The sequence below is a fragment of the Cololabis saira genome, chromosome 8, assembly GCF_033807715.1.
Source record: "Cololabis saira isolate AMF1-May2022 chromosome 8, fColSai1.1, whole genome shotgun sequence".
Taxonomy (NCBI): domain Eukaryota; kingdom Metazoa; phylum Chordata; class Actinopteri; order Beloniformes; family Belonidae; genus Cololabis; species Cololabis saira.
The window spans coordinates 15,769,731-15,977,980 of record NC_084594.1 but is presented as its reverse complement, the minus strand read 5'-3'; the positions used below and the strand labels follow the sequence as shown (position 1 = coordinate 15,977,980).

General features: G+C 40.5%; 3 protein-coding genes across 12 annotated transcripts; 1 reads left to right on the top strand and 2 right to left on the bottom strand.

The window, feature by feature from the left end:
* Positions 1 to 633: 633 nt before the first annotated feature.
* On the bottom strand, positions 634 to 23,081 carry lrig2 (leucine-rich repeats and immunoglobulin-like domains 2). Its single transcript, XM_061726906.1, has 18 exons — positions 22,499 to 23,081; positions 17,384 to 17,458; positions 16,158 to 16,292; positions 15,541 to 15,684; positions 15,258 to 15,401; positions 14,860 to 15,003; positions 14,488 to 14,631; positions 12,898 to 12,978; positions 12,546 to 12,617; positions 12,223 to 12,291; positions 9,988 to 10,151; positions 9,431 to 9,742; positions 8,970 to 9,251; positions 7,336 to 7,767; positions 6,140 to 6,292; positions 5,250 to 5,390; positions 4,288 to 4,557; positions 634 to 3,634 (listed from the first exon to the last, which is right to left on the bottom strand). The coding sequence occupies exons 1-18, from the start codon at positions 22,687 to 22,689 to the stop codon at positions 3,402 to 3,404; spliced, it is 3,186 nt and encodes a 1,061-aa protein (XP_061582890.1). The 5' UTR covers positions 22,690 to 23,081; the 3' UTR covers positions 634 to 3,401.
* Positions 23,082 to 28,558: 5,477 nt separating this feature from the next.
* Positions 28,559 to 39,399, top strand: padi2 (peptidyl arginine deiminase, type II). 2 transcript variants are annotated; one of them, XM_061726903.1, is made up of 16 exons: positions 28,559 to 28,774; positions 31,273 to 31,444; positions 32,463 to 32,532; positions 32,683 to 32,744; positions 33,091 to 33,208; positions 33,594 to 33,746; positions 33,862 to 34,049; positions 34,323 to 34,426; positions 34,672 to 34,783; positions 35,256 to 35,363; positions 35,860 to 36,011; positions 36,662 to 36,809; positions 37,020 to 37,113; positions 37,211 to 37,290; positions 38,328 to 38,555; positions 38,655 to 39,399. In XM_061726903.1, exons 1-16 carry the CDS (start codon positions 28,608 to 28,610, stop codon positions 38,886 to 38,888), a joined length of 2,190 nt encoding a protein of 729 aa, XP_061582887.1. In that variant the 5' UTR covers positions 28,559 to 28,607; the 3' UTR covers positions 38,889 to 39,399. The 2 variants fall into 2 exon arrangements, with proteins under 2 accessions (XP_061582887.1, XP_061582889.1); XM_061726905.1 differs by lacking the exon at positions 28,559 to 28,774 and adding an exon at positions 29,756 to 29,932.
* Positions 39,400 to 39,465: 66 nt separating this feature from the next.
* On the bottom strand, positions 39,466 to 174,040 carry rap1gapb (RAP1 GTPase activating protein b). 9 transcript variants are annotated; one of them, XM_061726897.1, is made up of 26 exons: positions 173,822 to 174,040; positions 106,992 to 107,027; positions 68,163 to 68,391; positions 66,560 to 66,595; positions 64,982 to 65,029; positions 62,828 to 62,866; positions 62,537 to 62,722; positions 62,102 to 62,205; positions 60,089 to 60,167; positions 59,944 to 59,997; positions 59,775 to 59,858; positions 59,581 to 59,681; positions 59,029 to 59,158; positions 52,903 to 53,058; positions 52,673 to 52,744; positions 52,497 to 52,583; positions 51,262 to 51,405; positions 48,504 to 48,635; positions 47,318 to 47,395; positions 45,333 to 45,442; positions 44,777 to 44,893; positions 44,362 to 44,491; positions 43,859 to 43,952; positions 43,351 to 43,457; positions 42,484 to 42,531; positions 39,467 to 41,600 (listed from the first exon to the last, which is right to left on the bottom strand). In XM_061726897.1, the coding sequence occupies exons 3-25, from the start codon at positions 68,256 to 68,258 to the stop codon at positions 42,523 to 42,525; spliced, it is 2,193 nt and encodes a 730-aa protein (XP_061582881.1). In that variant the 5' UTR covers positions 68,259 to 68,391; positions 106,992 to 107,027; positions 173,822 to 174,040; the 3' UTR covers positions 39,467 to 41,600; positions 42,484 to 42,522. The 9 variants fall into 9 exon arrangements, with proteins under 9 accessions (XP_061582880.1, XP_061582881.1, XP_061582878.1 ...); XM_061726894.1 differs by lacking the exons at positions 66,560 to 66,595; positions 68,163 to 68,391; positions 173,822 to 174,040 and adding exons at positions 76,976 to 77,069; positions 124,282 to 124,398; XM_061726895.1 differs by lacking the exons at positions 66,560 to 66,595; positions 68,163 to 68,391; positions 173,822 to 174,040 and adding exons at positions 76,976 to 77,069; positions 124,282 to 124,398 and having other exon boundaries at positions 43,351 to 43,454.
* Between the last annotated feature and the right edge of the window lie 34,210 nt (positions 174,041 to 208,250).

The following is a 208,250-nucleotide window of genomic DNA, read 5'->3' as shown; positions in this document are numbered from 1 at the left end:
CCAGGGGCTGATTAACAAAGCCATCACGATGTTGATGGGTTCCAGGGAGAACCGCAGAGATCCAAACAGTACTCTTCAAGCAAGGCTGCAGGTTCAGACAGCACCCGGCCGGCGTCCCCCTGGGATCCTGCTGGATTCATGGAGGAGGGACCTAAATGAGGTCTTTTTCTTGACGTCAAAACGGACGATGGACTAACGGTTTTTTAAAGCTCATATTAGCCGGCTTTGAGCGGGTTTGACATGACTAAATCCAGATTACGGTTGGCTTGGCCTTTTAATATCTTTCCACAGCGCCCAGAAATCATGTTGCAGCTAAGACGCTTGTGCTGTAATTATTTGTAACCCAAATCAAATCCTGCAACTCACTTTTCTAAGCTTGGACCCGACAAACACCTGAAATACTTGACTTAACGTAAGGTTGTTAATATTACAGTTTGAAAAAAAAAACTGATTATAAATCAAGCATGAAAAGATTTCTGCTTTTGCATCTCACATATTATTGTAAATCTAATATTTCTTTAGATTTGGACTGCTGATGATATCTAAATATATTGAGTGAATAAAAGCCCCACCGTTGTCAGGAATAAAACAATTTCCACCCAACATATCGTAACATTAAAAAGTCAAAGCAAATTCTGAGAGCTCTCGTTTTAATATTTGAGTAATGGCTATGTAACAAAAAGGCTCTTTAGACATACTTTACAGAATGTACAGGTAAACAAGGTCCAAAATAAAACAAAAAAACTCCAACAATGCAAATAAAAACAACAAAAAACAGCAGCATTGAATATTGCCACAGCACTTACTGTTTAACTTTGGTATAGAGTCATAAACAACATTTTAGAGAATAAAACAAATGCAACATTGTGTTAGGTTGTGTTGCTGAAAAAAAAAAAAAAAAGTGTACACCGAGTCGACGTCTGCTGACTCGGCGTGTAGTTTCACTAGGATGACTAATGAGTGTTAATTTCCATTTAATTTTTTTTTTTTTCTTTCATTATTCAAGAGGAGCCTGAAACTGACTTTGGCAAGTAGTCACAGCAACCAGCAACAGGAAGAAGACGCTGCCAGAGAACTAAGAGCGAGACCAGGGAGCCATGCCGAGGCTTTGGCCCCTCACGGGGGGAAACAGAGCCAGGTGGTTTTCACCGTCGCTCTTCATCCCCAGTTAGGAGGAACAGGCTCGGAATGTGACGGAGGCACGTGTCATCAAATTATGGAAACACAATAAAAGCAGTGCAGCCACAACGTACAGTAGAAGTCATGTGAGAGTACCACTGAGGAGGCTTGGGAATAACCGCCCATGCGAATGGAACAACAACCTTGTTCTGCCATGTTATACTACGTGACATTACATAGAAAACAGCATCAACCTCCATCACATCGATCATAACATGTACTGTGGCTAAACTCGGTACCGTTAACACCTCGTACCACTGTGACAGCTTAAGTACATAAGTACTTCCACGCTCTTCAATGGAAGAGCAGAAAATTATAAAGACTATTACAATGACGAAGAAAAAATTATTTTTAAATATGTTAGACCGTAAAAACAAAAAAAACAGTGATTCACACCCAATATCTCATTAGTTTGCACCTAACAGTCCTGCATGACCTCCCAGGTAGTGTTGTAAAGTTGAATTTCATTCAAAACGGTTTTTAATGAGGAGTAGCTTCACAACAGCACGATCATTAAGGAAAAGAGGTGGGATGGAACTGAGCTTATACCTGCAGTTGAATCAACTTTACTCAAACATGAAACAGAAATCTTCAACTTTACTCAAACATGAAACAGAAATCTAACAGAACTGGATAATGTTACAGGCTGCCGGCTGCTGCATGTGACCGCATTTATTCTTGGCAGGATTACTTAAGATATACAATACACCGACGTCTTAACATACTGAGAAAATATGAGTCGCAAACGTGGCCAATCACATCCGAGCGACCCTGAAGTGCAATAATCGTGAAGATCTTTTTTAATAGGACGACTTACGAGGCTACGTGTGAGGAGGCATTTCTATTTGGAAGCGTCAAAACAGAATAATAATTGACATTTTGAAACAGTGCGGTGCAGCCGTTTGATCATAATCTTTCCGTTTTGAGAAAAATAAGAAATATCAAGAAAATATTACTCTGGTTCCTTTAAATGACACAGATTCGGGGGTAATGCTGGGACGACGTGGGCTTGTGATGCATACGCTGCAAGTCTTTTTAAAGTTGTTGCAGCTTCAAATCTCTGAAAATGTACTAGTAGAGCACTGAATTCAATAGATAACATTATGTACACATACATACAAACATACATAAAGTAAGACAATACATTCTAATTTTTCACAGTCCAGAGCGAAAACCTACAGGCTTAATCAATATTTACCAAAGGATTGTTAACTTTGAGTTAAAACTGTGATGATAAATCCTTATAACTGTTAAAGATGTAAACTGCATAATAAGGTTTGCTACCATTAAGTGCTGGTAACGTGGAATAAAAGGGCTAACAAATCAGTGCATTTTGTATTAAAGAAAATATAAATCATCTACCCACCTGATAAGGTTACTGAGAATGCTTAATGAAAGGCCATCAATCAGACAAACACCAGTAAGCAACTGTGATTGTCTCATGTGCAAAAAAAAAAAAAAAAAAAAAATTCTGTTCATTATTACTATAAAAACATACAATTATGGAATTAACAATTGCGCTTAATATGGAACAAAAGTGGAAACAGATTAAGGTAATATAGTATACATTTATATGTGTATATTGATAATGCACACAATGTTTGCATAAAAGTCAGTCGGACTGTGGGAGGTAAGCCTTCATAGAGTCTTTTCAATACTTTCATCCAAAAACTGCTGGTCAGGAAACAACATCTGTCTGTTTCTCTACCCCCTCTCCCTCTCGTCTGGAAGGAGGCGTTTAGTGCTTTTTTCTGAAGTCATGCAGGCTGCTGCGACAGGTGCCGGTACCGGGAGTGATGAGACGCCACTCGGCCCCACATCAGCGGGGACGGGAAGACACGGGCGTGTCTTAGCGTTCTCCCAAGGCAGCACCTGACATGGCTCTTGAAAGCATACATTCATTGTTTTCTTGCGTAGGACCACAGAAGAGTGAAGGGTGGGGGGGGGGGGGGGGAGAGAAGGCAGGGGTCCTCCTGCATTTGGGGGCATCAAAAAGGAGGCCATTTCAAATCACTGGTCTAGTTTTCCGTTCCGATGCTGCAGGCTTCCACGGTGGAGCGCGACCTCTTGAGTGAAAGGGGGAATGTAAACATACAAGAGAGCATCTTTGGCAGAGTGTGAGAAGTCTCTTTGGAGGTAGTGGGTGAGGGGTCATGGGGGGGTCAGGAGAGGGGGTGCAGCAATAAGGAGCCCGAGGCAGGATGTGGTTAGTGTAAAAGGAGCTATGTGGGAGCCAGGTGTTCCTCAGGGTTAGTCCTGTTGCGGGCGTTTCTGTAGTCCTGCGTGCACTGGCTTGAGAAACAGTTTGCTTCCGCTTCGCCCTTTTCTACTCCGGCGTCAGCGGCGGAGGTCAGAGGAGGTGTCCTGTGTGCAGTCACTGAGAGCTGGGATACTCCCGAATGGGCTTTGGATGAAGGATTTTCTCCTTCTCTCCAGAAAGATCTACTAATGGAATCTTTAAAAAATAAAAAAGACAATAGTTAGATTTAAAACTAGGGACTTTTTAAAGATTCAGATGACTTAATCTCCATCTCACTCACTCAGCACTGTCATATACAACTAAAAATGCCCCAAAAACCAAACACCCATATAAAGATAAAAAAGATAAAAAGGTAAAAATAAAAATAAAAAGTTATAAACCTTGAATTAAAAAAAGAGACTTCATCTAATAATTTTTATTTACATATTTGGCTTAAGGTTTTTCTCCCACTAGGGGAGTTTTTACCTGCCATTGTTTATGTAATAATTGCTCGGGGGTCATGTTCTGGGTCTCTGGAAAGATCTTAGAGACAACTTCTGTTGTAATAGACACTATATGAATAAAATTTAATTGAAAAATTTAATTCAATATTTCATTAACGATAAATCGTATATCCGTCAGAGTTTTCAGCTCATTCAGCTGAAGCCTCCCTGTGCCCAGGTAACATCTAATAATATACACCAAATTGCAGATTGTTGTTATTTTGCAGATGCACAGTCACAAGAAAGTGACACATTTGCTAAATTCAACAAAAGACGAAAAAGTGTGGACCTTCAGTGCATTCCCATTAATACCCCTCATCCGGCTGTGAACATCGGGGTAAAAGTGAGGTTTGTTGCATGTCTCACCGTTAGCGTAGCGCTCCGGGGGCGTGAGGCTGCTCGTCCTTTTGCCGTGTGAGGAAAGCAAGACCGAAGAGTCCTGGGTGTTTATGAGGCTCTTCAGGGCGGCGTCCCCGTGTTGGGCATGCTCGCTCAGGCACTCCTTTAGGTCTGGTAGAGTCTTGTCCAGCGGGTCGTCCTCTCCGAGATAGGCGTAGGGGCAGTACTCGCGCGTGCGGGTGTAAATGTTGGCATTGTCGTAGCAGTCGGAGCAGATGACTACAGAACCTGGGCCCACTAGAAAAACAAAAAGAACAAAAATGTTTCAACATAGTTCATCTTTTTTCCAAGCCTTTTCTTGACTGTGCATCATTTCAGAGCTTATTTATTTAGCAACATTTTTTTTTTAAAACAGTGCATGAGGGAACGAAGCCCGAAGGGCTTGTACAGAGTTCCACTCCCATCAACAACTGTGATGAAGTAACAAAGATAATGTACAACAAATTTAAAAAAAACGTAAAAGAGAACATGGATACAAGGTCTGGATTACATGAAAGATAAAGACATTGAAGGTTAAGACAAAATAAGATGTTTTTTTAATAACTAATTTTGGACGTAATATTATGTAATATTAATATTAATAATAATGTAATATTAAAATGTAATATTAAATTGATGACCAGATGTTAGACAGAAGGGTAAATGAAGATTGCCACTGTGTCTAGTTGGATATGAATTAAAATCAGATGAAAAAGTAAAAAACTGCTGGAAAGTTACAGGAAGATCTTGTTTTCTATTGATAAACTTTTGCACAAACAAGCATGAGTGAAAAACATTAAGTTTATGAATGGATAATAGTGAATATTTCATAAAAAGAGGTGCAAAAAAAGAGCTTCGGTTAAGGTTTTTTTTTTATTTTTAAATCTAGGCAGATTAATAAAACGTCCTGTTTGTCGTTTTGTAATCTGTAAAACAAACCCTCCCCTCACCTGCGGGGCCGCCCACGAGTCCCTCCCGAGAGTCCCCCGGATGGAAGCTGCTCCGGCCGCTGAACAGAGAGCCCACCCTGCAGTGCAGCACGCCGTTCCCTTCGTTTTCCACTTCGCTGCCGGTGTCTCCGTAGCAAACACCTGGGACAACAGGGATAATTAGTTAGCGCTTCATTTCACCAGGGATATGATCCAATGCGAAAACAGAAGCGCGAGCCTAATGAGCGTAGGAGCGTGTCAAACATTTGAGCACTGAAGGGCACACCTGAGACAATGTTTTATAAACGAGAAGTTTTAACCATTAGGTTTTGTTTGTGTTGTTCATAAGAACTAGTGTTGTCATGTATATATATATATATATATATATATATATATATATATATATATATAAACTCTTGTATATTTGAGTTTATAATCTTCAACATCACAAGCTTCTTTTGTGCGAGTGATTTCTATGATGTCATGTCTGAACCCAAAGACCAAAAAAAGTAGAATTGTTGTTTATAATCAATTGGTCGACATCAGTTTTAACTAGAGACGGCTTTTTAAATCAAATCCCTTCAGTGGAAACACTGTCATTATCATGTAAATAATTGGAAATGTTGGACATTTTGCCACTATACTGAACAAGAGAGCGTAGATTTTTAAATGAACATTAGAAGGGGTACTAGAGGAACTTCTTATTGGATTCTGGGCTTACAGTGTATACACAGTTCAGAAAGGATTGCTGCAAGAACAATGAACAACAAAACAATTATTCATGATGACTAAAAGAGCAAAAAGTAAACATAAACAATAACTGTTATTATCTGTGGTGCTGACCCGAAAGGTTTCCGTTACAGAGAAAAACAGTGCAGAATTCACAATAACTCAGAAGACTGATTACACACCATCAGTGCCTTTATGAGCGTATCCATTGGAAAGGGGAGGCATGAGCTGCTGGTGGCTGCCAGCCTCAGAGTTACTGTAGCCTTCCTGAGGCTCTGACAAAGTACCCTGGGAGGACAGGTAGCTGGGGATATCTGCCGGCAAATTCATCTCATCTGTAACAGAGACACATTTGTAACAGCGTGTTGAATTCAGTGTCTTTTCCTAAAAACAAAACATCCATTTTTAACATTTACAGCCAGCCCTGCTGCCTAGAAAAAGCTTTAACTGTAGATTCACACCGAAAGCGCCAAAAATCGCCTATGGTCGCTCAGGACGCCTGCATCGCGGCTTTCAAGCCGCACTGCAGAACTGGAGGGAACAAAGTGCATATCTACATATCTACATATATATATATATATATATATATATATATATATATATATATAGCGTGCACATCTTCGCACATCTGCATGCACATCTTCGGTTTCCTCTTTCAAGATGGATTGCACTTAGGGAAGACTTCTTTATATTTCGGCGTTACTTCCGCATAGACAACAGTGAGTTTGATGAGGTTTGTCCGCGGATCAACAGCAACCATTGGCGAGCCGTTGGTCCCGGGAAGCTGCAGTCTTTCTGCGGTGAACACTGACACACCGGGTCGTAGTGGATTTGGTGATATTGTTTAAACTGTGTTTTGTGATTAATAAATACGGGTTTTAATTATTTTGCGTTGGATCGATGTAGCAAATAAATAAAATCATTCGGACCATTCAGCCCCTCAACCATCAGTTATGTGTTTCACATAAGCAGGTTCAAGTAAAAACAGCAGTCAGATCAGCAAAAATGTCAGTTTGCTCGATAAAATATATTAATTCCTGATAAAATAAGTTTTTTAGTGCACAGCTATGCTCATGTATGCATATGAACGATCGTGTACACGAAAGTACAATGTGAATTGAGGCTTCTTGCTTTGGGAATCCCGGTCTGTGGACGCTGCCTCGGCGTCGCCTGCTGCTCATTTGCATAAAGTTGGGATTCTCTCAACTTCAAATTGATGCTCTGGACGCCTTCAACGCTTCCGTGGCCTCTGACGCCTCTTGCCGCGCACTTTCATAGAAAATGAATGGCAGCCGGACGCCTATGACGCCTGTGGCGCTTTCGGTGTGAATCCACGGTGAGGGTGCATTAACTTCATGCAGCACTCAAATCTACTGACCAGTGTTGGTGATGCTGTAGTCCTCGTTCTTCCTGCGCATGTGATAGATGACGATGACCCACACCAGTGAAGTTCCGACCACACAGCACACCACCACGATCACGACTATGCCTACAGTGGTCCAGTGGTCATGGTTGGTTCCCGTATCACACTTGGGTAAGACGCTGAGGTAGATGTGGCCGCGCTCTGTGCCAATAGTGTTGGACATGATGCAGGTGTATTTCCCGGCATCAGCGGGACCGGCATCAACGATGATGAGGAGTTGGTTGGCGGCTGCGAAGAAGTGGCGCTCGGTGAGCACCAGGGGCCCGTCGTCTTTGGTCCAGTTGAGACGTGGAGCAGGGCTGCCCCCGGCGATACACTGAAGCACAGCTGTTTCACCGCGGACTACCGTCCTAGTTCCTTCTAGGTTCCGCATGAAGAATGGCGTTTCTAGGAAAAGAGGAGACATTTATTCATTTCTGATCCAACATGTATAGTCCCAATTGTATCCAAATCAAAAGGATGTGTGTGTGAGGTGGTTGTGCTGGTCTGCCCCCTCCTTTTCTCTTCTGCGCATGTGTGCAGGCCAGAGCTTCAGGAGCTGCAGGCTGCCCTGCAGTCCTCCCCTCTGATCATCCCAGTGTCTGCTGTCTACATCTGTTTATACAGTCATCCCTGTAGTGCACCAGCTAACCATTGTGTCTGTGTCTCTCCTTTCTCTGTCTGTCCTCTCTTTTCCTGCTCTGCCCAGTCTGGCCTCTGGCAGGAGGGTCCCCCCTTATGATCCAGGTCCTGCTCAAGGTTTCTTCCCTCCTAAAGGGGAGTTTTTCCTTGCCACTGCTTGGCTTACGGTTTTTCTCCCACCAGAGGAGTTTTTACCTGCCATTGTTTATGTTATGTTTATGTAATCATTGCTTGAGGTCATGTTATGGGTTTACGGACAACTTATGTTGTAATAGACACAATTTTTTTTTTTAAACCAATGTTTGAGTCACTAATTGCATGCCACTGTAATGGAACATTTTGGTATAACACTGTCTGTTGCCTGTTTTCATTCCTATGCCGAGGTCATGTACCTTTGACACAGAGCCTGGCATGGTTGCCAGGGTGATGGGTGATGTTTTGTTCTAGTTTCCCAGCTCCCCAACTATAAGATAACTTTTCTTTAAACACATTCAGCTCACTCCGGACTGACGGTTCATGTGACCGGTTGCTCTGTGTGGCTCCATTCAATTGAATGTTCTTCCTCTTTTCATTAAACTTCCGAAAGACAGCTGAGGTGTCCTGACATTTTTTTTGAACAACAATTTTTGCCACCACAATTTGTAATTTAATGTAACTCTCATAAGTCCATTCATTATCAACCTGAGTGGTAACGTCAAAAATGATGCAGCTTACAGGATTTGAATATTCTAAACAGTTATGGTTTAATGAGGTTTGTTTTTATACTGTCATTAGTTCAAATTGGCAAGGTGGCATCGTATAAACAAGAGCTTCAAATGAGAAACAAATATATATATATATATATATATATATATATATATATATATATATAACAAACACCCAGGTTGAGCAGCGTGACTCAGCTGAAATGACCCAGTAGGAAAAAGGAAAAACACCATTACGCTCTGCTAATGACGGGGGTGACTCACCCAGGACAGTGAGAGTGACATTTGCAGACAGACTTCCAGCTGCATTTTGAGCCGTGCAGCTGTACACCCCCATGTCTTCCGTCTTAACTTTGGCGATGAAAAATATGTCGTCATCCGGCATAACGTGCATCCTGCGTTCTCGCGCTGCGGGGAAATCTGTGCCTCCGTCCTTCTGCCAAGCGATCTGAGGTGATGGATGGCCCTCGGCAGCACACTCCAGCCTGGCCATGGTCCCGGCGCGGATCGTTAGATCCATGGGAGTCTTAAGAAAGGAGGGCAGTTCTGGGAGACAGAGGACAGAAAATCAGGGGTTAGATGGAATACATGTTCGGGTTCATCTCGCTCTTAATTCCTCTCAGCAGTCACTGTATTGTAAGCCAACAGCATGATATTACAAGATAGATTGGATAGATGGCAGAGCCACTGATAATAATAGATCACCTCTTTAAAAGCACACTCACCATTCACAGTCAGCATGGCTCTGTTGGAGTAGTTGGAGCCAAAGTGGTTGGAGACCACACACTGATAACGGCCCTCATCAGTGAAGTTGACGTTAAGGAGGTGAAGGACAGTGGTGTAGATGAGCTCTCCCTCCTGATAGCGGGCATAGTTTTGAACTTCTGCGTCATAGAGCACCTCCCCGTCCTTCCGCCATGCCGTTGTCATCGGTGAGTCGCTGCTGCTGGATGCGACGCAGCTCAGAGTCACATTGTTGCCCCGCAACACCACAGATGTCTCCGGGTGAGTTGAGATTCGGGGCTTGGGGAAATCATCTGTGCAGAAGCAACAGAAACAGAGACACAGAACATCGCTCAATTCCTTCGGACCTAATAATAAATATGCAAGTTCAGTTGGTGTCCCACATTGAGTGTTTGCCATAATTTAAAATGTTTAGGTTCATTCAAAGTAATTAATTGATGAATGTACTTTTAAGATTTCAAAGCATCCAAAGATAAAAATGTATAACATTGTTCTGTGCTTTCTCAGCCGTACGCAGATAAAAGAGAATAAGACTGACCACAAACAAATTCCTCTGGGCTGATGGAAAGGACACTGCGACCAAGTAAAGTGGCAGGATGGGCACAGACGGCAGATACGGACTGCTGGAACTGGCTCTCCACCAGCCAAGGACCCAGCCACTGCATGTGACAGTCGCACAGCAGACTGCTCGAGTTCAGGACACTGAGGACAGAAAGGTAACGTAGGATGTGAAAAAGAGATACATTTTAGATAAATCTAAAAACTAAAGTCCAATTACATTTTTTTTTTTTTGAGTCCCATGGTCTATGATACACGCTCAGTCTTGGAAACTATTTTTTCATGCTACAACATACTGGGTTGTTACATGCAAGCCTTTAGGGCTGCTACAGACATGATGTTGTGCCACCAGTAGGGCTGTGCGATTAATCAATTTTAAATCGAAAGTCGGATTTATTAATCACAATCGATGTTAAAAAAAGGAAAATCGGAAAATCGATTTTTTTGCAGCTGGCTGCATTACAGACAGAGCTCGTCTAGTCATCTTTGTTTGGTCAAGAAAAATTGTAAATGTTGTCACTTAACTAAACTCAAGGAGGATTTACAGTATCTTTCAATTGCACTTTATTCCCAATAGGGAAATTTGTTTGCTATTTTTCTTTAAAAATAAAGATAAAATATTTGAAACAATTTATTCCATTGTCTTTTGTAGTTTTACCAAAAAAATCGAAATCGAAATCGAAAATGGGTTTTCAGAGAAAAAAATCTGGATTTTATTTTTGTCCAAAATCGCTCAGCCCTAGCCACCAGTGAAGATTCTCTGACAATTCAGTGGTCACATGACTGCTTTCTACAGCCTCACTTCAAACTTCAGCTGAGGTAGAGCTAATGGTCCTGGATATTACAACCAGTGAGGGGAAACCTCTCCAAATAAATCTTCAAATGAAAGACTTTATGCTATGAATCTTTGAGTAATACGTTTCTAATTAACTGTCATCATTTTTTCCATATGAATGGTCAACAAGCCAGGCATGGTGAGCAATACATAGATGGAAAAATAACAATTTATGATCTTAATCATGATATGAATTTGTATTTACTCCTATAAATACATGCCCACAACAGTTTCCTAATAGTCCATTTTCTAAATTTTGCTCCAAGTAAAAGTGTGCTATAACCGTGGACCTGCGTTCGATGCTGCCAGGCACTAAAGAGAGCATAGGACTACTGTCATGATACATTTAGTTAAGACTGACATGGGCTTGTCAGCAGTATCCGAAGACACACTCTTAGACATGGGCTGATTAAAATGGTTGTTTTTTGGTAACAAAAAAGGGCTACTTAACATTTTCACTACCTTTCGCCACATGTACATGACAGCTCTCCTTTTGTCTAATGCTCCAAGGACCAGTAACTATCAACACATCCCAGGCAACAGTCCAATACATCTACAACAACATGAAGGAATGCCAAAACATCATAATGTGGCATCTTGCAGACTGTGCAGGACCAGTTTCTGATAATCATCATTCTCTGAGATAACTAGGCTCCTTTATTATAATCAACCTGACATCTACATAGAAATACTGGGATAAAGGTGCAACTTGTTTTGCAGACAGGTCAAAATCAATAACTTTTCTCCCTTTATCTGAGTTGTTGGCACCAGTTTGTAGATGTGATGCAAGACATTATTGTTGATAAATCTGCATTTATCAAATGTGTCTTAAAGTAAATTGTCCACTCATTAAAAATTGTGCACGTGTGCAGAGTTCCCGTCAATGCTGAGCAAGAGTATGTCAATACCACACACTACTGTAGAATCATTAGGCATGGGACTGAATGCCAATTAAACACCTTCCCATGGCGCTTACAAGCCGGATGTCCGCAGGTTTTTGTGTTTTTTTTTTGTTTTTTTCTTTTAATAGTGTGAAAAGGGCTTTCGTAGATACTGGAGTAACTCAAATGCTAGATTAAAAACACTTCTTTACCCAACTGATTGAGAAGGGCGTGTTTCCCTTGAGACAACTTAATAACTCATTAATACATTGGAAATATACTTAAAGTAGCAACTGCAGATCCCCAAATTATCAGCTGCAGCAATCATCTTTGATTACATAATGCATATTTAAAATGCAAATTGTGCCTCTTAATTGCAGCGCTTCTTAATCATCCTAATTCTTTTTTAATGAAAGCGACAACAATAGAATCATGTTAACAAAAGCTGACTTCTATGTGAACTTCAGAGAGCGGCAAGATTCACTTAGTATGCACTCACAAGGCTTTGAGCTTAATACGAGAGAACGCCTCAGGGTGTATGGACATGATGTCATTCTTGCTGAGGTCCCTACAGAAAAAAGAAATACAGATTAGACACAGCTAATGTGATTTGAGCCAAATGATCCAAATTTACAAGCATGAGGTAATAACAAACCCATGGTTTGAGCTCAAACTTCTGAAATTGGATACAATAACTTGTTCCTTGTGAATCAGTAGTCGTGTCTCTTTATAATCATTCAATAGCAAGAAAAGACAACAGAGACACCGCAATGACTGCGCAGAGGGAGAAACAAAACCAAAACAGTTTGTCGTGGTACTCACAGATACTCCAGCTCATCCAGGCCCTCAAAGGCTTTCTTAGTGATTGACTTTATTTTATTCTGTTGTAGAAATCTGAGAAATAAAACACAATGTTTTAAAAAAAAAAAAAAAAATGACAAGCCCTGCTCTTAAAAGTCTGATTTTTTATACACAATGGTCTCCTTGTGTTGGCAGCTTTTTGTTAAACTGAAACTCCAACACAGGGCCAGATGCTTGATCATACATCTATTGTGTAGGATCAATGACTGCATTTGTCTAAATGTAAAAAAATCCCAAAACATGTGTGCAATGCATAAAAATATAGTAATATTCATGTGAACACATTTCTGTGTGCAGTCTTGAGTGTCCTCACAGTGTGTTTAGCGCCTTCATTCCATCAAATACACCAATGGAGTCTTCAATAGCCCAGGAGATTTTATTGTTGCGTATATCTCTGTAAAACAGAGACTCGTGTTAGACATTAAAAACGCTCTTTACAGACGGAACAACTTAAGACAACAAGAACCACAGTGAAAGCACTTCATCTGCTCTGTGGCTTCCAGTTGCAGCGATGCTTAGTTAGGCGACTAACAATCTGAGAAACCGCATCTCTCCATGGCGTCGAAGCTCAATCCCCCCGTCGTTCTGATGAGGGGAAATAATTGGCTCGTTTTAGCACCGAGACAGTTCATAGGTCCCCGGGAAACCCAGAGAGGCCTAGTGTTTATGGGATGGGTCATGGGCTCTTTTGTTTCTCTTCCTTCAAGCCTGGCCACCTCTGAAAGAAGTTCGGCACCTTCAAACGCCCTGCTCCCATGAAAGCTTCCAGGATGGTCAACATCCTCAGATACAAACGCTTTCTCTTTGCAGTTGAGTGGCATGAAAGGGATTCCGGACAGCAAATAATGAGTTCATAACTCCGTCGACACTTCGAACCGTGGGGATGAATGCGGGAAGCCGAAGACGTACTCGATCCATTAGGTGAACGGTGTACCACACAAACACTTAGAAGCCTTTCACAACATACCAATGTAGCTTATAGCGCAATGCATTGCCTTTTTCTTATTGTAGATGTCATTCATTTAGCTACAGTGCACACAGGTGGCATGTACACACTCTTTTATGGAAACTCAAATATTCCATTAGTAAGACTGATCTTAATATTCAATATTTATCCATCAGAATCTCCACGAGAGAAACACACATAGATTATTCGTTAAAGTATCATTTCAGAGTGTGACAAAATACTTCAACTTGCTCCTACTTACAGAACATACTACAATAAAAAAAAAATCTTTCATAAATACACAGTGATCTGATTTGAGGGGGAACAAAAACAAACAACTTCTAATGATTAAAAAAAAATGGCCGCACCAGGAAAACTACATAAACAGACACAAGCCCCTTTCACACAGCCAGTTCGAGGCGGGAACGTTGCGCCTTTAAGCCGCCTCGCTGTTCTGTGTGAAAGTCACGGAGGCGGAATGGGGGGGCCAAGTGGCCCCACCAATAAGCCGGCAGCGGAGGTAGTCACAGAGCCGAAACGGGGTCTGTGTGAATGACACAGCCGGCATGCCGGCATGCCACTAGACGCTGACGCTGTCGTCACGCCTCTGATTGCGGAACGCCGGCATGCTGTGTGAATTTACAGACGGGAGCGGCGTTATGCCGGCGTTGTATGGTTCTGTGTGAACCAACAAAGGCGGCGTATTGGCAGGACTTCTTTACACCAATATTGCGGAATCTCTGTGTGAAAGGGGCTACAGATTTGTCTTTCCCAAATTACTAGGAAAATATCTTCAGGCCAATGCTCGAACCACAGACCTACTGTAGTCAGCAGATTCCGGGTGAATGCAAACCCCCGAGAACAAGTCAGCACTCGATTAAACTTTGCAGACAGAGCTTCTTCAAACAAATATCCATCATGCATTTCAGACAGATTCCTGTAGGGCATAGCACTTACAAGGTTCGTAGACTTGACAAGCCACTGAACACTCCTTCTCCCAAATGGCTGATGGAATTTTCTCCCAGGTTCAGGTTCTCCAGGAAACCCAGTCCTATGAAAGCCGTCTCCTCGAGTCGGGTCAGGTGGTTAAAGGACAAGTCCCTGCACGAAAATGGGAAAACCTAATTACAGGCCGTTTCTTGCTTCACATCTTTCTCCTTGGTAAATTAAACATGTAACGTACATCCGGTGGTTGATGCTGACTCAGTCCCCAATGTGTATACCGTAAGTTCCTTGTCATGTCATAGCAAGTGGAATGAAAATTGGGAGCAGAGGCTCATGAAAGAAAGTACAGTCGCTTCTTTTTATTTTTGAATGAAGCACACTTACAGTTCCTCTAACTTCTGACAAAACTCCCAGGCATCTGGTCGGATGATGCCGATGGCATTCTGGCTGATCCGCAGGATACGCAGCATGCGAAGGCCATACAGCCAACCTTTTTTAACCACTGTTAGGTTGTTGTGTTCCAGCTCCCTGAAACAAAGAGAGGGAGGATAAAGGGGTATTCAGTCTTATTACAAAATCTGATTTGTTACAACCCCCCAAAAACACACACACAAAAAAAAAACAAAACATGAAAACTATTTTTAAGCAAGAATGAATATAGGGTAACATTTTTCTTTTTTGGTTCTCTGTCTACTGATCCAAGGACAGTGTGGGCAATTACTTTAAATTTGATACTGCTGTATCTTAATTTAAAAAAAGCAAATCTACAATTTTCCACTCACAGTTCCTCAATGTTGTTCAGTCCAAAGAAGGCTCCGTCCATGAGCTCCGTGATGCCATTCCTCTGCATCTTTAGTGACTTCAGTGAGTCCATCCCTTTAAATGTCAGGCTGTCCACTAATTTGATCTTATTTCGCTTCATTTCACTAGACAGAAATACAAAAATCAAGTTTGATTTCAGTGACTTGGAAATAATTCAGCACAATTTTCTAACATTATAAAACTGCTCCACTGTCATCTGCTGGTTTAGTTTTGAAGTAAAAAGGCTGTGCTTATGGTACTTACAGGATCTGAAGCTGTGGAAGTGTGAAGACTTTGGATGGCAGGACAGCTAATCTGTTCCTGTTCAGCCTAAGCACCAGCAGAGAACTGGAGATGTTTTCAAAGCAGCCGGGCTCAAGGACACTGATCTTGTTGTTACTCAAATTCCTGATATTTTAAGCAAAAAAAAAAAAAAAAAATAGGAACATTAGAACCACATTTAAGAGGAGGTTGAACATTTGCTCTGTACTTCTGTGAATATTCACAAAGTTGCTTGGTCTAAGATGATTTCCACTAACACCAATGTGATCAATACAAATTATTTTGAGTGCTGAACTGTATAAATATATTTTAAATGCCTTGTACTTTATAACACTTGTTTATCTCCAACAGGAATTATTTGATACTCTGAACACTCATACATGAGATGAGGCTTTTTACAGCATTAGTTAAGCAACTGTTGAAAACGGATTCAGTATTCTAGCAAGTAAACCAAAATCCATGTGATACATTGAATATATATATTGTGTAGTTTTTTTACCGGATTAATAAGATATTATTGAAAATTGCCATTTTACCAAAGAATAAGGGTCTAAGAAAGAGTGAAATGCAACTTAAATCAACGAGCCGTTATCGCTTACAGATATTTTAGCGGCATTGATGGAAAGGATCCAACTTTGAGCTCAGAGATAGAGTTGGATGTGAGGTCCAGTGTTTCCAGGGAAACGTATGGTTGGAGCTGAAGCATCGACAGCTCCGAGATCCGATTGTGGACTCTGAATAATGTCAAACACAGTCAGAAATTAGTTTTTATATCAACAATATTCCCATCTATGTCTCAAATGATAAGTGCACGTTCATCATGAGTCGTTTAACATAAAAGAGATACATGTGGAAAATGTAAGAGTGATGGAACACAGACATCCTGCTCAAATGAAAACTCTTCTTTTATTATATAATTGTTCTTTATTTCCCTCTTTATTTAAACCTCCTCTTCACATTTAACGTCTGGCACTGTAAAAGGAAGCGTTAATTTGTTATACAGTGAGATATCACCAATTTCCGACCAGTTAATCCTTTGGGATGTGTTCTGTGTCGGTTTAATCGTTCAATACTAAACTGTCAGCTCTACTTGAATTTATACACCAATATTTTAAGCCAAACATTAACATTCTGTGACATCATCATTCACAGATGTTCACCAGCACCAGTAACTCACCGGAGAAACGGTTCTGGTCTTTTCTGGCTCTTATCACAACACAAAGTAATTCCCCTCTCAAGGACAGCATTTCTTCCAATCCTCCTTCTCTCCTAGTCTCTGACATCTAAATGGCTTTTAATTATAAGAATGTAGTTCACCGTGTATGAATGCGTTTGCACTTCTGATTGCTTTTGAATTACACCTCATATGTAAAAACGTATTTGTTGTTGGTTAACTCTTATAAACCTGACCACCCTTCGTCTTGCTACAACACTTTCCAAGGTGTTTGGAAACTCAAAAAAGGACCTTTATATCCAATTGCTTTTTTTTTCTAAACCTCGCTTTTGCAACGGGTTTCTACACTTTATGTCTTTTGGTTGTTAACCGGCAAGTTGTAGAATATTTTCTCTTGTTTTTTTTCCTTCTTCTTTGTCTTCTTTTTTCTTTTACAGGAGCAATTTGCGAAAATACATTGTGCTCAGATTTGTGGACTAAAGACAAATTCTCTTCTTTCAATTGTGTTTAAAGTCCGTGCACGCACAATATTCCTGTCTTAAATATACATGGAGGAACGGCGTTATAAAAACATAATCAAGAGTTAAATTAACCATGTGTTAAATTGGTTACACGAGAAGCCAGAAAACCTTGAGATAAATCCATACTTACAAGGACACTGAGGTAATGTTTGCAGAAACATCTCCAAGGAAAGGGAAAACAGTCAGCTCATTGTGATTCATCGTGCTAAAACGAAATTAAACAGGACATTAGTGTCATCCATCTGCTGCAGATCATTAACAACATCATTAAATTAAATACATAAATAAACAAACAACTAGCTTATTACTGTGCAACTTCATACCAAAACCTATTTAATAATACATTTTTTCAAGATCACCATGACTTGAGTCATCCTTAATTCGTGGTTTATTGGGGACAAATATCAAAGTTGAGAAGTCCACCAAGCCAAGTTACATGTACTGTACATATACAGCATTATAGTAACTGTACTTATATAGTGTACTAATGATAAAGCGCGTTCCTGAAATTGTTTTAGAGAGACTACAATTAACTTCTGTCCCTTTAAAGGCCACTTTAAAAGCGGCAACCACATATCAAAGTGCTGAACACAGGACTAAAAATGCATTGGAATAAAAATTAATAAAAGTAGCAAAAAGTAGAGTGAAAGAACAATACACAATAGTTAACATGTATCCTAAAGTATGTGGGGCATCTAAAAAGGGGGTATATTGATAGATAACAACAAAACAGTGCTGTGCATCTTCTGCAGATCATTAACAACACCATTAAAATAAATAAATAAAATAACTAATAACTAGCTTATTACTGTGCAACTTCATACCAAAACCTATTTCATAATTTCTGAGGAAATGTTCTCAAGATCACCATGACTTGATGGTGATCTCCATTTATTTGTGATTTATTGGGGACAAATATCAAAGTTGAGAAGTTACATGTACTGTACATATACAGCATTATAGTGACTGTACATATATAGTGTATTAATATTCATGATATATTGTTTCATATTATTATATTAAGTTATGAAATCTCATGGGATGTTAAACTATAGTATTATATTGTTATATATAATAGTATGGTGATATAATTTGGTTATATGTTATAATATTTCATACAAATTATGTTATATTAGGATATTACTATATTTATTATGCTATATTTATATGATGCTACACCACTCTATATGATAATTATTTATTTGTTCACTCTCGAATTAATATTCTCAATTTATGTATCTTTTTTCATCATCTTATTTACACTCAAACACGGCACGCACACACACACACACACACACACACACACACACACATACTGATGTTGTCTTTTGTATGTTAATAAATTAAAAAAAAAAAAGATATATACTGTACATATACAGCATTATAGTGAGTGTACATATATAGTGTTTTAATGACAATGTGTGTTCCTGAAATTGTTTTAAAGAGACTACAATTAACTTTTCTCCCTTTAATGGCCACTTTAAAAGCAGCAACCACCTATCAAAGTGCTAAACACAGGACTAAATATACATTAGAATAAAAGAAATAAAAGTAGCAGATACAAATAAATGCATGAGTGAAAGAACAATAGTTAACATGCATATTAAAGAATGTGGGGCATCTAAAAAGAGGGCATATTGATAGATAACAACAAATCAGTGCTGTGCATCTGCTGCAGATCATTAACAACATCATTCAAATAAATAAATAAAATAACTAGCTTATTACTTTGCAACTTCCTACCAAACCTATTTCATAATTTCTTAGGAAATGTTCTCTATTTGAGTCATCCATTCATTCGTTGTTTATTGGGGACAAATATCAAAGTTGAGAAGTCCACCAAGCCAAGTTACATGTGCTGTACATATACAGTATTACAGTGACTGTACTTATATAGTGTATTAATGACAATGTGTGTTCCTGAAATTGTTTTAAAGAGACTACAATTAACTTCTGTCCCTTTAACCTCCTTAGCCCCATTGCATTTTCTTGTTGCTTTAAGCCCCCATTAAGAAATTAAATATGACATGGACAAAAATGTAATGTCCAAATTATGTGTACGCCAGGTCTTAAGAGGTTAAAGGTCACCTATCAACCACCTATCAAGCTGAACACAGGACTAAAAATGCATTAGAATAAAAAAAAAAAAGTAGCAAAAAAGTAGAGTGAAAGAACAATACACAATATACAATAGTTAACATGCATCCTAAAGTATGTGGAGCATCTAAAATTGATAGATAACAACAAATCAGTGCTGTGCATCTGCTGCAGATCATTAACAACATCATTAAAATAAATAAATACAATAACTAATAACTAGCTTATTACTGTGCAACTTCATACCAAAACCTATTTCATAATTTCTGAGGAAATTTTCTAAATTTATTTGGTGATCTCCATTTATTCGTGATTTATTGGGGACAAATATCAAAGTTGAGAAGTTACATGTACTGTACATATACAGCATTATAGTGACTCTACATATATAGTGTATTAATGACAATGTGTGTTCCTGAAATTGTTTTAAAGAGACTACCGTACAATTAACTTTTGTCCCTTTAATGGCCACTTTAAAAGCAGCAACCACCTATCAAAGTGCTAAACACAGGACTAAAAATACATTAGAATAAAAGAAATAAAAGTAGCAGATAAAAATAAACGCATGAGTGAAAGAACAATAGTTAACTTGCATCTTAAAGAATGTGGAGCATCTAAAAAGGGGGTATATTGATAGATAACAACAAATCAGTGCTGTGCATCTGCTGCAGATCATTAACAACATCATTAAAATAAATAAATAAAATAACTAGCTTATTACTTTGCAACTTCCTACCAAACCTATTTCATAATTTCTGAGGAAATGTTCTCTATTTGAGTCATCCATTCATTCGTGGTTTATTGGGGACAAATATCAAAGTTGAGAAGTCCACCAAGCCAAGTTACATGTACTGTACATATACAGTATTACAGTGACTGTAAATATATAGTGTATTAATGACAATGTGTGTTCCTGAAATTGTTTTAAAGAGACTACAATTAACTTCTGTCCCTTTAACCTCCTTAACCCCATTGCATTTTCTTGTTGCTTTAAGCCCCCATTAAGAAATTAAATATGACATGGACAAAAATGTAATGTCCACATTATGTGTACGCCAAGTCTTAGGAGGTTAAAGGACACCTATCAACCACCTATCAAGCTGAACACAGGACTAAAAATGCATTAGAATAAAATAAATAAAAGTAGCAAAAAAGTAGAGTGAAAGAACAATACACAATATTCAATAGTTAACATGCATCCTAAAGTATGTGGAGCATCTAAAATTGATAGATAACAACAAATCAGTGCTGTGCATCTGCTGCAGATCATTAACAACATCATTAAAATAAATAAATAAAATAACTAGCTTATTACTTCGCAACTTCATACCAAACCTATTTCATAATTTCTGAGGAAATGTTCTCTATTTGAGTCATCCATTCATTCGTGGTTTATTGGGGACAAATATCAAAGTTGAGAAGTCCACCAAGCCAAGTTACATGTACTGTTCATATACAGCATTATAGTTACTGTACATATATAGTGTATCAATTACAATGTGTGTTCCTGAAATAGTTTTAAAGAGACTACCGTACAATTAACTTTTGTCCCTTTAAAAGGTATTGTGACATGAAAAACACATTTTTCTTGATTTTTTGTGTTTTGTTGGGTGTCTTGACATCAATTACACCCAAAGAACAACAAACTTTTAACATTCAGTGTATTGTGTGCTTTCTGGGATTTTCCGCATAACTGTGCAAAAACGGCGCACCTGGTTTGGTGGCGGGCCGTTACGTAATGGCCCGCTAAATCACCGCCCCCTCCACCCAGCTCCCTGCCTCCTCTCCTCTCCAGCGCACCATAAAGGCTGATTTATGGTCCGCGTTACACCGACGCAGAGCCTACGGCGTAGGGTTACGCGGCGACGCGCACCGTACGCTGAACGGAGCTGTTTAGCTGTTTAGAGCCTCTTTTGTTCTAATCACCGGAGGAAAACTGCTAAGAGGACCCGCGGCCACTGACTGGACTTAAGATAAGGGGACCCTGCTGCTTGCATGCCTTTATTTTTATGATTGTTTGCTGTGGACTGTCTGCTTCGCCGTGCTGCTTTTCCGTGCATGCTTCGCCTGTCGCTCCCGGCTTAACTCTCCGACGCCGCTGTGAGCGTATTGCTCGGGGGGAGCTGCGGTCCCGGTCCTCTGGTCCCGGTTGGACTTCATCCCCGGGAGTAGTCGCCCTGTCTGGGCTGTGTGTCGGTGTTTGTGGTCGGTGTGCGCGCGTGTGTGCGGAGACGCCGGCAGAAGTGTGTAGCGGTTGGTTGGAGGAGGTTTGGAGGAGGAGCGGAACAATGATTGACAGGAAAGGGGAAAAAGGACGCGTTTTTCACGGCGCAAAAAAACACTGTAATAAAAAGCCAGGAATGGAGTACTAGAGTGAAGTTTTTCTTGTTACACTCTTTTAGACACATTTGAGGGATGTTGGCCAAGACTTTTAATAGTGTTAAAAGCATGTTAAAATGATGTCACAATACCTTTAATGGCCACTTTAAAAGCAGCAACCACCTATCAAAGTGCTAAACACAGGACTAAAAAAACATTAGAATAAAATAAATAAAAGTAGCAAAAAGTAGAGTGAAAGAACAATACACAATATACAATAGTTAACATGCATCCTAAAGTATGTGGGGCATCTAAAAAGGGGGTATATTGATAGATAACAACAAATCAGTGCTGTGCATCTGCTGCAGATCATTAACAACATCATTAAAATAAATAAATAAATAAATAAACTAATAACTAGCTTATTACTGTGCAACTTCATACCAAAACCTGTTTCATAATTTCTGAGGAAATTAACTTTTGTCCCTTTAAAGGCCACTTTAAAAGCAGCAACCACCTATCAAAGTGCTAAACACAGGACTAAAAATACATTAGAATAAAATAAATAACAGTATCAGATACAATACACAATATTCAATAGTTAACATGCATCCTAAAGTATGTGGAGCATCTAAAAAGGGGGTATATTGATAGATAACAACAAAAAGTGCTGTGGATGCAGCTCCAGTAACTTGGCCCACATCGTTGTCCATTAAAAGCTGATTTATGGTTCCGCGTCACACCGACGCAGAACCTACGCCGTAGGATACCGTAGGCTCTGCGTCGATGTAACGCAGAAGCATAAACCAGGCTTAAGCGCTGTACTTACACATGAGTGGTAGTATCTGGGGGATCCAGGGGAGCCACCGACAGCCTTTTCCTGTTACAGTCCATGATGTGGAGCTGATCCTGGCCCCTGGAGCAGGAGCAGGCCGCGGGGCAGGAGGACTCTGCGGTCCAGGCAGTGAGGCTGAGCAGCATGACGACCAGAGCCGGAGGAACCGGCCAGCCCTCCGCCATTTTACTCTCTCCTGCAGAGAGGCTACGTGGATAGCTGCTCTCAACTCAAACACAACTAAAACCAAGCTCCGACACACGTCCCAGTTCTACTAGTCTACCGAGCACATGTCTGCGGTGTCGTGACTCCAGATTGAGCTGTAAAAATCCGTTTTCTGCAACTTGCATGCAGCATTCCAGTGGTTTTATCCAGTTGTTCCCAGAGCCTGGAATTCCTTCCGCTCCAATCAGGACACTGTCTTGAACCCCCCTATGTAACGACTTTTTTTTACAAAAGACGAGACCAGTTTCACGTCCTGTTAGTTATACTGAAGGGAAATAAATGTTAAGGCAACTCTGTGATAAATAAAGGCAAAATTTTCTCCGTCTTCTGTCCCAACAGGAAAAACAAAGCGCCGTGAGTTGATGACATGGGATACCCTTAGTCCCGCCCCCTTCCAGCATGTTTACAGCGCTCCTATTGGTCAATGTGGATGTCTGTCAATCATCCGGCGATGTGATTGGATGGACGTCGAAACGTGTTTTGTGGTCGTCTCCACCTACAGATCTAAAGACATTGAAATCAGAAATCAGAAAGGGGGTTTATTGCCAAGTTTGTAAACACACACAAGGAATTTGTTGTGGTGATTGGTGCAATACAGTAAAAATAAAAATAAAAAATAAAAATATAAAAGCAAACAAATATATATGGAGATAAACTAAGAGATAGAATAAAGTAAAATGTATAACAGAAATAAACAGGAATGTACAATATGAGGATTAAAAAGTGCCGGATATGAATCTTTACAAAAAGTGACGTAGGATGACAGATGACAGATAAAATGTATAAACAGAAATGAACAGTATAGACAGAAATGTACAATATGGGGTTTTTAAAGTGAAAAACCCCATTGCAGTCAAAAAAAGAAGTTTTTTTCTTTTTCAGAGCTGCAATATGGTTTTAAAGTTTTTCGTAATACCGAGTGTGAAAACACTATTGACTGAAGATTTTAAATTCTAGCGGAATTGTCAGGTTTGTAAAATTAAGGCAAGGCAAGGCAAGTTTATTTGTACATCATTAGCACAATTCAACACAAGGTAATTCAAAGTGCTTTATATCAACATTAAAAGCAAGACAATTAAACAGTAAATAACAAATAAAATGATAAGAAAAGAGGTAAAATAATAAAAAGCACAAGTTAAAGTAAAATAAAAGTAAAGCAAGTAGAGTACATCAGGTAAGTATTTAATTTAAGAGTATGCTTCAGTAAGTGGTTTTAGTCCTGATTTAAAGGAGCTGATAGTTTGTAATTATCAAAGGCACATAAACAATGAAAATGAACTAAACTTGGACGGGAGGGCATATTAATACTCGAGTTTTTTGGCATTAAAGTAGGCCTAACTGGTATGTCTGTCATAAAATGTTTACTGTCCTTACCATAACTCGGTCATACGAAGCCATATTGTATATCTACTATATTTATTGTTATGGGTACAGTCTGGGTTTATCGTGCCTTGTGATTACATGAAGTTATAATTACAAGGAACAACAGTGATGAGGTACTAACCAAGCCTCTAAGACTGAGTTAAATGTATTTTAGCCATTGAAGAGCAAGTAATGTTGAGATACGAGAGCTATTTAACAATAATCTACACAACAAATGATGTTTTCTTTCTCTTTTTTTGGTGAAAGATTGATATGTGGTCAGTAAATAGAAGGAAGTATTTCTTTGCTCTGAGTTGTTCAAAAAATACAGTACTGTACAAAACTCTTTGTGTCTTCTTTTCAAGGCTCTCATGGCATCCATATTCATTTTTCTGTCTATTTTGTGAAATACAAACAGAAAGTACATACGGTAATAATATTAGAAGTAAACTGATTATTTAGCTGATGAATTCATTGGTCAGCTGATTACTGACCTATTACTGACTGATTAAACATTATTTTTTAACAACCAGCGTTGGACATAATATTTTGACAAGCAATTTTCATGGTAGACTTTGACCTCCCGAACCAAACACAGATTTTATTCTGTTTAATTCATACAGATGGTTTGAGTTACATCAGCTGGGGTTCTATTTTGTTCAATGTTTGGTCTTCATGGTTTCAACAAAAACTTACCGTATACCAAAATAAAATAGCAAAATATTCTGGTGCATCCTGTTGTAAAAATACCAAGTAGGCAGCCTTTGGCCAGATGGCAAAGTTATTTGCAATCAATCCATATACTTTTTGAAGTAGATCTCATGGGACACATTTATTTATTTTTTTCACATGGGCACAGCTGTCGTCTTTATGGTTGCTTGCAGATTTTCATTTTTAATTTTTGTAGCAACTGCCAAAACAATTTTTGTACATCATGTGGTGAAAAACTTCCTTCTTCTCTCAGAAAAGGCAACACAGGGTACATTATCTGAGCTCCTGCCTGGGCAGACAGCTGCAGTCTGCACTGATTTAACCTTGTAATCTGAAGCACTGCGTGATGTAAACATTCAAGGCCTTTCATTTACCCAGCTGCGCTTGATGCGCCAAACCAGCCATATCGCCCCAGTTGAGAGGAGAGCATGCAGGCGTGCAATGCGTCCATGGGTCCTCTTCGGTGAGAAGACCAAAACGCATTCCAGGAATTAGATGTTAAGTTGTTGACATGGATTCATGCTGTGTTGTTGTTCTTGCTGCAGCAAGGAGAAGGGGACCTGTAGAAAAGAATATATATATAGCCTATATAAAACAACAAGAATAGATCCCCAGAGCTTTTGCACACTATGTACCTTCAAAAAAGATGTTTGTACATATATATATATATATATATATATATATATATATATATATATATATATATATATATACACATATATATACACATATATATATACATATGTATATATATACTGTATGTATATATATATACATACAGTACAGACCAAAAGTTACCTTCTCATTCAAACAAATGATGGAAGCAGGGATGTGCAGAGACCTTTGGAGGAGAAATTTAAAGGGGGCACATGGAACACGACTAACACTTTCCGTTTCCGACAATAACATTCAGGATAACAGAATGTATTATAGCAACCCATATTTATAAATGGTGTAGCATGGAATCGCATCATACAATATCATCACCCCATCTGAATTCATCAGGTTAGGACAATGCAAAGCAAAATTAGCCTATGCTATACCTGATATGGGAATGTTGTACAGTTGCTTCTTAAGGAGTTTCTGTGTGTGTGTGTGTGTGTGTGTGTGTGTGTGTGCGTGCGTGCGTGCGTGCGTGCGTGCGTGCGTGCGTGCGTGCGTGCGTGCGTGCGTGCGTGCGTGCGTGCTTGCGTGCGTGCGTGTGTGTGTGTGTGTTAAGGGCAGTTTCTCTGCAGGCCCACCGTGTGTCTGACAGATTCTGCAGCTCCCGTGGAAGCTGATCAGGGCACAAACTCTTCTGCATTTCAATAAATGCAGAGTGCCGTTTAGATGAGTTGGCAACAAAACAGTAACGTTTTTCAACCAAGTTGAAAAAACTGACAAAACACATGTTGGACTTTGCACACTCCACCAACACCAGATCAAGACAATGTGCCTGACAGTGCACATTCAAGGCCTTCGGATTTCTTCTTTGGATTTTTGACTGAAGTCCCTGAAAGCACCCACTCATGTTTGCAGCCCCATCATAACCTTGACCTCTGATGTTTTCTATCTTTCTTCCAGAAAAGCCATCACCACCTTTTCAAGAGCCACTTGTTGACTGCACATTACACACCTGAAGGAAGAGCTCTTTGATTTCCATGTTGTGTATGTACCTGATTACAACCAAAACCTGCTCGATGTGCGACACATCTGTGGTTTCATCTATCAATATGGAAAAGATTTCACTCTTTTGGAGTTCTGTGTGGATGATGTATCTTACTGAAGTGGCCAAAGCTTTGATGATATCATTCTGGCTTCTGTTTGAGAGGACAGAGACATGAGGTCTTTTTCCAGATTTCTGCTGTTCTTTTATGGCATCGAGGTGTAATTTAATTACACTGTCATACTTACTGAACAACTCAACTAATTCCAAGAAATTTCCTCGATTTTGGCTTGATAAGGTCTCATCATCTCCCTTGAATGGCATTCTTGCCCGCAAATGTCTTGCCAGGTATAAAGAGTGATGGCTATCAAACGGGACAACATTTCTCTGTTCCTCTCCCTCTCTTTGGCGTTTGCTGCTTGTGTCTGATGGTCACCCACTTCAAAAGCAGCCTCCAATTACTTTTTCTTAAAGTTGTTCCACCTCACCATACAACACATGTGAGACTCTGAGGCATGGTGCTCTTTAATCCTTTCTAAAGCCTTTCTCCACCGAGTAAACCCTTCAGTTTTCCAGGTTTTGCGGCTTGCGTACTTTTCATCATTTACAAAAAGTGGGCAGCTGAAACAAAACATGGCATTAACAGTTGGAGAAGATTCTAACCAAGGGTTATTCTCATACCACTTCTTTTGAAATGACCGCCCCTCTTCGTTCTTTGGGTATGATGACAGTACTGGTTGACAGGGTCCAATATTTGCACACATTTGAATAAAGGCATTGTCATATCTGATGTGAAATTGCAGGACATGGGCAGGGTCAGTTGGGTGTGTTGGTCCAAGTAGGTTTGGGAGTGGCCTCTCACTGAGATGTTTCCTCCTGGTTCTCTGTGGGCTGTAACACCATCTCTCACTCTTTTTCTTCATCCTCTGTCTCCTGACTTGCTCTATCCTCTACACTCTCTCTGGGCTGTGACTCAGTTTCTTCCTGTTTTCCAACCTCTGTGTCTTTCTGGCTTGCAGTTTCCATCAATCTCCCTTTTTTCAGTGGTACAATATCTTCTTCTTTCTCTCCTTCCACCTCCTCACCTGATCTATCACTCTTCTCTCGCTGTCCATCTGAGAACAAGTCACAATTTTGCTTTTATATTAATCTGTTATTTTATTAACCATCCTTTTTTTTTCTTAACCATACTTGACAACGCCAAGGATATTATAGTTAACTAAAAATAAACTAAAAACTAAAACTAGGTGTGATAAAACATTTTAGTTAACTGAAAGAAAAAGAAAAACTAGAGTTTAGACAAAATGAAAACGAACTGAAATAATATTGTGTCCTTATGAAACTACCTAAAATAAAATAAAAATATACAGAAAACGTCTTTCATTTTAGTCTTTGTCAATTTGGTCAAATTTGGTCAACACAAGTGTGAGGAGGCAGTGGTGCATGTGTTTATACAGTGTTTATACTGTGTTACAGTGTTTATACAGTGTTTATACTGGGACGTCTACATGACTGAGTGAGTACAATACAAAACACTGCTGTGTTTTGTATTGTACTACCTGGTCTGAATTTCTTAAACCTTGCCCACGAATAAAAAAATAAAACTAATGGAAACTAATGGAAAAATACAAAACTATAATAACTCTTGGAAGTGTGTCCAAACTTTTGGTCTGTACTATATATATATATATATATATATATATATATATATATATATTCAAGTAGCCTCATAGTTGTATCAACATCTGCATCTGACTGTTATATTAAAAAAATACATTTGCCACTTAACATGTGTAACTTGAATTACACATATTTTTTTCTCTTAAAAATAATTGATGTTTTTATATGTTCATATGTTTTATTCTTGTTTTATTTTGTTGTATGTTATGTAAAGCACTTTGGTTCACCTTCAGGTTGATGTAAGGTGCTATACAAATAAAGTACATTTACATTTACATTTACATATATATGAAAAAATAGGAAAAAACACCTTTTTTTCACTTTCAGGGAAATGTGTTTCCTTTTTTCCAAAACTACCAAGTATAATTGAGATACATGTCACCATGGGAACCTGGCCCCTCCTTTCTCAAATTACAGACTTGAAATGCGGAACAGACTCCACAAACCCTGCAATCCCTTTGAGACGAGGAACGATCAAACATGTTTCAAGAAGTTTCCCAAACCGCGTTACCATCCACTCTACCTGCCTCGTTGGCCAAAAGGAGGAGAGTGGAAGGGGGATTTCAAAGAACTTGTCGTCTGGACATCGCCAAACCTCAAAGTCTTCTGCATGTGTGCGGGACAACTTTGAAGGCGAACCTGAACAGGTGAGATGTCAGCAGGCTTGCCACCCGTCCCTTGAAATACGGAATTGTTACGTAATTGGGAATTAAAAGTTTCGTTCCGTATACGGACATATATTATGCTCTTATTTATTGATGTCATAAAGGTGAAGGTCTGAAAATTTGAATATATTGCAAAACTTCATTCGTAGTAAATTCAACTAAAGGTGAAACAAATATATTACTTCCCACTACATTCAAAGTGAGATATTTCAAGCCTTTATTTGTTATAATTTTGATGATTATGACTCAAAGTTTATGAAAACTCCAAATAAAATATCTCAAATATTTGAACATTTTATGAAATCAATAAACAATTCAATCATCAAAATTATCAGTTTATCAGTTTTTATTCTCTTTAATTTCCATGCCCTGCTTTTTCATATGCACGGACTTGGTCAGAAAAAAAATATTGCAAAGCTCTGAATTTTTTGTTACTGAGATTGTTTCATTTTCATTTCATTTCATTTATTTATTTATTCAAACAGGTTAAAACAAAAACAAAATAATCAGAATGCATAAAATGTATATAGCCTACCGAAAAAAACAAAAAAACAAAGAACAACAAAGAAAACCATAAGCAAAACAAAGCAAATTAAAGAGACAAATCTATATGTAAATAAATACATTACTGAGATTGTCATAAAATTCAATCAAAGCCAGGTTTTTGGCTACCGTGTAGTGAGGGGATGAGGAAGCGGACGCTCGGGGGATAAAGGACGGATAAAGCTTGATTTATGGTTCCGCGTTAAATCGAATGCAGAGCCTACGGCGTAGGGTACGCGGCCCACGCGCAAGGTAGTGCGCGTCGCCGCGTATCCTACACCGTAGGCTCTGCGTTGGTGTAACGCGGTACCATAAATCAGCCTTGTGGCGTGGGTTCAGGGCGGGGCGCCGCCTGCTGGCGACCAATCAGCGGCCAGAAGCGCAGCCAGCACCTGCACCAACACTCCAGCCTCAGGATCACTGCAGCGGGCTGGTTTGTGCGTAAAGGATCAGTCCCAGGGTTTTAAAGCGGTCATTGTGTCAGACCCCGCGGAAGGACGCAGTCATGATTCACCCCCGGACTCTCAGATTAGATTATAATAAAACTGCAAGCGTATTATGCGTCGTCGGCTCGGAACTTAACGTAAACCTGAACAGGTAGGCGTTTATCCGCTTATGTCTAGGTGTACAGTACATGGATGACTTTCCCCCTCTCTTTATTGCTCTCTGGCGTATTTTTATTTATTTTTTATTCTGCCAACTATATTTTTATGTGTCCATTAGGCTAATTAACTTCTGTCTATCACTGACTTATTAGTATTTATTTTTAAATGTAGGCTTTTTAATGTAAAAGTTGATATATATTATGGAAAGACAACTCTGCAAATTATGTTTAATTGACTAAATTGGCCTCCTTTAACTTTATAGTGTCCTGAAAGCTTCAATTTATAACATTAAGATTTATTTTGCAGGTCATTTTGGCATCTCGGTTGTATTTTGGCAAGAATATTATACTTAGTTGTGCTTCTGATGTGATATTTTAACCCACATATCTATACTGTACAGTAGTGTGAGGACACTGTACATTAGTGACCGTTTTCATTACAACGCAGTAACACGATAGGCGGCTCATGATGCAGTGAGTTCAGCAGTTCAGTTCCCTGACAGCCCATGCTCCACGCACATGTCAAAGTACAAGAAGGGAAAAGTCTTTCAAAAACCTCCTGGTTTCCAAACCTTCACGGATCTTGGATTTACAGGCGGTTTGTTGTATCAGACTACATTTGCTTCTTCCCCACAGTTAAACCAAATGAACAGACTGCTGGAGTGTATAAAAAGTCCTTTGTTGGCCCACAAGATGTCATTTGTATGCAGATCCTGGTGGTGGCAGAACTCATGGTATCGTGTTTTGTGCAGCGGAGAGAAGGAACAGTCCTTTGTTGTTGCTGTCGACAGGAGGGACTTTGTTTGTAGTTTTTTTTCCTTCCAAACAAACGTCTGTTGTGTGGTGTGTGCTGCCAAATGCCAGCATACACCACACAACAGACTGAGTACTGGATTACTGACTGGTAAAGTGGGAAACTGGCACACGCCTCCTCCACAGGGCCTCTTAGGGGTATTCAAGCATATCATATTGCACACCATCTTGGATTGAACCCTCTTGACATATTTTAACCCTTAGGTCCTCAGTAGTAATTACTACATTATTGCAATATCACACCTCTATCATTGTTTGCTTGGCTGCATCTTGCAGAAAAGAGGATATGGTCAGGCTTACGCAAGTTGTCGTCAGCCAGACAGACTGACCCACAGAGGGACCTCATAGTTGAGGGGTTACTTCTTCCCAGAGGAGGTGTCTATTGCAAAAAAAAAGGAGAACTGGTAAAAATAACCAGGCCCTTCTTCACCAGGTCCCTGGTGCTGCCCGATAGGCCCTTCACAAGAAATCTTAAGCATGTCTGATATGAAATAAAATGTGGCGTTTGTCTGCATCTCAGGAGTGCTCCTCCCAGCTCCAAGTTCTTCTCGCTGAACTGCACTGCAAATGTTCAGTACACCATCAACCCCCCTCCCCAGGAGGTGTCCCACCGCTCTCACATCCCTCTCAACGGAAACTCCGTCCTGCTCATCAGGATGAAGAGTGCCAGTCTGACTGAAAATGACAACAAGGTAAGTAGTGGGACAGAAATGCGTGGTGACTTCTTCGTTTGAGCATTCACTGACAGGAAACATGGACAGCTGCACCGCACAAGCTGTTTATAGCGAATCGTAAGCTGATGTCATGTCACATTGAATTTTGGGAAATTAGCCTTCAACATTGTGTCACATGTGTATTTTTAATTTTTTTTTACAGTTTATTTTTTAAGTAAAAAGGTAACGTGTGCCCAATGGTGCCCAATAAAACCCAACAATTTCACATTTAAAAAAAGAAACACGGAGAATAATGTATTTGAAAGTTTTGTAATGGGTTCATTTTATCATATGATCTGATCATGCAAAAGGTCAGAGTTAAGCAACATTCTCCTCAGTTAGCAGACTCACGGTTGCTTCACAACTATTCACTAATTCCTTCAAATATTACTCATCTCTATTTTTTCACCACGACTGACATTGGCCCGGTTTCCCAGATCAGTTAAGTAGTTCTTAACAGCGAAAGACTTCTTTCAAACCATCTTAAGGAGCCTGTGAAAGAAGTCTTTCGCTGTTAAGAACTACTTAACTGATCTGGGAAACCGGGCCATTGACAGTTTTGACCAGCTGTTCAGCTAAAAAAATAAACAAACTTAGTACTGACTGGTGCTGATAACAAGGTGCTGATGACAAGAGAACGCTCATCAAAAGATGGGGACCTTTTACAAAATATAGCCTGACACGACGCACCTGCTCCATTAAATGAGAAGAAAGAACACAGCAGGATTCAAGTTTATCTGACAAGTATGATTCATTGATGTGAGGATTCAATTTATTTTGCTTGAAAGATTCTGTCATTTTCCAAAATCTACGAGTTCTTCAGTGAAACTCAAATTCAAATACTATGAAGCAACATTTTACACTGAGTCAGGCTTAACCACTCACAGTGATCTTCCAACAGTTGTCACAAAGGAACAATTTTAAAGCTTTTATTATGAAAGTTTTATAAAACAGAGACTTTTTTTTTCTTTGACAACATATGAATTTCTTTCCCAAGCTGTCTGTCCGCTACTACGGAGAGGACAAGACGGTCTTAGGGACAGCTGTTTTGCACCTGACAGCTGTTGGTAAGTTCATTTTTAATTAAATAAGGCACTATTCATAACTAACTGACATGTAGACAGCTGGTGTGATTACAGATCCGATGAATCGAGAGTTGTACAAGGATGCACTAAGCAAAAGCAACATGTGATAAACAAGATATGTCTGTCACACAGAGATTTCTCTGGACGTGGACGCCGACAGGGACGGCACGGTGGAGAGAAACCACCCCAATAAGGTGATCGCAGATGTGTTGGCTTTACAGCTTATGAGGGATGGGTCTTCAATTGTTTCCAAGCACGACAACTTGATTTAGATTCTAAGCATGAACTTTTTGCTGCTTAGCTGTGAGTTTGAAGTGAAATCACTCAGTTTTCAACTTGTCATGCTGTTCTACAGCCTGGACAAGCTGCAACAGAGAGAGTTTTAAGTTGCCAGATATTTCTCTCTTAGAGGCAATATGGAAATTGGTTATTTAAACGCAGATTAGACAGGTTTTTCTTTTGGTAAAAAAAAAAAAAGAGAGAAAAACATCAGATTCCATCCTTCCAACTTACATTGTCGTACGTGTTGAAACCTGTTAGGGAACGTGGGAGTGGGGTCCCAACGGACATGGAGCCATCCTGTTGGTCAACTGTGACTCAGAGAAGAGCTACCTTAAGAAACTGGACAGTGAAGTGGACCGCATCGCCAAGGTCTCGGGTAAACCCGTTCAGCTTTCTGCTGACCAAAAATCTTCTTTGACTTGTTTTATTCCCTCAGTACCACAAGTTTTTCATTTTTTATAACCAGGAAACTTCCACAGATTCTGATGCAAAACAGTGATATGATCTTTCAAAATAAAACACATGTTGTTACTGCTGTGTGAGGGTGGAAGACATGTAATAGGGGAGAACGATCAAATTCATTTGTACTGGAAAAACCTGTTTTGATCAAAGTTAGAAGTTATGTTATGTGTGCACAAGTTAAATAATCTGTCATATTTGTACAGTGGAATGAAGCTTACCGAGGATTGATCTCCGGCATGTTTGCTTTATGTTCACTTGGGCTGTCGAGGACTAAATAGCATAATAATGCATCCGTGCAGATTTGAAGGACATGTCACTCATGGTGCTGCGGACGAGAGGCCCGGCCCGACTCCCGGAGGGATACAAGCTCACCATGCACATCTCTCAGGGAGATGCAGAGAGTATCAGAGTGTTCCGACCCAGATCCAGTGAAGTGTCCAATAATACGCTGCGTGAGTAAAAACGAAGGCTTAGAAAGCCCCAGAACAGTTTAACGTTACTGGCTATTTTTACACAGTTTTACAACCTGTTGGAGTTGACCGTCATTGTGTCCGTACGTCTGTGCAGAGAAACTGTTCAGTTACTTCGTGAAGGACTACCCTCTGGTGCTGAGCAGCGAGGTCCTATCGCAGCAGGTGCCGTACCTCGGGGGCACAGCGGAGATGAACTTTTATGTGGAGGGCCTCAACTTTCCCGACAAAGACTTCGATGGGCTCATCAGCATTAACCTCAGTTTGCTCGAGCCCATCTGTCCTGTAAGACCAGCAGCACCGCAGCCCAAATGTCGTCTATCAATAAATCATGTTTTTACGATTCATTTTAAGTAGCACAGTTTGTAAAGTCTCAGCTTTTTTTAAAACCCCCCCACCAAAACAAGACACTTGTAACTACTCTGCTGCATCTCATTTTTTCATCAATTGTGCTTCAGTCAAATTAGTGATGGATTTACGTCTATGTGGCACCGCAGACGGACAGGGAAGAGCACTAACGTGCCTCTTGTTTTATTATTTTTCTTCATTTTTGGACAGGGGCTTCCAGAGACGCCCATTTTCACAGACAAAGTGGTGTTCAGAGTGGCGCCCTGGATCATGACACCCAACACCCTCCAGCCTGTAGAGGTGTTTGTCTGCAGGTGAGAACCGAAAGAAGCGCTTTCATAATCAGCACTGCATCGTACGAGCAAGACCAAGCTGCACGTCCATATACATGTCCAGTTGTGTCTGCGGAAATCTCAAGGAAGCTTTCAGCACTTTTATTATTTGTCATTTATGCCAAGGAATGAACATCATTTTATCGTGGTAGGATTTCAGATCACACAAGGAAAAATTGTTTTGACACTTTGCGAAACAAAAACCGCATTTCTGCCTCTGGTTGCAGTACGTCGGATAACTACCAGTTCTTAAAGGGGATGAAGAACCTTGTTGCAGAGAGCGGCTACAAGCTGAAGATCTGCCACGAGTATGTGAACCGAGGAGACCGCTGGATGCAGGTGGGGAAACCTGATCATACCTGTATGTCACAGTCAAAAAAATCCCCCACAAAAACATGCCCTTGTTCTGTTCACCTGCTGCGGTTTACTTATTCAAAATTATTTCAACTTGCTCAAATTAAGTTTCGATTATTTCTAACAGAACTATCATTGAGGCAAAAATATACAGTTCTGAAGAATTGAGTCACAAGAGGCTTTTTAAACTGCAATTACTGACGGGGGACGGGTTTCACAAACCCGATGTTGTGAAATAAACAGGAACAGCTCTAACATAAAAAAATAGGAAACATAAGAAAGATGTTTCACTATGAAAATGACAAATCTGATTAGGTTTTGTTTTTCTACAGAAGCTGTGTCATATGTTGACACCGTACGGTTTAATCACACAAGAAAATAAGAAAGAAGGAGGAACTAGTCCTCCTGAGAGCTGAGACACAAACTCAGCAAAAATAAAACGTGTTCTGTGTTTCAGGACGAGCTGGAATTCGGCTACATCGATTCCCCCCATCACCGGTTTCCCGTCGTTCTGGATTCCCCGAGAGATGGCGCTCTCCTGGATTTTCCGTATGATGAGCTACTGGTGAGAACCAGACTTGGTCTGTCCTTGAAAATAGCTGAATTGGAAAAGTTTAAGCTCTTTGGACAGTTGAAAAAGCAAAGATTATCAGGAGAACGTGGAAACGCAGCTGTTTTCACCAGGAGGGATCACATGACGCTAACATGATGTGCTGGAAATCATCACAAGAATGGTGCCTGAAGTCACTTGATGACTTTATTATATCTATACCTTATATGTGTAAACATATTCATCATATCAAGAGAGTGGAGAGGATCATACGAGTCCTAGTAATTCATTTGAATCATAGTAATAATGAAAACCAAGTGAAATCAATAATTTGAATAAAACAGAAATAAAGTATGAATCAATATCTCTTACCAACTCCCAATAACTACTCAAGGTTAGCTGTAGATTAGCTGGAGCATGCCAGACAATGGCTCTCAGGTCAATACTTAAGATTTAAGAATATTTGACATGTCGTCCAGACAAGGTTTTTTAACCAAGCTGGTGCCCTCAGGGCCCCGACTTTGGCTACGTGACCAGGATAGCCCACAGAAGAGATGTGAGCAGTCTGGACTCCTTCGGTAACCTGGAAGTCAGCCCTCCTGTCACTGTGAACGGGAAAAAGTACCCACTGGGCCGGATCATCATCGGGGTCGCGTTCCCTACGTGAGTAAACTGTCATTTGGAAAAAATTCAGACTCAATATATAAGAAAAGCCAGCAGCGCCTTTTCTGTCTCCGAAAACTTTCTAAATACCAGGTCGATTATTCCCTGATGTCTATATTTTATCGTTCTTTCATCAAATCTGTCATCACTTTTTCTTTCATTTGTTGGTTTCAATCCTTGAAGGTCAAAGACAGAAATCTGCTCAATAAGGTTGTCAGTCTAAGCAGTAAAATCATCGGGTCGGCTCAACAAACTTTACAAGAACTTTATAAAAAACAGCTGATCAAGAAGGCAAATTCCATATTGTCTGATTGTTCACATCCCTTACACCAACAGTTTCAGTTTCTACCATCAGGTTCACTGCTTAGACTCCCTTTTGCAAAGACAAACAGATATAAACACTCCTTTGTTCCCACCGCTATTGTTCTTTTAAATGCCGGAAGGAAAAGGTAGTGGGTGAAAAAGCCTTCACTCTCAAGCTTAGGTCTATACTACTATTATAATTTGTTATGTATATTTTATCTATATTTAACATTATGTGCTTCTCCTGTCCCCCTTGGGGACAAAAATAAAGTAATTGATTGATTGATAAACAGATTTGTGAGCGTGCGGCGGGTCTTGTGCAGACTCACATCTCCGTCCTTCTGCAGCGCGACTAAAGGACGAAACATGACCAAAGTAGTCCAGGACTTCCTGTGGGCCCAGAAGGTCCAGGAGCCCATCGCCTTATTTTCCGACTGGCTTCTTGTCGGCCACGTGGACGAGTTCATGACCTTTGTTCCTGCACCTGACAGAAAGGTAGGCGTTTCATTTCAGGATGACTCAGTGAGGAGCTAAATCTGCTGCCAGCGAAGCTTTTAACGTATCTTGGCATTGAGTCTACAAGTCAGTAGAGATCCAAACCATAGCAGCGCTCGTGTATACCGCCATGCTCCTCTTTTCATCGTATAAGCTCTCCGGATACGAGAGCACCGGTGTTATCTTTGTCTCTTGTGTGTTTGGTCACAGGGGTTCCGGCTGCTGCTGGCAAGCCCGGACGCCGGCTACAAACTATTCAGAGGCTTACAGAACAGTGGACACGGACAAGCCAAACTGTTCGAGGGTACAGTGGCCCGGCTTGTTGTCCGTTAAAAGGATTTACTGAAGTGCATCTTCGTCACAAAGCTCACGGGCGTCCCTCTGTGCTCTGCTCCCAAAAGGTCTGAAAGATGAAGAGACCAAAACAGTGGATGAGATCCTCGATGACGAAGGTCTCCGAGCTGAAAATAACTATGTACAGGTGAGGTTCTAAACTGGACGCGTTGCATTTAAGTTCCTCAACAATACACACTATGTTAGGCTCACGTCCAACTACGTGGTATGAAAGTGGTGCTATAACAAATGTAAATGTATTGTACTTTATTTATATAGCCCTTTATAGCCACCTCTAGGTGAGTGCTTTACTGAGTAAAACATACAGAAATACAACATACAATCATAAGAAAGAGCAAAAAAAAAAGAAGAAGAAAATAGAATAAAAAGTGTCACCACACTACTGGGTAATAAAAGCCATTCAAAATAAATAGGTTTTAAGCCTTGATTTAAAAAGGCCCAGGTCAGAGATATTGCGTAAGTTGTAGGGGAGCTTGCAACTTCCAGCATGGAGAAGAAGATTGGAAGACTTGGTTGTAGGAAGCTTTTGTAGGAGTGTTTTGTGAAAGATAAGATAAGATAAGATAATCCTTTATTATTCCCTCAATGGGGGAAACCTCTGTGTTAGCAGCAGTACACTTTACATATACGCACGCACGCACGCACGCACGCACGCACGCACGCACGCACGCACGCGGGGAAGGGGGTACAAATTTAAAAAGTAAAAGATATATATAATTAAAAAATATGGACAGTATATACACAATATACACAATGCAGTGGAGATATAAAGATAAAAAATATAAGATAAAAAAAATAGTGCAAAGGAAGAAAAACAGGTAAAATGAGTGTGAGGTAGACAGATATTGCATGGATATTGCACATATGATTATTGCACATATGGTTATTGCACGTTATTATTGCATGTTATTATTGTCCGTTAGCTACAGTGATCAGAGGAGGTGTGTTTTGTTATTACTACTACTACTACTGTCATTTAGCAGACGCTTTTATCCAAAGCGACTTACATCTCAGAAACACACACAATGGAGCAATTAGGGTCTTGCTCAGGGGCCCAAGGTGGTTCATCTTGGTTGCCGGGGCTTGAACCTGGCTCCTCCAGACCCAAGCCAACTCTGTAGCCACTAGACTTCCACCCCCCTCCCTCCCTCCGTTCTTTCCTAGAGCTGCATCGACTGGAACAGAGATGTCCTGAAGAGAGAGCTGGGCCTGGATGATGATGACATCATTGACCTGCCCATACTCTTCAAGCTGCTGAAGGAGGGAGACGAGGAGGAGGAGGAGGAGGAGGAGGAGAAGGAGGAGGAAGAGGAGGCGGAGGAGGAGGAGGAGGAGGCAGAGGAAGAGGAGGAGGAGGAGGAGTACAGAGCAGTGGCCTACTACCCTGACATGGTCTGTTCTGAAACATTACCTACTTCCATTTTTGTTTCAATTCAAAATGCATTTAAGTTCACAAACTGATAAAGGTTAAGCTGTCAAACCCACTTGCAGGTGAACATGATCGTCTTGGGGAAGAACCTGGGCATCCCCAAGCCCTTCGGCCCCAAGGTGAACGGACGCTGCGCGCTGGAGGCCGAGATGTGCTCGCTGATGGAGGGCCTGGGCCTCCGCTGCACGTTCATCGACGACTTCGCCTCCTACCACAAGCTGCTGGGAGAGGTGCACTGCGGCTCCAACGTCCGCCGGGAGCCGTTCGACTTCAAGTGGTGGAATCTGGAGTGGTAAAGGGAGACTGAGCGGACGCGTTTAAGCATTTCAGTGACAGTCGCCTGCGAGGTAAAACGCCATGCAGAAGCACAGTAAAGCCTCGCAAAAACTACAATTTACCCTTTCAGTTAACAAAGTGCCAGCTTCAGCGATTCTCCTCCCGGGACTGGGAAGTCTTCGTTTCACCTCTTGAAAGTTACATGTGACCAACAATAGTATGAGCTGATCACTTTGGATTTATACTATCTCCCCACAACTGTGGCAGGGTGGAAAGTGGACGGTGATCAGCATCGTACATCCATGGCTCACTTCCTGCGAAACCTCACATCTGGAAAGAAGATTTATTACCTGAAAAGGAATAGTGGATTTGGCCTTTAAGGCTCCAAACGCAGATAAAAGGAAGAGGTAATTACAGACCATTAATCCACTGTGATGGTTGTAGCTTAACGAGGCTGAATATGGATTTCATGGAAATCTTAAGGATTACAGTTTAGACAGATGAAGGGTTTTAATTGCACCCTTTTTTGGGTGGGGGGGGGGGGCAAAAACATTTCAACATCATTGTCTTAGAACTCACACACTATTTTCTCTACATTTCAGTGCTTTAGCAGGAAGTGCCTCAACTATTATACCAAACGTCCTGCTAAGTGGCAATCGGTATTTTTGCTCTAAGTAATAATTACACAGGCATTCGATCTTGGTGTGCATTTTAATCATGTTTTAAACATTTTTATTTGTCTCTTCTTTTACAAAAAACCAAAAAAAACAATGAAAAGCAATATTTACAAACGAGTCTTTTGAACAGGGGCTTAAGCAAACAATTGACAAGAACAGAAGTACAATCATTTGAATCGAGCACACAGCAGATTTGCTCTGAGCGTTGGAGTGGTCGATGATTTTCCATCAGTCCAACGGCAAACAGATGAATTGGTACCACATAGTAATGTGCAATAAATAGGCAGAGCCACTGGAGGGCAGACTTCATCTACTCAAGCATTTTCAGGCTCCAGTATTACAGGCTGAAACCTCGTTGCCATTTTCAGTTAGTCTTTTGTTGCTATAAAAAGCTTCAGAAATATAGTGTGAAATATATTTTGGGATGATTTGCATTTGATCCAGTGTCTTAAACATTTTCTTCACATATTGTAAATGCTGTTTTTAACCTTCCGGACGATATATGTCTGCTGCAGTCAAGTCACTGAAATTAAAATAAAGAAATACAAAAAAAACTGAAAAAAGAAACCTGTATCAGTTCTTTTATTTGTGGCAAACTTAAAACAAGAAAAAACTGAAACCTCTCCGCTCGAGAAAGGTGGGGGTTACCGTGGTCGAGAATCATCACGGTGGCAGATTTGTTCAAATCAATACATCTATTTCGGCGTAGTTTTACATTCAAGCCAGCTGGCAACACAGTGCCTTCAAATATATGACCGTCCCACAATCATAAAAGGCAACGTCACGACGGGTCACAGTGTAAGTCACTTTCAGCAACAGATCAGGTTCTTTGAAAAGGTCAGCATCCGGCAGTAACTCTGAAAATGTAGTGCTCACGTAAAATAAATTAAACTTTACAAATAAAGGAAGAAAAGGGGACGTTTGGCTCTCTATCAGCGATGTGTGCTGCATCTGTAGGTGTTGGCTGGTTTTCAGTAAGACACAAATCACGGGGACACCACCTCTATGTCAAGCATTGCACCGGTGTGCAGAACAGAGGAGTTTGGCAAGCAGATTTACACCATGCACAGTACTGTTGTATACACACCTGTACACAAACATCGACAGGTGGGGTATGACGAAGAGCGTCTGAAGACAGAGGTTTTTACAGCGGTACCATGGAGTAGGGCTGGAGGATGCATGTTGCTGGTTGGGGTCCACATTTCTTTCTTTTGTTTGATTTTTTATTTTATTTTTTTTACTACAACACCATTTTTTCACCCAAAACCTAAACATGAGAAGGTGAAGTAAGTTTTTAAAACCACCCGCAACATCATCAGGATCACATCCTGGTCCAAAAACATGACAAAAATCCAGAAGTTGTTGTAAAACACAATAAATATCCACTGCAGAACACCCAGAAAAGAAGAAGATTGTCAATAAAACACGGAACATGGTCGGACAGATTGCCACACACCCATCTGGTATGCCAAAGTTAAACCTATGTACAACGTCACAGTGGGATGTGAGATTTGACATTTAAAAAAAAAAAAAAAACACATTCTCCATAGTGCAACTCTGTTCGAGCTAAACAAACGCGAGTCGTTTGATCGGTCTATGCTTCATTTACCACCCTGTCAGTCACATGATTCAAATGCCCGTTCCAATCCCGATCTCCAAGAGGATTCAATGAGTTCGACAGTTTACACTGAAAAAAAAAGAATCGGGATTCTGAGTTTACTGACCTTAAGAATGAGCAAGCGGGCAGATTTTTTGTGCGAAGCCAGCTAACAGATGACAGTCGATTTTGTTCCTGCATGGGCGTGAAGGTCTGTTTTCCCTTTGCTTTGAGGATTCAGGTTTTCCACTCGGAGAAGGGAATGAGGGCAATAAATCTGTTAGTGTTCATGAAAGCGAGGTGTCTGTCATGACAAGCCGATCCGAGCCAAACACGCAAAGGGGGCGTCTATTAGTCTCTTGTCTCGGCTCAACTGTGCCGCTTCTCTGCATCAGCGCTGGACTTCACATGCCCCTCTTGGTTTAGTTTTTTGGCAAAAGACACCTCTCATGGGAATGCTGTAACAAAGTGGGAGAAACGGTGAAGTTGTGCAAAACGTACTATTCCCTCTTTTACACTGTCCTACGTAAAGGTCTTTGAATCGTAGTGGGTTTAGCATTATGCAAAGGCAACCTCAGAAGAGAAAGTTTGTGTAAAGTCACATTTTCTGTCCACAAAGAAATGTCCGAAATTATAAAAATGTAAAGATTCCTACACAATAATGTAAGAGACAGCTACAACATGTAATTGCTGCTAAATATGGAACAACGAACTGAATCATGGGGGTACTTAGTATTGCCCCCTTTTTTCCCTAACCCATTGGCTTCATATTTGTGACATAAACAATGGCACAGTGAAGAAATAATTAGTCTTGTCACGTCAAAGTTCCCTTTCCAAGCACATTTGAAATAACCTCAGGTGACCAATATGCCGTAATAAATGAATATACACCCAGAATTCACTGAAATCATCAAAACATGTTGTTCCATTGAGTTTGCCGTTGTTAAATATTAAGAACCAATTAAACTAAGAACAAGGGGCAGATTAAATAAGATTCTTCTTCTTTCTGCTCCCTTTCATTCACAATTTAGGAAAGTTTGTGTTTATATTGGATTGTTTATGGTTTTATTTGATCAATGAATGAAATAAAGAATAAATAAACAAATTAAAACATACAGAAACGCACAAAAACAAGAACTACATGGGATTATAAGAAGAGTTACTAACTTATGCATGTTACATAAGGCAAATAAATAAGAAGAATTTAAATAAGGATACAAATATTATTATTATAATTAATTTTAAAATATTAATAATAATAATAATAATAATAATAATAATAATAATAATAATAAATCAATATAAAAGTACTTCCAGGTTTATGTTCTTAAGATGTCTTACCTGAAGATGGATGTTGATGTAATAATCGGCGGAGACCGGCTAACAGTTCTGCAGATAGAATATGATCCGGTTAATACCGACAAATACAACAGTAGAGGAAACGCAACACAAAACACCACAGTGAGGCAACTAGCACTTAAATAATCTGTCTTTACCCATGCAAGCTCTGACCGCATGTCTGTGTCACATCAGAGAAAAGGTTTTTTCATATGCAGTTTAGTGTTTACAGATAGATACGGGACTCTGCTTAGACATTATAATTATTCAAGACTTTCATCGTGTAGATGGTCCAGCTATACAACATTTATAATACAGTTTAAAGCTCAGTTTTTACAAGTGAAACAACTGTTGGTTATTATGCAGATATGTATTATAAGTGTGATAATGCAATGTACCTTGACTCAAACTGAAATGAATTGAACTGAACTGAATTAAGTTGAATTGAATGTTAGAAGTTTGGAAAGATTGCATAATATGTCAAAGGTCATCTTTTGAAGTTGCCCAATTAAAAAATTATGATATAATTTTAATTATACTGTAGAATTATGTCTTTCATCTTCATCTATCCAAGTATACTTACAGCTACTATAAAGATAAACTTAGATAAGAAAATGAAGGTTACTGTCAGCATGCTGATTTTAGTATTTAGCTTTCAGGCAGCTGCATTCATATTTTTTAACATATGGTTATGGCTAAATATCACAGGATTACAAAGGTCATATCTGATTGTTAATTGTGAATATATGGTATTTCTGATCAGTAAGAAGCTTCAACAGTTAACTGAAGGGAAAGTTTGCATTTTGCTGAATAACAAAGCCGTTCGCCGGCCGACTGAAGTACACAATCTGTCAGGCACGTGTGCCTCACCGATGAGAGTTTGCGCTCCCGCTGGGTGCACTCCATTTTGGGACTGTCTGTCCCTTTTGACTCTGATGTCTTCACTCCATCTAGCTGCTGCTGAAGACGAGAAGCTGCTGGGAGGAAGGCAAAAGATGCGCGGCTGTCACAAGTAATAAACTCACGTGGATAATGCTGCCAGCTGGTCTGGGTGGAAGAAAAAAGAAAAAGATCCTCCAGATTGTATGAGATTAATGGCTCAGACGAAACCATTAGCAGAAATTATGTGGCGATCACGGACAGGTTTGTAGTGCTACAAAGTGAACCCTTTGTCACACAAAAGGAGGTTGCCAAGTTCCCCAGACTGGGTTGTGTGTTCTTGGCAGAGCAGCTGAGGGGACTTGCATCACTCAAGTGTGCTGCCATATTCATTTCTCATGAAGCAGAGCATCTTAATTTATCCAGAAACCTTGCATCCTTGCCAGTGTTTCTCACCTCCAGGCCGTCTCTGTCCTGGTATTATGAGCTCCGTTCTCACCTGGAAGACTTCCCTGGTTCGATGCACTGTCCTCCACCGCAGCGCTGCACACTAGAGAGTCTCGTTTAGCCGGCGTAACCCCAGGCACACTTTCCTGCAAGAAGGGCACGGATTTTCTTTAGAAAGCTTCAATTAATTCATTATGCAACAGTGGAAGATAATAACAACCACATACTGTATATCTTCTGGGGCTATATTTGGAGTTGTTGTTCTCTCTTTTCAGATGCAAATGCTTTTTATGTAATAAAACTCGATAAACAAACTAATATGTATTATTGTGCGATACATTCAGACCCCTTCATTGCTGGGATATGACAAAAGCCCTTAGCCCTTTGTTCTAACCGTGTAGGTAACAGCAAACGACAGTTATTAACAAAAACTAGCAAAAATGAAAAAGTCAAATTGAAACAAAAGCTAATGGAACTGCTAATATGCAAATTGCTTTTGTTGTCGGGAAGTGAATTCAGTGTTCATAACACATTATTTGGTCTGCCTCCACCCACCAGTCCAGTGTCGTATTCGTCCTCGGCCTCGTGCTCTTCCACAACGCTGGCAAAGCTGCTGGCATTAGAGGAGGAGCGGGACAGGTCCTGAGCCTCGGGGATGGAGGGCGCCCTGCAACACATGGCCAGACTACACACCTGGGTCACTCTGACCGCACGTTTGGCTTTGGCATTCATTACTTTGTCTCCCAAAAGTCAAAATTGGTCCAAAACTTTAAAGTAAATGGAAATGTGAAGAGGACTAATGCGGCCTTTAAACTACGGTATGACCTCAAGGACAATGATCCGTGACTCAGAGTTCAAGCCTGTCATATCGCCTCCCCACCCACATACAGGGTTGATATATCACAAATAATGTCTCAGCTTGGGGAAATAATATAAGAAAAATGCAGATCATAAATCAAATAACAGTCACCTGTTCTTTGTGGCGGTAAACTCCGGAGAACTGTGATTGGAGGAGTTGTCCGATTTGTTTTCGTGGGACAGGAAGCTGCTGTCCGGTAACTTCTGGTAGTTCGGTGACACCTCCCGGCTTCAGCGACAGGGATGGACATCAGGTTGTCAAAACCGGTGAACTAATTTCATTGCATAAGAGTTTAACAACTAATACTTTCAATGCGCTCATCGGGGTTTTAACACAGCAAGAGGCCTCCACCTGCTGCTGCAAAGCACATGTTGTTCAAGCCAACAATTATTTACTAATGGTGTTCATCTAAATATAGCACAGATCAGCTGTTTCATGTGCTTACAAATTATTCTAAGACATAAAATGTAGCCTTGTTCATATTTGGTAAAATACAGAATTAACAGGTTTTAGATTCACTGAGTGCAAAAGAAAAAATAGACTCTAGCCACACTCTTAATCAAAGCTATGCAACAAGCTTTTTTAATGTCCATCCTTCCATCTGCTGCAACACTGTTCTCTCTTCACTTCCCACTCCCTGCCGATCAGCTCGGCTCTGTCCTCTCACCTCCTCTCTTGGACCTCCTGGATGTTCTCGATGCCAATGGCACTGCTGCGACGGGAGCTGAAGGGCCCGGACTTTTTCCTGGTTGGGCTTTTCCCAGGAATGATCAGTGACTATCAGTGGGAGTGGAGAGGAAAGTGAGACACACAGTTTGGGCGGATGATAAAACAAACATGGCAAACATCATACATTATAAATGGAAGTGAAACAATCTACGAGGAAAATACGCGGCTGGGAATTGATGAACTCGTGGCTGCATAAATCTATGAGGCAACATATTTTTAAGACCCAATGTACACTGGGCTTCAGGTGAGAATCCACTTTATATTCCATATTGTTTTACTTTCAATAATTTATAACTGATAAAAAAAATTACAAAAATACATTTTTATTACAAAGTGTCCTACCCCAATTCCCAAAGTTGGGAATGTGCAAATAAAGAAGAATTGAATTGAACTGAACTTAATTGAACTGAATAGAACTGAATAGAACTGAATTGAATTGAACTGAACAGAACTGAATAGAACTGAACTGAATTGAACTGAACAGAACTGAATAGAACTGAACTGAATTGAATTGAATTGAATTGAATTGAACTGAACTGAACTGAACTGAATTCATATGTTGCTCAGAAAGCTGTTGCCATTTAGCACTGATGTTTCCTTTATCAGATGTTATGACCTCCAAAATCATGAATGCACCATGTGAAATGCAGACTTTAAAGCCAAGCGCTGATAACCAGTTAGATGGCACCCTGCCTCTTAGTCCACTTCAGTTTATCGTTTCCAAAAAATACTTTGTGTCAGTCCGTTTTAAAATAGCTTAGTTGATGAGAAGACAGGAGCATTTCATGTTCTCATATAGTTCCCGTTTTTTGGAAGACAGATTTTTAGAGTGTATTTGTGGATGGCATGTGAAATATAACACGATCTTACTGGGATTTCTCAAGGTGTTCCTGAGACCATCACAGATTCATTCCTAACATCAAGGTTATCTATCTAGTATTGGATTTTATGATTGTGCAATGCACGCAGGCATTTCTCCAGATTCTCAGATTTTTTAGTTATTTGATAACATTATGTAATGCAGATGTTGAGAAGGTCGAAGTCTCCACAATTTTAATCTGAAAATGTTTCACAAATTGTCAAATCAGTTGGTGATCTGCTCATTTTTACTGAGACACTCTTTTTTTAACCAAGTCGTGTCACTAACTTGTTGCCATTTATTGGAAGAATCTCCTCCAGGTGTTGCCTTTTCTAATCCTTGCTTCTCCAACCTGTTGTTGCCCACGTTCCAAATGTTTTTTGAGAAGTATTGCTTCCATCAATTTCAACATGAACTAATAATTTCAAGAAATTCTCACTTCCAACATCAGAAAGAAATATTGGTTTATGACATTTGGGAATTGTTGTATTCTCATTTTCTTTTTGGTCTTTTTTTTGCACAATGTCCCAACTTTGTTTTGGAATTGGAGTTTTCATTTAGTCAGCCGGGGGAGTCAACAAATAAACACTTTATGTTCAAATATTATAACCTTCGGATTTTTCGAATAATTTTCATTTTAAATTGCTTCATTTTTCTTTTACAACATCTAAGAATAAACCCAAGCAACTGCTCAGGAATTCATGCTTAAAGCAAAAAGAGTTGCAATTACAAAGTTTTTAAATAATAAACAAGAAAATACAGAAAGCGTCTGACAAAGGTCGCTGAGCTTGAACCCTACAGTAAGTCCCTACTGTACGTGATAGATCCTTTGCTTTCAGCTGCAGCTCATAACATAGCAGCCTTCATGAGAGTGAAATGAATGAAATGATAAGAAATATAAGTAGCATGACATCTACTAACCTGAAAACCTTTCACAGCCACGGCAACTAAAATGCATTTGTCTAAAAACACAATAAGTACTAATTGCATACTTACTTTAAGCAAATTCAAACTGTAAAGCAAAGAAAAAAATAGTAAACAAGGAAGGAGGAATATACAAGAACCTCTTCTATTGTTCCTATCCCTATGGCACTGCCTCGACGTCCATATTTACTGGGACTTTTTCCTGGGACAAGCAATGACTGAGCCGCACAGGACAGGGCGGGGGAAGCAGAGAGAGAGAGGGGGAGATGATAGATTGAAAAAGCAACAGGGGGAAAAAGGAAAAGAAAAGAACACATCATAAGATCTCATGCGCACAGCACAGAAAATTGAAACAGCAAGGTGCAAAACAGCTTTAAAAAAGGAGCTTGGGGGCACAAGTTCATAGTGGGGATGTGATACAAAGAAATAGAGAAAAGCTTTACAAGCATAGCGGGGTGGGGTCCGACATGGGGGGGCACGGCAGGAGCGTCGCCACACAGCAGCCATGCCGCTCAGCCTCTGCCCTGAGGGATACAAGTGTGTTTGCTGATGCATTCAAAGGAGGGAAAAGGGCAAAGAGGGCTAACACAAACCAAGCAGGTAACTTTTAAACAACTATAAAGAAATAGGGATGATTCAAAAAATAGAAAACCTTATCCCTAAGAAAGACATAAATGGGACAGTGATCTGCACATGTTAATACCTTTTGCCATGCAAATGTTCCAGTCATGCATGCACAGAGTCAGAGTTGTAGGAGTTAATAGCATTTACAAAGACAAGACAGTCATTTTGTTGCACAGTAACGAGGGAGGGAGTCTGGGTAGTCATACAGCTGCCAGTCTGAGTTCTGAGATAGAGACTAGACAGCGGCTCACAAACAATCACTCATCTCGTGCTGATAAGGAAAATCACCGGATTCAATCCACAAGGGACATCAACATCCTAGAAGTCTGCCGCTCAACACAGCCACAACATTTCTTCATTTCTTTCAACAGATGAGAGCCAATTATTTTTCTTTTCTTTATCCTCAAAGTGAAAAAACGAGTAATTAACAGAAACATGATGAACCACATATGGAAAAAGGAAATCAATGAAAACTACTTTCATAGAAATTTGGAGTCAATGTTAAAATGTCAGAAAAGAAAAAAGATTTTTATGTTAAAAATCACTGGTGAAAGGGTGAGAGTGTCGACTGCTGTGTTGTTCTGAGGAAAACTAGCGTTTTCAAGGTTTTATATGTGCATTTATTCACGGTGCTTTGAAAACACTTTATTCCTCAACTTGTGCAACGGGTTGGCATCACGTGAACCAAAGTGGGCTACTTACAATCCCTGGGGTTTTGGGGCTCTCAGCGGGATTGTGGGTAAAGCTGCCACTGTGACTAGTCGAGACTGTGTGTGACTTCTTGTTACTGAGACCCATGGCGTCCATAGACTGGCTTCTGCTGCGGATGACCCGCTACAGAGAAAGATGAGGAGACACCGACAGTCAGAGGATCCACTCTCATATGGTGTCGGGGTAAATATATATATATGTAAAACTTTCCCTTTTAACAAATCTCAGGATTGGCTTCAGTGACCCTGAGCCCTGCCTTTAGTTGTCTTCATAGCTTTAAACTCTTGTTCATTCTCCCATGATGCACCTTTCCTCACGCTGCTCTCCCAACTCCTCCATGTATGTAGCGTATACAGCATTATTGCTGCCATTATTTATATAGTTTTCTCCTTCTAGCAGGAGGCTCGGTGTAATGTCACTGCGTTTGCTGGCATCTCTGTCCCGACCTCTCGGGCCCCCCAGCCAGCCGATGGCTGCCCTTCCCAAGTCCGCCTCTGATGGAGGTTAAAAGGACGTACTTCCTCTCCACTGCTGCCCATCCTTTCATAGACACTCAGGATTAAAATAAAGTGAAGATTTCATGCAGTCTGCAGGTTTTCTTAGTTAGGATGCTTTTGATTATAATTAATAATACAGCTGTAATGAAGGGACTGAATTAGAATATACTGAATTCTATTTCATTTGACTGGTGCTTAAATGTTTACTTTCTTTGTTTTCTTTGTAAATTTAAAATTTCAGTTCAGTGGCAAGAAAATGTTTTAAACCCCCTCTAGATTAACTGGTTTCCTGCAAAAGATGTGCTTAACGTGTTATTTTATATGGACTAAGTAACTGTAATAGACAAACTTCCTTCAAGTTATTGGTAGCGATAACTTCAGAAGTAACTTTCCCGTAGTTCAGGAGGACAGTTTTTAATATGATTATGGTATGCAATTGCTTTGGCTTAGGTACATTAGCAGTCTGGTGTAAACAGCTCACTTGAGATCCTTCCACAGTATCTCTCTGGGAATTTAATTTGATGGTATTGTTCCATCTTAATCCAGATCAACTATTCTTAATCATGTATCTTCAAATATCTTCTTTTTGTGAGGCATGGTTCGCATCAGCAGATGTTTTCTAATAACAACAACCTTCAAATGTCTGAATGTCTTTTACCAATCAAATTATTTGTGTTTTGCTTCTCTTTTCTTGTGTTTTTTCTTTGGTTCTCTGGTTTGATTTACTTCCTGTTTTATTTTGAAAGTCTGTTCACGGTCGGTTTTGCCCCATTGGCCTGCCCTTGTCTTGTCAGCCCTTGTGTGTGTGTTTTCTCTCCGTTCTGCTCCTCACTGATATATTGTTTCACTCTTCCTTCATCGTGGTCCCTAGTCCTTCTGTCACTCTTCTTTTTGTTTGTTTAATTTTTTAAGTTAAGTTTTTAGGAATTCCTGCTCATGGTGGTAATTTGTTTTGGTTAAAGGGTTTTTGCCTGTTAATTCTACTTCCAGATCTTTTGCAATTGGGTCCTTCCCTCATCATATTACAACATAAACTAGCTTATCATTCCAAGGGGTTCAGATACTGTTTTCTTGCCACTTTATGTGGTATTATGATGATTTATGATTTACAAGTTACATTAAATTACAATCAGGGGACTACTCATTTGAATTTTTCAGATATAATCCACTTACTAAATGTGTTTGTTATAACTGATTTCATCCAAAAAGCATATTTTCTGTATTATAGAGTAAAAGTGATGTCGTGATTCACCTGGGCTTGAGAGTGGATATGTGTGTGGCTATATGCACGACTATTTCTGAACACTTAGGGGCAGAGTAGGTCAACGTGCAGGAAGGAGCTGTGTGAAGGAAATGCCGGTTCACAGACGGTTGTAAATGAGCTCTGCAGTGGACAGAAAGCCACATCTTTCATCTAATAAATTGTCACTCGACAAGGGCGAGTCTGGAGTTCGGCTTTGTGACATGGAACACAGTGTGAGGAAAGAAAGACCGAGACAAATGACTGAAAGCAAAGGAGACAGCTCAGCAGTGAAATTTACACATCTATCCTGCAGCACAGACAGAAGGGGAGAGGAGGAAATCTTTGCAGAAGAGGTGTGAAAGACAGAGGGAGGGAGCAAGTTGGTTCTTGACAGTGGTAGAAGAGGAAGAACACAGTGATGCAGTTATGAAAGAAAGATGTTTCTTCAGAGATAGCACAGTGAGAAAGTCAAAGAAAAAAATATATATAACCGCCGAGAAGTAGTGATTGCCATTGAGAAAAACAGTGAAGGAATGCTGCCCACAGGGAGACAGACAAACTGCATCATCAGTTCAGTAATGAGGGGCCATTAAACCGTTCATCAGGCACACACCATCACAGTTCCCACTGCTGGGTCTCAGCCGCCGAGCCTCCCTCTGCCGCCCTAATGGTCATTGACGGAGCACTCTCTGTCAGAGCAAAGTGCCTCTCAAGCAAGGGGCACGCTGCAGCCTCCAAACCTCCGCCATCATGTGAAAACACCCCGAGATCAGCAGTCACAGCCAAGTGAGGACAGCAAATGCCACAGGACTGGTCCTTTGAGATACTGCACATTTTCTGTGCTTTGTTTTGTGATGTGTGAATACCCAGAATCCCAGCCAAGAGACAGGGGGAGGAAAAAAAACAAAAAAAAAATCCGTAAAGTTTTTGAACTCCTCGCCATTCTCTGTCATGCATGTGCAGTTGCAGATTACCAGGGCGCCTCTTCACATAAGAGATGATGCTGTACCTTAAAGGATTCAAAGAAGCCGCCACCTCCTCCTCCCCCACCGTTCTCCAGCTTATCTTCGTCTCCACCCAGACCCATCATGGACTGGCTGTTGATGTTAAGCTCCTCATATAACGTTTCCAACAGCGCCGAACGCGTGCGCTCCTGACAACAACGACAAGAAAAAGATGCTTGAAAAAAGCAAAATTGAAATTTGATTTGATATCTTTTATTTAGATAACATAACATAACCACAAAAAATAAATAAATGGGCCGCTCGGTGATGCAGTGGGTTAAGCAAGTGGCTCATATACTGAGGCTACAGTCCTCCTGCAGTGGTCGCAGGTTTGAATCCCGGCCTGCGGACCTTTGCTGCATGTCATCCCCATTCTCTCTCTCTACCCCTTTCCTGTCTGCAACTTGAATAAAGGGCCACTAGAGCCCAAAAAAATCTTTAAAAAATAAATAAATAAATAAAACAGCAGAACAATAAATTAATAACATAAAAAAGAACAATAATAGTCACAAAATAATAAATGTATCATTGTAAACAAATAGGCGAGAATTAATAAATATAATAGCAAATGTGTAATGCTCGAAAAAGGAGTAGGAAGAAGTAAAAAACTCGTACCCCTTAGTAGTAACTTGTAACCTGCAAAGGTCCAAAAATTTGGAATGAGCTTGGTAGTGCTATAAAAGAGTCTGGATCTCTCTCAATTTTAAAAAAAAGACTAAAACATAAATTGTTATTAAATTATGTCTCTTATTAAATTTTTTATGTACCAATACCTGATGTATTATTTTTATATGAATATATTTGTATCTAGGAAATCTGAGGAGGTCTCAGGGTTTTTTTTTTTTTTTTTTTTTTTCTTATTTAGGTTATAAGGTTATATATTGTATGTATATGTATTATACAGTATGTGTAATTTATAGTTGTTCTGCTGTGTGACTGGGCCCCTATTCATAAGCTACAGTAGCTTCTGGGGAGTCCCATTTTACAAACCTCAATTGATTATTATCTGTATTTGTGTTTTTTTTTATTATTTGTAAAATAAACTCTAAATAAAGTCTAAACTAGTAGTATTTCACAACTCAATAGTATTTTTTTCAGTTGGATCCTCGTTATTAAATATGAAAGAAAAGAAAAATAAATTCCTCATGTAAAATGTGCAAACGTGCGTGTGCTCCAGTGTAAACGCGTACACCTCCCATTCACACTCCCATGGTAATGTGCGCATCAATGTGCTTCTCACCTCCAGCTTGGCAAACTTCTCAGCCTTGTAGCAGGCATACTCTGCATTGATGAGTTTGGTGAAGAGGAACTCACGGAACTCAGGACCCTGAGGAAAGACAAGCACTTATTTACGACTATTTGCGAGGTCTGCTGCGTTCACAGGAACGCTGTCGATGCACCTGCGTGACTGCCAACCTTTTTGAAGATGGCCGGGTCGGGTAGAGCGGGCCCAAAGAAAGGAACGTCATCCCTCGCTGTCACAGACACCTGGAGGAATAAAGCAGACGAGCAACGTGACTCCTCAGAGAGGATGCAGTGAAAAAGAATGACATTTCATTAATAATGTGTGAGAGAATGTGAAATGCTTTTAGCAGGTCCCTGTCAAAGTTTCATTGTGCGGAATACCGTCTATCCCCTAAACCAACCTTGAAGGTGACATTGTCCGTACATGCGTTCTCCACCTGCACCACCACGTATGCATGCAGGAAGTTGGACTGGATCATGTCGGGTACAAAGGGTGTGTTTTCTTCCTGGAACACGATGGCTACGATGTCATTGCCTATGTGTCTCTTCCTCTGCAGCTGGGGGACACAAAAAACAAGAAGCTAATAACTGCGGAAATATCTGAAATAAGCACTCTCAGCATCACCTACACAAGCCTGTCTCAGAACCATTCCTAGGAGATACACTGGAAGATTGAGAGAAAACAAATACTCCATAGTATCAACCAAAAGGCTGAGATTATTTAAAGGAGTGCAATACCCTATCTGAGGTACCAGACAGTTCTATAAAAGTCAAATATAGTCAATTTATTTCTCACAACTAAAATAAAGATGCAAATATATACAAAGCACTGTATTTGCTACATATAAATGCATGTTTTTAAATGTTAGGCAGTAACACTATTCCCTTTTTCTAGTATTTAGTAGTATAACTAATTACAAATAAAAGCATATCTACACAAATGCTGATATATGAACTTCTAGCCGAAAAGTTTGGGTCACGAGGTGCCGATATCAAACAGACTTATTTATTTCCTGCAGTTTCTAACCAGGTGATGATCAGTGTTTCTGACATTATATTAAACTTTGGAAAGGTGTTTAAAATGCACCAGCCTGAGCCTGAGCAGGGAGAGGAAAACACTGCAGTGACTGAGGATGAACGTGTGAAAGAAACAGACATTATGAATTGGAAAGTAATGACAGGTTTCTGCCACCTCGCCACACATGTGCTTCCACTTCATTTTAGGGATTGACAGCTAAAAACAAAACAAAACAAAACACCCTGCAATGTAATTTTCTCTCAGGCCCATCATCACTTGTGGAAAGAAACATTATTATAACGGCAACTTAAAGTGCAAAGAGCTGCTTTCATGCACTGCAAAAACAGCCACTCTGGAAATAAGCCTAATATTTCTAAACCTAGTCAAATTGGCTTATTTTAAGCAAAAATAACTGCTAGTGGGGTAAGAAAACATTTCTTGACTAGAATTCTCAAAATCAGCATAATAGTCGGACCACTAGACGAAACGTAAGACTGATTTTTTTTTTTATTTTCCTCGAAATTAGTTTCTCTTGGGTCATATAATTAATATACTATTAAAAGTAATCTGAAAAACATTCTACACCTACTGCATACAAATATGACTTCAGATGCAGTTTCACAGATATAACAGGCAGATCTATATTTTAAGGAGGAAATCAACCAATTTGATGTCATGTAACAGAAAGTCAGATTTTCTATGAAGAAATAAATAAAGTGATATTGCTTCTGTATAGAATATTATTGTGAATAATGAGCCCAATAATGATTATGACTTTGCTGGAAGGCTTTGAGTCAGCCACAGCACCGGTAAATCACCTAAAAGTGGTGAAGTGTCATCTCTGCTTCAGTATAACTGTGCTTTTTTTAGTCCCAAAAAAACATTTTAGGTTTGCCAAAGACATGGACTAAGAGTGCAGCGTGACCGTGCCCGAGTCTCCGTGGCGTAAGAAAGCTCTGTGTTGTTCAGTATTACGGACGACCTCTTCTTGTGCTGTAATATGAATTTGTTCTGTCAGGTCGTTGCCTTTTACAAGAAGTTCTATTTCTCAAAAGGCTCACGGGCGTCTTCTTTCTTCGAGAAAATCCATTCAGATTTCACCTGGCATTAGCTGGAGCACAGTTTACGTTTGAGACAGTTCAGTGATGTCCCAGATTTTCCGAATTGGACTTCTGATCGTTGAGATTGTGACTCAGCTCATCCTGCTCAGTGCGAGTGCAGGAGAGATGCACCGAATGTAGCAAACAGATACAAACCAATGATACGGAGAAATTATGGACCAGGAGTACATCTCACGGCTTTCGACAGTTGTAAACATAATACACGAGCGCTAATATTTACTCGGAGATTTAGAGACGATGATGCCATTTGTCTTTTCAGTAACAGGTAAATGACTTTGGAGCCTCTTTGTTTGTGCAGCCAGTCTGTTCATTAGTATGAGAATAAGCCCCCATCTGGTTCTGGACCTGGCGCGGTTTCAGAACCTCGTTGAAGTTGTAACAAATGTGCCACAAATGCAGAAGTATATGGAGCCTTTTTACTACCCCAAGAATGTGAAGGAATTTAAAATGTTCCCAGCCTCGTGATTTCTAGTACTTCAACCAGTGCATTTACAGAGAATAAAAGACTCCCCTGCGAAAATATTAGTCCAATCTCCAAGGTTTTGATGAAATGTAGCGATGAACAGTGGACATGGATTTCTAAAACAACAGCCGACTGAGTGGCAGGTGTTACGCATGGTTGCAGATGCAGGTTACTACGGCATCGGCGCACGCTTATTAGCTGTCACCTTCGATAGCCACTCTCTCACAAATGGCTTTCTGAACCCAGACAGCTGGGAAACATTCAACCCATTTTCTGCATCCAAATGTGCTGAAGGGAACACAACATCACCACGGTCACTTAGACACAAACTCAGCGAGTGCAGTGTTGGATTGAGACACTTGACATATGTTATTGCTTTATAACCTTTCAAAGGAGGGCACATTCAGTCGCGTCCGGGAGGAGAAATTGTGCCTTTTCTCTTTTTTGCTGTGCTATTATGTGTGTAGCCTGCCTCCTTCCTCTGTTCCCGGGTGAATCATCCCATGTGGGTGTTGTTTATGTCCTCTGTTTGTCTCCATGCCTTCGCAAAAGGTCTGCCTGTGGAGGGTTACTGAGGAAACAAAGTTCAAATCGCTCGAGGCTCCGAGGAGCTAAGAACTAATGCAATAAACTGCTGCACGGCACCAAAGAGATGAAGGTTTTCCGCCACAAACCAATAGAAGAAGAGCTTAGATACCATTAGAGAATATTGAAATGATCACGAAAATGGTTTGACTAAAAGAAATTATATGTCTGAAGAGAAAAAGAGAAAACAGCAGAGCAAAAGAGGACAATGAGTCTGACAGGTTCAAATATTCATAGTAGATCTACAAACATGAACGTTTGTGTTGCTTTCACATTGTTAAGCGTTTTATGGATCAACTTGTTCCTATTTATTGAGGTAGCGGTAACATATTTAAGAAGATCTAGCTTTAGTGGGATAAGAGGAGCTATAGTGCTGTCAGCATGAAAACCTGCAGTAGAGTCGCCAACACGACACAGAAAATAACAAAAATGAGGTATTGCACATTATTTAAGGTGGTATGGAAATGCTGCTGCTCTGTTACCTGTGAACTGAGCTTCAGTTTAACTCTCAAAGAAGGATCTCAACAGAGCTAATCCCAAAATGGCTAATTCCAAGCATCTGGAATTTAGAGTAAATGGCAAAGATTAATGGTTAAAACTAATAACTAGAAGTTTTCTGAGTGGTAAACTCCTTGGATGAAAGTGCCAAGTATGATATCGATGAGGAGGAGATTTGGAAGATGTTTGGAGAATACGATGATTCTGTGCAGTTGGAAAGTTGGGTAATAGCAGGTTTTATTGTTGCATGTGCAGATGTTGAGAGCAATCTACAATGGCTGTGTCAGGGGCTTGACTTACGGTAAATCGGGAACAACTGATTCCGCAGTTGCTGACCCTTTTTTCCCTCATTTGTGGGTGAGTTTTTCATGTTGCAGCTGAGGGTCAAGACAGGGTTACACATTAACCTGATTTGCCCCAATGGCAACAATTGTTGCCAAAGTGTATCACTGTCATTTTCGACTTACAATAAAAATCTCAAAGGTACTAATGCAACTTTTTCGAATTATATGCTAGAACACAACTTAGACAAAAGTTTCGATTTTCTTTAAAATTGTTTCCAAGTGACATCTGTTTCCTGCTCCTTCCGGCTGAAGACATGGCAGGTGAAAATCGTCCTGGAAAGAGGTCATTTTGATGAATTTCTTATGATTTTCCCCCAATCATATTGATAATTATTTAATCATTCAAATCTCCAGAGTAACCCTCCCCCCAAAAATTGTACCTAGGATTAATATTTTTTTGTTCATGGACTTATTTTTTGTGAGGGGCAACAAAAGTTGCCAGTGGGCACATAGTTTGTCGCTAGCTAAAGGAAAACACTGTCTGCAGGATTGCTCCTAATTCACTTCAGGATGGCTCATTTTGGTCCTCTTAGAATACTCTCCCTAGCTAAATAAATTCACAGGTATTGAAGGACTGTGTGTATAGGATTTTTATACATTATGGGTTAGGGATAGGTTTTTTTTTAGGGTTAATGGTTCAGTCCTGGGCTTCTCCAGCACACTGAACCCCTGGCTATCCCTGACGTTCGTCTGTTGAGTGGATTGGATGTATCAAAGCGTTCATCCCTGTAAGAAACTTCCACAGCGTTGAGCTGTAGTGTCGAACACTTCAGTCCTCAGCAAGAATAAAACCAACGGCTGCCTCTATTGACCCAGCTGTTTCTTGTTTTCTGTTGATGACCCCCTGATTTCTGCTGCCTGGAGGGGATTGGCCCAGGTCCACACACCTTCATCTCTGCCCTCCCCATTGGTTGGCAGCCCATCCAATCAACGCTCCAGAGCCATAGACCCAGGACATAAAAGACACGCTCAACCTTGATTTGGGAGGCAGCTGGATGTGCAGCTACAGCTCACCTCAAACGTGAGACCTGATGATAAGACTTGTAACTGTATGGGTAGTTGTATTAATTGTTAGATGGGGCTTTGTTAGCTTCTGTTGTTTTTTCTGACTATCGTAACGGCCCTTTCGGCTTCGCCTTCTGTTAAAATAGTTTTATAACTTTTAGCCTGGTTTTGGGATAGTTTTTGTATATGAACATCTTTTGGATGTTCGATTTTGTTTAGTTTATCGTGGCCCCCACCCCTTTTTTTGTCGTTTTGTCGCTTCAGGATCATTGAGTAGCTGGTTTATTTACTTTTCAGATAGACGTTTTGATGTGTTGAGCAGCATCTCGACCCCCAACTCTGTTTATATACATTACCCACTGTGTGCCCCCCTTTTTTTTCTTTGACTTCACAACAAACTCCTGTGTTTCACATTTGACATCTTGTCACGATTTCTGTTGTTGCAACTCCCCAACCCGGGGTGAGTTGGGTCGTAACGCACCAACTGCCCCCCCACGCAGTTTGTGCCGTGTTGATCTGCAGTCTACTGCACCAATGTAACACGATTAGTGGAATATCTTAAAAGAGGCATATTAGGGAAATCATCACTACTCCTGTTCTTGATCACATATCTTTGGGCGTCTGAAATCACTACCATTTTAAATATTCAGGTAGAAAAAACACCATCCCATCACCTTGTTTGGAGCCACCCACCCGATCAGAGGTGAACCTTCCCATCTTTATCTACCTATGACTTCCTCCCAAGTTCAACTACAAATCTGGGAGGCAAACTTTTTTTTTTGTGTGTAACTAAAAATTTACATTTATCGGTAATATAACGTACTTAAGTAAGAAATGAGCTAATAATGCTCGACCAGTACTTCTGTTTTCCCCTTCATCAATGAATGCACTACCAACAGCAGCAACAAAACTCAGAGTTCAGAGTTTATGGAGTCTGAATGGGACAAAGGAATTTTTAATGAGCCTTATCAGTGAGCGGGACATTATGCATCTGCAGTACATTTATTTTAACCATCTGGGCCACTTCCACACATGACTTGTATAAATCATTTACTCTAAAGTAGAAAGCACCAATTCTCTGCATGCAGTGCAAACAGGGGACATTTAAATATTTTAGAAATAGATTTCCAGTTAGTTTGGTCTAAGGTACTGTAGCACTTCTGTGAAGAACAGGTACTCCATGCTCTCTTATATGACAACCTGTTTCATTATCATGTGTAGTTTGTCCCCAAATGTACTTATGCATGGTAGCTTAATGCTGCAGGGCGGACCTTAATTTTTGCAGACCCATGAAGGAGAAAAAGGGAATATTGGTATAAAAAACAGCTGCACATTAATCGATCAAAGTATCCATGTCAGCAAGATATTTCACCAACACTGCGGGAAATTGTGTCAACTTGTTAAATGAGACTTTACAGCCTCAGAAATCTACTGGTGGTCTTGAAAGCACTAAATAATTAGTTCGATGATTAGTAGCTGAAACATAATCGTACCTGCTGCGAGTCTCCTTCTGTGTAAGGCAGCTTGGTGGACACGTGAAACATGATCTCCTTATTGTGGAAATTTGTGTAGTAGGATTCAGTTCCTGTTTGTCCGTGGGTGACATCCAGTCCCCCCCGAAATCTGGAGGAGCAAAGGAGAAACGGGGGCGTTAACACATTACCAGCAGAAGCGACGGAAACGACAGAACAAGGCAATGAAAGGTTTTGGAGATGTACATAGGTGAAAGAACGAGGGCAGGTGAAAGATGAATAAACGGAGCCACTGGAGAACAGGTGTGAGCTCTCAGAGCGCTCGGTCCGCCGCCATCTTTCTTCATGGAGCGAATGCCAGGGTCACTTTATCGGCCCACTCTATCATAAATTACATTTATGCTAACATTATGATTCATAATGTCAGCAAAACTACAAATGCTGGGTATTTAAAGACTGCTCTGATTAATAAAAAAAAGGAATAATAACCTGCATCTGACGGATATTATGTGGAGCGTTTTATAGAGGAAATTAACCAAAGCAGTTTAAAAATCTGCTGAAAAGCATCCAAACCCTTTGAAGTCGTGAAGCTCGATCTTCACGCCCAGAAACTCCAAGAACTCCACGAAGGCAGGACTTTCTTCCATGTTCCCGAACAGCTCCTCCTCTGTCGTCTGCGAGCGGGAGATCGAAAAGCATTTTCAGGAGGACTGACACATGACTTGAAAAGCAAAGGTTAGTGGCGGCGGCACCCCAAGCGCGTTCACCTGGCCAAACTTTTGATAAATGACCCCGAACTTGAAGTTGTTGCTGATTACATGCTCATCAAAGGTGACGATGAGCCTCGATGCCTGAGGACGGAAGAACAGGAAGCTCTCGTGAGGTTGACGGTGCTGATGATTGGGAGCGAGCAAGAGAAAATGGATCACCGCCTACCTTTGGGTAGAGGACGGGATAAAACCTATCCACATTCACTTCTTCGCAAACAAGCTGCAAATTGAAGAAAAAAAAGAATCCATTCACTCTTATCAATTTTGAAATGTAGCAGAAGAATCATTTCAGTATGACAGCAACTACTTACCTTGGCCATCTGAACCACGTTGGGAAACTCAGTAAGGCAGGAAATGGGAATCACGTCCTGATAGGTTTTAAGCTTTGTTCTGAAAGGTAAACAGTGCAAAAAAGTCTAAATCTTCATTGTTCTGTTTGTAATCCGAGTCTATCCTCCTTCAGGGTTTAATTCTGCACTACTTAGCATTCAATCCAAGCAAACTGTCGATTCAAAGCGGACGTTTCTTGGAGCTGCGTGGAACATAATTGTCTTTACACTTGACATCTTTGAGGTAAAATTGCCTGGGAGAGGCTCGACTGGGCATCATTACTTTTTAATAGGTTGCTGCTCTTTGCAAGGAGCGCAATGAAGAATAGCTGGAAAACTGAGCACCCACTGAAGTCATTCATAACAAGGTTTCCAAGATAAATTGAAAAAAAAACAGAACAGTAACTAACCCAAGTTCAGTGAGATGATAAAGTATCTTTTTAACGGTTTACTCTTGAGTTGATGTGAATCAATATCCAATACTTTTACAGAAAATATCAAAGTAAAGACTGCTGGTTAATGTAGCATAAAGAAGCAGCAAGAAAATCCACCTTCCAGCAACTCAAAAGCTGTAATAACAGAAGAAAATAAGGCTTTTTGACTCTTCAAAACCCCCTTCAATTTTTTAGTTCTATCTCAGTAATTAAGTACCTCGTGCCTTGGATGTCTCTGTGGGCAAAAACAGCATGATTTATTTTTTCTTTTGTCTCTCCAAAACCCAAAAGCACATCAGGATTAGATTTGGGAATGATTCAAATCTGCTGCCCGAGTGCTGGAGTGTAAGATTTACTGGCGGCGTACTGATGCACTGATGCAACTGCACTTTCAGATCATTGTTTTCTGTGGTGTTGACCGCTTCATCTGTGACAGCCTTCCTAGCTCTGGGTTTGGCAACGGAAAACTAAAAGCCGAACAATTACATTTCCATAACGTGTTGGGGGTTTTACAGTCCACAGGGGATTTCAAGTGAAATTAAGAAAAGATCATGACTTATCCTGCAGGTCATTCAGGTTCTTTAAATAATACTGTGACTCAGTGTGTGCTATTTCCACCAAGTGAAGCGACTGTGGTTTGCACCCGCGCGCTAGAGGACATCACTATGTGAAAAATGTTGTGGGCCTAGCGGCTGTTACCTCATTTCACACTCATCCACTCTGAAGATACATTACAAAGAGGGAGCCCACTTATTAAAATCTGAAGAGGAGTCTCTCAGGTGCTAAAATTAATTCACAGGTTATGCTGTGGGCCGAGCTCTGCCGCTCTCCCCGTCTGTCTTTAGCTGAATGTGAAGAAGTGGGGCTTCAGGCGATGGTGGGTAGGAGGCATTGCACTTGGGACCAAAACCAGATGAATTGCGTGATGACTATACCGAGTAGTTTTTGGCACCTCTGAATAAAGTCACAGTTTAAACTGAGAGGCAAGGATATTTTCACTGCACCACGCAAAGTGAAGTTGAGTCTTATGCAATGCTCATTAATGTCCAACACATGCTTCTGTGTTTCCGGGCAAAGTTTCCCAATCTGTGATGGCATCATTAATTGAATCCGTTTAAATGTTTAATAAGGAGTTAGATGGTTAATAATAACAACACCAGAAGCAATGAGTTCCTCATTATCCTAAATGTGTTTGACGGGAAAAACTAACTACAGACATATAAGGGCGCCTTGTAACACCAAAGGCCCTCGTCCCACAACCCCGTGTGTCATTAGTACTAAATTGTTACATTACACAAAGACAACGTGACGGAACTGAGAAAAAATCTTCCTGTTTTTTTCATGCATAACATAAAAAGAAAAGTATAATGGATATCGGTTTCCAAGCATGCACAAAAACTTGCAAATTTGCAGCAAAAAGTTGAACATGAAATAAATGTTGCACTGGGTTTTTCAAAAGAGTACAGGCTGCGACTACAGAGGGAGAAGCAAGCAGGGGGAGAGCATCATTATTAGAGAAAAGAAGTCAGAGATAAAAAGAGAGAACAGCAAGAAACTGTACCGTAGCATCAAGCGCAGATGCTCCTGATCTCCAATGACATCATACTTCACTGAAAAGACCAAGTGGCCCAGGGCGACATCCATTGTGTAATAATTAAAGTGTTCCTGCGGGCAGATGAGTGGAGGAAAAGTTAAAGTTGGTGTGACTGCTTTTGCAACAACTGACAGTGGATGACTTGATAATAAATGAGCAATAGAGAGGGTAAAAAACAACCACAGTCCTCTATTCAGGAAAAGTTTACGTGTTTTACTTCAGTTATTATATCATACATTCATATTTAAACACTGTGTGATCTAAGGAGGTTCTGTCAAGACTCTTATGAATAAAACAAAAAATAATACAAGAATAAATGGACTAGAGTAGATTTAAACTATTTAACTATTTAAACTACGATACACAAAATAAAACAACCCAGACTCCTTCCAGCACTCCCACCTTGCCCATGAATTGCTTCCTGTAGATCTTGGCGGTGCTGTTCGTCTCCAGTTTGATGTGAGAGGTAGGACAGGGAGTTTCATCTGCCTCCGGCGGGTCTTTCGGTTCATGATTGGTGCCTTCGATCCAGTATCCTCCAAACTGGGGCAGCAGGATGAGTGGAAAAGGACTTGTGCGACCGAGAACCTGACAGCGAAGAGCAGCGGAGGTCAAATATACAGCATGTTGCATGTGATTTATTTGTTCTGAGGGGACATTATGTGTTTCCATAACGACGGTCTGCGCGTGTACCTCATGAACGCTGGGATAAGGGATGTAGTCTTCTTCTGTCTGCAGGCAGAGAAACGAGTGTGAGTCAAAGTGACACACAGCTGCCTCCACTCACACTTTCAGTTTTGCCTTTTTTAAGGGACAATTAAAAAAATTGCACGGACATTTTGACAGAATATCAAATACATCCTGCTGTGCACTTTTTTGAGTTGGGGGGGGCTTTTACATTGCACTCTCACGTGGTAGTTTCCTAAAAGGACAAAGACTTTGCAAGCAAGTGACAACTTTCTGAGCCCTGTTGCACTTACGCAATGCTTGAGAAGCCATTGTAACTTGCAAGTTTATTAAGCAAAATTTAACATCCCTTATTTTCTAACCTCTACTGACTAGGTGCAAAAACCTCCCATAGAGAACTGAGGCGGACTTGAATAACTTGTCCCTGGTTACTGCCAGTGAGTGCATTTCATTCCCATCACCGGCCAGTTTATAATAACAAATATTTTATATCAAATATTATCTTTTCCCGTCCGGTGACATTTGTTTTGTTGCACTGCTCAAACGTGACATGCTGTAATTCATGTTGACATGCAGGAGATGGTGTCAGCATGTGGATAGTTGAGTGTAAGGACGGTGGGAGCCTCAGACTTAATTAAAGTGGCAACTTTGACTGAATTTGTAATTTGTTTTGTCTCCTACAGACAGAAAGGTTATGTTGCTTTTAGGATGCTGTCCAAATGTACTTGAGTTTGGTCTCTTTTTGTTTTCTCTTCAGTCATGACTTTCATTTTTTCTCTGCCAAGATGTCCAAGGGCTAGACACAAAGTACTAAAAGTAATCAAGTTTTCCTTAAAATGAAACAGAAACAACACCATACCCAGCACTCGAGTTGAGGGGGGATGAGGGGGGATGGCATCCCCCCTGAAATAAAAACAGTCAAAATCATCCCCCCTTTCCATCCCTTATGTAATTTCATCAATGAATGTGGTTTTACTGCTCTTTCAACATTTAGAGTCATCACCAGAAAAATAACTTATTTGACAATTTTCACTTGTTTCAAGTAAATTTTCACTTGAAATAAGTAGAAAAATCTGCCAGTGGGACAAGATTTATCTTCTCATTACAAGCAATAAAATCTTGTTCCACGTGCAGATTTTTCTACTTATTTTAAGTGAAAATCTACTTGAAACAGGTGAAAACTGTTGTTTTTTCCAGTGATGAGTCTTGTTTTAAGTGTAATGAGATTTTTTTTTACTAAAATGAGACATTTTAACTAGAAATAAGACAAATATTCTTGTTAAGATTTTGAGTTTTTGCAGTGATCCATTTTACTTATCTTGTGAAGGACAGAGTCATATTGATAAGTTCAGAAAACTGTTTTTTATTGTTGTGTTTTGATGTATTTGATGTAAGCCCAGTGGATATTTAAAGCTTACAGAAGGCTGCATTTAACTGCTGCTATGTCATTCCTGCAGTATTTCTGCAGGTGTTTTGGTCAGTGCTATTATTTGTAATATATTATATTATTTTTAATCAGCACAAATTATCTGTCCCCATATGATAAAATCCACCATCCCCCCTGATTTTTTTTTACAACTCGAGTACTGACCATACCACGTGATCTTACTAAGAATGCTGAGCTGAAATCTTTACTGTGGGCCTGGGATTATAATCCTAGCTTTCTGGAAGCATTATCAAGAATATCTTTTCCAGTTTCAAGATGACCCTGTCCCGCTGAGCACAAAGCCGAGCACACCTTGACTGCTGGCTACGTGGCCCCGACCTCGACTCCATCTAACACCTGAAATGTGCCGCAGCACATTCCACGAGCGAGGCCTCAGTGTGCAGCGCTGGCACCCGACTGTGGCAGGTTAATTGGAAACAAGCTTCACGCAATATTTTGACACCCAGGGTGGCGGGTGCTGTTTACACTCTCTCTGGCCCGGAGCTCAGACCTCTTGCTGACGCCGGCCGGCTCCCGACCCGCACGAGTGACCGCCGTAACCTGCCTGGGTAACGGGACAGCAGGGGACTCTGAAGTCCCAGTCCCTCCCGAGCTCGTAACTCAGGGCCAATAAAGCCGGCCTGAAAGCTGATGAGGAGAGGTTTATAGCCCGGCCAGGCCGGGTGCTTTACCGGACCATGTTCTACGAGGAGTTGAGAGGACCTGCGACTCACTTTGAGGGGAGGAGGGAGCGGGCATCTTTGCTCATCCATTCTGCAACCCTGTCGAGGGGAAAACAGAGAGAAATGACAAGGCAGAGATGATAAAAAAGGGGAAATGTGTACACAGCCTGTTCAGAGCTTCATAACGGCGTACTCAGAGACACTGTTGATAGTCGCGAGCAATGAAATTTATTGCGCGGCAGCATACTTCATAGCAATTCTGTTTACGTATGCAAGCTCAATCACCAGATGGGCCACAGAAAGAGGAAGCACAAAGGAGCAATATTTTAGACACTGTAGTGGGTAATAAAAATAAAAAAAAGCTAAGCAGAGGCCTGTGAGAACACGGGCAAAGCTTCCAACGAGCTCCAATGCAGATAACTACCCAGAATTCTTCTTGAGGGTCCATTCAGTGCAAAAAAAAAAGACGATTTTTCCAGACATTGTGTTTAATTTTAATCTGCTGACTCATAACGACCGACAGTTCCCAATGAGAGATGACTAACTAAACATTTTAAATCAGCGGCGGCCTCTGTGCAGAATGCCCCGCAGCAAAGTCTGAAATGTATCACATTTGATGCACATTGGTGGCTAAGGAAGATAAATGGAAAGGAAATGGGAAATGTTTCACTGAATGCATTCGCTGCAAACGGTTCAAATGCTTTCATTATTCTCTCGCAACGTTTAGAATATACGCATCACTTCTTGAGACGTAATATTCTCACATTGTGTGTCGTGCTTGTATTGCTTGGGTGCTTAGCAACTGACAATGAAGACGAGGGTTCATTTTGGAGACGTTTGCAGGGAAAGGCTTTAAATATCGAGTTTAAAAATAAATGCTTTGGTGATATGCATCCTCGCAGAAGTAAATCATGTAAATTCACTTGGGGTTTTATTTTATTATCTATATTGCTTCAATTTCCATCAGATCTGAAAACCTAAGCTACGTTTTTGTACCTCTTAACATTCTGAACACACTCAGATTTATCATGATAGTCTAAATAGTGCGTAAGGACTTTTTTAATACCTCCATTTTCAAGGTAATGCTGATTTATCAGCTTGATGCAGTATTTGACCACTTAGGATGGTACATATACCAATAAAAATATCTTTGCCAGATTACGACTACATATTCAAAGGCAAATGAAAAAAGCAGCTAAAAAATAGCTGCAGCTCTGACATAAAAAACAAACAAAAAAAAAACAAGCTAAATATATAGAGTCCAGGAGACATCATGAAAAACACATAATTTGACACATCTGATGACCCTGACAAAACTACCCAGTTGTGAAGAGAGAACACAAAAGCTCTGTTCAGCACATTCGGATGGGTTTTCTGAGTTTCTGCAGTCCGCTCGAAGCTGCAGATATGAAAAGAGAAGGTATACTGTATATGTGGATGCACGCGGACAAGTGTTGCTCTGATGTTGCAAAGCGAACAGACTGGAGTTTCGAAACAGAAGTGATAGAAATCTGCTGTCTGAAGTGAGGGACATTCTGCTAATGCAGCTGGGTTAAAGTCGGTGAGAGGAAGATCAGGCAAGTCGAGCAGTGAGTTCAAATAGCGGAGCCAGGAGGCCACTTACAGTACCTGTATCCTCTCGATCATGGCAAACAGGTCCGAGGTCTGGAGGAGAGAGGTGACACACACCCGAAAGGGGGACAGAGGTTTGATAATCTGCATAGCTGTGATAATATCATTTCCACACAGTCCTCCCTCTTACTTTAGCTCTGCAGGCATTCTTCAGACATTTGGACTTTCTTCTACCCCTAAATAACTTCCCCTTTGTGCTGCTTCCCATCACACACCCCCTTGCTACTTGCTACCAGTCTCACTGAGGCTCCATTTATATGCCAGGATCACCTTTGAAAGTGTTCCTCCTACAAGGTTCAAGACAAACACTGTGAGAACAAATAACTCTTTTGGGGAAACAATCGTCAAACCTCAAAGGTGTTCCTTGTTGCTAAAGCCAACAGATCGTGTAACTACATAACAGCCAAATTAGCTAGAAGACACAGTTTTTGTTAGCTCAAGGCTTGCCTTCACATTGTGTGACTAAGGCACCTTTCACACAGCAATCAAATTCAGATTGCTTCTGAGAGGAAATAAAAGTGAGTTGACACAGACTGTCTGACAGCTAGGTTTCATGTTAACAGTGGCACAATGTTGCCGTTTAAATCAACATGTACCAGCTGGTGTGCAGCTCGTGACACAGCGAGTCTTCAAGCCAGCTATGTAATTGCAGTTACACTACAGTCACTCGCTACTGCAGAGCTTAAGAGTTTTGCTCAGTGTTTTGTCCAATTAGCGGAAAGCTACAAAAATACCCGGAGGCATGCACCTTTCATCTATACCGAGGCCACATGGAGGATTTTAAGCAGCTCCGACCTGTGATGGAGCACATCAGCAGCCCTAACAACAGCCTGCTGTAGCGTGCGTCTTCAGTTTACCATGTAACACAAGCAGACTGCAGTGCCAGGCTGATGTTTCCACATGACAGCTCAAATCTACTGAAGGCCTCGCAGGCCTTCCAAAACGCTGCGAAGCACACATGTGCACATCAACATGTTCACATATGCATGTACAAGAAAAAAAAGGAAAAAGAAAAAAGATTTTCAATCCTCTAGGTCAGGGGAGAAATCTGTAAAGCATTAATAGTAGCACTTTGATCCACTTTAGACTAATACGGATGCCTGTTACCAACCACAAAACAAACAAATAAAATGACACATATTTGACCCTAGTACTGCCAGGGATGCAGCCGTGTACTGTTGCATTGTGGAAATAAACAGCACGGCATGGTATTTAGGGAAAAGCGGCTCCTCTGACTTTAAAACAAACATTGTTCTTTACTCTGATCAAATTTAACGAGACAAACTCCACACTAACCATATTAGTGCTGAATCTTCTTTGAGAGTGCAGTCCTGGACTGTGCAGGCGCTTACAGCTCTTACAGATTGTGTAATCACAAGCCCCCCCCCCCCCAACAGAATTAGCAAAATGTGTTTTACATGTTATCATAAAATTAAAAGATACAAATCTCATTCTTCCTCCAAAATCGGACCAGCAGAGCATTTTATTTGCCTGTTACACATAACATGCATGGTCCTCTGAGATACCTAAAGAACTCAGGAGCAACAGTAACCAGAGCCACAGCAAACTCTCCCCGACGGCAAATGGAAAAAATACTCACGTCACTGAAGCATCGTCTCAATAGAAACGGCTTCGTGGCGGGACTGTTGAGAAGTCCGTCCAACAAGGGACTCTTGGCCATCCTGAGCTCGGCCATCTTTCCCCCGAGAACAAGTGCAGGCGAGATGACGAGACTCACGGTGTTGGCGTGACCGTCAGCCGCACGGAGGAGGACGAGACTGACAGTGACATTTGACTCTCACAGTCACGCAGGCAGCGACGCACAAGAGCTGTCCATCACAACACATACATCTGTGTTAGTGAGAGCATGTGCTGTAATGTGAGGATATCATATCCTCTTCCTTCCTCTTTTCAACCCCACCCCCCTAAAAAAGAAAGAAAGTCTGCCACCACCCTCCTGGTGACACACAGCTGCTTTGTGGGAAAAAGGATGAAGGAGGAACAATGTACTTCCGCTCCCACTATACTCTGTGAAACAGTCTTCTCTATTTTTAATGCACTCACAGAGATGTGCATGTGCGCGCTAAAGAAACAGGAAAATGAAAAAAAGAAAACTGTTTAGTTCTCCTTTTCATATGTTATGCTTTGTGATAATTCTGTTCCTCTTTGCTGTCATCTTTACCTCTCACGTCTCTTCTCCCTCATAAAAATACTGTTTGCTTTTTGCTGAAAACATATCGGAGGGGGCATTTCCTTTGCTCAGATGATTAACGATAAGAAATGTACCAAATATGTGGAGCGGGTAGCATTTACATCGATATGTTTCCATTTCTTTGCACAAGGACTCGCTCAGATGTTTTTTAATCAATTCTCTTGCACCATAAAGTATTCAAGAGAAAATAAAACATGCAATGCGTGGAAATGCACATGTCAGTGTGTACAAAGAAAATGAATGAATGAATGAATGAATGAATGAATGAACGAATGAATGAATGAATGAATGAATGAATGAATGAATGAATGAATGAACGAATGAATGAATGAATGAATGAATGAATGAATGCATGCATGAATGAATAAATGCATGAATGAATGCATGAATGAATGAACGAATGAACAAATGAATGAATGAATGAACGAATGAATGAATGAATGAATGAATGAACGTCACCCCTGGGGACATACACCATGTGAGAAAAACATGAAGCTAAATTTCCTGCATCAGCAAATACCACGCTAGCATGATGATGGAGAAGTGAGGTACCTGGTAAACGTCATCTCTGCATATTTCAGAATGAGCTTGACATGAGAGCGTGTGAGGAAGTTGTTGATGAAATCGGGAAAGGTGAGATGAAAAGGGAAGCGCTGTGGGATGAAAGCGGGGGCTGTTGTTCTCTTAAAGCACAGCCTTGCTCTCTGTAGACCTATCCATCAGACGCCCTTCCAACATCAGCTAACAGCACTGACCTAGTTCTAAAAGGGAAAATCATTCAAGAGAATAAATTCAGCTCCAACTGTATGTTCAGCATTTTTCATTTCGCAGCGGCAGATAAACACGGCCAACGGTCTTCATCGATCTCCCTCGAGGAACACTGATGAGGGGTTTGCACAAGACAAAGTGGTTACTTTGAATAAAATCTGCACAAGTGGTGGCATTCAGTGGAAGGATTCTGCACCAGGAGTGGGTTGCCACTAAAGCACTTAGCCACCTCGGCGACTCCGCTAGCTGAAAAGAAATGACATAAAGAATCAGGTGTTACTGAGTGTGGGGCGGTAAGTACTGGAGTCACACAAAACCAGCAGTGCCAATGTTTGGGTTGTGAAGCGCGACATCTCAGTGTGAGATATTTGGACAGTCAACATGCTTTTGTGCGCTTGTCCTTCATTTTGGTGACTGCAGTTCATGGTGAAAAACACGAAGACAAACAGGAAGCAAGTGGAACGAGACGCCGAAGACTCAGCTGGGCGATCAGACTTCGTGGCCTTCAGGCTTTTAATCTGCTCACGTTTTGTCTCCTGGGCTTATTGAGACAACACAAACACACTATCACGGTTTAGTTCGTATGCCTCAGAGGCTGAAAGATGGATAACTGTTGTTTTTCCACAAGCTGTTATCGTCTTCGTGCGTATCTGCATGCACAAGAAAAGAACCAGAGAAGTAAATAGCTTAATGTTCAAATGATTCACGGATCAATTAAAGCACAAAACTGTATGTGCTTGAATAAATAAGGAGGTAATTAATATTCATATTCCAGACAGTCCAGAACCTCCCCGACCGAGCAATAAAGTTTTGAGTCCGGTTTTCCAGTTGTTCATTAAGTTTTCACAACTAGGGCCCATTTTGAAATTCCACAGGCAAACTAAGAGTGATATGCATCCCCACGCCTACTCATGCCTCATCTCTTCATTTGGGATCCGTGGGTTAGCCGCAGCCTCAAAGGCGAAGCCTTTGTTAAATGGCAGCCGAAACTTCAAAAGGGAGACAATCAATGTGCATCGAAAGCCTTGCTTTTCAGACAGAGAAAAACTGCCGTGCGTTCATCTGATCTGGCTGCCCAGACTGCCCCCTGACCTGGCTGTGACCCCTGGGACCTGGAGGACACAAATATAGTTTTCACGAGCGACCCTTTCCGCCCCCCACCTGCACCGCGGACGGGCCGATTGAATACCGCCGAGGGCGAGGTCTGCAGAGCCGAGGCGGAACGCTCTGTATGCTGAGGCAGATCTCCAGTCGCTCCAGCAAAAAAGAAAAGAGAGTTGCAATTTGATTAACATCTTCTGGGCATTTATGCGTGGAGTCCATTTTTATTACCGCTGCCGTTGAAAGACAAAACCTTTAGCGTGCAGCTTTTGAATCCATTAATATCCTGCTATTACCGTCGGACTCGACCAATCCAGGCAGCGAGTCACGGAGCACAGTGGTTTCATCACACTGTTGTGAAAACACAGAACTATAGATGGCTTAATTCTAAGCTTTCTTCACAGCAGAATTGATTTCCGACATGTGGGATTTTCACACTTGCAGCAGGAGCTAATGCAAGAACAAATAAAGACAAAAGAGGGGGGGCTTTAGAAGTGGGAACACAATGATATCTGTGCACTTTCCCAGGATGACCAACATGAGATCAGTTTGTGGCAGCATCTTTGCTTTGGTTTGCAGGAACATTGTTTTTACGACGTTAGTTTTGCTGTGTGAGACACGAGGAAACTGCACGCGATGGGCAGTCAGGGGTTGTAGCCTTGATCCATAAAATCTCAGTATGTACCTTCGCAACACCCTGTCAGATTGCTTTCAATCTCAGACGAGGTAATCGTGACAGAATCCAGAGGTACATTATTTGAGGCAATGTAAGATTGCTTCAAAAGGGCTTTACAACCTCAGCTCTCTCAGCGATGGCGGTGCCACTTTAAAAACTGATCCCAAAGGTAAGCTAACAGTAAGCCTCAAAGACATATCATTGTCAAAGCTCTGTCCACGTGTCTGTGATGAATGTGATCGCTGAAGAAAAAAAGAAGAAGACAGTAAGCCTTTACAGGTTCTCTTTTCTCAAACTTTCACTCATTTTTCCGTACCGATTCCAGTCCTATTAGGCGTCAGGGAGGCTGGCGCAATGACAAAACCGCAGCACAAGGCATCTTCATCTGTGGGTTTTACAGCCATAGCGTGCTAAACCAACCACCCGGTGAGTAATTGTACTGTAACAATTACAACCTCCTGTCACTACAGACACACACACTTCATTATGGCACATGCAAACTAAAAGATTACAGCTCTATCAAACTCACTGCTTTGCATATGAATTGCATCGTGGATGCACTCACTTGATACAAAGAAAATCTAAAAATAAGGAAAACCTTGACAACAAAGGCAAAACACAAAGGCACATTAAAATAAAGACAGTGATAATCCAACGTCAAATATGTGGATGTTTAATGTGTAATTCTGTCCACTCGGTATTTCCAGTGCATGTCAGAAACAACAGCTGTGTCTCCAACGCCATGATTAAGTCAAGAACAACTGCTGCAGATCTATATTTGTCCGATAAGCCTGCGACAGAGGACACACATTCTTCTGTCAGGCACCGCGACAGCCTGCCAATGAGAGCGAGCGCAGCGGGGGCATCACAGGCCTTTCACCTGCGGGTAACATTTGAAAGATAAGAAGAGCCAAAAAAAGAGAGGAAACCAGGGGGGAATTAAAAGGCACAGATGGAAAGAGGGTAAGGGCTGGTAACTCTATTTTAGTGCAACTATTTTGCTGGAGTCAGCCATCGGTGATGCCAAATACTGACCTCCCGCTGTAGAGGCTGGGGTTGGGGTGCAGTATTAATATTGTTTAGCAATGCCTTGGAAAAGAAAAAGAAAAAGCAACTTTGTTTTTTCCTCTATTAGCTTCTTTCAACTCCAGCCAGTGAACATATTAGTAAGTACTGCGGCATGCTCAGGCACAGCGGGTGAAACTGATGACTTAAACCAAACCACAGCGCTTGTGTTAATCATATTAGAGAAAGTGTTTGAAGTTATGGTTTTTTAATTTTATTTTTCTTTCCAGGAAGCTTCATGCATGCATATTTATTCAGATTTATTTTTTTCTGTCCGTGCATTCATACTTCCACCCTCGAGTAGAACTTTAAAGCTGTTCCCGTCAGCTGCCATCGCAATGCCCTTTTGACGCAATCAACTCCACCCTGTTAACGTCCGCTTCACATCCGTCCAGATCTTCACTGTGGTGTAATTCTCACTACCACTGCAAAAGTACTGCAAATACTCCTCACATATCCCGCCACCCTTTCAGGATGTGCACCATAATGTTACATGAATACTGCAATCTGTGATGTTGCTCCTTTTAAAGATCAGCTCATAATTGGATTGGTCTTCTTTTGGATTTATTTATTTAATCGTTAACCTTATCCTTTAACCTTTGCTCTGTGTGTGAAATTTGATGGGAAAAACCTGTATCTCCATCCTCAGTAGATGTTTTGGCATTTAATAGGAGTAAATAGCATTATTTATCATGGCTCTATTTCTCATCCAAGGAAACAGTCCCAGAGGTCCGCTGTTGTATCATCAACGCCCGTTCCGCAAGATCTTTTACTACAGTGGTCATGAAAATGCTTGACACCCGCTTTAGAGGCTGCGTTTGACTCGGCTATTCTGGACTACTGAGGTTACATAAAACTGTCACGTGGCGGAGGGGTGAGAGGGTCAACCTGCAGGTAATCGCCGTGACGCTGTTTGGTTCTGGCTCAGCTGCAGAGTAGAGATGCGGGGCAAAAGTTCAGGGGGAGCACTTCAGAGCGAGCATGAGTAACGCAGCCGCCGGGCATCATTAATCTGCCTCACGCTCTTTATCTACAGTGGTGTACCGCGGCCCACGGGAAGGGAAGCCAGTTAAAAGTTAAATAACTCAAGTCGTCAAACCCTCGGATGAGAAACTCAGTTATAAAAACCGGAGGTTAACGAGTAGTGGCGAGCAAAGCCGGGCTTTCTGAAACACTGAAACGTTCCAGACAATCGTTTCGAAGCTTTAAAAACATTTGAAACTCCTTTCTGCAGTGACATCTACTGGACTTCTTGTTCATGTGTTTCATAAAACGACAAACAGCGATTTCCACAACTTAATTTACCTGTTGCTGACTGTATGAATATAATTCAAATCATGTGTTTTTCTGAACACTGAGACGTTTTACAGTGATTAAAGTAATTGTGCAGTATGTTCACCGCTGGAGTTTAATGCAGGGTTGATGCATATGTAAGTTGTATATTTATAGCTTGAATTGGTTTCATGTGCGACATGACATCTTTGAAGGGGCTCAGTTAGCAGGACGCTGTGATGGCGAGACGACGCGGTGCTTGATCCATTTTGTGGGTTACAAGCATATTCTTGAGTGGATACAGCATGAAGGCAACTATTTAGTATTCTGTTGTTTAGCTATTTTCACAAGAAACCACAAAAGCTTTGGAAAAATATTCCCTGGCAGGGAAGATTAACTGCAGGGATACAAAAATATTAGTACACAAAATTGGTATGGGGAAGTGGTAGTCTAGTGATCTGGAGGACCCGGGTTCAAACCCCCGGGATGGCAACCGAGATGAACCACTTAACCCTCATTACTCCCTGGGTGCCATAAAAATGGCAGCCCACTCCTAGTCAGTATCACTTGCTCTCGCTAACAGTACAGTTTGTCATATTAATAACTCACCATCACTAGTAGTAGTAGTAGTATTTACTTGTCTAAGATGAAGAAATCCCTAATCTGTCACTGCCAAAATGGCTATCAGTCTTGCCATCAGCTTCCCTCTCCCGTCTCACAACAGAAATGTAACTTGCGTTTTCAACACGGTAAAGTATTGTGGCTTCTGGATGTGTGTTTGGCTGATGTTTTGTTTCGCATGAGAGTGCCCCACCTTTTAAAACCCGCCCAACCTGGAATCAGTGAAACCACGGTCATGTGACACAGGTGTTTTGAAGCAGGCATCGGAGCTGTGTTTCAAAGCCAAAGAGAGATATCTGAAATGGTGGTTTCGAGCCTCATATCCCTAGTTTAGAGTTAGTTCAGTGTTAATTCGTCATCAACGGAGCTCCAGTCCCATGTTTAGAGCTTTTATTACAATCATGCAGTCCATTTGAGGACATCTTCTTGCAGAGATGTAACATGGCTGCAGCAGGGTAGAAATTAGAGTTGGTGTGGGAGAACAAACTGTGAGGTGTTACTAACCATTTAGAAACGAGTGACAAGTGTTGGAATTAAGGTATATTATGCAGCTGCAATTCTCCATGAAAAATCATTAATAACATCAACTTCTACATCACATAGGGTACTTGCTCAGAAATACTTATAAAATACATTTATATAATGATAAAAAAAGAAGCAGAAGTATGAAGAAGTATGCGGTCAGATGTAAGAGGATATTATCACAAAGTTTGTGGTGGGGAAGATCCAAATTTAGGAGAATGAGGCTGCAGCGGATCCAACAAAAGTCCTTTTTAATAAAACAAAACACGTTGCACAGGCAGAGACCCAAAAATAATAACTGAAGACCTCGTTTACAAAAAAAAAAAAAAAACGCAAGTAAAACACAGACTGTGAAGCATTGCAGAGCCGGACAGAAAAACAGGGTGGAAGGGAAAGCCAAGACAATCCATAGCCTGTGGACGAAGCGCACCTGGAACCAGACTTTCAAAATAAAAGAGGAAACAAGTCATAAACACAAGAGCAAACCAGAAGAACCAAGAAAAACACAAGACTAGAAAAGTAAAGCCTAACAAGAAGACATTTCGACCATGACCAGCAAGGCCATGATGGCCATGATTTGGTGATCAATGTAACATGTAGGCCAAGTGACTGGGCAGAAAAACATGCCAACTAAAAACCTTCAGGTATGTGAAACAGTATTTCTGGAGTCTGGATATATTTTCCTGGTGGAACTGGTACTCTATTGTAACTTGTGCAGCCTCCTCATCAATAAAAGGATGTGTCATTGTTCATGGACATCAACAAAAAAGCCTTTTTTGGAGGTTTACTTCCTGATGAAAGTAATCTGCTTCAGCTTCATGAAGGGGAAGAGATGGAGTTCCATTCCCCTAATCGCCAGCTACCAACCTGACGCACCTGCAATGAATCCACTCTTCAGCTCAAGCAGAATATCTACCCCAGTTCTTACATCTAGCCTTCGCCAGATCGTTGTTTTTCAGCTACTGTGGTCGTTATGTTCAGACCTGGTTACAGATCAATCTTTGGACCTGTTATTTTTGTCCCTCACTGTTTCCTTGTGTTGAGGACCACATCACAGCCGCCTGCCAGAAAAAGGCCTGCCTGCTCAACCACTACTCTCCAGCCAGCCACATCACTTGCCTTCAGCCATCCCATCTGCCCTCTGCTTCAGCTCTGCCGTTCCCTCGTTGGCCCTTTCCCGCTTCCCTGACTACAACTCAATAAAGCCTTCTGGTGAAATATCGCTGAGTCTGCTTTGGGTCTGTTTTGTAGTTCCTTGACAATAATCTTACCTGCCGCTACCACTCTAGAGAAAAATAGTCAACAGAAGAAGATCATTCGAATGATTATCTAGAGGCAAAGCCCTCACGTAATGCAGCAATACATAATGATCCAGTAGGGTTATGGTACAACTACATCATATTAATGAGGCCAAAAACAGCTGGTGACAAGATATTGATGACTTTAAATCGACTGGCACGTCCAGTAATGCCGGATGCATGCAAACATGCACACATGAAAAAGTGTCTCCATTTCACTTTTGTGATGAACTGGATTACAACACATCTGAAAAACCACCTCATGAAAGCATACAGAGGTTTTTGTGATACCTAAAGTATTAGTTTTTTTATAATCATAGGAGTTTCCATTACAGGTTTTTCTTTGCAAAACTGAAAACTTGGGCTACTGTGGCATTACTAGTCTTGCTTAAATATGATTCTGCATCATTGGACAAAAAGTCTATTAAGCACGGTATGAATCAAGGGAGTTACTCCAGATAGGAGACTTTAAAAATCAGATAAGCACAGAATAGAGCACATTAGTCTCGGCAGAGAACGGGGCATGAATGGTTGGAACAAAAGACTCGCCCAGGGTAGTGGAATACGAGGGCACATTTTTTTTTCTTTTCAATAATTTATGAAATGGGCATATGCTCATGCTCTCATGATGAGGAGGCTTCAAACAGAGAGCTGTGTGGACGGAAAGGGAGGGGGAGCTATTATTGATCTTAATAATCCCAAAGCGTATGTGGAGATTTTAAAAGCTCGTTGTTAATTGATTCTTTTTTCCTTTTTCAAGGCACATCGAAGTCCTTCGTGTCACATTACCCAGTCAGATTCTTGGCACCAGCCCCGAATGCAAATGGAAACCTGATTAGAGAAGTGAGCAGCGGCGGCAGGTCAAATTCATGTTTTACCTTTGAACGAGAGGGGAGAGGAAACGGAGGGCGGGAATGCGCGAGTGAGAGCTCTACTTCATCAGAGATGCGAGGAATCCTTCCATCTTGTTTCCTGTGAGTCAGAGGGGTCGGAGAGGTGAGAACAAAGGGGGAGAGAGAGGGAGAGAAATTACTAAAAGCCTTGCATTGAGTTCTCCGCAACACTGACTGACACATGGCACCAGAGCAGATCACCGACTCCCGACTGCCAGGAAAGAGCCACGATTATTCCCCCATGGTTTAATCATTTTTTTTCACTCAGAGGAAATGCAAAAAATGAAAAAAAAAAAACCTTTCTGTTTATATAGCTAGAGGTGATGAGCAGAGTGCAATTAAAGACGACGCTGTGAAGTAAAAAAAACGATCAAGGGAAGTGGACGGAGGAGGACAGAGTGTTAAAACGAGGATGAACAAAGCGAAAAGCAGAAGAAAAAAGGGACTCTCAGCTTTCATCTTCTAACCCCCTGCCCTCTCTCTCAGCTTCCCACCACCCTTACTCCCTGTCCATACCCCCCCCCCCCCCTCCAACCCAGTCTGACTGGAGTGAATTACCAGTCTGACTGGGACTCTGGTCGCAGAATATTACTTCACACTTGGTATCACACAACACTCTGCTGAGCCGGCAGCCTGTCTGTGAACGCACCCTGTTCACAAACCTGCAGAGGGCCTCTCTAGACCGGGCTCATAGGACGAAAAGAAACAAAACAGTAACACAATCTGATTTCTCGTTGAGATGGGGGGGGGTATTCACTTTTCTCTCTTCCATTTGTTCCATCAACTGGCTCAAAACACAGTTGTCTTAAGGTGGCAGAGCTGCACCACAGCCAATTGTTCTGGACCTGAGCTTTCCTTATTTTACAGATCTGTAAGCAGGGCCGGTTCTAGGCATGCGTATATGAGGGGGCAGTCAGAAATGTGAAGGGGGCATAATGTGTACACATCATGCTCCACCACTTTTTTTTTCTGTGCTTATAGTAACGATGCTTTCTTCATTGAAATGGGTCTTTTGCTATGTGTCCAACCCCAACCTGGAGAAGCGGATTGCACTTTGGCCTCTACCTTCAGGCCTCTACCTTCAGACCTGTCCAACTTGGGTGTCACACCTGAAGACTAAGCTCCTGCTGGTATAGCTCTTAAGGTCCCTGAGGCACGCAAACCCCCTGACCACAATAAGGTGGCAATCCCTCAGGGGGGGAAACTGAAAAATAAAAATAAAATAAATGAATAAAATAAAATAAAATAAAACATCCTTCATCCAGATTTTATCAACCAACAACATTTATCTTAACTGGATGGCCTAATTCTCAAATATATGTTAACCTAAAGTAGGACTTCACAGACTATAGTCAATATTTACAAAACTGAAAGGTAGTCTTATGAATAATAATAAAAATCTTCTCAAACAAATTTATAAAACACAACAGATGTACAGTAGAACATTTTTTTTTTTTTTTTTTTTTGTTTTCTCAACTTCTAAAATTTTGATTTGAGGGGGCAACATATTTATTTAAGGGGGCTCTGCACCCTCTTGCCCCTGCGTAGAGCCGGCCTCGTCTGTAAGTCTGAGTAAGCAGAGCCCTGACCTGGAATGAGGTTAGAAAGTCTGCTCGTCATATGCTGTCATTCTTTGTTGCCTTTGATCCCCACTGAATTCAGGTAAAACACTAGAAAAAGGGGCTGACAATTCCTTCTTACAGCAACTGGGAACATTTCTCTCTGGTACACAGCTGGAACACTGAAAATCTGACGTTAAATACTGCCTCGCGTCAACAGTTTTACTGCACATTCCCCCTAAAAGAATTGGCTTACTCCAAATGCCAAGTGAGGACATTTGTTTTGACAGTGATCTACCTTTCTGAGGCACCGAATTATTGAAAAAAAAAAACTGAAAAAGTGTTTTTGTTCCATTCCTAAAAGTTTTATTAGACAAAAGACAAAACATGATCAGTAGGAAATGAAGCAGGTTGTCAGGCAGCCTCGACTCCTGTCAGCCGCATCCTCTTAAATCATAAAGGATTGGGCCTTTGTGTTCTTTTGTTCACACTGAATATTGGTCTACCCGCAAGAATGGGTTTGGTAAACTGTCTGAATGTCAAAGCAGTAGACGGGCGTGAGAGTACCACATTTCTCCAATCTTAGCTTCATTGACTTCCTGTGTGGGGAAATAATCCTTTCCTTCACTTCTAAAGTCCTCGCTTCTGACTGCAGACGTACTGTACATGCGGTTCTTAGTTTCCAATCGTAGAATGGGAAACAGAGCCTTTAACGATCAGAACCTTCTCCCAGTTTGGGTCCAGTAGGTAGAATTTGGCACATAACTCAGCTTTTTGAGGAAACTTATTAATTAAGGGCTGACAGCGGTGCTGGTGCAGCTCCTGGCGGTGAATGTGTAACTTTAATGTAGAACATCCAGCAAAATGGTTCTGTCAACACCAAAACCAATATTGAACCCCAAAACATACAAACGTTGTGCAACATCAATCTCAAACTGGCTCCTATACTTTCTGTTTGGCTGATGCCTACCAACCCATACATTCTCAGGACTGCCGTTAGGCTGCTTTTTACGAACTGGTATTATATGACTCATTTACAAATATACATGTTGTATTATCAACATCAATTCTAATCACTTGGAATGCACTGGATTATAACAACTTGGATCTAACTGAAATGACTGAAATGTTTTTAATCAAACTAGTTTGACGTACTTATTTCTAAATTGTTTAAATAGAAAGCTTGACACATAACACGTGCAACAGACGTTATAAAATAACAATGTAAATGAGGATAGTGTTGTTTGGTTTTATTGAAGCTAAAATAATATTATATATTTCAGGTTTTGTATTGCATAGTATTTATATATTTCGTGAGGAGTATAGTCTGAGATCATAAACCACGACCCCTAACAAGACTTATCTGGCTGCTTCCTGGTCATGATCCCAGGTGAAACTTTTATTTATCTTTCCAACTTGCAATTTTGTGTTACTATCAGCAGTCTCATTGATACGAGCATCCACGAGGTGAAAAGAGCAAACCAAAGCGGTAAATCACAGCAACAACTCTCCTCTGCGAAACAAAACACACCTCGCTCATGCATGTTGATTAAAGTTTAATGATGTGCTTGTATTGAGCTGAGTTCAATATTTCTTGTTTCTAATTACACATATAGCGGTTACTAACACTGTATTTGTCTATGCCGAATACATGGCTGGTGCCTTGCCCTTTTATCTGCACATTGTGGTTGTTTCCTTTTCAGATCTGCAGTCACCTAGAAACATAACTTAACCCTGATGAATCAATCAAAAACAGTCCTATAAACTCAAACTCCTGCACGAAACCAACTCACAGGTTCTATTCACATATGCATCTTAGAGGGAGATTAAGGTTTCCAATGGCGGATTTCTCTATTTTTTACTTAAAACGATGACCTCCAGATACCTTGGTAAAGGACAAAAGATGGTAAAACACTGTGAAAGTCCTGGTTTGAGTTCCTAAGATGTGATGAAGATTTAAAAGACCCCAGAGTACAGCTCATGGGGCTCTGCGCAGCTGTAGAGGGGCATCTGGACAAATAATACATTCATTAAGACTCATTAGATAACCCTTCCTGGATCCTCATCTCCTAAATGATGCATCAAACAATATCCAATGACCATTGAAGGAAACTTACACACATGTGAAGCAGCTTACATTTTGGAAAGACGTCTAAAAGACGAAGATGAAGTTAAATTGAATGGATCTATGCTACAATTATGAAAATGTACAGTATGTTAGGAGACAAAGTTGCAGACAATTTTGATTAGAAAACATTTCTCCAATGGACATCTCCGCAAAGGCCAGATCAGCAGCAGTTGCAAAAACAAATAAGCCTAAGAATATTACCGCAAGCTTTTTCTTAAGAACTAGGCCAACAGAGAGTAGGTAAGTAAGTAAAGTTTATTTATATAGCACCTTTCACAGACAACGGAATGTCACAAGGTGCTTCACAAAAAATAAAACAACATCAATAATAACACGGATAAAACAATATGATAAAAACGAGACAATACCGATAAAAGAATAAAAGTACAAGGCTAAACGTCGAACTCTGTCATTTGCTTCCCTGCTTGCCAGACGGGCAATTCTGTTGAGGTGGAAGGATGCTGCTCCGCCCACCCACACAGTGGATATTATGTCCTGCCTAAATCTGGAAAAAATATACTATTCCATCCATAACTTGAAAGACAAATTTCATAAGGTGTGGGGGCCTTTCTTAGAACACTTTACCAATTTTCAGACCAATGGCACTATCCCTACTTAAATCCCCTTAGTTAACATTATTATGGTTTCCTTCTTTAAATACATTATTTAGGGTATGTTTGGAGATAAGTTTGCTTCCCTTCATATGTATTTTCTGCTGCTCACTTCATTATTCACCTTGAACTGAAACCTGACTTCCAGCTACTGTTTTTGTTTTCTATTGCTCCAGGAATGATGTACCATCTACTGTTACACAGCATTTACCTTTGTGCAACCTGACTTGTTGTTGTATGTGGGGGGGTGGTGGGAGGGCTAAAATGGGGGCTTGGATGCCTGAGCATTTCACAGTTCTGCCATGTCTTTATATGTGCATCTATTTTTGTGGGAAAAATCAATAAAAATATGTTTGAGAAAAAAGTACATAAAATCAACATGGTGGTCATAAAACAACCCTCTGACTACTGATGTTTAAAAGCTTGGAGAAACAGGTGGGTTTTAAGTTCACACTTAAAAGCATGGATGGAGTCCAGAGAACGTAGAGACGGCGAGAGATCTTTCCAGAGCCTTGGTGCGACGGCCTGGAAGGAGCGATCTCCTCGCGTCTTAAAGCGAGTACGAGGGACCATGAGCTCTGGTCACATGATCTCAGCCTCTGGGATGGAGTGTAGGGGCATGGTAGGTCCTTGATGTAGGAGCGGACCTGACCATGCAGAGCTCTGAATATCAGCACCAAGATTTTAAAGTTAAAACAAAAAGAGACGGGGAGCCAGTGAAGAGTTTTTAAAATTGTTGTGATGTGAGCCTTTCTATTTGAGCAAGTCAGCAGTCATGCTGCAGAATTTTGGACTTGCTGAAGACGAGCCAGTTCTTAACACAAACTGTTGCCGTAGTCCAAATGAGATGACACAAAAGCATGAATAATTAGCTCAAGATAATTTTTTGAAACAACTGTTCTTAGTTTAGAGATATTCCTTAAATGGTAAAAACAGTTCCTCATCAGCTGTTTGGAGTGGTGTTCTAATGACATGTCTTTGTCAAAGACAACACCAAGATTTCTTAAGCTTGACTTAAAACAGACACGCAAATCACCTAAAAACTGGCTGATAGCTGGAATAACATCATCAGGGCCAATCATCAGCACTTCAGTTTTATCTGAGTTCAACTGCAGAAAATTTACTCTGAGCCACTGTTTTATCTGTACAAGGCACTCCATCAAGGAATTCAATTTCTGAATCATAGAGGTCTTAAAAGAACAGTAAAGCTGGATGTCGTCTTCAAATAAATGGTATGAAACATCAGCAAACTCCTGGATTTTCTTACCCAACTGGGTAACATATAATTAAAACAAAAGTGGACCCAAAACAGAACCCTGAGGTACTCCGCACAGCAAATCAGCAGAGTCAGACAGGAACTGGTTTGCTGAAACACTAAAGCTTCTACCTGACAAATAGGAAATGAGCCAGGATAGAACCGGTCCAGACATTCCAATCAAATCCCTCAGTCTTGTTAACAAGATTTCATGATCGACAGTGTCAAATGCCGTGGAAAGATCCAACAGGATCAGAACAGTGCATTTCCCAGAGTCTGCAGACATCATAATGTCACTACATACCTTGAGCAGGGCATTTTCTGTAGAGTGATACTTATGTAAACCAGCCTGAAAAGGGTTGAAGATGTTACACTTCTCCAAAAAGGAAGTTAATTGTTCAGAAACCACTTTCTCTAAGACTTTAGACAGGATGGGAGCTTTGATATGGGCCTAAAACTACTTGGATCGATTGGATCCAGACTAGGTTTTTTTGAGAAGTAGTTCCACAAAGGCGTGTTTAAAGGAGCTGGGGAAAACACCAGAAGACAGTGAGGTATTTACCAGCTTAGTAACCCAGGAGCCAATGGCATCCAACACTTTTAAAAAGAGTTTATAGGGAAGAGCATCAGATGAGGGCTTCATTCTGGTTACCAAAGCTGAGATATCAGCTTGGGTTACGGACTAAAAGGAGACAAATTTTCGGGTGCAGGCTCAACAACAACAACAGGAATACAAGACAAGGGGAGAGGGGGTTTAGCCTCAATGTCCCAGATGTTTCTGATAAAATCCTTTAAAAATGCATTGCTATCAGCTTTGCAAGAAACAGGTGAAGAATGAGCAACAGGACACACAAGAGAACTAATGGTGTCAAACCCAACTCGGGGCTTCTTCTTATTGAAAACTATCATCTGACGAAAGAAGTCAGATCTGGCATTTTTTATCATTTCATTTAAAGAAAACATCAGTTCCTGAGATGCAATCTATGTACCGGTACCTCAAATTTGGTAGACTTCCATAGAGTCTCAGTTTTCCGACAGAGACGCTTCATGTCCTGAATACAAACATTAATCCATGGACATGGGGTTTTCTTTATCACTAAATTAAATTAAACAGGACAAATCTGATCCAAAATAGATTTACAATGACTGTTAAAACTATAAGTGAGGCTATCCACGTCATGACATTTCTCAAGCACTTTAGAATCAAACAAGGCAGCAAACTGAACTGCTGTATCCTCAGTGATGATGCGCCTCTTTGACCTAATCTCAGAGGGCGTAGGTCTGGGAGCAAAGGACAGGTCAAATTAAACACAGCAATGATCACTAATGTGGACATCTTCTACACAAAGGTTGGTAACAATGATGAAAAGAGAAAAAACTAAGTCAAGAGTTTGGCCTCTTTGGTGGGTGGAGCCAGAAACATGTTGCTCAAAATTAAAAGTTTCAGTTAGTGTTAAAAGTTCCCTTCCTGCATAAGAATTGCTGTCATCAACATGAATATTAAAATCACCAACTATTAAGACTTTTTCCAACTTGATTATTGAAGATAATTAAGAGACGTATATTGATACAAACCAATCCTAAAACTGGTCATTATACTAATGAAATCCTTCAGTTTACTTTTCTGTTTATTTATTTGTTTATTTGATAAGGATCCCCATTAGTCTTCACCATGTGAAGACTATTCTTCCTGGGGTCCACACAAAGACATACAAAAGATTACAATAATCACAAATCAAAAAGGGTGAAAACATTCACTGTGACTTTGAAATTTCTGTGACTCTAAGTTTCACTTCAGCATTATCTGTCAAAACTGTATCTTTTAAAACAGGACAGATGCTGACAATAACGCAAACCACAGAGGCCGTGAGGAAAAGAAAAGAAAAGTAAGAGAACAATAATTACAGTCAGGGACTTTGAAGGGCATTGCTTACTGGATTACAACACCTTCCAAGAAAATTACCTAACTTCATGTTCACTCCCGGCAGCTGAAGATTTCTAAAAATCGACACGAGCCATTCAGAAAGTAAATCCAGCAAATAATCGTGTGTTTCCCAGCAAGAAGCCTCCACGGACTCCTGGGTCATGACCTTTGATAAGAATTTCTGCAGTCCTATTAGGATGCAGCCCGTGAAGTGGCTTCACATACTGATGAGCTCCACAAGCAGGACTCAAAACTTACAAGTGAGTAGGAGGAGGATGCTCTCTGAGCCCACAGATAACCAGTCAACCAATAGATACGTTCACGTGGTACGGGTTAAGTACAGTAAGCATCCAGTAATATATTATCTGGGGGGAGAACTAAAACTGTCCCTCTGTCCCATAAGGGATAGCCAAGATCTATTTGGGCTTAAAATGCATGTTGTAAAGAAAAGAAAAGAAAAGAAAAACATAATCATGACCAAACCAAACCAAACATGACAATGGGAGAAATATTTTTATCATAAGGAGAATAAATATTACATTTTTCACCAAAAAGATTTTCATTTTAAGATTCTGCAGGTAATTATGAAAAAGTGAAAGTTGACATAATTTAGCAAAGAAAAAGCAGTTATTATTATTATTATAGAATGAGTTTATAGTGCAGATGCATACAGAGTTCAGTTTCTTATTATCTTTTTATTTATATCTGCCTGAGTCATTTTGTTTCAGCCTGTATCAATGGATATTATTGGATTGGACTGGACATAATTGGACTGGCACTGAATTTGTTTATGTTCTCTGTAAAAGGCCTTTAGAAGCCATTTGTTGTAAATTGGCTCTATACATATCAATCTGGACTGGGCTGAGTTAGTTAGCAGCTAAATAGACAACACAGTAACAACCGCATGCAGCTGAAAGTCAAACGTGACCACACGCGATGGTTTAACAACATCTCTGTTGCTCACCAAAGGAAAAAATGGGAAAAAAACATTGATCTAAACGCACATCCAAAGCATCTTCAGCGGTCTTTAGTGATGCACTTTGACCCTTCTAACAAATACTGTAGCCTTAACCTCCAGCTAGTCTCTCACTGCACACATCTGACCAACTGATGCATCGGTTTCTCTCAGTTTAGCCATCAGCACTGCAGGAACAGGGCGAGCCAAATGTCATCAAGTGTCTATTAATGGTGGAGCACCTTTGGCGATTAAAAAAGGTTTAGCAGACATATTACCTTTAGCAAAAACGTTTTATTATTACTGCGTTCGTAAGTACCATCCATTGATTGATAATGCTGGTCCAAGTGAGCTATGAGTTATCTATGCAGCCAGCGAAAGAGCAAACTTGTATAGTAGTATCGCTATGATCAAGCTCTGCCCCCTCCTTTATAATCCCGTTAATAACAGGAAGTCAGATCCGCAATTATTCACGGATCAGCCACGAAACTAATATCATCAGGCTCACTGTACTTCAAGGGGGCGGGGGGGGCTTATGGCAACAGCATCGCTGCTAGTAGATCCTCTGGGCCTCTCTGTAGATCTGGCGTAACGGAGAGCACCCGGAGGATGCTCGATCAGATCCGAATAAGGGGATTTGGGGCAATTTGCTGTGTTCACTGAGCCACTCCAGAGCAGTTTAGTGGTCGTACACAGCTGTTGGCAGAGAGAGGGGGCCTCGGTTTGCTGAAATACTCGTGTGGGTGGTACACCGCAAAGTCATAACCACATGAATGCCAGGACCCCAGGTTTCAAAGCAGAATATAGAATTGTACTAATATAATCAGCTTTTAATGTCGAGACCAACTGCTGGAGGTTGGACGATATATTTTCTTTTTCTTGCCTGCACAAAGATGTCCTTCACATGTGACATTTTCGATATTTCACGTAGAATAACATATAAAACTTACAAAAACAAGATCTGAGAAACCCTCCCCCGCCCCCCAAGAAAAGAAGTATGGGTTAACGCCACGGGAGGCTGTTATCTTTATCATCCGGTTCCTCTGTTAATATCAAGACGGATCCTGGAGTTACTCCAAAATGAGTGAATTGCTTTGGCAACGCACAAACTTTACAGACGTTCTGGCACATCTTCTGCTCAAAAATCAATGATTTATCAGGAAGATGAAGCTCAAATTATGTGCAAGTGCTCACAAGCCAGCATGCACTTTTCTAATTCAGTCTTTCAAACAGCTTCAAGTTTCACTCTTCATCAGAACTCTTTAGAAAATTCTTACGCCCGGTTCCCCGAGGTTCATTAATAATGAGCAAAAACATAATTTGGATGACATTTTCTCTTGAAGAGTAATGCCTTGCTGGGCTCCGTCATTCCTTCCACCAGTAGCACATAGGGATGGGTGCACGCGATGCTGAATGACCCAGTCACACACGGACAGACCGAACGAGGCGAGTACACATAAACCCCTCAGCTTTGCAGGTCCACTTAGTAGAGAGCAACTAATCTAATCAAGTACAGCGGCTAATGCACAATGAAAGCAGACTCATTTACTTGAGATGCCAGTCATCCACTTCCTGTGCAGACAGGATAGAGAGGAGGAGGCGGCCGATGAGAGAAAGTTCACCGTTTAGAGTGGTACACAGTAGGATGAAGAGATCAGGACAGATCAGGCACTCTTTATAGCTGCACCTCCTCTGTCAGTTACATCCTTTATCTTTCAGTCTCGTCTTGACTTCAAGTCATCTATCCCTCAGCAGTTTATCCCTACAAAGGCAGCGCACTCATCTCCCTCCATGCTTACCTGTCTGTGTTGCAGGCTCACTGGCAGCTCAGTTTTCTCTCCTCAACAACTTGGTTGTTGGTAAATGTGTTTCTCCTTCCGTGCGTCTGGCTCAGGCTCTCTCTTCTCCAACACCTGCTGTCGGAGATCAGCCTCTCTCCTGTCAGATGATGCTGAGAGTAGCCCTCCCCTCTCTGTCTTCCCCTCCCTGTTTCTCCCTCTCTTCCTCTCTCACGCTCCGCTCTCACATATGTACTCACTCTCCTGTTTTTATTCTAAGGCGAGCACTAATGCTCACTGTCTCTCACTCTCCCTCTCAGCCTCCCCTCTTGTCTCCGTTGCCGCCTCCTCTCCTTTTCTCTTGATCTGTTTATGGCAGAGGGGCTGCACATCCAGGCTCTAGCTGTTGCTTTGCTTCGCAGAGGCTTCACCGAATCTGCTTGTTAATAACAGATATTGCTCATTTAATGGGATGAAATGCTGCAGCTGAATGTAGGCTTGAAAGCAAAGTTTCCCTCCTCTGCAGAGCCACATCAGATTATTCTGTCCTATTATCGGTCTCTGACAGCCAGTTTCAACATTATAAAACCCCCTCATGTGCAAATGAACCCAACTATCCCATTGTCCATTTGACACATTAGTGGCAGGCAGTGAGCTATTTAGCTCTCAAATGTTTGAGAATTTTTAGTACACTCACACGTTATGGAACAAAAATCACTCGTTCAGTTCGTTGGAGTGAGGATAGATCAATGATGTCCACCTTATCACTGAGAAATCACATCTTCCTCCGAAGTGAGATGCAAGATTCTCATGCATCAATATGTATATAACAGTTAGGACCCCAGGAATTGTACTCCAAAAACAACAAAGTTATGATGCATTGAAGGTTTCACTTGATTTCGATCGTATGTCATCATTTTTTTCATGCTCATGTCCCTGCACCTTCTTATAAATCTGTTCATCATCCATTCAGTCACATCCTGAAATAATATGCAAATTGAAGCAACACACAGATGAGCAGACTTATCTAAAGAGCCGTAAGAGCAGTTGGTGTTCTCAGACGAGAGTGATTATTCAAGGTCTCTATTTCCAAGTCCATATCTTTTCCCCCTGTGACTTAACTTTCTATCAATCCTTCCCTCTTTGCACAAAATCTCCCACACGTCCGTCCGTTGACGTACTATACCTGTGTTCACCAGTTCAGCAGAGATTCATACGATAAATTATTCCATCATCTCAGTAATTGTACTACATCTTTTGGAAAAGTGTGTCAGAAAGAGCTCAATATGCACAATCTGCTCCCATCCGTCCTCCCCTGGTGACTGTGCTCTGCAGTGTTGCCTCTGATGATTGATAAGATGGCAGGGAGTGTTACTAATACAGGTCTAGTAGTGCTAATGTGTCCACTACCAGATGAACCAGGCTGTCACTGGGACCAAAACTAAACATTGACTGAGGGCTTTCTCAGTATCCACATACTGGAAAATAACGTCCGAGGTGGATATCCTCATTGAACCTATGGCAATGAATCAATGCACACAGCCTGCTCTGCTTTCATTCATAGCTCCTAAGGGCAGGGTGTTACCCTGGATAACCTACATTGTGGATTTCAAGCTCAAGCCCCAGGTAAGCTGCTCTCCCAGTCAGCTGGGAAAGATGCCCCCAGGGGGTACGAGAATCCTCGAGACACAGCTGAGCCCTGACCAACAGGCGGAGCAAAAGTGTGAAGCACGCAGGTTAAGTACCATGAAAACCGCTCCCTCGGCTGTCTCAGCCCGTCCGTGATGCCAGTGGGCTGCAGCGGACGACCGGAGAGCGCGTTTGCTCCAACATTTGCTTAAGCAAGGCAGAACAAATGTTAGCAGAACCAGGTCAGGAGGAGGTTGACCAAACCCAACCGCCTGTATTTATTTTCAAAGCGAGTGCTTGGGAATTCAGAATGGAGATGCTGATCCTATAGTGTGCAATTACAGGAGCAAATGTATGTAGGTCATGCTGAGACTTTATACATGTATTTTTTTCCCCCTCCATTTCTTATTTCATTAGTTTCATTCCTCCTTCTCTGTCTGTGTCTCTGTGGCTGCCTCTTTCCCTCTCTGTTCACACTCCTCTCCCGAGGCAGCCCGACTAAATTTAACATTTACACAGAACCAAAACTGCGGGGAACCTTCAAACCGCAGCACTGCCGCCTTACAAACCGAAGAAGTTGGGTATCAACGTATAATGTGCATTCGAAAAATACATGAGTTCACAAATAATTTAAACTATTTTTAAGTGAGATTTCTCCAAATGCAGAGCATCGATGTTGAAATGGAAAAAGAATACTCCCATCAATGTGTGTTGTAAGGCGGCGCTCCGTGTGTGTGTGTAAACGGCGCCTTTTCGGTCGGTGCGCCGTGTGTGTGTTTTAAATACAGAAATGACACACAAAACTGAGGGTGCGCCTTTCCACACGGCGACCGTATGGTCGTCAACATACGGTAGTATTTTAAAATGACCAAAATATATTTCTAAATTATTTAGCAGGATAAAAACGTATTATATCATTATTCAACATTTAATCATACTTCTACTCCGACAGGTTGTTAAAGGAAAAATGTTTAAAATGTTTGCTCTCATATTAAAAGAGACATTTTTCAGAAATAATTTTATGTCCTCTTGGCCTCCACCTTCAAATCACACCACCAATCTCAGTTTACAGCAGCAACGACGTGCTGCCACTCACTTGCTTTCTTTTTATTAGTGATGCCACTACTGTGACCACCAAATAATGTTGTTTTCCTGGCCTCCACCTCATCCACGAGCACCTCGATCTCAGTCTCTGCGAAATTTCGCTTTCTGGTCCTCCCTGCCATGATTTTTGTGTGTAAAACACCATTGATCGGCAGGCTTATTTATATGCAAATACAGTCATCAAGTACTTTGCATTGCCTATTTATGGTATGGAGTGGGCGTGTAGAGGGCGGGATATGAGGCGAATTCACGTGCGCAACCTGCCAGCTGGACTGTGATTTATAAAGTGAACATTGCGTGCAGATGTGCGTGCACACGGTTTTATAAATCCGGATTTTTTTGTGTGCACGCCATTTTCAGCTTTTGAGCGCACGTACACTTTTAGTATGAATCCTCTTTTATAAATGAGGCCTCAGGTCTTTACCTTCACAAGAATACAGCTGCACAAAACTGCCTACGGTCCTAGTTCCACCTGTTGGGCTGAATAAAATATGAATGAAGAAACCGTGTGACTTGAGCTCAACTGACATCAAGAGCAACACTGGAATCTTGTTAAAAGAGCAGTTTCTGAAGCTGAGCAGTAATCCTCCTCTTGTTTCCAGCAGGGGCCCAGCAGCTCCATCACACATCAGACACATCAGACACTCACTGCTACTTGAAGAAGCTCTTCAATAACTGTCACGATTATTAAAAGCAGGAAGGCAGAATAAAAAATACTAGTAAGACACATCAATCTAGACAATGGGAGCTTTTATAGCTTCAGCAGAAACCTCTTTTCTAAATGTTTTATGAGGAAGGAACTAAACTCAGAGATGCATGCACAGTAAATTAAGTCACACTGAGCGTAGGCCGAGCTTAAGCAGCCTCTTGGTGTGACCTCTGACCTGTGACCTGGCCTTTAATGACTCCCATGGCACAACAGGTGAGTCACAGTGTTGTCAGCACTTCAGAACACCACTTGATTATGAGGTTTCTGTGTCCCATCACCGATGCTGAGAGCAACAACCGACAACCAAAGTCAGTGTGAAACTGCCAGACTTGTTGTGAAGCAGGTAACAAAACAGCAAGTCATCTGCAGTTCAACAACACAACAATTCACAAAGTCTCTGAACTTAGCTGTGGTCTTAAACGTTGAGATGTAATGGATTTAATGTCAAATTCACTTCATTATTACTCAGGTTCATGGCCAGGTTAAACATAAGCAAGATTGAAAGCAAAAGTCTTACATATACTTTGAATAGCTTTTATTTGAAGTCGTCCTATACTAAAGTTCAGCATGATATCAATCTGTAATGTGCTTCCTCTCTCACAAGGACGAAACATTTGCAGGAAATGAGCTGGCTTAATATTGATTGTTTTACTTTTTTTTGTTTTTCTGCACACTGCTTTCGCTGTCATTGTCTAATAGGAAACTGAAGGGAACTGATTTAACCATCAAAATAATTACTTTTCTAGCTCTGATATTCAAAAATATCTGTGATATTTACACCATGCAGCCTCAGAATGAGGCTTTTTAGACCAATGCAATCGTCTTTACGTCAATGGACACTACAGTGCCTGGGCATAATGGTTTTTGAGGACGTATTTTTTTATGTAAAAGCACTTTTCGAAGGCACAGATTGTTCATACTGCATTAAAAACAAATGTGATGCCCAGCTAGGTGTGCTGGGATGACCAGGAAGGGGTCCAGAGGGTATCTAGCCGGAAGCCCAGACTACAATTTGTAACCTCAGATGAGGGTGGGAACAACACACATAGATGCTTATTTCCTCCACTTCAGGAAACATATCGGACAAGGTTGCCAGGTTGCCTGGAATTGTAATTTGTCATTGTTATATTACACATTACATGCTCACAGTAGCTGTACTACTATATACACTGTATATATTCTCCAGATTGTATTCATTAAAGATCTATTCCTGCATGGCTGCCTTAATTCCTGGGACTGAAGGCTATTCTTGCTCTATATCATTCAGGTTCCCTCTTGCTATTAATCTAATCTCTTCTTCAATTTGACTGCCAGAACTGTCTAGAGAGATCTTCCTAGGCAGATTCTCATAAGTAATCAGCGTCTGATCCCGGTTCTTTGACACAGTAGGAATAATTTTCCTTTCCGCCTCTAATTTCGTCATTCTGCTCTCCTCCGCGCTTCAATCTCCACCTCATCCTATCTGGAGGGCCTTGGCTTAAATTTCCATCAACCATCTGTTAACCCGAGTCCACCACTGCCACCAGCATCTAAACAGCAGGGAATCCCTTCACTCGTCCACGTGGGACACGGCTCTGCAGTTCACACCGAAATATGATTTATTAACTAACATTATTTATGTCCTGTTAACAATCATAGTTATTGTTATTTTATTACACCTGATATATTAAATGTTCGCACAAAAGCCTCTTCTGTTGACAGGCTATTAATAATGTTACGCAATCAAATTTCTGTCATGTAAAGTCGTCTGTTCAATCCTTCAAATTCACCCAGCTGGTCAACATCTTGCTCTTTCTTTTCATCTGTTTTTGGGCTCTCTTCATCTTTTGTTTAAGAGTACTGTCAGTTGTTTTGTCTTGCTGTCTGCTGTGTACTTTGAAAAAACTAATTTTGAGCATCTATAATTAACTTCACCCAGCATCCCGTGCAATCTCATCTTTGAGCTTGATATCCAATAATCCTCATTAAAACATATTTCGTAAATGCAGCTTATATGCGATAATGAATGGCTTGATTAAATGATTATATATTGCCCCCCCCCCTCTTAAATTAAATTCCACATACCTCTCAGCAGAGATGATTAAAGCATATCTAACAGAAGAAGAATGAAATATAAGGAAACCTGGGGGAACTTGTTGAGCCCCAGTAGAGCTAGTGGAGGTAACCATGAAGACGGAGTGTTGAGGAATATTATCAAAACCAGTTCACAAGTCCGCTGTGGTGTAGTGAGTTTTATTCAGTAAGCCGGCGGTGAGCAGGACCTACGCAGAGCGTGTCTGGGTTGGTGTGCTGACCCAGAGTGGTTTGACAACAGGACTTTTATACAGTAAATTCAAAGCACAAAAGGCAGGAATCAACAAGCCAAGTGAGAGACGAAAAGCAATTTACAGTCGGATGTGATCTGTGGCCAAATGTCTTTATCGGGCATTTGGCATGACTGTCACTAAGTTCTAAATTACCCCATAGGGTGTCCTAGTGGTTCAAGTCTGTGTTGAAGCTACCTGCAAGGTGTCGTCTCTGCAGGGGTAGGAAGCTGAAGCTATTTCCAAAGTGTCGTCTCTGCAGGTGGTAGGAAGCTGACATTCAGGTCAACCACGGTGCTGTCACAATGCCTCATCAGGAGATACGGGGATCTTTCCTCCCAAGGATGAAGTATGTGACAACATGATGCACAAAGTTTGGCACGGAGGTAATGTTATATTCTTTGCACCTCAATTCCCCCTATTATGCTGGATGCCAGACAAGTTGATAAACATCTGTATTAGTTTCATCTCTTTTACGTGAAGCCACCGCAGTAGGTTACTGAATGACGCTGAAAGAGGTCCTTCTAAACCTACAAACAATACATAACTCTAACCCTCTGCTGACATTAACTTTTAAATAACTAGCCCTTAAAATTAAGATTCCAATTAAACCTTGGGGAATCAAATAGGAAAATGTAAACGATAACTTTGAATTAAGCACAGCATTTACCAACAAAGCAGGTAGGTATAATTCATAGAAAATACTGTACTCATTCACGATGTTTATCTCTTCGATAGTTTTAGACCAAGATTACCTTTTAAAATGAGATTTTTACATAAATAAAATGTATAAAACTTATCAAACACAGCATTTCTTCATTTCTAAATTGTATCTTTTTGTGGAAATGAGGCTTAAACGCTTGGTTTTATCAACTTAGACAATCTTTGATGATCATTCACTTTCCCTTCCTTTTTTAACTGTGTGAATTTGTAGCCATTTTGTCATCACTTTTATAAAGTTCCAAGTTTGGATAAAGCAATATCATTTTATGAGAAGATGAATTGCTCAGCTCAGCAAATCAGCGACAGTAATCTTAAGTCTCATACTCATACGTGTCAGGGCTTTACTTCCATCAGATAAACAGTGGAATCATTACTGACACCACCACTGACAAATTATTAAAACCTAGACACAATCTTGGGGGAAAAACCCACATTTTGACACATGCGTTATATTGGAGGCAATAAAAACGTTGGTTGTGCATGAATACAGTAATGGTGTCTAATCCACTCCTCGAGGCCTGCTATTCTGCATCTTTTAGATGTTTCCCTGCTTTCAATATGCCAGATTCAAATCAATGTGTCATTAACAGACTTCTGCAGACCTTGATGACAAGCTGATTATGGTCCATTCATTTGAATCAGGCGTGTTGAAGCAGGGTAACATCTAAAACATGCACGGCAACAGTCTTTGAGGACTGGAATAGGACAACCCTGATGGAGACGGATGTAATGTGTGCGAGCCTAATTCATGGGAGCATCCTTGGTCAAATCTGTTGTGAAAGGGAATGTGCATGAATGATCTACATCTAATGTTATCATTTTCTAAAATATGTTACCCTCATCTGTAGATCAGATAGGGTGGAATTGTGCATGCACATGGTTGCTGGCTGTTCCATCTCCTAAAACCAGCAGAAAAATATCCACTTAAATACACTTAACACGCAATAACACACTGCGGTAGAAAAAGTACAGAATAACTTTGTCATGTCAAGAATGAACAATGGTCATGAACGCCACCCACGCTTGCGTGAGTGAATTGACTCGTATTGTGAAGTGTGATGCAGGATTTTTCTCCCTCACTTTTCTCTTTTGTCTCTCTGTCATCCTACACTTCAGACACAGAGCCTAATTTGTGTGCCTCCTGATCCAAGATGCAATGAAGCTTGAGCCTACCGAGTCAATCTTTTAATGAGTTCAAATAGCTACAACAGCAGCCAACACCATCCCCTCAATAAGCATTTCAAATAATTAGCTGAGTACATTTAGGAAGTAATCGAGAGAAACTCTAAAGAAAGCAAACTAAATGTGCATGTGAAGTATTACAGTTAGTTTTTTGTTTTCATCACAGACTTAAAGCTAAAGATTTTATACCATAAAAACTGGAAAAACTGCAACAAGGTGGATAGTACTTCAAGAAGATTCAGACTTGGTTTGTTATCATGGCAGCTGGAGTCAAAGATGTATTTAACAGAACAGATGCAGCGAGAAAACCCAACAACATCTGCTACAAACCAGGCTGACAACAACAATCATCGCTTTCTGATAGTTACCTCAGCATAACCTGCAAATGCAGACTGATTTCCTGTTTGAAGGACTAAAAGGACAGAAAACAGCCAAGTGGGTGGTAGCAGAGGCCTCCGTCCTGGCTGCAGTGCTGCTGAAACAGCAAGCAGGCATGCTGCGCTAGATCCTCAGTCAAACAGACCATGGTAGTTGACTGATGTTAATTACCTCTCATTAGAGACAACACTCGCTGCACCTGGATTTTGTCTTCCCGTCTTCCAGAAAATAGTACCAGAAGACATCTGGTATAGCGAGAGTTTGAGGAGTGGTTGTTTATTTTTCCTTCTGTATAAAAGGAGAAGAAGGGAAACTAAACAATAACTTAAATCCATGGCACAAAACAGGAAAGCCAACTTTTCAGGTTAAAGGCTGTTGTACACTAAAGGCAGAGTTAATAAACTGCACAAAACTGCAAATAATTTGGATGTGAACAATTGCTATGCTTGCCAATTAACATCATGGGCAAAATTGCAAATTAAATGTTAATATTTCATTAAAAAAAACAGGCTGAAATCAACACCAAGTGACAATGATCGAGTGTTGCCTTTACTGGCAAAAAAAAAAGAACTGAATACTTGGGTACGTCCCAACTTTAAGGAAGATAAGAGAAATTGGTGAGTTCCACTGTTTGGTTCAGGGGCTCAAACTGCACAACCGTCTCATCAAGATGTACTTCAGGATTTCTGTTCAACAGTTTCAAGATCTGCTGCAACAGTGAGCTCCAAGCTTGAGGAAGCACAGGAGGAATTCAGAGCCGATAGACCTGGAGCGCTGGCTGGCTGTGTGTCTGACCTTAAATCATACTTATTCTTCACCATTTATTGGTTTAAAACATTTGTGTGCAGTGTCTCTTTGATGTAATCCTTCATGCAACTTCCCATGTTACAGTTTATTAATTGTACGGATTAATAAGGTGTGTTTCTATTGGGAGCAAAGCGTTTGAAAAATGGAATTGATCACCCGGTGAAAATATGTTGTTGTTGTGAAAGCCTGAACGGATACAATACGTGTGAAAAAAATGAATGTGAAAATTCATCGCACAAATATGTCTGTTGTGCAAAGGCCTGTGCATGTTCATGAAAAAAAGTATTTGGTTTTATTAAATAAAAGGGAAATGAACTAAGAATTGAGAAAATATTTTTTATAAAATTAAAATCTCCAACATTTGTTTGTATTTTGTGTGTGAGTAGTAGTGAAATAATGTGTTATGTTATGAAAGGGTAATGTAACTTTGTGCTTCTGCTTTTCCCGTCACAAACTCTCTGTTTTGATCCGGCTCCTCCTCATCTGTCAACTTCATATTTTGATGTAAACCTCTTACTTTCACTATCAACAAATCAAAATCACCTTTCTGCTGCACATCACCTTCCTGAAGATCAGTTTCTGCTGCTGCGTCACCTTGGTTTCTGTTTACAGAACAGAACTCATACAAAATGTTGAAAAGAAGTCCAAAAAAAACAATATCTGCACTTATTTTTTCAATCTAAAAATGTATATAAAATAAAAAAGTGTTCAAATGCAAAGCAAAGGGATGTAACCTATATTTATATTTGAGTCATACAATTCTGCATACATTTGAAATGTCTAGGTCACATGGTTATAAAGCTATTTTAAAAGATGGAAAATCAATAGTGAACATTTTTTCCCCAAAAGAAAAACACAAACGATGGACATTTTGAAGAGTCAGGGGGACATGTCCCCTCTGTCCCCAGTGGAAATTATGTGTAAACGCTTCACTGGAAACCTGACATCAAAGAGGGCCTCAGGTTTCCTCTATCTCTCACTCACAAAGCCGCTTCTTCTTTCGCAGGCAGTGTAACACCTCAATTCATGCGTCTGAAATATGTTCACCAGTAGAAACAATATACAATTGACAAAGACTCTGATGGCGCTTTTGCAACTCACAAGAATAAATGTCCCAACAACAGTTTAAAAACTTGAAACTGATGAGAGATGAAACGACTTCAAGATCAGTGAAAAGAAGTTCAGTTGCATTCGACTCAAACGCAACGAGACAAAATCTGGGTGTAATGAGCGCAGCTATCTCCTTTTCTCAATGACACAAAAAGGTTCTGAAAGGATTTCGTTCCGTTCTCAGTGAAAACCTCTCGAGGTAATTAACGTCAGTCAATTACCATGACCTGAATTATGAGGAATCTACTCCAGCATGCACAGTCTGAACTGGAAGACAAGCCATTTCATAAAATACATGAAATAACTGCGTATTAGGAGTAGGTACATGTGAGTGGAAGTTGTTTTTAAGAATGATCATTAATTTTATGTGTAATTAACATCCTAATTCATTGTGCAGGTATTTTGCATATATAAGATATGCAGGTATGTAAAATGAAAGTACATATTTTTTTGATTCTAATGTTTTTCATATTGGGATATAAACAATCTTATGGAATTTACCTTAAAATTAAGAAAAAATACAAACCACATATCATAACACTATTATTTGGCCCGAAAAAAAGATCTAAAATACAGACATTGCATGTTAAAATGAAATACGACCCCATAAGCTGCATATCTTATAGAACCACATTTTCTTTACGTCGTTGCTTCAGTTCTTTGAAGTTGGCAGACTTTTGTTCCTGCACAGCTCGTTTTATGTCACACCGCAGCATTTCAATCAGGATCAAATCTGGACTTTGACTGAGTACATCTTGACTCTTTTCTTTTTGATGTGTTGTAGATGTTCTAAATCATTGTTGTGATATATGATTTAAATTGTTGGACAATTTGATTGCTGTTTGCGTTCATGATCAATAACCACAAAGTCTGCAGGTCTGAAGCGATATTAAAGGGAAAGTTTCGTTTTTTACAACCTGGACCTTATTTCTGGCATTTTTTATGGTCGTATACTCACCCAGAAAAGTTTGGTGTCATTTGGAGTCCTTCGGAAGATATTAGGGGTTTTTTTGCGAGCCGCTTATCCATATAATGATAGCGAATGGGGGCACAGCAGGACACAGACGATGCAGCGTCTAAATAACACATTATTGCCGCGAAACTCGTTCATTTCTTTTATGAATCACTAGATCTGCTTCTGGCCATCTTCCAGGACCTGTTGTCTACATCCGGGGCTGTGTGTGTAACAAAGAAATCAGTTTGTAAACAAGACCTCTGACCTGCATGATGTCATCTCTGTGCGCATATCCCAGACACAGCTCTGTGTACAGCTGGAGTTCGCTACTGTTAGTTTACTGTTAGTTATTTGAAACATGTCCATCATATTCAAAGTCGTCGTCCACAACCTCAGAATTTGACAAATATTCAGACATAATAACTAACAGTAAACTAACAGTAGCGAACTCCAGCTGTACACAGAGCTTTGTCTGGGATATGCGCACAGAGATGACGTCATGCAGGTAAGAGGTCTTGTTTACAAACTGATTTCCTTGTTACACACACAGCCCCGGATGTAGACAACAGGTCCTGGAAGATGGCCAGAAGCAGATCTAGTGATTCATGAAAGAAATTAACGAGTTTCGCGGCAATAATGTGTTATTTAGACGCTGCATCATCTGTGTCCCGCTGTGCCCCCATTCGCTACCATTATATGGATAAGCGGCTCGCACAAAACTCCTAATATCTTCCGAAGGACTCCAAATGACACCAAACTTTTCTGGGTGAGTAAAGAACCATAAAAAATGCCAGAAATAAGGTCCAGGTTGTAAAAAACGAAACTTTCCCTTTAACCCTCCATCACTGTATTTGACATCTGTTATGAGGAATTTGTGCTGATGTGTTTTTAATGTTTTCCAAGCTTAGCATTGTGAGTCAAACATTTCCATTTGGTCTCATCTGATAAATTTGCATTGTTCAAGAAGTTTTATGGTTTTGTCTGATGTAGTTTTGCAAACCTAAGCTATGCTGCAATGTTAGATTATTTTGCTCATGGTATAATCGAGCCATGATTCTTATTTTTATTTAATTTAACTGTCACTGAGTTTAACATTGAACCTGCTAGTTGAGGCATGTGGAGGCTTACGCTGATGGGTCAGGAAGTGGCTTGAATGTCCTTTGCGTGTGATTAATTTTTCTTGCCGGAAACTGATGGATTTGGAAGAGACCCTTCGAAACTGATGAGCAGCAACAACTGCTTCTCTAACAGGGCTTTTTGAAAAACTGAAAACCAGTGCTGGTGCTAGGCTGGAACCAGTTCCAAATAGTTCTACAAAGAACTGGATTGTTTTTCCATTGGCCAGAGATCACCGGAAAGCCAGCACCCTACATAATTTCTTATGTCAACAGAAGCAAGAAATCCATAAAAGAATAACAGCATTGGCAAACAAATTTCGGTCTGTGCAGATAGTGATCCTGGCCCTTAAGATGTTGTTTGGAATCTGAAATTGACTTTATGTAAAATCCCGCCATCATCAACGCCATTTACTGTACGTTTCAGAATGAAGGTTGGTTTCTTTACAGTCATGTTTGCTCTACGGTACCCATTTTTCATGACATGAAGTCCTTTGAGCATCTAGTACTCTCCCACCTCAAGACCATCACTGCCCCTTCCTGGCAGTTCACCTACAGAGCCAACAGGTCTGTAGATGATGCTGTCAACCTGGCCCTTTACTCCATTCTGCAGCATTTGGACTCCATGGAACCCATGCTAGGATCCTGTTTGTGGACTTCAGCTCTGTAGGTTCTGTAAGTGCTTCTGCTTTTACCTCTTGCTGTACACCAACTACTGCCCCGCAACCCATCAGTCTGTGAAACTGATCAAGTTTGCAGATGACACCACCCTAATTGGGCTCATCTTGAACGGAGATGACTCAGGAGAGCCGAGAGCTGGAGCTGGTGTCCTGGTGCAGCTGCAAAAACCTGGAGCTCAACACCCTGAAGATAGTGGAGATGATCCTGGACTTCAGGAAAGTCACAGCCCCACAATCCCCACTTGCCCTCATGGACACCCACATCTCCATTGTGGACTCCTTCCACTTCTTGGGCACCACCATCACCCAGGACCTCAAGTAGGATCAGCTTCCTCATCAAGCCCAGCAGAGGTTGTTCTTCCTGTGGCAGCGGAGGAAAATCAAAATGCTGACTGAGATGATGGTACAGTTCTACACAGCCATCATCGAGTCCATCCTCACCTCCTCCATCACCATGTGGTAGACTGGGGTCACCACCAGGGACAGACACAGACTATAGCGCATGTTGATCAGCTGCAACCTCTTGGTCGGATTGGTGCTGATCCTTGTCACCCTGGACACATCCTGTTCACTTTTTCAATTATTTTATGTTTTTTTGGCACCATTACATTAGAGCAATTTTCTAGTCTGTGAACCTGTTTTCACTGACACTTGCAATAAAGCAGTTATGATTCTGATAATTTTCATCATTGATGGTTGATTGCGTGGTTAAATCTTTACAAATGCATCTATAATTTATAGAATTTTCAGGTGATATATTTTTAGACTTACAAAGGTTAAATATTGTGGTTACTTTGGTTGGTTACTAATTCCACCGGTCTAGCCGTGTGGCAATAAAAGGAACTTGACTTGACTTACAATAATCACAGCCCCCGCCATGACATACCGGTTCCTGCGTCCGGCACAGCAAACTTTTGCGGTCAGTATAGAACCAGTTTTCTTGGCTTTCTTAGTCGGTGCTTTACTTACATCCGACAGTCAAAAAGCAAAAAATTGGAGCAAAGTTTTGCACTAGCACAAAACTACACTGGAACCGCTTTGGTTGAAATAGGATGTCGGCTGATCTCTGCTTTTATAGGAGGTTGGCTGACTTGCTGATGATCAGTTAAGTTATTATTTGCAGTACCTGGCAGTTACTTTCTTAGTTCTAAGGGTGTATTTACCTATAGTGAAGAGGGAACATATAGATGAGGGCGCTGAAGCGGTATAAATAAAATCTAGTATTGTTGTCTGGCTGTATAATAGGCCTATAAATGGATGGCACCTGTAGAATAACCAGCACAGAAGACTGTGCTGGAACTGAAGTCAATAGATGGAGGAATAAACTATGCAGAACAACATATGGCTAACGGAGGTGACAATCTGCTCCAAAAACAATACTCATATGAACATATAAACACACTCTTTCAGTGTGACACTTCCTATAAATGGTCTGCACTTAAATCTGGTCTTTTTAAACAAGTTTATGTCTTACAAAGCATACAATGTTTTTCACATTCACAAAGCTCTTTTGGTGCATATGCACCTTATATGCAGCAGCATGTTTCTGCAACCATACCCTAATGAGCCTATCAGCGGGGACAATATGCGATTCAATGTTCTGCCCAAGGACACTTTGACACATGGTGGGGCATCGGTCCACCGACTTCCCAGCTGGAGGATGACCGACCCCCAAAATGTTCACTGTTAGGGAGTTTATGAGCTGTGGGATTACTGGCATGGTTACTGGCTATTTGCACTAATGATTAATGGCTGGAAGGATTGTATGTTTGCATCCCAGTCTGGTACCCGCTGACAGAACCGAAGCTCTACAATGTTTTGGCAGCAACACGAAACTCTGAGCTGCTGGGAAAGACTGTCCCGGACTGGTTGACTGAACATTAAGATAAATTTGGTTTGATGCAATGGCCTGTTCGGATCTCAGTCCAACTGAACATCTGCAAGACAAGCGTTGGCATATATGCTTTCTCCAGGCTTTGGTCTAGAATTCCTAATATGATAAATGTAAAAACTTTGTCCCCATGTCAGTCAAGCCATGTGCCCTGACAACACGAATGAATCATGCTATGCTGACTGAGCTGTAGTCTGCTACTGTATTCTTTTCCTGTGTGCTTTGTCCTCATGGCATTGGCTCCTATACATTTGAATGGAAATTGGCGATTAACACCAGTTTAGAGCAGCACAGAGCCCAGTTAGAGGTGTCTCTTGGTTACTCTCTCATCTTTTAACACTGAGGACCACTTCATTACCACCCAGGTTCTCATGTCATTCAAATCCATGCTCAGGCTCATGGCCTTGGTGATGCTTTGACGGACGACCCGGACTCAGGAGATGCACCAGATGCACATATTCATAATAAAAACATGTTGCAGCGTACCTTTGAAACCAGTTGAGGTTATATTTAAGCCTGTTGCAATATAAAATATCTGGTGTATAACTGAGAGAAGTTTTAAAGCAGCACAACGTAACTTTCAGCTTTTCTGAGTTTGGCGGCATCTTGTGGACAAAATCGGTAGTGTTTTACCAGAAAGAACACTACGTTTCCCATGAGCACCAGCGCGTACTGCCGGAAAACTCCTATCCCGTCGCTGCATTTGTTTTGATGAGAGAACACGGGACGCTTTTCTGTTTCACCAAGTGAACAGAAGGAACGCAAAAGAGATGTTAAACTGCTGGAAAAGGAACTGGAATTTACCGGGATACCTTAAACAAGGAAGCCAGGGAGCAGTATATGGAGAAAATAATGATTATTAACGGTCTGGATCCATATGAAATCCCTAAGAGATCCCTGAATCCCTGAAGAGCCATGTGTTTCAATACATTTGTATAATAGTACAACATACAGAACATGTTTTGTATTCCTCAGTCTTACTTCTCTTTTCTTTTTTTTTGACTGCTATATTATGTTGAAGAGGCGTGAGCAATATTTTTGTTTTCCTCGTGAGATTATTTTTTTCCTCTGCAGCTAGAAATACAGTTAATATTTTTTCCTCAACAAACTAGTTTTATCTGAAGATTGGGGTTAATTGCTCCGCAGAGAGCTGGCACGCAACTGCGTTTAGCTGGCGAAGTGGGGAATAAAACCCGTGTTTTGATCCGACGCCCGTCTGTGTGAGTGTTTGTGGTTTAAGGCTGATTTATGGTTCTGCGTTAAATCGACGCAGAGCCTACGGCGTAAGGTACGCGGCGACACGTCAGTCTGCGTCGATTTAACGCAGAACCATAGATCATGCTTTACTGTGTGTTTGGTCGTTACAGCCGCGATCCAAAGGGAGCCGACGGCTCTTTCACTCTTTTACTTTGTTATATCAGATACTTGGCCTGCGTGGTTCTGCCTCCGAGCAGGAAACCGTTGAAAAGTTAAACCATTAGGATCTTTTCCCTGGTCTGTTATATGTGGAGCTGCTGCAGCCATAACGCAGCACAGGTTGGTTACCAGCTTCTGCGGAGCTCTGAGCTCCAAGCCCCGCCCATTTTCGTCTCGACTGCGAATCGGGAAGGAGGGGGAAGTGACGTATGCCGTAAAGCAGTCAAAGTCGTAACGATTTGTAGTTTTTTAGTGTGGCAGGGTTCCTACCATGCTCCTCAAAGTTACATAGTGCCAGTGAAGGTGATACAGATTCCCTCAGACCATGACAGAGGTTCATTAAACCTGTTGTAAGTTGATGTACCATCACAATGACTCTGGAAATATGATATTAAGGTGGAAAAGTTACGTAGTGTCGCTTTAACTAATACAGAATTACAATTGTTCTTTACGTACAAAATTAAGCTTTTAGGAACAAAATACTTTGCATACAGCCAGATCATTCTTGTAGAAATGTCAAGGCTTTTATTCAGGCTGCATTATTACAACCCATCAGTAGATTCAAACAGAGGAAGACACAGTAATTACCACCATTAGTGATATAAATATATTTATAGGAGTTTCATTCTTAACAGTGTGCTATAAATTCTTTCCACAAATGATTTATGGTTTGGTTATGGTGCTTGTATGCCGGGCAGCACGATGAAAAAAGCAGAGCTTGGAAGAGTAAAATAAAAGTAAGGATGCTGTGCAGGATTTCTTCTTCACTCAATGACACCTACTGGGACACGGCAGGCTGAGGATAAAGTGGAGGTGGATTTAAAGCACTGGCACTGGGGTGAAAAGCAAGATTTTTAATGACAACCTGTTCAGCTTGATGCTGCTATCTTACATCTTGACAGTATAATGCTGTCCTCAACCCAGAAGGCGTAGAAGAAGAGGGGCAACAGAGGATGGAGGGGGGGCAACTAAATCTCCTTACTAAAGGACTCCACTGTGCTGAATTTTAGATTACATTACAGCCTCAAGAAATTAGATCCTCTGCTCACATTTAATCCCCAAAAGTCTTTTGTGGATCCTGTTGTTCAAAATCTGGATTATTTTCATGCCATTTTTCTCCCCCTGCTGGAATACACAACTGGCACGACGACTTCATGATTACTGTATGATCAGCAGTGATTACAATCTGTGCAGTGGATGGATAGAAAAGGTCTAACCGCTCCCCACGGCACCATTAGCATCTGCTGCAGACCTGTTTACAACAGAGAAAGTAAAACCCTCCTTTTGAAATTCAGCTTGTGTGCGAGGGTGCATCCTCCTATGATGAGCCTGAGTCATCTTTGAACCTTTAATTTCCTCTTTCCAATAGTCCATTCCAGTGCCTTTTCCAGAGTCATTACGAGTCAATTTTTGCTTAATTTTATGGCCCATTTGATGTATAATAACAGCACAACACAGTTTTTCAGCTGCCGGCAAGCCGATTGACAGACATACAAACAAAAGGGCACAACAGTCTTTGAGCAAAACAATATTCTTCTGCTTTACTTGCAAAACAACTACAGGCTGTCTGGTTTTTCCTTCAGTTTTATTTAAAAGGGGAGTGTGTGTATGTCTGTGTCAATTTCCTCCCTAAAGCTTTGTTTATAGTTCCGACGAAAAGTCTGGTGAAGTCTGGGTCGGCGACTTTGACGGCCGTGGTCATTTATACTCGTGATTTGCAGTTCAAAGCTCCAGTTGGAGGCAGACTTTTGTTTCCATGCATTTCCTTAAATAACAGTGGCTGGAAATAGAAGTTGGACACAATTATGGCTTATAACTATGAGGAGAGAAAAGAAAAATTTTTAAATCAATCGGCAAGGTAAGGGAGAAGTTTGAAAAAAAAACAACCCAAAAACAAAACTTTTTTGTGCTAGCAGCCATTTATATCGCTTTGTCAGATTGTATCCTAGCTTTCATGCGTTGTCATGTCTTTTTATGTAGTTATAACAGTCTGAACTGTACCCTCCTTTCACACAGGGTAGGGCCAGAGACGTTCAATAAACGAGACAGCCCACTACGGTTCGGTTTCCTGTATCTGTGTCACGTGACTGCCACGTCCCTTTAGGAGACTAACAGCAGGTCCTGAGTCTATTGAGTCCTATGGGAAAAGTGAACGTGAGCACAGATTATTACCAATTCCTTCACCCCATAGTAACCTAAGTAAATATGGAACCCATTTTTCAAAAGCCACAAACCTTCTCAACATTCTGACACCAAAATGGCAATTTTCAGACCTGTCGGTCTTTAGGAGAAAATTAACTTTGTTTGAGACCTGTCTCTGTCTGAGCAACACACTCTCGCGAGATTTGGCTCTCATCGTTTTCCCATCGGATAAAATGAAGTTTAAAACTTAAATAAAACTTGCTTCTTTGCTTAATAATACTGTTATTTTTATTATTTAAGTGTTGTATGTTCCAAAACGATGTGGGGAGAGGGGCGACCACGCCCACTTAGGAAACAGGAAGTGTATACCATTTCATACCATTGGCAGTAACGGTAATGCGCTATCTTCTGTATAGAGTATCTTTGGTAGGGCCCACTTAATTCAGCACCAAGGTGATTAATCTGAATGTATTCAAATGCCAGAGTCCTAAACACAGCAGAGCATGCCGACTGGAAGATACAATAATCTTAATAAATAGTGAAAGTCATTGTGTGACATATCCCATAACTAACCATTCATCAGCACACTCATTTACAAATGTAACAAATGTATTTTATTAATAACAGTGTGACCAAATCCAACTTCTCATCCAAGGGAATGCCTCAAATGTGAGCGTGGAAAAAAAAAAATATTAGCATGGACTTCAGTGTAAGATGCTAATGCTGCAGCAGAATATAAATAAAACACTACTAATCATTAAATCTGAGACCCTTGAGATGTCACTGGCCTCTGCTCTACATGGCCAGCTGGTATTACACACATGTCTTTGCTCCCTGTCTCCGTCCATCTGCTGTTGCCCTTGTACACATTCACCCTACATGCCGGGAGACTCCTGTACCTGCCAAGTAAGGAACATTAGCTCCACCATCTCCAGTTAGATAATATATAGATGCCCAGTCATTAATAAGATAGTGAAAAACTCTGAGTTAAGCTAAAGATGCAGGAAAGCTTATGGCTTTACTGCTCTAAACACGTAGTTATTAGCCTTTACCCTTTCTCACTACCTCTTTCATTTTGATGTAGCATACGTTGGAAGTTAATTTGAATATTTTATCCCTCAAGTAAGTGACTAAGCATTAAATTGATGGGAAATTCAAAGTCTCTGCAATTATAATCCTGAGTCAAACATTGACAGCGCAAACCATGGCACCTTACATTTCTCAAAGAAAAGAACAGCTCCACAAGGGAAAAGCACTGGTACTTAAGAGTACAGCAATTGATTTTAATCACTAACCATTAGATCATAAATCAACTTGATAAAAATCTTAACCCTCGCAAGGCACTGAGTCTCTGGTCAAAATGACCCAAGCTAGAGCAAATAATCTCAGTTCCTCAGAGGGCTGGCCAAACCCGTAGTGCCTTGCAAGGGTTAAATCACGGGACATTTGAATATGTCACTATAGGGTACAACAGAACTGGAATCAATCAAGGATTATTCACTCCCCACTTTTCTCTTATTTTATCTTTAACCCAGTTCATTACACATCCCACCACACTGTGGCTATCTGTCATTTTCTTGTCAACAGCCTTAAGTGAACTCATTTCTCTGACACATAATGTTGCTTTTGAAAATGACAAGGACTCACCACAAGGTCCTGGTCCTGGAGAAGTTCTTGTCAACTCTAGAGAAAAATGGAGACAGGTATTAATTATCTGAGATTGCATTATTCTTTATGTTGATGATACACAATTATAGATTCAAACAGTTGTTGATATTTTAGTATTCTGCTTTTTCCATCAATAAAAATGATACATCCCTCATGATGCATATATTCCTTAAGAGGTCAACAGATATTTAGGGTTTCCGTTCAACTTCAGTGTCTGAGAAGGTGCAAAGTTTTAAGTTAAAAAAGGAAGACAGACGTAGCTAATGATGAAGCTTGTCATTTAGGAACTGCAGAGTTTGGTGGTAATTCTCTAAAATCCATGTTGCAACTGGTATTTTACAATGTTGATTAGATCATATTTCTTATACAACACAAAAGATAACTGTTCACCTACAAGGCTATCCATAACCTCGCCCCTCCTCATCTATCCGCTTCACCGTCCCCTCTACTCGCCCAAAAAACCATGGGAGCCAGAGCTTTCAGTCGCTCTCTGCCCCCAATATGGAACTCACACCTCCCCAATCTCTGTAACATTGATTCAATTACTCGCTTTAAATCTCAACTCAAAACTTTTCTGTTCAGGCTTTCCTTCTATCTCTGAGTGGGAGACCCTGAACAGATGTCTGCACAGATAACGTGAACAGTCGATGCTATGATGCCTTGACCATTATCCATACTTGTCCATTTATCATGACTTTACTATCTATTTATTATCTATTATAGCTTTTACTATTATAAATGTATTGTCTGTACGTCATTGTTTTTATCGAGCAATCTGCTTTTATATCAATAAAATGTACTATTAATATTATTCTCATCACATTTATAGAACCAGAGTGTATACACAATGACATCTAGAGACTAAATCACAAACTGTAGGTGAATACCTCCCACTACAAACTATGATGGGCACAAAAAAATCTTTTGAGCTGTGAACGGTTTGTCATTTATGTATGGAGCTAAAACAGTTTCATAATTCACAAATGCACAGGACAAGTTTTACAAATGCACAGACCGATTTGCAAATACACACACAGTTTCACACGTGCACAGAACAATTCACACGTGCGTAGGACAAGATATACAAATGTATTTTTGATGCACACACAAATATAACCTGATTTACAAATGTTTTTTTGTCTGTGAGTTGCGCTGGATATGTGTGTGAGTTTTGAGACTTCCTTGACGTGACTCGATCCACAGATAGGTTTTTTTTTTTAAACGGTGTGTGTATTTGCAAATCGGTCTGTGCATTTGTAAAACTTGTCCTGTGCATTTGTGAATTATGAGACTGTTCTAGCTCCATATTTATGAGCTGCTATAGGAACAAGGATGTGCAATGTGGCAGAGAGGGAAGGAGAATATGTCAGATATGTATTCCTCCCTCGATGTTGAAAAAGGAATGAAAAATATGATCACACGCATAGCTCCACACAAATAAAGAAATAAATATATATACAATTCAAGTAGACTTATATCGCCTCCATCACAGCTCAGTTTTCTTCCTGAAGTTCAGCTGGAGTGTACAACTAGTTTTCTGAAAGAAGGGAGGCAGAAGCTGGCAGATGCAAGCAGACTGTCACATATGTATAACCACACACACACACACACACACACACACACACACACACACACACACACACACACACACACACACACACACACACACACACACACACACACACACACACACACACACACACACACACACACACCTCTTTTTCTTTACTCATCTTTGGATAAAGATTATTTGAATAATGCATAGCAAATGTTTCTACCAGCAGGATCAGAATTTCAAACCGCACAAAAAACAGATGCTGGTTGTGGACAGTCGACCCTCTGATAATCACTGCCTATTCTTATCTCCCTGGGGCGAGCCAATCATGTAATTACCACACTCCATTCAGCATCCACACACACACCCTTCACAAATTAACTGACACCACGGCTAACGTACTGTAATATTACCAATTATAAATGTAAATAACATCTTGTTCTACCTAGATGAGGTCGAATTAATCTCAATCTTTTTACAAACGTCTCCTCCGGTCCAGAGCACATAGTATCATGCAAGTACCTTAAATTTCAGCTTAAATTGAATAAATCCATTGGTTTTCCTGTAACCAGGCACTTGTTGCACTGAATAAGCCTTCTACAGGCGGGCAGAGATCAGACCACAACACAATAAGGTAGCTTCAGTTCAAATAATATAAAATAAAAGTGCAGCGAGCTTGCAGAAATTAGCTACATGGTGTCCTAAAAGCGATTTTATTCCTTCTTTGACTCATTCCTTTTGACCACATGAAGAAAACTTATGAAAGAAGGTGGGATGAAATTAAAATATCACTACACTACATCTCACATCAAAGATGCCATTTATTTATCTTTTCACAGTTTACCCACCAACCAAGTTGTTTTGTCGTTAACTACAACTCAACATCAGTCCTGACTGACATTTGTTTGACATGAAAACACTGACATTACACGTCCTGCGGGCGAGAGCGCTGCTCTTTTGCTGTCTTTGCTGCCTGTTGTTGAGAATGGAAACAACACTTTCCCGGTCAGCGATGCGGTCGGTGTTTTGTCCGCATGCTGACAAAAGCGGCACGTTGTTTTGACGGTAACAGTCAGGAGAGAGAAATAGGCCATCGTATCAACTTCACCTCAACTGTAAATCAAGGAGAGACGCAAGCAGTGAAGCGTTTCAAAACAGGTTTGGTTGCCACAATTATCTGACGTAAAATGACTTCTAATGGTTTGCATACTGTATATATTTGGATTGTTTTCAAAATGTTTAAAATAATGGGTTTTAGAGAGCATAAAAAATACATTGACATCACTTCGGACCCTGTCTCTTTTTTAATTGCTTTAATGGACTACCAATGTTTTAGTCTCCTGATACTTCTTATATTCTCATTTCTGTTTAAAGGACCACATATTTAAAAAAAAACATGTGTATTCAGAGAGCTCTCTAAATTAGATGCAGCCTAATATTTTCAACACTTAGAGGAGGCTTGTTAAGAGCACTTGATAACAAGTCGCCCCACTTCAGCACGGTTGTTCTGAGATAACCAAGGGCTCTTGTGAACTGCACAGAGATTCCACATGAGGAGTGGTTGCAAAGCATCCTGTTATCAACTGATAACGACCTAAATCCTCAACTGTCATGTTTTTCCTCCATTTTCCTTTAGTTTAGTCATCTACCAGCAGGTTTAACCTGTACATCGATATAAAGGCAAGAAACTAAAATAGGATTTCATGAGTTGATTGAACCTTAGACTCTCTCAAAGTCAGAGTAAAACATTTTCAGATATTTGCTCAGAATCTTGTTATATGTTTCAGATATAAGTTGTTTAAAAAAAAAAAGAATGACAGTGTCATGTTGTCCAAAAGCTGTGGAGTTAAATTTGTTTCAATCATTTTGGTGTTCAGGACTTTTATGGTTTTATGATTCCGTGGGATGGTCCTCCTCTGTAGTCCACAGCGCATGGCATCCATGGCTTTCAAAACAAATTACTTTTTTTTTTTTTTTTTGAGTTTTCCATTTTTTCTCCTTTTAAATGAGCTTTGGCCTGGAGAAGACGGCGGCGCCTTTGGATCGTGTTCACGTGTGGCTTCTTTGCACGACAGAGCCGTAAGCTGCATTTGTGGATTACACGGAGAACTGTGTTCACAGACAGTGATCTCTGGCAGCGCTCCTGAGCGCATGCTGTGACTTCCAGCAGAGAATCGTGCCTGTTTTTAATGCAGTGCTGCCTGAGCGACCTGGAGATCACAAGCATCCAGTTTTGACCTTCACCCCATGCTTGTCCCATGCACACAGAGATTCCTCTTGATTGTCTGAATCTTTTTTACAATACTATACAGTGTGGATGGTGGGAGCTTCAAAGTCTTAACTTTCAGTTGAGGGACATTTTAGTGAAATGTTTCCACAATGTATTGATGCAGTTTGTTTAATTAAATTCAAAATATACTATATGCTGCCTAGTATTTGTAATTATTACTTACCATATAAACCTCTTTGAGTTGGACAAGCAAATATGGTTTTAATTACTAGTTGTGAGTGGAGTTCAGTATTTTAGTGTTTGCCTAAGTTTTTCTAAACAAACCCCTTGCCCATGTGGTTATATATCAGATATTCATAAGTGACAGCTCTGTCAGGGATATGGTTGATAGGACCAAGAAGTAGGAGACCAGGAGGCAGGAGTTCCAAAAAACTGTTAATTTCTAACTTAAACAAAAAAAGCACTGCTGCGCAGGATTGCAAAAACCAGAACATGAACATTACAAAATCCAAACACCAGACCTGAAACATGAAGGAACGAAACAGTACGGACCAGGAAGGAGCAAGGGAATGACAAGATATACACAGAAGGGTTGACGAGACACAGGGGCACACGATCAAGACAGATGGGAACAAGAGAAGTCAAGACGTAACTGAAATAAATAAAAATAAATACAATAAAACAGGAATTAAACACCAAAACCACAAGCTCTTGATGCTGTTGATAGTACGGGTCCATCAACAGCATCAGCATTCTGCTCTTTCCTTCTATGGATTGAAGGCCCATGAGATTCTAGGAAACTTTAAAAGATATTATTCATGTAGATGGGGAAATATGCAAATATATATTTCTCAAACCTTTTATTATTAAAGTAGAGGTCCTCTGGCCATCTTTCCTCGTTAAAGACTCAGCCTTTCATAGACACAGCTTTTGCACCAAACTATTCTCACCTGTCGGCAGCTCTGAATCTCTCTCGTCAAATCTGGTTTTGGAATATCTCTGAAGCAATGAAAAACGACAACATGGAAAAGGGGAGATACCTACTACTTTGTTACTAATTTGAGGTTTTACTTAATTAAACCAGCCGCAGCTTTATTTAAATCAGCATTTAGTGAATGCTTGTGGTCTGTTTGATGAATGTCGATGAAGTCTGATCATACCACATTAAGAGAAGGATACTTTAATACCTACTGTACCTCTGCACACTTCTCTGTCTTTTTTAACACTCAAACATCATCTAGGTTTTCTCCAGTACCCTCTTTCTCTTTTGCTGTGAAAGCTGGAGAGGTACCACGGGTCTCAGAGACAAAGAGTTACACTTCTTAACACTAATCAAGTCCTCTTGAAAGGCCCAGTACTCCCAGCACCACTCAGCTGTGATATAGATTCTGGGTACTTTTTTGTGTCATCACCAGTGGAAAATGTCATAAATTCAGGGGACGGTATTAGGAGGAGATGCACGGTGCTGTAAAACTAACTCCACTAACAATATCCAACAAAGAAGATGAATGTGATGACACCTGAATAGAGTAAAATCCTGGATTGGAATAAGGCCCTGTGTCAACGACGTGTCTCAATGAAGCAAAGGTAAATATTCTTATTTTTCAATGTGATCTCATAGAAACATGTAAAATAGGAAAACATTTTTAGCAACAAGCTAACAAGAGATTCTGGCAATGGCTAAGAAAGCAGCACCGATATCAACGTGTGTTGAGGACATCAGAGGAATCAAACCTTTGCTTGTTCTTCCACATAACACTGAAGGCTCTGCATAACGCCGACATTCTTTTAAAAGGCGAGGCCGAGATGAATCAGCTCAGCATGTTTAGTGTAAACTTTGAACAACCACAGTAAATTTTGAAGTCACAACAGTGAAGCCAAGAAGCAAGCTTGTTGATATGGGGGCGCAACGAATCCTAAAGGTGTTGGGCGGGTGACATTTACGAGCGGCCCCGTGCGTGTCCAGCCGTATTTCATGCGACAACATGTTACAGGTACATTTGCCCTCTGGTCCACAACATAGTAGTCACAACAGAGGTGGCGATCTCAATGCTCCCCCGGGCATTAAACCAGCAGCCTAACCATGGCACAGTTTGTAATGAAGGAAACACCAGCCTTTTGCATTAAATTGATCATTTTAGGGAACTCTTACCTGCCAAATTCGCCTATAAGGTACTTCCTTTAAACATTTCTCTATATGAAAGCTGCTGGCAATGTCGGATCATTTAATATGACATGTTTACGTCATTGTAGTCTTGTGAACATCCACTCAGTCCTAGCAGTATAATTATTATTATTGTGTGTGAAAACAATGGACAACAACAGGCTGCAATCAAACGGCCCCTTTCGGCCCCTCTCGCATACTTGATGCTGTTGGAACATGTTATAGTTGAAAAATACTACAACAAAGCAGATGTACCAATTTGCAAAGTGAAACATACAGATAATGTGCAAGAGTCAATATCTCGTCCTCTAAAGCCTGAATTATGGTTCTGCGTCAAACCAACGCAGAGCACACGCCGTCACCGTGACGCCGTCGTGAACCCTTCGGACTTCTCCGTCACTCCATTTCGTCGCGGTGCAGTACCCCCCGTGACCGCTAATTTGCGATCTTTTCCTGAATGGTTTATCCGACTTTTTCCGGTCACAGTGAATCAAAGAGATAAGGACAACTATTGTGCAAAAAAAAAAAAATAAATAAAAAAAATAAAAAAATCACACATACACGAAGAAGTGCTGACAGTTCACGACTGATTCAAACTGGAAACCGGAAATGCATTGCTACCATGCAAACCAATCACAGCCCTCTCGGTCTGCGTGTGGTCTGCGTCGCCTCGACGCGTAGTTACAATTTTCGGGAGGTGCACGTCAGTGATGGCGTGTGGTCTGCGTCGACGCGTACCACACGCCATAGGCATTGACGCAGAACCATAACTCAAGCTTAAGGTTTGAAATGGTGGAAACGTTTTTAAAGGGGACCTATTATGGCATCTAATAACTATTTTAAACAGGCCTTGAATGTCTGAAAAACAAGCTTTTGATTGTTTTTGCTAAATAAATTAGAAATTCAGCCTCTGAGGAATGTCTTTAGCATTCCATTCTCTAACCTCATTATCTATGAGGGATTCTGAATGGGCGGGGAGGCTATGATAATGAGGCTCTGTGCTGATTGGCTGCCTGAATGACGCGATACAAAAAATGGCGGAAGCTCCGGCGGAGTTAGTTGTGGGCGCATCGGAGGCCAACCTATGTAAATCGCATTTTCGTTACCTAACGAAAGGGAGCAGAATCCAAACGGCTCGTAGAAGCCACATCACACTGGATGGCTCATCCGGGCGGCTGTACAGACACTGCAGAATTTGGTTGCTTTCCTCCTTCTCTGAGTGGGCAGGCTGAGGGGAGACCACTTTATATATGTTAAAGCAAGAGAAAACGTGTTTTTCATAATAGGCCCCCTTTAACTAAAAAGGTATAGTTATTGCACATCACGACCACCAGATATGTACATTACAACACTTGCAAGGACAAACGTAACGTAATGGTGAGACGTGTGCACAGTACGCGTCTATTAACTTACAGTTGCTGTTTGTCTTTAGGCTTAAACCTGACTTCACTCAGCAGCTTCACACCAGACAGCAACTCTTTTTTTCTTCCTTCAGCACAATCCGTGATTGTTAATTAGGAGCACCTCATACACTGAACTGCGCTCATTGTTTTTGTAGTTTATTGGGCTGTTCTGCCCCATTTCTTTTCTCTTCTGTTTGCAGGCCAGAGCTTCCAGAGCTGCGTCCTGAACTGCAGTCCCATCTCGGACCATCCCAGTGTTTACTGCCACCTGTCATTTGAGATGTCTCTGTTGGATACCTACCAGCACACTGACCTGCGGTTCGACTCTCCGACAATCTCAGTGATTGAGGTCTACGCCAACTAACCATGTATCAGCCATAATATATAAGTACACAGAACTCTTAGTTCTCCAGCTCACGGATAATTTCCACCAATATATATTTGTCCTATATAATATTGGCAGTAGATCTGTGCCTCTCCCTTCTCTGTTCTTCATCCTCTCTCCCTATCTCCCTCCTTTTTTCTTGCTCTTCCTGGCTGGCCTTCCATCCACCCTCATGAGCCAGTTATTTTTATTCACCATTGTTTCTATTGATATCTGCTCGGGGGTCATGGGCCTCTGAAAAGTGCCTATAGACAATTTGTATAAATGCTCCATAAATAAAACTGAATTGCAGTGAACTGACTCACTTAGGGAACTTTAGCGTTAACACTACACATAGCACATTCAGGAAAGTCTGCTATGGCTTAAATATGATCCATATTCATGCATGAAGGATAAAAAAAAAACAACCAAATGAGGCGTTACAAGCCTTATCTGTCATCTAGGATTGTTTTTAAACAATCATGTGTTCTTACACAATTGCTCATGTTTGGATGCTACTTAAAGACAGTTAAACGAATAAGAAAATTGTCACAACTAAAAATAAAATACAGCAGTCCTGAAATGAATGTAAAATAGTAATATGATGCCCCAACTCATTATGAATTAATTTCCCTGGAGGGATTTTTATTTTATTTACATCAACAAGACTTTTAGTTACTGGGAACTGTTTACTTAATCTCGTTTATTTACTTATTTTCACATTGGGTAAACACAATCCTCACAACATGTTCAAATGAAGGATGAAAAGCTCACTTCATTTCTGGACACCAGAATGCTAAATCTTTTCAGACAAATGTATGCTTTTAAGTGAACCAGGCAACCTAAACGCGCTGTGCGTAGGGCCTCCTCTTCCAACGGGGGCCACATTTTGCATGAGGCGACGCATTTCCACTGGACATGTACTGGCTTAAGCAGGGGGGACGTCTGGCACTGCAGGACTTGAGTCCCTGGTGGCGTAGTGTGTTACTGATGCCCGCTAAATACCTCATGTATTTTTGCACATGTAAATATTATCCGTTTTTTTGTGTTTACTATTTTTTTCTCTTGTACATTGCTCATTTTTCTACATTTTATATTGCTCTTTTTTTATTATTTAGCTATTTATTGGTTATTTCTATTTACATTTTTTTGTATAAACCGTTGAGCGTGTGTGTGTTTGGCTGCTGCACGATTGAATTTCTCCTCTGGGAGATCAATAAAGTCTTCTATTCTATTCTGATGGTACCTTTGTTACTTTGGTCCCAGCTCTCTGCAGGTCATTCACTAGGTCCCCTAGTGGTTCTGGGATTTTTATTCACCGTTCTTGTGATCATCTTTACCCCACGGAGTGAGATCTTGCGTGGAGCCCCAGATGGAGGGAGATTGTCAGTGGTCTTGTATGTCTTCCATTTTCTAATAATTGCTCCCACGGTTGATTTCTTCACACCAAGCTGCTTAGCTATTGCAGATTCAGTCTTCCCAGCCTGGTGCAGGTCTACAATTTTGTTCCACGTCCTTTGACAGCTCTTTGGTCTTGGCCATAGTGGAGTTTGGAGTGTGACTGTTTGAGGTTGTGGACAGGTGTCTTTTACACTGATAACGAGGTAAAACAGGTGCCATTAATACAGCTAACGAGTGGAGGACAGAGGAGCCTCTTAAAGAAAAGTTACAGGTCTGTGAAAGCCGGAAATCTTGCTTGTTTGTAGGTGACCAAATACCTATTTTACCAAGGAATTTACCAATGAATTCAGTAAAAATCCTACAATGTGATTTCCTGGATTCTTTCCCCACATTCTGTCTCTCATAGTTGAAGTGTACCTATGATGAAAATTACAGGCCTCTCTCATCCTTTTATGTGGGATAACTGGCACAATTGGAAAAGAGGGGGGGTGCGCGTGCAGGCAGGCTCTTGCAGAGCTGCAGAAGGGGAGATTTCAACTGGTTGTCCAAAAGACATCACGAATCAGGAGCGAAGAAAGAAAAAAAACTGCAAAACACGTGGAAACTGCTTCACTTGAAGGTGGGTATGTTGTTGAAATAAAGATTTGTGGTACAAACACCTGAGCCGAGAACTTTGTTTTTCCAGCGGCTCTAATGAAGATTGATTGACTTATGCATTCACCTCTGTTAAAAAAGAGTGGTAAAATGACCAGTTAGTCATATATAAGTGACACATTTTAGCCAATATATAACATATTGATTATACTTTTAGATCAATTTATGTTGTTAAGTGGTGTTCAACCTCATTGATGAATTAGCATCCAGAAAATAAAGATTGGTGCATCTGTAAAAGGCACATGTGCATGTTTAGTGCTGATTTCAGACCTGCTGGACCTGCTTTGAGGTTTTTTGTGGGGTATTGAGGTGGTGGAAGTAACTTTTGTGACTCAGATTTGTTTATTTTTAACTTTACAGTTTTCATTTTTTTATTCAATATTTATTTATCTATTTCAGGTTGAAGTTTATTTATTTCAAGGAGGTCCCCTCCTTGAACCGCCACCCCTCCTTGAACCGCCACCTTACTGTGGTGGAGGGGTTTGTGTGCCCGAGTGATCCTAGGAGCTATGTTGTCGGGGGCACTTTCGCCCCTGGTAGGGTCTCCCATGGCAAACAGGTCCTGGGTGACGGGCCAGACTAAGAGCGGTTCACAAGCTTGTTATGAAGACGAATAAAACAAGGACCGCTACGTCGCCCGGATCGGCGTCACCGGGGCCCCGCCCTGGAGCCAGGCCTGGTGTTGGGGCTCGATGGCGAGCGCCTGGTGGCCGGGTCTTCGCCCGTGGGACCCGGCCGGGCTCAGCCCGAAACGGCGACGCGGGTCCGCCTTCCAGTAGGCCCACCACCCGCAGGAAGGACCATGGCAGGCCGGTGCATTGTGGGCTGGGTAGCAGTCGTGGCGGGGTGCCTCGACGACCCAATCCCTGGACATCAACCCTCACAGTGGGGACATGGAATGTCACCTCGCTGGGGGGGAAGGAGCCGGAGCTTGTGCGTGAGGTTGAGAGATACCGGCTAGAGATAGTCGGGCTCACCTCCACACATAGCTTGGGCTCTGGAACCCAGCTCCTTGAAGGGGGCTGGACCCTCCACTACTCTGGAGTTGCCCAGGGTGAGAGGCGGCGGGCTGGTGTGGGCTTGGTTATAGCCCCCCAGCTCAGCCGCCATGTGTTGGAGTTCACCCCGGTGAACGAGAGGGTCGCTTCCCTGCGCCTTCGGGTCGGGGATAGGTCTCTCACTGTTGTTTGTGCCTACGGGCCGAACAGCAGTGGGGAGTACCCGGCCTTCTTGGAGTCCCTGGGAGGAGTACTTGATAGTGCTCCAACTGGGGACTCCATTGTTCTACTGGGGGACTTCAACGCTCACGTGGGCAATGACAGTGATACCTGGAGAGGCGTGATTGGGAGGAACGGCCTCCCCGATCTGAACCCGAGTGGTGTTTTGTTGTTGGACTTCTGTGCGAGTCACAGTTTGTCCATCACGAACACCATGTTCAGGCATAAGGGTGTCCATCAGTGCACGTGGCACCAGGACACCCTAGGCCGGAGGTCAATGATCGACTTTGTTGTCGTTTCATCTGACCTTCGGCCGCATGTCTTGGACACTCGGGTGAAGAGAGGGGCTGAGCTGTCAACTGATCACCACCTGGTGGTGAGTTGGATGCGCTGGCGGAGGAGGAGGTTGGACAGACCGGGCAGACCCAAACGGATTGTGAGGGTCTGTTGGGAACGTCTGGCTGAGCCCTCTGTCAGGGACATCTTCAACTCCCACCTCCGGGAGAGCTTCTCTCGGATCCCGGGGGAGGCGGGGGACATCGAGTCCGAGTGGACCATGTTCTCTGCCTCCATTGTCAACGCGGCGGCTCGAAGCTGTGGACGCAAGGTCTCCGGTGCCTGTTGTGGCGGCAATCCTAGAACCCGGTGGTGGACACCGGAAGTACAGGATGCCGTCAGACTGAAGAAGGAGTCCTACCGGGCTATGTTGGCCGGTGGGACTCCTGACGCAGTAGATAGGTACCGGCAGGCCAAGCGGGCCGCGGCTCGGGCAGTCTTGGAGGCAAAAACTCGGGTCTGGGAGGAGTTCGGGGAGGCCATGGAGGAGGACTTTCGGTCGGCCTCGAGGAAATTCTGGAGGACCGTTCGGCGCCTCAGAAGGGGGAAGCAGTACTCTGCCGGCACCATTTATGGTGCTGGTGGGGAGCTGTTGACCTCGACTGGGGACATTGTCGGACAGTGGAAGGAATACTTTGAGGATCTCCTTAACCCGACTGACATGCCTTCCACTGAGGAAGCAGAGGGTTGGGGCTCGGAGGCGTGCTCATCCATCACCCAAGCCGAGGTCACCGAGGTGGTTCGTAAGCTCCTCGGTGGCCGGGCACTGGGGGTGGATGAGATTCGCCCTGAGTACCTCAAGTCTCTGGATGTCTTAGGGCTGTCTTGGCTGACACGCCTGTGCGACATTGCATGGAGGAAGGGGACAGTACCGCTGGGGTGGCAAACCGGGGTGGTGGTCCCTCTGTTTAAAAAGGGGGACCGGAGAGTGTGTTCCAACTACAGGGGGATCACACTTCTCAGCCTCCCGGGGAAAGTCTACGCCAGGGTACTGGAGAGGAGATTACGGCCGATAGTCGAACCTCGGATTCAGGAGGAACAATGCGGTTTTTGTCCCGGTCGTGGAACACTGGACCAGCTCTATACCCTCCGCAGGGTGCTCGAGGGTTCATGGGAATTTGCCCAACCAGTCTACATGTGCTTTGTGGATCTGGAGAAGGCATTTGACCGTGTCCCTCGTGCCATTCTGTGGGGGGTGCTGAGTGAGTATGGAGTCCGGGGCCCTCTACTAAGGGCTGTCCGGTCTCTGTATGATCGAAGCAGGAGTCTGGTTCGCATTGCCGGCAGTAAGTCAGACTTGTTCCCGGTGCATGTTGGACTCCGGCAGGGCTGCCCTTTGTCACCGGTCCTGTTCATAATTTTTATGGACAGGATTTCTAGGCGCAGCCAGGGGCCGGAGGGGATCCGGTTTGGGAACCTCAGGATTTCATCTCTGCTTTTTGCAGATGATGTTGTCCTGTTGGCTTCATCAGACCGGGACCTCCAGCATGTGCTGGGGCGGTTTGCGGCCGAGTGCGACGCGGCAGGGATGAGAATCAGCACCTCCAAGACCGAGGCCATGGTTCTCGACCGGAAAAGGGTGGCATGCCTTCTCCGGGTGGGTGGAGAAGTCCTGCCTCAGGTGGAGGAGTTTAAGTATCTCGGGATCTTGTTCACGAGTGAGGGAACAATGGAGCGTGAGATTGACAGGCGGATCGGTGCAGCATCCGCAGTAATGCGGTCGATGTACTGGACCGTCGTGGTAAAGAGGGAGCTGAGTCGAAAGGCGAAGCTCTCGATTTACCGGTCAATCTACGCCCCTACCCTCACCTATGGTCATGAACTTTGGGTAGTGACCGAAAGGACAAGATCGCGGATACAAGCGGCCGAGATGAGTTTCCTCCGCAGGGTGGCTGGACGCTCCCTTAGAGATAGGGTGAGGAGTTCGGTCACCCGGGAGGAGCTCGGAGTCGAGCCGCTGCTCCTTCACATTGAGAGGAGTCAGCTGAGGTGGCTTGGGCATCTGTACCGGATGCCTCCTGGACGCCTCCCTAGGGAGGTGTTCCAGGCATGTCCCACCGGGAGGAGACCCCGGGGAAGACCCAGGACACGCTGGAGAGACTATGTCTCTCGGCTGGCCTGGGAACGCCTCAGACTCCCCCCGGAAGAGCTGGAGGAAGTGTCTGGGGTGAGGGAAGTCTGGGCATCCCTGCTGAGGCTGCTGCCCCCGCGACCCGGTAACGGACAAAGCGGGAGAAGATGAGTCATGATGAAGTTTATTTAATATTTATTTATTTCAGGTTGAATTTGTATTTTATTTATTTGTATTTATTTATTTATTTATATTTCAAGTTAAATGGTATGTTGATATACAGTCATTTTATACCCATGGTACATTTGGGATAAAGAGAGATTTTGGAGCAGGGGGACAACAATATGCCATTTGCAATTTAGAAATTAGAGCCATTTAACCCAAAAGGATAATCCTTTGCATGCCCATTGGTCATCACCATATTCTGAGTTTCCTCCCTTCCTTCCTTCAGCTTGTCTTGAGTGCTTGAAAAGCTGCTCCAAAGGGCTCAGGTCAGGTGACTGACTTGCCATTGAGGAATATTCAATTTCCTTGCCCTCAAAAAGTCTCGAGGTGGCTTCCACGGTAAGTTTCTGGGACATTTTCTATCTGCACTGAGAAGCACCATCCATCCAGTTTTATAGAATTTGGCTGAATGTGGACAAAGGGTACAGAGGTGCGCACCTCTGAATTCATCTTACTACTTCTGTCAATAATCATCATCAATAAAGATCCATCCACATGGCCATACAATAATGCTGCCTCCCCCGTGTCTGACACATGATTTAGTCTACTGTTTACTTGGCCATATCATCGAGAGTGAATATATAATTATTTTAATACATAAAAGTAAGTTTATGAGACAAAATATGAAAAATCTGTGGTTCATATTGACTGAAGAAGAATTCAAAGTAATTGTGACAACTTATGCTTTTCTGTTATGAATATGACGCCCTAAATCAATATTTAAAATACACCGTCGTCTAAACGTCTCGGGGCAGAGATGATTTAGTGCCCAAACAATGAGGATGAGCCTTTTTGTTGTTGTGGAAGACATTGTGTCTGATTACAGACTCCTGGTGGGAATAAAACAAAGCACTTCAGCTGCAGGCTTGCAGATATAGCAGAGCCCACGGCGTAAGCGTATTCTTCCAATTAGACATAGGTACGTCCAACACCTAATAATTATGCAACTTTAAATACTCATCAGCACCCATTACTGCACACGATGTTTCTAGATAGGAAAAAAGGTTTATGATACAATAAAAAAAACCTGTTAGCTCACTTGATTTGTCGTTTGGCTTGTACACACGTGCATGCACATACAGGGGTGATAGTAAAAAAAAATCCTGAGCCTGAACTTTTTTTCCCTGGGAGGTAAGCGAGCCCCTAAACCAAGATATATGCCCCGATCAACACAATTGTCATTTTTTGTCCTCTTAAAGTGTAAGTCTGGTGTAAATTGACCCATGGTCCTGTTGTTCAAGCTCACCACATGCAGCCCATAGAAAACAGAATGAGTAAATTGAACAACATAGGCCAGGGGTGTGATTCCCTGGGACATTTTGATAAATAGTTCATTAAATTGAATATTCTGATGACTTTTGTAGATTTTCCATATTTTTGTAGATATGCCTCCACGCTGCCAAACACACACAAACACAACCGCATGTGAAGCAGTAAATTGGCTTAGAATGGCCTATTTTACTGTCATGAGGAGGAAATATTGTAGAAAAACATTAATGTCCACACTAGTATAAATACAGGTTTACATGGCCTCAAAAAATGATGCCGTTTACAATGAGATGGCAGCACTTATGATTCTAATGTAGGGCTGAACGATTTTTGAAAATAATCTAATTGCGATTTTTTTCCTCAATATTACGATTGCGATTTAATATGTGATTATTTTTTTTCAAGGTCCTGTTCTCATGTATTTTTCAACTACACAAGCAATAAATCAGTCTGTTTCAAGTAGATTTTCACTTCACTTCAGTTTTACAGGGGGGGATGATTTGGACCGTTTTTATTTCAGGGGGGATGATTTGGACCGTTTTTATTTCAGGGGGGATGATTTGGACCGTTTTTATTTCAGGGGGGATGATTTGGACCGTTTTTATTTCAGGGGGGTGTGATTTGGACCGTTTTTATTTCAGGGGGGGGTGTGCCATCACATCACCCCTCATCCCCCCTCAACTCGAGTAGGCTACTGTTCACACGGAGCTCAGAACTTCTTCATAAATAACTCAAAAATCCCAGAGAGAAAAAAAACACCAGCAAGCTAAAAAACAAACCAATAAAGCTCTCAGAGTTAACACAACGAACCAGCAATGAACTCGCAGCCGCTCTCTAACCTCCTGATGAGCTCACGGGCTGCAGGTGTGGTTTAAGGCTGATTTATGGTTCCGCGTTACACCAACGCAGACCATACGCCGTGGGTTACGCGTATGGTCGTACTACGGCGAAAGCTCTGCGTCGATTTAACGCGGAACCATAAATCAGGCTTCACAGCGCCCGGCTGGTACTCCTCGCAGCGCGCAGCTCCTCGCCGACTCCGCGCTCATATATTTAATAAATTTATAATGCCCATATATTTATAAAGCCTAACTTGGCCGAGCCCTAACGCTGAGGCCATGGTAGATTTAGGTTACACGCGGACACGCGGCACTGTTGACTTTTCCCTGCCGGCTCTGCTCACTGGCTAAACAGTCCCCTCACAAACAGGGTCCAGCGGCGCTACGTTCCGCCGCGCAGCGTTCCCAACGTTGTGTGCGCTACTCACCGGTATTACGGTATATGAAAAATTCATATCATAAGAAAAATAAACGGCAAACCTGATTTTATTTTATTTTTTTCTCGCAAACACCTCGGTATGCCGGAAATCCGGCGTGACGCCGGAGCGCTATCACCCCTGCACATATAATTTTGTTTTGCTAATAGGAAAATGCTGTGTTGTCATAGCGATTGAGTTGGGATCACAGTGAAGATGTCTTTTGTGGACTACTATCAGTTTGTTCAATCTGTCTTGGCGCTTGTCTGGCTCTCAGCTCGACCTGCGCTACAGACGTGTCAAAATGAGCTTTGTAAGGAACTTTTAGGCAAACTTGACGCAAGCAGACAGCAGCAGTCTACAACAGTAAATATAGTTTTACTGGTTCATGAACTCTAATGTACAGCTCATGCACACTTTTATAAGAACATAATAACTCACACTACGACTGCGACACGGACACCAGTCACGTACTCTACATGCATAACTGTTTCTATACGGACCTTAGATCATTTCCTTTTTTCTTTCTTTCGCTTTGCAGAGTCAAGATAGAGAAATCAGAAAAATAACACACAATCAGCAGCATATCATGATGCAATTTGAAGATGACAATTGCCTTGTTTTCTCCATTCTTACGCTGTAATAATGAGTTTTGTTTATGAATACATTTCTCACCATGAGACAGAGTATTTATTTTCCACTCAGCTGTGATGCATTTAGGATACAGAGCAGAATAGTTGAAATGGTCAGACCAGTCATTTCTGTGAACCTGAACAGGTTGGAACTAGGAGTGAACCATGTAAACAGTTACTTCTAACTTAGAGCCTTTAAGCATTAACGAAGTGAGCCAATTAGCTGAAGATCTCTGCAGCTTTTAATTACTAATGGTTAAAGCTGCGAATGAGGCGGATCCAGTGGTTTCTGTAAACGACCTTGTTATCCAACTCTTGCTGAGCAGGTGTAGTAGCACCCCTTCACGTAAAGCGCTCTCACACTTCCCTCTCGCTTCTCCTGGGTTAAGCAACAGATGCGACGCGTTTTTGCATCATTCAGTCGAGTCACTGGATAACAAGGCATGTGGAAAACCTATTCACATTCACACAGCTTACTCTTTTATTATCTTACCCTCCATAAGCTCCAAATGTGAAACTCCTTTTCCTCCGAGACATCCTGCTGATTGGGCGACGAGGGCTCCCCCGGGGCGTGCAGAATTTCAATGCAGTTTACAATGCAGGGCTGTTGCTCTATGTGCCTCACTTCCCTTTCAACACCTCTAACTTTCTATTGCCTCCTCCCTCCTTTTCTCAGCCCTCATCAAGTGTGTTTTCTCTGAGTTTTTTTTTTTTTTTTTGTGCGTACACATGCCAGCCCTCTCCTTGAGTCTCCTCTGTGCTCTCTGGCTAAGTAGCTGCTATCTCTGCCAGATTAAGAGAAAGGTGCCTCCGACTGTCTTGTTGTGCTGTTGTCCTGGAAACTAAAATAATTTATTTGGCTCAGTCTGACTGTTTGCTTTTTACTTTCACCAATAAAAGGGCACGAATGCTCACATCTCCGACCACAGAGGCATCTTCCTCCCGCTGTTCAGCTTTATCGAGCAGTTCTTCTGATGTGAATCACAAGTATTTTTGTCTGCAAGCGCCTCTTGTGGGGAATAAGTAGGTGGGCATATTGACGTGACAACACACTTTAAGAGGGTTAAGAAGAGGATGGGATGGGATTTTTTCCTGGAGTTTTCCATTATTATTATCAGTTCATCCATTAATCCCAGTAATACATACATACATAATTACATAATTTAGTAAAATGATATGAAAATATGAAATCAGATGACCTGGTTAACATCCACGATTGTAACTCTTGAAGGAAGTCATGACTAATTTCGATCTGAGAGGTCATAGTTTTTCCAATCAGATGACTAATTTTGGTTAAACTGTTAAACTCAATACTATTTCACTTGATGTTTAATAAAACAGAGAATTGTCAAAGTGTCAAGTCAGATAGTATGCGTCCATATATATATATATATATATATATATATATATATATATATATATATATATATATATATATATAGGTTCTGCATAAGGTTCTGCACCAGCATGACTTCCACTCCATTTTCTTAGGCAGATATTGTTGTCGACCCCCTCCCACTTGGTCATTTGCATAGAAAAACCTGCAAAACTATTTAAAACACATGAAAGCAAAAGCAAAGCAGAACCTTAATTTTAAATTTAGATACTCCCCAGTGAGGTGCAGAAGAAAAAGAAAGCCTGTTTTTATTTAGTGGTCTCACCTCTGAAATGAAAAACAAAGAAAACCCTCTAAGTGGAAACATATCAGGTTCACAGCAAAGAACCTGCATAGGTAACAAGGAAAAAGTAAGAATAACAAACGAGAGGCATAGTGGCGCATCATCCTACGCCCACAGACAGCATGAGGGTTATGACGGTCCTACTTCCTCCCCTCAGCTGAAGTGGAACAAGGCTGCGAAGCCAAAACAGAACACAGCTTAAGCCAACTATCATCACGTGTTGGACAATCACAACAAAACATATGAGTCCTCATAATTAGCAGGATTGTCCAGCAACTCCGCAGCTGTCATCCTTATGTATGACTGCTACACATGGCTGCATATTGTAAAGTGGGAGTATATTATAAGACAAAACTAAATCCTGCGGCGAGTACCACTAAACTTTCATTTATTAGAGTTGCCGGGAGAAAATTGATTCCCTCGAGCTTAGATTTGCCTCACACCCTTCAGCCTCCATGCTGATAATATCTCAACATTACCAAATGTTAATATTTCAAGCTGTTGAACCAGAGACAGCAACTGTTGGTGTATGAAGTTTGGCTGGAAGTTCAGGCGGTCATGTCTTCAGTTAAGACGACGGATTGTGCACATTTAGAAATGGACAGGTTTCCTGGGAAGAATGGGCCGGACATGATTCATCATCGCATTATCCGGCCACCCAGAGCTGGAAGAGAGCTGAAAGTTGATGCCCTTTTGAAAAAGGTTCCTGTGACAATGCAAATTGCACCACATGAGTAAAATTCCAGCAAATTTTGAGGGGGCAGAAAGAAAAACATTAATGGTCCTCATCCTCTCCAGACCTTCACCCGTAGAGCCTAGCTGAAAATGAAGGCTCAGATTTAGACAGGAAATCAAGCTAAAGTATGTTGAGATTCTCTTCCAAAGAAAGTTATAACTCTGCCAGAAAAAACATTGCAAAGCTGCCAGTTTAATAAGCTTTAGTCCAACATTTCTACTTTTACAGCTGAAGAGGAAAAGCTGAGCATCTGTGGCGGAGGTATAGTGCAGTACTGGAGGTAAATACTTCAAGCACATATACAGTACTTGGCCCACATTACAGATACCTTCGTACAAAATCATAGTTTTATAAAATATCCTTTCAGTATATTGGTGCATGAATATATCACGCATTATGAAATAGTGAGACCCTTTTCCTGCCTAAAGAGGCAGACATAAATCATATATAGATTCAACACTGTAATTCCTACTTCATATGGGACTTTGCTTTTTACCTTTTACTCGTTTTTCTTTTTTACCATTTTAATATCCTTTTAAATATAATACAGGCACTGTATAAACTCGGTACACTGTTGACTCTGCTTTCAAGCTTAACTCGATTACTTTGCACGTACAAGACTTGATTAATGTTCCTAAAGTAAAGCAAAAGTTCATTCTATTTTGAATCATGTGGTGCCTAAAATGTATTTTTTGCCACCCCAACCCCAATTTTACTTCACAACATCAAGACTACTGTAAATTGCTCAAAGAACACACGTACTGTACACACACACACACGCTGAAGAAGGTTGAGGTTTGCACCTTCTCTCCCGTGCTCATTGTTTATGCATACAATTCAGACCCTCGTCTGTAATAGTTTTTCCGATCAGCTGACTAATTTTGGTTAAAATGTTAAACTCAATACTATTTCACTTGATGTTTAATAAAACAGAGAATTGTCAATATATATATATATATATATATATATATATATATATATATATATATATATATATATATATATATAAATCAAATCAAACTCTATTTGTATAGGACCTTTCATGCATAAAATGCTTTACATAAAACAAATAGACAAACATAAAACATATAAATGCCCCCCCCTCCCCGCACACACACGGACAGACACAAGCATATATATATATATATATATATATATATATATATATATATATATATATATATATATATATACATATATATATCTCAATTCCTTCCCTGTCATGTTCAAGTTCAATCCCTTCTGCATGCTGCAAATGCAGGGGTGTCCTGATGGCTCCCCGGTCGACCTTTAGTGATTCTATTAAGTCTGACTGGATTCTATCCAGACGTGGGCAATAAATCAAATCAGAGGCTTGAAGGAAAGGACACAGAAATGTGCCGTGTATATCCACAGAATCCCCTCTGAGGTCCCTCAGCTCCTCTTTGGAATGATATTGACACTGATTGTCCTTCACCGATGCTTGCCATCAGACTATTCTGTCTCTCAAATAAAACCAATCAATCACTTGTTGTGAGAATAGATGGTGAAAATAGATAGCTGGTTTTGGGGCCCGTTTTGAACCAAAAATGCAACTTGCAATGGAAGAATTTATCTGATTTATTTGGGTCAAGACTTCAGGGCCAATGTCAAATATGTTTCAGTTTGAATTAAGTAGCCATGTCTTCTATCCTGTAATCAGATGGGGTTTAGTCTCTCCGGGTTTGTTTTGAAAAAGGAGCTTACCCTGTTGTTTTCTCTTTGAAAATATATCTCATGCGCAACTAGTCGGTATACTCTGGTTCATCTGAAGAGGCCGATAACGGCACACCGTGTCTACGAGAGAAAAACTCTATACAGCCAGATTTCTGATGACAAACTTGTTATTGTCTCTACACTTATGTGGCATTAAGAGCTCTTTTCACTTTTTCCTCTCCCCCATGTCCCTCAAAAGATGTCCTTTAAGTAGATGTGGGAATGTGAAAAAAAGCAATTTTCCCAGCAAGATCTGTGCAGGGCAGGTGAAAAGAAAAGGGCAGTTTGATGTAATTAGTCTACGTCTGTGGGTTTCAGGGAACATGGCAGGCTTGCTGAAATGCTCATCTACAGAAGGTCAGGCCTGGCTTTGAGGACATGACTGGCAATAGGTGGAGTGGGACCTGAAGTCTGTCCTCTGTAATAGATTCAATCCACCCTGAAACACTGCGGTTACACTAATACATACATATTAACTTAATGAAGCAACTCCAAACCAAAAGTGAGGAAAACGAATAACTAACATGCCATCTTGGAAGCTCTGTGTCTCTTTTTCCACCATAACTGAGCCACTTCAGAGCTACCGCCTGACCTAGAGTCAGTTCACCAAAGGCCTAGATCACGGCCAGGAAAACTGGTGCCACAGCACCACCTCCTTGTTGGTCTGATGTAAAGAACAGTCTAGATTGGACATCAGATGGCAAACATTGAGCTTCTACATCTACAAGTTGAAGTTGAAGCAGCGGTGGAACATGAGCTTTTTGTCTTAATGTCAGTGGTCAGTTTTTATGAAAGGTCTAGACTCAAATCCTCACTTTTAAGTGAATTATTATTATTATTTCACATTTTCAACTACCTTCACAAAGACGAATGAATGAATTGTTTATTTCGGTTACAGTACATTATTTGCAATTCAAACTGTGTGTGTGTGTGTGTGTGTAAATGACAAAACACTTTCATACAAGTTTACACTCATCAGTTTCACACAAAAAATAATAATAAACTCTGTAACCGAAAAAGGAATAGGCTGAAGCCAAAGCTTATATTTGCCTACCCTGTACTTTCCAACAGAAAACCCAGATTATCTGCAATATGAAAAGAAACAAAAAGAGAAATTTCCCTTTAAATTGTTCTGCTTAACCAAATTATACTCCAATCATTTAGCATTGTAATCCTTAATTATTTTACTTTTCAATATTTTTTTAAAATTCAACAGAGATTTACACAGTTTCACTTCATCACTAAGTTGATTCCATAATTTGACTCCCAAAAATGAAACACATCTATATTTAACATTAGTCCTCACACGACATCTTTCAAAGACCCACAGCCTTCTTAAATTATAATTTGTTTCTCTTAATTTAAAGAAATGCTGAAAACAAGCAGGAAGACGGACGGAGGACGATTGGTGTTTTAACAGTTACAGTATTCCATCTGTTATCATAAAGTGGTGATAATATGTGTTTCCATGGACAAGTGATCAATGTAGATAAACTGCTTATGTGCACAAATCTGTGTCGTCTTTTAAGACGTTGCTTTATTATGCTTCCCATAACACCCAGTTCTCTCTGGCTGAAAGTCAATAAACATCCAAATTAACCTAAAGCTCTTATATGAGCCTAAAGAGCTACGTAGCTATTAAGCAGAGGAGTTCATTCCCAGTGGGAAGAGCAGGACACTGAATATTAAATATTTACCATCTGCACTTAACTCCACCCCTTCCAGGCATGCAGAGACAAAGCACCACCTCTGAGACCTGAAGTGCCCAGAGTGATGTTCTCACTTGTTAATTGACAAGCTTTTTAGATTTGCACTTTTATTTTGCAACACAATTTCTCAGTGACCATGTCTACATCACTAAATAATCAGCAACTAATTGAAATTCTGCGCCCATGAACAAAGCGACCTGTGTGCTTTTATGCACAAATGAAACCAAACGTTCACAGCTCCCTATGAAGCTGACCAATCATCACAGCTGCATCCAAAATAAGAGAGAGGCTAAAGATTAATGAAGTTGCCTTGGAGCAACACTACCCCTCGCTGTTAACCAGGGGAACTACTTTTCTCTCACGTCCCGTCGGCTGTCTGAGAGCTGTGATTGGCACACGGAAGCTTGAATTTATAGCAGAAACTCTTCCCTCCCTTGACCCTCTGGGCTTCAAAGCAGAATGAAAAAAGCAGGACCTCACAAACAAACCAGTTCCAGCTCAATCTAATATCATAACCATAAATACATATATCTATCCACCTGTCCACAATGTAGTGGTGTAACATTTTAGAGATACAAATCAGGAGATGGTAACATATTGGATAACTGTTTATTTTCTGCAGCGTATCATTCACATCAGATCACAATAACATCAGCACATGCAGATTAAGACATGTATTACCCATGTTTATGTATTTATCATACTCCGTGTATATGTATTTATATATGTATGTACAGTAGGCAAGTATGTATGTATGTAAATTGTATGTATGGAAGTATGTATGTATAGACTAGGATGTAGGATTAAATGAGTTTATTACTTCTTCCTACTCCTTTTCAAGCACGACACTGAACCCATTTGGTATTAATATTTATTAATTCTCATCTTCTTTGTTTACAAAGGTACACTTATTATTTAGTGATTATTATAGTTTTTTTTCATTTAATGTTTTGCTGTTATATTTTATTATTAATTTTTTTGTGCTTGTGTTCGAAATAAAGATATCAATCAATCAATATTTTGGAACATTTGACTTTAGACATTAACTTTGAATAAATGACAGAAAGGGGAAAAGTTGACTAACAGACTAACTCCATCACCACCGTTTCCTCCATCAGCAATGAAGTTAAGACCGTGAAACACTGGCGCTGTCGTGTGAAGAGACATTGCAGGTAAACTACATGAGCTGATAAGTCACAGGCGAATGTCATCATGCTGTACGTGTCATCACTTAGAAACACTTGCAGGGTAATATTGCTATACCTTCAGCTAAGTCTCCATACCTAGAAAGTGAAATGAGTCGGAAACACAAAGACATTCCACAATTTATACGATTATTTGTTAAACAGACAAATTTTGCGGATAGATTTTGGACATACGGTGACAGGGTTTTTCAGATTTTCTCTTTATACATGTTAGATTTCAAATATGGCAATTAAAATGTGATCAAAGTGTAGACTTTCAGCTTTAATTTGAGAGGATTCACAAAAATATGGCACTTATCAAGTGGGATTTACAGCCATTTTAAGCAAATATCCTCAATTTTCAAGGGCTGAATGTTTAAATGTTGTAAATATGAAAATAAATGCTATACCTGGATGAAAATCCTTTGAATTCTAGAGCCTAAGGACATCACTAATTTCTGAGTTTCCACACGTCCATACCATAACACTGCTGCCTCCACCATGTTTGACACCTGATGTGGTAATCTTTGGATCATGAGGTGTTCCTTTCTTTTTCCATACCTTCCTTTTCTGATTGTTCTGATGCAAGCTGAGTTTGTCTCTATCTGTCCGAAGAATCTGAATTCAGAAAATGTAAGTCTTTCCTAGATGTTTCTGGCCAAGTCTATATTGGCTTTCCTGTTCTTGAAAATCCTTGTGGTTTGTATCCTTCTGTAAACCATCTGAATCTAAATATTTGAAGGTATCTGTTGATTGTAATGACGCGCAAACTTTCTCCAGGATATTCTTGACTGCTGTTGATGTTGTGGTGGGTTTTATTTTACAGATGAAACTTTAGTTGTCTTCCATTATCTTCTCCTCTTCCATTATCTTCTCCTCCATATGATGTTGTTGAGCTCACCAGCGCTTTATTTCTTTTTAGGAATCCACCAAACTGTTGATTTGGTCACACCTAAGGTTCTTAGTATTGTGGATTTATGTTTTGCTTGTGGTTTTATAGCCTCATTTTGGTTTTTCCAGTCAAAAAGCTTCCAGATGCTAATTCAAAACCGATATAAATACCAGAGCTTTCATTTGCGTGTTTTGTTTAAGAAACTGGCCCACACCTGTACTGTTAACTGTATTTCAATCTCTTGTCTTTTGAGCCCCTGAAAAATGGAGGAACTTGGTTTAAAATGGCTGTAACTCCTAAATAGTATTTGACATATTTTTGTGAAACCTCATGAATTAAAGATGAAAGTCTCCCCTCAGTTTGAGTGTTTTATTATTTCAAATGTATAGAAGCAAACTAATACTACCTAAGAGTAGCTGTTGTACCAGTTGTTGTCCAGTTCACCAGCAGACATTAAGGGCCCTTCATGTTTATCACAGTGTCCATTTTTCCATTTCAAGTTAAACAATGTTGACGGTAAGAACAGGTCACTGAGCCAAACACATACTATTCTTCGGAAACAGATGGGACATGAGATTTTCTCTCTCAAACTTACAAAGGCTTAATTATTGAGGACACAGATTGTGTAACTTGCTCATCATCAGCGCGACAGATTCCAGCAGGAACACGGGAGACTTCTTATTTTCTATCATCATCACCCAGCCCTTCTAGGTCTGAAAGTTCTCAAGCAGCCCTTAAGCAACGACAACAGAGGGATGTGGGAAAACACAGGAGGATAGAGAGAAGAAAATGATGAGAAACAAGTGTGTGTGTGTGTGTGTGTGTTGTTGTATGTGTGGAGGCATGCTGCCTTTATTTCTACTTTCTCTTCAAACACCTCATATACAGTCATTAGTGGGGTGCCGGAGTGGACAAAGATGAAGTAACAAATGAAACCATCACAATGAAAGATTCTGTGAATGTATCCTTGGAGCGATGTGGAATGAGGGCACAACAAAGCGCTTTATACACACTATCCATAAAAACGCCCAGCAGGATCCACAACTTAACTCATCCAGAGGGCAAAAAAGAAAAAAGAGAGCAGAAGCCCATTAGAAAAAATAAGACATGCCGAAGGAGAGAGGAACCAAGATTTTTTTTTTATGTCCATAACAACTACTGAGTCAAACGGGAAGAGAGAAGCTTGCCTGCAGGATACATCCGTGGATTAATGACTTTGCGGACTGGGAGGCAACAGTACTCAGTTTGGGTTTGACTTTGATTTTCCCACATCAGTGGGTTCAGAAGCCGAGCAAGAAGAGGCAGCGAGAGAGGGAGAGAGGGAGAGAGAGAGAGAGATGGAGAGAGGGAGAGAGGGAGACTTCCAATCTCGCAGCCACATCAAAAGCGTTCCTACACTGAGACTTCATGTTTGTGACCTGGGCTCGTAAGAGCTTCCAATTCTTGATTTTTTTTTTTTGTTTTTGTGTATTTTTAACTGAGAAAGGGTGTGAATTTGCAAAATTCTATGTATGTAAATGAAAAAAAAACAATACAGATAATACAAAGCTTTTTGGGCATCTCTATATACAAAAAATACTGAATTTTAGGATTGATGAAAACATTAAAATGCAGTCGTGCTACTTACTCAATAGTATTTGCTGACTTTGTGCCACATAATTAACAGGAAGCTTGAATGGATGTGCATCTCAATGCACCATCAATCCTTTGAGTTGATTGTATTGTTTGTGAGCCAAAAGTCCATCCTGTTGTTCCAGGTTTCTAATGTGGGTATTTCTTCATGCAGCGTGATCATGAAAGCAGCATCTTTGGTGGTCAGATTGTCAGTCAGACAAAGGTGAGAGGAAGCTATCTGATGGAGAGATATTTGATCATGAATGAATGCTCACTTAACTCTGATTAAACTGAACTTGAATTTACTGTCTGTCCCTGTAAAGAGCACAGATATAACATTGGTTGGGAGTAGCTGCACTCTTTTCCAACACACTGTACAAGATAATTGTGATTTAATAAATGTCCATTAAAAGTGAGGACTCAACCTTACTCACATAACAGTCATGGCAAACATCCGAAAACATGGAGGATAACAAGAAGGCTCCAGAGGATCTGTAGGAGCCAGAAATGAACTAGTAGGTGTTTTTGCTATTATTGAGGATTCATGGATATTGTTGGGAGTTTTTTTGTGTGTGTTTTGGTCATAATATCACTTATGTGGTCATATTGATTATGGGGATAGTGGGTTACATGTTTATGGGCGGAGATATTAGTAATTTACACACCTGATCCTCCTCATGGAGGTAGGGAGAGAGGGAGAGAGGCTTTCTTTGATCGCTGTGATTACTATAAGTTTATGCACATTATAATAATTTAATCAATTCGCTTTATTTTTTCATTAACAAAAGGTTACACTTATTTTGATCTCAGTGTAGTGGTTTGTTATACACGTTGGACAATCAGGCCCAAAATCAGTCTCTCAGTGACTTCCTTTTTTTGCTCCTTGAAATCACTACACGATCAACAGAAATGTGAGAAATTAACAAGAACTAACCCAAATCAAATCAAATTAAATTCAATAAACACTAGAGACAAGTCTATGATGTCACGGTTGTGTAAAGTTGTTGTTGTTGCTTTACAGGTAAATGTGACACCATTGTTACCCTGAACGACCAGCCCTGGGGCCTACACAGAAGTGATCAGACATGGACATCTCTTGAATGGACACATTGCATTTACACTGTTACAAATATGGTGCTTGATCTACTTAAAAAAATTAAGGCAACTTTTTGCATGAGATTATTATGTAGATCAAGAAAGACTAGTCTTTGTATAAACTACTTAATTTTTTGTATGTAAATAATACATTTTGCAAGTACAGTCAACTTAATTGTGTTAAGTTTACTTTATTCATCAAAATTAAGTTGACTTTACTTGCAAATGAATTTTGTACGTACTAAAAATTAAGTAGTTTATACAAAGACTAGTCTTTCTTGATCTACATAAAAATCTAATGCGAAAAAGTTGCCTTAATCTTTAAAAGTAGATCAAGCAAGATATTTTTTACTGTGGTGTTCTACTTAAACAAATAAAGCATGTTTCATCTAAACGTTGGTCAATCTGCCCAATAGATTAAAATTGTTAAAGGAAAGGTAAATACAACAAGATCATTGCTTGTTGTTTGTGTGTAAATGAAAAGATTGCCTGGGATTACATAAATACTGTTGTTAAGGAATAAATGCACAATGTCTTGTTTTTTGAACAAATGCAGATTAAGTTAAAAACTAGATGTATTCATGTAAAGCAACAAACTTCATTTTTAATTGTTAATATCACAGATTTAAATATGTGATATTTACATGCGCTTAGATTTATTTTTTTCAGTGTACACTGCTAAAAGGAACGTGGCATAATGTGGCCCAGACCACCTCTGAATGTGGATTGGCTCCTCAAACCTGCGTGTGCCCACACCTGTACTCATGACTCCACTTGCATGATGGATTGTAATACCAGGTGTAAAGTCCTACCGGTCTCTCATCTCTGTTGCTGGAGTAGTGCTGGAAATAGATAAGTGGGAGGTCATAAAGGAAAACAGTCATATCTGAGACAAAGGAATACAATTTATTTATTTAGTTAAGAGATATGTACATCCCTCTTTAAATTAAAAGTGAGTAAATCGTATGGGATTTAAAATTCAACAGAAACATTTAAAGCAGAGGTGGAGACAGTGACCACTGCTCGACGGGACATCATTTCATAGAGATCTGTTTAAAGCCGGGATGTTGGCGTCTCCCAGCAACACGGCACTCCCAGACAATGAACGGTATTGTACGTTTACGGTGAGCTGTTACTGTGTGTAGTTCTGGGAGCTGCGGTGCTGTTGACAGCAGTGAAAGATGCTCTGGTGGATGATTAATGGAATCATTACTGAGAGTCATCCTGTTGTAGTAAAACTGTAAACAACTAAAAAACAAAAACAACTCCCAAAGTTGTAAAATGGACAGTGGGTATCATAAATTGTTGTAACATGTGTAGAAACTGTTAATGAACGAGCACATATTTAATTCATGTTATCAAGCTTTCTAGAGCCTTTAAGTTAGGTTTAATGATGCATCCCAGCTCGAATGACCATTCGCTGAGGGCACGTCAAGAACAAATCCTGATGCACACCTGTACAAAACACTTGAGCAAAAGCCCTGAGATCTTCCCGAGTGCAACAATGCTACGAGTAAACACGCTTTGTGCCAGTTTCTGGAGGAGAAATGCCACCACCTGTTCATATGGACTTGTGACCCGGGGCCAGTGGTTCTCAACCTCAGTTGCAACATCAGACGGGAAAGAAGCGCTTTCATTTGCCTTTGTTCCCTGTGTTGCCTTTTAGCAAATTTGACACCACCGCCTGTGTCCAGACCCTGCTGGCCAGGACTTTTTGAATCCAGCTGGGAATCACAGCATTTGATCCTTTGAGGTGAGGACTTGGTCTGACACACACTCTGATCAAAAATGTACCCCTGGACTGTTTTGATGTGGTTCGACAACATACAGTATAACATATACATAAATATATATATACATAAATATATATATATATATATATATATATATATATATATATATATATATATATATATATATGAACAGAGGTATATATATATATATATATATATATATATATATATACCTCTGTTCATATATATATATATATATATATATATATATATATACACACACAGACAGACACAAGCACACCACAATTCACCCAAGTTACACACGCACGCAGACACACGGCGTAGACATGGCATATATATATATATATATATATATATATATATATATATATATATATATATATATATATATATATATATATATATATATATATATATATATATATATATATATATATATATATACATACATACATACATACATACACATACAGGACTGCAATAATAAATAATAAAATAATAAAAGGCTTGCAATGTTTCAGTTGATTTGTAATGAATCCAGAATGTATGACATTTTTGTTTTTTTGATTGCATTACAGAAAATAAAGAACTTTATCACAATATTCTAATTTTCTGAGACAGTCCTGTGTGTGTGTGTGTGTGTGTGTGTGTGTGTGTGTGTGTGTGTGTGTGTGTGTGTGTGTATGTATGTATATATATATATATATATATATATATATATATATATATATATATATATATATATATATACATACATACAATCATGTGTGCAGTTACAAATTAAAGGCAGGTCAGTGGCTATAAGAAACTGTGGTAATGCTGTAGTGGATGTAGTGAATGCTTGCTGCTGCAGTCCCAGAAGAAAAACAAAAAAAATTTAATGTGAAGGAATGCAAAAATACTGTGAGTTAACAAAAAAGTACTGCAAAGGAACACAAAATAAAGATGAACTCCTATTCCCTTAAGTACATCCATAAAATACAGTGTTCACTAGGAGGTTTGAGGTTTTTTCAATAGTGGAAATTCACTTTAAGTCTGATTAGCTGTTAGCCTCGCTCTCCTTCAGACTACCTCCCTGCTTCTCCCAGCTGAGAGTGGTATGACTGTTTTATTCCACAAAAAACATCCCAAACCCCACTTAAAAGAAATAGATATCCTAAAAAAACACATTCACCTTCTGCATTTACAGTACTGTAATTACTCTGAGATACACCTCCTCATACAAGTACAAGCACAAGCAGCTCAGTAACTTCTCAGTTTCTGTTCAAAAATAAAACAAAAACACAAAAACAGAAGGATTTTGATATTTGGTTGTTTTTTTAATTAATCATGCTTCAAGTTGTTTGTTGTTTTTTATTCACACTGTTTGTTAAACTCAACCCAGCGGCGTGAACACTGATACAGAATCATAAGTGCCATGTCCTGTGGAAGGACTTTATCTCCCGTCTCCACAGGAAGTCATTTCTCGCCAAATCATTTCATATTTCTAGATTGCAAACCTTGAAAGAAACCGGGCAGTTAGTATATTTAAACTACCTTATTACGTACTGCACTATAGATAGATTATATTTTAGATATCTGCATGTTTTATTTTCTTTCTTGCATAAAGTCTGATTGGTGACGATGAAAGGTTCGGATAAATTCTGACAGGAAAGAAAGCAATAAAGGATGGAAGTCCATGACAGGATAAGTGGAACATTGCGGAGCAGATAATATTCCCCGGAGAAACCACAACATTGGATATTGTAGCTTGTAATGAGTTTAACGGAGAGTCACAGAGGGCCCCTGTGGGCCGACAGCCAGAGTGGTACAGAACCACGCTCATCCTAAACACCACAACAAGGCCGTATTAAGTAGTGACACGTTTTATTGTGATTGGTATGAGGCAGACTCAGCTTTTGGAAAACAGCTTATAGGTGTAGAAAATCATTTTAAAATGGATTTTTTGGCATTTCACTCAAAAGCGCTCAAGTCCAGCAAGACCTATGCCCTAAACAGTGTGCTCAATTTGCACACCATGTAATCACGTTATCAAGCGACATGCTGTAAATATCAATTACCAAAAGATGTTTATGAAGAGTAACTGGTGGGAAAATGTTTATTCAGAGTTGACAGGTATGATGTGGCTGTGTGTGCATGTCTGCCTACATGTTGATCCGTCTGTACAAATAATAACATCCCTGTGTGCACAAGAAACAATCAAAGGCAATGGCGGAAAAAAAGAAGAAACAGACATTTCATTTTGTCTGAACATTTCTAATCTGATTCTTCTGAATTTTAGTGGAGATGAGTCAAGTAAACAGCTAAATTAGTTTTTGCTCAGAGAGCTGGTTGGGAAGCACGATGACGCGCGCACATGAATACAATCCTGCAAATCACTCGGAGGTAAATGATTCCAGTGCATTAGGGATGAAAGCTTCGTCTAGCTTTGTACTGCAAGAACATACTTGCTTGTTTTTGATATTTTCAAAGCTATTTCTGCAGCCATGTAAACATAAATTATTAAGCAACACAGTTCAATATGTCCCTACATAGAAATAAATTCAATTACAGTGGGGGATTTTGTTCATGCAGAACTGGAGAAAACAAGCTAGTCTGACCTTAATTTCAGGTAGCACTTTAGAAATGTCATGTCATAAATGCCAGAGTCATAAACTTTGGCATTTAGTGACATCTGGATATGTCAAATGGCAGCGTGTGCTTATCTTTGCTTGCCGGTTGCATATGTGTGGGATTAAACAACTTAATCCAGGCCTCGTAGGCATCCAGGAATTTAGTAAACGTGAAGGGGCGGAGAGAAGCGCGGTGTCTATTCTCAAACTGTCCTCAAAGAGGAGGCTGGCTGTCCTTGGAAAAGCTCACGTCAAACCCCTTAACTCTGAAAAATGTGCAGTAGCTTGATCTCCGCTGCCTGTTCAACCACACAGGAGAATTCCTGAAAATCCCCCAACCTTGAACTAAGACAGGTGGCCGAGACCAATGTAGCCCACCCTACCGGACAGCATCATCTGTCATTTCAAGTTATGAGCCGGACCTTCCCTGGGCCGGTGGTTACTGCATCATTTATTGACTGAAGGGTCAGAGCACTTGGCTTCCTGACAGTAAAGGTCAGAGCCAAGCGGAGAACGAGGACACTGCTGAGGAGGAAGGGGACCACCGGTCAGAGATGCTGGATTCACCGCACTCTTACGAGGAACGCTCTGCTCTCGAGTGGACGCGGATGAGTGGGAAAGAGAAGCCAAAATGCCAAGTCAATAATCTAAATTTGCCAATAATAATTAACTGAATTTCCTGAAAACCTGTCGCTGCAGCTGGAATCAATGCTCACATTTACTCTGTAAATCCTGTAAGGCTCAGAGGAATGTCTGTATCATACTTGAATGTCATTCAATAATAGGTTTAACATTTATCTGGCATATAGACGGATGTTTTGTTTGGAAGGAAAGGCTAAAAGATTTCATCTCCTGTCTTTAAATGACATTTTATGGATCTCAGAATGGTCCTGAACCCACTTTTTATTAAATGTGTAAATAACTGACAAGTAAAGAAACCTTTGAAAAAAAGAAAAAACCCATACTGAGTAAACATGCCAGTCAATGAACTGCAATGAATCTTAGTTCGGCATAAGCCTCAACCCAAAATTTAGATGGTTGGCGCTTCATAATGGGATATTGTGTGGAACTTGGATTGATTAGTTGTGTGATGAAACTTTTCCCAGAAGTTGTAAACCATCCAGGCATAATTTCTACATCATGCAGATCAGTACATGAACATGATCTGCTCTCTGCAGTTTCCCAAAATCTGGACAAACTCATTGTCTCTGTTAAAAAAAAAACAGTTAAACTTGTGTGTATCCAGTTAAATCAAATACCATAATGTTTCACACACTTGATATGCACCTCTTTAAAAGCATGTGAAGATTAGCCAAAGTCTGCACGTGGTCCTAGCTGCATTCACACTTGTCATGCAAATGTGGCTAAAGGTGCCGCTGTTCACCATTTAACCGCTTGAGTGTTCAAATCGTAATGCATTATTCACTGAGTGCATCCATAGTCTGTAGACTAATGAAATATGTATATATTATTATACTTTAAACACGACAAGAATAGAATTTTTCCAATATTAAATAATGTTTATGGCCTACCGATTACCACATCAAGTCTCACAAGCTCTGCAGTTTGCTGCAGCGCTGCAGATATATACGCTGCACAGAAAGATACCTATGCTTGGCCTTTTTAAGTGATATAAACTAAATCAGGGCTAAAAAACGGGCATGTTTTAAGTAGATGCAGCATAACCACACTACTCAAGATGCAGTACATGAGAGTGCAGGGTGAAGGCTCACAGATATACTGTAGCAGGGATGGAAGTGTGAGCATGACAACATGACAATGAACGTGAGAGTGAGGCACATGGCTCAAGCAATAAGAAATCAGTTTGTGGGAAATTCAATTTCATCATGTTTTGGTCACTGCAGGCTGTTGAGGCCTTCCTCTGCAGGACTTCATCTAGCAGCAGGGGACTTTTAATCTCCTCAAAATTCACAGTCTGCTCTCTCACACAGATGCACTCACATTATGCCAAAACCTGAATTTAATATAAATCACGGATTTGCTATTACTGATGCAATACAGGTAGTTAAAAGTTCAGTAAGCAGTACACATTGGAACTCAGCAGATTAATTTAAAAAAAAAAGGATAATCAAGCTTAAACCATAAATAAGCTGCAGAAACTGTGTTTACAGAACAAATTAAGAGACGAGACAGAGACAGCGTTTGAAAATCCCCCTTAGTGTATTTGAAGAGCTAAACCGCGTTTATTAATCAGTAAATTGGTCCGCTACTGCAAAGCTGCGACCATTTTTTTAAGTATAACATCTCTGTCGGGATCATTTCAGAAGTGAAACAACTCTGCGGAGACAGTAGGGTTTTAGGGGCTGGTTCCGACTTCACGCAGGGGCAATAATCTCAACAAATAACAGTCCAAGCCATCTTGAACTCCACAGGAAGTGACCAGCAGCGTTCCTACAGCCTGGCAGCTCATCACAGAGTAAAGAAACATCACTGTTTGTTGTTCTGAGGCAGCATGTGTCACAATACTAAAGCCTGGACTATATTTCCCCTGTTGCGGTCAATAACATGTGATATGATCTGAATAATAAAATGTGTACGAGGGTACTGAAGGGTACTGAGTGCTGGTCAGTCTTTCTCTAATTACGCTGTCATGGATAGTAACATTTAACATGTTCAGTGAGGCTTTTAGCATCTGAGATGTAGCTCTTGGTTTTCTTTTTTTCCCTTTTTTCTCTGAGCTTTGCACGGTGAGACATTGGTGTACATTTATGAGGATTTCGACTGCCAGGAAGGTTGGCAGTTATCTTGAACGGTTTCAACTTCCTTGCTGTGGAGTAGTGAACTCCAGAGGGTTTTGGCAATGACTTTATCATCCTTTCCATATTGATGTGCACCAATAATTGCTGTTCTAAGACCATTGCTTTACTCTTTTCCCTTTTGTTGGTTAATGCACACTTTCATTCTCCAGAGTAGCAATCTGAAAAAAAACATCTGTTTTTATGGAACACTGCACACTTTCTGATTATCAATTCATTACAGCCAGTTTATTTCAACTATCTGGCTGCTATTTACCCTTTTAAATTCTACAGAAGCACGGAGGGGTACTTAGTATTGCCCACCTGATTGATTAATCTCTCTCTTTCTCTCTTTTTAGCCCAGATTTTTTAAATAATGTTAGATAACAGCATGGGGGAGAAATTTGTTTTATTTTTTTCCCTTTAACCTTTTTTCTTTTCGCCTAATTTGCCACTATCAGATGACTTTTTATCAAGCTTTTACACCCCAAAAAATGAAAGAAAGACCAGAACCATAAGATTTTAAGAGGGGATACTTAATTTTGCTCATGTCCGTAAAAAAAGCTGAAATCTTATGCCTTCTTTCACCCTGAATATGATGGAAGATGAGTCATCACAGCATTTAATTTCCGCTGCAGGTAATGGGCTGAAATCTGCCCCTTGTTTGGTGGCTATTGTGGAGTTTAATTATATTTCATTTCTATGGTTTTTAGTTTTTCCATGTTTGAAATTATGACTTTTTTTTTTTTAAATACATACCGGTACATAATTCCTTCCCATAATTATATTGTGTATTCTTAATCTGTACTCTTATGCACTGACTTAAGCTGCTCCCTATCTCAACGAGAACACTCACCAAAAAGAGGGCTTCAGTCTTTTTTCTGCTTAAATAAATAAATAAGATACAAGACAATTAAGGCCAAACTGTTTGCATTGTAATACGCCGTGAGTCACAGCCGTACGGTTTGCCACATTTGGCGTTGGTTGGATTGTGTGGCACACATTCCCAAGCAGATTTAAACACCCCCCAACCCCGGAGGCTGCGCACACTGAATTTAACTGGAAGCTGCAAGAACACACATCATGAATATCAATTATTGCTAAAGTGGAGCTGTGAAAATTAGCAGGGCGGTTCTATTGTGGAGGTTAATGGGAGCTCAGAAGGCGCTTCAGTGTAGGGTTAAGACGAGCACTAAGCCACCGTGACAATTCTGTCCTCCAGCTTCAATACCAAATTGAAAATGTGCGCGAGCTCTTGTGGCTGGTTGGCAAGATGAATGAAGGATTAGGTTTATTAAATGAGAAATGTTCAGGACAGAAATATAAGACAACTACAGCTTATGTTATGTTTAAAAACATTTGCGGTGCTGTTTAGCTTGGGGGAATAAGAAGGCGCCCCATATACAGAGGCTGGAAACCTCCTGTCGGCGGTCCAGGTTCGAGCTTGTGACCCTCTGTGTCTTGCCCTACTCTCTTTGGCCACCTTTCCTGTCTCCACACTGTCAATAAAGTCCACTACAGTCTCAAACAATTGACAAGAGAAAGAAAAATAAGTACATTATATGAAGATAATATCTGAAAGCCTTAAACAATAAGTTACACTCTTATCTTGTGTACTACTAAAGCAAATACTAAACTATCAGTGCCAAATAAAAGCTCCAGTCATCATATGAATCGCTGCCTATAATTACTGGCAAGATAAAATGAGGAAATGAAGGGAAAGCACAAATGAGATTCATTTGCATACAGACGCATTAGTAGTTGTAGTTTCTATTTTTAAAGGCAGAGACAACAATGCGTACATTCTGCTCACAAGCATTTATTTTGTAGGAAAAGCCTCAATCCCTTTTTTTTTCAGGTCTGCTGTTGTCCAGACACTTTTCGCTGTGGATGATGCAGTTGAAAATGGGATTTATTCTGAGTTTCACACACACCAACCTGAAATGTCGCTGGGGTCATAAAATAGTCACCAAGAAATGGATAAAAATAATATTTTTATTTTTTTATACAAATATTAAGTTATAATAATTATATTCTATGATTAAAACATCTTAAAACTACATTCTATTACACAAAATAAAGTTCTAACTTTATATTTACTCCTTTCTCCTCCTATTACTTTCGTGTATTGGTGCAAAATGCATTTTGGGATATTTTGCCGTCTCAAGTCAAAGCAGACCTCCGCTGGATGCAGCCTTGTTAAAATGGGCGGAGCGAGAACACATGAAGGTATTTCTTCTGTTGTTGGTCAGATGCGTTCTTGAGAACTGGAGCAAGACTTCGGCTGCAGGTGATGGCGTTTAACGAGAACGCACGAGAACACGTACTGAGGAACAGGTATCGTCTTGTCTCTCCTTTCCTCCCCACTGATCCGCCTGTCAGTCAGCCCTGTCTGTTTTCCTGTAAGCATCTCGCTTGTTTTGTATCCTGGTCTTTTTTTCGGCACTCTGTTTGCTCCCTCTCTTTTTTGAGGGCTTTACTCTTGTGGATTCCCGCCCAAGCAACGTTTTTGGTTTCAAATATGGGAATTTACTGTGGAATAATCAGTGTTGAAATGAATTCATTTTCCTGAAGCCATTAATTGATTCTCAATTTTGCTTAGACAACAGTTCCGGATTTCAGATAGAAGAGTCGTCTCATCATTTCCACTATCAGCGATGCATCTGCAGGCCATGCTAATCCTAATTAACAGGGGGTGGGGTTCATCAGCCGCTCCTGTTATCTGTTCTTACCTATTCTGCTAAGTGGAAAATAGAGAAGGAATAAACATGGAGTCAAGCACAATAATCTAATAACAAATTTAGGATAATCATCTTCATTCTCCCGGCGGGGAACATCATAATAAACATTTAAATATGAACTGTCTAAAGATTTAGGGCAAAACAAATTGAGTATTGATGATGATTTAAAGCCCTAACGACTCTTTTGAAAACCAAATTTCTTTCCCTGAGCCGAGCACAGATTTACAAAGCAGCCTCGTGTTTCACAAAACACAGACATCTGTGCGCCTCTGCATGTTTCTAACACGGCTTCACATGTGCTCAAGTATGGAACAGCTTGGAAAAGACAAACCTACCCATTATTTCTGATCAATAGAAGGAAAAGAAAATCCAGCGTTCCTGCCTACACCGCGACACGCAGGTGCTGAACAGTGCCTGTGTGCACTGCAGCTCACCTCCAGCGCTTGCTAAAATAGCTTTGTTGTATTGAATTTAACCCATGGCACTTTCATAAAGGAGAAAAAAAAACATGCAGAAAGCATCATCGCAGCATCTGAACTCACTCAGTGTGAAAAAATAAAGCTTCTCTAGTTTTTTTTACCCTGAATTTGCTTCACATTTGATGATACTTTAGTTCTCAACACTGACGACTTCAGTGGGAAGAGAGAGCAAGCGTTTGTCAAACAGGGAGGATGTATCAAAGCTCACTATGAAGGAAATTCATCCTCACGGAGCAGAGACACAGCCAAGTCGATTTAGTCAAACAGAACAGTGTCTAATGCAGCAAGAAATCCTTCTTACAAGTGTAAAGGTGTGATTGGATGAATCCAAATTGTGTATGAATCCCCAGATTATCTTTAGTGTCACTCACAGCAAGATCTAAGCACTACATTCGTGCTTTCAGCCGACACAGAGCAGACAGGTTGCGTGTACAAAGAGAGGTGTGACTGGGGCTGCAAGGGCCGATAAATATTCTGTAAATGAAGATATGATCCATAAATACACAAAGAAAAGAAGAACATCTGTTAAAACCCACTCCAGGAAAGTACCTCCTACACTGATGAACAAAGCACAGAAAGCATCAGTGATACAGTTTGGCTCGGCAGAGCTGCTCTCATCCCTCTCACATACAAACAACACAGCAGATCGAAGCAGGACGGAGGACGAGGATCAGGGGGATCATCCCAAACACCTACCAGACAGCTGTACTTTAACACAAGTAAATCGCAAACCTTTCATCTGAACAAAATGAAAATTGTGCAATGCTGATTAGAAGTAGCACTGCCAAGTTGAATATATGCTAAACTGAAGAACTTAACAAGCTTCATTAGAAGCTAAACAAAATCCTGTTTTTAAATGTTCTTTTTTGAGGGCCCGCTTTGCCTCGCGTCCCCTGAGGACAGACAAAATGAAACAATACGGGAAATAAAACATGTTGAAGCGGCTGGCAAGGACAGATGTCCCTGAGAGCTGCAGGCGGAAAACATTCGGAGGATGAGCCGGAGAAACAATAAGCAGCTAGAAGGGAGAAAATGAAAAGCCAGAACATGATGAAGTAAACATGATTCTCACAATTAGAGCTTTTTTGCAAAATAGCAAAGCAGAACAACATGTTGGTGGAGCACAGATTCCAAGAAAGCAACTTGCAGGAAACTTTACTTCACCTTTTTACTGATGTACTGCAGGAAACATGTTATATTGTATGTTGAATGTTTTTCTTTTTCTAGCTTTAGCGCTCAAAGCTTGACATTTGATACTCGGTTTCATATTAAGGGGTGAATTCAGACCAGACAGCTCTAAGAGATCTCTGCGGGTAACGGGGACTGAGGAGCTCACCCAAACAAAACACAGATTCATGGGCTTTTTCTCAGGTTGCATTCACACAACAGGAGGGAAATCTGAACAGACGTTCACGATAACAAGCAGGTGATTGTGTGGTAGCCCGCTGAACACTGAACATCCAGTTATCAGGTAAACAAACCATGATAAACCCATGCTTATCCATTATTTGTAGACTCAGCCTACTTTTTTTTATGTATTCATGCCTTCCGATGTAAAGTTATCAACCTGCGTACCTGTTCACATCAAACACAGGGCAATTAAATGTTTTGTTACTGAAAAAAAGGCACCCAAATAAAAATGAGTCGAGATCAAATGATGTTGATGAGCTCCACCGTTCGGTTCAGGAGAACAGACTGTACCACAGACCCCTCAAGACATCCAGGTTAGGGTTAGGGTAAGGATATTTGGTGAGATGTGAAGCAAAACCAGAAGAATTTACCTCCTTTTCAAAAAGAAAAACTCATCACCACCTGGCGAAAGTATTTTATTGATGTGAAAGCCTACACTGACTCCATATAAGTTAAAAAAACATATCCAAACATGTCATTTAACAGCATGAAAAAGCACATCTTGTACAGTATGTGAGGGTATTAAAAATCATATTTTCAGCCAAGCACTTTGCACTTAAATAATTGTTTTTGCGAATCACCATGCAAAGTTGCTACTAAGAAAATGAAGCTTAACAATGAAAACGGAAGGAAAAGCAGCTCTAAAAACAACTGTCCACAGTGCCTGTAATATGAAGCGATTATGTTTAGTAGTTATAGCAACCACTGTATGAAAATGCAGCCGGAGTCTGAAAGGGCATTTGGTTTGTCTGTAAAATCACGTAGCCTTCACTCAAGACTGTCCTTCCAAGAAAAAACAAGTCACACGCATTTATGTTCACATAGAAATGCTCCAATATCTATGTTAGCACAGAAGAAGAAAGACAGGTGACGTCCTTTTGACGCAAGTTTAAAAAGCGACATGTTTTTACAGAACTGCAGATTCGTTATACACTATATCTCAATGTTTGATTGGCAGATTTCAGAAAATACTGACAATACTGCAAGCTATATACAGTAAATAAGACAATTTTTTGGATTTAAGTTTAGTCAAAAGATGAGTTTAGGACAGGGGATTTGAACAGAACAAATCAAATACTGCGGCATCAAAATACAGGGAAAGTACTTCAATATGTAGTCATGTTTGAATCTAAATTTAGCTCGCAGACTGAGCCTGACGTTCTAGCCAGGGGCAGTCATTAAACGCACTGTCTGTGTGACCCACTGCCCGTCCCGCTGCCCTCGCCAAATTAGGCTATGTTACTGTCCTCCTGCATGCAAGCGGAAAGGACTTGCAGGCTGTGGACATCAGATAATCCCTTCTGTATACCGAACCATGAATGTAAGCTAGCAATATGGACTGAAAAACAAAGGGCTAAGAACTAGGATGACATTTTAAGATGCAGCAGTCCAAAAGGGACTGTGTTTCATACACATAAGATGATTAGAAGAACCAAAAATGGGAGAAAACAAAGGGAAAATACAATTATTTTCTTCCGAGGATATACTGTACAAATTTGTATGATGCATCCACTTCTGTGAACACAAACTGACCTCAAACTGCACTTTCCTTATCAAGTATATTTATTCATATTCTGACAGAAACAAAAAGATTTAAATGAATAAAAACAGCATTGTCGTATAATTCTTCATAATTGTTAACATAAAAGATTAAATGAATGCTGATGACTCTCTGATGGCCAATGAAGTTACTAATGTGCAGTTAAACCATCCAAAGTAATAGCAATCACCCATACCGGAAACCAGTATACTGGAAAATTGAATAGCTGTCCACTATAGTGACCTCTGAGCATAAAAAGGGTTAAAACAGGACATTTTAGATTACGATGTCTGCTTGCTTTCAGTTGTGAGAAAAGCACCACTGTGCCGTCAGAAGTCGTTCCAATCGTTGGCTCGCACCACATGACAGCGGTTTAACGTGTTGTGTAGCGTAAAACGGAGCTGACAAAGTTGCTTTGACCGTTGCATCCTGCAGCGAAGAGGAGGAAGCCATCCAGCCAGTCGTGGAGGACAAAAATGGAGGAACTGATATGTTTATATAATTATATTAATGTTGTCACGTAAACTGAAATACACAACGATGGAGTCTGCTCGAGGATTAAGATGCGTTATCTTCCTGATTATGTCGGATGCAGCTTTTCTGGGGTTCGCACCCGTCTGCTTCCTGCTTCTGTTTCCACACGGGTCTTCCTTTCACAGGTGGGCGACATGTCTTTGTCACAGCATTTTCACGTGTGTATCTAACTTTGAACCTTTCAATACATTCATGTGCGTTTCTGGCACTTTAGCTCAGTTTTAAATTCAATTTAATCCTATAGTGGCTCGACATGTTATTTAAAAGCACCTTGCAGTTCCTCTCACCAAATTCTAACTCACTTTTACTTCTTTTTCTTTGAAATTCTCTATATAAAAAATACACTGAGGCAAAACAATCAACAAACCATTCAGGGAAAATCCGAGAATAATGATCAGAAAACAACATTTTGCATCCTTCGATGGATACAGTGCAGTCTTGAAAATGCCAAGTTTTAGTTAAATGACAGCATTAACGGAGAAATCCGTCAGTGCCTCGAGCCCGCTTGCTGTCACAACGATAACAGACTATCAGGAGAGGGAGAAATATTAAATACATTTCTCGGGCATGGCGCCAGTCCCTCAGCCAGTGTTTTCCTGATCTCGGCGCTGTCCCTTTCAATCACGAGTGAAGGTTTACCTTCTGCTGTGACGCCGCAGTGCAGAAAGCCCACACTGCTCCTCGCCGTAGTTGTTTTCCTCCTCTCTTTGCTCTCTGGGGAGCAGAGAGACAGTGTTGCTTATCTTGCTGACATTTTAAAACAGCACGCTCTCTGCATGGCGGTGTGTGAGGGGAGTAAACACGGCCCTGAATGTGACACCAGGCTGAACGTATCATTCTGTGTGAGGTACGGCAGGTTCTGCGGACATAACTGAGGCGCACTTATTACTGTGATAGAAGAACGAATGTAACACTTGCAGCTGTAAATTAATGAACAAATTACATTTGAAATATCTCTAATGCATTAAAATGGATGGAAATTGTTGAACCAGGTCTCACACTCAGATCAGAGAATCTCCAAAACTGCGGTTTTTTTTTTGCAAGCATGAATCCTCAATCAGGATGTATTTTAGAGTTTATCTGTTCTGATGGGTCTTTCAAAAAATACTTAAACGGACTATAAAATGTCTCAACCGATAAAGGTCCCCTTAACAGAGACTTTATGAACGCGCTTTGATGCGGTCGCTAATCAGTGGAGGGGGAGAATCGGAGCAGTGAGATGTTGGTGGAGATGGACCAAAATGAAGGCAAACAGGTCGTCACAGTCATGAAGTGTGATTCATCTCTCCCGCAGGCTTGTAAGCGATGCAGTAAGGTTCAATCTCCCCCCGTCCTGAAATTTCTCTCGCTTCAACGTCACTACACTGCTTCACTTCACACGTCCGGCCTCGGTATGGCTGGAGCGTCAGATCTGTCATTTCATAACAGGAGATTTAAAAAAAAAAAATATATATATATAAGATTTAGATTGATAGAGTTGAGCTGTCTGTCAACGCTGTTCATTTATCAGAGAACATTGGAGGCTTTAATGGAGTCTCTTCCAGCCTTCTATCATTTAGCCTCAGGTCTGGGGTTGCATCCTTTTTTTGTATTCACTTTATCATTATTTTACATTCAGATTAGATTAACACTTGATTTTTTTTCTTCTTCTTTTGCCTTTGACTTGTGTTTCTGAGATACAAGAATACTGGTGTGATCAAACACCAAGCATTTTATCGTGGGGAACTGCGCCAATGAGAAGATTCTGTGCTGGGTTCGTTACTAAAAAAGTGTCTTTTCTTTTTCTTTCTTTTTTTTTTAAATATAATTTAATATGACCTTCAATTCAGATCTATTCATTTTGAATCTGCACTGAATGGGAATACATACAACTGAAATGTATTTAAATATCTTTTTCTGAAGTATCTCTCTGGCTCTTACTGTATTTTTAATACTGGACTGTGTTGTTCTTTGTATAAAAAGCCTTCAGATGACTTTTCTGGGGAACTGGCACAATATAAAAAGGTGCCGTGATTGAAATGAAATTATAATTTAAAATGTGAGAGGCTCAGCTTATCAATAATATGGAACATGATGCAAATGTGTCTTTTTCTTACAATGTGGCTCTCATTAAGAAAAAAAATGATATCACTGATCTAAAACATTGCAAGAGTTCGATTCTGCTTAACAATTCGGTTATTTATTGATTCCCTTTTGGAAAAAAGGACAACAATGAGGCAAATGGCACTAGCAGTGTTCGTTACTTAATTAGATACCTGCAATATTATTAGCCAAGGCATGCTAACGTTGCTGCTGGGTTCAGGATTACTGACGTTGGTCCAGAACAGATCGCCAACGCGACATTCATTGATTGTTATTGCATGCTGTGTGCACAAATTTTGTGCACAAATGTTGCATGTTGGTAGTATTTCCTCCCTTTGACAAAATATTCACTTGGCAAGAATTGCAAGTTGCCCTGTTGTCATCTTTTTTACTAAAATGTAAGCAGACTTTCGAGTGTTTGTATCGCTTGGGCGCCATGTTTACTATTGATTGCTGGCTTACGCAACGTCCGTAAGCTACGCAACGTGCGTGATGACTAGTGTTGTCCCGATCGATCGGGTGGCCGATCGATCGGGCCCGATCACGTCATTTTCAAAAGATCGGGATCGGCCAAAAAAGTATCGGGACATACTGTTATGGCTCGGCCGGCTGGTTTCCGACTCCGCGACCCGGTAGCGCTGGGAGCGCGGAGTCGGCGCAGCGGCCAGAAGAGTCGGGCGGCTCTGCTCTGAGCCCCAGCTGCAGCTCAGAGCGGCTCCAGCAGCTCCAGGCCAGTTCGTCTTATTTGTTTGCTTATTGCTCTGTGCCTATGTTTTAACATATATTAATTATTTAATCATTTTATAATTGCATTTAACAATACAGACAGTTGATGTGTGTTTATTGTAAGATTTTGGGCAGCGCCGGCGGCTGAAGAATCGTTTGTGCTGGTGGGGAAGGAAGCGTGGCTAACAGAGAGCTAACAGCAGCTAGGCTACGCTCAGATAAACGGTCTGAAAGTTTTAAAAACAAAGAAAAGCTGTCGGAGAAAAGTGACTGTAGTGTTATGTAAATGATTATCCGTCACTCGTAAATCATCTTTTGGTCCACTTTATTGACTCGGTAACAACACAGGGATGACGGACTGCTATTTTGCAGGCTGGTGTTACGGTCTAAAGGGTCCGTGTCTGAACAACCACAATTGGTTCCTACGCTCTGCGTGACATCAGCACAACACAGTGACAGAAAACTATAACAGCCACAATGAATATCTGCTGCTATTCATTTCATGCTGTTGAGAATTCTGCACTACGGTTAAGCCAAAATGTATTTTCATTTTCTTATTGATTGTGAGTTTGACTGGATGTCATTCAACTTTTAAACCTCGTAAGTAAACTACCTCCTTTTGAAGTGAAATTGATTTATTTTTGTTATTTTACTATTCTGAACTTTTTGTTTTAGTTTACAATTTCATGTTTCTACATTTTGTGGCACCAGAGCTGATAAGCTTTGTTTTGATCCAATGATGCAGTCAGTGAAAAAACAAAAATATGTCCATGTTGGAGAGAATGGACAATACAGTTTTTTACTTAATTTACTTTACTTTTTTTTACTTTACTTTTTTACTTAATTCTTTGCCAAAATGTATCTGATTGGGAAAAAGTATCGGAAATGTATCGGGAGCCAAAAAAAGTGATCGGATCGGGAAAAATCGGGATCGGCAGATACTCAAACTCAAGTGATCGGGATCGGATCGGGAGCTAAAAAATCCTGATCGGGACAACCCTAGTGATGACGTCATTCATGCCCACTGGAATTGAAAAGGGGCCTGACCGTGATGCAAACGCTTGGCCAGGCTAAAACAAACCATGCACGCTTACATTTATATGACCAGTGAAATGTTTGGAAGCATCTACCATTCAAATCCCCTGGGCAGCAGCTGGTATCCCAGAGGACTTGTTATTTGTTTGTTTGTTTTTAACTAGAATCACCTGATGACGAACAATGAAGCCGTTTCTTAAAATCTTTTTATTCCAATATTTAGAGGTGCTGCTGTGATGAATTACCTCACAGTGAAAATGCAGTTGATTTGACTGATTACTTGCTAAACTGAGTCTGACAGAGCCTGACAGTTCAAATCCTTTTTTTTCACCAAAAAAAAAATGACAGCTGAAATGACCGACCTACTCCTGAAATGTGTGGCTGGTATTATATAATTTTGTACCACGGCTTCCAAGTGTCATCGCTGCAGGTTCCACTGTGAAAAAGACTGGAAAACTTCCCGATCAATGCAGATTTGTAAGACATGTTCACCAATGAGGTAAAAAGACAAATGAGTGATGCCTTAATATGAGGACTGGTATTTAGATAAGATAAACTATGATGGTAGATTTTTATTTTATTTGCACATTAAAATAAAAAGAAAGACTATTATAAGTCCATTTTCTTATAAATCAAGATATCATTTTCTGGAAGCAGACAGAATTACATAGTGAAAACAAGACCTACAAAGGCCTTGGTGACCTCTAATTTCCTGTTACTCAGCTCAGATAAGACTGTGGTTGTTGGCTTGGATTAAATCGACTGTCTCGTCATTTAGTTACCCTGGATAGTCTTTCTTTTGCCTGCACTATTACTGGGAGAAACCATTGCATTGTTTTTAACTGGGATTTGCCCTTCTCTTCACACATGAAACAAGTTTCTAAGACTGTCTTCTTTCAGCTAAGTTATATTGACTAAATTAGGAACATCCTCTCTCAGCAAGATGCAAAAAAACTCAATAATGTATGTGAGCTGACTGGTGTCGGAGAGTATTGCTTGTTGATGTCGACAAATACTGGCCGGCATCTTTTTCCCTTTTAAGCCGTGCATCACATGCACAGCCTTGAAACGTTAGTCAGTCAACCGATCAAATATTTATTCATTGATTTATGGATTCAATTGAAAAATAACTGGAAAATCTTTGAACTGTGTTGTATTTTTATATAACTAGTTTACTTTTTGTATAAAGTGCCCCGAGATTATGTTTGTTGTAAGATGGTGTTCCACAAATAAACTGAAACTGCACAGTTATCGAAAACCAGTCTAAAAGCCACTAGTAATTAGTAACTATAAAATTTCAGAAAATTTCGATATGGGCATGCCCTTCTGCCCATTCGACCCCTCGGGGCTGTAGTGGTTGTGTTCGGAGTGGTTCTATGTCAGTTTGAGGTGTTTATGGTTGTATTGCATTCATTCCTGTGCTCCCAGCAGGGGGTGTGGTTTAGCGTTGTTAATAAACCACACCCCCTGCTTCGGGGTTGTGTGGTTTAGGGTGATGATCTAATGATGTATGCCATGCATGGGTGCACATTGCGGTTTGGGCCGCATTAAGCACGAAAAAAGTGTGCGGAATAATAATAAGAAGAAGAAAAGGGAAACGTTTTCTAGATACTATTATATCGCCTTCATTTTTCAGGTTTTCTCAGGCGTGTTTTATTTTTTGGGGATTTTTTTTTCCATATCAGAGCTGGGTCATGCTGTACACCCGCTGGTGCGCAGTGGGACTTTTGCGACTTTAGCTTGTTAGCAAAATGCTACCAACATTGCCCTTTGGGCCATTCTGGACAATTGCAATATGGTCATGCCACTACTTGGCATACCCATAATAACTAACTAAAATGACTATGCATCCATTTTCTATACCCATTGTGCTGGATTTTTACAGGCGAGAGGCAGGGGACAACCATGCACGCTCACATTCACACCTACAGGCAATTTAGAATAATACATTAACCTAGCATGCATGTTTTTGGACTGTGGGAGGGAGGATGTCTGAAGGATGGACCAATGATGACCAGCTGATTTAGCGTGAATTACTTATGCAGCAGTATCAAGCCTTATCAATTCAGGATGTTTTCCTCATAAAAGCACCTTAAAGGTTCCTACATCATTAAAAGTCCATCAATCCATCCATCCTGTGCAGGGTCATTGGGGTCTGCTGGAGCTATCCCAGCTAATCACAGGCGAGAGGCAGGGGTTCACCCTGGGCAGGTCTCCAGTGTATCACAGGGCCACATACAGACAAACAACCAGACATACTCACACTCACACCTACGGGCAATTTAGAATCATCAATTAACCTACTATGCATGTTTTTGGACTGTGGGAGGAAGCCGGAGTACCTGTGGGGAGAACATGCAAACTACACATAAGATAGATAGATGTTTTACTTTGGGTGCGTGTAGATGTGGCGGTTACTGTCATCACTATACTTAATTACAACTGCTACCGAGCCCCAGAGTTCATGCAGCATGAGTAACAGGTGGGATTGTGCCCAAAGCACTGCCTGTCAAGACCAGACCGCATGATTACACTTGTCGATAAGCTCATTATCCTGACCTTTAAACAGTTTCAGCTTTCTCCTCTTCAAGAGACACACGAAACAACATACTGTACATTGTTGATTTAACAGGTAATGTCCAGTGAGGCCATTAAGAAATCCTGCCAGATCGATGACAACCCCTCAACGGAGAGTAGATCAACTGTGGATCGATGGGAGTTGCCATCTGAGTCTGCACTTCCCTGTCAGCTCTGCATCTACGAACGCATTCAGCACAGCAGTTTTCCTCCGAGCTGCGCATCGCCAAACAAAAGATAGATACATTTGTAGTTCTGGATGGACCTTGATTGATTGATTTCAAGGGGCCAGTATGAATGGGCAGAGAGGGAAATACTTCTGGACATCATTGGATAAGTATGAAAGCGATGAGTGTAATGAAGCGTGGGACAGAGGCAAAGCAGCAACCAGACTGGTATTGACAAAAGACATCCAAAAGGGCGTGAAGTTGAGTCGGAATGCCAATGAATGATTGTTGGTGCTCTTCCAGTAAAAACCTGTTGATCTAAACTGTTATTAGCAATCCTGCAGCCATCTTAGTTGATTACAACATTGGCTTGAGATTGTTTCGGTACATTCTGTACCGGTGGAAATGGCTGTTAATGCGACCGGTACCAGACTCATTTCAGAAATGAACGACTGGCCAAGCTACAACTAACAGACTCAAACCGTCACAGTTTGGTCTCTATTACCCTGCTATGTGTGTTAAAGTAGTATATGCACAACAGGTAGCTTTTTCTTTTTTAAACAAATGATATAATTTGAAATTCATTCTTTACTCTAGTGTCAGACAACTGTTAGTATTGTGAAATTTGTCATGCCATCCTTACAAGTAAATGAATAAACCGAAATCCCAGCAGCCAATGAGCCAGATGTTTCTCTCACTGGCGGAGAGACAATGATTGTACCCCAACAATTCTGTTTCCACTACAGTTATCTTATAATGTAGAACTGAAATGTGTCAAAAATATGATTCATTCTCTCCGAATTGAGTAAAATCACTACTTTCCTGCATAATTGAAGAAACTGAAGTGATGGTTGCCACGATTACAGCACACTTCTAATTACACCAATCATTGTCCCTGCTTTGACAACCACAAACTTTAATATTTCAATCAGAAGACGCAGAAAAACACTGATTTCCTTGTCGTATCTCTAAGAAAAAAAATCTCTTTCTCCATTATTGTTCTGTACCATTGTGGAAAGCATGTCATGGCTGCTCCTGTGAATACATCAAACTGATGAGAAGATGAGTGGCGGAGTCATGCTGTGCCTCGCAGAAAGCAATTCCCCAATAATTCAGTCCTTTTTAGATACGACGCACGCATTTTGTAAAAAACAAATAAAACTTGATTACATTGTGAAGAGAAACTAACAGTGATTAAAAATACTTGTAAAGACGCAATTTCAAAACAACACTGCGCCTTGTTTTGAAGAATAAACACATTGCTTATTCCTGCTATTAAAACCAACCTTGATTTCACTATGCGTGAGATCGGTGTGGAAGTGGCAGCTTAAATATGAATATACAGTAGCACAGCCTGAGCATCAACCTCAGGCCGCTGCTGTTTGTGTTTTATAATAGCACCCACTGTGACCTTATGTTTCATCATAAATTTGGATGAACTAATCACTACAGATATTACAAAATAAACTGAGTATATAAATGCAATAAATCAGAGATATAAATGACAAATATTGAAGCTGTCAGTATCATAATTAGGCGGCGGGCCAACGGGAGTTTTCGTGCGACCACCTTTTTTTTTTTTTTCAACCACGTCTACAGTTTCCAATAAATGAAATAAAAATCGTTACCACTCGTAGTTCTTGCCCTTTTTTTGTACATCAGTGACTTTGTCCAAGTTAGTTTTTCCGGAAAAGATAGCGGGTTTGGGGTCCAACATGCATGACGTGTTTGTAGTTATCATCCAATAGCGTCCTTGGAAAATTGCCGGTTCCGCTTCCGGTACCAGATCCCGACCAATAACGCTACACAATCATTACAAACTGCTCACACACGTATTTTAAGTTGTCTTAAAGACGTGCTTTCTCAAATAATAAATGATTTTAAAACAGTCGTAGCCTACTATTTCGTCATTCAACTTGATAAAACACAAAAAAGTCAGTATGTCTGTTAGATTAACTGAAGAAGTAGACCCGTTAAATAACATTACTAACGTCTGTTAGCAAATTAACTGAAGAAGTAGACCCGTTAGATAAAGGTATCCACAACCATACAAATATATATGGCTGTGTAAAGAGATTAGGTTTAGACAGCAAGTGTCAACAAATGGATGAACAAAATATCCTTCTTTGCTGCTAAACACTGTTAGATTTCAGTCAGACTTTCAAAACTTTCATATTTTTTTAAGCCTTTTTTTATGTCAGCAGGAAGCTTATGCCGTTATGTGCAGGAGGTAGGTTAATACAATCCATAATGGGTACATTAGTGCATCTTTCTTTTTTTTTGTTGCACTGGAATGAATCACAATCACCTTTTAGGACAAGGGAGGTACCTCGCCTATCATCTCGCAGTTTCCACTCCTGTTTCTAGTTCTGGCCTTTTAAATGAATTAATTGCTCCTGCTGGTCTACGCCTCTTCACTTGCCGAGTCATATCATTTGAAATCAGCCGTCTTCAAGAGGACAGGGCAGGGAATGATTTGGGTGCAAGCAAACAGGATGAATCAGATCCTGTCTTCATTCGTTTTCAAGCTGAGGATGTAAGGACAAGAGGGTGAACGCTCTGAAAAACTGCAGCAGTAAAAGCCATCGATGAAAAAGTCACTGACAATAAAATGACCAAATGGGATCCTTCCAAAGACACTTATCTCAATATCTTTGGAAGATTGAAAAGTTGGCCAGGAGGCATTTTATTACTGACTTGCATGCAGACAAAAACAGGCGTACTATTACTGGAATAATTGGATTGGTCCAGCGCTTCTATCTGGCTGAAAAGCTGCTACATGAAATGAGATTTTTCAGGGCATCGTAGAATAACCAGCGAGTTCTGACTCAGACAGGCCTGCATTTGTCAGATTTACAACAACACCAATGGAGCGCAATGGGCTGCATTACAGTGCATCACAGACAGAAATAAAACTGATATCTGTTGAAAATTAAAATGATTTTGTGACGGTTATTTAGTTTCATGTCATCGGGGGGGTGGGGGGGGTCATCAGAACCAGTAAAAATCCATGTCAGTTAGAAAAAAGGCTATAGTCTGATATTATTACGATAGAGTTAAGATTCTATTTAGACCAGTTCTATTCAAAGTTTATCAGTATATCGTTTTACCTTTTTTTTTTTCTCTCTTTTCTGCATATATATTAATGGTCAATACCAATCCTGGTAAAACCCAAAGCATATATATGCATTTTAATCAGGTTGATCTTTTTAATCTTTGTTTTTCTTTTTTTTTTTAAAAACATATATGTATCGTTTTACCTTTTTATCCACCCCTTTTTTTAATTCTATTTTGTATGTTTATTGTCTTCACTTTCATTCACGGGTGGTTGGTGTTCGCCTGGGTCCCGGTCCTATGGACTATTACACACACACACACACACACACACACACACACACCGCTACACAGACATAAATCTGTGTGTGTGTGTGTGTGTGTGTGTGTGTGTGTGTGTGTGTGTGTGTGTGTGTGTGTGTGTGTGTGTGTGTGTGTGTGTGTGTGTGTGTGTGTGTGTGTGTGTGTGTGTGTGTGTGTGTTTAAATAAAGTAAGCAGAAACATTAACCAGGATATGCAATTGTATTTATAAATAATAGAGTGCGAGCAAATGTGATTTTTAAGCAAAAAAATTGTTTCAAAACTATTTTGACCTTCTTTAGAAAAATACAATCAGCAGAGAAACTGTGTGTGTGAGTATGACTCATTGGGCCTGAAAGCCCAATGAGTAGTATAAGTCACCACTAAATATGGCCGGGTCAAATTGACCTGGTAAGATGCTGTAAATTGTAATAAAAATAAGCATAATATAAGAAAAATTGTACTTGCAAAGAGCATTATTTGGAAACATTCATGTAATTTTTAGGCAATTATATGGAAGATAATCAAAGTTATGACGTATTATCTTTTAAAAACGGGTCAAACCCGTAGACCCGTATCAGGAGGGTTAGCACATCAGTGGTTTGACTTACAGATACAGTATTGACAAAAAAAATCTAGGATGAAAGAATCCTATCAAGAATGCCTTACAGTACAAAGTCATTTATTCTTCATTTCGAGAAATTAGAAGAAAAAAGAATTACAAAAAATTAAGCCAGAAACATAAAACAAAACAAGCACAAAATGAATTTTCAGTTAGTTTTGCATTGTTTATTTTAGTTCACAGGATTACTTTTTACTCTTCAATTTTAGTCTTAGTTTTCATGAACTATAATAACTCTGGTTTGGATAATAAAACTACTTGATTTGGTTAAGACACTTAAAGACCTTCAATCAGAATTAGCACTTGCTCTGTCAAATACAGTTGTTTATTTCTAAAAATACACGGAGAGATAAAGAAAAAACTGATGCTTCAGCGTTCCATTTCCTATTTTCCTATTTACACTGCTTTGATTATATCCTGTATTAACAGATACTATATTACAAATGTGGAAACAAGAGCTAGGTAAGGATTTTTACCTCAATATGTGGCTATGTTTTTCTTTAAGCGGTAGTAACATCTTTCATCCAGGTAGTGATGAGGCATCATGCCGTGAAGCATGGCTTTGTTCCTGCCAGGCTCAGGAAACAAACGACTGGTGCTCTGAGAGAATCGTGCCAAGCCAAAGACTACAGCATCAAAAGGGTCTGTGTGGAAGACTTTCAAAAAATAAAAAAATAGGTCCAGTGGAGATGCTGTGAAGTAAAATCTTACATGCCATATGTTTGCTATATACAACAAAGCAGCCCAGATGTCAAAGTTACACACTTCAAAAGTGTGTGACTTTGAAAAGTAGGAGATCAGCAAAAAATGAGAATATGAGCCAAAGACAATAAGGTAGGCTGAAGAGAAGAATAACTTCAAGGCAAGAAGATTACTTGAAAAGAAGAAGATGAGCTGAAGAGAGGAAGATCAGCGGGAGAAAGGAACTGGCAAAACTCTTGCAGAATGATCAGATTTAGCAGGTGGCTGAAAGTAATAAAAGGAACGCATTGATAGCTGAAGTAGTGCTTAAATGGAATGTATAAAGAAGGTGAAACCCCTTCTTTGATTGGTAAAGGACTTAAAATTCATCATAATAAGGATTCAGAGTAAGAAGAGGAAGAAGAAGGGGAAAGAAAGGGAAGGAGAAGAGGAATTGTACTGGAACTAAGTAGAAGAAGAGTAAAGATGGTAGTTCTGGTTCTCTCGGGGGTGGTTCTTTGTTTACATTCATGTTTACACTTTGAATGGTGTCTCTAGGTGAAGGTATGCGTAAGTAGTGAGCTCTCAAAGATGACATAGTTTAAAGTCTTGTGAGCAGTTTAACGTTTGAATGATGTCTGTAGCCGAAAGTAAGGTCTGAAAGAGGTGAACGTTTTTCAAGGATTTAAAGATTTCCCCATTATATTCCAATGGGCCTTTGAAATCCTGGAATATTTTAAAAGATTGAAGTATTTGAAGGACCAGAAGTCAAAGCAGTAAACTCCTGAACAAGCTGAACATTTTTATATCTGAATAGTTGCAATAGCTCAAAAACTATGGAAAAAGTTAATTTGACAAATCACTTAAACACAGATCTCAATTGGTTGAACGCAGAGTCAGCGTTCAACCAATTAAATCTAGCTTCATGGAAAAAAGTAAGTGATCCCTTCTTAAGTAACTCAGGGGACGTGATGGGGATGGTGGCAGGTCAGTCAGACAATCTGAATGACCAGCCATCGCTGGCACGTCACTATGTTCATGTCATTTATTTGTCATTTAACACATTGAAAACATGAAACTATGAAAGCTTTACACGTCCACTGTTTAAACTAGATAATAATTTATAGTAGATGACCTAAGACCCAAATCAAAAGCTAAAATCATCAAAATAAAGCACAAGCAGCATGCTGGGGCCACTTGGAGGGCGGCTTATGGCTCAGAGATCATGAGTTTCACAGAAGATGCGCTTCATGACTGTTGGGGTTGGAGACGCCAGTCATTCGTGCCTTTTACGGCTGACTTTCAGGCACCACAACAATAGTGGAGCTCCTGAAATATTTACAAAATGTTATAACACCTTATTAATGTCAGCGCACATTTATGTTGTCAGTCTAAAACCATTTTGAGATGTAAAAATGTCATCAATACAGAACATAATAGAGAAGTAAAGAACCGTGAAAGCGCTAATGGCTGTTGCTCACTGCTCTGGTGTGTGTGTGTCCTGTGTGAGTGTGTAGCCATTTTAAAAAAGGCTGAACAAATCCATGACATTTTAAATAGTAATTTGGCTGTAAATGCCACATTGAAAACAGTTACAAATGAAGCTATTAGCTTTAGAGGAACCGCTGCCTGTGACTAACATTTGCAGGCTCATACCCTGTAATTTGTGGTGACACTGACCCTGCGTCTCGCAAGAATAGCACAGATGGCTAATACACCACAGTCACATCCAGACACCTTATTAAGGTCATTTGCATGTAAGTGTCTTTTATTTAAAGAAGATAGTGGGCAACAATTCCTTTTTACAACTTCTCTTTGTGGTATTCTTGTTATTTGCCTGCATGTACTGTATGTTGTTCTAAGAAGAATAAAACTAAATAGCTAATAAAGACTAAACTGAAGAATACGTCTACATTCTATAGCTACCTTTAATTGGTGTTTTTTATCTTGTTTTTTTGTTGTTGTTTTTTGGTCCAAGTTATTCATTTCTCAGATTTGGAGACGAGTGTTTACAAAACTGCGACACTATAATGAACAGTGAGATACATCTAAATGGTAGTGCCAACATGAATATTTTGTCATTAGACCAAACTAAAGATAAAAAGCAGGACTCGCTGCAGCATAAATTAACATCCATGACTGAGGTGTAGCCCATTGTTTTATCTGGATGACCATAAGGATAGCATATGAAATAAAATGCTAAATTCCATTGATCTCCTTGGCATCGTGGTGTTGTGCTTGTTCGCTGTTATATGCCGCTGCTGATGTTGAAAGACAAACAGTTTGGGTTTCTGCACAGGCTCCAAGCAGCTGTCCTTATTGGTAACCATTCATAGGTTTATCCATATCAGCTCAACACACAAATATGAAAGAAGTGTGAGAAAGTAAATGAACAAATCAATCAGGCTGGGTTTTCTTTGGTAATACGCAGGGTTTTTGCAGCTATGCCAACATAAAATTCAAAGCTTATGCAGTCATCATTATGCATACAAAGGAAGCTTCATCCACAATCCGATACACCACTGCTCCCCAGTCCGGGTCCTCAGGGGCTGCTACACTTCATGTTTTGGAAGCATCCTGCTCCTACACACCTGCTGCAAATTAACGGGGCCCCAACTACACTCGTGCAGGCCTTGATAACAAGCTCATTCATCTGAATGATGCGTGATGAAGCAAGGAAACACCTAAAACATGCGGCACAGCGGCCCCTCGGGGACCTCGACTGGTGGAACTCTCCTTCACATGCTACAAGCAAAAGCACAGCACAATTACTGCATCGTATCCTTTCTCCTGCTCTTTTGTTAGTGCAGAACGTGAATTGCTGGAGTATTTCCAGGAGTGAGACGTACAACTTAATTTGGCCATTAAATATGAAAGAGCAGTGATTTGGAACCTATTTTCTGGAGATTGTTAACGGTGGAAAATGTGGCTTGAACGTGCACGGTTGTTCAAACAGATTAAGAGATTATTATCTGCAAAAAGTGTAAACAGCATTAGTAAAAATTATACTTTTTAGATAAGAATGAGAAATAATAATAGGATTTTTTTTCATAATATTACTGTTCTTATGAAGTTGTTACTGCTACAGTGACTGAGAACTCTCACACAAGTGATTGCTGTATCTAAGGACACAGTGTACATGTGGCAGGAAGGCCATATTCGACATCTTGGCCTTCTTTTTTAGCAGCTTGCTGTGAAGCAAAGGTTGTTCAACAGGGGGTATTGATCACCCCTCTGTGTTGCAGCAGGAGGGTCTCTCAGCAAGCATGTGAAAACAACTTGAGTCATTACTGTAGGTTAAACAGCACTTTGTCTGTCTGTATATGGCATTATTTGGTCATGCAAAAGTTAACACAGACATTTTTTAAAAATGGGATTACATGCCACTGACATCCCATATTAACATATTCTTAAAATGCAATGCATGACATGAAAACCAACCATTTACCATCTGGCACTCTGCTATCAAACATAAATCTTCCTTTCATATGATCATGTGTTGTGTAAATCAGTGGGCTGATAGAACAAGGCAAATGGAGAGATTTGTTTGATTCAGCGCCCCATGAATCAAACTGGGACTCAAATGGATGGTGAAAGCAAACAAGCATGCGTGTGTGTGAATAATGTGTGTCTGGATGTGTGATTGGAGGCATGTCACTTGTTGGTCATGAGAACAGACTCATGTTCGAGGACCTTTACTGGATCTGATGCGCCGTGTCTAACACAATAATGTGTGCAGTGCTTCCCCCAGCTACCATTATACATTTACATTGAAAATAGGGAGAAACTACATATATCCATTTAAATAATAGTTTTCACCTATCTGGTCTGTTATGAAAAGTTTCATTCGTGAAATCTGGAAAATTGAATGATGAGATATTCTGTGCACAGACAGGTTATTAGATTTCTTTTTTTACCCAGTTATAATTGTCATAAATAAACTAAAGTCAAAAAGAGCTTTTGGAAAGAGAAGGTGCTTCTGGTTTGATTGGGTAAAGTCCAATAGTGTTATATGACTTTGAGATTAACTTTAACCTATAGTCCTGTTTAAGATCCACTGGGCCAATACAACAATTACATTATACAATACATACGAAATAAATAAACACTTGCCTCATGAATAATGGAGGATCGCCTCCAGCCAGTCGGCAACAACTGGTGCCCTTCCACTCTGTTTCATCAAAAACACACACGATTTTGTCAGTCGTGGCCTCTGAAAGTCGTCAGTTTTGATGTTCAATAAATACATCCTAAACCTGCCAATCCATATTATTTTTAAATGTCAACGCCCGGCGATAGGGATACATTTTAATAGTTTTGCTTTGACATAACATCGCCCTTGAAGGATGTCTCTCCGTCAGCGCTGATGAAGTCCAGCAGCTTTAGCATGTTCAAAGGTAAACCTTTTACAGAACACTGAGATATTTTTAATGGTCTTTCACAGCTGATCAGTTTATATCAAACAGTATCTCATGATGGAGAGATGTATTTATTGTGTACTTATTTATTATTCATTAAACCCACATGGGGTTCGTAGGATATTTCACCAACTACAAATGCTTTTTCTAGATGAATAATTTCAATTTCCGTACAGATGAAACGTGTACAAGGAAAGGCCACACAGCTAAACTTCTGCCGGATTGCAGACTGAAAGCTTTAATAATTGTTGGAAAAGCAACCTCACAGTCACTTTAATGTTAGTGGCATTAACGAAAAAAATGATGTTGTGTTTGAAAAATGAGCTTTTATGCTGGAAAACCTTGAGCTGTAAATTTCTGAACATTTTTCTTATGCACAACAGTAAGTGCCTTAGGAAGAGAGTAAAAACGATTTGTTTTGCTGGTTTTTAGTGCAGTGTCGGCAGTTACTTTTGTTATTAAATCTTAGGCCACGAGGGCTGCTGGGTAAATTCAAACTGCATACCTATGTGGAAGAATGATTTTGATGATGCATAATCTTTTAGCTGTAAGGACAAATGTGCTCGTTTTTTAATTTTGCCACGGAAGAGAGTATGAGGTAACAGAGTGGACGGTGACGGATCTGAATTCCTAATTGACCAAAGGATCATTTGTAACTTGATAATCGCTGTGGAATGGAGCCTCAAGAAATGCTATTTTGCTGTCGTTTTTAAATTGTGAGTATGAAAAATTGTTTATTTCATGGGGGTCGTTGTGAAAAAGATTCAAGCCAAAGCCTCAGACTGATTCTGACAGAATAATGGCATTTTGAAAAGTTGAGCCAAGCGGAATAATTGCTATTTCAGAGGATAGATTACTATTGTCCAAAAGTTTCTGATGATGTTAGATAGTCAGTTTGCTCTGCTGACTACATGGATCTCTATTTGAGCAAAATGTAATATATCAAGGAACATCAGGGACGTTCACCTTCATCTCTACCTATTTTAATACAAAACAAACCATGTTTGTCTTCCACATCAATACATGAAATCGTAATATCCAGTGATCCATCCATCCATCCGCCGCTTATCCGTTCCCGGGTCGCGGGGCAGCAGTCTCAACAGAGATGCCCAGACTTCCTTCACCCCAGACACTTCCTCCAGCTCTTCCGAGGGGAGTCCGAGGCGTTCCCAGGCCAGCCGAGAGGCATAGTCTCTCCATCGTGTCCTGGGTCTTCCCCGGGGTCTCCTCCCGGTGGGACATGCCTGGAACACCTCCCTAGGGAGGCGTCCAGGAGGATCCGATACCGATGCCCAAGCCACCTCAGCTGACTCCTCTAAATGTGAAGGAGCAGCGGCTCGACTCCGAGCTCCTCCCGGGTGACTGAACTCCTCACCCTATCTCTAAAGGAGCGTCCAGCCACCCTGCGGAGGAAACTCATCTCGGCCGCTTGTATCCGCGATCTTGTCCTCTCGGTCACTACCCAAAGTTCATGACCATAGGTGAGGGTAGGTGCGTAGATTGACCGGTAAATCGAGAGCTTCGCCTTTCGACTCAGCTCCCTCTTCACCACGACGGTCCAGTACATCAACCGCATAACTGCGGACGCTGCACCGATCCGTCTGTCAATCTCATGCTCCATCGTTCCCTCACTCGTGAACAAGACCCCGAGATACTTGAACTACTTGAGGCAGGACTTCTCCACCCACCCGGAGAAGGCACGCCACCCTTTCCCGGTGGAGAACCATGGCCTCGGTTTTGGAGGTGCTGATTCTCATCCCTGCCGCGTCGCACTCGGCCTCAAACCGCCCCGGCACATGCTGAAGGTCCCGGTCCGATGAAGCCAACAGGACAACGTCATCTGCAAAAAGCAGAGACGAAATCCTGTGGTTCCCAAACCGGATCCCCTCTGGCCCCTGGCTGCGCCTAGAAATCCTGTCCATAAAAATTATGAACAGGACCGGTGACAAAGGGCAGCCCTGCCGGAGTCCAACATGCACCGGGAACAAGTCTGATCTACTGCCGGCAATGCGAACCAGACTCCTGCTCCGATCATACAGAGACCGGACAGCCCTTAACAGAGGGCCCCGGACTCCATACTCACCGAGCGCCCCTCACAGAATGGCACGAGGGACACCGTCAAATGCCTTCTCCAGATCCACAAAGCACATGTAGACTGGTTGGGCAAATTCCCATGAACCCTCGAGCACCCTGCGGAGGGTATAGACCTGTTCCAGTGTTCCGCGACCGGGACGAAAAACCGCATTGTTCCTCCTGAATCCGAGGTTCAACTATCGGCCGTATTCTCCTCTCCAGTACCCTCTATATATATATATATATCCAGTGATGTAATTCAGAAATATTTTGAAAAGTATTCTAGCATAAAGATGTACTTACAGTAATGAAATCCAAGAAGCAGCAGGAAAGAAATCTTCAGGGTGGACAGGCTAATATGCTCATAAGTGGGGGTTTTCTCAGTATGGGTTATGGTTGTAATGAGCGTTTAATGATCTCAAAGCCAATACAATATTGGCATTACTAATGACATCTTACAATCTCATTAATATTTATCTGATCCTTTGAACCCAGTCTAATAGTGTCTAATGGGCCCATAAAATTATGTGGTTAGCAAAACAATTAGCGGCCACCTTATGTGGTCTTTCTCTCAGTTCGCTTTCTCAGGTGGTTTCAGCTGGCCGGAGATAATTAAATTACCCAACTGCTTGCTTTTGTCAAGAGTCCAGAGGGGGCTAATGCTATTTTTCACAGTTAGGGTAAGGGTTAGATTAATATTTGGACAAAATTAAATGCAGTCAGCCCAGCATCTTTGATTCTGGAACTCTGTTATTTGCTATGTGCGTAGTTGTTGTCGCCAAACTTTATCAAAAAAGGGCACTGTAGCCCCACGTAGGGTGAAAGGCACTGTAGCCCCACATAGGGTAGCCACTTTGTGGTCGTGCAGATGATGGTGGCTGATGATAAGGAAGGGAATGACATTGTGACATACAGGTTATCATGGAGGAGAAATCAGAGATTGTTCTTGTCAAATCAGGAGCCCAAGTCCAGTCTCAAGTCACTGATGTCTGAGAGTCACAGTAAGTGTGACTAAAGAGCGCCAGTCCTGATCCCTGTTTCTGAATCACTATGATAGACTGTAAAAATCACTGGACAGACGGCCAACGATATCATCCATAGGTTTTCTGGAGTGTCTCTTTCCTCATACTGCACCCTGGCCGAAGCAAACAGGCCCAGGAAGCCAGTGGGAACATGGAAACTAGTCAATCAAAATTAGCTGTGGCTACCAGGTGATCCACGCTGTGGGATTTGAGAGTTGCCGGCAAATGTTCGCAGCAGAACACTTGGTTTCAGATGTCATTTCAGTGGTATTTTCAGAAATTACCTGGCATTTAGCCAATGCCAGGTTAGACCTCTGATTGCTCTACTATCAGTTGCCTCTCCCACAGTGTCCATTGTAGCTATGTGAGCTAGTTTTTTGGTTGCTGATGTGTGCCATAGTGCCATGAAGCTGATATGCAGTTGTAACAACACACAACTGGGACAAGATTAAAGGTATTTTGGCAGTTTTTAGTCAGTGCTGCCAAAATGTAAAAAAAATATTCCTTCAAATGAAAGTGAAACTGATATTGAAAGAAACTTGAAAGAAAGTCTTTTTTACTCCTTTAATATTTTTGCACACAGAGAAAGGCTTTCAAATGTCGCTACAACATGCAAAAAAATCATTTCTATGCCTGTAGTGAATGGCTGTTTGATTATATTTCATGTATGAAAATATCTGTTTGTGTCTTACTTGGTCACAGTCTCTAAGCTGCCTACTGACACGATCAACCACAAAGGTGGGCAACATTTTCTTCCCTGTGCCCATATTGATGTAGTTGAAGTAATCAAAGGTCACACGTCAGACAGTTGCGTTGACTCATGTGAAAAGCTCTCCCAACTACCTTTGTCACACATTAACTGATTCTGAAAAGAATGACTTTCAATGTCTTCTATAGATTAGAAGCTAAAGAATAGAGTTGTATAGAGTTAGAAATATTGGTGGAAAATTGTTGATGTTCACCTTGAATAAAGACAAATTCTCAGCATATCAAACGTAATGCTTTTGGTCTAACGTTTGGGATAAATGTGGATAAAACTGCAATGTACTGAATCAGTTTCTCTTTTCTGAAGCATTCGCCCTAAGTGTAGTTCTGCCACAGTAATGACTGACCTTACTGGCCCGGCACTGCCGGAAACATTTCAGTCCACTCTAAAAGGTAGCCAACTCTTTCTGCTGCAGTCATGAATGCTTTCCAGTCACTTCAAAATACATTTATTCGTTCTTTTTAAAAAACCCTCTTCAATCATGTTCAAGGTTGCGGGGAGGACGTCTGGCTGTCGCTGCGTTTCAAAGCGAGAAGCAATCACTAATCATGTATGTTTTGGACTCCGGGAAGAATCCAGAGAACCCGGAAAAAAAACCCAAACAGCCACAGGGAGAACATCCAAACTCCACACAGATATACTAACTCGATTTTTTTTAAATATAATTTAGCTTTGTTATGTTTTCATTTAAGGATGCTGCAGGGCAGACTGTGATGGTTCAAGGGCCACATCTGCACCTCGGGTCATATGTCCGGTCTACATTAGATAGGAAGCTTACTTTTCTATTTTTCTACAGGGCTACACTTAATAACTGTGTGTGTGTGTGTGTGTGTGTGTGTGTGTGTGTGTGTGTGTGTGTGTGTGTGTGTGTGTGTGTGTGTGTGTGTGTGTGTGTGTGTGTGTGTGTGTGTGTGTATGTGAGAGATTGTGTGCTTGTATATGAAAATGATTTACATTTTCCCGCACTCCCGTTTGTTGTGCATTGGTATTTTTGCTGTTAGGCATTATTAGATTTATTCATGACCATTTCAGATGCTGTATTTCATTTATTTGTAACTACTAATATTAAGTTTGTGTAAGTACTGCATGTTTGCATATGTGTATAGATATTTATATATTTTCCTATGCATTAATATGTAGATTAAATATTGCTCGATTTCTCACACAAGTGTGTTTTAATGTAAAAGCACATCGCGCTCATGTGTAATAAAGTATCTGTGAATAAAACTGTCATTGCCATAGTTTTACCTCCCTCAGACATGGAAGGGTCAAGGGCGTTGCCGTCCACTGACTTTGAATCAGGTGACGTCAAATGCTGCCAAACTGAATTGTAAGGCTGTTTAATTGCATTGGAAACATTGCTCCCATCGGAAAAGCCAGTGAAACTGTACACAGGGGCAGGACTGTGTCGTAGCAGCTGGCGTTCTTGTGCACATACAGTAGCATTAAACAATATGATTGATTGTTTATTGGAATAAAGAAGGCGTCAGCAAGGGACAACCCGAAGGACCATCAAAGAAGGCTGTAATCCCCCTGTGTGAGAGCGTGGTTAGTCTTGACCTTGTTGGGTTTATCAATTATTATAATATGTTTGAAAGATTTAGACTTTGGACATCTACAATGAGAACCAAATCTCTATGAAAATAGCTGATGTTTTTATACATAAAACTGTGAGGCTTATCAATGTCACGGTTTTGAAGGACAGTCAGACTTTCAGTTGAGAAAATACCATGCAGATCATAATGTGTCTCCTTCAATAAAAAATACCTAATAAAGTCTCAACTCCTGTAGCTTGCATATTTTTTATATACAGAATTACTGGATAGATGAATCCAGTTTATTGCAAGAACATAAGCCTTTTACGTGACTGACGGATGAAATGATTCCACATGCCAGCAACAAAGAAGGCGACTGAGAGTGAATGGAGAATCAGAACACGAAATATTCAGAAAGAAAGCCAAGACGAGGTTGTTTACTGAATAAAGTATTTGCATTTAAGAGACAGGGTTGTGGAGGGAAAGTTTAGAGGTGCAGTTTTGACTTTCGGGCATCAGGGCATCTTCTTTCTTCCCTGACTGAGTTGATCTTCATTAGGATGCAGACAGAAACGTGGTTCCCAGTTGGCTCACAGAAATAGTTATATAAACATTAAAAGCAACTGCTCTTTCTTCATAACCTGATGGTGCAAAATGATGAACTACTGAAACAACCGATGTCGCCCAGAGGACAGATTATGGGCGCACAGTTGCGTGGCCCCAGCGGAGTAAAGGAGTGTGAGAAATGGAGACACATTCATGAAATCTTTCAACAAGTCAGCAGTGTTTGGGCCCTTGGTGATTCTTTGTAGAGATAGAATGCTGATTGGGTGAAAGTTTGGTTTGAACCACGTATAAACTGTGTCTGAGACTGCTGATGCAACAGGCTGCCAACACAGAGGAGACTCTTTTTTTCATCCATGTGACTACTACTTTTTCACTGGCAGAAGTGGCAAAGAAGCAGTCCAGCGTTATCAGAGCTTTTTACTAGCTGATGGGCTCCTGAGCTAGTGACTCCACAGCATGATGGAAACTGTTGAGTTTCCTACTGATGTTTACTTCAAACAGGACTGAAACTGGACATTTTCAAAACAAAAACTATTAAACAGGTTGCCACCTTAAGTAAAGATTTGACTAAAGATGAAAAGGGAATCATCCATCCATCCATCCCATCCAGACTCCATCTATGTCATTCTATTCCTATTCAGGGGGAAAGAAAAGGTTGGGGACTATCAAATATAAACAAAACATCTGTATGTTTAATAAAATTGAAGTTGAGCTGCCTTTAGATCCAGTCTTCCTGAAATAATAATAAAACATTTATTCTTAAGTCTTGTCTAGTGCAAACTGTCGTCACATGAGGCAGCATGTAAAAGAACCCACACCATCCACACCAACACAACACCCATCCAAGACGGACATCTACCCTTGAATCAAAATTGATTCAAAGGTAAATACAGAGGTGGACAGAGTACTCGACCCCAGTACTTGAGTAAGAGTACAAATACTACTGGTCAAAATTTACTCCGTTACAAGTAAAAGTAGCTCAGTCAAAATATTACTCGAGTAAGAGTAGAAAAGTACTTGCTTTTAAAGGTACTTAAGTATCCAAAAGTAAATGCTTTTAAATTTACTTTAAGTAAAAGTAAGAGTAAGAGTAAGAGTAAATTTCTTATTTTCCACATCAGTAAATTACTATATTTTTTCTAAATTAATTGTTGCGGCTCTGTCTTGACAAACGCAGGCTACTTTGGCGGTATCGTTTTGAGGAGGCTTGACGTATTTCCGCTTTACGTACATCCCAGTGGAGAGCGTGCACTGTGATAGGTCTCCTCCTTTGACAAAAACAGCTTGTGTCCAATAGGATTTTAGGGAAGAAGAAAAAAGAGCAGACCTGAAAGTAACGAGTACTTTTCAGCCTTCCTAGAAATTTACTCGAGTAAAAGTAAAAATATTTGTCTTGGAAATGTATTCAAGTAAGAGTAATAAGTACCAAAGAAATCTAATACTCAAGTAAAGTACAAATCCTCTGGATATGTACTTAAGTACAGTACTCAAGTAAATGTACTCCGTTACTGTCCACCACTGGGTAAATATCTGTTTTTTACATTCCAGGTGCAGATTTTGCGTCTGTATCAAGGCACCCTCTGAACTCTGGATGACTTCTGTTTCCTGTGGACAATCATGGACGATGACTCCTATGTTTTTTTACTACTTCACTTTCAATATCCCCCCACACACACCTTCAAAGACCTTGGCTACTGTAGTGGGAACACAAAGCTCTCGTGACAGAGTCGGGGTCTCCCTTTGAATTCTGTCACCACTGACCCATAAAATATATAAAAAAAAAACATGATTTAAATAGTTTTACAGGTACAAGATTCCATAAAACAACCACTTCCTTTGATCTGACCAACACTGGTAACTGCTAAAATCCATCTAAATGGACATGTGCCAAATTTGACCCGAAACAACCTCAGTGTTCAAAGATTTGTATCACCTGAGTGAAAGTATAAAATTATTAAATATTTTCATTGTTGAATATTTCTGCGTTTTTTAGGAAAAGCCATAAAATGTAAGACTCAAAGAATGTTGTTTAGGATAGGTTTACTGATCTTAAGTGTCAAATTTGACCCTACCCATATGAAAGGGTAAAGTGTGCGACTTAAAACTCTGGCTGTATACTGTTTAGATGTGAGAAAGTGTCATACATTAAGGCCCCTGCACACTGCACGATTTTGGCCTGTCACGGATGAAAGAACTGTGGGAATATGTGGGGATCTCTTTTATCGCTCTTTTATCCACACAAAGTGAGTAGTTTGATGACCATCACACTAGTCTTGCGACTGAAGGCCGCCTGCTATGATTTTCTGACAGAGCCAAATAGCTGAAAACACAGTCTACTGACTGACCAATTAAAATGCAACTCGAAATGACGCAATTACTTCAAAAAGCGAAACACAAAAGAAATCAAGCTATAAAGGACTCTGGGAAAACTCAAATTTGGCAGAGCTGTGCAAAAAGAGGTCAACACTACGAAGGCATTGCAAGTTATCACATATAATGTTTATTTAAGCAGGCCTGGGTTACATTACAGTATTAAAACTAATTACCCCGAGCTCCCGTTGCAAAGCTAGCCTCCAAAGTTACCCTCTTCTCCCTAATCACTGTCCAGGAGCACATTCTGCTTCTCCACTTATGTTTAAAGCATTTTTAGCAGACATAAAAGCTACAACAGAGCAGTTTGCAGTGCATGCTGATGAGGCAATCCTACATCTGTAAGGATCAAATCATAGCCTTGGGCGCAAGAGCGCATCAATGTATGGTCAGTGTGCATACCTGTCTTGACACCTTACAGGTTTAGCCAGTTTAGCCAGTAATCTTATAGAAGTGCAAAAATCTTGGAGGGCTTTTAAAAATCCTTCCATTTTTTGAGTTGGCTAAGTCTTATCTGCCACCGGATCTGTGAGCCAGAACCGTCACTGTCTCTGATACGGAGCCGATGTGATCCAAAGTAACTTTGGATGGAAGTTCAAAGTTTAGGTGGGTTTTACCAGTAGCAGGTACTGCAAAAACTTAAAATCTTACCAGGAATATTTGTCTTATTTCTAGTTAAAATGTCTCATTTTTAGTCAAAAAATCTCATTACACTTAAAACAAGAGTCATTACCAGAAAAATAACTTGTTATTTGACAATTTTCACCTGTTTCAAGTAAATTTCCAATTGAAATAAGTAGAAAAATCTGCCAGTGGGAAGATTTATCTTCTCACAAGCAAAAAAATCTTGTTCCACTGGCAGATTTTTCTACTTATTTTAAGTGAAAATCTACTTGAAACAGGTGAAAATTTTTGTTTTTTCCAGTGATGAGTGTTGTTTTAAGTGTAATGACATATTTTTTGACTAAAAATGAGACATTTTAACTAGAAATAAGACAAATATTCTTGATAAGATTTTGAGTTTTTGCAGCGACCACAAGGGCTGAGACTTTCTAACAGTAGCCTAATCAAATAATCTTTCCAATGAAAAATCTAATTTGTGCTGTTATAAATGATGTACAGTCTTCTTCATTCATCCATTCATTCATGTATTCATTCATCAGATGAATTAGTAGGAGGATGCACTCAAGCTTATCCTAGCTGGGACAGGGGTTGGGTACAGGTCTCCATTAGGCTACAGCATTTTACTGCATTTTATCAGTTATTTGAGTACTCCTCACAAAATAAAGATTTTGTAATTTAAAATGATGACCTGATTACTCATCAATGCTATAAAATTACAGGCATGCTGCAGTGAGTGAAAGTGACTCCTTCAAAAGCAACTTTCCACCAGCAGGACTCACTGTCGGAGCGACGACTCCGGCTCTTCCTTTGTCAGCTGCACGCATCACATGTATTTATGGATGTTGTGTGGATTCACTTGTTAAATGGCGTTCGACTCTGTAGAGCAGCTCGCAGTCAAAGGTGAATGGCATATGTGCTGCAAGTATAAAGTTATATTGTCTTACCTTGTTTCTCGGTGAAAGGTGAGGGGAGCCCCGCCGGGACGCGCTTCCTCGGTTATGCTGGTTTTGCTGAGCGCATGAAAGGCAGGGCACTTGCTGGCTTTCTACAAAAGCTGAATGGGAGGATTATTCTCGCACAGGTGAAAACCGGGCTTTGAAAAGCGGTTTCTGGTGCTCCCGAACATCAGCTGACTGCTGTGTGCCACAGATCCTCCGATCCTCATCTGATGCTTCAATCTGTATTTGCCTTTCTTTTAAACCGCACATGCTGTCACTGTCACGTGACCACTCCCCTCCTTTCGAGCGCACTCCTCCGTGCGCCGTGCACGCTCATCAGAAAAATGCTGCAGCTTCCCATTTCAGCTCCAAAAGCTGAAGAAAAGTCGCCCTATGTCGCCTGCTTTGCATATAATTATATCACGTGAATGCACTTGGAGTAATTATGATGCATTAAAAGTACAGCTGCTCACTTTTATAATAAGCGGCATGAATGGAAAAAGAAAGCGAATTGCCTTGTCTGTTGTTTTTTTTTTTTTTTTAAGAAAGACAATTCAGCGCCACTCATACGTCTTCTTAATATTCACCTGTCTTCCAGGCACTACCTCATTTTAAATCCTCATCCATCTTTCATGTCCCTCTCCATCCGTCAGTGGTTTGTACTGTTTTGTGTTTTTCTGCTTCAGGCATTCCTGGGAGGAGGGCTTGGATTTCTGCGGTGGTGTAAAAGACTGCATGAATCAAACCTCAGAAATCCTAGCTCTTGTAAGGATAATGGGTAACACTTTACAATAAGTTATGCACAATGTTGCTTAATTACTGGGAAATACAGGAGGAACTGACCAGTAGTTAACCTTTGGTAACTCATCATTAATCTGAGTGAGTTTTTAGTAAGCAATGGACAGTTAAAGTTAGAAATATTTTAGGACCTAACCAGAGGGACTAGCCAGTACCAAACCATTAATCATCAAGTACTTCGACCAATACTTAACCATCCATATACTTACAGATACGCATTCAAACTTTTGTATAAGCATTTTTACTCATTTTTCATGTACTACTTATACATGAATATGTGACAAATGCCCTTAATTTAATGAAGGCATTTTATATCTGGATCATTGAAATTAAATGTGAATATTATTATAATCATACTAATTAATATCAATCAGGTATTGCTGTCACAAATTCAGTGGATAGGACCCAGATGCAGGAGACCAGGAGGCAGGAGTTCCAAAAAACGTGTTTTATTAACTTAAACAAAACCCAAAGCGCTGCTGAGCAGGATTGCAAAAAATCTGAATTGCACAAAACCAGACCGGAAACATGAAAGGATGAAACAGTACGGACCAGCAGGGAGCAAGGGAAAGACAAGATATACACAGAAGGGTTGATGAGACACAGGTGCAGACAATCAGGCCAGATGAGAACGAGGGAGGTAAAGACATAACTGAACCACAAAGACATGGATTTCAAAATAAAACAGGAACTGAAACCAAACCGTGACAGACACTTTCCTGTAATAAAACAATCTTTTTACAGTACTTTTTACAATGTGAAATCTGTTTTAATTTGCCTTGTAAAGCGAACTATTTTCCCTGTTTTGGACGGTGACGGTTTTCATGGTTTCTGCCTTTATACTTGATCACGATGGACTTAAATGAAAACAGTCCAAATGTAATCAAAGTGTAGTTTGTCAGCTTTCACTAATGATACTTTCACAAATATGTGACATTTACAATTTAGGACTAACAGTCATCGCAAGCTTTTTTTCAGGGACTCAAAAGCTTGATAATTGAAATAACCACTTTTAAAAGAAGTCTGGACATCAGCGTTATGTGATTATCAACTTTAGCTGATTTTGAGGTCTTTCAGGTGTTTTGTGTTGACTTCAACTGCCTCTTTTTCCCCCCTGTTGGACAGAGGATAAACTCATGGTAACCATGGTAACCATGATTCCAGTCACACAAATGATACCTTCAGGAACTCCTTGGTTACCAGTGTACGAAATTTGATAGAATTTGAGCAAAGGGTAAAGTCTCCACAAAGGGTTTAATAAGGATACAACGAGGTGGACACTCAATTTGGCACCAAATATGAAATGGGCTACATTCCAATGCAGCTGAAAAATATAACTATGGCAATTAACTCTATTATAGGTGTCAGGGTTTTGACATTTCCCCCAGTTTGTGTTTCAGTTCTGTCCCTCCTGTTTCCCATCTGCCCTGATTGTCTGCACCTGTGTCTCGTTATCCCCTGTGTATATCTAGTCTTGTCTTTCCCCTGCTCCCTGCTGGTCCGTACTGTTTGCTCCCTCCATGTCTCCTCGTCTAGTTTTGGACTCCTGTTTTTGTTCTGCCTTTTTAGATCCTGCTCAGCAGCACTTTTGGTTTGTTTTTGGTTTTGCTGAATAACTCCAGTTTTGGTGAACTCCAAAAGGCTTAAGGCTTTTCTCCAACTATGGGAGTTTTTACCTGCCATTGTTTATGTAATAATTGCTCGGGGGTTTATGTTTATGTTCATGTTCTGGATCTCTGGAAAGCGTCTAGAGACAACATCTATTGTATTAGACGCTATATAAATAAAATTGAATTGAACTCCTGCCTCCTGCTCTCCTGCATTTGGGTCCTCAACAAAACCGTATTGTGACAATAGGAGTTATTTGTCATCGACTGGAGCTTTTGGGGATGTCATTTACCTTGTAATTTATCAACTTTCTTTTTTTTTTTTTTTTAATTTGCTCAAAACCAGTATGCATTGGAGGTATAGTATGTGGTTTTGAAAATGTGCATAATCTTAGTTGAAATGTAAGACACATATCTGACAGTCGCAGATGTCATTAAGAAAATGTTACTTCAGATAGTTCTTGAAATATTTCTTTCAAAAACTATGATTACATAACATACAGTATGTACTGCTGTTTTTATTCTAACACCTGAGGGGCCATTGACAGCTACAAGGAGGTACTCAAGGCCGTAAAGGATTACAAATTGACAAAGATGAAAAACCCTAGCAGATACAGCTGCAATTTCAGAACTGCATGCCCTAAATCAAGAAAAAAGCGAAGAAATTCGGCTTACGCTGGGAAAGACGAAGACTTTGGCCTCCTACTCCAATAGATGCCGCAAGGCTTAATTCAGAAGGACTCCAGAAAGAAGAAGAAAAGATGAAAGAAGCAGACGCTTCTCAGAATTTACAAAACCCCAAGCTCAACAGGAATAATGTGTATATATTTTTTTTTTTACAGTGTTCCACGTTTAGACATTTTTAAAATGTTTGAAATGGTCCTGATATTCATGTTTGTTGTGTTAAGGACTTGGCCATCTATTTTCTAAGTGTGAGTTTAAGTATAATTTTTATTAAAGTTAGCTTGAGCCTTATATTTTTTCTTTTGATTTTATTCTGTTTAAGTGCACTTTAGGCAAATAAATAAATGTGCGTTTTACTTTTTCGCTAAATATTCTTATATGCAATTAAGATTTAGGGTTTATCCAACAAAATAATTTAAATATGGTAAAAACGGTATCCCAACTTCAGTTATCAATTATGAATAATTTTGTGTTAATACACAAATAGTAAGTTGTCATTAAGCGTGAACGATCAATTACATTTCCAGAAGGGAGACTTAGTAACTAACGGACAGGTAATGAGCATCAGTATGATGTACCACTTTACTTGAGGGTGCACAAAAGCATTAACTAATGGGCAGGTAATGATTAGCTAATCTGTTGGTACTTGGTATGTATACACCACTTCATTTGAGGGTACCTACAAGCACTAATTAATAGATAGGTAATGATTAACTAATCAGTAAGTACTCAGTATAATGCACCACTTCACTTGAGGTTAAACACAACCATAACTAATGGATAATTTAAAAAAAATCATCAGTGGTCTACTCAGTACGATAGTAATGCAGTACTACATGGTAGCTAGCCTATGGCATGTAGAATTACTCAGGATAGACATGAAGACAGTAACTATTGTTACGTAATAAGTAATTCATGAGTTATTTTTAATTTTGCACCATTTGGTTCAGAATATGGGAGCACAGTGGCTTGGTGGTTAGCACTGTTGCTTCACAGCAAGAAGGTTCCTGGTTCGACTCCTGGACCCGGTGGGAGTCTTTCTGTGTGGAGTTTGCATGTTCTCCCCGTGCTTGCTTGGGTTTCCTCCGGGTGCTCCAGCTTCCTCCCACAGTCAAAAAAACATGAAGGGTTTACCCCTGCCTCTCGCCTGTGATGAGCTGGGATAGACTCCAGCAGACCCCCGTGACCCTGCAAAGTATAAAACGGGTATAGAAAATGGATGGATGGATGGTTCAGAATTCATTCATAACTGATGAAGAGATCTGTTCAAAGATAACAATGAATAAATTATAACCTAATGATTCATTAATGTAGGATCTTCTCTGGTTACGTTTAAATAGCTAATGTTAGGAAATTTTTGAGAGATTACAAAATTAATCATCAGCTTTCCAGTCATTTATAGTTAAGTTGAGTCAATTGTTAACTAACTAACTAACTAACTGAAACCCAATTCAATACTTCATGATTAACTAATAGTTAGGTTAGTTCCTCATTTATTTCCCAGTAATTAAGCAATATTAGCTAACCATTACTTATCTAAAACTCACTTGGGTGCTTGATGATAATGGTGAAGTATTGGTTAGTTACTCATTTTATTCCAAATAATTAAACAACATAAACCAAACGTTACTTAACTAACACCCACACTGGTACTTGATGAATAACTAATGGTTAAGTACTGGTTAGTTACTCATTATTTTCCTGGAAATTAAGCAAAATTTTGAGTACATTAGAAAGAAAGTGTAAGAAAGTAACAGCCACAACAAACATGTAAAAATGTTAATACCTGAGTGAAATTTTACTCACAGGACGAGGCGCTCGACTGCTGGACTGAATTAGTCGTCCAGATTGACAATTCTCTACAGTTGTACAGAGTGGACTGAAATTAGATTTTTCCCTCACTACAAATACCTGCAAACTTGTAAGGCCAGTTCTTGATTTCAGAGATTTCTATGTAGCAAAGGGTCCTTGTGGATGTTATAAAATGACATCGGCCTGCACCAAGTCTGTAAAACACATGCAGCCAGAAAGCACATCCACTGTGCAAGAACTACCAAAACAAACCACTACTTCTGGCTGCAACTCTGGTTCTGTGAGTATGTGAAAAGCCTATTTTCAGGGGGGATTAGATGATGAGATTTTATTAAATACACAAACAACTGGACCACAAACTAGACTAGATGAAACACAGACCAGATGATGAGATTTAGCATTTTCCACACGTGTCCATCATGAAAATCATGCAAGGAGCCTGTTGAGATTTCGTGCCAACTCCTACCTAAGCTCTTGTAGGGATAGAATCACATGCATGTCTCTGCAAAGATGCATTTATGTTCTTTTGAAAAGTCGTTTCAGTCGAATCTAAGCAGAATGAACACAAAGTCATATCAAAAGTATATTCTTGGAAGAAACTGTTTCATCCACAAAAAGAGGTTTCGTTAAAGAACGTCTTTAACAGTATACGAAAGAGAAAGGCAATAAGCAAAGTGATTAACCAGAAATATAAAACTGGGTAAAATTCTCCAAGATTTGTGTCGAAGAACCATTTAATCTCATTTTGGAAGGCTTTGAAAACCTCAACACACCATAGACACCACTGAAGAACAAGGGGTATGTTAGTCCCGTTGGACATGTTTTCCTAATCATTAAAATCATCTTTAAAAACACCCAACAACCCAACAAAACACATAGGAGCTTGATGAAAAGCCTAACAGGCAATTAGTCATTTACACCCTATTTTTTTAATATTCTGTTTTTGCGCTAATTTCCAATAAACGGCTGTGATTATTTAAAACGCTAGTTCATTTACTAAGAGGATCATAGGGACAGAAGAATTAACAGATAAAGACATTTTAGTTAGTCACAACAATTTGATAATAAATACATAATCTACTAAAATTTCATGAAAATGACAGATATTTGATTGGATGCAATATTCAGATAAATGTACATTGTAGCTCATTATTTACCCTGATGCACAAATTACGTCAACTAAATCCTGCTGTTTCTGTCTGATTAGGTTCAAGTCATTGTAGTTTGTCTTTGAAGTAGATTCTTCTGATAAAAAGGTTATTCTTATTGCTACATCTAACTGTATGTACTGTATTGCATTAGATTGCCCATTGCAGACATAAAATATAGCATCTGTGTGAACCCATTGTCTGATGTAAAACACACATTTTTTGAAGGCACTTTGCATAAATTCATAACTTGAAGTATTTTTTTGTCTCATAACTTCAACTATACAATCAGCTGTGTTGATGAACTTTTACTAACCTTGTGCCTTAGTAGTCTTTAACCTCACTGAGTGGGTTTTACATTACAGGTGCTGTTCGTTCATAAACACTTTCTCAGGACTCTGGATTATCCATCAAGGATAACATTTTAACGACAGGTGTAGCCACTGAGCTCTTCAGAGTGACCTATTTTACACCACAAATGTTTGCATATAAAGACTGCATGGCTCTGTGCTTAATTTTATAAGCCTGTGGCAAAGATTAAAAAGAAAAATTCTTCAATGTGACTGTTCTGTCAAAGAATGAAAACAAGTAGTTGTTCAAAACGCTCTGGTGGGTATGAGTTACTTTAGTTTATTTCATAGTAATGTCAATATAGGATTAAGGGATTTATTGTACACTAAATTCACATGTCAGTGAGTGAGTTTGCCGGAGGAAAGTTCAAACACGGTCTAAAACAGAAGTGGTTCATGGCTTGACAACGTTTCTCCAGCAGACCCGAAAATCAAAGCCTGTATTCCTCTTGAGCACTTTTTAAACTGTCACTTTTAATTCCATGAATATTTGATAAATGTTATTATATTCTGCTCTTGTATGTGAAAGTACGTCAAATGACATATTCTGTGTCACAGAAAAAAAAAACACCTAAACGTGACACTTCAAACAGATTTTCCTCTTTCATTTTTCAGCTTTAAACCTTCAGCTTTGAAGGTGCTTTGAAACACCTATGAAGTGACAGCCATCTTCTTGTTTCTATCTTTAGATATGAGTTAAAAGCAACAGTTGAAGGGGGGGGGGGGGGGTTCTCCATCGAAAGCCTCTTCTATAACACACAGCCTGCAGCGGTTGACTCGTCTGTAAAAACATTATTTTGCAGCATTTTCATAAAGATCACTTTACCGCAGCCCTCATACTTAAATAGCGTGTTCGTACTTCTGTAGCTACAAACCCTGGAGGCCGTCTGTGTAAAGCCCCCGCTCCATTTTAGGGTGGTATTGTTTTTCAGGTTTTTTTTTTTTTAATTTCCTTTGACTGAAAAAAATAACTGCATTGAAAGTCATGAGAGCTAATGGCACTGAAAATGTGAAAACACTGTGTTTCTTTTGTGATTATGTCTTTTTGGCTTAATCATCATATTGTGAGCAGGTTATCTAAAACTCAACATGCCTCAGCTTCGTGGCACCTTTTATAAATTAGATTTATTCACCTTTTCTGGAATAAAAATATACTTCCTTGACCTTTCTGATCAATAATTATGGAAATCTCTCAAAGGACTCAGGGAAGTTGCATATATTTCTCCTTCCTGACACAGTTTAACCTCATAATCTTAACCGCAGTTTCAAAACACTCTTGGGCTCAAATATTTGCTTGAGCCAGCGAAATTCCAGTAACAGAACACTGCACCAGTACCACGGCATCAGATGAGGATTCTCTGTCGTTGTCCTTCTTTAATAGTTTTCAAAAAGCTTGTTTTATTATTCAGTCCTTTAAACAACAGAATTATAACTCAATTATTTAATTAGTTTGTAATTTTTGAGAAAAAAAACCCATCTCATTTGATTATTTGAGGATTATGTCTGGCTGATTCAACAATTTTCAACAATGATTCAACAAGTTTTACTTAAATAATTTAGGTTGATTTAAAGGAGACCTATTATGGCATTTAATGTATATTTTAAACAGGCCTTGAATCTCTTAAAAACAATCAAAAGCTTGTGTTTTCTAAATAAATTAGAAATTCAGCCTCTGGGCCATGTCTTTATTTTTACCGCTTCTAACCTCCTTCTCTATGAGGGATTCTGAGGGGGTGGGGAGGCTATTATAATGAGGCTCTGTGCTGATTGGCTGCCTCAATGACGTGTAGCAGGGGAGGGAACAAAGCCTCGCTCCGGGGAGAAGAGCAGCCGGCTGCGTACACTATTAAAGCGTGTCCCATGCGATGCGAGCGAGCGTCAGCGACAAAATCACTTCCATTGCTTTATTTTCTATTTGACTGTCCTAACTGGCAGCGAGTTTAACGGTTTCAGTGTGGACGGAGAGCGTCCGATGTCACGCAGCTCGACACGATAGTCGGACGCTCAAATGCATTTATGACACGGTGTAAACGACTCCCTGGGATCTTAAAGCCTGATTTACGGTTCTGCGTTAAATCGGCGCGTACCCTACGCCGTAGGCTCTGCGTTGGTGTAACACGGAACCATAAATCAGCCTTTAGTTACCTGAAGGGGGGAACAGTTCTTTACTCCGATTCCTCATCATTTAATTTCTTATCTTACAAGACAAATTAATCATGTTAACTGTAAATAAATCACAACACTGAATGTTCACAAATGGCAACTTTATGGTTAAAAAAATAAAATAACATTTATGCACTATTGCTGGCTCAAGGAAGGACCGTGCGTCTTCTGAAAGTGTCGTTGAACAGCTTCAGGTGCTTGGAAGATCTGAAACCATAAACAGAAAGAAATTACTAATAGAGCTCCGGTGTTACCCGTTAGCTACGCTAAATACTTAGCCCATGCAAAGATCATACTTGTAGACAAATATAAATAACATAAAAAATTAACGTCACTTACCGCTGACTCGTGTGCAGTTGCCGTGTCTGTACTGTTGGCACTGATCCTTTTATGAGGGTAGGTGTTGATGCAAAACCTCATTTTTACTGTCCCTCGTTGTTCAAACAGCCACACGATACACCGCTTCGGAACAATGGCGGAAGCTCCGGCCGGCGTAGTTAGTTGTGGGTGTGGTTTGCATTTTGCTTACGTAACGAAAATGCGCAAATCTGAGCGGCTCGTAGAAGTTACATCACACTGGACGGCTCAGCCGGGCGGGGTGCACAGACCCTGCAGAATTTGGTTGCTTTACTCCTTCTCTGAGTTGGCAGGGTGAGGGGAGACCACTTTATATATGCTAAAGCAAGAAAAAAACGTGTTTTCCATAATATGTCCCCTTTAATCATTTACTGTATTTTTGTATCGTCAGGACGTTGAAGGTGAAGTAGAGATTATTTCAGAAAGCATGCATTGTTATATTGGTTATCATTGTTTTTATATTCTGTTAGTGAATAATAAAACACGCCCAATTATTTGACTTGAACTGAAGAAAAATTGTTCATGGCTTTTCTTCCAATTATCCAAACTTTTGGCTTGTTTCTTAAATTATCACGTGCACATGCCAACAAATGTACAAGACCCGAGGGCTCCTTACAAGCAGGTAAAGGTGGAGCAGCAGCATAGTGAACGAGCACAGTGGAAGAGAAGCCATATGAAATCAATCAAAGTGCAAACAAACTTGTTCAATATGGCAATGCCATAGGCTGTTATCCATTTAACATAAAGATGTTTACTCACATAGTGTGCATCTATGTGATCATGTGTTCTGGAGCCGTGAGTTGTGATTGAGGTTACAAGGAAGAGGCTGAACATTTTGGTTGTTCACTTTCAAAACTCTTCCTGTTCCTAAAAACTTTCCTGGTAGCACCTACTCCATCTTTAATGTACAATGACCCCATCATTTTTGTCTTTCATGTATATTTCCATCCATTCATCTATTATCTATTCCCACTCATTCCGATGCAGGGTCAGGGGGCCCGGCCTGCTTCAGGTGAAAGGCAGGGGTCGCCAGTCCATCACATTCAAGTTCATGTGGTATTTACAATTTTCAGACATTTTGATATCAGTGTTTCTGACTTCCTAATATTGGTGGCAACATTAGTAAGTTTTTGTTTTTGTTTTTGTGCTAACTTTAGGAACCGTTAACAATTTAACAATTAAACGTTTAAAAGGCTGGTACCAGAGGGCCTCAGGGTCTGCGAGAGCTCATAATTTAAAAGCAGATCAGATAAAAAAGAAGAACCAAAACCATTAAGACATTATAGACTAATAAAAGAATCTTAAAATCAATCCTGAAACGCACAGGGAGCCAATGCAGCAATTTTAACACTGGTGTAATGTATTCCCGCCCTCTGGTCCTCGTCAGCACACGTGCGGCTGAATGCTGTAGTAGTTGTAAACTTGAAATACTCTTTTTAAGAAGACCAGAGAGCGGGGCATTAGTTATCTATTCTACTAGTAATAAAAGCATGCATCAACACATCTGTGCTGGCAAGAGCTATAAATGGACGGTCTCTGGCGATGTTTTTAAGATGATAAAATCCTGTCTTTGTTACATTTCTAATAAGTGAAACTAAATCCAGCTCAGAGTCAAAAAGGATGCCCAGATTTCTCACACACTTAGGTTTAAAATGTTTTGTTAAAATGATCTCTCTCTTGTTTTCAGGACCAATAATTAAAACTTCAGTTTTGTCCTGGTTAAGCTGCCATCCATGACTTAATGTCTAAAATACAGTTTAAAAGAACATTCGTTGGTTCTATGTCATCAGGAGACACCGAGGTAAAGTTGTGTATCATCTGCATAGCAGTGAAATCAACGCCATGTCTCCTGATGACATCCAAACAAAAAAAAAACTTTTTTAGTTCTAATTCAGTTTTATCAATCTTTGCTTTCATTGTATTGGTTTTGCGTCACTTTACAAAATTCCCACGTTGGCTCAAAGCACTTGAATGTCTTTTTTTCCTGTCTTAGGTCCATTTTGCAACATGTCCATTTGGTCTGGGACCAAATCTTCAGCAAATTGATATTGACTTTTGGGAACACCTAAAGCTTATTGAAAGCAACTTGATGATTTTCCTCCAAATCCAACGTTATTAACTGGAAGGTTATTAGATTTCTCTGGACCAGGAAAATGTAATAATCAAAATTGAAGTGTGACATTCAGAGCACAGGCCGTGTTTATGGAGGAACATCACTCAGAGGGCAGCTGCACCAGGAAGAGGAGCCCCCTACAAAATCTGCACTTACAGCCCCCAAAAATGTTTAAACATAACATTATGAATACATATGGATACATTTATGTATTTACTGGTAATGTCTACAATGCAGCAAAGCTTGAATCTGTAATTTTCAATCATTTGAACCCACACACAAACAGAGTTATGAAAGTATATGTTTATCAGTTTTCCCATTCTACATTGTGTTGGTACTAAGTATACTTGTAAGTATACTTGATTTACAGCAAGCAAATGCTTTTTCTTATTTTTACAACATCACATGCATATTTCTGGCTCACAGAGGACTTATTTGTAGCTTGTAGAAAGTCCTGATGTATTTTTGTGTGGATATGAGGACAGCAATCACACAAAGTAATGATGCTCTGAAATCAGTGGACGATTCTCAGAGTCAATCTGCTTTCAAGTGAGTTGGCGAAGGCTGAGGTTTGTCCGTCCAAAGGAGGGCATCCAGGCTGCCTAATGGCTCTGTATTCATTATTGAAACCTGGTCTCTGTTTCATACAGACATTTTGTAAGAAAACGTCAACATTATATGCATGCAACAGGATAAACTCATCTAGTTTTTAGAATTTAACATCCAAACTAGCCATTTCTTCTCCCTTGCAGACATTCACAAATACTGTATATCTTTATACAAAATCAGAAAACAGCTACAGATTCAATTGTGTAACTAAATATTAGTGCATAGGGGTAATAAACACCAAATACACATGGATACACTCGCTTCAAGCTGATTGACTGCGTATCCATTGCACAAAAACAGAAAGTTAACTCTCCTGCAGGCTGTAATAGACTACACAATCATGCATGATTTAATTAAGAAACCAGCTAAACCTCACAGAGCACGCGTTGTCTCACCTGTGTTTAAAGAGTGAAAAGTAGCAACGGCTAGTCATTATCTACCTATAATTTATACGAAATTGATGAAAGGACATGCATTTTACATGAGATGCATTGGACCAGCCGCCCAAAGATGGTGAGTCCACAATAAAACAGGACATGCGCCGATCAAAGCACATGCTTATTCTTGGGTTCTAGTTTGCATGTTGAATGTATTTGATGAGATCTAAACTTGCAGCGCTGTTTAGCATCCGGTCTATATCCAGATATATAGTGATATATTGCTCAGCCCTATCTGTAAATATATATTATATATATATATATAATATATATTGTAATATATATAAATATTGATGTTTAAAGCATCACAGCTCATTGAATCAGGACCCCTGCAATATGACATGTATTGAATCAAAATATTGCTGCCAATACACAGCACGTACAGTATGACACTATTGAGTTCCCACCCTCAGTGCAAGGGGAACATCCCTGAGTTTTCTCTGACTTTCTTGACCAAATCCCATATCCAGCAAATAAAGGAAGCACTCGTCACGTGTCACCCGTTGCCGCAAATCTTCACACACTCCTCAGCAGAAATTTTTCTACAAAACGGAAAGATATAAATCTACACTTTTTACACAGAATGGAGAAAACACAATAGGTTTCGAAATATCTAGCTCCCATTGGTCGTTTATATCGTTGAAAGAAAATAAAGGTGATAGTACGCTACGTGAAAAGGAGTTCTTTGTATCTGCACTCGATTGCTCTTCCTCAACAACCCGGATGTCTGGCACATCAACAGTAACAGTAAATTGAAATTGAATTGCAAGAACTGAATATGAATTGTGAGAACTGAATGTGAAAGTATAAAGAGAGTGGAATTTTCAGTGAGGATCAAATGCAGTTCAGAACAATTGAATTCAATTTCAAATTATGCAATTCAGATTCAGTTTTTCAATGCAGTGATTCAAATTAAACAATACAAATTCAAATTATGTGATTCAGTTCAGTGATTCAGTTATTTAATGCAATTATTCAAGTTGGGCAATTCAAATTCAAATATAAACTATTCAAATTCAGTATCTAGTGGCACATATTTCTGCCCATATGTAAGTGTAATACTACATGTGGACTGTTTGCGATCGACTTAAAAAGCCTAGAATCGGGGGCAAGGTGGCAAAGCTGTCTCACAGCAAGAAGGTCCTGGTGTCAAGGTTGACATTCCCCCCAGCCTTCAGTTTCTGTCTTGCCCCGCCTGTGTCCCATCTGCCCTGATTGTGTCTGCACCTGTGTCTCGTCATGTCTCGTTATCCCCTCAGTATATCTTGTCTTGTCATTCATTGGTTCCCTGTCGGTCCATACTGTTTCTTCCCTCTGTGTTCCTGTGCCCAGTTTTGATCCCTGTGATGTCTTTAGTTTCTTGTTCCTGCTCAGCAGCGCTTTTAGTTCTTTGTTTTTGGTAAATAAACCCTTTTGGTTGAGAACTCCTGCCTCCGGCCTCCTACTCTGCTCTCCTGCGCTTGGGTCCTCAACAACCACATCTCAACACCTGGGTTCAATTCCCGCCGGGGACGCTGTGGGCGCTGAGTGCGTGTTAAAATTCCCCCATGACTTCAGCACCCACACCCTGGGTGGGGTTGGCGAAAGGGCCTTTCTGTGTGGAGTTTGCATGTTCTCCCCGTGTTCCCTTGGGTAGCTAATAACAAAAACATGCAACAGTCCTGGGCTATAGACAAGTTTTTGAGCCGTTTCCGCTCTACTTCCTGAAGTTCTCCCGTCGATGCAATCCACTTCCGTTCTGGCGGACTAGTTCTGTATTGCTAGCAATTACATGGATATTTCAAAGAAGAAAAGTGGTTCGGGAATGACGTGTGCGGTGGTTGGTTGTAAGAACTCGAGAAAGCACCTGAAAGAGCGGTTAAATAGAGAGGGCTACGACCACAAACCAGCTACGAAGAGGCAATGTCCATGCGCTCCGTTGTTTACTTTTTTCTCGCAAGCCTGATACCGACTCAGAATCAAGGACCTGGCTGAAGGCATTGAATCTAAAAAAAACACCCCGCAACATTTTTGTCTGAAAATGCGTTATTATTGTTATCATCATTGCACACACACACTTTGCACTCTAGCCAAGTAGACTATGATGTAGTTTGGATACCAAAAATAAAGACATATAGGCCTAGGCTACAATGGTCAAATAATCTTGTTACCTTCCATAGGATCGCAGCTGAATGGGAACACCCTGGATCTCCCTGGTCCAGCAACACACGGACATCCTGCAGTTTTGACTTCTCCAGCTTCAGTTACCAGCACCCAAGCATTATGCCACACATTGTTCAAACACTGGCTAGGCTCTACATTTGCTTTCAAATAAACAAAACGATCATGTTTGTATGACATGACACAACCGACTTTTTTGCTGTGCAGATATTGATATGCCTCAGAGGCTTTCAGATTGTCCATTGCTTTTCCATCTTTCCATCTGTTTGCTTGAACCTGATATGAGATTAAACGTGAGTTTTACTAATTTAAACACAAATGGTGACATGCATCTCACTCTACAAACACATTTTGTTAATATTTTCCCTCATTTAGACTCATTCAGGGTGCTGCCTCTAAACTGGGGATCAACGGAAAAAATACATATTTAAAGTTCATTACTTATTCACCAGGATCAGTAGACATGGCAGAATATGCACACGGATGTATACACACATGCGCTTCCCTTTATCTTTTTGAGGCACTGGTGATGTTATTTATGCCTACTGATTACACTAATTTGTTTTTGCTGAGGAGTCTTTTCCTCTTTGATAAATCGCGACATCCTGTGACAGGTTTTATTTGCGCAGAGAAGTTATTAGGATGACCCTTCATGTCTTGTCAGTCTGTATAACTCAGAGTCCCCATTTAACTGTCAGTGCATGTCAATGAGAATAATTCAAAAACAAACCATACTAACACTGGTATCCCTTTATCAGTTCCTTTTATTGACCTAATTTAGAGCTGTGTTGTTTACCAAGCCCTTCAAATGAGGACAAATCCTCCTGCTCAGATAAATTGTACATGTGCGTGGGTGTCATGGCTCTCCACGAGTCCAGGCCCTCCTGTTAACCAGGGAACATGATGTCCCTTTCTTTATGTCCCACTCTGCACTGGTAACCAGACAATGAGTACGCTCTCTACATGCTCATTTATTCATGCCAGCATGTGTGGTGCCATTGACTTTCCACTCCACATGAGTCACGGTTTGTTCACATGTGAAAGTGGGAGATCACACACCACCGGAGATGGATTGATGGCAAAATCTGCCGTGTGCAGCTTTTTTAATATGAGCCAGTCTTGTGCAGATATAAACTCTCTCTTTAAGAACTTTATTGATTTTATGCGATACGATGTTCAGAATATCACATAAACATAGTCTTGCTGAAGATTCGTCTTGGGATTTGAAAGCACTCAGCTGCCCTCTTTTCGCTGTAAATCTAGGAATAAGGGTCTTGGGATTTCGTCAGACTGCAGAAGCTTTTCCAGGATCCCTCGCTTCCTTTTCTCTGCGGGGTCATGAAGGACTATTATGCCTCTCCATTGCTTGCTGATCTACATCTTCTGCTCTCCGGTAAGCACCACTGAGCTCGAGCATTGATAAAACCCAGTTTAATCTCTGTACGGGTGTATTAAGCCAGGGCTTTCCTGTTGGGTGCCCATGAAAAAAAGAGCTCCCCTTGGAACCAGCCCTGTCGCAGTGATTGAAAACTAGATCTGCGGGGGGGAAGGAGGAGGTGGGAGGAGTGATGGAGCGAGTGTTCGTGGGTTTTGGTGCGTGCAGGTGGGCTGGCGTGCATGTGAATCGTTTGTCCGGATAATAAATCCAGGTCCAGGCCACAGTCGGCTTGTTAAGATAGATCCGGTGAAGAAACTGACACTGCATCAGTCGGCATAACTCAGCCTCATCTCGCAATAGATTACATTTATTTAAACAAAGACAAGTCCAAGTTCTGGTTGGAATTTAGTTCACAGTATCTCACCCCTGAACTCACAATTTTACTGCGAGACAAGTCGCCTCAAAGACTTCACAAGGATGGAAGTGGAATCTTTAATTTACAGCTGATGTGGCTTCGGGCTGCGGCTGCACGTGTGGAACTACTGGCCTGTCAAAGAACATTGTCAACAGTTCGTCTTTCAGACTGGATTATGCATGAAGATCCTCTGTGACAGTTTTACAAGAGACTTTATTCAGTTTAGGAGACAACATGAGTCAGGGCAAATACAGCTAGATTTTAACTGATGAAAACAGCAACCTGATTTGATCCATGAATCATCCCATAATGTTCCCTGTTCTTCAACATTAACATTAAATTAACAAAGAATGTCATTACTATTACTTTTTAAACCTCATATGACCAAAAGGTTTAGTTCTTCAATGAGTTGAGGTTATTTCACACTAGAAGTGTGAATGTTCCATCGCTAGCTGCCAAGCTCTGTGCTTATCGCAGCGCTCGTGATTTGAATTTCATTTTGGCTTCATTTCTTTGATCAAAACAAACTCTGATGACGTTACGGCCTCACTTGGAAAGCGGTTTAAGTCTCTGGCCCAATTCTTCACAAACGCAATAAACTTTAGGTGAAGTTAAAGAAGCGAAACATCAAATACAGAAAACTTCCATTTGCACATTTCAGTTTTATCTGCACACCAAGCTTTCCACTGCAGGCAAACTTCTGATATCAGCCTTTTCCGTTCACATGCTTGCCCCTACATTAAAAATCCACCTTAAAGTACAAGCATGTTGCTGCTTGCAGAATCAGAATAGTTCTTCCAAATAAAGACTTGGTATTTAACCTAATTTTAAAGCTGGATGGCGCTACAATGGTCACTCCGATGTGTTAGTTTGCAACTAAATCTAATAACAATACATTCAGAATGCTGTAATCACATTTAGTGTGTCCACATTTAAATTCTGCTCAATCATTTATTCGTTGTGCAACAGCTCACGATCATCATCGGTACACTGTTCTCATCTGGTTTCTCCAGTTTCCTTCTATGGAAAATGGATCGTGACCTTCCCTCAGAATACACACGGGCAGCCTCCAGCTTTATGCAACAACGAATGAGAATAAGCCTTTGGAAGATGTAAATGTGTGTCCTTTTGTTTAGTTTTTTTCTTTTTACTCCCACTGATGGTTACGGATAAATTATTCTTGTTTGTATTCTGTTTCATAACAGAACACGTACTATCCCGGAAGAAGCACAAATATAAGTACTGAAAAAAGATTCACCAGCTCTTTTTAATTCTATTCAAGTCTTTTTGCACATCCCACTCCAAAATGTTGTGTGTACACCAGCCACTTGTTTCTGTGCATGTGTGCCTTGAAGTGCAACTGATATTCAGGGATAGTGGCAATTGATTTCAAAGAAAACCTTGATTAAACACTGCTTTCTGCTTGGCTTAACTGCTGCATTTTCTTCTCTTTTTGTTTTTACGAGCTATAGAGTATTTGTGTGTGAAAAGTGTGGATATATTTTGTTACCAGCTCTGTGGAGCGAAGCATCAATGCATTAGGTTTCCCATAATTCTCAAGGACATAAACGTCTTTGAGCAACATATCTGAACCGTGTTCAAATGTGTCGGTCGCAACACTTTGGAGCCTTTTAGTCATTCCGGCTTCTCGCTCTCGTATATTTGACTACAAATTTACACAATAAGCACCCACACAGCGCTTACTGTTAAAAATTGATGAGAAGTCCTTCATAAAACAGAAGCACTTCGTTGTGGAGAACGGTGCGGGCACACATTTCCTCCCCACTGGGCTGTATATCACCAGCTTTCCAGGGGCCTTCACGAAGTACTTTACAGGCACGACGCCAGGCAGCACGAATGAGCCTCCGTTGGACCAGATTTGCCAAATCATGTCAAGCTGTGCTGCGCTGCCAGCTTCCATCAGCTTTGTTCGGAAAGGGCTCGCTGAGAGGTGAAAACGGAGCTACTTCCACCGGGCTCCCCATCACTGAAACCAAAAGAGTTCTGGACAGCATGGAGATGGGAAATTATATGAGTGTCTGCTGGATGTTTCTGCTTGATGCCATGAAAGCTGCGTGAGGTCATCAGTGGGAGCGGTTGCAGGAGTTGGCTATTTTTCTCCCAGTGCATTGCGATGTCAGATCTGATATTGACGGAAACATCAAGCCTACAGGAAAGACTGTGAGTCCACTGTATGTGTCATTTTGGGCTCTGTGAGTTGTGGTCAACCTTTGTTTGCTCATGACAAAGATTTTCTGCAATGTTGCTTGTTTCATTGATTCAAATTGAGAAATTATTAATAAAGATTTATTTAGGATAATATATCCAGGTGTTTGCTCAAAAATTCTAATATAACACTACTTCCTAGATTTGTTTGTGGCCACATGAGTAGTGAAACATGCCATTCAGTGAGCCGTTCATATTTTCTAAGGAACTGTGACATCACAGACCCAAATCAGAGTAGATTCATCCAGTTTTCCAAGCTTCTTTCAGACAAGATTGAAGCTGCCATCCTGATTTCAACTTAGGCCACGTTTACACATAGCCGGGTATTTACAAAAACGGATATTTCCCCCTCTACGTTTTGAAAAATATCCTCGTTTACACGAACCCGGATAAATACGCTATTAAGGTGCTATGAGCATCCAAACCTGCAGGGGGCAGTGTAACGAGAAGCGTAAAGTCATGCTAGCCAATCAGAATCCTGGAAAAAAACGTCAACAAATGACACTGGTGGAGCCTGAATAATATGGTTCCGCGTTAAATCGACGGCGTAGCCTACGTACGGTGCGCGTCGCAGCGTACCCTACGCCGTAGGCTCTGCGTTGGTGTAACGCGGAACCATAAATCAGCCTTGACTGCCAGTTACTTCCAAGACGGAACGAGAGTCTTTCGTTTGGAGTGACAGAGAAGTGGAGTTACTTTTAAGTGTGACTTTAGAATATAAAACAGGTAAAATACAAGAAAATATTGACGGTGGCCAAACAAATTGTAGACACAGGTCGCACACATGACGCTGGTGATGCTTCTGTTGCATAATGTGAAGTTCTGAAGCCTAAATGTCCGTTTCTCTCCGTTTACAAGCAAACGTGAAAAGAGAGTTTTTGAAAATCTCCACTTTGGCCGGAGTTTTCAGAAATGATCGTTTTTGGTGACTTTGAGATTCGTTTTCGTGTAAACGAACGGCCAAAATGCATGAAAACACCACGGTTTTTGCTCCGTGTAAACGGGGGCTTAGACAGCATATACATACGGGAGAGAATCTGCATTGAAATATATGTCTGTTATATCTTTACCGCTGCATGTATCAGACATTCTCCAGGACATTTGTTTCCTTTACCCTTTGTGGCAAATGTTATGATCATTGCAAATTATTGTCTATGAGTTCAAACTAAGAGCTACACAAACAAATCACAAATGTATACTTTGTCGTCTTCTTATTGGGTCTAAGTTTCTCCCAGTAAACTTCTGTCTCCTGCTATAATTTGATGAAATACCAGATGGACAAAACAAAACAGGCTGGAAATCGCTCCGCTTTAACAAAAACAAAAAGACTTCTGTGTGTTATAAATATTTAAAAGGGCTGGCTTCCATCGAGGACAAAAAAATACATCTAAATATTTTGACAAGCTAAAATTGTCCACAAGATTAGGTTTTTGCAACTGTTTTGCATTTTGCTGGAAGACTGGATCGGATCTGCAGTGCAATTTGTTTTCCGAAAATTAGTAATTACTTTCCAACGAGAGGTTTATTGATTACAGCTCCATTTCTTAGTTTTATCTGTTCTCTTCTTTTATTTAACAAGATGCAAATAACACAGTAGTGTGCGTTTTTGTGCCACAAATAAACTGTGTAGAGTGCTGCAACAGCAACAGCGTTCTGACCATCTAATTAATAGTAGCCCTTTATTGAAAATATGCATTAGATTTATTTGCATTTGCTAACAGGTTCACAATAATTCTTTTCATATGTTTTAAAATGAAAAACATAAAAATGTCAGGCATTTATATATCACTCTCCGTCTTCTTATTTAACTAGTCTTCAGTACAGCGCTCGTACACAGACTGTATAAAAAGAACTGGACAAACCCACAGTGACATCACCCATACGTTTTCTGAAGAGTCAGTTTGAAGGTTGATTTTTTGTGGGACAGCGTCATATTGGCCGATGCTGACTCCTCCCAACATGGTTAATACAAAAATGAACAAATAGACAGAACAAACTAGCCTCAAAGCTGGTTGGAACACACACACCTGAGCTAAGTTACCACAACCTAGCTATCTTAACTTAGCTCATGCTGACCTGTGATACTATCTGGACTAACTCTCCAGTATCTCGCCACCTAGTGGTCCTCTATGGAGGCTTGTCACCTACCGACTGGCTAGTGGTCCAGTTAGTCATGCTGTTAACACCATAGTCCGCAATGCAGCTGTCAATCAAAAACCCATGTTTCTAATTAAGGTGCAATGTGGCCTTTTATAATTTTACCTAATGAGGTACCACAAAATAGAACTTTTTGGTGGAAACACAACTTGTCGTGTTTGGAGGAGAAAGAAAGCTGAGTTGCATCCAAAGAACACCAAACCTACTGTGAAGCATGGGGGTGGAAACATCATGCTTTTTCTGCAAAGGGACCAGGACGACCGACCCGTGTAAGGGAAAGAATGAATGGGGCCATGTATTGAGAGATTTTGAGTGAAAACGTCCTTCCATCAGCAGGGCATTGAAGATGAAACGTGGCTGGGACTTTCAGCATGACAATGATCCAAACACATCGCCCGGGCAACGAAGGAGTGGCTTCGTAAGAAACATTTCAAGGTCCTGGAGTGGCCTAGCCGGTCTCCAGATCTCAACCCCATAGAAAATCTTTAGAGGGAGTTGAGAGTCCGTGTTGCCCAGCAACAGCCCCAAAACATCACTGATCTAGAGGAGATCTGCATGGAGGAATGGGCCAAAATACCAGCAACAGTGTGTGAAAACCTTGTGAAGACTTACAGAAAACGTTTGACTTCTGTCATTGACAACAATGGATATATAACGTAAATAAATAATAAAGTGTTGAGATGAACTTATTGTTATTGACCAACTACTTATTTTCCACTATAATTTGCAAATACATTCTTTAAAAATCAGACAATGTGATTTTCTGGATTTATTTTTTTATTGTGTCTCTCAAAATTGTGATGAAAATATATCTCATCTATTTAAGTGGGAGAACTTGCTCAACTGGTGTCTTACTAAATACTTTTTTGCCCCACTGTATGTTTATTGCTGATGGAAAGTTATCCTACCGTGGAGATCCTTGTGGAGGCAGCCCCCGGTGGTCGTTCCATGAATTGTATTTCTCATTACTTCTGCAATGCCGTCAGCGCAGCAAACCCAACATCGCCCCTTCAGCTCACATCTCATCTTTGAATCTTATTTCCATTTTTAGCATCTCATTTCTTTTTTTTTTTTTTTTCTTATTTAAAGCTGCCTACGCTTGGGGAAGCAGCAGAATAAATTCCTAAAACTCTCTCTTGTGACACTCAGCACTCCAATGTGGTGCATGATAATAATATATATGTGCAAGTTGAAGCACTGAACTTATATTTGGGAACTTTAGTCATTTCATTACAGTCACAGAAAGTCTCTGCTTCGGTATTCTAAGCCAGGGCTTTTCAGAAATATCCCGTCAGTCACCTGAAGACCTCACGTTTCTGTGAGATTTCCAGCACACTGGCGCGGGGCAGAGTGTGTGAGCTTTACTGCCTGAGCTGTACTACAATCCCAGGGTGGATCCTGTGGGATTGAGGATGGTGAAGTGGAGGATGGGTATCCAGGACTCACTGTGGTGGAGCTGCTGAATTATTCATGTCCCCCAACCCTGCTTTCCTCCATTTCTCTCTGCAGTGCATCAATGGAGACCTTCATAACAGTGTGAATGAAAGACCTGCTCTTCTTCCCCTTCACTAAATCTCCAATGGAGGGTTCTTTGTTAGCTTTCATGGTGATTTTTGTGGAAACAGCTGCTGCAAGTGCTGAATTCCCAACAAACTGGTGCAGATAACAACCCAGGGCTTATTTTTTTTGCCTTTTCTTCAGCACTGTAGTACTTTTTGAGATTTTAAAAGAGAAGATAAAAACAGAGTGAAGATCAATATTTCTCATCTGTACAAACACTCCAGGCCAACACCTCCACACAAACGTATGACCTGCACAAACAGGAGTTCACGTGGATAAAAACATGTCACGCACAAATGGGAGCGTGACATCGACTGAGTGAACCTTGACACACATGAAGGTCTAAATCTGTCTGACCTCGGACACCGTGGAGGAAGTGGATCAGCTCCGGGGAACTCTTGTACTTCCTCCTTCCCGTCGGCCATTCTCAAAATGTCAGATTTGCGTTTCACCTTGCAGACACAAAGTCTCCACTGAACGTGTCCACCAGCACTACATTAGGCCCACTAATGAGGATTAGTTTTGCTCTTCATTAGTATTTGCCAAGTCCCAAGAAGTCTTCACCACAGGCGACTGTCGTTCTGTGTCTACACTGATTTATCCATGATTACTAGATAGATGGATGGATTGACGGGACGATAATTGAGGTACTAAGTCACAGAAGTTTGCTCCAGTTCTCGCTGTGATTCAATGAATAGTAATTTCCTCCATATAAAGTTAATATTCATACATCTTTACACATCCACTTAAGCTCCTCGACGATCCTTGGCCGATGTCCCGATGTCATTTAGCTGCTCCTGACACTTTGCCGTCTAATCTTTTTTTTTTTTCTCCCCTAAGTCTCTCTTTATCTCAAGCTCCTTTTCTTGCCGAGTTCCTCCAACGGTCTCAGTCATCAAAGTCAGAAGCTGTCACGGTTTCTCCAAGTTGACATGTACTGTCAGAACTAATTGTCAAAGATCGATAAGGAGAAGCAGCGTGTTCTCAGGCCACGTTGTGGAACTTGGGACATCTACAGTACCTCCTTCAGATCAGAGATGACAGGATCAAGGGGAATGTAGTTTATCACTGGGCACAGGCATGTGCACATATATATATATATATATATATATATATATATATATATATATATATATATATATATATATATATATATATATATATATATATATATATGTATGTGTATATATGAGTTTGCCTGACACACACACATGTCCTTTTCAGTGTGCACTGTGGAAGACTTTTTGAAAGAAAGTATTTGCTCAGGTAAGTCAGTCGAGAAGGGTAATTTTCCCAACAACTTCCAATAACATCACTTTCCTTCATTTTCTTCATATTTTAAATGTTCACTTTGGATTTTATTTTTTTTTGTTTGCTATTTGGAGAGGTTGGTGTTGAATAATATTTAGCATTTGCATTCACGTCAAGGAGGGCTTGAAAAATCACATTTAAAGGAGCTTGAGGCCGGATTGAGGCAGGATTTATGAAAAAAATCCGTATACATTTTAAGTTTTCTAGTAATAATGTCAGATGAAGCGTTCCAAACCCAAAAGAATGAGCCCTCTAGTGTATCTCTCCTTTGCCTTGAACAGGCTGTGTGCTGCAAAATGTGCTGCAATTCGGTCCCGAATTTCCCGCGCTGGGCTGCGGATGTGACGTCACATGACGCTGCATGTGCGTTCTCCCCGTTCTCCCGTGCCGGCTTCACTGTTGGCTGCAGTACCCCCAACGGCCGTCGTGGTGAAGGGTGGCGCTAGAGAGTCTCATTTCTTAAAAGGAGCCTCAAGCTCCTTTAAAGAGCAGCTGAATTTTGACTGAAGCCACTGGAACATGGGGTTACGTGGCCCTGAGGAAACGGGGATCTTTAATGGATTCACATAACAAAGTCTTGATTACTCACAGCTCCTATCAGGAGGTGCTGCCATCATGGCTGATGAAGTTTAGCACTGAATGTGTGGGCCGACCGAAAATGATGATTCAAATATGAACTTGCAGATTTTTTTAAATTACAAAGCTGCAGGATGTTAATTATAGCTGGCATGTTGACCCAGAGCTCTCTGTTTGATGGTTTATGCTTTATTTGTTCATTCTTTATTTAATACAGTCACTTTTTTTTAATAAAGGAAAGTGAGGTGGTTTCTAAAACGACAGCCTCCATCTTTGCTCTGACAAAATTGTACATCAACCTTTATGATACAGTAAGTACAATTAGTAAGCACCTTTATTTACATTCAATTTCTTTTCCTGTGAGTGCGGGGGGTTCTTTGCTGATTGACTCAACGATTTTGCCTCAGTCTTGTTTGCACTTTGGGTTCTGCTGCATCGCCCAGGAGCATTTTGCCAAAAATCTTTGCTGGTTATCCTGCCAGCTTCATCTGGTCCGTGAGTTTCATTTAGTATTCCAGGAGTGTTTCATAAGGTATTTCATCTCCACAGATGCCAGACTAATGCAAACGGCTCACTCTGATAACACTAATTAAGTTTTCTGTTTCTTTCTAAATGGCCTTAACCCCGAACATTTGACAAAAGTGGCTTTTCTTTTATTTCCTTAATTTTTCTTCATCTTCCTGAAGTCAGCTCTCTTTGCTGTCTTCAACAAAAGAATTCTTGAGAATAATCAGTCACGCGCAAACACGCATGCTGGCAATCTGGCATAACAAACAATACTTGATTTGCAATGTCACTGACTGCAAAATAAATTAAAATTAAAATGCTGGGCTTTGATGAAGAAAAGAAATGTATGCACCAGGATTGAAATGCAAAGATGAATGTGTTAATCTAGAGGCATTCACTGTTTTTTGGCAGCACAGCTCTGTGGGTTGAATGTAAATTGCTGTTGGTGTCATCTGATCATTTTTTCATTCTAATTTCCAGTTTTTGTCAGCAATAATAATATTAAAGCATTGCTTCTTTAGACTGAGGCTTAACCACTTTAACACCAATTAAGGTTATGCCGTGTATCAGTTAAATGTAAGATTTATATTTGTTATTACACTACTCCACTAGAAGTGATACAAATCATTGTAGCATTTGGTCGAGCTTTGTGCATTCAAATGAAGACTGATGGGGTATTTTATTTTGATCTGGGGTGGAAATCAGTGTGTAGTGTGTGTTCACCCGTCTCCTCTTGACTGCTGTGTATGAACAACTCAAAAACCCTCACCTCCGACAACTGACAGGTATCTTATCACGATAAATATCCGGTGCTCCCTGTAAGCAACAGCCAAAGAGAAAGCAAGTTTTCATTTATTTTCCTATCAAATCATCCCTCACACAGCTTGAACTACTGTCAGCTCATAGTTTCCTCATGTTTATACTTCATTTTGAAGGTGTATTTTGTTGACAAAAGTGGATTGTAGACCAGTTTGGTGTGGATGTCAGATTGTGTTGTGCGTGACCTGGGCAACACAGGTAAGAAACAAGTGCTGCGGTTGAAACGCATCACCACCACCAAGCACCCTGTCCCGTCAATAAAACATGTCTGGGAAGAAAGAATAACAGGAACGTGAAGCAGGATTGGAAATGTTACTTTCATGCCCCACGTTTGTTGATCTTAGTCCTCTTCAGCAGAATTTTTTCTCTCTTTTTTTCTCTCCTTTCTCATTCATTTTTGTGAGGGACTAATAAAATAAAGTAGACTGCCAAGAGGGCTGGTGAACAAAGCCGGATTAACGTAAAGGACGCAAAGGCATGTGCCTAGGGCCCGATTGATAGGGGAGGGGCCCAGACAGAGGGACAACATTTTTTTTTTTTTTTTTTTTAAATATTATTATTATTACCATATTAAAGGAGCATGAGGCTCCTTTTAAGAAATGAGACTCAATAGCGCCACCCTTCGCCACGACGGCCGTCGGTACTGCAGCCAACAGCGAAGCCGGCGAGGTCTCCTCCTGGAGACCTCGCCGGACGTTGCACGTGAAAGGATCACGTTATTCTGGCCGGATCCTCCCCACCCCATCTGGTTGGCCAGAGGGGGCATGTATAGCCCAGGACTGTGTGCATGTTTTTGTAAGGGTAGCTCACATTGCTACCCAGGGGAACACGGGGAGACATGCAAACTCCACACAGAAAGATCCTTTTGCCAGCCCCACCCAGGGCGTGGCCACTGAAGTCATGGGGGAACTAACACGCACTTCAGCGCCCACAGCGTCCCCGGCGGGAATCGAACCCAGGACCTTCTTGCTGTGAGACGGCTGCACTACCTGCTGCGCCACCGTGCCCACTTCATCTGACATTATTACTAGAAAACTTAAAACATATACGAATTTTTTTCATAAATCCTGCCTCAATCCTGCCTCATGCTCCTTTAATGGTTGATACCATGCCGGTAAAAACCTAAGGCATACTATATTTAGTATATATACGCATACATACGCATACACATACATACATATACACATACAAACCCAGTGATTTTTTTTGATTTTTTTGGGGGGAGGGGGGGTGACATCCACTGCCAATCCAGGAAGCAGGAACACACGGAGGCACACGTACTGCAAATTTTATTGGTCTTTGTAGATTTGACTTCTTATTTAACTATTCAATTTAATCAACACATTTAATTAAGATTTTCTGCTAAATGCAATAGCTTAAAACATTTATCTTATTTTACTCTGTTTACATAGCAATGCTGACACCTATTGGTGATTTACTGGTACTAATATCTTAACAATGACACTCACAATCGATAAGATAAGGATAATTTAATAGCATTTAATAGAGCGGTGTAATAATGTATAAATAATAAAAATCTAAAAATAGTCTGATAGACTGTTTAATATACAACACATGACTTATTTTGGAATACAAAGAACCAACTTGACTATGACTATGCTATGTAAAATGTGAATTAACTTTTGTTTTATTAGTAACTTTGGTAAGTTTAAGATTTCAATTCATAAATAACATCGATGGAGGGGGGCCCAAAAATCAGTCTGCCTAGTGTAGTCCATTTATTTAATACGGCTCTGCCGTGAAGGAGACACACTCACGTACACACCCATGCACACATACACACAAAAGAAACCCTGGTTTTAAGATTAAAATGCATATATATGCTTTAGATTTTTACCAAACTTAATATTAACCATTAATATATACGCAGACAAGGGGAAAAAAAAAGTTGGAAGGTATGCTAAACTATTGTCCTATCATATGTCATTTAAAGTTCTGACATTTTTTGTTGCATAGCTATGTCTATGTTTTATTTTTCTACATTTGCTGTTGTAGGCTTCATCTGCCATGAGGTGCCATGTACTTTGTTGTGTTTTATGTCAGGCGCTGGCGCATGAACGTCCGCGTGATGTGCTGCCCCCATTTGCTCTGAAGTGGTCTGGGTATATTGTTTTAAGTAAAAAAAGAAAATAAAAGAAAAAAAGGGAAAGAGCCAGAGGAAAGACAACAACGAAGAGTATGAATGTAAGAGAGAAGGTAGAGAAATGTCACAATCATCAGGGGTTACGAGCTAATTAAGCCACAGCAGGATCAATAATGGCAACAACAACAGTCAGGCTTCACTTCCCTCCCAACAGGAGGGAAGAGTCTGTTAAAAGGTCGTTAAGCTTCGGAGGGCTTATTAATTTGTGATGTTTTATTCACACATGTTTGTGGTCAGTTTCAGAAATGTAGGTCATGAGATGAGCGGGAACTGTGCTTCCATGAGTCCCACCGGAGCACATCTTCCCTTTATTTTTTAATCACATCTGTGGAAACTGTTGAAACCTTTTGACATCTTTCGAGAAGCAAACATTTTCCCCTCTTTAGTATGAAGCACAGAGACGAGGATGATGTACTTGCACAACAGCATAAAGAAAAGTAGCTTTTTCATTTTTTTATGAAATATAAATAGATATGATGAAAATAACCCCTTGTGCGTGCTCTGGATTGTTGTGCTCCAGGAACTTACATCAGATTGCTGACATTTTTAATGACCCTTTCGTGCACAGTTCCTTCGGCTGCAGGATGCAGAATGGCTTCTAACCCTCAGTCTCTCCCTCAGAGTTTTTCCTCACTGGGATGGTTTTGTTTCTGAGTAGAGGTTTGTGATCTTTAAAGAAAATACACCTTTGGGGTATCCTGTCACTCTCAGAAAGATGGCCTCATAATGTTTGCAGTCAGTTGTTGAATAGGTGGCCCTAAGGTGTTCAGTCCCACTGGCGACACGTCTTGAAAAGACATCTTTGGTCTCCATCAAACATGTCTAATGTTACGATAGCAGAGTAACTTTGTCTGGTGATCATTTCTCCAGAACTCACGATGCCTAAAGGCTAACTATTTGTCCCCTGTATATATTTATTTATTTATTTTATGATTTCAAAAGCTTATTTCTTGTACACGTCACATGCAGGTCAAATTTGTGTGACCTTATTGAATGTTTCCTTTTATTAAAGCTGAGAAAATCTTGATATGGTGATAGGTTTAAGCAACAAAGACATTATTGATTCCTCTGAAGGATGAACGTTTTCTTATATGTGAATCATACAGCAAAATGTACCTTAACCTAAGTGAACAACTTTGCTCTCATAATACCAATGTTGTGTTTTTTTTTGTACATATACAACTTGATTCTCAAGTTATATAATGACTTGCATTTGTAAGGAAAGCCTTTTCTCCTTTAAGCAGGTTCTAAAACTTCATCAAAAACAAACAGTAGCTGTACGCCTCACAAGTGGTATTAAAAAAAAAGGAGCACATACCCACACGTGGAAATTTTCACAAAATGTGCTTGGCCCTCAGCAACGCTTTCGCAACATCACAGCGCCACCAGGACAGACCACCAATCTCTTTGATCACATCAAATGTCACTACAAATTATAATACGACGTAACCATGATGGACAACAAAGCCACATTTAAAGAGACAGCCAGACGACCAGGAGACATTATGACAGAGGTGTCAGAGAAGCCGTTGTATTGTCTGAGTTATGAGGTTTCATATGTGCTACAAACTGTCCACAGGCTAGTTTTATTAGTCTAGAAGTGTTAAATCCTGTTGTTGGCTCCAAAAAGTATTTGTTTTCTAGTATTTGTTGGTTACTTTGACCTTCTTCTTGTTCACTTTCTTTTCTTCCTTATTACTATTTTTTTATTTATTTTTTTATTTTTGATGAGGGGATCAAAAGCACGTCCTGAGGGTCTGTTCATTTTTGAAAACTGTCTTTTTTTTTGTTCCACACACTAACTATATGCGACTTCACACCCGAAGCACATGTATGACTGTGCATGAACGGATCTTAATGTTCTATTTCAAACAGATTGCTCAACACAATACATGTATCGATTGATATTATGCAGGTGGTCACGCAGGGGTCTCATTAGTGCACGTACAGACATTACTCATGGTGACACATTCACAATAAACCCATAACTGAAAACTAATGTAATGAATCACTGGTAACATAAAATACAAGTACTGAAACCTAAAATAAACAATAACCTGTACAACCGGTACCACAAAGGACCCTGGGAACCCCGGAATATTGCTCCAGACAAACAATAATATGAAAGAGTCTCCGAAAACTACATCTACTAAAGTACATTGGCTTCTTAAGTAATATGACTCCGCCGAACGCTTCGTCCATTGTTTTGGTCAATGATTTCACTGAGACATTTAGATTTAACATACAGGTATAACATTTCATATTGTATTCAACTATTTAGTATGTATCTAAGTTAACAAATATTTTTGTAAATGTGCTAAAAAAGTGACTTGCAAAAATTCACACCACTTTTTAAAACCTGATTTGGAGCTAAAAGTGACAAAATGTTGCTGTTTTTTTTTAGCAAGAGCTGCTTTACAAACAGCAGTTATCTCTTGGTTATTTGTAGCAGCACATTTGTCAACAAGCAGCATCAGAGCCAGTGAGTTGAAGAAACTGAAGTAACTGATAACAAAGACTGACTCTGTTCTGGGGACTGTTGCTGTTGTGGAGCTGATTGTGCGAATGAGGGTACTTCATAAATGAAGACGATTATGGAAAATCCTGCATCCTCTTCACAACAGAGCGTCTTAGGGCTGAGATATACTTGCTGTTGGTGCTTGTGTTCGCGTCCGTTTATGTTACCGATAGGGGGCAGTAAGCAGAGCAAGTAAGCAGAGTTCAATCAATCAATCAATAACTTTATTTATCCCCAATGGGGCAATCAATTTTGCAGCAATATATACACATATACACATAGTAAAATGTTTAAATCTAAAAATCCAAGCACCACAACAGCTACCTTTTCCTCATGGAATTGAGAAGTTGTAAAAGTGATTAAATATTTAGTAGTAGAGGTAGTAGCAGCGGTAGTAGCAGATTAGAACAACAAACAAGTTTACATGACAACATTGTATGATGTAGGAGATTATAACATTGCTTTGGTTGCGATCTCGGCAAAGGAAACGGCGCCAGCGCCCTCCGCGTCGTCACTTGTGACCAGCTGGTATCTGACTGGGACCAGCACCACTCGCGGCCACAGCGAGAACTGCAGGTCGCTACGCGTTCAGTGTCTTTTTAAAAGGAACCCTGGCTATTAAGACATGTAGGTCTTAAAAGATAAATGTTGGTATCAATTATAACAATGTGATATAAAAAACCTTGTTGATGTCTTCGTTTTTATAAAATTTGAAAATATAATTTAACTCGTAGGTCGCCATTGTTGTTTACATTCTGGGTAGTACGTCAGACGGTGGCTCCTGCTGGCCCCCGTACACTGTTTTGACACCCAGAAACAGATGAAAACACAGCTAAACAAGTGACGGCGCACCAGAAACACAGATCAAAACACAGCTAAACATTAAGGTGACGGCGCACCTACAAAAAAGTAAAAAAAAAAAAAAAAAAAGTGCCGCACCATAAAGCATGAACTATTAAAACACCATAAAACTCAGATAGACTAACAGACCACACGTTTCAACTAGCAGATAGCCGATGCTACAATAAAACCCCAGCCAGATCTGGCGTCATTAAATTAAATAAAGATGTTCTTGCCTATCCTATATCCACATCAATAAGCGTCTACAATGAATCTTTGAAAAGACGCAGGAAAAAACTACTGCAACACTTGAAGAAACTTGAAGAAAAATTCCCATACAGCATTGCATGACCGTGTATAACATTGTTATTGTTGTTGTTGTTTTTACATAAGGTCAATAAAAAAAAAATCATATTGAACTGGGAAAAAAATCCCCTTTAGAAAGAGCTGAGCAACCATCTGCGTCTTATCTCTATAAACGCTGATAATTGATTCAATAGTCTTTTTCAAAGTAAATATTCAGTTCAGTAGTATAAAGTTTTAATCTTTCGATTTCCCTTTTGTTTCCCGCTCTTCACCCGGGTCTTTTTCTGATCACTTTCCTTTGTGATAAATCTCAACCTTATTGTAATAATAATAATAATAACGACTTGGTTTTATATAGCGCCCTTTTGCCTTCAAGGCACTCAGAGCGCTTTACAGAGATCATTATTCATTCATACACATCCTCACTGATCATTCTACAAATCCAAACAAGGTTTTAGTATCCATCCATTATCTATCTCCCCTCCTTGAAGGACACAGGGTTGTGCGTGAGTCCTCCCCACCTCTCACAAGCACACCCTTGACAGGTCACCATTTAATTGAGGCAATTGAGAATCACTAATCAGCGTAAGATGGATGTGCTCTGTGCGTGCTGCACAGTTGCTGACCTGAGTTTTGACCCGGAAGCGCTGGAAGAGCTTTAATTCTGCCCGGCTCACTGACTAAACTAAAGATTTATTTATTATTTTGGCGTGTGGCACAATTGATCAACCCAGAAACCACAGCAAGCGCCAACAAACGCAAGCGCCCACAATTTCCACATGGTGGAATGTGACAGGCTTTGGTTTGTTAATCGAATCTCTTCATGTTTGTTTACTGGGAAACAGAGAGGAGTTCAACTTACCTGTGCATGTGAAGATACTGACTGAATGCCCCTTTAATTACTAATGATTTTCCATCTTGCAAGACTTCGAAGTCACAGTTTAACATAAGACGTATTACAGTTTAGCAGTTTTCTGGTAAAATATAGATATATATTTTAATATGCTATTTGAATATGATATAGATTTAGGATACACTTCAAGTCAAGATAAATGACAAATTAAAATGATATTCAGCACCACTTCTCAGTGCTAACAAAGCACAAAATAAATGTCGAGATCAAGGTTATTTTCTTCCGGAAAACCAAATAAATGTCTCCTATACTGTATGAACAGATATCATCGCCACAGACTTACTAAGTCATTATTCTTGCACATCAGAAAATTATCTCCTTTAGCAAGAAATATAACACAAGTACTGTAATGCAGCAGGAAACTCAGACACCTATTTTTTTTACCCTTTTAATATCTTGCTTTTGTGATAAGATGGGTGGGAAATGGAAAAAAATTAGATGTCGAGAAATACAGGAAAAATTTCGAATAATCTGAGACTTTCAGAGGCTCTTTCTTTCGTGTGGAGAACTGTTCACCTTGTGGCCGTGCGAGGCGGAAGTTTTTGTATCAAGGCACCGGAGAACAAAAATACTAAATTATTAAGCTTTTTTTTTTTCAGTCGGCATGTTTTATTGAAGTTTATCTGAACTCTTTCAGCCCCTTGGACAATCTTTTCCTTTTTGTCAAATTCAAAAGAGAAAAGAAAAAAGTCATTTGTTCAGGAACCATTTGCAACAGTGAGGACAAAATGAACAACCTTGGGGCTTCCTCGATAAGAAATACTTGGAGTAAATTTTAAATAGTGCCTTCCACCAGGTCAGATAAAGATTAGCCAATATAAACCACACTAGAATCAAATAATCTAGTCCAGTTTATTAGCTTTGCTTCATTAGATGCCTCCAAAATGAGACATATGACTATTCGTTTTTCCACACCAGAGCCAGGTTACCTCTGCAGCAGATGTTTCATAATCAGCAACCTTCAGAAAAGAAAACCAACAACAACAACAACAAAATGGTGTCAGGCTTTTAGTTGATGCAGCCTGGTTCTGGTTCTGAAACCTCAGGGTTGTGAAAATGTCGAGTCGGGAGCTATTTCTGTCCAAGAACAGAGTATAAGCAAAAAACATCAAACTTTCATCCTGCCAGTCAATCATTCATGTAGATGCTGCCGTTGGATTTATTGGAAAATTTCCTCTTTTCCTCATCACACTTTCCTCTCTCAACACTCTTTCACGCTGACATTCGTTTCTCCGGACGAAAAACGTCCATCTTTCCTTGTCAGAATGTTTGATGGCGAGCCTCCCAAAGTGTTGGCCACTGAGCATAATGCCCCAGAGCAAATGAGGGTCGAGCCTCCTGCTCCAAAACTCCTCCACAGATTGTGAATTTTGTTTCATTTTCTACCTCGGAGGATGATCCGATTCTGCTCACGGGCAGGTTTTTTCCTCTCTCCCTCCTTAAAACAGTGCCAGCCACACAGAAAGCAGGGGGATCAGAAAGACCGACGATGCTGCTTTTACAGAGATTTCTCCCAGGTTTTCAGAGTTTGCCGGGTGTCTTATGTGGCTGCTTTTTAGTGCTCACTCTTCTCGGTCAAGCCTCTCGGTGTACATCTCATCTCATCAATATGTATGCTATTGATTGTTCTCCGTGTTTTGTTTAAATCATCAGTTTAACCGCTGTCATCTGTCTCGCAGCTGTAAGTCCGTAGCTCGTGGACCCGTGTGTGGGTTCACACATACTGTAGAACACAAACCGCATGTATAAAATATCAGCTTGAGCCATGCGATATTGATTCCTTGTACACTTACATAATCCAGATTTCAGTTGTATCAAAGCCTCGGGGCTTGTTTTCCAGCTTCATGATAGCTCTCACCTGAGTTCACCTTAGCAGTGAGAGTGATAGGAGTATTTGAAATGGATGCAGTCTGAAGGAAAAAGACATCCTTTTCAAAGAAAGAGCCTGTGTTTTATATCACCGATGCACACAGTGGGATTAGAGGAATAAAGAAAGCAAATCAAGCACGGGGGATTCCAGTGGTCATAAGGATTACACATGCATGGACCTGAGCAAATCGGAGGAAAATGGCTTAAAAATGCCTCGCGACTGGTGTCGGCTCACCTCATGTATTACATATCCCTCGCACCCCTGAGAATTTGCAGCCCCTTCCTTTCCCTTGAATGGATATAAAGAATCCAATGCATACTCACCGCTCCCCTACACAGAAACGTGCTTCTGAAGCGCTTGTTACAGCCCATCAAAGGAGAGGAGGGATTCGTATGTAGAGTGTGATAATAGGTGGGAGATATGAGAGCTGCGTGAAGGATCCTTTGTTCCACCTGGGGGTTCTGGCTGTCTAGGCCGTAATCGCTCATGTGGCAGGACATGATCAAACATATTCAAATGCTTGCATGTGCCAGGGCCTCTCCTGCATCTCATTAGTCTGTATGCGACTCTGCAACCTTGAGAGATGTTTAAAATTCAGAAGATCAAAATGCATTTTGGCTGTTTGCTCACCGATGTA

Bases quoted from the DNA above. Each gene is read 5' to 3' on its own strand.
- lrig2 (XM_061726906.1), bottom strand. From the start codon at position 22,689: ATGGCGGAGGGCTGGCCGGTTCCTCCGGCTCTGGTCGTCATGCTGCTC. The intron at 14,632-14,859 runs GTAAGTGTGCTT...ATTTTCGTGCAG, and splicing joins TGTCAGAAGTTAGAGGAACT to GGACTTGTCCTTTAACCACC. The intron at 12,292-12,545 runs GTGAGTACCACG...TTTTTTCTGTAG, and splicing joins CTGGATGAGCTGGAGTATCT to GGACCTCAGCAAGAATGACA.
- padi2 (XM_061726903.1), top strand. From the start codon at position 28,608: ATGTTTCAAGAAGTTTCCCAAACCGCGTTACCATCCACTCTACCTGCC. The intron at 36,810-37,019 runs GTAGGCGTTTCA...GTTTGGTCACAG, and splicing joins TTCCTGCACCTGACAGAAAG to GGGTTCCGGCTGCTGCTGGC. The intron at 38,556-38,654 runs GTCTGTTCTGAA...ACCCACTTGCAG, and splicing joins TGGCCTACTACCCTGACATG to GTGAACATGATCGTCTTGGG.
- rap1gapb (XM_061726894.1), bottom strand. From the start codon at position 124,325: ATGTCTCGGAGGAAAAGGAGTTTCACATTTGGAGCTTATGGAGG. The intron at 62,867-64,981 runs GTGAGTCGCAGG...CTCTGCCTGCAG, and splicing joins CGCTCCCTCCTCCCCTCAAA to ACAGAAGAAGACTACATCCC. The intron at 59,859-59,943 runs GTAGGCGGTGAT...TTCCGTCCTCAG, and splicing joins ATCCCGTCCTCTACCCAAAG to GCATCGAGGCTCATCGTCAC.